This window comes from Anomaloglossus baeobatrachus, chromosome 2, assembly GCF_048569485.1.
Source record: "Anomaloglossus baeobatrachus isolate aAnoBae1 chromosome 2, aAnoBae1.hap1, whole genome shotgun sequence".
Taxonomy (NCBI): Eukaryota; Metazoa; Chordata; class Amphibia; order Anura; family Aromobatidae; genus Anomaloglossus; species Anomaloglossus baeobatrachus.
The window spans coordinates 409,344,276-409,632,633 of NC_134354.1; the positions used below are offsets into that span (position 1 = coordinate 409,344,276).

The 288,358-nt window shown below is 47.3% G+C and overlaps 2 protein-coding genes across 4 annotated transcripts in view; one reads left to right on the plus strand and one right to left on the minus strand.

The window, feature by feature from the left end:
• Positions 1–56,545: 56,545 nt before the first annotated feature.
• COL9A2 (collagen type IX alpha 2 chain) lies at positions 56,546–238,509 on the minus strand. Of its 2 annotated transcripts, XM_075336118.1 has the most exons (32): positions 238,321–238,509; positions 232,760–232,834; positions 207,691–207,723; positions 200,915–200,977; positions 195,334–195,387; positions 192,669–192,704; positions 192,556–192,579; positions 192,421–192,474; positions 173,033–173,086; positions 164,487–164,534; positions 162,729–162,785; positions 160,923–160,976; positions 160,135–160,188; positions 151,864–151,917; positions 151,370–151,423; positions 151,005–151,058; positions 150,243–150,296; positions 148,613–148,666; positions 148,465–148,518; positions 148,289–148,333; positions 131,319–131,372; positions 124,059–124,112; positions 123,801–123,854; positions 97,148–97,219; positions 96,885–96,920; positions 96,516–96,560; positions 91,846–91,878; positions 91,621–91,767; positions 91,382–91,436; positions 60,237–60,425; positions 59,743–59,820; positions 56,546–59,552 (listed from the first exon to the last, which is right to left on the minus strand). In XM_075336118.1, exons 1-32 carry the CDS (start codon positions 238,390–238,392, stop codon positions 59,356–59,358), a joined length of 2,061 nt encoding a protein of 686 aa, XP_075192233.1. In that variant the 5' UTR covers positions 238,393–238,509; the 3' UTR covers positions 56,546–59,355. The 2 variants fall into 2 exon arrangements, with proteins under 2 accessions (XP_075192233.1, XP_075192234.1); XM_075336119.1 differs by lacking the exons at positions 192,556–192,579; positions 192,669–192,704; positions 195,334–195,387; ... (2 more) ...; positions 232,760–232,834; positions 238,321–238,509 and adding an exon at positions 191,124–191,167 and having other exon boundaries at positions 192,421–192,451.
• Positions 238,510–270,793: 32,284 nt separating this feature from the next.
• SMAP2 (small ArfGAP2) overlaps positions 270,794–288,358 on the plus strand; it is a 63,035-nt gene continuing 45,470 nt past the window's right edge. For both annotated transcript variants that reach the window (XM_075334128.1, XM_075334129.1), the window contains exons 1-3: positions 270,794–270,963; positions 280,611–280,744; positions 280,819–280,904. In XM_075334128.1, the coding sequence (XP_075190243.1) occupies positions 270,861–270,963; positions 280,611–280,744; positions 280,819–280,904 (323 nt within the window). In that variant the 5' untranslated portion in view covers positions 270,794–270,860. The remainder of the gene's footprint in view (positions 270,964–280,610; positions 280,745–280,818; positions 280,905–288,358) is intronic.

The window sequence follows — 288,358 nt, forward strand, 5'->3', positions numbered from 1 at the left end:
CTCACCAATCACACATTAACCCTTTACATTGAACACCGTATCACACACAGCCATCAGATTTTGTTTTGGCCATCAGATTTTTGTAAGCCTGTCACCACGACAAGGTAGACTCTTTTGGCAGGGTCCTACTCTAACTTTTTTTTTTCTTTTTAAAACTAACTTTTTTGGTATATATTCATTTTTGGTATATCTATTTTTTTTTTTTAAGGGAATGTGTCACATACAGGTTTTTAAACTAATTGAAACCAAATTGTGATAATGCTGACTTGTGGATTTAGACCTGACAACCCCTTTAAAGGGAATCCTTCACCAGGTTTTTAACACCTAATCTAAGCGCAGCATAACGTACGGGAAGAGATCCTGATTCAAGCGATTGTCACTTATTGGGCTGCTTAGTGTAGTTTTGATAACATCACTGGTTAATCAGCAGGAGATTATCATTAGAGGACTTCTTGTCATGCTGCAGGTAGTCCAGCATATTTATAAGCTCTGTATAACTGCTAGATCTGCAGCAGGGAAAACATTGATTTTATCACAATGACAGCAAACAGCTCAGTAAGTGACACATCGCTGGAATCAGGCTCTCTGTCTCTACATTATGCTGCTCTCAGATGGGGAGAAAAAACCTGCTGACAGATTTACTTTAAGGCTTATTCAGCAGTCAGTGAAAACCGGTCTGCACTTGGGCCGCAGTGCATGGACTGGCCATGGGTCTCCTGACCTGACCTCAGAACCCTCAGAGCATATATGAGGATGCAGGTCAGGAGATCGGTGCCAAGGCCATGCGTGGCGTTTTAAGCTGAGATTTAAACTGATGGTTGTTCTTTATGAGAGCTGAGGAGGGTTGTGAACAAGAAATGCCACATAAGGCAGAATTAGGCTGAGTCCACATGTCCTGTAATCATCCTTTGGGAAAAATGATTTCTGCAGGATCCGTTTTCTTTAACATGGGAGTCTATGGAGGACAGATCCGTTAACAGATTTCTATTTATCTTCCATCTGTAACGGATGGGCATCCTGACCTGCGGGGCCACAAGTCTCTGCACGAGAACGCAGCTGCTCGTGCCCATGATCAGGGTTCGGGGCGCTGCGGTCTCTCGCTGTCTTCTCCCTATGCGACTCCACAGCAAATAATTGACATTCTGTGGCCGCAGCTCAGTTATTGCTGTGGTCTGTACACGTACAGTGGGCACAGGATTTCCACAAATCCCATCCACTGTGCTTGTACTGTACATTGCAGCATTTTGGACACAGCTGAAGCATGCTGCATCCACAAGGCTGCTAACACTGATGGTGGGCACGCAGCCTAAGGAGATTCTTTATTACAGCCTGGCTATTAGGGCAGGGGGCACCAAAATAGTCTCAGATACAAAGGCCTCACTGGTGCTGTATTTTCCTAAGGAGATTCTTTATCACAGCCTGGCTAATAGCAAAAAATCTCCTTAGGAAAATACAGCACCAGTGAGGCCTTTATCAGAGAATGTTGGGTGCCCCTTGTCCTTATAGCCAGGCTTTGATTATGATACAGAATTTCCATAGGAAAATATAGTCCAGCAAGGCCTTTTTGTATCAGTCTAATACAAAGGCCTTGTTGGACTACTATATTTTTCTAAGGAAATTCAGTATCAAAGCCTGGCTATTAGGGCAGGAGGCACCTAAAATTCTCTGATACAAAGGCCTTGCTGGTACTGTATTTTCCTAAGGGTATGTGCCCACGATCCGGACCCGCTGCATTCTGGACACTGCGCATCCTGACATGAGGGCCACAAGACTCCTCCGCAGGAGAACGCAGCTGCTGGTGCCTATGAACAGGGTTCGGTGCGCTGCGGTCTCCTGCTTGTGTTCTCCCTAAGGAGGACGCATGCGACTCCACAGGAAATAATTGACAAGCTGCGGCCTTGGAAAGCCGCACCGCAGGTCAGTGTTTGCAGCGGGCCTTACACGCACAGTGGCCACAGGATTTGGATGCAGCTGAAGCATGCTGCATCAAAAACACTACTAACACTGATGGTGGGCACGCAGCCTTAAGAGATTCTTTATTACAGCCTGGCTATTAGGGCAGAGGGCAGCAAACAGTCTCAGATACAAAGGCCTCGCTGGTGCTGTATTTTCCTAAGGAGATTTTTTATCACAGCCTGGCTAATAGCAAAGAATCTCCTTAGGAAAATACAGCACCAGTGAGGCCTTTGTATCAGAGAATGTTGGGTGTCTCCTGTCCTAACACACACCTGCTCTAAACACCATTCTCACACTTGTAATGGAACGGAAATAACATGAACATATAGGTGAATACAAGAATGTATACAGATAAATATAAAGGCATCACACACGTGCATACAAATACATAATATGACACATATACAAACAAATGTATGTATGTATGGATAAATAGATACATAATAGAGGGATACATAGATAGAATCATAGATAGATAGATGGAATCAGATAGATAGAGGGATAGATAGATAGATCATAGATAGATAGACAGAATCATAGATGGATAGAGGGATAGAGCGGTGGATAGATAGATAGATAGATAGATAGATAGATATGTGGCGCCCTGGACAAGCCAGGGGCCACAGAGAACAACACCCACACACCCCACACTCCCAGCAGGCACACCGAAGTCAGAACACAAAACCCTTGTTGCCTTCCTCCAGGGGCTGATGTTCACACCAGGGGGTGGGCCAGGCGGTTGGCCCTGCCCACCGATGAGTTCACAGTCCTGGAGGTGGGAAAACCAGGCAGACCAGTGTTGGAGGTGAAAGTGAGCAGAAGGAAGTAGTAGTTGAGCAGACTGAAGTTGGTCCGGGTGTGTGGCCCGGACAGATCAGCAAGGTTGGCAGAAGGCAAAAGGGGCTCCTCCGGCCTATATCCAAGCCGGGGAGCGGGTTACCGGTGGGAACCCATTGGAACCATCTACCTTATCTAGGTGCAGGGAAAGGCAGTCACCATCAACCTGCCGGGAGAAAACAACACCGCAGCCGTCTGTGGGACCCGTCCATCCAGCCGTGTGTTTTACCGAGAACTGTGTCCTCATCATTGGCTGAGTGAGTACCACTGTGCCGTGCGGCACAGTGCTGCCCCCGCAACCCTGCACCTCACCAGGCCCTGTAACCCGCCTGCCATTCATCCTTACCCCATCACCGGGCCCCGGGACAACCAACCCCCTACCCACGGAGGGGAGAACTAACAACAAAGCTGCTCCCTGTCACGGCTCCCAGGATCCCCGTCCAGAGCAGCGGTGGTGTCACCAATATCACCACAACTGTGGGTGGCGTCACGGACAATAATCAAAACCCCCACAATCAACATCCCCTTTTCACTCACGGGCGAAGAACGCCGCTCGAGTCCCCGGGATCCGGCCCACCGCTCGAGCCACCACCGAGGAGCAGCAGCCGCAGCAGCAGCGGCAGCCGGACCCGAGCAGTGGGAGAGAGCAGCGTACCCTCCTCCGCCCGCGACAACTTGGCGTCACGAACAGGATCCTACCGTTCTACCGACTGGTGGAAGTGCGCCTTGGGTGACCGCCGGAGGTGTCCGGCCGGAAAATTTGAAAAGCCGCCATCTTGGGCGCGAAGAGTTCCTGCTCGAGCGTCTCCTCGAGTAGTGAAGGCGCGAAGGCCTAAACCCCGCCCCGATAGAGGAGGAGCCGGAAAGAGACTAAGAGTGACGAAATGGTGGCTGGTCGCATGTGAGCGCGGCTATAAAGGCAGGGTCGCCAGGACCCTGCGGCGATCTTGTTCCTGGGAGAGGCCGCCAGCAAGATGTGCATGCCGTCCCGAAGCACCGTAGCCCCTGTGCCTGGAACCGCGGCGTGGGTGGAGATCTGGACCGCGCAGCTCCAACAACGGCTGCAGGTCAAAATGCAGCTCCTCTTGGAGGAGTGGGAGACCGACATGACAGAGGTCATAGCGACCGTGCGGAGACGCGAGGAGGAAGTTGCGGAAGGGAGGGTGAGTGACCCACACCCCGGTACCCCTAGTGGGTCGGTCATCGTGGCTGCGGGACCCGGTCTAAACCCCCTCACCCTGCTGCCTCCCTCGCCACCCGTCCTGGCTGCCGTGACCCCGCCACTAGCGCCACTAGGCCCGCTACCCCCGCAACCGGTAGCGATACCCAGCATGTCCGCCCAGGCGGACCGACCTGTAGCCGGAGCACGTAGCCGATCGGAGGTGCTACCATGGAAAGCCCCGAAGCCTGAACCGGAGGCACCCCCCGAGATATTCCCCGAGCCGGAGCTGACAGACCGCTCCGTGCCGAAGGCCCAGCGGAGGAAAGCCCCTGTGCCCATCCCCCACACCTCGGCTGAAGTTGCGCCTTGTTGCCGCTGCAAGGCGGCGTCCAAGGCCAAGTCACCGCGGGACCTTCCGCCCAGATCACCAGCGGTGAGCAGTGTCCAAAAGGTCTCGCGGGGCCCCGACCCGTGCGCTGGAGCTCGCAGCAGCGCCATACTGGGATAGGGAGCCGGTACCGTTGGGCCCAGAAATCGAGGAAAGGGAAAGGAAGAAGGGAAGGCGGAGTTGGTGGCCCGTGCAATCCGGGAGAAAGAGAGCCTCCGCCAAGTGACCTTCCGTGTCCGGGGCCCCCTGTATGAAGGGCAGGTGAGGCGGTTTGATGTCCACCGGGGCTATGGCTTCATATACGAACCGGGCCTGGAGGCCGAAGTATTCATAGCCCGGCGGGATGTTAATGCCCACCTGCCGGAGGAGCACCCAGGCCGTAACCTAATGCCGGGCGACCTGGTGCAGTACACCCGGCACTGTGGGGAGAGGGGGTGGTTTGCGCTGGATGCCAAGCTGAGGGGCAGCCAAGAGGCCCGGGTGTCCACCGCATCCCCCCCCAGCAGACACCGAAGAGTCAGAGTAAGGGCAGCGGAATGCCGTTGTCACCGTCCCTGTTGGGACCACCAACATTGTGTGTTAAAAATGCAGTTTGAAAAGTTTGAAAAGGAATGATAAGTGAATAATCTACCGATGAAGTCATCTGATTTGCACCTGATTGTCAGCCTGCTTGAAACCGGTCGTTGCCGGCAACTGGTCCCCGTTGGGACCCCCTTCACCATTTTACATAAGGAACTCCTTATGAACAGGCCCGAGAACTAGCAGGGCAACCACAAACTAGTGGCATGTAAATAATGTTTGTTGTGGCTTCTACCGTTACCGCCTCTGGAGAGGCAGATTGGAGGAAGAGCCCGCAGTGGAGCAGGCTGGGGCCCAGCCACCACCGGAACTGGTGGCAATCCTCTGGGGGTTTCAGGGGTTCCCCATGGACGTGGGTCCCCTGAAAAAGACAGAACCCGCTCGGGCAACTTGTGCTGGACTGGGGTCAAGGGGTGCTGCCTGTTTGCTTAGGGGCAGCATCAGGGCCAGGTTGCTTGGGTGGGAGAGAGCGGAAGCCGTAACCGTTTGGTACCGTTAGTAACGTTGAAGTAAGAGTACCTCCCGATGTGGGAAGAAGTTATTATAATTGTATGTGTGTTACCTTTTTTCTATCTTTTCCAGTTTGTGAAAATAAAACCGGTGATGGACGGGCAGCCCGCGGACGGTCTGCATTTAACTAAGGGGGAATGTGGCGCCCTGGACAAGCCAGGGGCCACAGAGAACAACACCCACACACCCCACACTCCCAGCAGGCACACGGAAGTCAGAACACAAAACCCTTGTTGCCTTCCTCCAGGGGCTGATGTTCACACCAGGGGGTGGGCCAGGCGGTTGGCCCCGCCCACCAAGGAGTTCACAGTCCTGGAGGCGGGAAAACTAGGCAGGCCAGTGTTGGAGGTGAAAGTGAGCAGAAGGAAGTAGTAGTTGAGCAGCCTGAAGTTGGTCCGGGTGTGTGGCCCGGACAGATCAGCAAGGTTGGCAGACGGTGGTGACCGTCTGCAGGAGTGGCCGATTGGAGTCTACTGTAAGGACCGTGGATGGGCGGTGGCCCAGCGGTACCGGACCGGTATGCGAAGAGAAGCCAGCACCATCTGGCAGGGGCTTACGGACCCCGGCAAGGCTAGGAGTTGCCGAGAATTTGCCAAATTCGTTAGTGAAGGGAACCTCTTGGGTTTCCCAACAGCCAAGTCCCGACAGAAGGCAACAGTTCAACCAAGTGAGGGAGACACCGCCACCGCCAAGGCAACCGTTTCTCAGGGCCAGCGCCTGCGGGCAAAAGGGGCTCCTCCGGCCTATATCCAAGCCGGGGAGCGGGTTACCGGTGGGAACCCATTGGAACCATCTACCGTATCTAGGCGCAGGGAAAGGCAGTCACCATCAACCTGCCGGGAGAAAACAACACCGCAGCCGTCTGTGGGACCCGTCCATCCAGCCGTGTGTTTTACCGAGAACTGTGTCCTCATCATTGGCTGAGTGAGTACCACCGTGCCGTGCGGCACAGCGCTGCCCCGCGACCCTGCACCTCACCAGGCCCCGTAACCCGCCTGCCATTCATCCCTACCGCATCACCGGGCCCCGGAACAACCAACCCCCTTCCCACGGAGGTAGCGGCGGACTGGAGTACCTGGGGCCCACCAGGAAAAATCAATCTTGGGGCCCACCAGCACCATGCAGTTACCGTACTGTATATAGCAGGGGTGGGATTCAAATTTTTAACAGGTTCTCTGTAAACCCCGCCCATTTGAAAACCACACCCATTCTGTAACCACATCCATTCTGTTAGCCACACCCATTTTCACGCAATTTCCTCAACCAAAAAATACAAGTAATTTAAAGTAAAATCTCCTTTCCCTCCAATACCTGCACTCTTCTGTCCAGCACCAGTTGTTCCAGTCACTGTCACGCTTATTGTATTAAATGATTTTTCTACAGTTTTTAAAAATTATTACTAAAGGAGCCCTGCTAAAATAGGAATGGACGACCTTCCCCATACAGATCTCATCCCATTATGGCCTCTTTCCTCTGCAGATCCCATCCCATTATGGCTTCTTTTCCCCTACACATCCCATCCCATGTGGCTCCTTTCCCCTTACACATCCCATCCCATTATGGCCTCTTTCCCCATACAGATCCCATCCCAGTATGGCCTCTTTTCCCCTGCAGATCTCATCCCATTATGGCCTCTTTCCCTTGCAGATCCCATCCCATTATGGCCTCTTTCCCCTGCAGATCCCATCCCATTATGGCCTCTTTCCCCAGCAGATCCCATCCCATTATGGCCTCTTTCCCCAGCAGATCACATCCCATGTGCTCCTTTTCCCATATAGCTCCCATCTTATGTGGCCCCTCTCACCATATAGCTGCCATCTTAATGCGGCTCCTCTCCCCATATAGCCACATATAGCTGCCATCTTAATGCTCTCCTCTGTCTTCCATCCTCCGCCGCTCTCTGCACACTAAGGGTATGTGCGCACTAGGTGTTTTTTGTGAGTTTTTGGCCGCAGAAAAACGCACAAAAATGCACCCGCGGTAAAAACGCGATGCGTTTTTACCACGTTTTTGGCTGCGTTTTTGCTCACTGCTTTTTTATGCGTTTTTTATCAGTGAACAATGCCATTAAAGATTGTTGAAAAAAAAGATCTGATGTCATTTCCTTCTTCAATATGTTCTTCATTCTCCACTAGTGTATGTAGGAGAGCAGACAGCTGCAGAACTACAAGGCTCAGCATGCTCCATCCAGGACTGTATGCAGGAGTTGTTTGCCCTCCAAAAAAATGACGTGGGCTTCGCCATATTTTTGTATGCTAGCCAGGTACAGCAGGCAGGTACGGGCTGCCCCCAACCCCCAGCTGCCTATTTGTACCCGACTGTGAACCAAAAATATAGGGAAGCCCTTTTTATTTATTTCATGAATTTCATTAAATAATTAAAAAAAAAATGACGTGGGCTTCGCCATATTTTTGAGTCCAGCCAGGTACAACTAGGCAGCTGGGGATTGGAATCCGCAGTGCAGGGTGCCCAAGCTTTCTGGGCACCCCCTCTGCGAATTGCAGTCCGCAGCCACCCCAGAAAATGGCGCTTTCATAGAAGCGCCATCTTCTGGCGCTGTATCCAACTCTTCCAGCTGCCCTGATGCCGGGTGGCTCGCTGGGTAATAATGGGGTTAGGGATAGCTGTATATTATCAGCTGGCCCTAAGCCCGAAATTCATGGTGTCACGCCAATATTAGACATGGCCACCATGAATTTCTAGTAAAGATAAAAAAAAACACAACACACAGAAAAATATTATTAGAAATAAAACACAACACAATTAGTGACTCCATCTTTATTGAAATAAAGAACCCCCCTCCGCAGTAATCCTGGGTCAGGGTCCCGCGCCGTCCAATCCAGATCCAATATCATCTGATCGTTTGCTGGAAGGCAGAGCGATCAGATGATGTGTCAGGATCAAGGATGAGAATTCCATGACACAGCAGCTGATTGTATAAAAGCCGTTTATACAATCAGCTGATGCATCAGTGCAAAAAAAAAAGAAAAAAAACCCACACACTTCTGTGCAGACTACTGTCAGACCGATCAATGCAGGACCCGGCGGTAATCAGCTGATAAAGTCTCCTGACGGCATCAGCTGATAGTTTAGCCGGCCGGGTAGTAAAAAGCTGGCGTCACCGCTGTCACTATCACTGTCAGCTGATTCCATCAGGTGACCGCATCAGGTGATCAGCGCCAGGTCCTGCAGCTATCGGAGGTGTCCCGGCCGTCTGCACACAGCCGGAGCCGCGGTACCGGGAGCGGACATGGCACCGGGAGGCTGCAGACAGGTGAGTATGAGGGCCCCCTGCCCACTCACCGGGACCCCGCACCCCCCCCTCCGGGGCCCCCGTACACCCTTCCTGGGCCCCTGCACTCCCACCCCGGGGCCCCTGCTTGCTCTCCGGGCCCCCGCACCCCCCCCCCGAAGACCCTGCTCGCTCCCCGGGCCCCCACACCCTCCCCCGGGGCCCCCGCCTTCTATACTCACGTGCTGCTGCAGCCAGTGGGGTGACGCCGGTCCGTCCTCCGCAGCGCGCAGTGTGATGCTGCCAGCACCTGCACAGGAAGGAAGCAGTCATCACTCTGAGACTGCCTCCTCCTGCAGTGTCGCTGCGCAGATGAGTCAGAGCCGCGCGGCACTGACAGTGACAGCACGCAGAGCTGGAGATCGCTCTCCCTGCTTGCCGCTGCAGAGGGAATGGGATTGTCACTAATCATATCGGCAATGTGTCGATATGATTAGTGAAATTACCGGCCGGGGGGGGGCCTCTCACACACATCCATAGGGGCCCAGGGGGGGGTAGGGGGGGCGGGGCCTAGGGGGCATGGCCATCAATAGCAGGGGCCCACCGGGGGTTCTCCCGACCTCCTGGTGGGCCAGTCCGCCCCTGCACGGAGGGGAGAACTAACAACAAAGCTGCTCCCTGTCACCGCTCCCGGGATCCCCGTCCAGAGCAGCGGTGGTGTCACCAATATCACCACAACCGTGGGTGGCGTCACGGACAATAATCAAAACCCCCACAATCAAAATCCCCTTTTCACTCACGGGCGAGGAACGCCGCTCGAGTTCCCGGGATCCGACCCACCGCTCGAGCCACCACCGAGCAGCAGCAGCCGCAGCAGCGGCAGCCGGACCCGAGCAGTGGGAGAGCGCAGCATCCCCTCCTCCGCCCGCGACAGATAGATAGATAGATAGAGGGATACAGGGATAGATAGATAGATAGATAGATTGAGGGATACAGGGATAGATAGATAGATAGATATCCCAGATGTGGCCCCCCAGACCCCAACCTGGATGTGCCCTATCCATCCTTCCTACAGTCCCCACCCTGGATATGCCCCATCATAAGCCATGGATTTCCATAGCTCCCACCCTAGATGTGTCCCCACCCTGGATGTGCCCCATTCATCCTTCCTACAGTCCCCACCCACCATCCCCACAGTCCCAGTCCCTAATGTACACTTGCTTTGGCAAAACTAATTTGTATTTGGTCCTGCCAATAAAGCTTATTTGATTTGACTTGATTTGATAGAGGGATAGATAGATAGATAGATAGATAGATAGATAGATAGATAGATAGAGGGATACAGAGATAGATAGATAGATAGATAGATAGAATCATAGATGGATAGATGGAGGGATAGAGGGATAGAGGGATAGATCGGTGGATAGATAGATAGATAGATAGATAGATAGAGGGATACAGGGATAGATAGACAGATAGATAGATAGATAGATAGATAGACAGATAGATAGATAGAATCATAGATGGATAGATAGAGGGATAGATCGATGGATAGATAGATAGATAGATAGATAGAGGGATACAGGGATAGATAGATAGATAGAGGGATACAGGGATAGATATGTCGCGGGCGGAGGATGTGGCGCTGCACTCTCCCACTGCTCGGGTCCGGCTGCTGCGGCTGCTGCTCGGTGGTGGCTCGAGCGGTGGGCCGGATCCCGGGGACTCGAGCGGCGTTCCTCGCCCGTGAGTGAAAAGGGGGGAATTGATTGTAGGGGTTTTGGATATTGTCCGTGACGCCACCCACGGTTGTGGTGAGGTTGTGACACCACCGCTGCTCTGGACGGGGATCCCGGGAGCGGTGACAGGGAGCAGCTTTGATGTTAGTTCTCCCCTCCATGGGTAGGGGGTTGGTTGTCCCGGGACCCGGTGATGGGGTAGGTAGGATGGACAGGCGGGTTGCGGGGCCTGGTGAGGTGCAGGGTCGCAGGGGCAGCGCTGTGCCGCACGGCACGGTGGTACTCACTCAGTCAATGATGAGGACACAGTTCTCGGTAAAACACACGGCTGGATGGACGGGTCCCACAGACGGCTGCGGTGTTGTTTCTCCCGGCAGGTTGATGGTGACTGCCTTTCCCTGCACCTATGTAGTGTAACGGTTCCAATGGGTTCCCACCGGTAACCCGCTCCCCGGCTTGGATATGGGCCGGAGGAGCCCCTTTTGCCCGCAGGCTCTGGCCCTTTGAAATGGTAGCCTTGGCGGTGGCTGTGTCTCCCTTTCCTGGTTGGACTTTTGCCTTCTGTCGGGACTTGGCTGCTGGGAAACCCAGGAAGTTCCCTTCGCTAACGAATTTGGCAAATTCACGGCGACTCCTAGCCTTGCCGGGGTCCGTAAGCCCCTGCCAAATGGTGCTGACTTCTCTTTGTGTACCGGTCCGGTACCGCCGGGCCACCGCCCGTCCACTGTCCTTGTGGTAAACTCCGACAGGCCACTCCTGCAGACGGTCACCACCGTCTGCCAACCTTGCTGATCCGTCAGGGCCACACACCCGGACTAACTTCAGGCTGCTCTTCTACCACTTCACCTCCTTTCACTTTCTCCTCCAAACTCTATCTGCCTGCTTTTCCCGCCTCCAGGACTGTGAACTCCTCGGTGGGTGGAGACCAACCGCCTGGCTCCACCCCTTGGTGTGGACATCATCCCCTGGAGGAAGGCGACAAGGGTTTTTGTGTCTGACTTTGATGTGCCTACCGGGAGTGTGGGGTGTGTTGGTGTTGTTCTCTGTGGCCCCTGGCTTGTCCAGGGCACCACAGATAGATAGATAGAATCATAGATAGATAGATAGATGCCCACACATTACACATGGACTCACCATCTCTGCAGATGATTGACCATGGTGCCCAGGATGGCCGTTTGGAGCATGCACTTCTATCTTCTCTGAGGTGCAGCCTCCTTTTCTCCTGGGGTTTGATGCTGTGTCCTCCTGGAGTAATTGCAATGCAGGAGGGTGTGAGCAGCTCAGCGATTTATGAGGACAGCATGGGAGGCAGGAGCCATGTTTGTATCCAGTAGAGGCCTGTCTGCTGCAGACGGAGCTGTGGGCAGAGCCTTCTATTTAGCTTCAGACACAGACAGTCTCTTTCCTCAGCGAGATCGGCAGCTTCTGCAGAGGGCCCTAACAGGTGAGAAAGGTGCCCCTGTCAGCTCAGCATAATCATATGCGTTCAGCTGATCGGGCCCCTGCTTCTCCTCTTTTTTTGTGAAGCCCCACAGGTGTTGTGTCGGTGCATTACCTTCAGGGACTCCACGTGGATGGAACAGTCTGGTCACAGGTAGGGTACCTTTTCTTTAGGATTTTCGTGATGCCACTCTCGGTATTGCGGTCAGGGTGACCGCCACTGCAGATTAAGGGGTGCCTGGGGCTGATGGTGGGTGCAGTCAGTTGTAGTGGCCTCCCGAGAGTGAGGCAAGCACCAGGGCCCGGTTTAAGTGTCTGGAACCACAAGGCGCAGAATGACTCAAACACAGTCCAGGCAGTCTTTCAATGTTTTTACTCACAGTTGATGGCAGGGTGAGTAACCCGGGCTTAGCTGGGATGAACTAGGCTGGAACCAGGTATCCTTCCGGCTGGCTGATGAGGGTGACTACCAACTCGCCTTCCTTAGCCCTGTGTGTTTTTGTGGTGACCCCGACTTGAAGTCCCTACGGGGGTCACCCAGGGAAGTTGCTGCTGCCTGTTCTCCCCTCGTTTCGGCCCATTTGCTTGTAGCCTGGACCAGGTCACTCCGGCTACTTGCCTCATGTGAACTACGGGTTCTCTCTATGCTACGTGGCTCCGGACTCTGTGGTGGTATGGTGTGGGTCTGAAGTGCCCCCACCGGCAGGATTGGCAGAAGAAAGGTGAATCTATCTCTGCACTGGGACCTGTTACCCTTGCGGGCCTGGTACCTCCCTGGCAGTCCCCTTACTCTGCTGCCACCGCTTTGCTCTCTCTAGCCTTGGGTGGATTTTGGGTGGCACTACCAGGTGACTGATCTCCCCCATCAGTAGTCACTGCGTGTACGCTGTCAGCTTGTAACAGCATGCAGGGTCTGCTCCTCACGTCTGCTCTCCCTGAGCTGCACTTACTAACTGGCTCACTACTTCCTCCTCTCCTGTTCTTGCCTACGCAACCTAGCAACCAGGCTCTCTACCACACCCCCTGAGTGGATATGGAGGCCATGCCCCCTCCTGGATTCCCCAGGGGTCCTCCCAAAGGTAGATGTGTGAGACCTGATTACTATGCGCCTGTGTAGTCACACCTCAATCAGCCTTCTGGATTAACTGTATTGTACTGCCCCCAGCATGGGTGTAGTACTCAGTGGTGCCTGACCAGGTCAGGGGCACCACATTTTCAGTCTCTAGGGGCCCCCTCCCGCTTGGAGCCCCTGTGCGACTCCAGGTGCTGCACCGCACCGCGATTTATCAGCCAGTGCAATGTCCCGACCCTTGCCCCTGGGGCCCGGTGAGCAGAGGAATGAAAGGGGAGGGGCCCAGGCTGTCAGCCGGGCCACCCTTCCTGCCTGCTGCTCACCGGGCCCAGTACAGGAGTCCCAGTAGTAATGCCCTGATGGCGGCCCCGATGCTTAGTGGTGCTGACAGGAGCAGTGGTGAGTGGGGCTGGTGGCATGCAGATTTGGTGAGGGGGGCTGGAGGCATTGAGATCTGGTGGGGGAGGCATACAGATCTGGTGGGGGGCATACAGATCTGGTGAGGGGGCTGGGGACATACAGATCTGGTGGGGGGTCTGGGGGCATATAGATCTGGCGGGGGGACTACAGATCTGGCGAGGGGTTACAAATCTGGTGGGGGGCCTACAGATCAAGTGGGGGGGGCTACAGATCTGGTGAGGGGGCTACAGATCTGGTAGGGGGGCTGAGGGTATACATATCTGGTGGTGGGGCTGGAGGTAAACAGATCTGGTGGGGGGGGCTGGGGGTATACAGATCTGGTAGGGGGGCTGGGGGTATACAGATCTGGTGGGGGGGGCTGGAGGCATACAGTTCTGGTGGGGGGCTGGGGGCATACAGTTCTGGTAGGGGGGCTGGGGGCATACAGATCTGGTGGGGGGGCTGAGGGCATACAGATCTGGTGGGGGGCTGGTGGTGTACAGATCTGGTGAGGGGGCTGGGGGCATACAGATCTGGTGGGGGGCTGGTGGTATACAGATCTGGTGGGGGGGCTGGGGGCATACAGATCTGGTGGGGGGGCTTGGGGTATACAGATCTCGTGGAAGGGCTGGGTTTATACAGATCTGGTGGGGGGCTGGGGGTATACAGATCTGGTGGGGGGACTGGGGGTATACAGATCTGATGGGGGGGGGCTGGGGGTATACAGATCTGGTGGGGGGCTGGGGGTATACAGATCTGGTGGGGGGGGACTGGGGGTATACACAGCTGGTGGGGGGGCTGGGGATATCCAGATCTAGTGGGTGGGGGGCTGGGGGTATACAAATCTGGTGGGGGGACTGGGATTATACTGATCTGGTGGAGGGGGTCTGAGGGTATACAGATTTGGTGGGAGGGCTGGGGTATACAGATCTGGTGGAGGGAGGCTGATGTCCCCTGCAGCAATGAGCACATTGTTTAGTATTGTGCTCCTGCTGGTTCCCTTATGTCCCCTATTATGCCGTGTTTTACCTGTCCTCCGTGCCCGCAGAGCCTCCAGCTGCAGCAGACAGACTCCTCCGTGATAGCGTGCGGTGTACGGAGCGGCCGCTGCAGGTTGATGTCATGGCTTTACTGCAGTTGAATGCTTTACGGCGCCACAAAGCATTCAACTGCAGTAAAGGTCTAACAGCAGAATCGGCGGCGGCCTCGGACAGGTGAGTATACAGCAGTGTGTGTGGCTGTGTTGTGTGTATGTGCGCTATGTGTGTGTATGTGCTCGGTGTATCTATATATGTCTGTGTGACGCCCTGGACTAGCCAGGTAGTCACATACATAACAACATGCACACACCCCCCACCCTAGACAGTAACAACAGTCAGATAAAAACCCTTGTTGCCTCCCTCCAGGGTCTGATGTCCACACCAGGTGGGGTGGAGCCAGGCAGTTGGGCCCCCCAACGAGGAGTTCACAGGCCTGGAGGCGGGAAAAGGAGACAGATCAGTCTTGGAAGTGAAAGTGAGAGGAGTAAACACTTGAGGTGTCTGGGTAGGAGCCCAGGCACTGACAGCAAGGTTGGCAGACGGTGGTGGTCGTCTGCAGGAGTTGGTGGAACTCTGCAGAGCCGTAAGGACCGAAATCGGGTGTCGGCCCGCCGGTACCGGACTGGGGAACGGAGTAAAGCTAAGCACACAGGCAGGGCCATCGGACCCCGACCAGGCTTGGAGCCGCCATCAATAGTCAAATCCAAATGTGACAGGAACCCCAGGGGTTTCCTAACAACCAAGTCCCGATTGAAGGCAACAGTCCTCCCAGAGAGGATATACAGCCACCGCCACAGGCTAGAGATCCAAGGGCCAGCGCCTGCGGGCAAAAACAGGCTTCTACGGCACCTATACGCCGGGGAGCGGACTACCGGTGGGCAACCACAGGAGTCAGAACATTCCAAAAGGTGCAGGGAAAGACAGGCACCATCAGCCGTCCGGGGAGAGCACAACAACAACGCTGCAGCCGGCTGCGGGACCCGTCCATCCGGCCTTTTTGGTTTACCAGAGACTCTGTCAGTGATTGTCTGAGTGAGTACACCAGTGCCGTCCGGCACCGCGCCGCGCAGTCCCTGCACCCCAGCCATCCAGCCTCCCCGTTACATCACCGGCACCCGGGATCACCAACCCCCCTACCCACGGAGCGGACAACATCCCAGCTGCACCCTACCATCTCTCCCGGGATCCCCGTTACCAGCAGCGGTGGTGCCATCATCACCACGTCCCGTGGGTGGCGTCACGAACAATCACTCACGGGTGAGGAGCGCTGCTCGAGTCCCCGGGTCCGGTCCACCGCTCGAGCCACCGAGCAGCAGCAGCAGAAGCCCCAGACCCGAGCGTGCCGAGCGCGTTCCCTCCGCCCGCGACAACTTGGCGTCACGAACAGGATAGAACCGATCTACCTACTGGTAGAAGTACGCCTTGCAGTCCCCGCCGGCGGCGTCCGGCCGAAAAATTTGAAGCGCCGCCATCTTTGGCGCGAAGATTTCCCGCTCGAGCGTCTTCCCCGAGCAGGGAAGGCGCGAAAGCGAAGCCCCGCCCCTAAAGAGGGAAGTGCTTAAGAGAACCAAGGGGGGACGGAAAAAGGATGTCTGCACCCTACGGAGCCGTTGGAGGAAGTGGCGGTCGCAGCCGCAGCAGCGCCCGTAGATGGAAACGGGATAGCCCGTGCTCCGGCCGCAAGAGCGGGGGAGGCCGCAGGCCCACCGGTCGCTCAGGTGATGCCGTTCTCCCTGCCCTGTGTGCCCGATGCTACCTGGCTACCGCAGTACGATGGGAAGCCTGATGCTTTGCAGGTGTTCCGGAAAAAAATTAGCCCGGTCCTTGATTTATATCCCTTGACTGATAGGCAACGGGCAGCAGTAGTGCTAGGGCAACTAACCGGAGCGGCTGAGCAGGAGATGGAGACCTGGACCAACGCGGACCGGGCCTCAGTGACTACCATTTTTGAGAAACTCCAAATTGCTTTTGCGACCCGCACGGAAGCGGAATTGCGGATGCAGTTTTATCAGTGTCAACAGCAGCCTGCGGACAATATAAGGGACTATGCCCTGCGTCTGCAAACAGCCCTCCGTACGCTGAAGTGGGTGGACACTATCAACGATGCGGACAGTAATAAGATGCTAGTGGAGCAATTCCTGCAAGGGCTGGGGACTGCGGAAGACCGCAAACAACTCCGACTGTGGGCCCTGGAACACCCCAATTTGGACTTTGCAGTATTGAAGGAGCGGGCCATCAAGGCCCTGTAGGCCCCAACGCCTGACGCTTCTGAGGCGGCCCCGTGGCCGGCTGAAACCGCCCCCATCACGGTGGCACCTCCTCTCCCGGCTCTACCGGCCCCTGCAGCGCCTGTCGGGATGATGGAGGAGCTAGCTGCCCAGGTCCGCCGTATGGATGGAGACCTAGCCAAGATCCTCGCCGCACTCCAGCGCCCGACGAGAGTCAAGCCCCCAGGGAGGATCCAGCTCGCCGACAACCCGGAGGACGTCCCCTGGATGCAGCGGAGAAGGACCAATGACTCACGGTATGGGCCTCCTATTTGTTACAGGTGCAGCAAGCCTGGCCACTACTCTAGGCGATGCCCGTTAAACGAGTAACCCGTGGGGCCAAGAGCCAATCCTCTGGCGAGACCAGTATGTCAGAGCTCGCCCCATCATCCCTCTGGCAGTGGACGGCATCCTGCTCATGGCCCTCTTGGACACCGGATCACAGGTAACCACTATACCATATACACTGTACCAGCAGTATTGGGGTACTGATGAACTTGCCCCCTCTGATGATAGCCTGACCCTGGTCGCAGCCAATGGACTCCCTCTAACGCAAGTGGGATACAAACAAGTGACCCTGACCGTGGGACATGCGGAGTTAAAGGATCAAGGGATGATAGCGGTGATGAATGAACCCAGTGATCATACCCCGAAAGTAATCTTAGGGACCAATGTGATGGAGCACTGTATGAGTGAGGTGCTGAGTCTGTTGCAGCAGTTGGCCGCCACAGCAGGAGGAGGCCGACAGAGAGCTGTGCAGCGTGAGATCCGGGCTCTTCTATATCGTCAGCAAGTGAACTCGACTGGTGGAGACATTGGTGGAGTAAGGGTGATGGTTGTGGCCCCCTTGGTAGTGCCACCCCGAAGTGAGATGATGATTTGGTGCAGTGCAGCAGTAGGCCCCCAGGGCGCGACTACCCGACGATGGTGGAACCCACGCCTTCCGAACACTGGTCCACGGTGATGGCGGCCAGAGGGGTGGTTGACGTCAAAAAGGGGAGAGTGCCTGTAAGAGTGCTGAATTGTGGAGAGGAGGAAGTTAGCCTTCCCCGTTACGCTACCCTTGCCAAACTGCTCACCCTAGACCCTCACACCATTCACGAAGCCGCCCCTCCTACCTCAGCATCCCCTGCCAGTAACCATATACCCCCTGAACAGTTAGAGGAGTGGTGCCAGGAACTACACGTAGGCACTGAAATCACACCCACGCATCACAAAGAAGGGGTATACAGGGTAGTGCAAGAGTATGAACAAGTTTTCAGCAAACACCCATTAGATTTTGGGAGGATTAAAGGGGTTCAACACCATATACCTACAGACATACATCCACCCATTAAAGAAAGATATAGGCCCATCCCGCCAGCACATTATCAATACGCCAAAGACATGTTGAGGAACATGAAGGAGGCAGGGGTCATTCGGGATAGTTGTAGTCCCTGGGCAGCCCCACTGGTGCTGGTGAAAAAGAAGGATGGCACCATGAAAATGTGTGTGGATTACCGGAAGATCAACCAGATAACGCATAAAGATGCCTATCCTCTTCCCCGTATCGAAGAGTCGCTAGCTGCGCTGAGAACTGCTAACTTCTTCTCCACCCTTGACCTTACCAGCGGATACTGGCAGGTGGCGGTCGCACCAGAGGACCGTGAGAAGACTGCATTCGCCACTCCCATGGGACTCTGCGAGTTTAACAGCATGCCGTTCGGGCTGTGCAATGCCCCCGGAACCTTCCAACGGCTCATGGAGTGTTGCCTGGGACATCTCAATTTCGAAACGGTCCTACTGTATCTAGATGATGTGATCGTATACTCCCAGACGTATGAGGCCCACCTGGAACATCTGGCTGAAGTGTTCGCGTCCCTAGCCAAGTACGGGATGAAACTGAAGCCCTCCAAGTGCCACCTACTGAAGCCTAGGGTACAGTACCTCGGACACATGGTGGGTGCAGAAGGTGTCGCCCCGAGAAGATCACTGCTATCCAGGAGACCGACCACAGTGAGAGAGGTGAGGCAGTTCCTGTGCCTGGTTGGCTACTACCGTCGCTTCATCAAGGGGTACACGAAGATGGCCGCCCCCATGCAAGACCTCCTCGTGGGACAGACCAAGGGTGGCAGGTCCTCTGGATCTCCCTTTGTGTGGGAGAAGAAGGATGAGGAGTCCTTTCACCAGCTGAAGACGGCCTTGAGGGGAGAGGAGATCCTGGCGTACCCCGACTACAGCCTCCCGTTCGTCCTCTACACCGACGCCAGCAATGTGGGCTTGGGAGCAGTCCTGTCCCAGGTCCAGGACGGGCGAGAAAAGGTGATCGCCTATGCCAGCAGAAAACTCCGGCCCACGGAAAGGAACCCCGAAAATTACAGCTACTTTAAGCTTGAGTTCCTGGCCTTGGTGTGGGCAATCACCGAGAGGTTCCGACATTATCTCGCAGTGGCAAAGTTCACGGCTTACACGGACAATAATCCGTTGACCCATCTGGACATGGCCAAACTGGGCGCTCTGGAACAGCGGTGGGTGGCCAGGCTGTCTAATTATGACTTCACTATCAAATACAGAGCCGGCCGCAAGAACACCAATGCGGATGCGTTGTCCTGGATGCCCCACCTGCCGGATGGGGGGTCGGAAGACGATGACCTCGAAGAAATCGAGTTGCCCGCGTTCCATCGGCCACTGGTCGAAGAACTACATGTCAAACAACAACAGGCGAACCTGGACCCGCTACCCAGTCAGGGATGGCGATAAGCCCAAGACCAAACGCCTGCCGTCCAATTGGTCAAGACCATGATTGAACAAGGCTCCTCCGGAATGGATCTGGCAGCGCCCCCTGAGGCCCAGCGACTGTGGAAAGAACGAGCCCGGCTATACCTGTACGAGGGGAAGCTGTATCGAGGGCTGATCAACCCGAAGACTCACGAGAAAGTTCGTCATCTGGTGGTCCCTCAGGCCAGCGTGTCCAAAGTCCTACGGGCATATCATGATGGCGCCGGGCATTTCGGTTGGAAAAAGCTTGAGATGTTGCTGAGAGAGCGGTTCTGTTGGAGTGGGATGCAAGAATCTGTGGAGGCTTGGTGCCGATACTGCGGCCCCTGTGTGCTGAGAAGGAAGGATGAAGTCAGCCAAAGAGCCCCTCTACAGCCGATCATCACCCATCAACCACTGGAGTTGGTTGCCTTGGAACACGTCAAGCTTACACACAGCCGGAGTGGATATACCTACGCCTTGACCATCGTGGATCACTACTCCAGGTTCATGGTGGTTGTCCCAGTCAAGGATTTGACCGGCCGTACCGCAGCCAGGGCATTCCAGGCCTACTTCTGTCGACCGCACGGATACTCGGAGAGGGTACTTACGGACCAGGGTTCAGCCTTTGAAGCAGAGGTGTTTCAAGAATTCTGCCAGTTGTACGGTTGTAAGAAGATCAGGATCACGCCATATCATGCCTAAACTAATGGGATGTGCGAAAAGATGAACCATCTGGTCCTGGACCTCCTCAAGGTGATACCGTTGGAAGAATGGAACCTGTGGCCAGAAAAGCTGTCCGACCTGGTTGACATGTACAACAACATCCCCAGTAGTTCTACCAAATGCACCCCGGTGTATCTGATGAGAGCCCAACCGGGCCGGCTGCCGGTGGACCTGGAAATGGGCTTGGAAGCTCCTGAGGCCCTCCCTTCGACTGCTGGCTGGGATATTCGGCGGCAAATCCAATACCAACAAGTGCAGGAGTATGTGGAGAAGAATCTCAGTCAGAGCCGAGAGAAACAAGCGCAACGCTTCAATAAGCGAGCGTCAGCTGTCCCCTTTGAGCCGGGAGATGTCGTGCTGAAACGGAAGAGACGGGCCCATAAGCTGGATGACCAGTGGGAAAGGACCCCGTATGTCATACAGCCCACTGAATGGGAGAATGAGAAGGCTTATCTGATCAGTCGCGACCAGGGGAGGACTGCCACTACGGTTTCCAGGGACCACCTGAATAAATGTCCTCACCCCTTGAGAGTGACAAACGAAGTTCCGGTTCCTACGCCGAGCGGGGAAAAAGAGGAGAAGGTGATCCACACAGTGATGGGTGATTTTCCAGCAGACTGGCCTATGCAAAACGGTGCGGTGATTGTTCCAGTGATAATGTTCCCACAACATGTGGAAGAAATGGAGACGGAAACGCCCGCCAGTGAGCCGCTCGAACAAGCGCCCAGGGATGCACCTATACCCCCTCCCCTTGGGTCTCCACTGCCATACCTGCCATAAGGGAAGAGGAACTGACTGTCTCCTCTATCCCCTTGCCTTTCACTGATGACAGTGGGCCCAGAAGGTCCACACTCCCCAACCTAGGTCGGCCCCGCTTAGGTACAGGGAAACTACCATCTAGGGGTGTCGTATGTTAATTGTGTAAATAGCTGAATGAATGAACACAAATCAAACCTGAGTTTTCATCTGATTGTCGACAGTGATTATTCCGTCCATTGCCAGCAAGTTGTCCCCGGAGGGACTCTCTGTGTTTACCGCCCACATGAGAAACTGCTCATGGACATGGCCGAGAACTAGCAGGCAACCCACGAACTTGTGGGTTTGTAAATAATTTGTGGGCCATTTTCTGTTTTCCGTACCGCCTCCGGAGAGGCAGATTGGAGGAAGAACCCGCAGCAGAGCAGGCTGGGGCCCGGCCACCACCAGGACCGGTGGCCATCCTCCGGGGGTCAGGGGTTCCCCTGGACGTGGGGTCCCCTGAAGTGACAGCCGGGTGCGAGACACCGTACCCGTTCTCGCTCGGGTAACCTGGACCAGGATTGGGGTAAAGGGGTGATGCCCGTTTCTTAGGGGCAGCATCAAGGTTTAGGTTGCTTGGGTGGGGGAGCGGATGACCATGAACCTGTCCATTTTAATAAAAATGTTTACCATTGTAACATTAAAGTACCGTGCCTCCCATAAGGGAAGATTTCTACACATGCTTATGTTGAATGTTTAAATGTTATTTATTTTTTGCAGTTTGAAAAAAAAATAAAACCAGTGATGGACGGGCAGCCCGCGGATGGTCTGCATTTTACCAAGGGGGAATGTGACGCCCTGGACTAGCCAGGTAGTCACATACATAATAACATGCACACACCCCCCACCCTAGACAGTAACAACAGTCAGACAAAAACCCTTGTTGCCTCCCTCCAGGGTCTGATGTCCACACCAGGTGGGGCGGAGCCAGGCAGTTGGCCCCACCTACCAAGGAGTTCACAGGCCTGGAGGCGGGAAAAGGAGACAGATCAGTCTTGGAGGTGAAAGTGAGAGGAGTAAACACTTGAGGTGTCTGGGTAGGAGCCCAGGCACTGACAGCAAGGTTGGCAGATGATGGTGGTCGTCTGCAGGAGTTGGTGGAACTCCGCAGAGCCGTAAGGACTGGGGTTGGGCGTCGGCCCGCCGGTACCGGACCGTGGAATGGAGTAAAGCTAAGCACACAGGCAGGGCCATCGGACCCCGACCAGGCTTGGAGCCGCCGTCAATAGTCAAATCCAAATGTGACAGGAACCCCAGGGGTTTCCTAACAACCAAGTCCCGATTGAAGGCAACAGTCCACCCAGAAAGGATATACAGCCACCGCCACAGGCTAGAGATCCAAGGGCCAGCGCCTGCGGGCAAAAACGGGCTTCTACGGCACCTGTACGTCGGGGAGCGGACTACCGGTGGGCAACCACAGGAGTCAGAACATTCCAAAACGTGCAGGGAAAGACAGCCACTATCAGCCGTCCGGGGAGAGCACAACAACAACGCTGCAGCCGGCTGGGGGACCCGTCCATCCGGCCGTTTTGGTTTACCAGAGACTGTCAGTGATTGTCTGAGTGAGTACACCAGTGCGGTCCGGCACCGCGCCGTGCAGACCCTGCAACCCAGCTATCCAGCCTCCCCGTTACATCACTGGCCCCCGGGATCACCAACCCCCTACCCACGGAGGGGACAACATAACAGGTGCACCCTACCATCTCTCCCGGGATCCCCGTTACCAGCAGCGGTGGTGCCATCATCACCACGTCCCGTGGGTGGCGTCACGAACAATCTCCCTAAACATACCACCCCCTTTTCACTCACGGGTGAGGAGCGCTGCTCGAGTCCCCGGGTCCGGTCCACCGCTCGAGTCACCGAGCAGCAGCAGCAGAAGCCCCGGACCCGAGTGTGGCGAGCGCGTCCCCTCCGCCCGCGACATCTGCTGTGTGTGTGTGTATATGTGTGTATGCGTGCGTGCATGCAGTGAGGACTCGGAAGGTGGAGCATCGTTCGAACTGCGGCTGTGCAACGGACAATGCCGCAGTACATCACGGAATAGGGGAACAGACAGAACTGGTGATTATGAAAGTAGATGCTCCTCTCGTAGTAAAATCTGTACTTTACTTCAATAGACTGCATTGTTTGCTTTGTATTGTTAACTTGTGTACACTGAATATTTACTTCATACGAAACCAGTCTAGATCTGGTACTGTAGCACATTGGACATAATTTCATTTCCAGAACCACAGTAATTGTTGTAGTATAGATTCTGTAGGAATGTTGGCCCATGCGGACAGTATGGCTTCTTGCATTTGCAGCAAATTAGATGAAAATATTCTCATGATTAGAGTTGAGCGCGGTTCGTGGTTCTCCAGTTCCCGGTTCAAGTGATTTTGGGGGCTATTTTAGATCGAACTAGAACTCGAGCTTTTTGCAAAAGCTCGATAGTTCTAGTTACATTTGAGAACGGTTCTAGCATCAAAAACCAAGCTAATTACTAGCTGGCTTTCCGCTGTAATAGTGTAAGTCACTCTGTGACTCACACTATTATGAAATGTCAGCGTATAGTGTACGGGAACAGCGAATTCAGATCACTGCTGCTGGGACAATGGCGATCGCCATTTTTTTTTTTTTCCTTGTCTTCCTTCCCTAAGCGCGCGCGTGTAGTGGGGCGGGCCAGCATGGCAGCCAATCCCAGACACACACACAGCTAAGTGGACTTTTAGCCAGAGAAGCAACGGTATGTGTGATAGGATGTCCATGTCACATGTCCCTGCATTATAAAAACGGGTATCTGCCCGTCAGGACGCCATTATCTGCCTTCTGCGTCTGGGTGTCAGTCACCGCTGGCGTAGCTCCTGTCTCCGATACTGCTGTGTACGCTCTACACACAGCGCTATACGGAATAGGGATAGAAGTTTCTTTTAGCCCTTGTAAGGGCTAATAACAGCAGGCTCAGAGCTATAGGTGACAGTCAGGTCCGTGGAAAAAGATTTTAACAGCTACAGATAAGAGCGTCTGTGTAGCTAAGGTCAGGGACTTCCTCGCTGCATTTCCCCATTAGGAGGGATATAAAGTGAGGCTTCCTTTCCTCTACACAGACCCACAACCCTGCCACTGTACCCTCCTGCCCTTTGCACACTCCAGCTCATTGTTACTAAGCCATTATACTAGCAAACACTGAGTAAACTTAGTGGCATCCTTAAAGTGGCTGTTGGACTTCCATTAGTGTCCCACTAGTGCAAATCTATTTGCAGCACCTCTGCATTGCACACTCAAGCTCATTGTTACTAAGCCATTATACTAGCAAACACTGAGTAAACTTAGTGGCATCCTAAAAGTGGCTGTTGGACTTCCATTAGTGTCCCACTAGTGCAAATCTATTTGCAGCGCCTCTGCATTGCACACTCAAGCTCATTGTTACTAAGCCTTTATACTAGCAAACACTGAGGAAACTTAGTGGTATCCTAAAAGTGGCTGTTGGACTTCATTATTGTCTCACTGGTGCAAAGATATTTGCAGCACCACTACATTGCACACTCAAACTCATTGTTACTAAGCCATTATACTAGCAAACACTGAGTAAACTTAGTGGCATCCTAAAAGTGGCTGTTGGACTTCCAGTAGTGTCTCACTAGTGCAAATCTATTTGCAACACCTATGCATTGCACACTCAAGCTCATTGTTACTAAAGAGGGCTTTACACACTGTGATACCGGTCCCGATATCACTAGTGTGGGTACCCGCCCCCATCTGTTGCGCGACACGGGCAAATCGCTGCCCATGCTGCACAACATCGCCAAGACCCGTCACACATACTTACCTGCCCGGCGACGTCGCTGTGACTGGTGAACCGCCTCCTTTCTAAAGGGGCGGTCCGTGCGGTGTCACAGCGACATCACTGAGCGGCCGCCCAATAGTAGCGGAGGGACGGAGCTGAGCGGGACGTAACATCCCGCCCACCTCCTTCCTTCCACATAGCGGCTGGGAGGCAGGTAAGGAAAGCTTCCTCGTTCCTGCGGCGTCACACATAGCGATGTGTGCTGCCGCAGGAACAAGGAACAACCTCATTACTGCTGCAGTAACGATTTTTGAGAATGGACCCCCATGTCACCGATGAGCGATTTTGCAAGTTTTTGCAACGATGCAAAATCGCTCATCGGTGTCACACGCAATGGCATCGCTAATGCGGCCGGATGTGCGTCACCAATTCCGTGACCCCAACGAGTTCGCATTAGCGATGTCGTAGCGTGTAAAGCCCCCTTAAGCCATTATACTAGCAAACACTGGGGAAACTTAGTGGCATCCTAAAAGTGGCTGTTGGACTTCCATTAGTGTTCCACTAGTGCAAATCTATTTGCAGCACCTCTGCACTGCACACTCAAGCTCATTGTTACTAAGCCATTATACTAGCAAACACTTAGGAAACTTAGTGGCATCCTAAAAGTGGCTGTTGGACTTCATTATTGTCCCACTGGTGCAAAGATATTTGCAGCACCTCTGCATTGCACACTGAAACTCATTGTTACTAAGGCATTCTAATAGCAAACTATGCTGCCAGTTTAAGGGCCGTAGTTGCATTGTCACGGATAGTTATTGTTGTTTATTCTGCTGTTAATAAAGCTAGACCACTGCTGCAATCTACACCACCTCTCAATTTTTACTACCACATTTTAAGTGCACAATCTTGTCACAATCAAAATGAGTGGCAAAATGACAGATGCTGGTGGAAAGGGGAAGAGGCGTGTTGGAAAAGGAAAAAAAGGGTTTGTCCGTGGGGAAGGTGGCAAAGCTCCATTTAACATCTGCTGAAGATAGACCATCTTCCAGCAAAAGTAAGATGTCTAATACTTACCGTGGACAATCCGATGTGCTCCCTTTTTTACGGACAAGAACAACTGGAACAAAGGTTGATGATGGCCAAAAAAAGAAAATGCTTGAATGGATCTCAAGTGGTCCAACAAGTTCCCTCTCCGCCACCTCAACTACCGCATCCAAAAAACACCAGTCCTCTGAGTTGTCATCCGAATCACACTTGCTTTCTCCCAGCTCTGAAGTCTCCATCCGCCCTGCACAGTATGGTGGAACTGAGATGGCTGAGTCTGCAGAGCTGTTCAGTCACACTATAGCCTGGGAATCAGAGGTCTGCTCCCAAGCTACAGTGAGTACAGACCAGGAAATGGTCTGCAGTGATGCCCAGAACCTTTGTGACTGATTCAGGCCGTGAGGACCAAGTTTCTGAGCATAATGTTGACCCTTATTCACAAACTGTAACACCTGTTGTTATAGACAATGAGCAACATACTGATGACGATAAGACGCAGATACGAGATTGGGATGACAACTTAAATATTGGTTCACGTCAGGAAGAGGCTCGGTCTGAGGGTGAGGGGAGTGCAAACACAACGCTTGATGAGGAAGTTCTAGATCCCACCTACTGTCAACCCACAGTCAGGCACTCGAGGAGGTCAACAGAGGCGGTGGAGGAGGATGCTACTGACGACGAAGTTACGTTGCGCCTTCCTGGACAGAGGAGTAGTACTGGTAGCATGTCTACAACTGCATCCTCAGCCACCACTCTGCCTCTGAGCACTAGTCGGGGGGGCTCAGCAGGTCGCATGCCCTCTAAGCCTTGCCTAGCCTGGACCTTTTTTGACATGGCAAAAGATCGCCCAAATCATGTGATATGTAAAATTTGTCGTGATTCTGTTAGTAGAGGGCAAAACCTCAGGAGTTTGACAACTTCTTCCATGAATCGTCACATGAATAAATATCATATGTCCCAATGGGAAGCTCACCGTGCTGCAATGCGGTCTAGCGGAGCGAACCATCCACCGCCTGCCCCTTCAAATGCATCCGCGCGCTCTTCATCTTCTAGGACTGTGGGGACAGCTGTCACACCTGGTTTTCCACGCACAACTTCCACCACTGTAACCGCAACAGGCAGTTTGCTTGGTAGGTCGTCAGTTGGTTTGGAAGGGGAAACAAGTGCGTGTGTACAGCTCTCTCAGACATCGATACCACCAACGTTGGATGAAGGCAACATCATGTCTACGCCTGCACTTTCCTCACAAACCTGCATTTTTCCAGGGACACCCTACTCACCACCGTCTCCACACAGCAGCCAGATCTCTGTCCCTCAGATGTGGACAAATAAAGGCCATTTCCTGCGACCCATGACAAAGCTAAGAGGTTGACTTTATCCCTCTGTAAGCTCTTGGCTACCGAAATGCTGCCTTTCCGCCTGGTGGACACACAGGATTTTAGAGACCTTATGTCTGTCGCTGTGCCCCAATACCAGATGCCCAGTCGCCACTACTTCTCTAAGAAAGGTGTGCCTGCGCTACACCAGCATGTCGCACACAACATCACCGCTTCCTTGAGAAACTCTGTGTGTGAACGGGTGCGTTTCACCACCGATACTTGGACCAGTAAGCATGGACAGGGACGTTACATGTCGCTGACTGGGCACTGGGTAACTATGGTGATAGATGGTGAAGGGTCTGCTGCACAAGTCTTGCCGTCCCCACGACTTGTGTGTCCATCCTCTGTGTGTCCAAGTTCCGCCACTGCTTCTGCCTCCTCCACCTCGTCTGGGTCCTCCACCTCCGCCCCAAGCCTGCCTGGTCAGGCCACCAGCGTTCTAACTACGCAGAAGGAATCACGCACCCCTCATTACTATGCTGGCAGCAGAGCGCAACGGCATCAGGCGGTCTTTAGCTTGAAATGTCTTGGAAATAAGAGTCACACAGCGGCTGAGTTGTGGGCAGCTCTGGAGACTGAGGTTAATAAATGGTTGTCTCCACTCAACCTGCAGCCTGGTAAGGCCGTGTGCGACAATGCTGCAAACCTGGGTGCGGCCCTTCGCCTGGGCAAGGTGACGCACGTGCCTTGTATGGCTCACGTGTTCAACCTTGTTGTCCAGCAATTTTTAACACACTATCCCGGCCTAGATGGCCTTCAGAACAGGGCACGAAAACTGTCTGCTCACTTCCGCCGTTCAACCACCGCTGCTGAGCGACTTGCATCGCTCCAGAAGTCTTTCGGCCTGCCGGTTCATCGCCTGAAATGCGATGTGCCGACACGCTGGAATTCGACTCTCCACATGTTACAGCGACTGTGGCAGCACCGTCGAGCCCTGGTGCAATACGTCATGACGTATAACCTGGGCCAACGAGATGCAGAGGTGGGGCAGATCACCCTGATGGAGTGGTCTCAGATCAAGGACCTATGCACCCTTCTGCACAGTTTTAACATGGCGACGAATATGTTTAGCGCTGACAATGCCATTATCAGCATGACAATTCCAGTCATTTACATGCTGGAGCACACGCTAAACACTATTCGGAGTCAGGGGTGGGACAACAGGAAGGGGAGGAACTACAGGAGGATTCATATGCGCAAGAAACAACAACATCACCAAGGTCCAGACGTTCATCATCACCAACGCGGCAGGCATGGGACCATGGGGGACAGGGATCAACAAGGGCGCATGGTAGCAGGCGAAATGTTGAAGAAGGTGCAGGAGAACATGAAGAAATGGAGGACGAATTGTCCATGGACATGGAAGACTCAGCAGATGAGGGAGACCTTGGTCAAATTTCAGTTGAAAGAGGTTGGGGGGAGATGTCAGAGGAAGAAAGAACGGTTAGCACCTCTATGCCACAAACACAGCGTGGACTTGGTCCACATGGCTGCGCAAGACACATGAGCGCCTTCTTGCTGCACTACCTCCAACATGACCCTCGTATTGTCAAAATTAGTAGTGTTGATGACTACTGGCTTGCCACACTATTAGATCCCCGGTACAAGTCCAAATTTTGTGACATAATTCCAGCCATAGAAAGGGACGCACGTATGCAGGAGTATCAGCAAAAGCTGTTACTCGATCTTAGCTCGGCTTTTCCACCAAACAACCGTGGTGCAGGGAGTGAATCTCCCAGTTGCAACTTGACAAACATGGGACGGTCTCGTCATCTTCAACAGTCTACCCGTACCAGCAGCATCGTATCTGGTGCTGGTAACAGCAATTTTATTGAATCTTTTCATAATTTTTTTAGACCATCCCTTGCAAGGCCACCAGAGACAACAAGTCTGACACATAGTCAACGGCTGGAGAGGATGATACAGGAGTATCTCCAAATGAACATCGATGCCATGACTTTGCAAATGGAGCCTTGCTCATTTTGGGCTTCAAATCTTGAAAAATGGCCAGAGCTCTCCACTTACGCCTTGGAGATTTTGTTAAGCGCACGCGTCTGTCCAGTGACAATGTGGACAGACTAACGTTCATCAAAATCAACTCCGCTTGGAGAAACCCTTGCCTACATTGTTTTTAAAAATGATCCAAGATGAACAGAGCTGGGGTCAGGAAAGACTTAGCTACCTATCCCGGTGTCATCCTGGGGATGGTTAAGTATGGCGTATTTTTGAATGTGCTTGATGCAAATCTACCTGTGAAGTGTACAACTGGGGCACAAGTGCTGCCACTGAAGGGGTGGGTGTGTGTGTGGCCCAATTTTTGGAAAAAAAGGGAGACTCCGCTTGGAGTAACCCTTGCTTGCTGTGTTTTTTAAAAGGAGCCAAGATGAACAAGTCATGGTTCAGCAAAGACTTTGCTACCTACCCCGGTGTCATCCTGGGGACGGTTAAGTATGGCGTAATTTTTGAATGTGCTTGATGCAAATCTACCTGTGAAGTGTACAACTGGGGCATAAGTGCTGCCACTGAAGGGGTGGGTGTGTGTGTGTGGCCCAATTTTTGGAAAAAAAGGGAGACTCTGCTTGGAGTAACCCTTGCTTACATTGTTTTTAAAAATGATCCAAGATGAACAGAGCTGGGATCAGGAAAGACTTAGCTACCTACCCCGGTGTCATCCTGGAGACGGTTAAGGATGGCGTATTTTTGAATGTGCTTAATGCAAATCTACCTGTGAAGTGTACAACTGGGGCACAAGTGCTGCCACTGAAGGGGTGGGTGTGTGTGTGCCTTAATTTTTGGAAAAAAGGGAGACTCCGCTTGGAGTAACCTTGCGGTGTTTTACATGATTTTAGAAGGGCATGCCATGCCTATATCTGTGTCTCATCCTCTTTTCCTTGTAACGCTGTTTTGTTTTCGCATGAGAATTTGTTCTTGTCACTTTCCCATGTGTTTGTGTTGTGTTGTGAGTTGTTTGTCACCTTTTGGACACCTTTGAGGGTGTTTTCTAGGTGTTTTTATGTGTTTGTGATTGCATCCCATTGTTTCCTATGCGGTTCGAGTGGTTCGCCGAACCGGTTCGCAGAACCGAACTCGAACGAGTCCTCCGTTCGGCGAACCGAACTCGAGCTGAACCACGGCCGGTTCGCTCATCTCTACTCATGATCTCGACAGCTTGTTCTACATCTTCCTAGATAAGAGCCATAAGATTTTGACCTGGAGACTGCAAAGGCCAGCGATGCAAGAAAAACTCATTGTCATGTTCCTTGAACTAATCCATGTCTATTTGACACTTGGCACTTTGCCATGCTCAAAGTGTTATAGGATAAAAGCCCCCATAAAGGGATGGACAATATCTATATAAGCCTCATTATCCAAATCCAAAGGTATCAAAGAACTCAAGTTGTGCAAAGAAAACTTTCCACACACCATCACTTCACCTCCAACAGCCTGAACTGTTGACACCTGATGAGATTCACGTATATTGTATTATATTCTAACCTTCCCATGGCATGGTGCTACAACAATTTAGATTCACCTCACTGCCATGTTTTTACATTCCTTGGTAATCCAATTTCTGAGCTCCTTTATCACCTGGAGTATTGTCTGTATGTGTTCCTTAGACAACAATAGCATTCAATTGGTCATCTGCTGTTACCATCCATCTGTCTTTAAGAATGTTGCCTTATGCAATTGAACATGGTGCAACAGCTTTACTACATTGAACAAAAATGTAAACGCTACATTTTTTGCTCTCATTTTTATGAGCTGAACTCTAAGGCGGGCTTTGCACGTTGCGACATCACAAGCCGATGCTGCGATGTTGCACGTGATAGTCCCCGCCCCCGTCGCAGGTACGATATCTTGTGATAGCTGGCGTAGCGAAAATTATCGCTACGGCAGCTTCACATGCACTCACCTGCCCTGCGACCGTCGCTCTGGCCGGCAACCCGCCTCCTTCCTAAGGGGGCAGGTCGTGCGGCGTTTTAGCGACGTCACACGGCAGGCGGCCAATAGCGGCGGAGGGGCGGAGATGAGCAGGATGTAAACATCCCGCCCACCTCCTTCCTTCCGCATTGTGGCCGGCAGCAGGTAGGAGATGTTCCTCGCTCCTGCGGCTTCTCATACAGCGATGTGTGCTGCCGCAGGAACGAGGAACAACATCGTACCTGTCGCAGCACCGGCATTATGGAAATGATGGAGCCTGCACCGATGATACGATAACGACGCTTTTGCGCTCGTTCATCGTATCATCTAGGATTTACACACTACGACATCGCAAGTGACGCCGGATGTGCGTCACTTTTGATTTGACCCCACCGACATCGCACCTGCGATGTCGTAGTGTGCAAAGCCGCCCTTAGATCTAAGATTTTTTTCTATGTCCACGTAAGGCCTTTTTATCTCAAATATTGTTTACAATTTTGTCTATATCTGTGTTAGTGAGAAGTTCTCAGTTGCGAAGATAATCCATCCACCTCACAGTTGTGACATATCAAGATGCTCATTAGTCAGCATGATTATTGCAGAGGTGTGCCTTTGTCTGGCCACAATAAAATGTGCCGTTTTACAGTATTGGAATGGTATGGGAGTCAGAAAACCAGTCAGTATCTGGTGTCATCACCATTTGCCTCCTGCAGTGCAACACATCTCCTTCACATAGAGTAGATCAGGTTGTTGATTGTGGTCTGTGGAATGTTGGTCCACTCCTCTTCAATGGCTGCGAAGTTACTGGATATTAGCAGCAACTTGAGCATGCTGTTGTATATGCAGATCCGAAGCATCCCACACATTCACCATAGGTGACGTGTCTGGTGAGTCTGCTGGACAGGAATGTTTTCAGCTTCCAGGAATTGTGTACAGATCCTTGACGTATCTATAGGGATAACCGGGTCTCCAATGACAAACTTCCCCTTACCACTATACTTAAAATAACGACACAGACTACGACTTTATTGCCGAATGGCCACAGCTTTATTAAAAGAGTATATATGCACCAAACTCGTGGCTCAACATGCCCCCCCCATTAACAACTGAACCTGTACATATATACATATTCACCACAAAATGACACCTGATAGGTCCATCCGAGAGGGCAACCATCATTCCTATCCCCCGGCCGTAACTTCCAACCGGCCCAGGGAACCACCTCGGCCGTGACCAACCGACCCGAGGTGTGGGGTAATCAACGTTCCATCGTTAATTACCCCTCCCCAGAACCTGCAGGACCTCTGCCCACAAGTTCCCATCCAAATCGAAGCCACTCCCCGTGAGTGGCTTCATACCAACCAACCTACGGTCGGTACACCAAACCTCTCTGAACGGACCTATCACCCCGCCACAGACCGGCCAAGTGACACCTTACTTGGCCCGGGCCCTCCACACCCCCAATGCTTGTTCCAATCCATCCCTCAAACCCAACATCCACAAATCCAAACCTATGTCCGTAAGATGAACCCCATCACACCTCAAATACTGCCCGGTGGACTCTTCCAGTTCCCTATGCCGGACCACCAATCCTCCGTTCCGCGCTACGAACCTGCCAATTGCCCGATTCAATTTCACCCGGGCTACGATATCGGACCACACAATCAAAATGCCACGGAACGCCTTCCATAAATGCAGCAAGTCTAACTTGATATCCCTTTTTAACTCCCTCGCCGTCCTCACTCCAAGGTCATTCCCCCCCACATGAAGGATTAAAACATCCGGTTCCCTGTCAATACGGCTATAATACGTGACTTCAGGGCGAACTCTCCCCCAGGTCATGCCCCGGATTCCGAGCCATTTCACACGGGCTTCCGACATCGCCACTCCGAGCTGCCGACCATCCCGATGAACATCCGCCCGCAACGCTCCCCGAAACACAAAGGAGTGCCCGAGAATCCACACAAGGCATGGACCTACAAAATATAAAGACCATGAATAAAACCACAATTGAACAAGCAACACCGCCCACAAGAACCATAACACACTCAAACAAACCCATGTCACCAACCATTACCTAATCAGGTGTGGTCTAATATACAAACGAAACCTGGACGATTCCCATCTCCCAATACGCCGGATCCAATCCTCACTCAGCCCCCACCTAGCGGCTTCAGTCGCTGCCCCAATCCGGAAGGAGTGGGAACCGTAATCCCTTGGCTCCTCCCCTGCCCGTAACAAAGCTGTCTTGAGTACTGCAACAAACTGGAATCGCGATAAAGCGAATCCATCCACATGCCTAAGGAAAACACCGGGGTAGCCGCCCCGCACCTTCAAAAACTCCGTCACCTGAACCACTGGGCATAAGTGGTGCCCTGGCAATTCGAACAACACCACCAAACGTCCCTGACCTGTTTGATCAGTCTTTGAGAACCGTAGCCGGCATTCGACTCTATCTCTCCCAAGCATAACATCCTCCAACAACAACCCGCCTACTGCATGCTTGGCAGGGCTAACCAATTCTCCGATACGGAAGGCCCCAAAAAATGCCAATACGAAGGCAACCGTAAACAAGGCTCGTTCGTAACCGGATGAGCATATGTCCCCCAAACACCCCACCAATCGAACCAACAACGGGAACGCTATCGGCCGCCTCCTGTCCCGCGACCGCGCCCCCTTTCGAAAACCCTTCATCGCCTGCCGCACCAGAAAATCCTTCGTCGCGTCCCGAACCCCTTGCATTTTAAACCAGAAAGCCAATGCCGCCAACTTGTAACCTATCACTGAAACCGACCGACCTGCTGAAAATTCCTCACTAATCAATGACAAAACCGCCAGCACTCGGCCCGTGTACCCGGGTTCCATAAAATTCGCCTTCACCAACTCCTCCCATTCTTGCCACACAGCCTGATATCGGCGCCAAGTAGCCTCAGCCACCGATCTCCTGATGCCCTCAAATGCTACACCGACGCCAGGTCCCACAGCCATTCCGGGCATAGTTCTCCATCCTCGTCCGCTCCTGGCACCAGACTCCTGAACCTGCGGAACTGAAACCGAGACAGTGCATCAGCCACCTCATTCTGCACTCCGGGCACATGCCGCACCACCACACAAATGTTTAGCTCTAAGCAACGCAACACCAAATGTCTCAAATACCCCACTACCGGGGGTGATTTTGCCGACAAGGAATTGATAGAATGCACCACCGCCATGTTATCACAATGCATGCACAGCTTCTTGCCTGCAAATTTGGGGCCCCACAACTCCACTGCCACTATGATGGGAAAAAGTTCCAGCAGCACCAAATTTTTTACCAGCTTCACTTCCACCCACTGCCGTGGCCATTTGCCCACACACCAGTGCGTCTGAAAGATTGCCCCAAAACCTGAGGCCCCCGCCGCGTCCGTAAACAATTCCAGCTGGCTATTTGCCAATGCCTTGCTCATCCATAACGTCCTTCCATTGTAACGGTCGAGAAACGCATCCCACACCAGCAAATCTCCTGTCATCACCTTTGTCACTCTGACAAAATGATTCGGGGCTGTCACCCCCGCCGTCGCGCTCGCCAATCGCCTATTAAATATTCGCCCCATCGGCATAATGCGACAGGCGAAATTCAATTTTCCGAGCACTGACTGCAAATCCCGTAACCGCACCTTCTTAGCCCGGTGCAGCCACTGCACCGACGCCTTCAAATCCCGCAGCTTGCCCTCCGGCAATCGGCATTCCATAGCCACCATGTCAATTTCAATGCCCAGGAAACACAGAGACGTCACTGGCCCTTCCGTTTTTTCCTGAGCCAGCGGAATACCCAGGCTTCCCGCTATCCTCTCTAACGTAAATAACAACAATGAACAAACCGAGGAGCCCGCCGGGCTAACGCAAAAGAAATCATCCAAATAGTGTATCACTGAGTGAACACCCGCCACATCTCTGACTACCCATTCCACAAAAGAACTAAACGCTTCAAAATAAGCGCACGAAATTGAACAATCCATGGGCAGGCACCGATCCACATAGTATTCACCATCCCACATGCACCCTAGGAGATGAAGACTCTCCGGGTGCACAGGAAGTAAACGAAAAGCTGCTTCCACGTCCGCCTTCGCCATCAGGGCCCCTTGCCCAGCTACCCGCACTAACTCTAATGCCTTGTCAAACGATACATAACAGACCGCTGACAACTCAGGTGAGATCCCATCATTCACTGACAACCCAGCCGGATAAGACAAATGATGAATGAGCCAAAATTTATTCGGCTCCTTCTTGGGTACCACCCCCAGTGGCGAAATCCGTAAGTTGGAGAACGGCGGGTCCTTAAACGGGCCGGCCATCCTCCCCAACTCTACCTCCTTTTGCAGCTTTTGTCTCACCACTCCTGAATGTTCTTTTGCAGACCGCAAGTTACCAGGGCAAAACACCGGCGCTTCAGATTCAAACGGAATCCGAAAACCCTCAGTAAAATCTTTTGCCAACAGCTCCGCCGCCCGAACATCCGGATATCTATTTAAATAGGGAAGCATCACCTCTACCCTCACTGGCGTCCTCCCTTTTACCAGACCCCTCTCTTGCCTTTCCTTTCCCTTTTTTTAAACACCTGGCGAAAGAGTGGGAACCTCCACAACCGGAACACTCGTGTTTAAACCGACACGACGCCCCAAACTTACATTGCCCTTCATTAAATTGCCAACAGGCACCTTTTCTCTGGCCAGCCGGGGACCCGCCACTCGCACCCGGGCTCCCGGCACCCCCACGAAAGGGCTGAGCCGGAGCTGTCATTAATCGCATCCACAAGGAAATACCCTCTCAGCCGACAATCCCTGCAACACCCCTAACAATTGACCCCAAAATTCCGATCTGGGTAACCCCAACTGCCCAACCGCACTCACGCCCAACATACTGCCCCCCGCGGAGGAACTTACACCCCCGCCCCCACTACCCGCAACATTAAAACTATCAATCGTCCTCTCACCGAGCTGCCTCTGAACCGAAGCCGGAGCAGCCGTACCGCAAACGTCCCTCAGCCGATCCATCCGTCCTGCCGCCTCCTCCGGTCCTTCTTCCTCTCCTGAGTCCGAACTGCTGCTGAGGTCCTCAGGGGGGACCAGCGAGGGGACAGCCTGCACCTGGCGGCCGTCAACCCCCACGGTCACCGCACCCTGCGCCTCCGGGGGTCTCCTGCTGGGTCTACTCTTCTTGGCGGGACGCGGCGTCCTGCCGCCATCCTTCCTGGCTGGTCTCCGGCCTGCCTGCTGCGCTGTCCCAGTCTCGCTGGCTGCTCCTGCGATTAACCCTCCCTGCCGAGTGCAGGAAGGCCGTGCCGCTCTCGCCGCGTGCAGGGAACTCCCCCCAGCCCGTTTCTCGCTGGGGGGACCGTAATCACCGACCGCAGCACAGGGCCCTGCGGACTGCTGGACCCTACCTCCGGTCCCCTCCTGCTGCTGTCCCACTCTGCGCCGCCGCTCCGTCCGCTCCCTCTCCCCTGCCGCCTGCAGGGAGTCTCCACCTCCGGTCTATGATGCTGGGCACCACCCCCAGCCGGCACTTCACTGGGGGCTGCCGCCGCTCCGGTCCGGGGCCGTGCAGGCCGCAAACTGGAAGTAGGCCTCGCCGATGCTCCGCCCACTTCCGGCCCACGGGATCTCCGGCGAGGATTCCTCCCGGCGGCCGGTAACTCTCCAGCAGGTGAGTGAGGAGGGCTCCGATGCCCCGGAGGGTCCCCGAGGGGGCTCCTAGATCTTGTTCTCCCCACGCCGGGGGAGTAGCGCTCCGGTGGTCGCGCCCGCCGAGCGGGCGTCGCAGGTCCGGGCGTAGAAGCAGGAGCCATAACCGCTCCAGCCCCACAGACAGCCTCCAGCTGCTCCCGCAACGCGTCCACTCCTATGGCCTCAGAGGCCCCATGCACGAGCTCCATCAGTGCCGCTAATTCAGCCATGCCAGGTGAGGGATGCAGCAGCACAGGAGGACACACTGTATGCAGGACAAAAGGGGGCAGTGACCTCTGCACTGACCCCTTTATACCCGGCACAACACCCCTCCCATAAAATATCCCTCACCCAATCCCTTTTCCTAACTCCCCCACCAATCAGTTAGCCCCCACGTACACCTCTGAACTAGCACTTAACCCTTTCCTACCCTAACCCTCCCGATCGTCATGGGGCCTATTCGCCCCTATGGGGCTCACTGCCCATCTTACAATATGGAGCAGTGCATTATCATGCTGGGTAATGGTGGATGACTGGTACAACAATGGGCCTCAGGATCTTGCTATGGTATCTCTGTGAATCCAAAATAGCATCAATAAAATGCACCTGTGTTCATTGTCCAGAACTTATACCTGCCCATGCTATAACCTCACCACTATGGGCCACTCGATTAACAACATTGACATCAGCAAATAATGACTTCATACAATGCAGTCTGTCATCTTCGCTATACAGTGAAACCTGGGATTCATCAGTGAAGAGAACCCCTCTCCAACGTGCCACATACCATTGAATGTGAGCATTTCCCCACTAAAGTCGGTTTTAACAACAAACTGCAGACAGGTGTTCATCACAATGAGGATGACAAGCTTGCAGATGAACTTCCCTGTGAAAGTCTCTGACAGTTTTTTGCGGAAATTCTTTGGTTATGCAACGATTGTTGCAGCAGCTGTGCAGCTGAGGCTGGTTTCACACTACGTTTATTTAACATCCGTCCATAACGTTTTTTTAGCGGAAAAACGGATCCAGTGCAAATGCGTTTTCACTTCAATGCATTTGCAATGGACTCGCGTTAACATGCGTTCACCTGCGTTTGCGTGCGTTATAGTGAGGATCCAGCGACTTGCAGTTTTTTAACATCTTTCAAAAACGCTACTTGTAGCGTTTTTGAGCTGCGTCCAAATACTGCATGTCACCGGATCCTGACTAAACAGCACGCAAACGCAGGTGAACGCTGGCGTGCTGATAGACAGGATCCTGCTTGCTCTACTGAGCATGCACAGAACCAGTGTCGCGTGATCTGTCTCTCTCTCCTCCTCCCTCCCTCACCCTCTCTATCTCTGTCTTTCCCCCTTCCTCCCCTCCCTCTCTCTCCCACCTGAGAGCTGCGGACACTCGTAACCATGGTAAATATCGGGTAACCACTTCTCTTAGTTACCCTATGTTTACGTTGGTTACGTGTGCAGACAGCCCTGCTCCTAGCAGCTGCAGACACTCGTAACCAAGATAAATATCGGGTATCCAAGCCCGATGTTTACCTTGGTTACGAGCGTCTGCAGCTGTCAGAAGCCGGCTCCCAGTCTAGTTCCCCTCACTCCCGATCACATGACTCCAATGCCCGCCCCTAAACATCCAGTGACAGGATCCTGCAAAATAACAGATGCGTTTGCATGCGTTTTTTGCTGTAAAAGCAGGATCCGCTTTTGCAGCAAAAAAACGTTCCTGACGCATGTTAAATAAACGTAGTGTGAAACCAGCCTGACTAATTTCATATGAGCTTTGATGTAAAGATACTGGATATGGAGGTCCTGGGCTGGTGTTGATACACGTGGTCTGCAGTTGTGGAGCAAGTTGAATATACTGCAAAATTCTCTGAAACGACTTTGGAAACAGCTCATGGTAGAGAAATTAACGTCCTATTCACGGGCAGCAGCTCTGGTGGACATTCCTCAATAGACATCTGTTTGCTGTGTGATAAAACTGCATATTTTAGAGTGGCCTTTTATTGTGGCCAGCCTAAGGCACACCTGAGCAATAATCATGCTGTCTAATCAGCATCTTTGTATGCCACACCTGTGAGGTGGATGGATTATTTTGGCAAAGGAGAAGTTCTCACTAACAGATTTAGGCCCTGTGCGCACTTACCGGATTTTGCCGCGGATTTTCCGCGGATTTGCTGCATGTTTCGCTGCAGAAAATGTTCATAACATCTCTGCAGTGAATCACCAGCAAATCCTATGGAGAAAAAAAATCCTGTGCGCACTGGGCGGAATTTGACAGCTGCATGTTTTGCTGCGGGAATCCCGCAGCAAACACAAGTGCATGTCACTTCTTTTCCGCACGTCGCTGCGGGATTTCACTCCATTGACTCCAATGTTAATCATGAAATCCCGCAGGGAATAACGCAGGCAGCAAATTCTGTGCGGTTAACTGCGTTTTCCTGCGTTATTCCCTGCTGTATTTCGCGGTTTACCTCCGGTAATGTACATCGCTTGTCTGCGGTTTGCAGGGAAGTGATGTCATTACAGGAAGAGGAAGCAAAGCAGAGAGTAAACACACACACATCACAGACACAGACACATCACAGACACAGAACACATAGACACAGACATATAGAACACACATAGAAAGAAAACGGAAATATAGAAAACAAAGAACGTGAGCTCCGCTGCATATTTACCTTCCAGCCGAGGTAAGCACACAGCGGCGGCCCGGTATTCTCAGGCTGGGGAGGGAGAGGGGCAGGGGTAATGTCCCCCGCCTCACTCCCCCTCCGGCAGCCGAGAATATCAGCCGCAGCTGCCCCGGCACTGTCGCATACATTATGCGGCAGCACCGGCGTGTCCTTGGCTCTTCTTGCCACCGTGTAGCAGTGGCAGCAAGGTAATACAAGGGGTTAATGATGGTGGGGGACCACCGCCATTAACTCCAGGCTTGATCATGGCAGCGTCTATGTGACAGCTGACATGATCAACCCGTAAGTAAAGTGAAAGAAACACAGACACCGAAAAATCCTTTATTTTAAATAAAACAAACAAGCCTCGTTCACCATTTTATTAACCCCTCCCGCACCAAAGCTCCGGCGTAATCCACCGCTCCGACGTCCTGCGCTGCTTACATCCAGCCGCGACTGTCACAGACACAGGCTGAATGCAGCAGACAGCAGAGGTAATTACCGGTCATTTCCCACGGCCGGTAATGTGAACTCACTGCCGACCGTGGGAAATGCAGCGATCTGTCATCTATCTATCTATCCCTCTGTCTATCTATCTATCCCTCTATCTATTCTTCTGTCTATCTATCTATTCTTCTGTCTATCTACTATCTCAGAATTAAATGACTTTTTTTTTTTCAATGTGCTTTATTGCATTGAATGCAATAAAGCACATCCCAACCCGCACGCGGCAAAACCGCGGCAATACCGCGAATAATACCGCGGTAAAACCGCAGCAAACCGCGGCAAACCGCATGCGGTTTTCGGGTGCGGTTTCCCGTGGTTTTTTACCGCGGGTGCGGTAATCTTTGAGAGCATGCGGAATTTTCTCAAGAAAATTCCATTTCCCAGTGCGCACATAGCCTTAAACACATTTGTGAACAATATTTAAGAGAGAAATACATTTTTTGTACATAGAAAAAGTCTGAGTTCAGCATATAAAAATGGGAGCAAAACCAAAAGTGCTGTGTTTATATTTTTGATCAGTGTATTTATTGCTTGATATACTCCTCTGACCCCTTTTTTTCAGCGAGTTGCTTATGTCCACAGGATTGCCTTTTTCTGTATACTTTTGTTCGATCACTCAATTTTGACTATAGTCTTGACAATGAAGCACAAGAAATTCCCACAAGAGTAGCAGTTTTGTAATTCTGGCCCTGGCTAGCCTAGCTCACATCGACCATGTTCAAGGTTGCACAGATCACTCATTTTTCACACATTGAAAAAGTTATCACTTGATTTCATGATGCACTTCAGGATTACGAGTTTAATTTCCCTACAAGGAAGCTCCAAATGTTAATTATTCTGTAGCTATTTAGAGTATTTTGTCAACGAGAGATACATACTGAATAACATTGTGAAGTGTTGTGCCTGGTTGTGTTTCGCCGTGGTACGCACAGTACACAGTACTATCCGCAATCCCTTGTGAAATTATTCCCACCCCCTTGGCATTTTTCTTGTTTTTCTACTTCAAAACCTGGAATTTCACTGTTATTTATGGTTTACATCAGTTCATGTAAAGAACATGCCTACAGCTGGGAACATTTGTTTCTCTTTTTATTGTGAAGCAAATAACAAATAGGACAACTGAAAGCTTCTTTTGTGGCTATTATAACTGCAATTTGCTTTGGATAAGTCTCTATGAGATTTCCACATCTTTCCACTGGGACTATTACCCATTCCTCAAGGCAAAACTGTTTCAGCTCCTTCAATTTAAATGGTTTTCTCTGGTGAACAGCAATTTTCAATTCTGACCACAGATTCTTAATTGGATTGTCTGGACTTTGACTAGGCCACTCCAATACATTTACATATTTCCCCATAAACCATTCGAGTATTGCTTCAGCAGTATGCTTTGGGTCATTGTCTTGTTGAAAGGTAAACCCTGTCCTAGTATCAAATCAGTGACAGACTGAAAAAAGATTTGCTCAAGAATTTGTTCCTGCTGCCGAAAAACATCCCCCCTGCATGATGCTGACACCACCATATTTCACTGTGGGGATGATATTCTTTGGGTGATAAGCTGTGTTGGTTTGGTGCCAGACAAAGCGTTTAATTTGGCGGCCAAAAAGTTCAATTTTGGCCTCATTGGACCACAGCACCATCCTCTATACATTTAGATAGTCTTCCACATAAATTTTGGCAAAATGAAAAGCAGCCTTCCAATCTTTTGGCTGTTAGTAAAGGCATCTCTTTGGCCAGCTCTATGGAGTGTACAGCTTTTTGTGGTTGTATGGACAGATACTCCAGTCTCTGCTTGGGAATTCTGCAGCTCCTACAGAGTTACCTTTGATCTCTGTGTTGCCTCTCTGATTAATGCCCTCCTTACCCAAGCTGAGAGCTTTAGTGGGTGGCCCTCTCTTGGCAGGGTTGGTGTCATACTATTTTCTTTCCATTTGATGATAATGAATTTGCTTGTTCTCCGGAGGATCATCAGAGATTGGGATCTTTTGTCAAAACCCAACCCTGAATTGTACTTCTCTACAACTTTGTCTGTGACTTGCTTGGCGATCTCCTTGATCTTCATAGTGTTGTTTGATTAGTGGTGCCTCTTGCTTAACCCCTTAACGACCGCTGCTGTCATAGTGTTAATCCCCACCTGCTGCTGCGGGCTGCAGGCAGGGATCCGTGCACATGTCAGCTGATTTGTACAGTTGACATGTGTGCCTCACAGGTACAAGTGGAATCGCTATCCACCCGTACCTGTTAACCCCTTAAATGATGCTGTCAAGATGTGACAGCATGAATGTTAACGGGGATTGCGGTAAATCTTGACTCACAGGTCACCACCAGAAGTCATATGATCTGAACACGTGGATCTGGTGGTTGTCATGGTAGCACAGGCTCATGGGATGACTCCTGTAGCTCACATGACTTAGGTCCTGTAAGAAACAACCGAGTACTGACTGTTACAAGAGATGATCATTTCTCCCGGTCTGAGCGGTACTGCTCTGAATTGAAATTAATGCGCGATCAGACAGCTGATCCTTATAGCCCACTAGGGGTACTAGTAAAATAAAAAAAAGTTTAAAAACAGTTTTGAAAAATTAAAAAAAAATAAAAAAGCCTAAAAGTTCAAATCACCCACCTTTCGGCCCATTGAAAATTAAAGGGTTAAAAAAATAAAAAATATACACACATTTGGTATCGCCGCATTCAGAAATGCTCGATTCTTCATAATATGAAATCAATTAATCTGATTGGTAAACGGTATAGCGACAAAAAAATTCCAAAATTACGTTTCTTTGTCATTGCATATTTTGCGCAAAATGTAATAACAGGTGATCAAAAGCATCTACACAAAAATGGTACCATTAAAAACGTCAACCTGAGATGCAAAAAATAAGTCATCACTGAACCATAGATCATGAAAAATGGGAACGCTACGGGTCGCGGAAATGGCGCAAAACATACGCCACTTTTTATGGACAAATGTCTGATTTTTTTTTTAACCCTTTATATAAAAGTAAACCTATTCATTTTTGGTGTCTACAAACTTGCACTGACCTGAGGTATCACACCAACACATTAGTTTTACCATAGAGTGAATACAGAGAATAAAATAACTCAAAAACAATAGTGCAATCGTAAATTTTTTGCAATTTTCCCACATTTGAATTTTTTTTTCCATTTTCCAGTACACTATATGGTAAAACTCATGGTTTATTTTAAAAGTACAGCTAATTTAGCAAAAAAATGAGCCCTCACATGACCAGATTGACTGAATAATAAAAAAGTTATGTCTACGGAAGAAGAATGGAGAAAAAAAATGGAAAGCGCAAAATCGGCTGGTCGTGAAGGGGTTAATGGTGTTGCAGCATGTGTAGCCTTTCAGAAAAGGTGTGTATATAGTGACAGACCATATGACATCTTAGATGGCACACAGGTAGACTTCCTTTCACTTAGGCCCGTTTCACACGTCAGTGAAAAACAGTGTCGTTTTTCACTGGCGTGTAAAACACGCACATGTCCCTGCGTGTGCCGAAAATCACGGCACACGTGGGTTGTCTAAGTGCAATCCGGGCTCCATTATCTGTGGCCCGTGATTGCACTTAGAAATCAACTCACCTGCGCCCGCTCCCGCTGTCCATGGTGCTGATCGCTCCCGCGACGCAGCATCCGGCCGGCGGTGACCCCCGCAGCAGCTGCTTCCGGGTCGGCTGTGTCGCGCATAATGAATATGCACGACAGTAATCAGCCGGCTTAGAAGCAGCAGGGAGAACGGGCTGCAGAGGACATCGCTGGACGCCGGGTGAGTTAAAATGTTTATTATTTTAAATGCACGTTTTTTTCTGGCACGTGTTTCACGGACCACACCACTGCGTGGTCCGTGGAACATCAGTGATGCCAGAAAAAAATGGACATGTCTCCGTGCAGCAATCACGCACACGCGAGTACGCCGCACGGAGACATGTGCAGTGAAAAATCACTGACGTGTGAGCAGACCCATTTATTATAATGGGTCTGCGTATGTCAGTGATTCTGGTACGTTTAAAAAAAAAGCACAAACGTACCAGAATCACTGACGTGTGAAAGGGGCCTTAGGCGTAAAACACGCACATGTCCCTCCATGTGCCGTGAATCACGGCACACGTGGGTTGTCTAAGTACAATCCGGGCTCCGTTCTCCGTGGCCCGTGATTGCACTTAGAGATTAACTCACCTGTGCGTGCTCCCGCTCTCCATGGTACTGATCGCTCCCGCGGTGCAGCATCCGGCCGGCGCTGACCCCAGCAGCAGCTGCTTCCGGGTCGGCTGTGTCGTGCATCATGAAAATGCGCGACAGTAATGAGCCAGCTCAGAAGCAGCAGGGAGAACGGGCTGCAGAGAGTGTCACTGGAACCGGGTGAGTTAAAATGCTTCTTATTTTAGAAGCTCGTTTTTTTCTGGCACGTGTTTCACGGACAACACCACTGCGTGGTCCGTGGGACATCAGTGATGCCAGAAAAAAATGGACATGTCTCCGTGCGGCAATCACGGACACGCGGGTACGCCGCACGCTGACATGTGCAGTGAAAAATCACTGATGTGTGAGCAGACCCATTCATTATAATGGGTCTGCGTATGTCAGTGATTCTGGTACGTTTAAAAAAAAACACAAACGTACCAGAATCACTGACGTGTGAAAGGGGCCTAAGAATGTGATTTATAAAGGTAATTGCTTGCACCAGAAATTCAACGTTGCCTGAATCCTTCTGGGCATTGTCTTGATCAGAGTCAAGCATGTCTCAACTGAAATTTCATCCCAAGTCTCTTCTACACATCCCTATGGTGCACACTGGTCAACTCACTTGGGTATATGTACAGCTTTTTCTTCAACTCTATAGACAAGTTTTCAGTTGGGTTGAGGTCTGGAGTCTGTGAGGGTCAATCCAGCATCTCTATTTAATTGTTTAGAACTACTTATTTGACAATCTCAACATATGCTTCAGGTCATTGTCTTGCTGGAACACTATGTTGTCCTTTCATATCCATAGTACTTGAGTATACGAAGTAACTCGTCTAGTAGCATACATACTGTATTAATATTATTATTTATTATAGAGCCATTCATTCCATGGCACTTTACATGTGAAAAGGGGCATATATAGACAAGTACAATAATCGTGAACAATTCAAGGCACAGACTGGCATTGGAGTAGAGAGGACCCTGCCCACGAGGGCTCACAGTCTACAGGGAAGAGGTGAGGCTACAGTAGGATAGGGTAGAGTGGGTCATGCAACGCTATAGTGGACTGAGGGTTGATGCAAGTTGTAGGCTTGTTGGAAGAGGTGGGTCTTGAGGTTCCTTTTGAAGGTTTCCATGGTAGGTGAGACAAATAACTCCGCATTGAGACCACCATTGAACCTGGTCAAGTATCCAATGCCTTTGGCTGTGGAAATAACCCCATATCATTAGGTTCTGAAGTAATGGTGTCCTGTCAATGGCACCAATTTGAATGAGTCCTTTCAACCTAACAGTCCCTAATCCTAATCGCAGAACCAGTCATAAATCGATGAAGTTAACTGCAGACCCACAATCAATGAAATTGGATGCAGATAACGACAGATCCAGGAAAAATAGTTTGACATTCAGCAGTACTTTATGTAAGGAGTAAAAAGTTACCTGGAAGTCTGGGTGATCTCCTCGACAATCACCAGACTTAGGCGTTTCCCAATGGCTTGCTTGCTTGAGGATGTAACGAGCAGTCCTAAAGAAAATGCCCCCCCCCACAGTAGAGGTAGAGCCTGAGATTGTGCGGACATTTCCTCTCAATGGTCCGAGAACTGGCAGCTTAACTTTCCATCGGTTCTGCCTCAGGTAAATGGACCAATTCAGGAAAAATGGCCAAAACCCCCTGTCGCTCATAACGGCTTTCCAGAATGGCCTGAGTCTTCGTCTCCCCCAAAGAACTGGGTAGAGTCTGCAGAGTCAGAGCATAACAATAAATACAGTGAAAAATTCATAGTGTGACGTATTTCATTGTAATAACCATGGATCATTAATTAATAAATATTGGACGTTTGCTGAACCACCGACAAGGAAAAAATAACAAGGAGGCGAACACAGTCCAAGTTTATGCTAACAAAATGTTTATTCCAATAAATAAGTATATAGAGATATTTAGGAGCAAGAAATGAAAGCACAAAAATATATAAATCAGTGGTGAGCAATTACAAAAAACTGCTGAATCTCACGCCCAAAATAAATCTACAGCATACTAGAGGTCACATAGACACAAATTATTGAGCTAAAAGTAAGGCTAAAGATTAGCATATACTACACCAATGCATGATCCGGTATGTAATCAGATGTAAAATATAATCATATTCATAATAGACCGGATGATGATCAGCAAGGACCAGACTGTTACTGTTGAAAAAATAGGGCCAAAAATCGATATCACCCATATATAATGTCAGAGCAGCATGGTAATTGGTCAGAGTAAATGACTAATAAACCAGTCCCAAACCACCAATATGGGGCATACTAGAGTTATTAATATAATATATAATATATAGTGTATAATATATACCTACAAGAAAGGGGATCATGAATCCATAAACAACCATATATGGTGTTTAGAGCATGGTCAATTAGTGAATAAGGGTAAATATCTAAATTACCAGCAAGGACCCTAAAATATGGAACATTCTGTCATTATTACCATTATTAACATAATAATATGATGTACATAATTACCCAATACAATAATGTACAAATAGCTAATACCTGAATGAACTGACAAAGGATCGCACAAGAGGTCGGTCCTAAAGCATAATAACCATATAAGGTAAGCCTGAGGCGGTGTAGTGATTACACCTGAGTGGCAGAGATGCAGCAGGAGACAGCCCGACGGCCGTTTCGAACACCTTCGTCACGGGGCGGTAACCAGGTAAGAAAGCACCTTGTTTATAACCGGTTACGCAGCCAATCAAGGGTGGACCACGTGATGACGTTCACACCACCGCAAAGTCACGAGACGCCGAGCGGCGGCCGCGTCAGAGCCACGTGACCGAGTAAGCTCATAGTCACGTGACCCATACAGACGCGACAGGCCGGTCCGCAGCCCATACCTACGGAAGCCCGAATGTACAGCAGTCCACCCCAGATCCGTCGCCATGATACCGCCAAGAAAACGATTACCATTTACACCAATAGTGAATAGAATATTTAGACATATAAACATTTTAGCTATCGAAAAAACGGCATGTGAGGACATTTAATACATACATAAAATTACACACTCTCATGAGAAGTAGAACTAAGAAACACAAAAAACACAAAATAAACATGCATATATTGTGGCCATATGGTGCAAAAAAAATGGGAAAATAGTCAAAGACCAGATTAATAAGTAAAGTCAAATATACACAATTTTTCAAAGGACATTATAGCATGATGTTACATAATACAAATATCTCAAGCATAAAACATGGCCACAATAATATAATATCTTCATGAGAAAAAATTCCACTGCCACGCTTGCTGGTGAAGAATTCTACGTAGCAACAGGGTGGCGGCTACAGTTGAGGACACGTCCACCCTTAAGACATTGCCGAGACATTTTAGGTTACATCATGGTTTGGATGCAAGGGGTCTCAAGGTTAAGGGCATTGATATGCTTAATGTCGATGCCAGGGGTGGTGCTGTTAGTGTGCGGTTGGCTCAACTTGAGGCCAGATGGATTTGGACGCTGAATACGACACATCCATCTGGCCTCGATGAAAATAATAGCTTTTCCTCTTTTTCCTTTTTTAGTAAACTTATCATGTTTTCTCACCTGCATGTGAACCTGTTGCTACGTAGAATTTTTCACCAGCAAGCGTGGCAGTGGAATTTTTTCTCATGAAGATGTTATATTATTGTGGCCATGTTTTATGCTTGAGATATTTGTATTATGTAACATCATGCTATAATGTCCTTTGAAAAATTGTGTATGTTTGACTGTACTTATTAGTCTGGTCTTTGACTATTTTCCCATTTTTTTTGCACCATATGGCCACAATATATGCATGTTTATTTTGTGTTTTTTGTGTTTCTTAGTTCTACTTCTCATGAGAGTGTGTAATTTTATGTATGTATTAAATGTCCTCACATGCCGTTTTTTCGATAGCTAAAATGTTTATATGTCTAAATATTCTATTCACTATTGGTGTAAATGGTAATCGTTATCTTGGCGGTATCATGGCGCCGGATTTGGGGTGGACTGCTGTACGTTCAGGCCTCCGTAGGTATGGGCTGCAGACCGGCCTGTCGCGTCTGTATGGGTCACGTGACTATGAGCTCACTCGGTCACGTGGCTCTGACGCGGCCGCCGCTCGGCGTCCCGTGACTTTGCGGTGGCGCGAACGTCATCACGCGGTCCGCCCTTCATTGGCTGCGTAACCGGATATAAACAAGGTGCTTTCTTACCTGGTTACCGCCCCGTGACGAAGGTGTTCGAAACGGCCGTCGGGCTGTCTCCTGCTGCATCTCTGCCGCTCAGGTATAACCACTACACCGGCTCAGTCTTTCCTTATATGGTTATTATGCTTTAGGACCGACCTCTTGTGCGATCCTTTGTCAGTTCATTCAGGTATTGGCTATTTGTACATTATTGTATTGGGTAATTATATACATCATGTTATTATGTTAATAATGGTAATAATGACAGCATGTTCCATATTTTAGGGTCCTTGCTGGTAATTTAGATATTTACCCTTATTCATTAATTGACCATGCTCTAAACACCATATATGGTTGTTTATGGATTCATGATCCCCTTTCTTGTAGGTATATATTATACACTATATATTATATATTATATTAATAACTCTAGTTTGCCCCATATTGGTGGTTTGGGACTGGTTTATTAGTCATTTACTCTGACCAATTACCTTGCTGCTCTGACATTATATATGGGTGATATAGATTTTTGGCCCTATTTTTTTAACAGTAACAGTCTGGTCCTTGCTGATCATCATCCGGTCTATAATGAATATGATTATATTTTACATCTGATTACATACCGGATCATGCATTGGTGTAGTATATGCTAATCTTTAGCCTTACTTTTAGCTCAATAATTTGTGTCTATGTGACCTCTAGTATGCTGTAGATTTATTTTGGGCGTGAGATTCAGCAGTTTTTTGTAATTGCACACCACTGATTTATATATTTTTGTGCCCTCATTTCTTGCTCCTAAATATCTCTATATATTTATTTATTGGAATAAACACTTTGTTAGCATAAACTGAGTCAGAGCATACTTAAGTATATCTGAAAGGCCAAGGCGAAACTGACACCTTACAGCTGCATCATTCCACAGAAAATCCGTGGACCACTGCCGGAACTCAGTACTATAGCCCTCAGTGATGTGACCTCCCTGTGTCAGGTTCATGACCTTTGCCTCCGCAATTTGGATTCTATCAGGTTTGTCATAGATTAACCCTAAGGGTGGAAAAAAATCCATCAACAGATGACCATTCTGGTAGAGGCAAAGAAAACACCCAAGTGTCAAGGGACACCTCCTGAAGTCACTTTCAGCTGACCTCGGCTTTTCCTAATGTATACAGGTTCTTTCACGCTGTTGCCAATCACATGCCTAGGCCCTTACTTGCCCTGCACTCATCCTGTCTAGTGAGAAGGTGATTACCACACACCACAGGTGTCGTCACAAACTATCTAACTCCCCTGTAAATAAGCCCCCATTACGTTTCGGAGTGACTGATCCTGAGCCCACGGGTCTGGAGACCCTTGAGCCATGAGTAGCACCCCTGAATCCAAGCGGTTCGTCCGCTGCTGGGGCGGGATGCGTCCGGAACATATGCTCCTAGCCCCTCCTGTGAGGTATATGCTCACAGCCCCTCCTGTGAGGTATATGCCCTCAGCCCCTCCTGTGAGATATATGCCCCCAGCCCCTCCTGTGATGTATATGTCCCCAGGCCCTCCTGTGATGTATATACCCCAGCCCCTCCTGTGATATATATGCCCGCAGCCTCTTCTGTGATGTATATGACATAGCCTCTCCTGTGATGTATATGTTCCAGCCCCTCTAGTGCACAGTCATCACTAGAGGTGTACAGTCATCACTGGGCAACCACAGGCATCACTAGGAGGCACATACATCACTAGGGTGACACACACATCACTAGGGGGGCACAGACAGTAGTGGGCAGCCACAGGCATCACTAGGGGGGGTACAGAAATCACTAGGGGGGCACAGATCTCACTGAGGGAGGGCACAGACATCTCTGAGGGGGGGCACAGACATGACCGAGGGGGGCACAAATATCACTAGGAGGAGACTGGGACAATACTTACAGAGCACAGACATCAATAAGGGGTACATAGCACTGGGTGTTGTACACAGCATTGGGGGGAACACAACACTGGGGGTAATACACAACACTGGGGAGGCTGAACACAGCACTAATAGCTGCTCACAGCTTGGAGATGGGGTGGAGAGCTTGTGGCACACAGCTCTAGGGAGCAGGCGGCACACAGCTCCAGGGAGCGGGCGGCACACAGCTCCAGGGCATGAGAGGCACACAGCTCCAGGTAGAGGGCAACACACAGCTCCAGGGAGCGGGCGGCACACAACTCCAGTGAGCGGGCGGCACAGAGCGCCTAGAGCGGGTGGCATACAGCTCCAGGGAGCGGGCAGCACACAGCTCCAGGGAGCGGGCGGCACAGAGCGCTGAGAGCAGACGGCACACAGCTCCAGTGAGCGGGCAGCACACAGCTCCAGGGAACGGGCGGCACACAGCTCCAGGGAACGGGCGGCACACCGCACAGGAGACCTGCCACACAATGCTGGAAGTGGTGATGGTGAAGCTGCTGTGGGATGGAAGCGCAGAACGCTAAACCCGCCCACAAAGTAAGTCTTGAGCACGCTGGCACTTGCCGGCGAGAGAGGCCATTGGTACCCACAAGCAGCGCATGTGGGGATTTAAAGGGCCGGTAAGACCACGGTGGTGGCCGTAGCACTACCACCCCCGGGAATGTATCCAGGGGCCGCACAAAAGGTTTCCCACCCCTGCCCTAAAGATAGAGATGGCAGAGTAAAAAATAGCCTTGTGAACATTTGTCAGGAAAGGCCATTACCAGTTCGGGTATCACGGGTGTGTCACAGGTGATGTCTACGCGAACTGATTCCTGACACTCTATTTTTCCTGCTTGGTGTATATGTAATCTTATGTATCTCCTCTGCTTGGCATTTATCCCTTTCGCTTTAGGACCCTGCAGAGTTCCTCACTCTTTCAGCTGTTTTCAACAGCTCTTCCCTTTGTGTCCTTATAAACTCTCATTCCCATCTGGTCAGTGCTGATGATAGGTCTAATACCCTTAAAAAGTCTTCAGTGCAAGCAGTTGGCTTGAATTCATTTGAAGAAACTTTGCTGTTTTTGCGTCACCTAGAAATAAGTTATTTATTCACTCCCCTGTTTGTAGACCCTGTGTGTTTTAATAGCTTATTGGAGTTGACTCAGCACTCATCCCATCCGTTCCCTACCAAGGGTCTATTTCAAGGTCAGGTATCTGGCTCATCGCATAGGTGCAGAACCTATCTAGGGTGGTGAGGGAAGCCAAGAGCAAATGGTAGATTTAGTTAGGGGTCATTATCTCCGCCTTCACTAGACACAGGGTTTCACTTTTGCCGTTTGCTTGGTACTTCCTAGCATGACATTATCAACAGCCGCACACAAAAACTGGCATGCAGATTTTTTGAGGGGATTGTTGTGAGGTTTTGGGATTTTGTTTTCCATGGATCCTGTCTTTGTTCTAGATGAGCAGCTTCAGGGTCTGTCCCTGGAGGTAGCAGACCATAAGTTAGCTGCTGAGTAGCAGCAGTGGTCACAGATTCCCGATTTTTGGAGATTCTGCAGGTAGGCAGGATTACCCAGAGCCTAAGATTTGCAAGGGGTAGAGACAAATTCTTGGTGCTCAAGAAGGCCTGTAGATTGTATGTTAGGCTTCAGCCTTACTCCTCTATGGATGAGGAGCAGCGAGTGGGGATTGTGATCTCGCTGTTACAGGGGGATCTACAATCCTGGGCTTTTTCTTTGCCAAACAGCCTCATTTATGATGCACCAATGAAAGGGTGAAGGATGCCTAGGTGAGTTATGAAACCCCTGAGAGCTTGGAGACCGCCATGTCCTTGGCTACACGTGTGCATAGGCATCTCCGAAATAGAATGGTTAGACCACTTTCCCAGGAGACCTCTTGGGGCAGCACTCCATTGTTGGGTGGGCAATATGTGGAGGAACCATCACTCATGGGTTTGGGGAGCCCATGCAGTCAGGGGGAGACACTACTTCATATTTTTCCACTGAGATCTGCCATAAAAATGGGGTTTGTTTTTTGTGGTAAAAAAGGACATTTTGTTGGAGCCAGTTCTTTGATTCCTAAGCAAAAAGAAACTTCTGAGGCTTGGTAGACCCTTGGTGGCGTGGGGGTAGACAATAGGGGTGTGCATTTGTCTTCTTCATATAATTCTCAGTTTGTCCTGATATCAGAGGTGGTGCTAGAGCAGGAGTGAGAAAATCTCTGTGTTTGTAGACAGTGGGCTTAATGTTGGCTAATCCCATCTCTATGCCATTGACTCAGCTTGCTCAGGGATGCCTGACACAAATTGTACATGATATAAGACTGAGGGTATGACCCCTGCATTGTGAAGTAATTTCCTGCTATGTACTGCCAACCCCTGTTGTACTGGGTCTAGCCTGGTTAGTGAAACATAATCCTGTAGTAGATTGGCAATCCATGGAAATTGTGGAGTGGGGAAATTACTGTCTTGATAACTGCTTAAACACTTCCCTCTTTGCAGTCTCTACGGTGATCTTACCGGCATTTTTGTTGGGTTTTGAGGATGTATTTTCAGAGAAGGGGTGTCAGAATTTGCCTCCCCATCGTGTATACGACTGCCTCATTAATCGGCTTCCTGGAGTAAAACTACTCAAATTCATCTGTATAATCCTTCTGGTCCAGAAAGACAAGCCATGAAAGATTACATTGCTGATAGTCTGGAGAAGGGACATATCAGACCCTCCTCTACGCCCATGGAGGCAGGGTTCTTCTTCGCTAGAAGAAAGATAGGGGTCTATGCCCAAGTTTTTGATTTTCAGGAATTGAATAAGATTACCATATCCTCTTCCTCTGATTCTGGATTTATTCAACCAGATTGTGGAAGCTAAATGGTTCTCCAAGTTGGACTTAAGGGGTGTTTACAATCTGGTTAGAATCAGAGAAGGGGATAAATGGAAAACTGCTCTCAGTACACCTGAGGGGCATTTTGAAAGTCTTATGCCATTTGGTCTCACTAATGCCCCTGCCATTTTCCAACATTTTGTGAATTATATTTTAACCATTTGGTGGACAGGTTTGTGGTGGTTTATTTGGATGATCTCTTCATCTACTCACGCGATATGGAGACACATCAGGTACATAATAAACAGGTATTACAGATTTTAACAAACCGTATACCAAACTGTTTTCACTGTCCAAGAGGTGCAATTTTGGGGGTACCTGTTGTAATCGGTTGAGGTTTCTGATGGATTAAGAGAAGGTCTGTGCAGTAGTTAACTGGGATTATCCAGAAAACTTGAAAGCATTGCAGCGCTTTTTAGTGTTTACCAAAAATGTATTCAGAATTGTTCGGCACCTCTCACTGACATGACAAAAAAGAGGTCGGATTTTTCTAAATGGTCGGACTCCACCCAGCAGGCTTTTTTCTCTTTAAAGAGATGTTTTTCTACAGCACCTATACTCACCCAGCCTGCTGTTTCACAGTCTTATATCTTGGAGGTGGGGGTTGCGGCTGTATTGACACAGGGTCCGTCTCCTGGTAAATGGCAATCAAGCACTTTCTTTTCCAATTGTCTTCGGCTGAGAGAAACTATGATGTTGGCAATAGAGAATTCTTGGTGATTAAGTTGGATTTCAAGGAATGGCATCATTAGTTGGAGGGGGCAGTCCATACCATTACCGTAATCACAGACCATAAAATCCTGTCATACCTTGATTCTGCCAAACATTTTGATCCTAGGCAGGCTTGAAGGTTTTTGTTTTTAAATAGGTTTAATTTTATTGTCACTTACCGACCAGTGGTTAAATACGTCAGGGCAGATGCTTTGTCTGGTGATCATGTGAACCCTGTCACCATTTTTCAGGAGAGGGTGGTCGTCTCAACTCAACCTTGTGCCCAGACCTGGAAGGAGAGGTGTTGGAGGCTCAGCAGGACGCCCCAGCCCCTTGCCCTCCAGGAAAGTTGTTCATGCCTCCTAATTTGCACCGCTTGATAGAAATTTAACTTGTATTTGTGAATTTCACAGCGAGAAGCGTTTATAGACAATCAGTTCTGCAAGCATTTCTGAGCCAATGCAGTGATATGCACAATCAAATGCTGCCAGCTTTTAATACAGGGCCACCTGAAGGACCGAAGATCACAAGAATCCAATATTCACTGTTGGCCTGATCCCTTGTACACATGCATTTCTCCAGTGTCTCTGAATCTTTTAATGATATTATGTGCTGTAGATGGTGGGATATTCAAAGTTTTACGTTGAGAAACAATTTTCTGAAATTGTTCTGTTAAGTTGAACTCTTACAAAGTTCCACAAGTTGCCTACTGCCTGATTCTAATTGGTGTGCATCAAGTGCATATTTGAAAAATGAGATCAGACACACAGTTGGATATTCATCTTTCCTCGACCAAAGTCGGCCCAGAAACTACTTTATTTCAACTGAAACATGCCCTTTATAACCTTGGAAAGGGGCATGTCTGGATGTGTTCATTGGTTAGTGGGTTAAACAATGTGTTAGTCCATGAGCTACTTGCTGGGTGTCATCGTAGGCTGGTCTATGTCATCTGGGGCTATCTAGGTGATGCTGATGGGTGGGTTTATGATGTCATCAGGGGCCATCTTGGGTTCCTCTGAAGACTGACTGGCTTATGTACAGAGAATCAATTTCATTGAACACACTTCTCACAGTGCTCTATGTCCAGAGGTTAATTAAGTATTTCATCTTATGGCACCCCTCAACAGTTCCACAATTTTTACACGCAGTTGTTCACAGTGTGGTGAATATCAGATTATTTTAGTTTTTGAGAATCTTTGCATCTCTAAGTTGCTTTTTTATACTCAGTCATGTGACTTAAGCGGGCTTTACACGCATCAACATCGCTAACGAGATGTCGTTGGGGTCACGGAATTCGTGACGTACATCCGGCATCGTTAGCAACCATTAACGATCAAAATTACTCACCTAATCGTTGATCGCTGACGCATTGTTCTAATCCCAATTATCGTTGCTGTTGCAGGACGTAGGTTGTTCGTCGTTCCTGCAGCAGCACACATTGCTATGTGTGACACCGCAGGAACAAGTAACATCACCGTACCTGCGGCCACTCGCAATGAGGAAGGAAGGAGGTGGGTGGGATGTTCTGCCCGCTCATCTCCGCCCCTCTGCTTCTATTGGGCGGCCACTTAGTGACACCGCTGTGACGCCGAACGAACCTCCCCCTTAAACGAGAGATTGTTCGGCGGCCACAGCGACGTCGGTAAAGAGGTAATTGCATGTGACGCTGCCGTAGCGATATTGTTCGCTACGGCAGCGATCACCCCGTGACGTGCCACCGACATAGGCGGGTGCTGTCGCAGCGTGTAAAGCCCGCTTTAGTCAAAACTGATCACTTAGTTTTCAGCCATGTGTTAACCCTGTCCCAAATTTTTTGAGATTTGTTGCTGCTAAATAAGTAAAATTTGTTCACATAAAATGGAAATTTTGTAATTTTGCTAATTTTCAACCTCTGATATATGTTCTATGTTGCGTTGCAAATAAACTATGGCTATAAGAAAATTCCAAATTATTGCATTCTTGTTTTCTTTACATTTTACACTGTGACACTTTTTTGGAATAGAGGTTGTAGATGTAGCTGAGCAGCAATACCAGAGATAGGTTAAAGTGAACCTGTCAGATGCAATATGCACCCAGAACCACGAGCAGTTCTGGGTGCATATTACTAATCCCTGCCAACCAGTCCCAGCCTATAGTAGCAAAGATAAAGAGATTTTTAGAAAAAGTATTTCTAAAGATCTTTTATATGCTAATGAGGGCAGGGACTAGTCCTCTGGGCATTAGTAGTTCCTTGTGCTAGTCGGCCCCCTTAGCATGTAAGCACGCCTATGTGGGCATGCTAACATGCTAATGAACGCGCTGCATCAGAGGCCTGGTCGATCTCACTTCTCTGCTGCCACCGTGCCCAATGCTGGATGCTCTGTGCGCATGATCAGAAGTCCTGGACTTCCATTCATGCATACTATGAAGCCTGGTGTACGCGTCCCGGCTTCAAGATGGAGCTGTGCACATGCCAGGAAGTCCAAAGACGTTCTGATCATGCGCACTGAGACAAAAACCAGCGGTGGCAGCAGAGGTGAGAGTGACCATACCTCTGATGCTGCTCATTCATTAGCATGTTAGCAAGTCCATAAGGGCGTGTTTACATGCTAAGGTGGCCAACTAGCCAAGGGAACTAATGCCCTTGTGACTAGTTCTGGCCTCATTAGCATACCAGCAGGAGATTGAGCCTTTTTCAAAACAGGATATGTGTTTCTGATTTCTCATTTCACTGAAAAGCACAACTCACAGCAATCGCGGAAAAAAAACTACACCCCAACTTGCTTTATTCTTTGTTTACGCAAAAAATTATTCTTTCAGTTATTTATAAAATAATCATTTACATAGATTTACATTTTGAGGAACATTAAAATTAGGTCTACGGTGGCATAACATAGGACAACCACACAACTAAGGACAGTTTAAAGGGAACCTGTCATGTTTAAACTGCAGTCCAATTTGGAAATATCATGTTATAGAGAAGGAGAAAATGAGCAGTTCAAAATATAGGTGATGTGCGAAAAGATTCAGTATAACTTACAATGTACAGGTATTGCTCTTATTCTCCGCTCTATGATAAGTAGTCCAGTGGGTGGTTCTACATAGTGATTGACCGCTATCTCTGTAGACTTATTCATGCAGAGAAGGCTGTTAATTTCTGAATAGGACCATGCACTGGAATCTTACTGACAGAAAATGCAGAGGTTTTAATGAATGAAATATTAGCTATAAAGAATCTTTAACGTAAAACTATATATCACTTTGTACATCTTCTCTCCTGCTCTATGATATATTGTTCACAGATTAGACCTCTTTTTTAATATGACAGGTTCCCTTTAACTATGGTGAATTGGAGATAAAATACAAGCACACTTAAATTACAGTTTAACAAATATGAACTTTGTCAGGAAGGTCTTTTTTCTATCATTTCATTGGAATAACTAGCAAAGGGAATGGAAAAGGGTGAGGGAAATTTGCAAAATGTGCAGAGTGCAGAAGAAAACAGACATTATATTAAAATAGGTTTTAATGACAATGAAGAACATTTACCTCTGACCTCCTAAAACACAGACTTCAGAAGACTGACCTCCCATATCTTATCACATACTTGAAGATACTGATTTCATTTATTTCTAATACACAGACAAGTTCACTAGGCAGCTCCATTTCATCTCACTGAATACTGGGACACAGGCACCCCTTACCTTTTGGCTTTTACAGTTTATGGGTAATATCTACTATGACACAAACCAGATATAGATAGATTGTTTCACACTATAACAGCCACACATGGGTCATATAATTCACAAATACAAATGACATTAGGTGAATTTGTATATATTGTATAGAGTTAATAGGCACAGACGCAATGGCATAAGAAAGACAGTGAACATAGAATTAGACAAGGGAAAGATGCCAGGCAGAATGTATAAAGACATAAGTGCTTCTTAATAGAGTACAAAAATGCTGCACAACGAAAAAGGATGAATAAAAGGATCTCAAGCCACTTTATACACCAAAAACAGTTCATGCGCCATATTTTCCTTTTGACATACAACTAAATAGACATGTAATTGTGACAAAGACACACAAAAACATTAAATAAGACAATAATAAACAGAAACACACAACTAAGACGAAACTCAAGCAGATTAAAAACACATAGACCGACACACATGAAACAAGTCCAGACATATAAAACACAAACGGACAACAGACACACACTAAAAACACGTAGCACAAGAAACCTACCCTCTGTAGACACAAACACAGGGACAAGACTGACATCAGAACAGATAAAAGAATTACACATAACACAAACAGAAGAGACAGATGATCCAGAACATAGCAGACACCAACGCCACACACATACAAGGGAAAGCATAGAGACATACATAACAAGACATACACAAAGGCTGCCATGCTTTATAAAGTCAGAAATAAGCATACAAGCACAAAATTAACACCATATACTTGTGATATAATATAACATCAGTTGCTATCAGGAAATATAGAATTCACAATTCTAAGTCTTTTTACATTGGAGGACTCTCCAATGCTGGTGTGTCAATGTTGTAGTAACCCAAAGCCACAAATACATGTGACAAAAAGTGGTGAATGTGGATATAGCACTTTTTTCTTTTGCACCAGTATTAATAAATGCTTCTCTGTGGTTTACATATTTTTGTAGATATTATCCACTACTTGCATATTGGACTAAATAAGTATTATTGGTGGTCTTATGTTACAGGTAAATCTCAATGCACATTTGGTGTGTCCAATACTTTTCATTAAGCGCTTATATACAGTAGAAAAAGGGGGCTTAGTCCTCTAATAGAGATTTTTACTAGACATGATATACATGTGCCTGATAAGTGATTGCTACTATAACAAGTCTCCAGACTGCTAAAACAGCCTAAATCACTACTGGAATGAACCTCATTTTGATATGAACCCCCAGGTTCAATGATGGTGCCTGTGACTTGTCCGTCTGTGTCAAATCACTTACATAAGATAGGGTCAAATGATAGATTACAAGAAATAAAGCAAAACCAATCATGACTTATATATCAATTTTTTTTCAACTTCAAAACGATTGTACACTGACAATTACAGTTAAGGCATTTCCAATCACCCCTTCCTTTAGAAGAGTGACAAAATATGAGGGTGCCCTACGGCTTCATTGAGGTCTGCAATAACAGGAATAAACATACATTGCTTTATATGTCCGGTGGTGGGCATGACACGGTGACTATACATCTTCCAAAGCCATCATTAAAGTCAGAGATATCTTCACTTATCAAAAAATGTGGAAAAGAAAGGATAGTTTTGAGGTCAGTGTTTAGGAGGAAAGTGGTCGATAGTATACGGTCACTGAATAATTATAATGACTTCTAGAAATGTTTTCCTGTTCCTCCCAAAGTTAATAGTTATGTTGCTCACAATAACCTCCTCTCTGCTGTAAGAAACCCATCAAGATGGCTTAATTGGGGTGTGGGTCCATCCAGCAGGAAATTGCTTCCATTTGATGTCAATTTTCAGTTTCTCTCTTATGTCCTGGGGAATACTTGAAAAGAACAGTATGATCATTAACCTTTGATGGCGCCAGGTTCAGTCAGAGAGGCTGGAGCATATGCAGATGCTGCCAAACATGCTGCTGCTTCACAAAATCCTGTTAGACCTGCTGGTCCAGGCAAGCCAGGTCTACCAGGTTGTCCTGCAGCACCTTCTGGGCCTCTTTCTCCATCTTTTCCATCAATTGCATAACCAGGAATGCCAGGAAGACCTGAGAAAAAGAGATTTATTTTTAATATGCGTGAAACATCTCCCAGGTCTTCATTACAAAGAATTGCTGTTTATACATCTAATATAACCCTGTGAGGCCTATTTTGGATGAGATTAAAATTTTGTCAGAAGAGAAGGTTGTGGAATAATTATAGCATAATCAGGCCAAACAACATCTGTACCAGTCTCACCTGTAATTCCGTGAGGTCCAGGAAGACCTTGGTGTCCACGGCCCTCTTCTCCTCTATCTCCCTTTTCTCCTCGTTTACCTGGAAGAATTAAGAAAAGTCTTTAACTTTATGCAAATATTGAAACTTCTCTATATCACAGATCTGAACTGTAACTGATTAGGTTTTCCAGTGTGATTTTCTACTAGTAGCTCTGCTGCAAATGCAAATTGAACAAGTAAAAGTTGTACATTATTTATCATCCAGGAGTAACCATACTATGCAAATAAAACATACAGCTTCTCTAGAGTATATCTGCTCACTCAACTTTCTTCTTTCTTAGTTAGCATCAGGGACAATAATACAAATCTACATAGATTAATTTATGAATATAAAATGCTTATAATTTATTTTATTAGAATACTTATTCAACTTACAATAATTCATTCAATTAGAATATTTTTTTGTTTTTTTGCTTTCATTATTATTTTCAGCTCAAGGTATACAAGTTTACAAACCTTTAGGGCCTGTATTTCCAATTTGGCCCATAACTCCAATAATGCCAGGGATACCCCGAGGCCCATGTGGTCCATGTGGCCCTTGTTCTCCAGGTGGGCCTGGTGGTCCAGGAGGTCCAGGTGGTCCCGTAATGCCTGCCCCACCAAGGGCTGCTCTCTGAGCACTGACGGCTACAGCTGATAGTTGTTCTGTGAACATAAAAAAGTTTTAGAAATATCACACCAGATTGTTTTATCCTTTTATCCCCTCAGTCTACCTCCAGGTGAAGTGGCATCAATGTTAAGTTACTGAATATCAATACTAGAAACAAGACAAAAATATATCTGAAAAACTGAAACAGGCAATAGTGCCACCTGTGAACTAAGATTCCATTACTCACCAACACATTCCCTGTTAGTACAGTATGTATAACTTGCCAAAAAATTAATAACAAAGTGAAAACTGTAAAGTTCTATAAATAAAATTGATGATAATTTTATCAATCCTAAAAACATGTGTATGCATAGGTGACTATGGATAGATGCTAATCGAAAATTCAGATTCTGAATCACCAAGATCAATATTGCTGCCTAATATGCCAGCCCCAGTTACAGGGACAATCAGCAATAACAAAATGTATTAAAAAGTTGAAAGGTCTTGTAGGAAATGCTGGACAGGGGAGCACAATGTGAAAAATAAATAAGAAAGCAAAAAAACAAAAACAAAGTAAAACAAATAGCCACTGTCAGTATGACAAAGTGTTCAAAATATAGTAATTGCTACGTAATGGAGAACACAATTTAAAATTTATTTTATTGTTACTTTGGGATTGTAAAAAAAATAAAGATATCAAATCTGAGAAATAGAAATTTTTCTTTTTCTTTGTTTTATATTTTCCCTGATGCAAAAGTGAGTGCAAAAAAAAATATATACATAGTTGAAACCAGAAGTTTACATACACTATCTAAAAAAACACATATACATGTTTTCTCACTATCTGACATGAAAGCAGAATAAACCTTTCCTGATGTAGGTCAATTAGGATTACCAAAATTATTTATATTTGCCAAATGCCATGAAAACGAGAGAGAGGGACTGCTTTAACCCCATAGCGACGGCCTAACGTCTCAAGACGTCGGAAAAACAGGGTACTTATTCTGTTCCGACGTCTTGAGACGTCAGGCCGGAAAAACCCTGTAGCGCCCCCCAGTGACGAAAAATCTCGGGGGTTTCAGCTACCGGGGGTAGCTGAGACCCCCCAGATTATGAATCGGGGTGTTTTGTATGCACCCCGTTAATGCGATCGCCGGTATACACCGTATACCGGCGACAACATAAAAAAAAAAAAAATGGCTGGTAAAATTTATTTATTTCTCATCTGACGTGATCAAACATGTCAGATGAGAAATAAATGTGAGCCCTTAGTGCCCCCAAAGCCCCCGGTACCGGAGAAATCCATCCAACCCCCCCCCACTCCGGAAAATCCAAGATGGCGCCGCCGCGCGCTGAAAACTCCCGCCGCCGCCGCCTCTGCATTCATTTCCCTCCGATCTGAAATGATCAAACATTTCAGATCGGAGGGAAATGTCCCCCTCCTGACCTCTCCTCCGGTACACCGGAGCTCTTTGGTCCCTGGAGCCCCCTCCAGTTCTTCAGAGCCCCCCTCCGGAGCGTGCAAGATGGCGCCGACGCGCGCTGAAAACTGCCGCCGCCGGCTCTGCATTCATTTCCCTCCGATCTGAAATGATCAAACATTTCAGATCGGAGGGAAATGTCCTCCCCCTGACCCCTCCTCCGGTCCACCGGAGCCCTCTGGTCACCGGAGCCCCCTCCGGGTCTCCAGAGCCACCCCCCCTCCCCCGCATTCATTCTGCTCTTTCTGCCGCATGTGACACGTCACATGCGGCAGAAAGGTGTCCCCCCAGGTCCCACTAGGTCACCCCCCATCACCCCCCCCATCCCCCCAGCCCCTGAGCCCCCGAGCCCCCGGTCATACGTTACCTGTCTGGTGATCCGTCCCGCGATCACGCCGCCTCCTTCTTGAATGCTGACGGCGCATGCGCAGACAGCGGCTGTCAGCTGGATTCCTCCCCCGGTCCACAGTGGAGCAGCCTGTGCATCAGCGACGTCAGTCTTGCAGGGACGCTGACGTCGCTGATGCACAGGCTGCTCCACTGTGGACCGGGGGAGAGTGAGTGCAGTAATCAGCAGTCTCTCCATGTGAGGAGTGTGGTCCTCACATGGAGAGACTGCTGTTCCAGAAAATGGGGGGTACGTTCTGTGAGCGTGCCCCTCATATTCTGGAATGAGGTTACTGCAGGTCACTCTGCCCTAAGTTGGACCGGGGCAGTGTGAGTGCAGTATTCTCAGATTACTGCACCCACACTGCTCATGGAGAGCTTGCTCTTCCAGAAAATGGGGGATACGTTCCCTGAACGTGCCCCCCATATTCTAGAAGATCCAGAGTCGGCGTGGGACCTCACGGATTACAGCGGATTACAGCGACCGTAATTTCTTTATTTTCAATAAATTGGGGAAAGAGGAATGTTTCGGGGAGTTTTTTTTTCAAATAAATTTTTTTTTGTCTTTTTTTTTTTGTCTATTACTTGACTGGGTTAGTGATGTCGGGTATCTGTTTAGATGCCGTGACATCACTAACCCCAGGGCTTGATGCCAGGTGACATTACAGCTGGTATCAACCCCATATATTACCCCGTCTGCCACCGCACCAGGGCGCGGGATGAGCTGGGGCGAAGCGCCAGGATTGGCGCATCTAATGGATGCGCCACTTCTGGGGCGGCTGCGGCCTGCTATTTTTAGGCTGGGAAGAGTCCAATAACCATGGCTCTTCCCACCCTGAGAATACCAGACCCCAGCTGTCCGCTTCACCTTGGCTGGTGATCTAATTTGGGGGGGACCCCACGTTTTTTTTTTTAAAAAAAAACGCCTGGGGAGCCCTCCAAATTGATCACCAGACAAGGTGAAGCTGTCAGCTGTGGTTTGCAGGCTACAGCTGTCTGCTTTACCCTAGCTGGCTATCAAAAATGGGGGGGACCCCACGTCGTTTATTTTAATTATTATTTTTTTGGGGGGCTAAATACAAGGCTAGGCACCCTTTAGTGCCACATGAAAGGCACTAAAGGGCGCCAGCTTAGAATATGCAGGGGGTGGGACGTTATATATGTTTGACATGTATCCATTCATCCATTGTAGCATTTTAGGCTGTGCGCCCACAATCAGGATTTGCAGCGTTTTGGGCGCAGAGTGTTTTCCCTGCGTCCATAACGCTGCATTGTGCAGTAGAAGCACAGTGGAAGGATTTTTAGAAATCCCATGCCCAATGTGCTTGCCCAATGTGCTTCTTTTCTCCGCCACATAAACTGACCTGTGGCGCAGCTTCCCGAGCCTCAGCATGTCAATTTATGCTGCGGAGATGAGTGTTCTCTGCAGGTAGCATAGAGCTCCACAGCGGCCTGAACCCAAATCGTGGGCATGGGCAGCTGCGTTCTCCCGTGGACAACACTCACATCTCTGCAGGAGGCTGACACTGTGTACTAGACGCCGTGTCGCTGGCTCATGGCCACATAGCCTAAAAGTGAGACATTGGTTGCTACAGCAACATTTTTGTGAAGTACCTGTGGATTCAAAATGCTTATTATACTCCTGAATAAAATCCAGTTTCCAAAATGGGGTCACTTGTGGGGGTTTCTAATGTATAGGTACCCAAGGGGCCCTGCAAATGTGACATGGTGCCCGCAATTTATTTCAACTTTTCCAGAATTCAAATGGTGCTGCTTCCATTCCAAGCCCTCCCATTTATCCAAACAGAGGTTTTTGGCCACATGTGGGGTATCCCTGTGCTCATAAGACATTGGATAACAACCTGTTGGGTCCACGGTTTGTTGTTGTCTCTTGAAAAAGTGAGAAATTTGATGCTGAAGCAACATTTTTGTGAAAAAAATGAAAATTTTCAATATGGCAACCTAAGCTTATCAAATTCTGTGAAGTATTCGTGGATTCATACTGCTCACTATACACCTAGATAAAAGCCTTGAGGTGTCTTGTTTCCAGAATGGAGTCACTTGTGGGGGACTTCCACTGTTTAGGCACCTCAGGGGCTCTCCAAATGCAACCTGGCGTCCGCTATTGATTCCAGCCAATTTTGCAGTCAAATGGCACTCCTTCCCTTCCGAGCCCTGCCATGCGCCCAAACAGTTGATTTCCACCACATATAAGGTATCGCCAAACTCAGGAGAAATTGCACAATAAATGTTATGCTGAATTTTTTCCTTTTACTCTTGTAAAAAAAAAAGCTACCTGGTTGAAATAACAATTTTGTGGTAAAATGTTTTTTTTTTTTTTTCATGGCTCAACGTTATAAAATTCTGTGAAGCACCTGGGGGTTCAGGGTACTCACCAAACATCTAGATAAATTCCTTGAGGGGCCTAGTTTCCAAAATGGGGTCACTTGTGTGGGGTTTCTGCTGTTTAGGTACCTTAGGGGTCCTCCAAATGTGACATGGTGCCCGCAATCTTTTTCAGCCAAATTTCCTTTCCAAAATTCAAATATTGCTCCTTTCGTTCCAAGCCCTCCCATTTGTCCAAACAAAGGTTTCAGACCACATGTGAGGTATCACCGCGCTCATAAAAAAGTGGTTAACAAACCTTGAGGTCAAATTTTTGGAATTACCTCTTGAAAAAGTGAGAAAATTGATGCTAAAGCAACATTTTTGAGAAAATTATTAAAATTTTCAATATGACAACGTAACGTTAACAAAATCTGTGAAGTACCTGTGGATCTAAAATGCTCACTATACCCCTAGATAGAAGCCTTGAGGGGTCTAGTTTCCAAAATGGTGTCACTTGTGAGGGGTTTCTTCTGTTTAGGTACCTTAGCGGACCTGTAAATGCAACATGGTGCTCGCAATCTATTTCAGCCAAATTTGCTTTCCAAAATTCAAATATTGCTCCTTCTGTTCCGAGCCCTCCCATTTGTCCAAACAGAGGTTTCTGACCACATGTGGGGTATCGGCGCACTCATAAGAAAGTGGGGAACAAGTTTTGGGGTCCATTTGGTTGTGTTAGTTCTTCTAAAAGTGAATAAATTTGGGTTAGAGCAACATTTTTAGGTAAAATTTAATTTTTGCTTTTTTTCATTCCACATTGCTTTTGTTCATGTGAAGCACCTGAAGGGTTAATAAACTTCTTGAATGTGGTTTTGAGTACTTTGGGGGGTGCAGTTTTTAGAATGGTGTCACTTTTGGGTATTTTCTGTCATCTAGGCCTATTGAAGTCACTTCAAATGTGATGTGGTCCCTAAAAAAATGGTTTTGTAAATTTTGATGTAAAAATGAGAAATCGCTGATAAACTTTGAACCCCTCTAACTTCCTAACAAAAAAAAATTTTGTTTCCAAAATTGTGCTGATGTAAAGTAGACATGTGGGAAATGTTATTTATTAACTATTTTGTGTCACAGAAATCTCTGGTTTAACGGTATAAAAATTCAAAAGTTGAAAATTGCTAAATTTTCAAACTTTTTGCCAATATTCAATTTTTTTCTTCAATAAACGCAAAAAATATTGTCCTAAATTTGGTACTAACATGAAGTCCAATATGTGACGAAAAAACAATCTCAGAATCACCGGGATCCGTTGAAGCGTTCCAGAGTTATAACCTCATGAAGTGACACTGGTCAGAATTGCAAAATTTGGTCTGGTCATTAAGGTGAAAATTAGCTCCGTCACTAAGGGGTTAAGGTATTTTTATTACTTTCTGCAGAGTCAAACGTTTACATACACTAACAGTACTATGCCTTTAAACAATATGGGACAGCCCATATGATGATGTTATGTCTTAGGAAGCTTCTGATAGCTCAGATTTTGCCAATAAACCTAATTAGAGACACACCTGTGGCTGTATTTTAATGCACACCTGAAACACACTGCTTCTATGTGTAGCATCATGGGAAAGTCAAAAGAAATCAACCAAGATCTCAGGAAGAGAATTGTGGACCGGAATTGTGGTTCATCCTTGGGTGGATTTTCCATATATCTGAAAGTGCCTTGTTCATCTGTACAAACAATTATACACAAATGCAAACAAGATAGGAATGTCCAGCCATCATACTGCTCATGAAGGAGATGGGTTCTGTGTACTAGAGATGAACATGCTTTGGTCAGACATGTGCATATCAACCCAAGAACAAAAGCAAAAGACCTTGTGAAGATGCTGGTGGAAGCTGGTAAGATTGTGCCATTATCCAGAGTGAAATGAGTACTGTATCAACTGAAAGGCCACTCTGCCAGGAAGAAGCGATTACTCCAAAACAAACTTTCCATTGTTACTGCTTGAAGAAAAAAGGGAGAAGCTTTGAAGCCAAAGAACACCACCTCAACTGGGAAACACAAGGGTGGCAGCACTTCACAAAATAGATGGCATCATGCAGAAAGATTATGTGCAATACTGAAGCAAAATCTCAAGACATCAGCCAGTAACTTAAAGCTTAGGTGAAAATGGATCATCCAATTGGACAATAACCCAAAGCATACTGCCAAACTGGTTAAAAAGTGGCTTAAGGATAACAAAGTCAATGTTTTGGAGTGGCAATCACTGGACTCTGGATCCAATGAAGCACCCGTGAGCACGAAACGGCTGCTGTCGTCTCTGACACCCCCCGCATTCCTTCCTACTTTTTGATGTCTACAACTGTGTGCAGAATTATTAGGCAAGTTGTATTTTAGAGGATTTTTTTTTATTATTGATCAACAACTATGTTCTCAATCAACCCAAAAGACTATAATATTAAAACTTAATATTTTTGAAAGTTGGAGTGTTTTTTTTTTTAGATTTGGCTATCTTAGGAGGATATCTGTTTGTGCAGGTAACTATTACTGTGCAGAATAATTAGGCAACCTACTAAAAAACAAATATATTCCCATCTCACTTGTTTATTTTCACCAGGTAAACCAATATAACTGCACAAAATTTAGAAATACACATTTCTGACGTGCAAAAACAAAACCCCAAAAAAATTAGTGACCAATATAGCCACCTTTCTTTATGATGACACTCAACAGCCTACCATCCATAGATTCTCAGTTGCTTGATCTGTTTACGATCAACATTGCGTGCAGCAGCCACTACAGCCTCCTAGACACTGTTCTGAGAGGTGTACTGTTTTCCCTCCCTGTAGATCTTACATTTTATGAGGGACCACAGGTTCTCAATGGGGTTCAGATTAGGTGAACAAGGGGGTCATGTCATTATTTTTATATCTTTTAGACCTTTACTGGCCAGCCACGCTGTGGAGTAGTTGGATGCATGTGATGGAGCATTGTCCTGCATGAAAATCATGTTTTTCTTGAACAATACCAACTTCTTCCTGTACCACTGCTTGAAGAAGTTGTCTTCCAGAAACTGGCAGTAGGTCTGGGAGTTGAGCTTCACTCCATCCTCAACCCGAAAAGGTCCCACAAGTTCGTCTTTGATGATACCAGCCTATACCAGTACCCCACCTCCACCTTGCTGGCGTCTGAGTCGGAGTGGAGCTCTCTGCCCTTTACTGATCCAGCCTCTGGCCCATCCATCTGGGCCATCAAGAGTCACTCTCATTTCATCAGTCCATAAAACCTTTGAAAAATCAGCCTTAAGATATTTCTTGCCAATCCTGACATTTTATCTTATGTTTCTTGTTCAAAGGTGGTCGTTTTTCAGCCTTCCTTACCTTGGCCATGTCCCTGAGTATGGTACACCTTGTGCTATTTGATACTCCAGTAACGTTGCAGCTCTGAAATATGGCCAAACTGGTGGCAAATGGCATCTTGGCAGCTTCACGCTTGATTTTCCTCAATTCATGGGCAGTTATTTTGGTCCTTTTTTGCCCAACACGCTTCTTGCGACCCTGTTGGCTATTTGCCATGAAACGCTTGACTGTTCGGTGATCACGCTTCAAATGTTTGGCAATTTCAAGACTGCTGCATCCCTCTGCAAGACATCTCACAATTTTGGACTTTTCAGAGCCTATGAAATCTCTCTTCTGACCCATTTTACCAAAGGAAAGGAAGTTGCCTAATAATTAAGCACACCTTATATAGGGTGTTGATGTCATTACTAGAGATGAGCGAACCAGTCCCGGTTCGGCTCGAGGTCGGTTCGCCGAACGGAGGTCCCGTTCGAGTTCGGCTCGTCGAACGTTCGACGAACCGAACTCGAACTGCATAGGAAACAATGGCAGGCAATCACAAACACAGAAAAACACCTAGAAAACACCCTCAAAGGTGTCCAAAAGGTGACAAACAACTCACAACACAACACAAACACATGGGAAAGTGACAAGGACATATACTCATGCGAAAACAAAACAGCTGGACAAGGAAAAAGAGGAGGACACACAGATATATGAGTATATGCAAGGAAACATCGATTCCATTATTGTGCAACTTGAGCCCTGCTCATTTTAGGCTTCCAATCTTGATAAATTGCCTGAGCTCGCCACGTACGCCTTGGGAATCTTGTCGTGTCCTGCAGCCAGCGTTCTCTCGGAACCTGTCTTCAGTGCTGCTGGGGGTCTGCTGGCAGATAAGCACACGTGTCTGTCCGCTGACAATGTGGACATGGCTCTCAGAGGACTTTTCTTCCCCTGGGTCAGCCAGGGGACGGGAAAGGCACGCGTATTTTTGAGAGTGCTTCATGCAAAGCATCTGTTTCATTTTGAAAAGGGGATCAAGTGATGCCAGTCAAGTGGGGTGTGTGTGGCCCAGTTAGTGGAAACGAGGGAGACTGTGGTTGGAGTCCCCTCGCTGTGTTTCTAAAAGAACCAAGATGAACAAGTCATGGCTCTCAAAGGACTTTTCTTCCCCTGGGTCAGCCAGGGGACGGGAAAGGCACGCGTATTTTTGAGAGTGCTTCATGCAAAGCATCTTTTTCTTTTTCAAAAGGGGGCTCAACCGATGCCAGTCAAGTGGGGTGTGTGTGGCCCAGTTAGTGCAAACGTGGGAGACTGTGGTTGGAGTCCCCTCGCTGTGTTTCTAAAAGAACCAAGATGAACAAGTCATGGCTCTCAGAGGACTTTTCTTCCCCTGGGTCAGCCAGGGGACGGGAAAGGCACGCGTATTTTTGAGAGTGCTTCATGCAAAGCATCTGTTTCATTTTGAAAAGGGGATCAAGTGATGCCAGTCAAGTGGGGTGTGTGTGGCCCAGTTAGTGGAAACGAGGGAGACTGTGGTTGGAGTCCCCTCGATGTGTTTCTAAAAGAACCAAGATGAACAAGTCATGGCTCTCAGAGGACTTTTCTTCCCCTGGGTCAGCCAGGGGACGGGAAAGGCACGCGTATTTTTGAGAGTGCTTCATGCAAAGCATCTGTTTCATTTTGAAAAGGGGATCAAGTGATGCCAGTCAAGTGGGGTGTGTGTGGCCCAGTTAGTGGAAACGAGGGAGACTGTGGTTGGAGTCCCCTCGCTGTGTTTCTAAAAGAACCAAGATGAACAAGTCATGGCTCTCAGAGGACTTTTCTTCCCCTGGGTCAGCCAGGGGACGGGAAAGGCACGCGTATTTTTGAGAGTGCTTCATGCAAAGCATCTTTTTCTTTTTCAAAAGGGGGCTCAACCGATGCCAGTCAAGTGGGGTGTGTGTGGCCCAGTTAGTGGAAACGAGGGAGACTGTGGTTGGAGTCCCCTCGCTGTGTTTCTAAAAGAACCAAGATGAACAAGTCATGGCTCTCAGAGGACTTTTCTTCCCCTGGGTCAGCCAGGGGACGGGAAAGGCACACGTATTTTTGAGAGTGCTTCATGCAAAGCATCTGTTTCATTTTGAAAAGGGGATCAAGTGATGCCAGTCAAGTGGGGTGTGTGTGGCCCAATTAGTGGCAACGAGGGAGACTGTGGTTGGAGTCCCCTCGCTGTGTTTCTAAAAGAACCAAGATGAACAAGTCATGGCTCTCAGAGGACTTTTCTTCCCCTGGGTCAGCCAGGGGACGGGAAAGGCACGCGTATTTTTGAGAGTGCTTCATGCAAAGCATCTTTTTCTTTTTCAAAAGGAGGCTCAACCGATGCCAGTCAAGTGGGGTGTGTGTGGCCCAGTTAGTGGAAACGAGGGAGACTGTGGTTGGAGTCCCCTCGCTGTGTTTTACATGCTTTTAGAAGGGCATGACATGGCTTAGAGGTTGACTTTCAGCATCTGGAAACTGTTGGCTACCAAAATGCTGCCTTTCCAACCTTTTTAACCGAGGATTTTCGAGACCTTATGCCCATCGCAGTGCCCCAAGAGCCGATGCCCAGGCGCCACTCCTTCTCCAACAAAGGCGTGCACGCGCTACACCAGCATGTCGCACTAAACATCACTGATTCCTTGAGAAACTCTGTGTGACAGGGTGCATTTCACCACAGATAATTGGCCCAGTAAGCATGGACAGGGGCGTTACATGTCGCTGACTGGGCAATGGGTTACTGTGGGGAGAGATGGAGAAGGGTCTGCTGTACAAGTCTTGCCGTCCCCACGAGTTGTTTCAATCCTTCTTCTGTATGTAGAAGTTAATACACTGCTTCTGCCTCTTCAACCTCGTGTGGGTCCTCCACCTTGGCGCAAACCCTGTGTGGTCAGGCCACCCTTCCTTGTAACTGCGCACAAGGACTACCACACACCTCCTTACTATGCTGGCAGCAGAGCTCAATGCCATCAGGCGGTCAAAGTTTTACTTTGAAATGTATGGGAAATGTGAGTCACACCGCTGAGAAGTTGTGGACGGTTAGCTCTGGAGACCGAGTTTCATCAATGGTTGTCTCCACTCAACCAGCAGCCAGGGAAGGCCGGGTGCGACAATGATGCAAACATGGGTGCGGCCCTTCGCTGTGACAATGTGACACACGTGCCTTGTGTGGTTCACGTGTTGAACCTGGTTGTCCAGCAATTTTTAAAGCACTATCCTGGCCCACATGGCCTTCTGCAGAGAGCACGGTGTAACGCCTTCCTTGATCCACACACTCAGATGGGCTGTAAATGATAGGCTAGAGGGAAGCCACTCACCAAGCAGGACCCCTAGAACCCTGAAACCCTTTAACCCCTATACAGGGATTAGGAATTGCACAGGGCCCAAGGTGATTAATACCTGTGGAAGGCTGCAGTTCCAGAGAATAGTGGTCAGGCAGGGTCAAAACATTAATTAAGGAACAGGAACAGAATGGGACGGCCAGGACTTAATCAGAAAACAAGCAGAGGTGAAATGCGGATCGGCCAACAAGGTACATAAACAGCAAGCAGGAAAAGTAGTCAGGTAACAAGCACACAAAATCATAAAACTGAACTGGGGGTAAAAACAGAGCTATGTCTGGCAGTGGTCTGCAGACAGGATGGGCATAAAAAAGGGTGTGGTGTCTTCCCATTGGTTGTAGCTGAATGATGGTATTTCATCTGTGAGATACCCACCAGCTACATTCAGCCAGAGATTCTGCATCTGTCAAGGTAATGCAGCCCAGTGGGTGAGCATAACCTGCGTCCACCTGCGCCGCTGGCATCGACTCCTCTCCCATCATCAGCACTATTCATGAAAGGAACACGTTGTCACCTGGCGACCGGAGTACAAATTGACGGAGCGGACTCCGTTGGTGACTTAACAGCCGTGTGCGGCAATGATGCAAACCTGGCTGCGGGCCATCGTCAGGGCAATGTGACACACGTGCCTTGTATGGCTCACGTGTTGAACCTAATTCTCCAGCAATTTTTAAAACACCATCACGGCCTACATGGCCTTGTGCAGCGGGCACGCTCGCTATGTGCTCACTTCCATCGTGCGCACACAGCAGCTCAACAACTTTCGTCGCTACAGAAGTCTTTAGGTCTGGTGGTTAAACGCCTGAAATGCGATGTGCCCACACGCAGGAATTTGAATCTGCACATGTTGCAGCGTTTGTGGCAGCACCGCCGAACCCTGCTGCAATACGTTATGACATATAGCCTGGGATAACTTGATCCAGAGGTGGTGCAGATCACGCTGCTGGAGTGGTGTCAGATCAAGGACCTATGCACCCTGCTACACAGTTTACAAATGTCGACGAAGATGTTTAGCACTGGCAATGTCATTCTCAGCGTGACAATTCTGGTCATCTACATGATGGAGCACACTGTAATTATTATTCGGAGTCAGGTGTTGGGACAAGAGGAAGGGGAGGAAGTACAGGAGGAGTCATATGCGGAAGGGATAACAAGATCTACGAGGTCCAGATGGTCAGCGGCACCTATGCGGCAGTCATGGTGAGGGAGAGGGATTAACAAGGGCGCATAGTATCAGCAAAAAGTGTTGAGGAAGGTGCAGGAGCCCATGAAGAAATGGAGGACGAACTGGCGATGGGCTTGTAAGACTCAGCAGATGAGTGAGAGCTTGCTCACATTTCGGTTGTGCGAGGTTGTGGGGAGAGGGCAGAGGAAGGAGGCACGTTTCTCACCTCTCTGCCACCAACACACCAAGGACTTGGTCCTCCTGGATGCACAAGACACATGTGCGCCTTCTTGCTGCACTACCTACAACATGACCCTCGGATTGTACGAATTCAAAGTAATCCAGAATACTGGGTTGCCACACTGTTAGATCCCCGGTACAAGACAAAATTTGGCAAAATAATTCCTGCCATAGAAATGGACGCACGTATACAGGAGTATCTGCAGAATGTGGTACGCAATCTTAGATCTACTTTTCCACTAAACACCAGTGCTGCACAGAGTGAATCTCAACGCTTTGTCATGGATAGGAGGAAATGGTCTTTTACTTGTCCACATCTGAGGGACCGAGGGCTGGCTGCTGTGCTGAGATGGCGTTGAGTACGGTGTCCCTGCAGAGTTGCACTTTTGGTCATATACCAAAATGAGTTGAAAAAGGACAGATGCTGGTGGAAAGGGGAACAGGTGTGTTGGAAAGGGGAAAAAAGTTTTGGTCCGTGGATTTGGTGGTTAAGCAACAGTAACATTTGCTGAAGAAACACCATCTGTTACAGTGGGACTGGCAGATTTGGATAAAGTGGTATATACTATGTTACCGCTATATAACGAAAATTAATAAGAAAAGAAAGAGAAAGGTATATATCCCCATCAGCAGTCAGTGTCCACCGTGCTCCCAGTTGGAAAAGGAGAGGTTGGCAACTGGAAGGTTTGGTGGAGGATACAGAGCTGTGTGGCTATGAAAATAATAGTAGCCTGAACCGAGTTAGACGCCATTCGGATCTGGAGACTGGGAGCCCTGTTAGCGTCACAGGGTCCACATGCCCACCCAGCCCAGGAACTCCCTGTTAACAACACAGGGGCCATTGCGTACGCTGACCGTGTGCGTAGGGGCACACCTGTGGACAGCAGGCGCATCAGCAGCAGCAGGCCTGTTAATGCCACTGGGCTGCACAAGCAGGACTGGTAGGACAGGAGCTGGTCTTAACCGTTCTGCGTTACCAACTGTGGTGGTGGCCTGCATCGACACCCTATCCCTGCCTACCTCTGGCCTAAAGCCGCAATGGGTTCAACACATGGAGGTGTGCTCTTTCGGAGCATAATAGAAGACTGCGCACCTCCTTGTTGGCTCCAGCCCCTTTTATAACCTGGGTCCGCCCCAAACCAGGGTGAACCACAATGCACCTCCTGGAGACAAAAGTAGAGTGACACGTCATGAGTGGCATAACTAGCGTCCTATTTGGAACCGCAACTTCAATGATGACCTCATGGCTGCCATGACCCAAACACCTCACCAGTCATCGTCTGACCATCAATAATGCGGTGACAAGTCATAGGGGTGGGCCTCTGCAAGCCATTTGGGAGGACACCTGATGCCCTGTGGTCTATATGGGACCCCCACATCAGGGGCAGGGCCAAAGAGTTCATTACCGGACCTAGTCTCTGATGCAGTAAGTGCCTGAGCATGCTCAGTAGCATGAAATACAGTCTCTGAAAAAAGACTATCAGCTTTGGCATGGTGTCTAGGCACAAAACAGGACTTAGACCTGGCACGGAATGCAAGCACCTGTGCAAAGAGGCTTTTCACACTTAGTGTGGGAGTATGCGCTGTATCCCGAAATGAAGACTTAGCGTCAGGAATGGCACAGTCAGGCTGAGCATACTCACTAGGCGAAACACTGTAATTAGGCTGCAGCTGGGGTAAATCGGCACACACATGCGCACTAGCTGCCTCTCCACACTTAGACGTGGAGGGGAAATTGCTCTTGGAGATGCTGTCTATGAACAGAAGGAAAAGCTAAAGGAAGCCTGACTTTCTATCCCTCCAAATTATCAAATGCAGCAATGAATTCCCTGAGTTTGCTATAACATTAGCGTAGCAAAATGTGCATGAGGGTGTCATGTAGAGGTGCTATAAATAGCTTGGCACCAGTGGGGCACTAATGGAATACAACAGCCAGTTCTATGATGCCACTAAATGGCAGTATTTTTTGCTATCATTATAGCTTATTAAAAACAGAGCAGGAGGGTGTCCTGCAGAGGTGCTAGAAATAGCTTGGCACCAGTGGGGCACTAATGGAATACAACAGCCAGTTCTACGATGCCACTAAATGGCAGTATTTTTTGCTATCATTATAGCTTATTAAAAACAGAGCAGGAGGGTGTCATGCAGAGGTGCTAGAAATAGCTTGGCACCAGTGGGGCACTAATGGAATACAACAGCCAGTTCTATGATGCCACTAAATGGCAGTATTTTTTGCTATCATTATAGCTTATTAAAAACAGAGCAGGAGGGTGTCCTGCAGAGGTGCTAGAAATAGCTTGGCACCAGTGGGGCACTAATGGAATACAACAGCCAGTTCTATGATGCCACTAAATGGCAGTATTTTTTGCTATCATTATAGCTTATTAAAAACAGAGCAGGAGGGTGTCCTGCACAGGTGCTAGAAATAGCTTGGCACCAGTGGGGCACTAATGGAATACAACAGCCAGTTCTATGATGCCACTAAATGGCAGTATTTTTTGCTATCATTATAGCTTATTAAAAACAGAGCAGGAGGGTGTCCTGCACAGGTGCTGCACATAGATTTGCACCAGTGGGGCACTAATGGAGTACAACAGCCACTTCTTGTATGCCACTAGGTACACTGACTGTTTGCAAGTATAATGGCTTAGTTAAAAAGAGTTGGAGTGTGCAATGCAGGCAGACATGCTGCAAATATCTTTCCACTAGTTTGACTACACAAAAGTCCAATAGCCACGTTTAGGATGCCACTAGGTATACTGACTGTTTGCTAGTATAATGGCTTAGTTAAAAAGAGTTTGAGTGTGCAATGCAGGCAGAGGTGCTGCAAATATCTTTGCACTAGTTTGACTACACAAAAGTCCAATAGCCACGTTTAGGATGCCACTAGGTACACTGACTGTTTTCTAGTATAATGGCTTAGTTAAAAAGAGTTTGAGTGTGCAATGCAGGCAGAGGTGCTGCAAATATCTTTGCACTAGTTTGACTACACAAAAGTACAATAGCCACGTTTAGGATGCCACTAGGTACACTGACTGTTTGCTAGTATAATGGCTTAGTTAAAAAGAGTTTGAGTGTGCAATGCAGGCAGAGGTGCTGCAAATATCTTTCCACTAGTGTGACTACACAAAAGTACAATAGCCACGTTTAGGATGCCACTAGGTACACTGACTGTTTGCTAGTATAATGGCTTAGTTAAAAAGAGTTGGAGTGTGCAATGCAGGCAGACGTGCTGCAAATATCTTTGCACTAGTTTGACTACACAAAAGTCCAATAGCCACGTTTAGGATGCCACTAGGTACACTGACTGTTTGCTAGTATAATGGCTTAGTTAAAAAGAGTTTGAGTGTGCAATGCAGGCAGAGGTGCTGCAAATATCTTTGCACTAGTTTGACTACACAAAAGTCCAATAGCCACGTTTAGGATGCCACTAGGTACACTGACTGTTTGCTAGTATAATGGCTTAGTTAAAAAGAGTTTGAGTGTGCAATGCAGGCAGAGGTGCTGCAAATATCTTTCCACTAGTGTGACTACACAAAAGTACAATAGCCACGTTTGGGATGCCACTAGGTACACTGACTGTTTGCTAGTATAATGGCTTAGTTAAAAAGAGTTTGAGTGTGCAATGCAGGCAGAGGTGCTGCAAATATCTTTCCACTAGTGTGACTACACAAAAGTACAATAGCCACGTTTAGGATGCCACTAGGTACTCTGACTATTTGCTAGTATAATGGCTTAGTTAAAAAGAGTTTGAGTGTGCAATGCAGGCAGAGGTGCTGCAAATATCTTTGCACTAGTTTGACTACACAAAAGTCCAATAGCCACGTTTAGGATGCCACTAGGTACACTGACTGTTTGCTAGTATAATGGCTTAGTTAAAAAGAGTTTGAGTGTGCAATGCAGGCAGAGGTGCTGCAAATTTCTTTCCACTAGTGTGACTACACAAAAGTACAATAGCCACGTTTAGGATGCCACTAGGTACACTGACTGTTTGCTAGTATAATGGCTTAGTTAAAAAGAGTTTGAGTGTGCAATGCAGGCAGAGGTGCTGCAAATATCTTTGCACTAGTTTGATTACACAAAGGTCCAATAGCCACGTTTAGGATGCCACTAGGTACACTGACTGTTTGCTAGTATAATGGCTTAGTTAAAAAGAGTTTGAGTGTGCAATGCAGGCAGAGGTGCTGCAAATTTCTTTCCACTAGTGTGACTACACAAAAGTACAATAGCCACGTTTAGGATGCCACTAGGTACACTGACTGTTTGCTAGTATAATGGCTTAGTTAAAAAGAGTTTGAGTGTGCAATGCAGGCAGAGGTGCTGCAAATATCTTTCCACTAGTTTGACTACACAAAAGTCCAATAGCCACGTTTAGGATGCCACTAGGTACACTGACTGTTTGCTAGTATAATGGCTTAGTTAAAAAGAGTTTGAGTGTGCAATGCAGGCAGAGGTGCTGCAAATATCTTTCCACTAGTTTGACTACACAAAAGTCCAATAGCCACGTTTAGGATGCCACTAGGTACACTGACTGTTTGCTAGTATAATGGCTTAGTTAAAAAGAGTTTGAGTGTGCAATGCAGGCAGAGGTGCTGCAAATATCTTTGCACTAGTTTGACTACACAAAAGTCCAATAGCCACGTTTAGGATGCCACTAGGTACACTGACTGTTTACTAGTATAATGGCTTAGTTAAAAAGAGTTTGAGTGTGCAATGCAGGCAGAGGTGCTGCAAATATCTTTCCACTAGTGTGACTACACAAAAGTACAATAGCCACGTTTAGGATGCCACTAGGTACACTGACTTTTTGCTAGTATAATGGCTTAGTTAAAAAGAGTTGGAGTGTGCAATGCAGGCAGAGGTGCTGCAAATATCTTTCCACTAGTTTGACTACACAAAAGTCCAATAGCCACGTTTAGGATGCCACTAGGTACACTGACTGTTTGCTAGTATAATGGCTTAGTTAAAAAGAGTTGGAGTGTGCAATGCAGGCAGACGTGCTGCAAATATCTTTCCACTAGTGTGACTACACAAAAGTACAATAGCCACGTTTAGGATGCCACTAGGTACACTGACTGTTTGCTAGGATAATGGCTTAGTTAAAAAGAGTTTGAGTGTGCAATGCAGGCAGAGGTGCTGCAAATATCTTTCCACTAGTTTGACTACACAAGAGTCCAATAGCCACGTTTAGGATGCCACTAGGTACACTGACTGTTTGCTAGTATAATGGCTTAGTTAAAAAGAGTTGGAGTGTGCAATGCAGGCAGAGGTGCTGCAAATATCTTTGCACTAGTTTGACTACACAAAAGTCCAATAGCCACGTTTAGGATGCCACTAGGTACACTGACTGTTTGCTAGTATAATGGCTTAGTTAAAAAGAGTTTGAGTGTGCAATGCAGGCAGAGGTGCTGCAAATATCTTTCCACTAGTGTGACTACACAAAAGTCCAATAGCCACGTTTAGGATGCCACTAGGTACACTGACTGTTTGCTAGTATAATGGCTTAGTTAAAAAGAGTTTGAGTGTGCAATGCAGGCAGAGGTGCTGCAAATATCTTTCCACTAGTGTGACTACACAAAAGTCCAATAGCCACGTTTAGGATGCCACTAGGTACACTGACTGTTTACTAGTATAATGGCTTAGTTAAAAAGAGTTTGAGTGTGCAATGCAGGCAGAGGTGCTGCAAATATCTTTCCACTAGTGTGACTACACAAAAGTACAATAGCCACGTTTAGGATGCCACTAGGTACACTGACTTTTTGCTAGTATAATGGCTTAGTTAAAAAGAGTTGGAGTGTGCAATGCAGGCAGAGGTGCTGCAAATATCTTTCCACTAGTTTGACTACACAAAAGTCCAATAGCCACGTTTAGGATGCCACTAGGTACACTGACTGTTTGCTAGTATAATGGCTTAGTTAAAAAGAGTTGGAGTGTGCAATGCAGGCAGACGTGCTGCAAATATCTTTCCACTAGTGTGACTACACAAAAGTCCAATAGCCACGTTTAGGATGCCACTAGGTACACTGACTGTTTGCTAGGATAATGGCTTAGTTAAAAAGAGTTTGAGTGTGCAATGCAGGCAGAGGTGCTGCAAATATCTTTCCACTAGTTTGACTACACAAGAGTCCAATAGCCACGTTTAGGATGCCACTAGGTACACTGACTGTTTGCTAGTATAATGGCTTAGTTAAAAAGAGTTTGAGTGTGCAATGCAGGCAGAGGTGCTGCAAATATCTTTGCACTAGTTTGACTACACAAAAGTCCAATAGCCACGTTTAGGATGCCACTAGGTACACTGACTGTTTGCTAGTATAATGGCTTAGTTAAAAAGAGTTTGAGTGTGCAATGCAGGCAGAGGTGCTGCAAATATCTTTCCACTAGTGTGACTACACAAAAGTCCAATAGCCACGTTTAGGATGCCACTAGGTACACTGACTGTTTGCTAGTATAATGGCTTAGTTAAAAAGAGTTTGAGTGTGCAATGCAGGCAGAGGTGCTGCAAATATCTTTCCACTAGTGTGACTACACAAAAGTCCAATAGCCACGTTTAGGATGCCACTAGGTACACTGACTGTTTGCTAGTATAATGGCTTAGTTATAATGAGTTGGAGTGTGCAATGCAGGCAGACGTGCTGCAAATATCTTTCCACTAGTGTGACTACACAAAAGTCCAATAGCCACGTTTAGGATGCCACTAGGTACACTGACTGTTTGCTAGTATAATGGCTTAGTTAAAAAGAGTTTGAGTGTGCAATGCAGGCAGAGGTGCTGCAAATATCTTTCCACTAGTGTGACTACACAAAAGTCCAATAGCCACGTTTAGGATGCCACTAGGTACACTGACTGTTTACTAGTATAATGGCTTAGTTAAAAAGAGTTTGAGTGTGCAATGCAGGCAGAGGTGCTGCAAATATCTTTCCACTAGTGTGACTACACAAAAGTACAATAGCCACGTTTAGGATGCCACTAGGTACACTGACTTTTTGCTAGTATAATGGCTTAGTTAAAAAGAGTTGGAGTGTGCAATGCAGGCAGAGGTGCTGCAAATATCTTTCCACTAGTTTGACTACACAAAAGTCCAATAGCCACGTTTAGGATGCCACTAGGTACACTGACTGTTTGCTAGTATAATGGCTTAGTTAAAAAGAGTTGGAGTGTGCAATGCAGGCAGACGTGCTGCAAATATCTTTCCACTAGTGTGACTACACAAAAGTCCAATAGCCACGTTTAGGATGCCACTAGGTACACTGACTGTTTGCTAGGATAATGGCTTAGTTAAAAAGAGTTTGAGTGTGCAATGCAGGCAGAGGTGCTGCAAATATCTTTCCACTAGTTTGACTACACAAGAGTCCAATAGCCACGTTTAGGATGCCACTAGGTACACTGACTGTTTGCTAGTATAATGGCTTAGTTAAAAAGAGTTTGAGTGTGCAATGCAGGCAGAGGTGCTGCAAATATCTTTGCACTAGTTTGACTACACAAAAGTCCAATAGCCACGTTTAGGATGCCACTAGGTACACTGACTGTTTGCTAGTATAATGGCTTAGTTAAAAAGAGTTTGAGTGTGCAATGCAGGCAGAGGTGCTGCAAATATCTTTCCACTAGTGTGACTACACAAAAGTCCAATAGCCACGTTTAGGATGCCACTAGGTACACTGACTGTTTGCTAGTATAATGGTTTAGTTAAAAAGAGTTGGAGTGTGCAGAGGACAGGAGGGTACAGTGCCAGGATTGTGGGGCTCTGGGTAGAGGAATGGAAGCCTGCCTTTCTATTCCCTCCTAATGGTGAAATGCAGCGACGAAATCCCTGACCTTGGCTACACAGACGCTGTCTCTGTTTTCAGGACCTGTCACCTATGGCTCTGACCCTACCGGTTTGAGCCCTTAAAAGGACTTATAGAAAGTGCTCTCCCTAAGCTGTCCAGCGCTGTGTATAGAGCAGTATCGGCGATAGGACTCAGGACGGAGCTGCGCCAGTGATGTCTGACACCAAGGACGCAGAAGGCAGATAATGGCGTGCTGGAGGAAAATGTCCGGTTTTATAATGCAGGGACATGTGACATGGACATCCTATCACACATGCCGTTGCTTCTCTGGCTAAAAGTCCACTTAGCTGTGTGTGTGTCTGTGATTGGCTGACATGCTGGCCCGCCCCACAACACGCGCACGCTTAGGGAAGGAAGACAAGGAAAAAAAAAAAAAAAAATGGCGATCGCCATTATAGAAACAGCAGTGATCTGAAGGCGCTGTTCCCGCACACTATACACTGAAATGTCATTATAGTGTGATTCACAGAGTGACTTACACTATTACAGCGGAAACGAAGCTAGGAATTAGCTGTTTTTTTGCTGCTAGAACCGTTTTCGAACGTTTCTAGAACTATCGAGCTTTTGCAAAAAGCTCAAGTTCTAGTTCGATCTAGAACAGGCCCCAAAATCACTCGAGCCTAGAACTGGAGAACCTCGAACCGCGAACCGCGCTCAACTCTAGTCATTACACCACATTCTTCCTCATTACAGAGATGCACTTTACTTGATTTACTTATTTGGTAGTTGGCTCTCAAGCCTATACAGCTTGGAGTAGGACAACATGTATAAAAAGTATCATGTGATCAAAATACTCATTTGCCTAATAATTCTGCACACAGTGTATTTTCAAAAAAAATAAACAAAGATTTTTACTCGGTGAGTGCCACCTCCTTTCTTCTTCTATTCCGGAATTATTATAAGTGTTCTAATGGAGAGTGTTGCACCACAGGTGCTGTTTTTCAGACTCTGTTGTGACCTATTTGTTGCACTGCATTACTTAAAAATGGATTAGGAGCAGTGAATGTGGTTTTAGTGCCTGCCGGACTTTCCTTTTTTTGTGTGTGTATATATATATAGATATATATTTTATATATATATATATATATATATATATATATATATATATATATATATATATATATATATATATATCTCAAATACATGAAGAAAATAAAATTAAAAAATTGTGCCTGGTCATGGAGGTGAAGGTGGGAAAATGGCTTGTACTTGAACTGGGTAAAGCATATTACCGGTCTCATAAAAAAATGATTATAGTGCTGGACTCTGAAGTATAATCATTTATCTAAATCGCTTTATTATCATAACCTGTGGCATGAACCTCTGAACTCTGTGTAGCATACTGCACTATGCTAAGCATTGTCCTGCCTATCGTTCTTAGCTACTGTCTTCATTGCGGGAGCAAGCAATGGAAAATCATATGATGCTCACTCTTGTACTGTAAATGGTTGCCTACCACCAGGAAAAGGATGCTGCTTTGTTTAGCACAGACTTCAGGTTGTCAGTACTGTATTTATAGGCAAATATCACTAATAGGCTAGGGTCACAGAACCGAAGATTCTCTCATCCGAGAGAATCAGGTCAATTTTGCTAATGGCACTGATCAAACTCTCATCAGAGTTTTATTCAAGTGTCGGCATAGTATGAACCAATTCTCTTAGATGACAGTATCAGAGCACACTGTGAGAAGAAGATAAAGAGCAAAATTTCTCCATCTACTCCTGTGAGGCAAATCCCGGGATATGAAGATGAATTATGACTTCCAGTCATAATCGCTCATCACTCCCTGGCAGTGCCCCCCTCCCTTCTTGTTCTCAATGTCCAGCATCTGTGAAGGTGTTACACCTCCATGGCCATCTCCTGTGATATGGAGATGAGATGATGTGGGAACAATGGACACAGGATGACTCCCTGCCGTGACCCTGTGGTAGGAGCTGCTATCTCATTAGCAAGCTTGGAAGTATCCAGACAGAACGACTCCAGTAAAAAATGGTTCATATCTCGCAAGCCATATTTCCGATAAATATGGCAACCATAAAAATGGTGTCTCCGCATGCGGACGATGCTGGCACACCCTTTTTTATGGGAGCGGGAGCTTGGGAAATACCCCAGGCGTGATATCAGCCAATGGGGAACTAGTAGACAAGTCATGAGTCCTCTCATTCTGTAGCTAAATTCATAACTGTCACAATGAGAGCATTGGCGTCCGCCTACGACGCTCCCAGGCCAAGTTATGGCCATATTCCATGTTGTGGATTTTGTCCATAACTCCAGCCAGGGGTGGAGCAGTGCTCCCTCTGAGGTCACGAAGGTAGGAGGGGACCTGGATTTGCCCAGGTTGATAACCCTACTTCGGCCATTTTCGAGTGTTCTTTCGCTGGGGGTCACGTGCAGGAAACATCTGTGGGAGTTCCTGGAAACCTGGTCTACAGCGCCCCCCTGTGGCCAGACGCACAAGGTAACTGATTGAATTGCATACCTGTTTGTAAACCATGCTTTATCTGTAACTGTACTCTGACCTATGTATATTCTGTAGATTCCCTATTGTATATATTGTAGTTTCTAGTGTGCTTTAGGCTGATTAAATTATATAATTAATCTTGGGCTGTTCTGTTATCTCGATCTTGAATCCCACGTCTGTGTGTTCGGCTAATAGTTACCGTGAAGCGGTTGGTGGCAGCGAGTTGTGCCAAGGATTATTGTGGGGAGGCCAGTGAGATTCGGGGAGATTTTATATATTCCGCCCGCGGAGGTCGGGGGAATATATACCCTACTCTCACCGGGGACCCTTCAATAATCGGCATAAGTAGTATAGCGGCCTCCTTGCTTATTGTTGGGCAATTCCATAATTGGCCTGACTATAAGAGGGGCGCTAGAGAGCGCGTCACGTGCTCTGTCTGTCGGTCGGGAGGTATAAAGGAGGGGTGACACCCACCTGTTACCCCCCGATTGTGACGTACTGGTAGCCAGCGCGGGGGATTTCTGAGTGACCCCCCCGGTGGTTCGTGACATATTGGTGGCATAGCGGTGGGATCGAGATAATAGTGTGTGTGAGTGTGAGACCCATACTCCCAGACACTAAAGACTGCCTGCAGCAGCTGTGGCTGCTGGGGTCTTCAGACTAGCTCAACACTAGAGTGTCAGAGTGCAGATACTGTAAGGTGTGGGGAGGCATCAGGTGTCAGTTCTGTGTCAGTGACCAAAGTCTGCAACAATGGCTGAGAGCACCAGGAGCAAAGCCAAAGGAATGGCCGATGCTCAGGCCAGAGACGATGAGGAGGTTGTCCACGAGCCCTCCAGGAGCTCGACGCCAGAGAACAGCTCTGCAGAGGACATCGCACAACCTGGCACTGATGGACAAGATGAGGAGCAGCTCACCCAAGGGTCCTCAACGAGCCAGATGCCAGCCCTCCGCTCTGCAATGGACAGTGAAGCACCAGGCTCCGCAGCGGGCCGCAGATCACCACGTGCCATTCCACCGAGCCTGGGAGGCTCGGATAGCCTTCTTCAAATGGCTATGGCCCTTCTCCAGGCTGGAGACCGGGATACCTACGAGATACTCATGGCCGAGCGTGAGCGACAGGCAGCGCGTGACGCTGAGGCTGCGGAGCGGCAAGCAGTGCGTGAGGCTGCGGAGCGGCAAGCAGCACGTGAAGAGCGCCAGGCAGAGCGTGACTACCAGCTGCAGCTAGCTCAGCTCCGGCCCTCATCAGCCACACGTGACCTTCAAGACACCAAACTTCCAAAGGTCCGTGTTGAGGACTTCCCAGTGCTGGAGAAGGATGGAGACTTGGACTCTTTCCTGACTGCTTTTGAACGGACTTGCTTGCAGCACCATCTGGACAAGGATCAGTGGGCCAAATACCTGACCCCCCGTCTAAGGGGTAAGGCCCTGGATATCCTTGGGGACTTGCCTGCTGAGGCAGATCAGGGCTACGACACCATCAAGCGGGCCCTGATCCAACAGTACAACCTCACTCCAGAGTCCTACCGCAAGAAGTTCCGGACCCTGCAAAAGGGACCAAAGGACTCCTGGGCTGACCACCGGCGGGCACTTGCCCGAGCTGCCGACCACTGGACCCAAGGCCTGCAGCTTTCCACCGGACCGGAGATCCTGGACTTGTTCATCACGGAGCAACTCTTGTGGAACTGCCCTGAGGATCTCCGCCAGTTCATCCGAGACCAGAAGCCAAAGGGGTCCACGGCTACAGCTGCCCTGGCCGATGACTACACCAACAATCGGGCTCCTGAGGCCAGGAGAGCAGCCACCAGCAGCACCTGGAGAGGGGGTAAGATGAACTCTGCGACTGCCCCACCTGCCCCTAGACTGCAGGGGGTGTCCCCCTCACCTCCCCTCTCCAGGCCCGTGGCAGAGCCAAGACGGTGCCACCAGTGCAACCTACCTGGACACTTCAAGGCCATGTGCCCTCAGCGTCCCAAGGCCCCGGCTCCGTCCCAAGGGCCGCCCAAGGTGTATTGTGTGGGTGGGGGTGGTGGTAGGTCCCTGGACAGCTTCCAACCTGTCACCGTCGGCCGGTCTGTGACCATAGGACTGCGAGACAGCGCCTCGGAGGTGACTCTGGTGCGGCCTGACATGGTGTCCCCCCAAGACTTGATCCCGGGAAAAACCCTCGCTGTCTCCGGGATTGGAGGCATTGACCCGGCGCTGCCTGTTGCTGACATTTATGTGGACTGGGGCGCAGGGCGAGGGGTGAGGGAGGTGGGGGTAACTGATCGGATCCCCGCAAACGTGCTACTTGGGACAGATTTGGGGCAGATAACCTCCCAGTTTGGGCCCCCCCCAAGGGCTGAACCTTCAGCCCGTACTGACATGACTCCTAACAATGTTAATGTGTTATCTATGAATGATGTAAGGGAGGAGGGAGTGAACTCTGATATTTCTGCTTGCATAGACACCATAGACACACACTCAGCTGCAGCTGTGACAGGGGAGGGGGTCAGAGAAAGGTGTGACAATGCCTCTACAAGTAACCAGCCAGTGAGCTGGGATCTGTTGCCCTCTGCAGGGATAAGCAGAGAGCAGGGTGCTGCAGGGGGAGGACCAGTGTGTGGGGTGGGGGCTACCACAGCAAATGTGGGGTCCCCAGAGATTTCACAGCGGGGTTCTGTTGCTGCAGGAGGGGAACAGGCAGGTGAGATTGGGGCCGGTCCAGGAGCGGAAGTGCTCCCAGGTAAGATCTCGGTGCATGGTTCCCCCACAACCGGGGTGTCAGGAAGCCAGGTCGGTCTGCCTGAACCGGCGACTTGGTCAGGAACGGAGGAGGAGCAGGCACGACCCACGGTCGCAGCGGCTGTGGCCGCTGTCACCCGCAGTGGGAGTGCTGGAAGCCAAGGGGCCTCCCGGAGGTCCGATAGCTCTTCCCCTTCTGACCAAGTGGCAGCCGAGTCAGGTGAAGGCCAGGACCCAGGTCCCGGGGTACTGACCGAAGATGTGACAGTCTCGTCGATTCTGGCCACATCTAGTCAGGGGTTTCAGGCAGCGTTAGAAGCTGACGACAGCCTGAAAGCTCTCAAGGAGCAGGCGGCACAGCCTCCCTCGGACTCGGACCCGGAGCGAGTGGTCTGGGACCAAGGACGGCTGTACCGGGCCACGGTCCAGCAGGGTTCACCGGAGGCGTGGCCCAGGGACCGACAGTTGGTGGTACCCTATCCGTTCCGGACGGAGTTGTTGCGGATCGCACATGAGATTCCGATGGCCGGACACCTAGGGATCGCTAAGACCAAGGCCAGGTTAAACCAGCATTTCTACTGGCCAAAAATGGGGGCCGATGTGGTTGCCTACTGCCGTTCGTGTGAAACCTGTCAGAGAGTGGGGAAGGCGGGGCCACACCCCAAAGCCCCACTGGTATCTCTGCCAATCATCGATGAGCCTTTCAGGAGGGTGGCTGTGGATCTGGTCGGCCCGCTGGCCATCCCCAGCAGCTCCGGGAAACGCTTCATACTAACGGTAGTGGACTATGCCACCCGGTACCCAGAAGCAGTGGCCTTGTCGTCCATTCGGGCTGACAAGGTGGCCACCGCATTGCTGGAGATTTTCTCCCGAGTGGGTTTTCCCCAGGAAATGCTCACTGACCGGGGGACCCAATTCATGTCCCAGCTGATGGAGGCCCTCTGTAAGCAAGTCCAGGTGCGACATCTGGTGGCCAGCCCGTACCATCCACAGACTAATGGCCTGTGCGAGCGGTTCAATGGCACCTTAAAGCAGATGCTTAAGATGTTGGTCGACTCCCATGGGCGTGACTGGGAGCGGTATCTCCCACACCTGTTATTTGCTTACCGGGAGGTTCCACAGGCCTCAACAGGATTCTCACCGTTTGAGCTCCTGTACGGGCGACGTGTGCGGGGCCCCCTGGCTCTGGTGAAAGAGGCTTGGGAAGGGGATTTGGCCACCCCTGGAGTGTCTGTTATCGAGTATGTCATGCGCTTCCGGGACAAAATGCAGGCCTTGACGCAACTGGTACACGACAATATGGCTCAAGCCCAGGCCGATCAGAAGCGTTGGTACGACCAGAACGCTTGTGAGAGGACCTACCAAGTGGGTCAAAAGGTGTGGGTACTGGTCCCCGTACCACAGGACAAGCTTCAGGCAGCCTGGGAAGGCCCATACCTCGTGTACCAGCAGCTCAACCCTGTGACGTACCTGGTCACCCTGGACCCTGCCCGTGGAAGGCGGAAGCCCTTCCATGTGAACATGATGAAGGCACATCATGAGCGGGAGGCATGTGCGCTCCCCGTGTGCAACCTGCCCGAGGAGGGAGAAGCGGAAACCCTCTTGGATATGCTAGCCCAGGTTAGGGCAGGCGGATCCATTGAGGATGTGGAGGTTGGCCACCAGCTCTTGGAGGACCAACGGTCCCAGCTGTGGGCCACCCTCCTCCCCTTCCGGGGGTTGTTTACCAACCAGCCCGGAAGGACTGACTTGGCTGTCCATCACGTGGACACTGGGGATCATCCCCCGATCCGGCGTTCAGCATATCGGGTCTCCCTGGAGGTGCAGCAACACATGCGCCAGGAGATTGACGAGATGCTGAAGCTGGGGGTGATCCAGGCATCCAACAGCGCTTGGGCCTCGCCTGTAGTCCTCGTCCCTAAGAAGGACCGAACCACTCGGTTCTGCGTGGACTACAGGGGGCTCAATGCTGTCACGGTCGCCGATGCGTACCCAATGCCACGCATCGATGACCTGCTCGATCAGTTGGCCGGGGCTCAGTACCTGACCATCATGGACCTGAGCCGGGGATATTGGCAGATCCCCCTGACTCGCAAGGCCAGGGAACGCTCTGCCTTTATTACCCCATTTGGACTATACGAGTCCACGGTGATGCCATTCGGGATGAGGAATGCCCCTGCCACTTTCCAGCGGATGGTCAACACCCTGCTCAAGGGACTTGAAGGGTACGCGGCCGCGTACCTGGATGACATTGCCGTCTTCAGTCCCACCTGGGAGGACCACCTAGAGCATCTAGCACAGGTGCTCAGGCGGATCCACCGGGCAGGTTTGACCATCAAGCCGGGAAAGTGTCAGCTGGCCATGAGCGAGGTCCAGTACCTCGGTCACCGGGTAGGCGGGAGAACACTGAAGCCCGAGCCTGAGAAAGTGGAGGCCATCGCATCCTGGCCCACCCCCAGGACCAAGAAGCAGGTGATGTCCTTCTTGGAGACCGCTGGGTACTATAGGAGGTTTGTTCCACGCTATAGTAGCCTGGCAAAGCCCTTGACGGACCTCACCAAGAAGAAGCTGCCCTCTGCAGTCGATTGGACAATGGACTGCGAGACAGCCTTCCAGGCCCTAAAGGACGCCCTGTCCAGCCCGCCCGTGCTACAGGCAGCCGACTTCACGCGGCCGTTTGTAGTACAGACCGACGCCAGTGACTTCGGCCTCGGTGCGGTGCTCAGCCAGGTGGACTCTGCGAGCCAAGAGCACCCAGTCTTGTACCTGAGCAGGAAGCTGTTACCAAGGGAAGTGGCCTATTCCACGATGGAGAAGGAGTGCCTGGCCATAGTGTGGGCCCTGCAGCGTCTGCAACCCTATCTATACGGGCGCCACTTCATCGTGGAGACGGACCACAATCCCCTCAGCTGGTTGCACACCGTCTCTGGGACGAATGGGCGATTGTTGCGATGGAGCCTTGCGCTCCAGCAATACAACTTCACCATTCACCACAAAAGGGGCCGTGACCACGGTAACGCAGACGGGCTGTCCCGACAAGGAGAGGTCGCGGACGGGCGCACGGGGGAACACCGGAGTGTGCTGCCCCCTAGCGCCCTCAAAAGGGGGGAGGTGTGAGGCAAATCCCGGGATATGAAGATGAATTATGACTTCCAGTCATAATCGCTCATCACTCCCTGGCAGTGCCCCCCTCCCTTCTTGTTCTCAATGTCCAGCATCTGTGAAGGTGTTACACCTCCATGGCCATCTCCTGTGATATGGAGATGAGATGATGTGGGAACAATGGACACAGGATGACTCCCTGCCGTGACCCTGTGGTAGGAGCTGCTATCTCATTAGCAAGCTTGGAAGTATCCAGACAGAACGACTCCAGTAAAAAATGGTTTATATCTCGCTAGCCATATTTCCGATAAATATGGCAACCATAAAAATGGTGTCTCCGCATGCGGACGATGCTGGCACACCCTTTTTTATGGGAGCGGGAGCTTGGGAAATACCCCAGGCGTGATATCAGCCAATGGGGAACTAGTAGACAAGTCATGAGTCCTCTCATTCTGTAGCTAAATTCATAACTGTCACAATGAGAGCATTGGCGTCCGCCTACGACGCTCCCAGGCCAAGTTATGGCCATATTCCATGTTGTGGATTTTGTCCATAACTCCAGCCAGGGGTGGAGCAGTGCTCCCTCTGAGGTCACGAAGGTAGGAGGGGACCTGGATTTGCCCAGGTTGATAACCCTACTTCGGCCATTTTCCAGTGTTCTTTCGCTGGGGGTCACGTGCAGGAAACATCTGTGGGAGTTCCTGGAAACCTGGTCTACAGCGCCCCCCTGTGGCCAGACGCACAAGGTAACTGATTGAATTGCATACCTGTTTGTAAACCATGCTTTATCTGTAACTGTACTCTGACCTATGTATATTCTGTAGATTCCCTATTGTATATATTGTAGTTTCAGTGTGCTTTAGGCTGATTAAATTATATAATTAATCTTGGGCTGTTCTGTTATCTCGATCTTGAATCCCACGTCTGTGTGTTCGGCTAATAGTTACCGTGAAGCGGTTGGTGGCAGCGAGTTGTGCCAAGGATTATTGTGGGGAGGCCAGTGAGATTCGGGGAGGTTTTATATATTCCGCCCGCGGAGGTCGGGGGAATATATACCCTACTCTCACCGGGGACCCTTCAATAATCGGCATAAGTAGTATAGCGGCCTCCTTGCTTATTGTTGGGCAATTCCATAATTGGCCTGACTATAAGAGGGGCGCTAGAGAGCGCGTCACGTGCTCTGTCTGTCGGTCGGGAGGTATAAAGGAGGGGTGACACCCACCTGTTACCCCCCGATTGTGACGTACTGGTAGCCAGCGCGGGGGATTTCTGAGTGACCCCCCCGGTGGTTCGTGACAACTCCATTGTGTGAATTTGCAGAAATCGGACTGCATTCGGATGTCAGTCCATTGATTTCCACGCACCCATAGACTTGCATGGTCGAGTTTCGTCCAAGTATGAAATCACAGCATGCTGCTATTTTTGCTCATTTCCTTGCGAGACGAGAAAAAGTTGATCAGCACTGTCATATTGAATAACAGTGGTCTGATTGCACTCGTCCAATAATACGGTGGGGGGAGCGAGCTCTTAAGGCCGCTTTACACGGTGCGATATTGGTACCGATATCGCTAGCGTGCGTTCCCGCCCCCATCGGTTGTGCGACATGGGCAAATCGCTGCCCGTGTCGCACAACATCGCCCAGACCTGTCACACATACTTACCTGCCTTGCGATGTCGCTGTGACTGGCGAACCGCCTCCTTTCTAAGGGGGCGGTTCGTTCAGCGTCACAGCAACGTCACAGCAGCGTCACTGAACCGCCGCCCAATAGAAGCAGAGGGGCGGAGATGAGTGGGACGTAACATCCTGCCCACCTTCCTCCTTCCACATTGTGGCCGGGAGGCAGGTAAGGAGAGCTTCCTCGTTCCTGCGGTGTCACACGGAGCGATGTGTGCTGCCGCAGGAACGAGGAACAACTTCGTTACTGCTGCAGTAACAATATTTGAGAATGGACCCCAATCTCACCGATGAGCGATTTTGCACGTTTTTGCGACGATGCAAAATCGCTCATAGGTGTCACACGCAACGGCATCGCTAATGCGGCCGGATGTGCGTCACAAATTCCGTGACCCCAACAACTTCACATTAGCGGTGTTGTAGCGGGTAAAGCCCGCTTTAGAGTGATTTAGAAGAAGTATTAGGCTGAAAAATGCAGGCAAAAATGCACCAACAATTAGCTTGAAAATCTGCAAGGAAAAATTAAGCAACGTGCGCACAGCACTTCAGAATTCTCATTGACTTTGCTGGGATAAGGATAGGCATAAACATTTGTGACAAATCTGCACCCAAAAACACAGCAAAACTGCTGAGTCCCGCACTGTAATGATTTTCTTTTGAAACTGGAGGTACAATTCTAAAGAAACCCAGAAAACATAACCAAACCGGCAACATAAATCTGCTGGATCATATTCTCCAGGGATCGATGGTGTAGGTGACCCTTACTATATTTCAGATAAATGTTTACTACATAACATTGCCCAAGATGGCCACCTTCAGAAATGGGCTGTATGGTAACTGACAATATACCTGCATTTGTGCAGAAAGTCACTTACAGAATCTCCAATGCCTCTTGAATGTGACTTATTTTAGAAATACTCACCTTGCAACATTTTCAGCACAACTTCAACTATGTGTTGATCTCCTGCATCTCTTCCCTGAAATGAGAAAATATTACTGGAACCATATCAGGCAGAATGTTGTGAAAGTCATGATGTGTCTTTGACATTCACTTGTCCTAGACATGACTGTCTGGTTTCCTTAAAGTTAAATTAATATTTATGAGAAATCACTTAAGATGATATTGTCCTGATCATTGAAGAACATTTTGATATTACTCACAGGAACTCCTGGACGTCCAGGCATTCCAGGTACACCCCTCTCTCCATTAAGTCCTCTTGGTCCTGGTAGCCCGGCAAGGCCTTGTATTCCAGGCTGGCCAGGATCTCCAGAGGGTCCTGTATAACCAAGATCTCCATATACACCTTGCTGAAAAGATGCATAAGAATAAATAAACTTCAAATGTAAAAAATGTAAACTCTAAAGCCAATGATTGGATGAGCATACCTGGCCCTTGGGACCTGGTTCGCCTGAGTCACCCTAAAAAAAAACAAAAAACAGAAATATAGCTGAGTCCTATTTGAAGACATTGATGGGCATTACCCATGTATGTTTAACAGGGCTGTATATTATGTGAGTCCTAAAAGTTTAACTGGGTCCTCCATCTAATACTTATACATAATGCTTAAAAAAAAATAAATAAAAAAAAATTAAAAAGAACTTTATACTCACCTCTCCAGCCCCTCCACTACACATCACCACCTGTCCTATCCTCGTTGCATCTTCTGATCAGCCTTGATCACTAGTGGTCAAAGCTTCTGGGTTTGATAGGCCCAAGAGGGTTTTGATCATACACCTGCAAAGGTTGCAGCCCATGACATCACAGCATGCACCCGTGACCTTTGCAGATCTGAGCAGAACTCTCACATGCCTAGCAAACCTCGAAGCCTTGGAGTAGCGAGTTTAGCATCACCAATCTGAAGATGCGACAGGGACTGGGTTGGTGTTGGTGAGTAGCAAGGGAGAGGGGGGGAAGAGAAGTGTGAGTATAATTTTTTTTATTATTTCTGGCATATTCTGGTTATTATGCTCTGAGATCCGGGGAGACCTTACATAATAGGGGAGAGTTCGCAGAGAATACCTTCACCACAAATCGAAGATGGCGGCACGTGAGTATAACAGTTTAAGGGACAGGGAACCTAGACTAGAAGCACCACTACGCAACTTTGAAAAATAAACTGCTGAAGTGGTGTATGAATAAAATGTTGTGTGTACATGAGGAATAACAATATTTCTGGCCTTTATATGACTTATATCCTTCTTTTTTTACCAGTTTTATCCAATTTTTAGTTCTTTCTGAGCTAGTGAGTGAACCCCAGCTGTTTTTGTTTCTTATACACAGTAATTTCAGATGAGGAATTCTTGCTCTCCTGCCTCTATGTAGCATATGTTCAAAAGCAGCAGCTCTATGGAGGACAATATAGAACAGTAGTGAGCAGTAAAGGTGTCAACCCTCAACTGGTTTTGATAAAGCTCTTACTGGCAAGCAGCAACATCTCTGAGTATTTCTTTCAACATCTGTCTTTGTAGCTGCTTCCTTCACCCCACCCCCTCTCCTCTCCATAGACTTCTATAGGCAGTTAGCTAAAAGCCCATCCTGAGATTTCAAAGATCGATTCTAGCAGTATTTTAGAGTAAATTATGAAGCGTTTTTCTACAATAAATTAAAGTCTCTTATCTTCAATTGTACTACCATATTGTTTTATGAAAGTCTGTTAAAAGGACAGTGACTAAGTACATGATAATAAAAATAAAATAATGTATTTAAATAATTTATTGTTCATTGCTCATATGGGGATTTATTAGCCTAAATGTAAAACAAAAAGTTAAGTAATCAACTCAGATGCACTACAAAGATATATGGGGCAAAAGTCATAATAAATATCAATCTAATATATAAAGCTCAGTGTGTGTGTGTGTGTGTGTCCACTAAAGGAATCCGCACCGTCGCATTTACAATCACGAAATTTTGCACAGACGCCCCATGTGACTCAGGGAACGTCAAAGACTATGTTTGGGCGGGAAAATTTAACCCCGCACTTTCCAGTTACTCTACAAAAATCCTGCAGCCATTAAACTGAATGGAGGTGGGAGCTGCAGGCTATAAATAGCAACTGTCAGTGGTTGCTATAGGAACAAAATAAACTGTTAGTATACGAAGCTTATGTGTGAGGTAAAAAGATGTCGGTGGTGAGACGGGGAAAGAGACAGAGGGGGAAAGAGACAGGCGGGGAAAGAGACAGACGGGGAAAGAGACAGACCTATAAAGAGACAGACCTGGAAAGAGACAGCCGGGCAAAGAGACAGAGCGAGCAAAGAGACAGAGCGGGAAAGAGACAGAATGGGAAAGAGACAGAACGGGAAAGAGACAGAACGGAAAAGAGACAGAATGGGAAAGAGACAGACTGGGAAAGAGACAGACGGGGAAAGAGACAGACGGGGAAAGAGACAGACGGGGAAAGAGACAGACCTGGAAAGAGACAGACCTGGAAAGAGACAGACCTGGAAAGAGACAGCCCTGGAAAGAGACAGACCTAGAAAGAGACAGACCTAGAAAGAGACAGTCCTAGAAAGAGACAGACCTGGAAAGAGACAGACCGGGAAAGAGACAGACTGGGCAAAGAGACAGACTGGGCAAAGAGACAGACCGGGCAAAGACACAGACCGGGCAAAGAGACAGATGGGCAAAGAGACAGATGGGCAAAGAGACAGCCCTAAAAAGAGGCAGCTGGGCAAAGAGACAGCCGGGCAAAGAGACAGCCGGGCAAAGAGACAAATGCGCAAAGAGACAGACCTGGAAAGAGACAGACCTGGAAAGAGACAGAGTGGGAAAGAGACAGACCGGGAAAGAGACAAACCTAGAAACAGACAGCCGGGCAAAAAGACAGCCGGGCAAAACGACAGCCGGACAAAGAAACAGACGGGCAAAGAGACAGACAGGCAAAGAGACAGAGAGAGAAAGACAGACAGATACAGAGATTGAGACAGATAGACTGTTGCAAATACAGACAGAGACATAGAAACAGACAGACAAGGAAAGAGACAGACAGCGAGACAGACATACAGCGACACACAGACAGAGACTGGAAGAGAGACAGAGAGACAGTTACTATCCCGGGCAACGCCCGGGTACTACAGCTAGTAACACATAAAGAGGAGTGTAGAAGAAGACCAAACAAAAGAGTGTATTTGGCCCTGTAAGGTTGCAGCTGGACAATTGCTGGACCAAATGTATGTGTCATCAAGATGCCTAGTCTAGGTGATGTAAAATCCAGAAAGCAGGCTCCAGCATAGATAGGGCTGAGAAGTTCTTTTTGTTTAATGGGCTTACATTTTTGGGTTAGAGTTTTAGGAGCACCTGAAAGAGCTGGATGGAATTGGCTGCCCCCTTACCTCCAGTTCCAAGTTTTGGAATGTCCTATTTAAGTAGCTGAGTTGGCTCAGATGTTGTCTATGAGTGGAGGTGGAAAGACCTCTGTTGTTGTTGTGTCTCTGTCAGAGACTATGAGTTGGACTCTTACTTAGAGTGGGTGAACCCGTACTGTAATATGGGCTATTTATTTTCTGTTTGTTCTTTAGTTTGCCTTTATGCTGAAATAAAGGCTGTTTTGTTTTCTCTTATGCTTAAAGTTCATGAAGTCTAATAAACTTTCCTGTTTGCATTAAGAAGTTTTGTGCCTGTGTGATTGCTTCCCAGCTGCCTGGAAGTGAGTGAACCCCTACAGCCCATAAAGTAAAATACTTTATAGAAACGTATAAAATGTAATGTACAAAGTGTAGGTAAAAGGTAACGTACAAAGTACAGCTGCAATTAATTTTTATAGCAATGTGCCACAAAAATAGCAAGGAGTAAAGCCAACATATTCAGGGCAATACAGTTTAATTCATTACCAGGTAAAGTGCGTTCATTTAGTTTGGTATATTGTATTCAATGTCCCATGTAAGGCTATGTGCGCACGTGTGCGCTCTGCACCGCACCGAAAATGTGCGCTTCAGAGCGCAGCTGAAAAGCTGCGTTCTGAAGCGCATGGTGTCGGCAGATTCGTGCGCTCTGCATGCTGCCTCTCCCTATAGACAGCATGCAGAACGCACGAAAGAAGTGACATGTCACTTCTTAGAACGCAGCGATTCGGCAAGCAGCCGAATCACTGCGTTGTAACATGCCACGTGTGCACGGCCCCTGCACAATCTCCATAGATTGTGCAGGGGACGCAGGACGCATGCAGTTACGCTGCGGTGCAGAACGCAGCGTAACTGCATGTAATACGCACACGTGCGCACATACCCTAAAGAGACTAGCTGCTCAGTGAATATAAAACAAGTAAATTGTTAAAGTGCTTATGAGTTTTATTACTGGTGACTGAGCGTCCCTCCACACAAATGTGTGGTTCACCCATCTTCATCAGGCCCCTTTGTGTGTTATTGACATGAGCCTATATGTATATACACAGTACACACCAAAAGTTTGGACACACCTTCTCATTCAAAGAGTTTTCTCTATTTTCATGACTCTGAAAATTGTAGATTCACATTGAAGGCATCAAAACTATGAATTAACACATGTGGAATGAAATACTTAACAAAAAAGTGTGAAACAACTGAAAATATGTCTTATATTCTAGGTTCTTCAAAGTAGCCACCTTTTGCTTTGATTACTGCTTTGCACAATCTTGGCATTCTCTTGATGAGCTTCAAGAGGTAGTCATTCCACATATGTTAATTCATAGTTTTGATGCCTTGAATGTGAATCTACAATTTTCAGAGTCATGAAAATAAAGAAAACTCTTTGAATGAAAAGGTGTGTCCAAACTTTTGGTCTGTAATGTAAATACAGTATATATTTCGTACGATAGTTTATCCTTTGAATGTTGAATATAGTCAGTCAGTAATACGAAAGGAAAACCACTATAGAGATGTAGGAAAGTTGAGTTTATCGAATGAAGCAAAGCTAAGTAAGAAGAATCCTGAAGACATGAGCCTGATAGTGGCCTTGAACAGGACAGTAACCCTTCTGAGTTGTCATGTGCCTTGGAAACTAAGCTCTGCTACATGAGCAAATAACAAGGACAAACAAATGTAACAAGTTTGTATGATCCTTATGCACAAGATTCACTCACCTTTTCTCCACTCTCACCAGCTAAACCTCCAACCCCTGGATCACCCTGAAAATAAACAGCCCTTTATTAGCAAATGTGAACATTACCAACAGAAAAAAAAATAATGATGTTTGACTCAAAAGTGTGTATTCGGCTGTTTCCACAAATTTGAGAAATGTAGACTTTCACAAGGCCTACCAAGACTGCCAAGTCTACAGCCCTAAGCGAGCTGCCTCATAGGCAGATATGGTCCGAAGACAGGTAGTCATGCCAGGTCTTGCAATGCCAACATGGCTGGTGTCATGGACTTGTGAAACTAGCCTAATTACCACACATAAACTTAGCCAGGCACATAATTGATTATTTAAAAAAATTAAAAAAAATACTTACCAGTTCACCCTTTGCTCCAACTTTTCCTGGGAAGCCCTGTTGAATAAATTAAGCCATAAGTGGTCTTGTGGATAAATGGCATCAGTAAATGCACTTCAGGATATTGGATTCTATTGTAACAGATCCATCCTCATAAGCTTTGCATCTTTTTAAAACCTCAGAATCCGGCTACAATTACTTACTCTTCCGTTTAAACAATGCAAGAGTAAAGACAATAAATTATAGATTGCATTTCATATAAGCCCAAATTCCCAGGTGATTACCTTGTCTCCTTTTACCCCAGGGATACCCTGTGGTCCCGGAATGCCAGGAGGACCCTGTTCACCCTTCACTCCCTAAGGAAAAAAGAAAAACAAATTATTTAATTTAGTCCAGATCGCAAAATCTTGCAAGAGTCACATAAAGAATGGAAAAAAAAACAGATCGTCATGTGCATGTTACTGTTATTCAGTGTTGTTATTGGCCACATATGCACGTGATTGTCAATTGTTTTCTCAGTACTTGTACTAATACTCATACAACCATACTAATTTATTTACTGCACACTATTTCCTTACCTCTGCACATCACTCATCATTAAAGGGGTAATCTGATCTTGTGGTGAAATTCTGCAGTCACTTTAAAGGCCCCGTCACACACAACGAGATCGCTAACGAGATCGTTGCTGAGTCACAATTTCTGTGACGTAACAACGATCTCGCCAGCGATCTCATTATGGTAAGCGATTAGGCCCCTGCTGTGAGATCGCTAGTCGTTGCCGAATGGTCTGGACCATTTTCTTCAAAGGCGATGTCCTGCTGGGCAACTACCAGCGACCTCCTAACAGGGTCCCAACGCCCGCCGACATATACAGGTCGCTCATTGTTACTGCGTCATTGGTAAGGTCTGACTGTGTGACATCTCACCAGTGACCTCCCAGCAACTTACCAGCGATCCTTATCAGGTCGTTCAGTGTCGGGATCACTGGTAAGTCGTTGTGTGTGACTGGGCCTTAAGTGCTGACTTCTGAATCCTTACAGCATGTGCACCTTACATTGTATGGATTGTCCAGTGTTGCAAGCAAGAGCAGACAGTGATATGATAGAAAGTATGCAGTTAGCAAACATCCGACCACATTCCGATTAGACATCTCCTGCCGTGCTCAATTGACTTGTACTGAGCGAAGCCAAACACGTGTAGTCATCACGTGACCGTTTATATACAGAGTGCGTACTTGCGGTTTGTGAGCACCTGCTCTCGCCCCCAACACCAGAGAATCCTTAATGTGTGCTGTGTGCACGCTGTAAGAATTATGAAGTCTGCAGTCAAATAAAGTGACTTCAAACTTTCACCAGGAGACCGGACAACCAGTTTAAGATTTTATCATATGGCTGACAAATCAGTGCAATAGTAAGTTTTCAGACGACAGTTTTTGGATGAAGAAGACTTAAGTTTCGGTCAATGAGAAAGTGAAAAAATTAACACAATTTGGTAGATATGCATACAGAACTTTTTTTGAACTGACTTTTACAGAATCCATCAAGGTAAATTAAGCAGAGCTTCCATACTAGCAATTAAATATGACATTCAAATAGACATTAAATATGGTATTAGAACTAAAGGAAAGAGCTAGGAGCCAAGTAAGCAACAATTAGAGATGAGTAAAACTTTTCGGACAGCTCGGTGGCGCAGTGGTCAGCCTTGCAGCGCTGGGGTCCTTGGTTCAAATCCCACCAAGAACAACATCTGAAAGGCTTTTGTATGTTTTCCCCGTGTTTGCGGCGGTTTCCTCCAGGTACTCTGGTTTCCTCCCATACTCCAAAGACATACTAATAGGGACCTTAGATTGTGAGCCCCAATGGGGACAGTGTTGCTGATGTATGTAAAGCGCAGTGAAGTTAATGGCACTATATAAGTGAATAAATATTATTATTTAATTCAAATTTGATTACTATTTCCAAGAAATTTAGAAGGGGAATCAATTTGCTTAAAATCAATTTTGATTCAAAAGTATTCCAAAGCCTCCAAATACCCTAACTAGACACATATAACACTCTGAGGTCTCCTAGGGCTGTATCCATTCCCTTTCAAGTTAGTTAACATAATCACACCCTTAAGCCCACTTTACACGTTGCAATTAGTTGTACAATCGCATTTGCGATGTGACACGCCCAGGTTGCATACGGGATCTATGAGATTTCACGTTGGTCGTTCATTTGCTGTCACACGAGCGTTAGTAGTCTATGTTAAATTGGTCAATTTTGTGTGCGATCCTTTAGATCATGTGTTCTGTGACGTATGCATTGAGCACCTTTTTTTTTTTTATTTATTGACTTGCCAAGCGTGTGTAATGTGTAGGGATGCGTTTTTACTATGTCATCTGCCATTCAGCTCTGCTACATGGCCGCTAACAGCAGACACAGACAGCCATGTAGCAGAGCTGAATGGCAGATGACAGCAGACACAGACAGAGCCGCACTGTCAGAATGAACTCGGGTGAACTTCACCCGACTTCATTGTGATGCTGCGGCTCTGTCTGTGTCGCGTCCTGATTAGCGGTCACCAGTGAAGACTCACCGGTGACCGCTAATCTCCTGAGTAACTGAAGTTAGCAGCCCTCTCTCATATACTCACCAATCCCCGATCCCCGGCGCTGCACGGCATTCACACTGCTCCGGCGGCTTTTACTGTTTTGAAAAAGCCGGCCGCCCATTAAACAATTTCGTATTCCCTGCTTTCCCTGCCCACCAGCGCCTATGATTGGTTACAGTGAGACACGCCCCCACTCTGAGTGACAGGTGTCACACTGCACCCAATCACAGCAGCCGGTGGGCGTGTCTATACTGTGTAGTGAAATAAATAATTAAATAATTAAAAAAAACGGCGTGCGGTTCCCCCCATTTTTAAAACCAGCCAGATAAAGCCATACGGCTGAAGGCTGGTATTCTCAGGATGGGGAGCTCCACGTTATGGGGAGCCCCCCACCCTAATAATATCAGCCAACAGCCGCCCAGAATTGCCGCATACATTAGATGCGACAGTTCTGGGACTGTACCCGGCTCTTCCCGATTTACCCTGGTGCGTTGGCAAATCGGGGTAATAAGGAGTTATTGGCAGCCCATAGCTGCCAATAAGTCCTAGATTAATCATGTCAGGCGTCTATGAGACACCCTCCATGATTAATCTGTAAGTTACAGTAAATAAACACACACACCAGAAAAAAATCCTTTATTAGAAATAAAAACACACACATATACCCTGGTTCACCACTTTAATCAGCCCCAAAAAGCCCTCCTTGTCCGGCGTAATCCAGGATGATCCAGCGTCGCATCCAGCGCTGCTGCATGAAGGTGACCGGAGCTGCAGCACACACAGCCGCTCCGGTCACCTCCACACAGCAAATGAACACAGCCGCGCGATCAGCTGCTGTCACTGAGGTTACCCGCGGCCACCGCTGCATCCACCGGTGGCCGCGGGTAACCTCAGTGACAGCAGCTGATCGCACGGCTGTCTTCATTTGCTGCATGGAGGTGACCGGAGCGGCTGTGTCTGCTGCGGCTCCGGTCACCTCCATGCAGCTGCGGTGGAAGCGACGCTGGATCATCCTGGATTACGCCGGACAAGGAGGGCTTTTTGGGGCTGATTAAAGTGGTGAACCAGGGTATATGTGTGTGTTTTTATTTCTAATAAAGGATTCCACACTTTATCCATTAAATTAATTATTTTTCTGAGAAAAGTTATTAAAACGGTGTGTTTTGTAGAGCTAAATTTGACTACAATTGAAACCAGAAGTTTACATACACTAACTAAAAACACACATATACATGTGTTTCTCTCTATCTGACATGAAATCAGAATAAACCTTTCATGTTTTAGGTCAATTAGGAACCAAAATTATTTATATTTGCCAAATGCCAGAATAATGAGAGAAAATGTTTTAAGGCATTTTTATTACTTTCTGAAAAATCAAGTTTACATACACTAAAGAGGTTTTACACGCTGCGACATCGCTAGCGATAGCTAGTGATGTCGTGCGCGACAGCACCCGCCCCCGTCGTTCGTGCAACATTTGGTGATCGCTGCCATAGCAAACATTATCGCTACAGCAGCGTCACACGCACATAACTTTTAAGCGACGTCGCTGTTGTACCGCCCCGCGGCCTCGGCCGCCGAGCCGCTCAGATCCGTGCTCTACGGGTGGTGGCTCAAGCCTCTCACGGACACGGGGGTCACGCCGCTCTGCAAGGGGGTTGGCGTTGCACACAGGGGAATGCGGGTAGTTGGTTTTGGGATGATTGTTCGTGACGCCACCCATGGGTTGTGGTGATGGTGGACACCACCGCTGCGGTGAAGGTATGGGAACTCCCGGGAGCGGTTTAGTGGCGCAGCTATGTGTTGACCCCTCCATGGGTAGGGGGCAGGGTTGCGGTGCCGCGCGGTGCGGTACCTGAGGGCACTGGTGTCACGATTAAACCACACAGAGTCACTGGTAAACCAAACGAAGGTATGAACGGGGCCCGCAGCCGGCTGCAGCTTATTAGTCGGGTTGGCAATGTCCACCTTTCTCCTGCATGTATGTAGTAGTTTGACCACTGTGCCTGAGCACTGGTAGTCCACTCCCCGGCTTGTAGATGTCGGAGGAGCTCCTTTGCCCACAGGCACTGGCCCTTGGATCTCTGGCCTTTGGCGGTGGCTACTATCCGGATGGGTTGGGCTGTTGCCTTCTATCGAGACTTTGGTGGGAATGAACCCCTGAGGTCCAGACCGCAATCAGTTAATTCGACTATGGTGGTGGCATATAGCCTTGTTCGGGGTCTGAGTACCCTGCCTGGTGCTCCGGTATCCTGTTAGCTCCCCGGTTCGGTTCCGGCGGGCCACTACCCTGTCCTGGTCCCTTACGGTTCCGCTGGTCGTGTTCCCGGTCTCCTGCAGGCGGTCACTGCTGTCTGCCTGCCTGACTGTTTCACTCCACTCCACTGAACTGCACTCTACTGTGTGCTGACCTCAGCTCTTTGTGTTTTCCTGCCTCAGGCCAGCAGACTCCTCAGGGGGCGTGTCTTTCCGCCTGACTCCGCCCACCTGGTGTGCCTGTCTAACACTGAGGGAGGAAATCAGGTCTTTATGGTTGACTGATGGTACCTTTCAAATGTGGGGGTGTATGTGGTGATGTCCAGGGCGTCACACTGTGACCGCCGAACAATCCCTCCTTCAAGGGAGAGGTGCATTCAGCATCACTGCAGCGTCACTAAGTGGCCGCCCAATAGCAGAGGAGGGGCGGAGATGAGCGGCCGGAACATGCCGCCCACCTCTTTCCTTCCTCATTGCCGGTGGACGCAGGTAAGGAGATGTTCGTCGTTCCTGCGGTGTCACACATAGCGATGTGTGACGCCGAAGGAACGACGAACAACCAGCAGCATGCACCACCAACGATATTATGAAAAGGAGCAACGTGTCAACGATCAACGATTTTTGACGTTTTTGCGATCGTTGATCGTCGCTCCTTGGTGTCACATGCTGCGATGTCGCTAACGGTGCCGGATGTGCGTCACTAACGACGTGACCCCGACTATATATCGTTAGCGATGTCGCAGCGTGTAAAGCACCCTTAAGAGTACTATGCCTTTAAACAATTTGGGACAGCCCATATGATGATGTCATGTGTTTGGCAGCTTCTGATAGATACACCTGTGGATGTAGTTTTCCTCCAAATGTAACGATGGTCATTATTGCCAAACAGTTTAATTTTCATTTTGTCACACCACAGAAAATATCTCCAAAAATTAAGGTCTGTATTCCTGTGTGAATTTGCAAGCTTTAATCTGACTTTTTCTATGTTTCTTTTGAAGTAATTGATTCTTCCTGGCAGAGTGGCCCTCCAGTCCATGTTTATACAATACTTGTTTCACTGTGAATAATGACACAATCTTATAAGGTTCTGCCAGTATCTTCACAAGGTCTCTTGCTTTTGTTCTTGGGTTGATATGCACATGTCTGACCAAATCACATTCATCTTTGGTATACAGAACCCGTCTCCTTCCTGAGTGGTATGATGGCTGGACATTCCCATCTTGTTTGTACTTGTGTATAATTGTTTGGACAGATGAACCAGGCAACTTCAGGTATCTGGAAATTGCACCCAAAGATGAACCAGACATGGGCAAGTTCGCAATTTGAGATCTCGGTTGAATTCTTTTGACTTTCGCATGAGGCTACACAAAGAAGGAGTGTGTTTCAAGTGTGTATTAAAATACAAACACAGGTGTTTCTCTAATTAGCTCAGATGTTGCTAATAAACCAATCAGAAGCTTCCAAAGACATGACATCATCATATGGGCTGTGCCATATTGTTTACAGACATAGTACTCTAAGGGGTACTTTGCACGCTGCGACATCGCTAGCCAATTGTAGCGATGCCGAGTGCGATAGTCCCTGCCCCGTCACAGATGCGATATCTTGTGATAGCTGGCGTAGCGAACATTATTGCTACGGCAGGTTTACACGCACTTACCTTCCCTGCAATGTCTCTCTGGCCGGCGACCCGCCTCCTTCCTAAGGGGGCGGGTCGTGCGGCGTCACAGCGACGTCACACGGCAGGCGGCCAATAGAAGCGGAGGGGCGGAGATGAGCGGGACGTAAACATCCCGCCCACCTCCTTCCTTCCGCATAGCTGGTGGAGGCAGGTAAAGAGAAGTTCCTCGCTCCTGCGGCTTCACACACTGCGATGTGTGCTGCCGCAGGAACGAGGAACAACATCGTACCTGTCACTGTTATGAAAATGACCGACACTACACAGATCACTGATTTACGACGCTTTTGCGATCGTTTATCGGTGCATCTAGGCTTTACACATTGCGACGTCGTTACTGGCACCGGATGTGTGTCACTTTCGATTTGATCCCGACGACATCGCAGTAGCATTGTCGCAACGTGCAAAGTACCCCTAAAGGCCCATTTACACACAACGATATCGCTAATGATCTGTCGTCGGGGTCACGGAATTCGTGATGCACATCTGGCGTCGTTAGCGACGTCGTTGCGTGTAACAGCTTCAAGCGAGTGTTAACGATCAAAAATAATCACCTTATTGTTGATCGTTGACACGTTGTTCATTATTAAAATCTCGTTGGTCGTTGTGGACGTAGGTTGTTCGTCGTTCCTGAGGCAGCACACATCGCTACGTGTGACACCCCGGGAACGACGAACAACAGCTTACCTGCGTCCTCCGGCAAAGAGGTGGGCATGTCGATAATGCGGCTGTTCTCCGCCCCTCCGCTTCTATTGGTCGGCCGCTGTGTGATGTCGCTGTGACGGGGCATGAACCTCCCCCTTAACAAAGAGATTGTTCGCCGCCCACAGCGATGTCGCTAGCTAAGGTAAGTATGTGTGACGGGTGTTAGTGATATTGTGTGCCACGGGCAGCGATTTGCTCATGATGCACAAACGACGGGGACGGGTACGCTCACTAGCAATATCGCTAGCGATATCGTAGCATGTAAAGCCCGCTTTAGTGTATGTAAACTTTTGATGTTTGCAGAAAGTAATAAAAATGCCTTAATATATTCTCTCTCATTATTCTGGCAATTGGCAAATATAAATAGTTTTGGTAATCCTAATTGACCTAAAACGGGAAAGATTTATTCTGATTTCATGTCAGATAATGAGAAAAACATGTATATGAGTCTTTTTAGATAGCGTATGTAAACTTCTCAGTTCAACTCTATATCAAATTAAATGCCCTTTTCTTTGCCCCCCTCCTACCAGCAGAGATCAGTGACTGGCAGACCTGTAGTCGCGTTTTGCTCTCCTCTGGGTTCTTTAATACATCTTTATAACGAGAGCACATGCATGCAGCTATCACTACATAGCGTTGCATGCAATGGACTGCTTCCTGAAACTGGCCAGTGCTAGCATCAGGATGTACTTTGTGGACAGAAGTGTGCTGCTCTGCGCTCTTGAGCCACCGATAAAGACAGCAGCCCCAGCGTCACCCATGTAATGTACTGTATATGCTGCAGCCCTAGGATCTCCTATGTGATGTATATGCTGCAGCTCAAGCATCTCCATTGTGATGTATATACTGCAGCCCCAAAGACTCCCATGTGATGTATATATTGCAGCCCCAGCATCTCCCATGTTCCCATGTGATGTATATGCTCCAGCATCTAGTATGTGATGTACATGCTCCAATATTCCCCAGCATCTCCTATGGGATGTACGTATATGCACCAGCTGTCCCCAATTATATCCCTACGTGATGTACATACAGCAGTCTCAGTGTCTCCTATGTGATTTAAATGGGCCAGTGTATTCTATGTGATGTATACAGCAGTCTCGTTACCTATGTGATGTATACAGTAGTCTCTGAGTCTCCTATGTGATGAATACTGAAGTCTCTGTGTCTCTTTTGTGATGACTACTGCAGTCTCTGTCTCCTATGTGATATATACAGCAGTCTCAGTGTCTCCTAGGCAATGTGTACTGCAGCACCTTGCACCCTATGGTGTCAGGTGTTGCTAAGAAACAACAAAATCCCAGGCTCCTGGAGTTCAGTGCTGGCAACCGACAACAGACATTCAAATTGTTCACTTCCTAGCCCAGGTAACAGGTTAGCAATGGGTTTAGAGGGGTAGCAGCCCATTGGCTGGGACCTCCTCAATCCAGGAGCTGGAAGCCCAGGGAGGGGAGTGTTCAAGGAGTCAGTTAAAAAATAACGGTTTGGAGAGAAGAAGAAGAAGGAGGAGTGGAGGATGGATGTATGTGTGGAGGCTCAGGTCCACTACAAGGGCCTGAGGTGGTCTTAGTTGGCACTTAAGGAGTGGTCGCCAGGGAGTTGAGTAACAGGAACTCCGGGGACCAAGGCATGGCAGAGTACAGAGCCCTAGGCTAGGTGGAAGTTTCCGGCGCATCTGGCAAGTCTGCAGGTGACTGGGACTTTCACGGTTCATCACCACCAGAGTGTCCGGGACACAGTGGCAGAGAGGGAACCAGGGAGCGACATGAAGGTCTGGCCCCGCATCAGTTCATGCCACATGTCATACAGGCCAGCAGCAGCAGGAGAGAGAGAATCAGGGAGAGACCCCAAACAGCTTCATGCCACGTGGATCCCCAATTACGAGGTGCCAGAGACAGAGCCAACGGAGTAACAGGACCAGCACTGGAAGAAGGGAACCTGGGACCCCTGCAACCAGCACCAGGCTGCATGGATCTTACCACCTGTGTGAGTAAAGAACCGGTTAACCTTCAGTCCCTGTGTGGCCTCCATTTCTGCTGCATTCCTGCATCACAAACTAACATACTACTACAACCAACATCCTCCCCTGGGGCACCGTTCTACTTGAGAGTAGAGTAGAGAGTGATAACATCCAGGCTGCCCTATACCATCAGCCCCAGTGGTGAGATATTGTGCAGTGGCAGCATCTACACATTGCTGCATGCCGCAAGTGGCATCACGGACATTAAAAACTATCTATCCCCTGTAAATATAACCCCTTTTACAAGTGGCCCCTGGGGTCACTGAAGCGGGCGCCTAGCCACCACTGACATAGACTCTGAGAAGTGGATGCCCGGGTCCGATCAGCTCCCCTGCAGGCCCTGGGGCGCGGCATGTACGGCAGTCTCAGTGTCTCCTATGTGATGTATACAGTCGTCTCGGGTTCTCCAATGTGATGAATACTGAAGTCTCAGTGTCTCCTATTTGATGTATACAGCAGTCTCAGTGTCTCCTAAGCAATGTATACAGCAGTCTCAGTGTCTTCTATGTGAAGAATATATAGCAGTCTCAGCATCTTCTATGTTATGTATATACAGCAGTCCCAGTGTCTCCTATGTGATGTATAATGCAAACCTCCCACTGCTTCAGTTCTATAAATCAAAGATAATCAGGAACCAAATAAAATTAGAACTTTTCTGCACTGCTATAAGATTGACGAATACGGTTAGTTTCCTGATGAAAAAGTGAGGGCACACTGCGAAACGGACATAATAAAGCTACCTACTTTTTATTCAGCACTTTGGGATTTTTGTCATTCTTGCAGCAGCATAGAAAGGATCCACTTTTATTTGGTTCCTGATTATGCTTGATTTTTGAGCATGTGGATTCTGCAGCAGGTGAACTACATGTCTAAATACTGGTTGTGTGTCACACAACCCTACAAGGTGAGCACGGCTCCTTATCACCTTTTACATGTTTTTTTAGGTAAGACCCTATTGCGCTTTCCATCCTCAGCTCTTATCTAAGTTCAATAAATGTGATATGAGCTGTGATAAATTTCCCACTTTAATGAGACATGCAGTGTAATATACATCTGTGTTCAGAAAAACTTACTGCTCCGATCAGTTCTTTACAAACTATCACAAAGAATCAACAGTATTCCAGGACAACACAATTCTGGAAAAATAGTTGCGAGTAGCAACATCATCAATATCCCCTAAAATCACATGCCTCACCAAAAAGTGGTATTTTCAGCCATCACAGTAAAGGCCCTGTAACACACAGAGATAAATCTGTGGCAGATCTGTGGTTGCAGTGAAATTGTGGACAATCAGTGCCTGGTTTGTGGCTGTGTACAAATGGCACAATATGTCCATGATTTCACTGCAACCACAGACCTGCCAAAGATTTATCTCTGTGTGTGACGGAGCCTAAGGGGCACTTTGCACACTACGACATCGCAAGCCGATGCTTGCGATGCCGAGCGCGATAGTCCCCGCCCCCGTCGCAGCTGCGATATCGTGGTGATAGCTGCCGTAGTGAACATTATCGCTACGGCAGCTTCATATGTACTCACCTGCCCTGCGACGTCGCTCTGGCCGGCGGCCAATAGAAGCGGAGGGGCGGAGCTGAGCGGGACATAAACATCCCGCCCACCTCCGTCCTTCCACATAGCCGGCGTGAGCCGCAGGACGCAGGTAAGGTGATGTTCCTCGCTGCTGCGGCTTCACACACAGTGATGTGTGCTGCCGCAGGAATGAGGAACAACATCGTAACATCGGTCCTTCCGAAATTATGGAAATGACCGACGCTACACCGATGATACGATTTGGACGTTTTTGCACTCCTTAATTGTATCAAAAAGGATTTACACACTACGATATCGACTGCGACGCCGGATGTGCGTCACTTTCGATTTGACCCCACTGACATCGCAGCTACGATGTCGTAGTGTGCAAAGTGCCCCTAAAGGGTGAGTTATTTAATTGTCTTGACCAAATATCGCAGGAGCATTTTCAAGTTGATCATTTTATTGGATTGCAGCAAAACTATAATCTCTCTGATCAAGCAAGCCGCATCTGTCAGCTCTCCTATCTTTTTTGCTTTTAATTAAAACTGCATTATTCTCTTTTTCTCACACTGATATGCTTCTATTACCCATTTTGTTCAGTGTTGTATGGCTACCTCTCCCTATCTCTAGGGCTAAGCTTTGAACTGTGACATCCCCTCACTCTCCAGATTCACCACAAAATGGCTGCTGCATTTCCTGTTTCTTGCTTAATAAAGGTTATGATGGACCTTTATCATTCACTGTACTATATGTTATGTAATAGCTGCCTTCAAAGCATTATACAGAATCCGGCTTGGCCAAACCAGAGGTCATGTTATCCTTTTCTGTCTGATGCAATCTTCTGCAATATGGAAAATAGCCGCAGTCATTTTAGGCTTTGTACTGATGCAATGCTGAGCCAGCTGTCAGTCAGTGCAGTTATAGCCACCGCTCACTATGCACTTTGAGGTGACTGAAACCGTGATGATGACTGCACCTCTATGACTGAAAGCCTGACAATAAACATAAAGATCATTTCCTCTCAGCAGAGGGGCTCTCAGAATGGTAGCCGCTTGGAGACAGAACGCTATTAACCTGCAGATTAACCCCATATCTACAGGTTAATGGTGTTTTTTTACATGACAGGTTCCTTCAATTTCTTTAAAAAGATCTCATTTTTTAACATCTGTCTGTCTTAGGGTGGAGTCACATTTGCGTGTGACTAGTGTGAGAATCGACTGGGGCTTTCCTTACCCAAGCTTGTCAGCTTCATCTATTTCTACGCAAGTGTGACTCCAGCCTTAGGGGTACTTTGCACACTGCGACATTGCTAGCCGATTGTAGCGATGCCGAGCGCGATAGTAGCCGCCCCCGTCGCAGATGCGATATCTTGTGATAGCTGCCGTAGGGAACATTATCGCTTCGGCAGCTTCACACGCACTTACCTGCCCTGCGACGTCGCTCCGGCCGGCGACCCGCCTCCTTCCTAAGGGGGCGGGTCGTGCGGCGTCACAGCGATGTCACACGGCAGGCGGCCAATAGAAGCGGAGGGGCGGAGATGACCTGGACGTAAACATCCTGCCCACTTTCTTCCTTCCTCATTGCAGGCGGAACTCAAGTAAGGAGATGTTCCTCACTCCTGCAGCTTCATACACAGCGATGTGTGCTGCCGCAGGAACAAGGAACAACATCGTACCTGTCGCTGCAGCGAAATTATGGAAATGACTGACACTACACAGATCACCGAATTTTGACGCTTTTGCAATTGCTTATCGGTGCTTCTAGGCTTTACACGTTTCGACATAGTTACCGGCGCCGGATGTGCGTCACTTTCGATTTGACCCCGACGAGATCGCAGTAGCAATGTCGCAACGTGCAAAGTACCCCTTAGGCCTCCTTCATACGTCCGTGCAAAACACAAATGTTTTGCACGGCCCATGGTGAAGGTATCTATGTGTGTGTGTGTGTGTGTCCGTGTGTGTTTCGTGTGCTGTCCCTGTGCTATCTGTATGACATCCGGATAGCACACGAACAGCATAAACTTTTATACTTACCTGTCTATAGCGCTGCTGTTACTTCCGGGTCTGCAGTGAGTGCAATGAATATGCAATGAGCATAATGAGCGGGACTCGGAAGTAACAGCAGAGTCAGAGTCAGCAGCGTCGGAGAGGGTAAATATAAACATTCTTTATTTTTATGTGACACATGTTTTCTCCGATCCATGTCACACTGATGTTACATGGATCACATCAATGTTCAGTCCGTTACATCAATGTTTAGTCTGTGTGACACCCATTTTGCCGATAGAAAATGGACATGTCGCCGTGTGGAGCACATGGACAAGGCGTGTGTTCCACACAGACACACGGTCCGTGTGAAAATATGTATGTGTGACCAAGCCCATTGATTTTAATGGGAAAACGTGTCCGTGTCTCCAGTACGTGTGAAAACGGGCATCACACATACCGGAGACACGTAGGTGTGAAGGAGGTCCTACATTCACTTTCAGCACCCTTCATTACTATACCTAAAAAGAGGTGTAGCACGGTGAGGGAAAAGAGCTAATCTTTGTTCAGCTGCTTAAGCATCCATAAAATAAAGAGAATTTTGTTACTTACCGTAAATTCTTTTTCTTATAGTTCCGTATTGGGAGACCCAGACCATGGTGTTTAGCTTCTGCCTCCGGAGGACACACAAAGTACTACACTTAAAAGTGTAGCTCCTCCCTCTGAGCTTATACACCCCCTGGTAGCCAGTCCTAGCCAGTTTAGTGCAAAAGCTGAAGAAGAATAGCCACCCTCAAGTAGAACCGAGTAAGAACCGGAACAACCGGAGACTCTGTCCACGACAACAGCCGGTGATAACACATGGAACAAGAAAATTGCCAACAGGCAACAGGGAGGGTGCTGGGTCTCCCAATACGGAACTATAAGAAAAAGAATTTACGGTAAGTAACAAAATTCTCTTTTTCTTTATCGTACCTTTGGGAGACCCAGACCATGGGATGTTCCAAAGCTGTCCCTGGGTGGGAATAAACAGAAAAAACTAAGAAGTAGGCGGAGCCTAACTTCACAAGTGGGCGACAGCCGCCTGAAGGATGCGTCTGCCCAAGCTCGCATCTGCCAAAGCATGAGCATGCACTTGGTAGTGCTTCGAAAAGGTATGCAGGCTAGTCCAAGTGGCAGCCTGACAGACTTGTTGAGCCGTAGCCTGGTGCCTAAAAGCCCAAGAGGCACCGACAGCTCTGGTCGAGTGTGCTTTGATCCCCGGCGGGGGAGGCACCTGAGTACTCTGGTAGGCGTCCGAAATGGTCGATCTAATCCAACGGGCCAAGGTCGGCTTAGAAGCAGAGAGACCCTTGCGCCGCCCTGTGGTTAGCACAAAAAGAGAGGTGCACCGCCTAAGCGCAGCGGTGCGAGCCACATAAATCCGGAGAGCACGCACCAGATCTGGAGTATGCAGCGCTTTCTCAAAGCGATGAACAGGGGCCGGACAGAAGGAAGGCAAGGAAATATCCTGGTTAAGGTGGAAGGGAGAGAACACCTTAGGAAGAAAGTCCGGGGTCGGACGGAGAACTACCTTGTCTTGGTGAAACAACAAAAAAGGTGACTCCGAGGAGAGCGCAGCCAAATCAGAGACTCTCCTGAGAGAAGTTATGGCAACTAGAAAGGCCACCTTTTGAGAAAGACGATACAAAGAAACCTCCCTAAGAGGCTCAAAGGGGGGTTTCTGCAATACCGTGAGGACCAAGTTAAGGTCCCAGGGATCCAAGGGCTGCCGATAAGGCGGAATGATGTGAGACGCACCTTGCATGAAGGTGCGGATTTGAGCCAGCCGGGCGATATGCCACTGGAACAGCACTGATAGAGCTGAGACTTGTCCTTGAGAGAGTTAAGGGACAGTCCTAGCTGCAGACCGGACTGTAAAAAAGACAGAAGGGTCGGCACCGAGAATGGCCAAGGAGAATGGCCGGAAGAGCGACACCAGGACAGGAAAATTTTCCAAGTCCTGTGATAGATCTTGACGGAGGAAGACTTACGGGCCCGGGTCATAGTGGAGATGACTTCAGGAGGAATACCAGAAGCCGTCAAAATCCAGGACTCAAGAGCCATGCCGTCAATTTGAGTGCCGCAGAATTCGGGCGGAAAAACGGACCTTGCGAGAGCAGGTCTGGACGGTCCGGAAGATGCCACGGCATCTCCACGGACAGTTGGAGCAGGTCCGGATACCAAGCTCGCCTGGGCCAGTCCGGTGCAATGAGGATGACTCGACGGCCCTCCATTCTGATCTTGCGCAGGACTCTGGGCAAGAGAGCTAGAGGGGGAAACACGTAGGACAGACGAAACTGGGACCAGTCTTGAACCAGAGCGTCCGCGGCGAAGGCCTGAGGATCGTGGGAGCGAGCCACGTAAACCGGAACCTTGTTGTTGTGACGGGATGCCATTAGGTCCACATCCGGAGTGCCCCACTTGCGGCAGATTGACTGAAACACTGCCGGGTGCAGGGACCACTCGCCACCGTCCACGGATTGACGGCTGAGATAATCTGCCTCCCAGTTTTCTACGCCAGGGATGTGGACTGCGGATATGGTGGACTTGAAGTCCTCCGCCTATTGAAGAATGCGTTGGACCTCCAACATTGCCAGGCGGCTGCGTGTCCCACCTTGGTGATTGATGTAGGCAACCGCTGTCGTGTTGTCTGACTGGACTCGAATGTGCCTGCCGGCCAACAGGTGGTGAAAGGCTAGGAGAGCTAGAAGCACAGCTCTGGTTTCCAGCACATTGATTGAAAGGGCTGACTCGGACGGAGTCCAAGTGCCCTGAGCTCTGTGGTGGAGATGTACCGCTCCCCAGCCGGATAGGCTGGCATCCGTGGTGAGAATCACCCAGGACGGAGCCAGGAAGGAGCGCCCTTGGGACAGGGAGAGGGGTCGAAGCCACCACTGAAGAGAGCTCCTGGTCCGTGGCGACAGAGCCACTAACCTCTGTAAGGAGGAAGGCCGCTTGTCCCAACAGCGGAGGATGTCCAGCTGCAGAGGACGCAGATGAAACTGGGCAAAGGGAACCGCCTCCATGGAAGCCACCATTTGACCCAGCACCTGCATCAGGCGCCTGAGGGAATAACAGCGGGGCCTCAGGAGAGAGCGCACCGCTAGCCGGAGAGACTGCTGTTTGATTAAGGGCAACTTCACAAGTGCCGGCAAAGTCTCGAACTGCATCCCTAGGTACGTGAGACTCTGAGTCGGAGTCAGAGTGGATTTGTGAAGATTGACAATCCACCCGAATTGGGCTAGGGTGGCGAGAGTGAGCGAAACACTCCGCTGACAGTCTGCGCCGGATGGACCCTTGACCAGAAGGTCGTCCAGGTAAGGGAGCACTGCCAACCCCTGGAGGTGCAGGACCGCAATCACTGCCGCCATGACCTTGGTGTATACCCGAGGGGCCGTGGCTAACCCGAAGGGGAGAGCCACGAATTGGAAATGATCCTCTCCTATCGCAAAACGTAACCAACGCTGATGTGACACTGCGATTGGCACATGTAGATAGGCATCTCTGATGTCGATGGACGCCAGGAACTCCCCTTGGGTCATAGAGGCAATGACTGATCGCAGGGACTCCATGCAAAAATGCCGCACCCGAACATGCTTGTTGAGAAGCTTGAGATCCAGGATGGGCCGGAAGGTACCGTCCTTTTTTGGAACTAGGAAGAGATTTGAGTAAAAACCTCTGAACCGTTCCTGAGCGGGAACTGGGACAATCACTCTGTTTGCCTGCAAGGATGCCACGGCCTGCGAGAAGGCGGCGGCCTTGGAGCAGGGGGGAGTTGAGAGAAAAAATCTGTTTGGAGGGCTGGAAGAGAATTCTATCCTGTAGCCGTGAGATATGATGTCTCTCACCCACTGATTGGAGACTTGCTTTAACCAAGCGTCGCCAAAGTGGGAGAGCCTGCCACCGACTAAGGACGTGGTTGGAGCGGGCCGAGAGTCATGAGGAAGCTGCCTTAGTGGCAGAACCTCCTGCGGTCTTCTGCGGACGCGCTTTTGGGCGCCAGTTGGATTTCTGATCCTTGGCTGAGTTAGCGGACAAGGCGGAAGGCTTAGACGATGACCAGTTGGAGGAACGAAAGGAACGAAACCTCGATTGATTCCTACCCTGGGCGGGTTTCCTGGTCTTGGTTTGTGGCATGGAAGTACTCTTCCCGCCAGTAGCTTCTTTAATGATTTCATCCAGCTGTTCACCAAACAGCCGTGAACCAGCAAAAGGGAGCCCAGCAAGAAACTTCTTGGAAGAAGCATCTGCCTTCCACTCTCGAAGCCACAAAATCCTGCGGATAACAAGAGAATTAGCTGAAGCCACCGCAGTGCGGTGAGCAGCCTCTAGCATGGCAGACATGGCATAAGATGAAAAAGCTGAAGCCTGAGAAGTTAAGGTAACCATCTCAGGCATAGATTCCTTGGTGAGGGAATGCATCTCCTCTAGAGAAGCAGAAATGGCTTTGAGAGCCCAGACTGCTGCAAAAGTCGGGGAAAACGCGGCCTCCGCAGCTTCATACACAAATTTGGCCAGAAGGTCAATCTGACGGTCAGTGGAATCCTTAAGTGAGGTGCCGTCAGCCACCGACACAACGGTCCGGGCTGAGAGCCTAGACACCGGAGGGTCTACCTTTGGGGAGTGAGACCACTCCTTGACCACCTCAGGTGGAAATGGAAACCGGTCATCAGAACCACGCTTTGGAAAGCGTTTGTCAGGGCAGGCCCTGGGTTTGGTCACAGCGGTCTGAAAACTTGAGTGCTTAAAGAACACACTCTTCACTCTCTTAGGCGAGGTAAACTGATGTTTTTCTGCCAAAGAGAGTTGCTCCTCTGACACTGACAGATTGAGATCCAGCACAGAATTAATAGAAGCAATCAAATCACTAAGGTGCGAGTCACCCTCAGAGAAATCGATGGGATACATAGCCTCCGAGCCCCCAGTGAGGGCATCCTCCTCATCTTGAGAGTCAGCTCTTGAGACAGAGCCGTGGGATGGGGAGGGGGAGGAAACCCTGCGCCTTCTCTTAGAAGGACGGGTTCTGGGATCAGATGATGAATCCTCCGTGAGCTCTGATGGACGGAGGTCAGAGGATAGGAGTCCTCTGTCAAGAGTATTAGAGGCACCCTGTGAGGGGGGCTGATGTATATTCATCAAAGTCCTGGACAAATGTCCCATGGACTCAGCAAATGACTGGGATATGGACCTAGAAAAGGACTCTACCCAGGCCGGGGGTTCAGTCACAGGTGCAGAAGCAGCAGCCTGAGATACCACTGGGGGTGAGACTCCAGGCTGTGGCACCGCCAAGTTAGAGCAACCATCACAGTGTGGATAAATGCTCGGCTCAGGCAGCAGGAGCTTACATGCAGTGCATGCAGCATAAAGCTTTGGAGCCTTGCTCCTCGTGTGAGACATGCTGCTGGAGTGGGGGCTTTGCAGAGAATGAACCCCAGGGAGAATATACAGAGGTCCACAACCAGAGACCGGCTGTGGCTTACCAGACCGCTGAGCGCGGTGTTGTGTGCCCTCCAGATCCCGAAGCCCGGTCCCCCAGTGCGCAGCACCTCAGCAGAGATGCAGAATGCAGGATGTCCCAGAGCAGAGTGAACTCTGCCTGAGAAATGGGGCGTTCCTATAAAAGAGAGGGAACTGGAGGGCTATAGTTTCCTGCAGGGAAGGAGGGACGCCCCAGCAGTGGGGAGTGTCCCTCCTCTGTGTAGAACGGCTGCCGGGAGGAGCCGAACCTGTCCCTCTGCATGAGTGACATGCGAGGGCAGGAAAACGAAACTAGGCCTCCGGCGAAGCCGGGGCCTAAATTTAATCGGCGAGGCTGACAAGCAGGCACCATTGGCGCGGTTCTCTGGCAAAAGCTGGAGAACCCGCCGGAAAAGTTAAAAACAATCACATACAGCATACTCTCCCCATACAATAAAGAACCGGGACCCCCAACATAAACGTCTCAGGTACTTAGCTGCTGAGACGCAGGGCCATGTCCCTGGGGATGAGTGCTCTGGTCCAACAGAATCCTCAAGGGGCTGTAGATGGAGACCGGACTCCTGCCAGGGATGGAGACCGTGCTGGCTCCCACTTCAAGCCAGAGCCCAGAAGGGATGGTGAAGGAGCGCGGCATGTAAGGCTTCAGCCTTGTAAATCAACCTTAACAACACCACCGACACAGTGGGGTGAGAAGGGACATGCCGGGAGTCCAGACATGGACCCGCTTTTCTTCAAACTCTTTCCAAAAGTCAAACAAATCAGATGAGAATGCATGTGTGGATGTATGACCTCCTGAACACAAAGCGATAAACTGGCTAGGACTGGCTACCAGGGGGTGTATAAGCTCAGAGGGAGGAGCTACACTTTTAAGTGTAGTACTTTGTGTGTCCTCCGGAGGCAGAAGCTAAACACCATGGTCTGGGTCTCCCAAAGGAACGATAAAGAAAGTTATATATCTTGCATTCCCTTCACATGTGTTCAATGAAAGTGCTTTTATGAACACAGAGATTTACAGACACAGGTTGTGAGTTACTTTGCAATGTTATAACACTACAGGGAGGTGTAAAGGCTGCCAGCTTGCGTTACTTTTCAGCTTTCTGTTGTTATACCAAAAATGACAGTAATCTACAATATATTTAAAAAATAGCCCTCATTTTTTTAAGATCGTAGTAATATTTCATTGAGATCTTACTTCATCTATACAAATGTGAATGTCCCAATATTTTTTTTTACTGTGTGGCCATCTTATATTCATATCCCTTACCGCACCTACAAAATAGTGGTTTTACATTTATTCTTAGGGGAGTGTTATTCTATAAATTCTTATCATAACAAGCTGTCAAGAGCCCTGTATAAACAGGGCATAGAGATATATTATTATGCCCTGCAGTCACATGAAGTTAGGTTGTGAAGTGCCCTAGGTCTACATAAAATACACTTTCAAAAACTTAAAAAGAAGACAAAATTGTACAAATATAAGGAAATCGTTCATAAATGAATGAGATGCATTTTCTTCTTGTGTTTATATGCTATAAATCAGTTGATTGGATATATTTTGCCACATATTATGTACCTCGAAGATAATTTTTCTACACATCCTGACTTTCATGATAAAAGCAGTGTGACAGCTAGTGAATCTGGACCCACCGTGCCACCGGTCGGGTTTACCCTGATCGTTACAGATTAAAGGGTGCTTTACACGCAACGTAGCTAACGAGATGTCGTTGGGGGTCACAGAAATTGTGACGCACATCTGGCCTCGTTAGCGATGTCGTTGCGTGTGACACATACGAGAGACCGCTAACGATCAAAAATACTCACCTAATCGTTGATAGTTGACACGTCGTTCAAATCCCAAACATCGCTACGTGTGACACCCCAGGAACGACGAACAACACCATACCTGCGTCCCCCGGCAACGAGGTGGGCGTGTCTTTCTTGCAGCTGCTCTCCACCCCTCCGCTTCTATTGGACGCCTGCCGTGTGACGTCGCTGTGACGCCGCACGAACCGCCCCCTTAGAAAATAGGCTGTTCGCCAGCCACAGCGACGTTGCTTGGAAGGTAAGTACGTGTGATGGGTATTCACGATATTGTGCGCCACGAGCAGTGATTTGCCCATGACACACAAACGACGGGAGCGGGTGCGATCAGCAGCAACATCGCTAGCGATGTCGCTGCATGTAAAGTGGCCTTAAGCGACTACCTGGTATTCAGAAGAGCCTCTGATGGTGGTGATAGCTTGGCCCCAGATATTTTCCAGATACCACTCGCTGGGTAGTCCCCGGGCTTGCAGCAGCTTATCAATAGGTCAAGGGAGGAGTGTGAAGTACAGAGGACACAGGCAGAGATTTATTCAGGCAGACTGAGGTCAGGGCAGGCAGCACAAGTTCAGTAAACGTAGCCGAGGTCAGGAGCAGAGAGGTTGTGATAAATGAGAAGACAAGAACTTAATTAGAAACCAAGCTTAGACAAGGAATAATGGGAGTGACTGCTTGATAAATCCCAACCCAGATGGTGTTACAACCCTCAAAGAGATTTAAGTCCATGATGAAGTCCATGGTTATGTGTTGCCAGAGGATGGAAGGAACTGGCAGATGTTGAAAACAACAGGCTTGTTCCTAAGAGACTTCTTTCTGGCACACTGAGGAAAGGTGATTATGAAATCTGAAATATCTTTAGCTAGTGGGAGACACCAGAAGTGGCGAGCAATCAATTCAGTAGATTTGTGGACACCCACATGGCTGGCTAGCTTAGACTCGTGTCCCCAAGGCAAAATTCTCCTCCGCCTGGCAGAAGGAACAAAGGTCTTACCCAGAGGAATGTCTTTTAGGAGTGGAGGAGCCACTTCAACAATTTTGGCTGGATCAATAATGTACAGTAACCCCTTCGTGAAGTTAGACACATCAAAAGATGGCATCATCCTTAACATTCTTTTCTGCAGGATGAAAGTACAACTCAAAGTCAAATCAGGTGAAGATGAGTGGCCACCCGGCTTCATGAGGATTTAACCGTTGGGTATGTGACGCCCTGGCAAAACCAGGTAGTCACACAATAGGCCCTCGCATAACACCTTCCCTCACCTAGGTCACATACAGCTGACATGAAACCCGTCACCCCCCCTTCAGCGCAAGACAGGCACACCAGTGGGCGGGACCAGGCAGTTAGGGAATGCCCACCTAGAGGGTCTAGACAGCCCGGGGCGGGAAAAATCAGGAGTTCTGAAGTAGGAGTTCAAGTTGAGAGGAGTGGAGGCTGGAGCCAGGTGTAGCTCCAGCGGAGAATTTCAAGTTGAACGGTGCCAGGGTTGGAGCCCTGGTACCTTAGCTAGGTGGCAGATGGTGGTTTCCATCAACAGGAGATGCGAAGACGGCTTGGCAGATCCGAGGAGGACCGGGACAGGGTTGCAGCCCGCCGGTACCGACACCGGAGACCCGATCGGAAACCATGCACAGAGGGGGTACTCGGACCCTGAAGCCAGGACCGGAACCAACGGCCTAGCTAATAAACCAATTGAGGGCAGGATTACAGGTCCTGTCCCAACCAAAGTCCTTAAAGCAGACAACCACCCACAGATAGGGATAGGGCGACCGCCAGGGCCCATAGATCCCACGGGTCAGCGTCAGCGATCACAGCTCCTCAGGCACACAGAGAAAGCCGGGAGCAGACTCCCGTGTTCCATACCGGGAAGTCCAAACACACAACCACAACCAGTGCAGAGGAAGAGAGAGTAACCACCAGCCCGGGTGGGGGACCAGAGTACAACCGGCCGTGGCTGCCGGCCACCAGCACCTTGGTTTACCAAAAGACTCGTGTGATTCATTTACTTGTGAGTAACCCAAACATCCCCTGGTACGTCCGGGCGCACAGGCCCCTGCCATCACCATACCCTGCACAGAGACACCGGGCCCTGGGGCAACCATCCCTACCCACAGAGGGGTTAACATCCGGCTGCCATTACATCTCCCCCGGGTATCCCACAACAGCAGCGGTGGTGTCCTAGTTCACCACACACCATGGGTGGCGTCACAAACCAAATACGGTCAAGGCCGTACAACTACGTCCCCCTTTTAATTCGGCGTGTCCGCGTGACCCCCGGGTCCGGAGGATCCCTCGAGCCACACAGCGGATCCGGATCCAAGCAGTACCGGCTGCTGGCACGCGAGCAGCATAGGTACACCACAGAAAAATCAGATTCCTATGATCTGTGTAAATTATTACATGAGAAGTGGCACCTTTGTGAAGATGTTGCCATTCTCTAAGCGCCATCTTAACTGCCAGCATTTCATGATCCCCAATTATATAATTTCGCTCAACCGGAGAAAACAGTTTAGCAAACAAAAACACAGGTGGCAGACTTCCCGAGGAAGTCCTTTGCAGAAGGAATAGTCCAGCAGTGATAGAAGAATCATCCACTTCCAAAAGAAACTGCTTATTAGGATTGGGGTGGTGCAGCACTGGAGTTCTTACAAAGGCTTCATTCAGTTGGTGGAAGGCCAGTACAGCTGATTCTGGCCAGAGCTTGGCATTAGCCCCTTTCCTGGTCAAGGTGGAATTGGCAAAACCCTTGAACTGCTGTGTAGCAAGTAGATCTTGAAGACGAGGCCAGAAAAGAACAGAAGAAACCCTCTTGGGATCCATTTTGAGACCTTGGCTGGAACTAATGTAGCCAAGGAAAGGCAAAGATAGTTTTTCGAAGACACATTTACACAAATTAGCAAACAAATTGTTTTTCCATGGGCACTGCAGAACCTGACAGATATGTCTTCTATGGGTAACTGCATTTGGGGAGAAAATCAGCCTGTTGTTAAGACATATGACCACAAACACATAGAGGAGGGCCCAAAAAATGTAATTAACGGACTTTGGAAGCACAGCGGCACATTGCACAGACCATAATGATATACTAGTAGTAACCATCACAGGTAGTAAAGGCTGTTTTCCATTCGTCACCTTTACGGATCTTGATCAAGTTGTAAGCCCCTCTTAGATCCAGCTTTTAGAACAATTTTGCTTCCCAAATTCTGTCAAATAATTCAGAAATCAAAGGCAGAGGGTACTTATTTTTAATGGTGATCTTGTTAATCCCCCAATAGTCAATACAGGAACATAAGGAACTATCGTTTTTTCACACAAAGAAGAAACTGGCACCAGCTGAAGAAGCGGACTGGTAGATTAATTATTTGGTTACGTTTTCCTGTATGTACTCCAACATGGTATAAGTCTCAGTCAGGAATAAAGGGTACACCCAACCTTGGGGTGGAGAGGTGCAAGGCTGAAGGTCTATGGGACGATCATAAGGTCTATGGGGAGGTAAGAGCTCTGCTTTTTTTTTACAAAAGCATCTCTAAAGGAATGATATTCTATTATAATAGAAGGGCAGAGAATAGAGATTTCCTAGCACAGAGGGCAGAGCCTTAGGAGAGACTTTGGCAAGGCAGCTGTTGCCACAGTTGGGTCCCTACTGAAGCACCTCTCCAGAGGAACAGTTTACGACAGACGCGTGTAGACACAACCAGGAAAGACTCAGAAGAAATAAGTTCACAGATTTGGCCAACACATAGAAGGAAAAATTCCCAGAATGCAAAGCTCTAATTTGCAATGTGAGTGGTAGTGTGATATATCGGATTGACTCAGAATAGAGTTGTCCGTCAATAGAGAAAATATTTAGGGGAAGGTCAAACATCTGCCTAGGGAGCTAGAGTTGATGAAGTCCGGATGGATAAAGTTGCCAGCAGATCCAGAGTCCAAATGAGTTGCCATAGAAAGTGACATCTCACCCCAAACCAGACTGACTTCAGTTGACACCTTTGGAGTGGAATCTTTCCCACATAATTCATCTTTCCAATTAACACTAGGTGCTGGCATTTCCCGGCCTCACTGGGCACTGACATGCAACATGTCCTGTACCTCCACAATACATACACTTGGTTTCTCCAATTCTATGCTGGCATTTGTGCCGCCCCTGCAGCAGTCGAACTGCTTGGATCCGGGGTTGCTGTGGCTCGAGGGTCTCCGGACCGGACCGGGGCTTGCGGCCACTCAAATGTAAAGGGAATATTTACAGTGGATAAATGTTCGTGACGCCACCTGCGGGTTGTGGTAACAGGAGTACCGCCGTTGCCGAAGGGAGTACCGGGGCAGATGGTGTTGGGGCAGCAAGATGTCGCTCCCTCCGCAGGTAGGGAAGGCCCCGGATGGTGGGAGGTAAGGAGGTTTGGTGATCGGGTGGCTCGGCCTTGGGAAAGTAGGGTGCAGGGGTCAGGTTACTCACTGCGGTAGTCTTGCTGCTGTATTAGGTGGAATAAGTAGACACTCACACAGATGGTAAACCAAAGTCTCTAGGTACCGCAGTCTCTGCGGGGGAGCTCGTCCAGGTCCCGCTCCCACCGGTGTCACTTGGTAAGTCCGGAGCCCTGCCTCCATACACAAATTGATTGGCTGTTGTGGCCCCTCAGCTTGAAGCTTTCGGGGCCCCACTACCCCTGTGTTTGGCAGATGTGCTTTTGATGGCTGGCACTTGAGATTTTAGTGGGTTGTGTGCTTTGGAGAACCCTATCCCCTACGTTGTGCTGATGCCTTCAATATTTAAGCTATTGGGGAAAGTTCATAAAGAGACTAACCTCCACAGGTTAATTATCAAGGCACTTGAAGCTCTTCCCTGATCTAGGGTTCTGTACCCCGCCATACTCGGTACCGGTCAGTTCTTTTGGGGTCTTGATGCCAACAGTTCTCCTAGACTATGTCCGTCGCACCCTCTCCAGTGTCACTGCCACCGGTCCCCGAGTCCTGTGGTCCCGGACCACCGTCTGTGACCCAACCGGTCACGTCCCTGGGAGCTACAATTCCCCAGCTCCTCACTCTTTGAGGGCTAACACTGTTCTCTCTCGTCTCCCCTCCCACCAGTCTGCCTGACCCCTAGGTGGGCGGCCATGCTCCAACTTGACCAACCCATTGGTGTGTCTGTACAGGTCATGGTGTGAGGTGTGGTTGGGATTTGCAGTGCGGATGTTAGTGACACCGTTGTTGGGAACCTGGAACCATGGGGGTTGGGTCCTGCACCCTGGGGGACAGGATGCAGGTCCCTGTAGCACCCTGATATCAGTCAGGGGCGCTACACATTCTTGCACAGTACTGCATTGGCTCAGTAACGGGAGATACAGTCTTTGACAGCAAAGGGTATTGGAAGGTTGGTGCAAGCCTGGGTGATTCTCTGCCACAAGGAGATATTTGGGCGTGTTACAGAGCTCACTTATGAAAACATAGATCTATCCTTGTAGCCAGGTGTTTAAGGGCATCCAGGGAGGAAGAGAGGTCTCTGCCTGCCAGTTCACCCTTTATATAACTGGAGAGCACTGCAAGAAGGTCACCAGGGCTTCTTCATTCCTGGTCAACTCTGAGGCCATGGTACGAAAATGTAATGCACACTGAGCCACAGTATCTGCGCCCTGTTTCAAAGTCAGAAGATCTCAAGAAATCTCCTATTATTGGGTCTCCAAACCTTCACACTCCCAAATGGTATTCATCCAGGCAAGGGATTATCAAGACAGCAGAGAGACCATGAAAGCTACCTTGCCTTGGTCCAAAGAAAACACATTAGCGTGGAGGGTGAAGTAAATTTGGCATCAATTGATAAAACTATGACTCTTCTTGGGATCTCCATCATAGTGAGATAGGAGGGAAAGCTTGCGTTTGGCTGTGCATCCAGAAGCTGGGACTTTAGGTGTCTCCTAGGGAAGGATATCCTGTCACAGTTGAGGTCCAAGACAGACTAGACTGAGGTAGAAAAAACCTACAGCTAAGTTGCCACTACACTGGTGCTCATCTTGGGCATCACCTTCCTCATACAGGATTTGCATATGGAACTTAGGGTCACAGGGTTCCATCTTATCAGTGGAGTCCAAGGCCTAATCTTATTGTGATGGCTGGTGAATGTGGACCCATTACGCCACTGGAATGGCTTACCCTGCAGGTGTGTGACCTGGTATTCACTAGAGCTTCTGATGGTGAGGATAGGCTGGGCCACAGGTAGTCACCAGGTACCACTCGTAGGGCAGAATCTGATAAATGGGTCAAGTGAAGTGTGCGCAGAACAGAGGACACAATGAGAGATGTATTCAGGCAATCCAAGGTCAGGGCAGGCAGCACAGGTTCAGGAACTGCTGCAAACAAGGGTTTCCGCATGCAGACCTGAGTCTGAGCGAAGCAATGCAGTGTAGGCTGGAGCAACAAACATGTGCAGGTTACTGGCGTGACAGGCAGACATACTTTAGTTTGTTGTTTATTAAGAATATTATAACTATGCTTACTTAGTCATATTTACACTGAAGGTTTCTTTTGCTACATTCCATCACTGCTACAAATAAATTGGTAAGGAAAAAAGGTAATATGGTAGTATTTCGCAAAAAAGCGACTGGATAAGGCTTCGTCCCTTTTTTTATAAAAATTAGATGTTATAATTGACTAAGTAGTGCCCTCTAGTGGTAAACAGCACTAGAACATCAGATAAGCATTGCAGCTAGAGGAACAGCACAGCAATGTAACCTCTTTTAGAATTACTGAGTGTTCACTTGCAAAAATTTCCATATCAATCCATCTATCATAATTTATTTTTCATTCTCCATTTTCAGATTTTACATAAACAAATACTTACTGCTTTTCCTTCTACTCCAACAGGTCCAACTGGCCCTCTTTCACCACGATCTCCCTAAAGAAAAAACAATACAAAAAGTCAGCTTGCAATAATGTTTATGCCAATTTCTTCTTCAATTTGCAACCATATAAAGTCTGTTGAAAATCAAGTAAGGCAATTTCATTAATTGTTGAATCTCAGGAAATAATATAAGAAAATAAAGTTGTGCTAATCAGGAGATATGCATTTAAATTAATGAATCAAATTCTATTTACTTACCTTTAACCCAACAATGCCTCTGGGACCTGCTTCTCCGGGTGGACCTCTCTCTCCCTAGTAAATATAAATGAACTAAAATGAATTATTTGTTGTATTATTTTTATCAAAGATGGTGTTGTTCAATTTTCCCACTAAGCCTTTATAGTGAGGAGTAAAGTTAGGGACCAAAACACTATTCCTTACAAACTAGGTGATCCAAAACAGCAGCAGATTTATTGTTGGTATATAGAGAGCCAAATCATTTGCCGAAGAAAGCTAACGTAGTTAAAGAAATTATGATGATATCACTAGGGTCTAGGACATTAAAGGGATTAATCTCAGAATCCTTGGTGGCCTTAGGCAGAGGAAGGGATAATGTGGTATACCTGGTATAAAGTGAATTATTCACCTCTCCACACTCCAGCGCTTTAGGCCCCCTTAACACATCCATGTCTCCGGTATGTGTGACGTCCGTGTTCACACGTATCGGAAACACTGTCACACGTAGACCCATTCAAATCAATAGGTCTGTTTTCACATGGACCGTGTGTCCATTCCATGTGGAGCATACGTGTGTCGATGTGCTCTACATGTAGACATGTCTGTTTTTCTCCAACAGCACAGGTGTTACACGGACCGCACGGATGTGATCCGTGTGACATCAGTGTGACACAGACCGGAAAAAAACACGTTTCAGTGACATAAAATTAATTTCTACACTCACCTTCTCCACCGCTGCTGTCTCTGACGCTGCGGTAATTTGCTACTCATTATGCTCATCGCATATTCACCTCACCGAGGACCAGAAGCAGCCGCAGCGCCGGAGACAGAAGAGCGGGAGACATCAGCACTACAGACAGCAGCAACCAGGAAAGGTCAGCAGAAAGTTCCTGCTCTCCATGTGTTATCATGGATAGCATACAAAGAACACTCGTGTCAAAATCACGGCATATGGAGGGCCATACGCACCTTTTACACGTCTGTGCAAAACGTGTGTGGTTTTTCACGGACGTGTGAAACAGGTCTTAAATATAGTAGGAAGGTTGAGTCCAGAACCTCTCTAACACAGTAGTATATTACATTGACTGTTTTCCATAAATTCCTTTTTTTCATATGACTCCAAATATCCCCCTTTCACAAGGATTTCATCCCATGGTTTTCCCATTCTTTCTGCTTCTCAAGGTCCTATACTTAACAAGATTGCTCCCCATGTCCCCTCTTCACACAAAATGCTCCCCATGATGATCTCTGTATAGATTAGTTCTCCCTCTATAGCCGTTCCACCTTTACACATTATTCCCCATGCTTTCCTTTCAAAAACTTCTTGCAGGGAATCTGTCACCAAGGTTTTGCCACCTAATCTGAGAAAAGCATAATGTAGAGGTATATACCTTGATTCCTGTTATGTGTCACTTAGTGGGCTGTTTAGTGTAGTTTTGATAAAATCATTCTTTTATTAGCATAACATTTGTTACTAGAGGACCAGGGACGGAACGATCGCGGTTGCAGAGGTCACCACTGCAACTGGGCCTGGTGGTTTAGGGGGTCCAAGGACTTCAGCCAATGGCGACAGACCACGTGACCGGGCAATCCACGTGACCGGGCTCCCCGCTGAAGATCACACTTTCAATTGTATCGGAATCCCAGATGCCAATACAATTGAAAGCAATAATGAGAGAGTGAGCAGCGCACTCCCTCTCTCATCATTCTCGCTGTGCTGAGATGTGCAGAGTGGCAGAACAGTGGACACGCTGAGGAGACCGGAGCAGTAGGAGAACAAGGAGAAGTGATTATGTATTTAATCACAGTGGCCAGACAACTAAGGGGGTGCATTAAACGATATGAGGGTTGTATGCTACTATAAGGAGGAATATGGGTGCTGCATAATGGAATATGGGGGCTGCATAATGGTATATGGGGGCTGCATAATACTATATGGGCACTACATGATACTATATGGGGCTACATAATACTATATGGGGACTGTATGGTACTATATGAGGGCTACATAATACTATATGCAAGACTAGGGGAGTGGATTAAACTATATGCAGGACTATGGGGTGTGCATTATAATAAATGGAGGACTATAGAGAGCATATTATAATATATGGAGGATTATGGTGCCTGTATTATAATATATGGAGGACTATGGGGGTGCATTATATTATATGGAGGACTGTGGTGATGCATTACACTATATGAAGGACTATAGGGTGCTCATACTATATGAAGCAATATGGGGTGCATTATAATATATGGAGGACTATGAAGAGTGTATTATAATATATGGAGGATTTTGGGGAGTGTATTATAATATATGGAGGACTTTGGGGAGTGTATTATAATATATGGAGGACTATGAGGAGTGTATTATAATATATGGAGGACAATGAGATGGATTATATGATATGAAGTACTATGGGGGATGCATTATAATATATGGATAACTATGGGGGGTGCATTATAATATATGGATAACTATGGGGGTGCATTATAATATATGAAGGACTATGGGGGTGCATTATAATATCGGATATTATATCAGGATATTAGAGCTGGGTGGTGGATATTAGAGCTGGGTGGTGACGTTAAGAACCAAGTGTCAGTGGAATTATGCTGTACTCCGTGGGGGTGGGGACAGGGGGGAAATGCCAGGTTCCTATTTTGCACTGGGGCCCATTGAACTCTAGTTATGCCCCTGTAGAGGACCAGTAAACATGCTGCCAGGTAGTCACTTATTCATGAGCTATGTAAAGCGACCGATTTTGTGCTTTCCGTTTGGGTTTTTTTGCCCTTCTTCCGAGAGACGTAACTTTTTTATTTTTCAGTCAATATGGTCATGTGAGGGCTCATTTTTTGCGGGACAAGTTGTACTTTTAAATGAAATCATGAATTTTACCATATAGAGTACTGGAAAATGGCACAAAAATTCCAAAGGCAGAAAAATTGCAAAAAAAAGTGCTATTGCAACATTGCTGTTGAAATTATTTTATTCATTATGTTCCCTATATGGTAAAACTGATGTGTCAGTGTGATGCCTGAGGTTAGTATGAGTTCGTAGACACCAAATATGTTTATTTTATTTAAGGAGGTTAATAAAACTTCAGAAGTTTGTCCGAAAAAAGTGGCGTACATTTTGCGCCATTTTCCGTGACCCATAGCATTCTCATTTTTCTGGATCTGTTGCTCAGTGACAGATTATTTTTTGCGTCTCAAGCTGACGTTTTTAACAGTACTATTTTTGCACAGATGCTACCGTTTTGATCACCTGTTATTGCATTTAGCGCAAAATTTGTGGCGACCAAAAAAGGTTTGGAATTTTTTGTTTTGCCACTACGCCATTTACCAATCAGATTAGGTGATTTTATATTTTTATAGATCAGGTATTTCTGAACGCGGCGATACAAAATATGTGTATATTTTTTATTTTTTTAACCCTTTAATTATCAATGGGGCAAGAGGGATGTGATTTGAACTTTTATTTTTTTTCATTTTTTAAAACTTTTTTCTAAACTTTTTTTTTATTTTACCAGGTCCCCCAGGGGACTATAACGATCAGCAGTCTGATCGCTCATTCTTTTCTCCCGATCAGAGCAGCATTGCTCAGACTGGGAGAAATGATCATCTCTTGTAACAAACAGCACTCGTCTGTTTCTTACAGGATCTGGGTCATGTGAGCACAGGATTCATCACATGACACATAACCACCGGATTCACGTGATCACGTCATGTGACTTTCGGTATCGGACTACTGCTATCGCCATCAATATGGCGCTGTCACATCTTGACAGCACCATTTAAGGTGTTAAATGGCATGGGCAGATAGTGATTCCGCTCTTGCCTAGCAGGCACACATGTCAGCTGTATAAATAAGCTAAGATGTGCGCCAATCTCCCCCGACTGCTGGCAGCAGTAGAGGAAGATTAACACTATGACCGCTAGGACGTAACTTTACTGTCCGCTGTCGTTAAGGGGTTAAAATGTGTCCCCTCCTCCACATAGGCCTTCTAGTGAATAAATGGGCTGCAGAAGGACTCTGAACAGTGACAGTTTAACATTGTATGCCCACCAAAGAGTCATAATAAAGAAAAGTGCAGAGAGTGAAAGAGAACTGTGATGACTCCGCATCAATAATAAAAATCTGGCCACTTGTGTGAGACTGCAGTATTTTTAATTATGCCAGACATACTATTCTTTTGTTCAGTAAATCAAGAGAGATTAGCCTATGTTTCATGTCAGACTGTTTGGTGCTTCTTTCTGTATGTTAATTTGTGAAATGACTGGTGATTATGGATTGCATCAGCACCCTGCGGTGTTCTAGTCTGCATTTGGAGGACAATTATGCAATCTAATTGAATCAGCGAACATTGAGGAAACAGCTATAATTGCCCCCCCCAATCCTGGTAGACACAATACTCTGAAATGAGAACTGAAGGATATCAAAAAGGGCCTTGCTCCTGTCACCGGTGTCATTCTACAGGACTTTAGCCTAGGGTGCATGGTTCCAGCAGAAGGATTACAGAACTGCTCCACTGCCCAACACTGAGCCCGCAAATTTGCTTGGTGAACCCAGGCTAGGACAATCCGGTCACCTGTCTACATACCTCCCTGTGCTTGGTCATTTTCCTACTCTCAGTAGGTGCCTGCCAAAAGTGTGGTGCTGCTGGCTGTGATGGTTGACGCTGGATGTCCTGAAGTAATGCAGATTCTAATCCTTGGTGGGCCAGCAGAAGGGTGACACTCTTGTACCATCTTGTGTTCTTGCTGGGAATGTACTATATGTATTCTATTGATTGTTGGTGACCCGATAAAATCTTACCGGCAGTGGTGTAACTACCACGGTCGCAGCGGTCGCGACCGGGCCCGAGAGGTTAGGGGCCCGGCGGCCGCCAGGCAGATCAGCAGCCAGCTCCTGTCAGTGTGAGAGGAGCCGCGCTGATCTGTCACAGACCACCGCTATTTGACCCGCTGATGCCGCCGACACCGGGCCCCCCTGCCTGGTGTCAGCGGCGGCACCCGGGCCCCCTACCTGGTGTCAGCGGCGTCTCCCCCGTCATCGCGCACAGTATTGATGAAGCATAGCGCGGCCGGTGCCGCGCTATGCATCACCATTCTCCCCCTGTGCGGTGACGTCATTCCCGAGCGACTGCTGTGCTGAGTGCACAGAGTGCAGGACGGGAGGATGCCGACCGCAGCACCGGGAGAATGAGCAGCAGGGAGGACAGCAGCGGTGGAAGGAAGAGAGAAGGTGAGTACTTGTTGTTGTTTTTTTTTTTTGTTTTTTTTTTATATAAGTGAGTAAACGGTGGCCAGAGGCTTGGGAAGGCAGTTCTGGGGAAGCTGCATTATTATACATGGAGGTCTGAGGAGGCTGCATTATATATGGAGGTCTGGGGAAGCTGCATTATTATACATGGAGGACTGGAGAGGCTGCTTTATACATGGAAGTCTGAGGAGGCTGCATTATATATGGAGGCCTGGAGAGGCTGCTTTATACATGGAGGTCTGGGGAGGCTGCATTATATATGGAGGTCTGGGGAGGCTGCATTATTATACATGGAGGCTTGGAGAGGCTGCTTTATACATGGAGGTCTGGGGAAGCTGCATTATTATACATGGAGGCCTGGAGAGGCTGCATTATACATGGAAGTCTGGGGAGGCTGCATTATTATACATGGAGGCCTGGAGAGGCTGCATTATACAGGGAGGCTTGGAGAGGCTGCATTATACATGGAGGCCTGGAGAGGCTGCATTATACATGGAGGCCTGGAGATACTGCATTATACATGGAAGCCTGGAGATACAGCATTATACATGGAGGCCTGAGGAGGCTGGGTGCATTGTTATACATGGAGGCCTGGAGAGGCTGGCTGCATTATTATATATGGAGGTCTGGGGGGCTGCATAATACAAAATGAAGGACACCTTATACATGCAATATAGGGGTGCATTATGCATGGAGGAGTATGGGGCTGCATAATGCAACATGACGTTTTATGGGGTTGCGTTATAATACATATAGGACTATGGGGGCTACATTATAATATATGGAGGACTATGGAGGCTACCTTATACATGGACTATGGGGGTGCATTATAAAACATTGGGGACTATGTGGTGCAGTATAATATATGGAGAACTATGAGAAATTCATTATAATAATTGGAGGGCTACTTTATACATGGAGGATTATGGAGGTGCATTATAATATATGGAGGACTATGTGGTGCAGTATAATACATGGAGAACTATGGGGTGAATTATAATACATGGAGAACTATGGGGTGAATTATAATACATAGAGAACTATGAGAAATTCATGATAATAATTGAAGTGCTACTTTATACATGGAGGATTATGGGGGTGCATTATAATATATGGAGGACTATGTGGTGCAGTATTATATATTGAGTACTATGGGGTGAATTATAATGCATGGAGAACTATGGGAAATGCATTATAATACATGGAGGACTATGGAAGTGTATTCTAATATATGAAGGGTTATGTGGGACCCTTTATACTTTTTGGAAGGCTATGTGGGTGCCATTATTGTATATGGAGAACTATATACAAGGGGGGACAAAGATACAAGCAGGCGATGGGAACGTTTTGTGCTGAGGGAAAAAGGCTCTTTTTCCTCAGCACCCAGCTTTCCCATGCTCTGCTATACATCTTCTCTCAGCACCCAGCTTTCCCATGCTCTGATATGGGAAAGCTGGGTGCTGAGGGAAAGATGTATAGCAGAGCATGGGGAAGCAGTGTGCCGAGGACAAGATGGATATCAGAACATAGGAAAGGTGGGTGCTGTGGGTAAGAGCCAAGTGTCAGCATCATTATCCTGTACCCCTAGTGTCAGTGTCATTATCCCTACCCTAAGTGTCGGTGTACGTGGAGGGGGGCCCAGGTCTGAACTTTGCACCGGGGCCCATCAAACTCTAGTTACGCCACTGCTTACCGGAGTGTGGTACCTTCACCCTGTGTTCTCTGTGTAGTGTTCTATCCATCTACGAGCATTCAGTGGGATGAGCCCTGGTCCATGCAGTCTTTTTAATGATATCCAGGCCAGTGGACAAGAGCACCCACTGATCTACATGTCTCCTCAAGGACTTTGTAGCAATATATGATTTAGAAGAGTTCACTAGATGGCAATGTTAAGCTGTATTCTAAAGGTAGTATTTGACCAATATGAGCTCTCAGTCTATTTGTCATTAAAGAATAAGCAATATAATGTATTATATAAAAAAACATATATATAGCCAATTATCTACACTTACCTCTTTTCCTGGTGCTCCGATAAATCCTGGTTCTCCACGAGATCCTGGCTCTCCCTATCAAAAACAATCATATGCCAGGTTACAGTTCCCAGTCTCGTTGATTTTGCATGAAATTTAGAATATTAATAAAAAGCTCCACAATGTCTATTACCTTCTCATTAGAGTTGAGAAAAAAGATTTGCAGGAGTTTTTTCCAGCTGCCACATTAGAACTCTGTGAAAGCCTGACCATAGCAATGCAAACTTCCTATTACCCGCTGGAATTCTGGGTACCTCTTCTGATCAGTAAGCCCTGTGACGGCTGCCACAGAGTACCAAACGTCACTAGTGGCCAGGGTCCTGTGAATCAATTTGCTCAACTCTACTTCTCACTAATTAACTAAAATTAGTTATTATAATTTTACCTATAATACATTTATGTCCTATATATATTTTTCTTCAGTGTGTGTACATTGAAAAAAGTAAAAAAAAACCTTTGTCTAACTTGATAACCCCGATCCAAAAACAAACTTGTGTTATTATATTACAAAAAGCTAAATGCCAAGTTACTGAGCCTCAAAACCTCAAATAAATATAGAATGAGACTAAAGTGTTTTTTAATTAGATCAATATAATATATATACACTGATCAGCCATAACATTTGAAACCTAATGTTATGAAGGCTAAAGTAACTGTAACTCAACAAGACATGGACTTCATAAGCCCTTTGCAGGTGTCCTGTGTTATCCAAACTATGATGTTAATGAGGTTAGGCATCTATTCCAGCACATGCCACAAATGCTCAATTGGATTAAGATTTATGGGGAGTTAACACCTTCGCCTTGTTCTGGAACCTCTGTCTGAACAATGTTTGAAGCGTGAAGGGGAGCATTAATCTGTTCAAAGCAGTCATTGTCATTAGAGAATACCTTTGTGTTAAAAGGGTGTACTTGGTCTCCAACAATATATAGGTCATAGTACCATCTACATGACTACCAGGACCCTAGATTTCTTAGCACAAGATTGCCAAGAGCATTACACTGGCTCCACCAGCTTGCCTATTTCCCTTCAACCACTTCCCTGGAAAAATACCCCAAACTGGTCATCAGATCAGGCCACCATCTTCTACCACACCATGATCTGGTTCTGATGCTAACAAGCCCACTGTAGGCGTTTTCACGGGGCTCATTATGGGCACTCCAACTGGTCTACCCCATTCTCAGCAAGTTGAGTATATTCTTAACCACCCATTATTGTTTTGAGTTAGTAGGTCTTCTGTGGGATCGTACCAGAGAGGCTAGCCTCACTCCCGATGCGTAATAATGAACCTTGGCCACCCATTCCACCCATAAGTGCACAAAAGCAAAGTAAAGTAAATGCTTTATAAGATTGTCAAGGTTGGACAACCTCAGATCATATAGCAGCAGGCAATAAAACCACAGAAATATCTCTATTGGGAGGTAGGATGCTAAGCAATATTCATTATTATTACAAGACAACCATTGAGATGGATAGGTGCCAATTGTTTTCCTGGGTGGCTGCTCTGCTATATGAAATAACCAATGTAATCAAGACAAGCCTGTAATAGCAATTGAATAATGTGGCACCCCAGGGTTGCCACAGTAACAACACAAAGGGTTAACTCCCCACACACAACACCAAGACCTCCTGGCCAGAAGGGGGAGACCAAGCTGCTTCCCTGTACATTCTGCTGGGAGGGAGGAAATGGTCAGAAGTAGTTTCAGAGTAGTTTCAGTTTGGAAGTTCAGTGCAGAGCACTGAGGAGAAAGGATCTGTAGGTTGGAAGCTGGCTTTAGCTCACCTCAGGATCCACTGACCAATTCCAGGCCTAGCTGAGGGTCTGAGGAAAGGAGACAGATTACACAGAGAACATTCCTGGGAGACAGAGCATTGCTGAGTTCATCCCAGTGGAGCACACAGAACGGATGCTGGATCCGAGACTGCAGGTTACATGCTGCACAGTTACCACCAGAGAAGTGAAGATTCCAGATCTTTCACCTGTACCACAGACACAAGCAACAAGCGCAGAGTTCAGGAACATACTAGTAAGGACTCGAGTTGCCTGTCAGGTCGGTACCGAGGAGCACAGAGCCAGCTGCATAGTTCACGCAGCAGCAGGGCCACAGACACACAGTGCAGGCAAGGAAGCCAAAACGGCCCGGCTGGGTGGGAGAAACCCTGAACCCCTCACAGACTCCGTGGACAGTACTCTGCTGAATAACATCATCAGTAAAAGACAAAGAAACTGCAAAACCGTGAGTCTGCCTGTTTATTGTGCTCGTGTCCTGCACTCCCCCCATAGACTTACACACTGCCCCGGGGAAAAGGCTCTACCCGTGGGGAGCCGTCCCATCTCAAGCTGCCTTCCATCACCCCGGAGGTTCTGCAGCAGCGGTGGTCATCTCTGATCACATTCCACGGGTGGCGTCACGAACATAACCCCCCCCTTTTATTGTGGAACCAGGGAGCACAGACCGGGTCACGACACCGTGATCCCCTTTCCAGAAGCGACCCCTTGGCCCGGTTCTGGGTATCTCCTTAACCCCTGGCGACACAACTTTGGCGTCACGAACAGGATGCGGACTGGACCCGGCTGCAACCCGGGTGACGTGTGCCTGTAAAGACTTATTGCATCGCATAAAAGACTTGCACTGTGAATTGTTGCAACAAAGAACGGACTTTAAACTTTGCAAAGATACCTGGAAAAATCCAAAAACATCATTGGTAAAATTTTCCAGGCGCCATCTTTAATCACGCCATTACCTGCTACGCGCGGGAAAACATCGCGCCAAAACTGAGACTCCGCCAAACGCTTGCAGAGGAGGTGCGCTCGGTGCTGCGACCCGAACGAAAACGCAGAAAAGTGTCCCAGGCTTGCTGTCAAGAAGACTGGTGAAATTAACTAAGGGGGCGCAAAGATGTCGCAGCAGGGAGACGCTGTTGTACCCGGCGGTGCAGCGGCACCTATCATGCCGTTCCTGATGCCGTACACCCCGGGTGCAGTGTGGCTGCCGCAGTACTCAGGTGAGCCCAACACACTTAATGACTTTATCGGAAAGCTAAAAATCTACTACAGCATGTACCCCCTGACAGAAGCCCAGCGTGTTGGTATGCTTATGGGACAGTTAACTGGCAATGCCCAGCGGGAGGCTACATCCTGGCCGGACGATGCAAAGGACACTGTAGAGCATATAATAGCTGGACTAAAAGCAGCTTTTGAATCCACTGCTGGCAGCCGGGCTAAAATGAGGTTCTTTGGATGCAAGCAAAAACCTAGAGAGAGCGCAAGAGACTTTGCCTTAAACTTGCAGGAGGCGCTCAGAGCACTTAAATTAGCAGAACCTGCCTTAGCCCCTGGAGCAGATAAGCTGCTGATAGACCAATTCCTGGATGGACTCTCATCCCCTTCCCACCGGGGACAACTGAGCATGATGGTGATCCAGGATCCAGGACTAACATTTGCCCAGCTAAAGGATAGAGCCATCCGCCTCCAGCAGGTGGAGGAGCCGCAGGATATAGACTCTGTTCAACACCTTACAGTGGCACCCCAGCAGCCAGTAGTGCCGGTGACATCGGCCATGTCAGCGGCTGCTGCTAACCACCTGGAGCCGATCACTAATGAGGCTCTCCATCAAAAGCTTGAAGCCCTTACAGACACTGTTGCTTCCATGGCTAGAATCGTCCAGGAGCTGCGTGGATCCAAGTCTGCACCCAAGATTGAGCTGGCGACCAGCAAGGAGGATGTCCCATGGATGAGGCCTAGGAGATACCAAGCGACGAGAGGACGACCCAGCGACCGCTACCAGCCGGATGGACAGCCCATTTGCCGCCGTTGCAAGGAGCCAGGTCACTTTGCCCGTGAATGTGCTTTAAATGGGGATCCCCTGGGGAGGCGGGCCACTCCTCAGGAATGAACTCTCAAGGTCCTTCACCCTGGCACGACAAGTATGTGGGGGGACGTCCTGTCATCCCCATCGTGCTGGATGGCATTCCGCTCAACGCCTTGCTGGACACTGGTTCCCAAATATCATCAATTCCGCATGTCCTTTATAAGAGGTACTGGGCTGATTCAGACGTTAGCAGTGGTCCATCTAATGTTGCATTGAATATATGGGCTAGCAATGGTGAATTAGTACCACAGGTTGGTTTCAGAGAAATGACCATTAAGATTGGGAGAGTAGAATTGCAGAATCAGGGTATTATCATTGTTGATGTTGACCGACGAGAACGTGAACCAACTATGCTGCTAGGAATGAATGTAATTGAAAATTGTTTTGCAGAGGTAATTACTGTCTTGCAGCAGATCGTCGAGACTGCCAAACCTGGGCAACAGAGACTCCTGCAGAAGGAAATTAAAGCCTTGATGCTGAAGCAGCAGGTAGAAGTGTCAGGAGGTGAAATTGGCAGTGCAAGGGTAAGTGACCCAATACCTATTGTAATTCCTCCCAAAACTGAAATGCTGGTCTGGTGTAGAGCCGCAATAGGCATCAGAGGGCGAGACTATCAGGCCCTGGTAGAACCCGTGTACTCAGACAGTAGGCCCACTGTACTGACGGCCAGAGGAATAGTTGAGGTACATCGGGGAAGAGTGCCAATACGCCTTCTAAATTGTGGGGAAGATGAGGTCACCCTACCAAAGTATGCTACCATGGCTAAGCTATATACGGTTGATAACAACGCCATCACCACCGTTGAGCCCTTGAAGCCGTCAAATCAGGCGGAGGACAATGGCTCAGAGGGAAAGCTGGAGGATTGGTGCCAAAAGCTACATGTAGGTACCGATTCTACACCCTCCCATCAAAAGCATGGAGTATACAGGGTAGTGAAAGAATATGAACAAATATTCAGCAAACACCCATTAGACTTTGGGCAGATCAAAGGGGTAGAGCACACTATACCCACAGGTCACCATCCACCCATAAAGGAGAGGTATAGACCAGTACCACCAGCTCACTACCAATGCGCCAAAGACATGCTCAAAGAAATGAAAGAAGCCGGGGTAATAAGAGACAGTTGTAGCCCCTGGGCAGCCCCACTAGTGCTAGTTAAGAAAAAAGATGGGACCATGAGGATGTGTGTAGACTACCGACAGATCAACCGCATTACACACAAGGATGCATACCCATTACCTAGGATAGAAGAGTCATTGGCTGCATTAAAATCCGCTACTTACTTTTCCACCCTAGATCTGACTAGTGGGTATTGGCAAGTTCCTGTGGCAGAGGCTGATAAGGAGAAGACAGCGTTCACCACGCCGATGGGCCTCTGTGAGTTCAATTGTATGCCGTTTGGACTCTGCAACGCGCCTGGTACCTTCCAGCGAATGATGGAGTGCTGCCTAGGACATAAGAACTTTGAAACTGTCCTCCTGTACCTGGATGACGTCATAGTCTACTCCAAGACCTATGAACAGCATCTACAAGACCTGGCAGAAGTGTTTGAAGCCTTATCCGGATACGGCATGAAAATCAAGCCATCCAAGTGTCACCTTCTAAAGCCAAGGGTACAGTACCTGGGACATGTCGTGAGCTCAGAAGGGGTAGCACCAGATCCTGAAAAAGTTACCGTGATAAGAGATTGGCCGAGACCCACCAGCGTGAAAGAGGTGAGGCAATTCCTGGGACTGGTAGGCTACTATAGAAGATTTATAAAAGGGTTCACGAAGCTAGCAGCTCCCCTACAAGACATCCTGGTAGGACAGTCAAAGAAGTCTGCAGCCCGAAATCCTCCTTTCCAGTGGAGTGATGAGAGAGAAGAGTCCTTTAAGAAGTTGAAGTGGGCACTGACAGGAGAAGAGATCCTGGCATATCCAGATTACCATCAACCCTTCATTTTGTACACGGATGCCAGCAACGTAGGACTGGGAGCAGTATTGTCTCAAAAGCAGGAAGGCAAGGAGAAAGTTATTGCCTTTGCAAGCAGGAAGCTCCGGCCTACAGAAAGAAACCCTGAAAATTACAGCTCCTTCAAGTTAGAACTACTGGCAGTAGTTTGGGCTGTAACAGAGCGTTTCAAACACTACTTGGCAGCTGCAGAATTTACCATCTTTACTGACAACAATCCGTTGACCCACCTGGACTCTGCAAAATTAGGTGCGCTGGAACAGCGATGGATAGCCCGACTGTCAAACTACAACTTTGTCATCAAGTACAGGGCAGGCCACAAGAATGGGAATGCAGATGCCTTATCCCAGATGCCACACTCGGGGGACGTGGAAGAGGAAACGGAGGGACTGGAAGAAATTGAGCTGCCGGCCTTTCACCGTCCTAAGGTTGGACAGTATCAACCAAGTGTCTACCAAAAACAACAGCAGGCAACTCTCAACCCATTGGCACACCACGGATGGGCTGAAACACAAGACAGTGATCCAGCTGTGAAGCTAGTGAAAGAACTGCTTACACAACAAGGTGCATACCCTAATAAGAATGCCCCAGCTGAGACGCAACATCTCTGGAAGGAGAGAGGTAAATTGTTCCTGTACCAAGGGAAGCTCTGTAGAAGGCACACCAATCCAAAAACACATGAGTTGGTCTGGCAGATCATCGTGCCCAAGAGAGACGTCAAGATGGTTCTGGAAGCTTACCACGACGGTGCTGGTCATTTTGGTTGGAAAAAGTTGGAAGTGCTCTTAAGAGAAAGATTCTACTGGGTTGGCATGAGAAAATCAATTGAAGATTGGTGTAGAAAATGCGGACCGTGCAACCTCAGAAGAAAGGATCAACAGAACCAGAGAGCTCCACTCCAGTCCATAGTAACCAAGCAACCACTCGAGCTAGTCGCATTAGACCACGTCAAGTTGTCACCAAGCCGGTCCGGCTATGTCTATGCCTTAACCATCGTGGACCATTACTCACGCTTCTTAGTGGTGGTACCCGTGAAAGACCTTACAGCTAGAACAGCAGCTAAAGCATTCCAGACGTACTTTTGCAGACCCCATGGTTACCCAGAACAAGTCCTTGCAGATCAAGGTCCAGCTTTTGAATCACAGATTTTCCAAGAATTCTGCAACATGTATGGCTGTAAAAAGATCCGCACAACAGCATACCATCCCCAAACAAATGGCTTATGTGAGAAGATGAACCATATTGTGATTGACCTGTTGAAGACCTTACCAGAGTCAGAAAGAAATCAATGGCCAGAGAAGTTGCCAGACTTGGTGGACTTGTACAATCATGTCCCGGTGAGTTCTACAAACTGCACCCCCGCTTACCTCATGCGTGCAAGGCCCGGTAAACTGCCAATTGATTTAGATATGGGAATTCTGAAGCCAGATGCGGAAGTTCAAGAATCCAATTGGGATACCCTACGTCAGCAGCAGTATCGCCAAGTACAAGAGTGCGTAGAGAAAAGTCTCCAACAAGCTAGGGGAAGACAGGAGAGAACCTTCAACCAGCATGCTCTAGCAACCCCATTGCAACCTGGTGACCAAGTTCTCAAGAGGAAACGGCGCACAAACAAATTGGATAATCAGTGGGAAACCACCCCATATACAGTCTTACCATCCAGTATGGATAATCCCAAAGTGTGTCTCATCAGTAAGGATGAAGGAAGGACATCAGCTGTCGTTTCAAGAGATCAACTCAAACCGTGTCCTGAAACCCTGAAGACACCAGAAGTCACCTTACCCATACAGGTACAACCTGTCAAGAAGGAAGAAGATGTATTCCATACAGTCTTAGGAGATTTCCCAAAAACATGGCCAAATTACTATGGAGCAGTAGTAGTCCCAATGATCGCCTTCCCTCAAGTGGTGGAACCACAATCAGAACCCATACCACAAGAAGTCTCAAGACAAGAAGAACTGGAAGTTGAAACCGTAGAGGAAGAACAGATTCCTGGTCCCAGTGAGCTTGCCAGTCCTACAGTCAGTCCACTATCCTCACAAGTACCAGAAACACCAAATAGGTACACTTCCACCCACACCATTATGCTAAGTACACCCAGTACACCAGCAGTACGCAGGTCACAGCGTAGTACTCAGGGTCAGATACCAGCAAGATATAAAGACTAATGTGGAATTGCATATAAAATGTACATATGTTATAATGTTTATATGAAAAACCGTAACAGTTTAGTGTACAGAAAAGGTGAGAGAAGAGTGGTGTAAGGTGGCAGCACGGAGAGTTACAACTTGATCACATTGTTGGTGGCCCGAGGGCCGTGAGGCCTACTGCACTTATGACCAGAGTAGAGACACCTTTAAGAAGTGTTTGTTGATTGAAATGTTTATTTAATTGCAACGTTAAGACCAAAAGCCCAGTACCTACAGAGACTATACTGTATGAACACTTACATATTTTTGAACATTTTGGACTCTTTTTGAGCTTTAAGGTTTTTGTATTTTTTCCTTTTGAGACTCTGTATATATATAATTGTTGTGATAACTTGTTTGTTTGTTTCACAGTCCCGGAGTACTGTTCTTCACTAAGGGGGAATGTGGCACCCCAGGGTTGCCACAGTAACAACACAAAGGGTTAACTCCCCACACACAACACCAAGACCTCCTGGCCAGAAGGGGGAGACCAAGCTGCTTCCCTGTACATTCTGCTGGGAGGGAGGAAATGGTCAGAAGTAGTTTCAGAGTAGTTTCAGTTTGGAAGTTCAGTGCAGAGCACTGAGGAGACAGGATCTCTGCAGGTTGGAAGCTGGCTTTAGCTCACCTCAGGATCCACTGACCAATTCCAGGCCTAGCTGAGGGTCTGAGGAAAGGAGAAAGCGTACACAGAGGAACATTCCTGGGAGACAGAGCATTGCAGAGCTCATCCCCAGTGGAGCACACAGAACGGATGCTGGATCCGAGACTGCAGGTTACATACTGCACAGTTACCACCAGAGAAGTGAAGATTCCAGATCTTTCACCTGTACCACAGACACAAGCAACAAGCGCAGAGTTCAGGAACATACTAGTAAGGACTCGAGTTGCCTGTCAGGTCGGTACCGAGGAGCACAGAGCCAGCTGCATAGTTCACGCAGCAGCAGGGCCACAGACACACAGTGCAGGCAAGGAAGCCAAAACGGCCCGGCTGGGTGGGAGAAACCCTGAACCCCTCACAGACTCCGTGGACAGTACTCTGCTGAATAACATCATCAGTAAAAGACAAAGAAACTGCAAAACCGTGAGTCTGCCTGTTTATTGTGCTCGTGTCCTGCACTCCCCCCATAGACTAACATACTGCCCCGGGGAAAAGGCTCTACCCGTGGGGAGCCGTCCCATCTCAAGCTGCCTTCCATCACCCCGGAGGTTCTGCAGCAGCGGTGGTCATCTCTGATCACATTCCACGGGTGGCGTCACGAACATAACCCCCCCCTTTTATTGTGGAACCAGGGAGCACAGACCGGGTCACGACACCGTGATCCCCTTTCCAGAAGCGACCCCTTGGCCCGGTTCTGGGTATCTCCTTAACCCCTGGCGACACAATAATATCATGTGATTTCAAGTTACTTGAGGAAGAAATATGGATCCACTTTACTCCTACTATGTTTCCCTGAAAATAAACCCTAGTATCATTTTTCAAGATTTTGTGGCTAAGCTGGATAAGCCCTACTCTAAAAATAAGCAGTTCAGAAGAGTTAATACAGTCTACGAGTATAATTTAATTAAGGCTGTAAATCATTTGTGAATAGATCTTTTTTACATGTTTTGGTAGAAACTTCCACATATTCCTCTTCTTATTCTTCAAAAAGCTATGGACCTGTTTACAACCTTTACTTTTCTGGTCCCTATTCAGTCTGTAGACTAATTATCAGGGGCGTAACGATCGCGGTTGCAGAGGTCGCCACTGCGACCGGGCCCGCAGGGTTATAGGGGCCCGGCAGCCGCTCTGCAGAGCCGGCTGCCGGGCCCCTATGTGTAGTGCCACTATGTAGTGGCCGACTGCGCGACCGTTAGGGGGCCGGCCTGTGAGTCAGGGGGGCCCAGTGTCTGCAGGGGGCAAAGGGGCCCCTGACCTGGAGAGGCCACCAGGCGTTCCTGACCTGCTGCAGAGGAGATGTGCTCCTGCACGGCAGACGGAAACCATCCCTACCAGGACCTGCGATGATGTCACGCCCATGTGACTGTGTGGGAGGAGACACAGGATGCCGGGGAGAAAGCAGGAGAAGATACTTCGAACACATGAGTGGTAATGAGAAAAGAGGGGACATGAGGGGAGGGGCTGCAGGGTGAGTGGGATATGAGGGCTGCAGACTGTGACAGAAGCATGTGAAGGGTGCAGAGTGTTTGAGAGGGGTAAGTTGGGGTACGGGCAGGGTGAGATATGTGGGTCAGGGTGTGTGTGTGATATGGGGGTGCAGGCTGTATAGGGAGCAGGGTGTGTGACATATGGGGGTAGGGGCATAACTACCGCAGTCGCAGGGGTCAGAAGGAGCTGAGAGGTACTTGTTTTTTTATTTTGCTGGCTGCATGACACATATAGGCCCGGGGAAGCTGCCTGCATGATACATGGAGGCCCTGGTGGGGCTGGCTGGCAGGCTGCATTACACATAGAAGCCCTAGGGGCTGGCTGCATGACACATGGAGGCCCTGGGGGGGCTGGCTGCATGACACCTGGGGGGAGGCTGGCTGCATGACACATGGAGGCCCTGGGGGGGCTGGCTGCATGACACATGGAGGCCCTGGGGGGGCTGGCTGCATGACACATGGAGGCCCTGGGGGGGCTGGCTGGCTGCATGACACATGGAGGCCCTGGGGAGGCTGGCTGCATGACACATGGAGGCCCTGGGGGGGGGGCTGGCTGCATGACACATGGAGGTCCTGGGGGCTGGCTGCATGACACATGGAGGTCCTGGGGGGGCTGGCTGCATGACACATGGAGGCCCTGGGGGGGCTGGCTGCATGACACATGGAGGCCCTGGGGGGGCTGGCTGCATGACACATGGAGGCCCTGGGGGCTGGCTGCATGACACAGGGAGGCCCTGGGGGGGCTGGCTGCATGACACAGGGAGGCCCTGGGGGGGCTGGCTGCATGACACATGGAGGCCCTGGGGGGGGCTGGCTGCATGACACATGGAGGCCCTGGGGGGGCTGGCTGCATGACACATGGAGGCCCTGGGGGGGCTGGCTGCATGACAAATAGAGGCCCTGGGGGGGCTGGCTGCATGACACATAGAGGCCCTGGGGGGGGCTGGCTGCATGACGCATAGAGGCCCTGGGGGGGCTGGCTGCATGACGCATAGAGGCCCTGGGGGGGCTGGCTGCATGACACATATAGGCCCGGGGGAAGCTGGCTGCATTACACATGGAGGCCCTGGTGGGGCTGGCTGCATGACACCTGGTGGGGCTGGCTGCATGACACATGGAGGCCCTGGTGGGACTGGCTGCATAATACATGGAGGCCTGGGGGTGCTGGCTGCATGATACATGGAGGTCTATGGGACTGCATAATAAACATGAAGGACACCTTATACATAGACTATAGCAGCGCATTATACATGGAGGTCTATGGGGCTGCATTATAATACATATAGGACTATTGGGGCTACATTATAATATATGGAGGACTATGGAGGCTACCTTACACATGGTCTGTGGGGGTGCATTATAAAGCATGGGGGACTGTGGTGCAGTATAAAATATGGAGAACTATGGGAAATGCATTATAATACATGGAGGACTATGGGGTGCATTCTAATATATAAAGGGTTATGTGGGACCCTTTATACTACATGGAAGGCTATGTGGGGGCCATTATAGTATTTGGAGAACTATATATGAGGGAGGAAAAAGATACAAGTATGGGATGGGAATGTTTTGTGCTGAGGGAAAAGGGCTCTTTCCCATGCTCTGCTATACATCTCTCAGCACCCAGCTTTCCCATCCTCTGCTATACATCTCTCAGCACCCAGCTTTCGCATGCTCTGCTATACATCTCTCAGCACCCAGCTTTCCCATGCTCTGCTATACATCTCTCAGCACCCAGCTTTCCCATGCTCTGATATACATCTCTCAGCACCCAGCTTTCCCATGTTCTGCTATACATCTCTCAGCACCCAGCTTTCCCATGCTCTGCTATACATCTCTCAGCACCCAGCTTTCCCATGCTCTGCTATACATCTCTCAGCACCCAGCTTTCCCATGCTCTGCTATACATCTCTCAGCACCCAGCTTTCCCATGCTCTGCTATACATCTCTCAGCACCCAGCTTTCCCATGCTCTGCTATACATCTCTCAGCACCCAGCTTTCCCATGCTCTGCTGTACATCTCTCAGCACCCAGCTTTCCCATGTTCTGATATACATCTCTCAGCACCCAGCTTTCCCATGTTCTGCTATACATCTCTCAGCACCCAGCTTTCCCATGTTCTGATATACATCTCTCAGCACCCAGCTTTCCCATGCTCTGCTGTACATCTCTCAGCACCCAGCTTTCCCATGCTCTGCTATACATCTCTCAGCACCCAGCTTTCCCATGCTCTGATATGGGAAAGCTGGGTGCTGAGGGAAAGCTGTATGACAGACCATGGGAAAGCAGGGTGCTGATAGAGGGATTTTAGATCATGGGAAATCTGGGTGCTGAGGGAAAGATGTATAGCAGAGCATGGGGAAGCTGGGTGCTGAGGACAAGATGGATATCAGAACATGGGAAAGCAGGGTACTGATAGAGGGATTTCAGATCATGGGAAACCTGGGTGCTGAGGGTAAAAGCCAAGTGTCAGCATCATTATCCCGTACCCTAAGTGTTGTGTACATGGAGGGGGGCCCCGGTCCAAAGTTTGCACCAGGGCCCATCAAACTTTAGTTACGCCACTGCTAATTATGTATATTATTTTGTTCCAAGGTAAAGTGAATCCTATCTTATTTGTAAGTTTGAAAAGTTGTAAAATATAATTTATGTTTTCAGTTTCTAGAAAATTGGGGTGAATATGTTTAAAAGACTACATTGGAATGTATAAGCAATATCAGTAAAAGCATGTGTAATTGATTGTCACTTTTCAGATAAATCCATGAAAGATGAGAAAAAAGAATTTACATGGTATTTTTCAATATCAAGTACTATTATTGACTTAAACACTTCACTTTTCTTCCATGTAGCGCAAGTGAGATTATTTATTTGCATGATTACTGTTGATCTGTACCACACAGATTCCTTCACCTGATCTGGAATTTATGGTGGTACTAGAAATAGGCCTGATGCTATCGCATCGGGAGTGTGGTGAAATGACCATCTGTCTATCTTTAGTGGTGCTGACAGGAGCAGTGGTGAGTGGGGCTGGAGGCATACAGATTTGGTGGGGGGCTGTAAGCATACAGATCTGGTGGGGGGGCTGGAGGCATACAGTTCTTGTGAAGGGGGGCCAGATGCATACAGATCTGGTGAGGGGGGCTGGAGGCATACAGATCTGGTGGGAGGTAGGCTGGGGGCATACAGATCTGGTCGGGGGGTGAAGGCATACAGATCTGGTGAGGTGGGCTGGGGGCATACTGTTCTGGTGAGGTGAGCTGGGGGCATACAGATCTGGTGAGGGGGGCTGGAGGCATACAGATCTGGTTGGAGGTAGGCTGGGGGCATTCAGATCTGGTGGGGGGGGTTGGGGGCATACAGATCTGGTGGGCGGGGCTGGGTGCATATGTGACGCCCTGGCGCCGCCAGGTGGTCACAGAAGAACACTACACCCGACATAACACCATCCCACATCAGATACCATCTGCCACAAAATCCTAGCCACCCCCCTCAGGGTAAGAAGGACACACCAGTGGGCAGGACCAGGCGGATTGGGAGCGCCCAACTAGGGGTCTTGAGGATCCGGGGGAGGGAACCAGTCAGTTTAGTTCAAGTTCAGACTTTGAGTAGTAAAGAGTGGTGAAGGAGAAGTGAGGAGGAGAGTGAAAGCTGAGCCTAGTGAAGGGTAGCCAGGGTAGTGGCCCTGGTTTACTGGCTAGGTGGCAAGCAGTGGACCATGTCCAAAGGCGACGGGAGTCCGGTCGCGGGAAATCCAAAGTGGAAAGGGACAGGGTTGGAGCCCGCCGGTTACGACAGCGGAGATCTGGTCCGGAAACTGTGCACAGCCGGGGTACCTGGACCCTAGTTAGAAGACAGTTGCAAGCCCCTTCTCTAATTAACCAAGCCGGGAGCAAGGTTCCAGACGTTGTTCCAAAGTATGAGCCCAGATAGAGCGAAATGGCAGTCCACCGTGGGGGATAGGGTATCCGCAAACACTCACTGAGATCCCAATGGTCAGTTTTCGCGGGCACGACTCCCAACCACAACAGCACCTGGAGCGGACTTCCCCGTTCCATATGGGGTTGTCCAGAATTGAGAAAGTTACAGAATGCCGGAGGAAGGGACATCGGTACACGAGCCGGGTGTGGGACCCGAGTACACCCGGATGCGGCATCCGGCCACTGACACCTTGGTTTAGCAGCAGACTTGTGTGCAATTATTCAACAGTGAGTACACCAACATCCCCCGGTCCGGCCCGGTGCGCCACCTCTGGCCTACATCATTCCCTGTGTCCTGGACACTGAGCCTCGGGGCATCCCCCCCTACCCACGGAGGGGTCCAACATCTAACTGTCACTCCACCGCCCCGGGTGCTCCGCAATAGCAGAGGTGGTACTCCATCTTACCACACACCGTGGGTGGCGTCACGAAGAATCTACAACAAATCTCCCGCACATATTACGCCCCTTTTTATTTGAGTGTCCGCACGACCCCCGGGTCCGGAGACCCCTCAAGCCACTGCGGATCCGGACCCAAGTAGCTCGGCTGCTGATACGGTGGCGGCACACCTACAGATCTGGTAGAGGGCTGTAGGCATACAGATCTGCTGAGGGGGGGCTGTAGGCATACAGATCTGGTGAGGGGGGGCTGTAGGCATACAGATCTGGTGAGGGGGGGCTGTAGGCATACAGATCTGGTGAGAGGGGCTGGATGCATGCAGATCTGGTTGGGGGCTGGGGGCATACAGATCTGGTAGGGGGGCTTGAGGCATACAGATCTGGTGGGGGGCTGGAGGCATAAAGATCTGGTGGGGGGGCTGGGGGCATACAGATCTGGTGCGGTGGGCTGGGAGCATACAGATCTGGTGGGGGGGACTGTAGGCATACAGATCTGGTGGGGGGGCTGGAGGCATACAGAGCTGATGAGGAGGGGGCTGTAGGCATACAGATTTGGTGGGGGGGGCTGTAGGCATAAATACAGATCTGGTGAGGGGGGCTGGGGGCATACAGATCTGGTGAGGGGGCCTGGGGGCATACAGATCTGGTGGGGGGCTAGAGGCATACAGTTCTGGTGGGGGGGTCTAGGGGCATACAGATCTGGTGAGCGGGGCTGGGGGCATACAGATTTGGTGGACGGGGGCTGAGGGCATACAGATCTAGTGAGGGGGCCTGGGGGCATACAGATCTAGTGGGGGGCTGGAGGCATACAGTTCTGGTGGGGGGCTAGCGGCATACAGATCTGGTGAGCGGGGCTGGGGGCATACAGATTTGGTGGGCGGGGGCTGAGGGCATACAGATCTAGTGAGGGGGCCTGGGGGCATACAGATCTAGGGGGGGCTGGAGGCATACAGTTCTGGTGGGGGGCTAGGGGCATACAGATCTGGTGAGCGGGGCTGGGGGCATACAGATCTGGTGGGGGGGCTGGAGGCATACAGAGCTGATGAGGAGGGGGCTGTAGGCATACAGATTTGGTGGGGGGGGCTGTAGGCATAAATACAGATCTGGTGAGGGGGGCTGGGGGCATACAGATCTGGTGAGGGGGCCTGGGGGCATACAGATCTGGTGGGGGGCTAGAGGCATACAGTTCTGGTGGGGGGGGCTAGGGGCATACAGATCTGGTGAGCGGGGCTGGGGGCATACAGATTTGGTGGGCGGGGGCTGAGGGCATACAGATCAAGTGGGGGGCTGGAGGCATACAGTTCTGGTGGGGGGCTAGGGGCATACAGATCTGGTGAGCGGGGCTGGGGGCATACAGATTTGGTGGGCGAGGGCTGAGAGCATACAGATCTGGTGGGGGGGCTGGAGGCATACAGATCTGGTGTGGGGGGCTAGAGGCATACAGTTCTGGTTGGGGGGGCTAGGGGCATACAGATCTGGTGAGGGGGGCTTGGGACATACAGATTTGGTGGGCGGGGGCTGAGGGCATACAGTTCTGGTGGGGGGGCTGGGGGCATACAGATCTTGTGGGGTGGCTAGAGGCATACAGATCTGGTGGGAGGAGCTAGAGGCATAAAGTTCCGGTGGGGGGCTGGGGGCATACAGATCTGATAAGGGGGGCTGGGGGCAAACAGATCTGGTGGGGGAAGCTGGGGGCATACAGATCTGGTTCTGGTGGGGGGGGCTGATATCCCTTGCTGTAATGCCCCCTGCAGTAATGAGCACATTGTTTAATAATGTGCTCCTGACAGTTCCCTTCTGTCCCCTATTATGCTGCTGTTTACACACAATAAAAGATATTCTCACCTCTCCTCCATGCCCGCGGTGCCTCCAGCTGCATCCTCAGGCACACAGACCTTTCCGTGATATCGTCCGATGTACGGAGTGGCCGCTGTAGGATGTTGTCATGGCTTTACTTCAGTTGAATGCTTTACGGTGCCACAAAGTATTCAACTGCAGTAAAGCGCTGACAGCAGAAGCGGCGGCGGCTCTGGACAGGTGAGTATACAGCAGTGTGTATGTATGTGCTCGGTATATCCATGTGTGTCTGCTATGTGTGTATATGTGCTCACGTGTGTGTGTGTGTGTGTGTGTGTGTGTGTGCGTGCGGCAGTGAGGACCTGGAAGCCGGAGCATCGTTCGAACTGCGGCTGCGCAACTGTGCCGCGGTGTATGACGGAATATGGTTACAGAAACTGCCAATTATGTATGTAGATTAAGAGATAGAGATGCAGAAAATTAAGGGTCACAGCACTGTATTACCTCTTCTTATTAGCTTCAGAAGGACTTACACCTAATAACAAGCAGCTATAACTATGCTAAACAACTTTTCCCCATCCTAGAATGCAGGCAAAGAAAATAGAGATTAAAATATACCTTTTGTCCAAGTCCCCCTTTAGCACCAGACTGACCAGGTAAACCCTAAAAAACATATATAAAGCAACTTATATTATTAAAAGAACCTCAGAAATACCAAGGAAATATATCACAGCAGAATAAAATAAATGCAAATAATTATGTTATTTAGCAAAGTATACAGAAACCATACTTACAGATAAACCTTGATGACCAGTAGAACCAGGAATGCCATTTTGGCCATTGCTGCCCTAGACATGAAAAAAAGAAAAATAAAAAAAATACATAACATCAAAAATATCATTATGATGTTGCCAATATAAGACAGAATATGTGAATGCCCACCTTTGATCCAGGAATACCTGGGGTTCCATCCTTGCCATCAATACCTGGTAGGCCCTGTAGTTGACAGAAAAAGAACCCTTTTAGACAGTGGCTAATGTCATTTTGGTCAGCCATCAAATTCTTCAAACGTACCCTATATTTAAGCTTATTTACCAAGTGTCTGGGGGATTAGATGTATGTTTGCTTGTGCTCTTATATGTCACACTGTATCTGGCTCAAAACACCAGCATCAGTACTACATGTAAAGCTGTTCACACAGCGGAGTCGGACTGTCAGGTTTCCAGGTTTTCCAGTTCTCTTTTGAATGAGCTTGCCCTCGGTTAACATGGAGTTTACTGTTCTGTTGCCCTACTTCCTGTCCAGCTGCTTAAAAGGCCGCCTCTAAGCCTAGTCCAGTGCCTGAGTATACTGCTTGCTGTGTGCTCCTGCTTTGCTGCTGCTAATCCTGATTGCCTTTGGATCCTCCTAAAGACTACCGACTGACCGACTCTGGACCTTACCCGGTTTCTCTAAGCTGTGCCCGGATTCCGTCTGCCATCTTCGGTCAGCACTCTGCCCGGTTCTCTCTGGTTCGTAACCACTCTGGACAATCATTCCGTACGGACACTCCTGGACTTTTACCGCTTGCCCCTTGTGTCCCGGCTGCGGCGCATTTAGGCCTTCCGGGGTGATTGCCGGACAGTCCCTGTATAGGGGTTCGCTCTGGTGGTCTCCCTGGGGGAGTCCGGTGCGTGGCCCCGGGAATTCCCTTCGCTCCGTTTCGGAAAGGTATTTTGTGTATTTGTACTGCTGTGTTTTCCGTTGTGTATCTACCGTGGTTACATATTATAAAACATCTTGTACCCGGAACTCGTCTCTGATTGTCATTGCCCTACGCTATCGAAATCCTCAGAACATATATAAGTATTACACGGACACTCCACATGATGCTGCTTTTGAGTTGCACAAGGCGTCGATCATCTGTGCTGTTGTTAGTAATTGGGCTTGCAGGAGTTAATTTCTGCTAGCCTGTGGATTACTGCTTGAGTCACATGTTGCAGGAGACCTATCACAGTTGCTTCTGCCCTTTTTAATATAGTGGAGTCTGTTCTCCCATGCCGATGATAGCTTTATGCGATCCTGGTTCTTGGACTTTGTTATCGAGTTGCAGGTGAACTTCTGTGTGTTTGGTGTGTTGTGGAAGTACTCTTGTTGTCTGACTATTTCCTCCTTTCCTTTAGTTTCCTCCTGATCACGTATTGTCTATTCCTCTGGGAGTGATTGATGGGAGTTTGAGTTTTGGTTTTCCCACCCGTCTGTTTATTTGTGTGGGATTAACCACTCTTGTCCCAGCTCTTTCCTGGGTAGAGGGAGGGGGGGCCACTAGACCAGGGTTATTCAGCAGCTAGGGCAAAGAAGGCAGCCAAAACATCGTCACCTTCAGGTGCACCTTTGGGATCAGTGTCAGCTAGGGTTAACCTAACCTGATGGAAAATTTAGGCTCCCCTGTTCCTAGTGAAAGAAACTTCTTATTGCAATAAACTATTATATGCTGGAAAACAGAAATGCCAGGAGCAGCCAGAAAAGGAGAGGTCGCTAATTCTCTTCTATTTCCTATTGATCCCTATTAGTGTGTTTAAGCAAAACTTACGTTGTTGCCCTTTGGTCCCATTGCTCCAATCTGTCCAATAACTCCCCGAGCACCCTGCAATAGAAATTGGTTATAGAATTAGCAAATGTTTGGAATAAAACACAAACTGTAAGTGTAAAATTAGACCTTGGATCATAACATACCCTTCATAAAGTATTTAGTGATTTTTGGTTACAGATATGTTGGGAAGATAAATATTATAAACCAGGTTCTTTTGCATCATGTTAGGTTTGTGTAATGAATACAGCAGAATTTGGGACCTTTTTAAGTGTAAAAGTATTGAAGAGAAGTATATATACATATTATATAGAAACAAGTATTTATCAAAAGAGGGAAATATGGAACTTGACCCTTAATAATGGAACTGTCATAGGTATTTTACAATACCTATCAATAAACACATAATGTCATATGACACTAACCTTCATATACCTACAAGATGATCAATGTAAAACCCACCCCCAAGTAAGCCCACCTTGACTGCATCTAATGCACATACTACATAGTTGGACAAAATAATGGTCCCAAACCCAACACATAACTCATATCATCTTTATTTAAGATGTTTGTGGATGAAAATAGGACACAAATTTGCCAAAATGAATATACTATTCTACAATAGACACACTGACCATGTTCACAAAATATAAGTGCATCTCCCCTTAACATATTCCACATCGATCTGGTGCCTAATATTAAATATAATTAGAAAATTAAGTCATTATTTAATATTAAACAGAAGATGTAATGAGATTGACTCACCCGGTCTCCTTTCTCACCCGGCTCTCCTGGAGGCCCTTTTGGCCCCTCCTCACCCTGAAACAGACATAAAAAAGTAAAGACTTTGCAAGGCCGGACTCATTAACGATAATAACCATCCTAAGTGCAGTTTAATTAAACACTCTTACTCTCCAGGGGATTCTGTAATGAGGACTAAGAAATCCGCACTAACAGGATGTGGGATTTCACCTCTGTGTTCCCTGCTAAAATGTAATGTTCTGCACATGTATTAAAACTAGCAAAAAAATCACTATATAAAGTTCTCCAGTACTGTTTTATACAGGATGCACTCCTTGTATAATATATCATACACACAAATATAGTACTGTATTATTTTGTCATCTTACAGGCTTCCCTGCTGCACCGACTGATCCGATCATCCCCTTATATCCGACGGGACCCTGATAAATTGAAAGGAAAAAGTTTTCTGTTAGAATTACTCATACTTTGGTATAATAATGCTCTTCTCCACAATGTCCAGTTCTATCCTTGGGAAGATAAGCATCCCTCATGCATAAAACTTAATAATTCACTATTTTCAAATGTGTTCAAACACAAATACGGTAGCGATAATGCTGTGAGAATAGGATTGTTTTGTTCTTCATACTATCAGAATACTAGTCTAAAAACTAATACACCTTGGAGTTATAAAACAGAGACACAAAGGGGTCCTCTTAACTCAGAAAACTCAGTCTTCAGTCTTCAATGGTAACCCCATCATAAAACAGGTACCAGGAGCAGGAAACGTTTTAGAACAAGCATGTAGCCACCATAACATACAGTGCAAAAATAATGTGTATTTTGGGTTTACCCCAAAGTCTTGCTTATAGGACTAACTTACCGTTTCTCCTTTGGGTCCACTGTTTCCTGGAAAACCACGAATACCCTGTGGACCCTGTAATAAAGAAATAGAAATATAAAAATATGTAATTGTGTGCATATATTGTATATTTTATATAGCTCATTTTTTTCTGAGTGGCTGTGTTAGTGACCATGACTGTTGTGGAAAGTCAAACCAATAGGGTGAAGTTAATTCTGTTCAATATTAATATAATTGACATATTAATAATTGAGATTAATTTTACTGCCCACTTAGATAGTGTTGGGCAGCCCGCCTAGTCAAATAGTATGGACGTAACTAATAGGCTGCTAGCCAGATACTGTGCACATACATGTGTGAACGGCGCCCTATACAAGTCATCTGTGTGCAATTTTAAAATCCAGCAATAGTCCCTCCATGGGTTGGAAGTGTGTGAGTGATTTGCTTCTCTTGCACTTGTGATGCCTCCACCATATTGGGGGTCTTGCTGCATCCTGCCAGTGTATTAGTTCCTTGGCCTGGGCAGGTTATAACTGCTGCCCTCTATTTGCTGTAAGTAATTACTGCTTATTATTGAGCAGAATTAAGTCTGTTGACTAGCTGTTACTGGTAATACATTTTACAATAAGGCTGTTGTTACATGAATAATTCCATGTAACAACTAAAGAAAGTCATGTAATTTACTGCTTTTTATAAACTTTATAAAAGCAGTAAATCATTCAGCCCTAGTACCATGATCAATAGCTCCCTACACGCAGTATGATGCCCATAGAGCTCCCAAATAGTATTGTGGTGCCCCTGAGGCTCAGGTCGCCACAGGGTACTGCACCCCGCTCAGGGTGTGGTGCTGATCATGGATCCAAAAGGAGGTCGGTACCGGTTTCATCATCCACAACCACATACACACATAGGTTGCCCCTTCCCCACTGGGGATTGGGCTAGGGTCAGGTATAAAAGGGGTTTCCAACAGTGTGTGGCATTTACAGGATGTCATCACAACAGGGGCCCCAAGCCACTAGCTTAGTACCTGGGTAGAGGGATGAGCGGCCACCAGGGGGAGTTAGGAATCACACACACAGTTTACAATTTTCAGGAGAGTTCTCCAGCAGGCGGAACAGTGAGCAGATGTCTTTCCCGATAGATACTGTGGGACATAGGAGTTTAACGGTCGCTGAGGAGTATACCGTGTCAGTTCCCCCGGGGCCAGCGCTGTTCAGGGTGCAGCACCCTAGGGTGGTGTAATTCCACGTTGCATCACCAGATTCTGCCAGATGGAGAGGTTCCACGCTCTTCGACCACCCAAGTTTCTAGAGCCAGGTGGCATATAGGACTCCCGGTGCCTAGCTCACGGTCAGACTCAGGGGATCCCTGCTACTGGCATAGGGAACAGTACTCTACCTAGTTCAGAACGGACTCTAAGTGCTTCAAGCCACAGGGACCCACACTATAAAGCGCAGTGAGGAAGGCTCCACAGACTACTGGACCGGTTTTGACCTCCCGTGGATTCGGGATCGACCTGAGCCCATCACAGCAGTGACCAGTGTGCCCGGGCTGGCAGCTGAAGTTGTGAGTAAACTACACTCTGAACCCGCAGAGACTGTGTTGGCTCGTCCTTACTGGCGCTACCGCCCAGCACTTAGGCGCCATCGGCCATTATAACCCTTATCATCCACCCGGGGCCCGCTCTGCCTGTGGGGAGCGATGCCATCCCAGCTGTCTTAACACCTGCCCCGGAGAGGAACCTGGCGACTATTCCCTGGCCACATACCACAGGTGGCGTCACAACAAACTCTTTTCCAAATGCTCCACTTCCCTCCCCACCATTTAACTGTATGCCTTGGGGCAACGGGGCAACGGAACCGGGCAAGGCCACCCCGTGACAATGCCTGACCCGACCCGAAATGGCCCGGCGATGAATAGGGTTAATTCCTCTGCCCCGTGGGGCGCTACAGTGCCCCACAAAGTATGATTCCTGCACAAACCCACGCACTTAGTATGATGACCCCAACAGCTCCATAAACACATGATCCCCACACAATATACTTCCTCCAAAGCCCCACATACAGTATGATTTGCTTCACACAAAGTATGATGCCACACAGAATGATCCCGCAGAGTACCCCCATACACAATATGATGTCCCCCCACCTCCGCACACATTGTGAGGTTTAGAGACCTCAGATCTGCACACACAATATGATTAGTTCACCACACTCTACATGCAGTATTATCCACTACAGCTCTTCACACAGTATGCTGTCACTACAGCCCCCACACACAATATGATGCTCCCACCGCTACACACACAGTATAATAGCAACCATATCTGTCCATAAAGTATAATTACCCACAGCCACCCACACAGTGTGAGGTCTCCCACTGCTCCCAGTGCCTAATATAATTCACACAGCACCCCACACAGTATGATGTCACCCAAAGGTACCACACTCAGTATTATCTATTATTAACACAGCCATAACTTTTTTATTTTTCTACCAATCTAGCTATATGTGGGCTTCTTTTTTGCGGGATGAGGTATACTTTAGAACAACTCCATTCATTCTGCCACTCATTGTACTGGAAAATGGTAAAAAAAATTCCAAGCATTTATAGTTTTAGCTTTATCTAAATGGTATATTCAGAAGCTTGTAAAAAAAAAAAAAAAAAGAATTGCGCTTTTCTTGCCATTTTCCGAGACCTGTAGCATTCTCATTTTTCGGGATGTGGATCTTATTTTTTTGCACCTTGAGCTGACGTTTTTAATTACACAATTTTTTGATAGATGTAACATTTTGATTGCCTGTTAATGAATGAATTGTAATGCAATGTTGCAGCAACAAAACGTAATTCTGGTGTTTTGATTTTTTTTTTCCGCTGCGCTATTTACCAATCAGGTTAATTGATTTTATATTTTGATAGATTGGGCATTTCGGAAAGCAGCAATATCAAATATGTATTTTTTATTATTATTGTTTTATTTTCAATGGGGCAAAAGAGGGGTGATTTGAACTTTTAGATTTTTTTTTTTTTTCATATATTTTAAAACTTTTTTTATTGCTTTTCCTAGTCCCCCTAGGAGATCTTTTGCCTGCACACTGCGATCGCTTCTCCTAATTACAGCGATGCTGCAGCACAGCTCTGATCAGGAGAAATGCTGTGTTACTGTGAGCGCCGGCACTCTGTCAGTATTCACAGCAAACACATCATGGCAGCAACAGAGGTCATCATCTGCCCTCACGCAGCCATGCCAACCCATTAGTGTTTCATGATCGCGACAAAGGGCCGACAATGCAGGTGGTGAACATCGCGTTCCCTGCTGGAGCGCTTTAGATCCTGCTGTCAGAATTTGATAGCGCGATCTAAGAGATTAACAGACATAGGAGGATCTCTGATCTACCCCCGCCTGTTAGCTGCATATGTCTGATGATCGCCACGCGAGCCCGCATTAAAGGACCATACATGACCAGTGACATATAAGTACGTCAGTCATTGTGAAGGGGTTAAATGGACTCTGCCAGCATTGAATGACTGTTCAAACTAAGTACATCCTGCATCATAACAAAGCTAATAATTTAAATACACCTTTTCACCTGCTTGTTTTCTCTCTATCCAGATGCCCCTCTAATCTTCTTTGATTGACAGCTATGACTTCATAGAGCCAAAGAAGGGTGGAGATACAATGGGTACAGAAATTATTCAGACCCCCTTAAATTTTTCACTCTTTGTTTCATTGCAGCAATTTGGTAACTTCAAAAAAGTTCATTTTTTTCTCATTAATGTACAATCTGCACCCCATCTTGACAGAGAAAAAAATCAGAAATGCAGAATTTTTTTGCAAATTCATTAAAGAAAAAAAACTAAAATATCTCATGGTCATAAGTATTCAGACCCTTTGCTCAGTATCGAGTAGAAAAACCCCTTTGAGGTAGTACAGCCATGAGTCTTCTTGGGAATGATGCAACAAGTTTTTCACCCTGGATTTAGGGATCCTCTGCCATTCTTCCTTGCAGATCCTCACCAGTTCTGTCAGTATGATGGTGAACATTGGTGGACAGCCATTTTCAGGTCTCTCCAGAGATGCTCAATTGGGTTTAGGTCAGGGCTCTGGCTGGGCCAGTCAAGAGTGGTCACAGAGTTGTTCTGAAGTTACTCCTTTGTTATTATAGCTGTGTGTTTAGGGTTATTGTCTTGTTGGAAGGTGAATCTTTGGCCAAGTCTGAGGTCCAGAGCACTCTGGAAGAGATTTTTTTCCAGGATATCTCTGTACTTGGCCGCATTTATCTTTCCTTCATTTGCAACCAGTCGTCCTTTCCCTGCAGCTGAAAAACACCTCCATAGCATGCTGCTGCCACCCCCATGTTTCACTGTTGGAATTTTATTGGGAAGGTTAGGATCAGTGCCTGGAGTTCTCCACACATACCGCTTTGAATTATCCCCAAAAAGTTCTATCTTTGTCTCCTTAGACCAGAGAATCTTATTTCTCATAGTCTGGGAGTCCTTAATGTGTTTTTTTGCAAACTCTATGCGGGCTTTCATATGTCTTGCACTGAGGAGAGGCTTCCGTTGGGCCACTCTGCCATAAAGGCCTGACTGGTGGAGGGCTGCAGTGATAGTTGACTTTGTGGAACTTTCTCCCATCTACCTACTGCATCTCTGGAGCTCAGCCACAATGATCTTGGGGTTCTTCTTTACCTCTCTCACCAAGGCTCTTCTCCCACGATTGTTCAGTTTGGCTGGACAGCCAGATCTAGGAAGAGTTCTGGTGGTCCCAAACTTCTTCCATTTAAGGATTATGGAGGCCACTGTGCTCTTAGGAGCCTTGAGTACTGCAGAAATTCTTTTGTAACCTTGGCCAGATCTGTGCCTTGCTACAATTCTCTCTCTGAGCTCCTTGGGCAGTTCCTTTGACCTCATGATTCTCATTTGGTCTGACATACACTGTGAGCTGTTAGGTCTTGTATAGACAGGCATGTGCCTTTCCAAATAAAGTCCTATCAGTTTATTTCAACACAGCTGGACTCCAGTGAAGTACTAGAACCATCTCAAGGAGGATCACAAGGAAATGGACAGCATGTGAGTTAAATATGAGTATCGGCGCAAAGGGTCTTAATACTTGTGACTATGTGATATTTCAGTTTTTCTTGTTTAATAAATTAGCAAAAATTTCTACATTTATGTTTTTTCTCTGTCAAGATGGGGTGCAGAGTGTACATTAATGAAAAAAAAATATCTCTTTTTTGAATTTATTAAATGGCTGCAATGAAACAGAGTAAAACATTTAAAGGGGTCTGAATACTTTCTGAACCCACTGTAGATGGAAAAGAAGAATGTGGAGAGGTGTGTTTACATGACTAGCCCCACCATGATGCACAAGTGCCTGTACTTGGTTTGAACATCATTTCTGTGCTGACAGAGTCCGTTTAAATTGTATATTACTAGGAAAACGTTCAGTCACACTAAGCTGAGGAAAGACATAAAAACTTGTGCATTGCATCCATGTTTAGCAGATATAGTAGTACAGTCATATGAAAAAGTTTGGGCACCCCTATTAATGTTCACCTTTTTTCTTTAAAACAATTTGGGGTTTTGCAACAGCTATGTGAGTTTCATATATCTAATAACTCATGGACTGAGTAATATTTCTGGATTGAAATGAGGTTTATTGTACTAACAGAAAATGTGCAATCCGCATTTAAACAAAATTTGACCGGTGCAAAAGTATGGGCACCCTTATCAATTTCTTGAATTGAACACTCCTAACTACTTTTTACTGACTTACTAAAGCACTAAATTGGTTTTGTAACCTCAATGAGCTTTGAACTTCATAGGCAGGTGTATCCAATCATGAGAAAAGGTATTTAAGGTGGCCACTTGCAAGTTGTTCTCCTATTTGAATCTCCTATGAAGAGTGGCATCATGGGCTCCTGAAAACAACTCTCAAATGATCTGAAAACAAAGATTATTCAACATAGTTGTTCAGGGGAAGGATACAAAAAGTTGTCTCAGAGATTTAAACTGTCAGTTTCCACTGTGGGGAACATAGTAAGGAAATGGAAGAACACAGGTACAGTTCTTGTTAAGCCCAAAAGTGGAAGGCCAAGAAAAATATCAGAAAGGCAGAGAAGAAGAATGGTGAGAACAGTCAAGAACAATCCACAGACCACCTCCAAAGACCTGCAGCATCATCTTGCTGCAGATGGTGTCAATGTGCATCGGTCAACAATACAGTGCACGTTGCACACGGAAAAGCTGTATGGGAGAGTGATGCGAAAGAAGCCGTTTCTGCAAGCACGCCACAAACAGAGTCGCCTGAGGTATGCAAAAACACATTTGGACAAGCCAGTTACATTTTGGAAGAAGGTCCTGTGGACTGATGAAACAAAGATTGAGTTGTTTGGTCATACAAAAAGGCGTTATGCATGGAGGCAAAAAAACACGGCATTCCAAGAAAAGCACTTGCTACCCACAGTAAAATTTGGTGGAGGTTCCATCATGCTTTGGGGCTGTGTGGCCAATGCCGGCACCGGGAATCTTGTTAAAGTTGAGGGTCGCATGGATTCAACTCAGTATCAGCAGATTCTTGACAATAATGTGCAAGAATCAGTGACGAAGTTGAAGTTATGCAGGGGATTAATATTTCAGCAAGACAATGATCCAAAACACCGCTCCAAATCTACTCAGGCATTCATGCAGAGGAACAATTACAATGTTCTGGAATGGCCATCCCAGTCCCCAGACCTGAATATCATTGAAAATCTGTGGGATGATTTGAAACGTGCTGTCCATGCTCGGCGACCATCAAACTTAACTGAACTGGAATTGTTTTGTAAACAGGAACGGTCAAATATACCTTCATCCAGAATCCAGGAACTCATTAAAAGCTACAGGAAGCGACTAGAGGCTGTTATTTTTGCAAAAGGAGCATTTACATAATATTAATTTCACTTTTATGTTGAGGTGCCCATACTTATGCACCTGTCAAATTTTGTTTAAATGCGGATTGCACATTTTCTGTTAGTACAATAAACCTCATTTCAATCTAGAAATATTACTCAGTCCATCAGTTATTAGATATATCAAACTGAAATAGCTGTTGCAAAAACCCAAATTATTCTAAAGAAAAAAGGTTAACATTAATAGGGGTGCCCAAACTTTTTCATATGACTGTATAACACTTAACTACAGGTTTTTGTAATTACATGAACTGAGGAAAGTGAAATAACCTTTTAAGAGTATAACATCAAAATTACCATAAAGCAAAATAATGAAAGAAGCAACTCCCACTGCCTGGCATAGGCCACGGCACAGGCTGCACTGGAGCAATGGGGTTTAGAAGCGGTGAGTGTAAGTTCTTTTAATATTTTAGGACAATCCCGCTCTTAAAAAAAAATTGGGAGTTGGACAATCCCTTTAAGTATTTTACTTAACCTGTATTTTTGTCTAAACCAGTGCTTCTCAAAGTTGTTGGTGAAGCCAATAAGGTACACAGTTTTGACAAGAGTGATCATAATGTCTGCCACCCAGGCAACAATGACACTGTCAGTACTTTTTTAAAGGGATTCTCTGGGGAGATAGAAAATTATTCTACTGTTCCTGTCCTCATTATCAGGGGGCTGGCTGTAACCGATAGCATGGAGCAGGCCATGCCTTCTGATGTGTGATGTAATGTCCCAGAAAGGAGGGGGAGCAGCAAAGAGCAGCTCCAGCGTTACACTGAATTACAGGTACTGAGAGCATATGGAAAAGCACTGTGCCTTACATCTTTACAGTTTATGAGAGCAGGGCGAGTAAAAGAATTTCTTATCTCTTTGCAGTACCCCTTTAAGGTTTGCTTGGCTTCACACATTTAGTGATCATGGTCTGAGTATGGACTGGCCACCAGTCTACTGAGACGAACTCAACAGTTTAATATATGTTTAGCAGGCTTTGAGTCAGGTCAGAAGACTCATGGCCACATTGCCCTCCGTACTTGAAAAGTGATTTAGCTCAAGAGACCTATCGCCAGTCTGACATAATGGTCCCTACATTGTTATTTACAGATGTGTGAAACCGTGCTGGAATAAAAAAAATGAATTCAAAAAGTCCCATTAATGGAAAAAGTAGGTTCTTCTGGGTTCCTCTGAATTACATTATATTCTAATGAAAGTTTGGGAAAACTGTATAATATGTAATAACAATTAGCATATTTATTTTCTACTAACATACTATGTAACCATATACTGATATAATATAAATATATTATTTTATTTTATTTTTTGCACAAATTATTTTCAGAAAATTACTAGACATTACCGGGGGTCCTGGGATTCCTTGTTCACCAGAAATGCCAACATCTCCCTTGGGGCCCTGTAATTAAGGATACAGAAAGATGAAGTTTATTCATTGAAATGTACTGTACGCAAAGCTCATGGATACAGTGACACAAATAGTGATCTGCAGTGTCCACCATGGCTAATCAGGGTCACACGGGCTCAGATAGTGATCTGCAGTGTCCACCATGGCTAATCAGAGTTACACAGGCTCAGATCTGCAGTGTCCACCATGGCTAATTGGAGTCACACGGGCTCAGATAGTGATCTGCAGTGTCCACCATGGTAATCGGGGTCACACAAGCTCAGATATCTGTAGTGTCCACCATGGCTAATTGGAGTTACACAGACTCAGATAGTGATCTGCAGTGTCCACCTTGGCTAATCAGGGTCACACGGGCACAGATAGTGATCTGCAGTGTCCACCATGGCTAATTAGAGTTACACAGGCTCAGATAGTGATCTGCAGTGTCCACCATGGCTAATTGGAGTCACATGGGCTCAGATAGTGATCTGCAGTGTCCACCATGGTAATCAGGGTCACACAAGCTCAGATAGTGATCTGAAAGTGTCAACCATGGCTAATCTGAGTCACACGGGCTCAGATATGTTACTATTAGTCATGGATAATGCACTCGCCAAACATATTCTAAAGACAGTCCCTAAAGATCACCAATAAATCTTGCAAACAACGAGTCAACGTAAATGGCATATTATTGTATGCGGGTAAATATTCATATTATTTAGCAATCTCTTCAATTGTTTACTTACTGTTATTCCTTGTTGTCCTGACTCACCAAGGGGACCTGGACGTCCTTTGTGGCCCTAAAAAGCAAGAAATCTGGTTACTAAAAAATATGTCACATATATCACTAACAAAAAGTCTGGTAATTAAATATTAGATAAAATGATAAAAGACAAAATGCTATAATAAAAAAACTGCTAGTTAATGTGCTATAATAAATTCACTATGCAGACACAGTCATTTTTATATGCTTTGGTTAATTCATAAAATGATGCTTATGGCTAACCATTGTTTTGCTCTAACAAACATAAACAGGGCAAACGTTTGCAAGAATGATAAATTAGTTGTAGCTGTGGGCATTCTGGTTTTCTCCCATACTTTAAGTGCAAATTGATGGGTATACAATAGCTACATGTATAGTGTTAAGGCCCCGTTACACGCAACGACGTATATACGATATATCGCCGGGCTCACGGATTCCGTGACGGACATCCGGCATCGTTAGCGACGTCGTTGCGTGTGGCACCAACGAGCGGCTGTTAACGATGGAAAATACTCACCAAATCATCCATCGTTGACACGTCGTTCATTTTCAAAAAATCGTTGATTGTTGAGGACGCAGGTTGTTCGTCGCTCCCGTGGCAGCACAAATCGCTATGTGTGACACTTCTGGAACGACGAACTACAGCTTACCTGCGGCCACCGGCAATGAGGAGGAAAGTAGGTGGGCGGGATGTTACGGTAGCTCATCTCTGCCACCCTGCTTCTATTGGGCGGCCGCTTTGTGACGCCGCTGTGATGCCGCACGAACCGCCCCCTTAGAAAGGATACGGTTCACCGGACACAGAGATGTCGCTAGGCAGGTAAGTCCATGTGACGGCTCCGAACGATATTGTGCGCCACGGGCAGCGATTTGCCCGTGGCACACAAACGACGGGGGCAGGTACGCTCGCTAGCGATATCGCTAGCGATATCGCTGCGTGTGATGGGGCCTTTAGAATCACTTTTTATTTTCAGTTTAACTGATGGTCTCCATATTGTGTCCTGACATCTTTTAAACTTTAAAAATATACCAAATAATAATAATAATACCTGTCATATCAAAAAAACGCTATTAAAGTGAATCTGTCACCAGGTTTTGCTACTACCTCATCTAAAAGCAGCATAATTCTTGAAACATGACCCGGATTCGAGTGATGTATCACTTAGTTTACTGGGTGCATCATTGATGATACAATCCAAGTTTTCGGATTTAGCATGTAGCAGAGTTCAGAAAGCTGACTCCCGTCAACAACACCACTAATTACCAGCTTTTTATGTACATTGTATATTGATAGTAAGCTGCTAATTAGTGATGAGAGAGGACTAAGATGCTTGAGTGTTCTGTACTCTATTACCAAGTATAATGGAAGTCAATGGAAAATTCGAGTATTTTTGAAGTTAAATGCTCAAGTTTCCCACTGTGACTTCCATTATACTCTGTACACAAGTCAAACCCGTTCAAGTGTCTGACCTGCTCGTTTCCAGTAACGAGCACTCAAGTATCTTAGTGCTCTCTCATCATTCCAGCTAATCAGTGCTGGGGCGTGGTTGGACCAGGATGCTTTGGGTACACCTCCATGACTGAAAGCCCAAGGCTGCTGGGAGGAATGAAGTTTATTTCCTCCCTGTAAACCCGTAAGCAGAGCTAATAGTGCGGTGTTTAGGCAGCGCTGAAACACTACTAGCCTGCAGATTAACCCATTATCTGAAGCTTAATAGTGTTTTTTTACATAACAGATTCCCTTTAAAAAAGTTATGAAAGCAGGAAATTGTATTCAGCAAAAGCTTACCTTTACTCCCTGAAGACCCTGAGGACCTTTGGGACCAGCTGGGCAATTTGATGGGCACTAGAAAATAATAGCAGTTTAGTCTTTAGTTTGATAAATATTACATTCTACAATAAATCTAAACCAGTAAGTGGATTGCACAAACACAGTACATAGAGTACCTAGAGTGAATATTGCACAGTATGTCCAATTTCAGGAAGGGGTTAATATCAGAATGTATGAGCGAATAGGGCAATAAGGAAGGGAGTTGGAATTTTCACAATACATATTATATTTTGGGGTGGCTGGGTGAAAATATCTGGGACAAAGAAGAAAATATATTTTATTGTTAGATTTGGCCTTTGGGGTATTATTATTATAGAAATAAAACTATATTTTTGATAATTGATAATAAAGGGCTGTAAATGAAGGGGTGATAATATATGGAATAGTTGTGCTAGTGTGTTTATATCAATATTGTTCCTTGTAGGATGAAGAATTATCATGGCCATATTTATCTATAGGCACAGAAGATTGAGATTAGTCCTGAAGAAGGGATGTCTGCTGTGGGTGGGCTATGGGTGGGCAATGTCTCAGAGTAAGGCCAGAAGGAGCAGCTATGTTGTAATGGCAACCATCCTTTGTGTTTGGTTAATTGATTGCTTAAGTTTGCCGAACAGTGGTTTCACCCGCAAAATCCATTGTAATGGCCATGAAGTGTTGGCAGTAGAAACTGTTTACCACTGCAGATTTTATCCACGTCGTGAACTCACACCAGCCGCTTCCTTTATCCTTACCCTTAGGCCACAGGCATTCAATGACTATGGTCTCCTAGATTTAAGCCTGGTACAAGTACAGTTTTTATTTTTTATTGTAAATGTACCCCATATAAGTTGCCATGGAATAGCTGAGTGAGTGTAAAAGGTGACAACTACATTTATCTGTTAAAATTTTGTATCAGACGTTGTCACTGCAGATTATCACAATGTTTTTTTATTAGCAAAGAAAGTAAGTAACATGGCAAAATCCGTATTTCATATAATTAAGAACCATGCCCCTGAAAAAGTCGAGAGGGCGAAACCCTTGATCAACCAAGTATGACAGTTTTATTGTTCTTTAAGCTCTATTCTTCTACTGTTTCTTGTAAGTGCGATCACTACTTTTGAAAAATAAAGGCGGTTTCCTGATCAAATTGTTTGTCTTTTCTTATTTGAGCCCGTACAAATAACAAAGAGGGACTAAGATTTTTATATACTAAGAACAAGTATATATCATTACAAAAATTACCATTTACATAAGACTTTCATAACAAAAATTGCATAGCATGATATTGTCATTTCATCCAATCAAGTGCCAGCTATCGTTGTCGAATTCGGTCTGGGGGATAAAAGAAGCATCTGATCTGCTGCCACGAGACTTTTTCTATTTAGTGTTTTTCATAAATGTCCCCAATTATTCTCAGTAGAATGCTATTATCTGTCTTTTTGTTTAGCCAACATAAAAGTATTTACCCATTGTCTAGCTGTGAATACTTCCAGACAGCCAATCTCAGGACCCACAGCAGTACACAGACTACACAACTCCTAATATTGCGCTGGGTTTGTATATCCTCTTTGATCACTAGGTTGTCAGCACTCATTTATTTTGCTTCAAAGAAAATTTCCCTGTGCAGCAAGTTCAGAATAAAGAAACCTCTATTAAAGAGGAGATATTTTGGGAATAAAATATAAACAATGGAAGCTCCAGTGTAGTAAATGAATGGCCCTGAAGAAGGGCACTCACCAGGAAATCGGCACTGCCTTCCAAGCCTTGGATGCTCCCTGAAGGACCCTAAAACATAAAGGAAATCCCATAGTACATTTCATTAACTGAATCTCCAGGACTAATCCATTGAGGAATGCTACTGTCTTATTAGCCATTTATGTTCTGTACTCGAAAATTCACATAATTACAGACTCAGCGTTTACTGTTCATTCTGCAATTTAGGAACTGTACAGGGACAATGTGTTACACAGATAGCACTGAGGAGAGAAAAGAGAAAGCTGATAATAAGTTCTGCATAATGAATGTCAATGCAAATAGCAAAACATGGCAAGAGAAGACTATAGAAAGAAGAATGCACTCGCAGGAATAACAGATCATACCCTAGAGGTAAATGGTGAAAGGTGACAGTTTCATAGAACATCCTGCTAATATATGTGAACAATATGCTAAAATAAGTCTCTATGGAGGTCAGTTATTAATGGGAAATTCAGCACGAGTGACTATTTACATTGTCAGTGCAGTCACACTAATACACACCGGGGGACATTTATAAACCAGCAATGAAAAAAAAGAGCCATAATGAAAATGTGAAGCCCCACAGGTGTTGTGTCAGTGTCGGTGCATTACCTTCAGGGACTCCACGTTGCTGGATCTCCGTCACTGGTAGGAAATCTTCTTGTTTTGATCGTGACGCCACTCTCAGTATTGCGGCCAGTAGGGACCGCCACTGCAGGTTGAGGGTCGCCTGGGGCTGATGGTGTGTGCAGTTAGATGTAGTAGCCTCCTGAGAGTGAGGCAAGCCCCAGGGCCCTGTGTAGGTTTGTAGTACCACAAGTCGCAGAATAACCACACAGGCAGGAATGTCTTTCAAGGGCTTTACTCACATTTGATGGCAGGTTGAGTAGCCCGGGCGTAGCTGGGATGAACCAGATGGGAACCAGGTATCCTTCAGGCTGACTTTATGAGGGTGACTACTGACTCGCCTTCCTTAGCCCTTGGTGGTTTGGGGTGACCCCGACTTTGAGTCCCTATGGGGGTCACCCAGGGAAGATGCTGCAGCCTCTCTCCCCTTGTTGTTTGCCGTGTGCTTGTTCCCCGGGCCAGGCCACTCCAGCCTCTTGCCTCCTGTGACCTATGGGCCCTACTTGCGGTTACGTGGCTGCGGCTTTTGGTTGTTGTGGTGTGGGCTGTAAGAGCCCCACACCGGCAGGTTTAGCAGGGAAAGGTGAATCTATCCTCGCTTCGGGATCTGCCGCCCGGTTGGGCCTGGTGCTCTCTAGAAGTCTCCTTACTTCCCACTCCGTGCACTCTCTAGCTGAAGCTGGCTTTCAGGCAGCACTCCTAGTTGACCGTTCTCCCCCGTCTGTAGTCACTGCGCGGGCGCTGTTAGACAGCATCAGCCCCACAGGTCTGCTCCTCACCGAGCCCTCTGGAGTTCTCTGCTCTAACTGACTCACTGCCCCTCCTCTCCTGTTCTTGCCTACGCCACCTAGCAACCAGACTCTCTTACCACACCCCTTGAGAGGAGATGGAGGCTCTACCCCCTCCACTATTCCAGTGAAGGTGAAGGCTTGCCCCCTCCTGGGATCCCCAGGGGTCCTCTCATGGGTACATGTGTGAGACCTGATCACTATGCGCCTGTGTTCCACACCCCTGTCAGCCTTCTGGATTACCTGTATTGTACTGTCCCCAGCATGGGTGCAGTACTCAGTGGTGCCTGACCAGGTCAGGGGCGCCACATTCCCCCTTAGTTATCACCAGCACGTCCTCGGGCTGCAAGACAACATTTTAAAATGCATAAAACATTAAAACATGTAAAACATTTAAAAGCACCAGGTATCAGACATCACCACCCTCCACCCACAAGTCCGTTAACCCACCCAAAACCCTCTCAGGAGGCAGGTCACCGGTCCTGTTGGTAACCAGGTCTGGGCCATCCGTTTCCCCAGACCTTTCCTCCAATCTTCCTCTCCCGTTGGCCGCGACTTCAGCCACTTCTGGCAGGATGTAGAGGCGGCTTTCATGGGCTGGTGGTTTCAGGGTATACCTGGCCTGGTGGATCCGCGCCTTCAGCCTCTTCTGGCAGGATGCAGAGGCGGCCTCCACAGTTGGTGCTGGCCAGGTACCCTCTTTGTGGTGGTGAGCCAAGGCCCCATAAACAGGCGTGCTCTCTGGTTGCAGGTGAGCCAAGGCCCTTTTCTACGGACGGGCCCCCCTGGTTGCAGACGAGCCAAGCCCCTAAACAGGCTGGCCCTGGTGGTGGTGCCACTGGTGTAACTATTTACACTGCGAGAGTTTGTGGCTATAGCAAGTTCATAGCCTTAAGTTTATTTCTCACAATAGTTTTTGTGGGCGCATTTCTTTAACGTTGCAAACAAAACTTTTCAAAACTGGTCAAAACAGTAACTTCTTACTTTACTCTACTTTACTTTTTACTCCTCTTTTTCACTAGGGCGAGGGCACGTTGGGCACTGGCACCTGTGACTTTCTTGCTCTTTGTCTCTGTCTTCATCTGTGGTTGCCTCATCTATAGGTTCTGTGTCTTTCCTCTCTTGGTCTGCATCTGATTCCTTTTCTGTATCTGTTTCTTTATCTCTGTCTTTTCTTTCTTGTCTTTCTTGTCTTTCTTGTCTTTCTTGTCTTTCTTGTCTTTCTTGTCTTTCTTGTCTTCCTTGTCTTTCTTGTCTTTCTTGTTGCAGGGGATGGCTGTAAGGTTTGTTGGGACATAGCGCTACGTCCAGAGCATACAATCCTCTTTCGCCTTGATGCAGGGTGAACTGAACGGAATCTCCCATCTTTAGATTTCTGCAAGGGTGTCCTCTTGGCAGATGAGCGTTCACATCTCTGCGGTTTACAAATATCCCTTCTTTTATTCCTGGTGCTACAATGAAGCCATAACCACTTTTCAAGTTGAAATCTTCCACTACGCCATAACACAGGGGTCCTCTAGCCTGGGCTTTGGACTCTCTCAACAAACGCTTCTCCTTTAGGTCTCTGGCGGTGACTGCTCTCTGTTCAGGAGACTGTGGTGCTGGAGCAAACTGTGTTCTTTTGCGCCGTGTCTTGCGGGCTGGATCCATGCCTGTGGGCTCCCAGGTGAAGCTCTTAGGCAGCTCTTCTTCTGCAGAGGGGGTCAGGTCCTCCTCGTCCCAGCGGGAGTATGGCAGCATTTCCGGCTCTGAATACACATCTGCTACTGGTGACACTGTAGTCGGAGTCAACCCTTCTGCTTCCTGGCCTCCTCTCCCCCTTAGTTCTTCCTGGCACTCCAGCTGTGGCAGTGCCGGGGATGGCTGCTCTTCGGCCGGCCCAGGTGAGGGACTCCTTGGTGTAGCTGCTGCAGGAGTTAGCAGGAGACTCTTTGGGGTATGCGGAGGGGGTATGTATTGGCTCACCAGCCATTGTGGAAATTTGGCCTCCAGGTCAGCCTTCATCTGCCAATATGCAGGGTCTTCACCCACCGTGGGCTGCCTATCAGGAACCTCTGTGGACCGGGGAGCGGTGTCTGCTCTGGCCTTACAGGCCGGGGTAAATGCTGAGGTAGTCTTTCCTTGGCGGGCCGCGCCTGGCATGGCGGCGGCCTGGTCTTGGCGGGCCGCGCCCTGTATGGCGGCGGCCTGGTCTTGGCGGGCCGCGCCCTGTATGGCGGCGGCCTGGTCTTGGCGGGCCGCGCCCAGGATGGCGGCGGCCTGGTCCTGGCGGGCCGGGCAGGGCATCGCTGCAGGGACTGGGTCTTGGTGGGCCGAGCAGGGCATCGCTGCAGCCGCTGGGGCTTGGAGGGCCGCACCTGGCGTGGCTGCGGCCTGCTTCAGCGTCGCCGCACCGGACGCCTCTTCAGGGACCGCGGACGTGGCAGCAGGGGTCGGGGCACTTGCGCGGGCCGGGGCATCATTCGACTCACCCGTTGTTGGTAGCACTGGGGTCTGCGTCGTCGCCGTCCCGCCTGACACCCGGCGCGCAGCTCTCCCTTCATAGGCCCGAACCGCCGCGGTCATCTCCTGCAGTTCCATCCGTTCCTCCCGAATCTGCTCCACGACCCGGGTCTCCAGCCGGTTGCAAAACTGGGCCAGCTCTCGGTACCACCAGGCAGCGGAGCCTGGTTCTGGGTTCCTGCGGTCAGACGCCATTTCTTCTGCGCCGTCTTCTGCACGGTCTCCCAGCAGTGGACTCTTCGCTGCCTCCTGTAACAAGCTGTCCAGTTTCTGCTCTGCCTCTTTCAGCAGCTCCTCTCCCAGCAGCAGACTTGTGGCTCCCTTTCTGTTCCGCCGCTTCTCGACGCTTCCACTCTCATAGCTGGCAAGGTCAGAACTCTGCAGGGGATCTCTGGGTAGCCACACCTCTTCGTGGGCGGTAACTTCTCCCAGCGCGGGCTGCTGTTGTTTTTCAGCGCGCTTTTCATGGTGGCAATATGGCGGCGCTTCCAATTTTTCAAGCGGACCGCCTAGGCACATGGTCACCTGTCTGAACAGGTCTAGTCCTTATCCTGTTCGTGACGCCAGATGTGAAGCCCCACAGGTGTTGTGTCAGTGTCGGTGCATTACCTTCAGGGACTCCACGTTGCTGGATCTCCGTCACTGGTAGGAAATCTTCTTGTTTTGATCGTGACGCCACTCTCAGTATTGCGGCCAGTAGGGACCGCCACTGCAGGTTGAGGGTCGCCTGGGGCTGATGGTGTGTGCAGTTAGATGTAGTAGCCTCCTGAGAGTGAGGCAAGCCCCAGGGCCCTGTGTAGGTTTGTAGTACCACAAGTCGCAGAATAACCACACAGGCAGGAATGTCTTTCAAGGGCTTTACTCACATTTGATGGCAGGGTGAGTAGCCCGGGCGTAGCTGGGATGAACCAGATGGGAACCAGGTATCCTTCAGGCTGACTTTATGAGGGTGACTACTGACTCGCCTTCCTTAGCCCTTGGTGGTTTGGGGTGACCCCGACTTTGAGTCCCTATGGGGGTCACCCAGGGAAGATGCTGCAGCCTCTCTCCCCTTGTTGTTTGCCGTGTGCTTGTTCCCCGGGCCAGGCCACTCCAGCCTCTTGCCTCCTGTGACCTATGGGCCCTACTTGCGGTTACGTGGCTGCGGCTTTTGGTTGTTGTGGTGTGGGCTGTAAGAGCCCCACACCGGCAGGTTTAGCAGGGAAAGGTGAATCTATCCTCGCTTCGGGATCTGCCGCCCGGTTGGGCCTGGTGCTCTCTAGAAGTCTCCTTACTTCCCACTCCGTGCACTCTCTAGCTGAAGCTGGCTTTCAGGCAGCACTCCTAGTTGACCGTTCTCCCCCGTCTGTAGTCACTGCGCGGGCGCTGTTAGACAGCATCAGCCCCACAGGTCTGCTCCTCACCGAGCCCTCTGGAGTTCTCTGCTCTAACTGACTCACTGCCCCTCCTCTCCTGTTCTTGCCTACGCCACCTAGCAACCAGACTCTCTTACCACACCCCTTGAGAGGAGATGGAGGCTCTACCCCCTCCACTATTCCAGTGAAGGTGAAGGCTTGCCCCCTCCTGGGATCCCCAGGGGTCCTCTCATGGGTACATGTGTGAGACCTGATCACTATGCGCCTGTGTTCCACACCCCTGTCAGCCTTCTGGATTACCTGTATTGTACTGTCCCCAGCATGGGTGCAGTACTCAGTGGTGCCTGACCAGGTCAGGGGCGCCACAAAAATGTTGCAAAATCGTAAAAATATAAAAGCAACAATGTACTGTATGTAGATGAGAAAAACGGAAGAAATGTAGAAATGCTGAAGGAGTTGTCCTGGCGTAGGCAATTGATCAGCTACAGTATATCACAAAAGTGAGTACACCCCCTCACATATTTGTAAATATTTTATTATATCTTTTCATGAGATAACACTGAAGATCTGACACTTTGATACAATGTAAAGTAGTCAACGTGCAGCTTGTATAACAGTGTAAATTTGGTGACCTCTAAATAACTCAACACACAGCCATTAATGTCTAAACCACTGGCAATAAAAGTGAGTACACCCCTAAGTGAAAATTGCCAAATTATTTCCAAAGTGTCAATATTTTGTGTGGCCTCTATTATTTTCAAGCACTGCCTTAACTGTTTCTTGGGCATGGAGTTCACTAGAGCTTTACAGGAGCCACTGGATCCTCTTCCAATCCTCCATGATGACATCACAGAGCTGGTCGATGTTAGAGACTTTGCGCTCCTCCACCTTCCGTTTGAGGATGTCCCAGAGATGCTCAATAAGGTTTATGTCTGGAGACATGCCTGGCCAGTCCAGCACCTTTACCCTCAATTTCTTTAGCAAGACAGTGTGTCGTCTTAGAGGTGTGCTTGGAATATTGCCATGCGGCCCAGTCTTCTCCAGTATGTCATAGTACGTGTTGGCATTGATGGTTCCCTCAATAAACTGCAGCTCCCCACAGCCAGCAGCACTCATGCATCCCCAAACCATGAGACTCCCACCACCATGCATGACTGTAGGCAAGACACACTTCTCTTTGTACTCCTCCCCTGGTTGCCGCCCCACACACTTTACACTATCTGAACCAAATAAGTTTATCTTGGTCTCATCAGATCACAGGACATGGTTCCAGTAATCCATGTCATTAGTCTGCTTGTCTTAAGCAAACTGTTTGCTATCTTTCTTGTGCATCATCTTTAGAGGATACAATTAAAGCGAATACAGCTGCACACTGAAATGCTATACGAGACAAACATTGAATATAAGAAATTTGGAACTACATTACTGCAATAGAAAATAGGAAACTTCAGCTCACCTGTTGCCTAGGCTGTAGAATCCAGCGAGTGCACGGAATCCACCGGTAAGTCCCAGCCGGTTGTGCAGAGGTAAGAGGTTGAGGAAAGGATCCGGCACAAATTCTCTTTATAGTAAACACATCATGACCTTTATTTTAAACATTAAAAACGTATTGTGAAGACCCAAAGGTGTATCAGCAAAGAGGAAAACTTTACGCGTTTCGGACTTCGGTAAAAACAAAAGAGTCCTTAGTCATAAGTACCTCGTCTGCAACACAAGACTACTCAAATAGACTGACCCATCAGTTGGACACAGGGGAGGGGCGGAAGCAACATAATTACATAAGGAAACAGGGGAGTATGAACTTTCATACTCACCTGTTTCCTTATGTAATTATGTTGCTTCCGCTCCTCCCCTGTGTCCAACTGATGGGTCAGTCTATTTGAGTAGTCTTGCGTTGCAGACGAGGTACTTATGACTAAGGACTCTTTTGTTTTTACCGAAGTCCGAAATGCATAAAGTTTTCCTCTTTGCTGATACACCTTTGGGTCTTCACAATACGTTTTTAATGTTTAAAATAAAGGTCGTGATGTTTTTACTATAAGGAGAATTTGTGCCGGATCCTTTCCTTATTACTGCAATAGAAACTAGGTTAAAAATTAGGTAGTTTGTACACTATTTCGCCAATTCGTGATAAGTCCAACAGCCAGAGATAATTAATACCCTGTTGTTGGGACCCTATCCTTGTATGCCTCTACCTGGGCTGATATTTGTAGTATAATCCCTCCTGACAGAGCACTCCACCCACCAGCCAAGAGTGGTTTAATTATAATTATAGCTGGATCCTCGCTGCCCTTTAAATTGTAGGCTTTCAGCCCAAGTATAGGCATTCAAGGATAGGGTCCCAACAACAGAGTACACCTTGTTTGTGACTGTTGAGCTTATCACAAATGGGCCAAATTGTGTACCAAGTACCTAATTTTTAACTTAGTTTCTATGGCAGTAATGCAGTTCCAATTTTCTTATATTCATTGTTTATCTAGTACAGCATTTCAGCGTGCATCTGTATTCACTTGAATTGTATTGACTAGTTCCTTCAGTATGTACATGTTCACATTTGTCTGTTTCTTGGATGTGCTGGTTAGTTTTTTTAATTTGTACATCTTTAGAAGAGACTTCCTTCTGGCACTACAGCCATGGAGACCAATTTGATGCAGTGTGTGGCGTATGGTTTGAGCACTGAAAGGCTGACACCTCCCTGCCCCCCCTGCAGTATTGTTGGCAGAACTCATATATCTATTTTGAAAGGACAACCTCTGGATATGACACTGAGCAGGTGCACACATCCTCTTTGGTCGATCATGGTGAGGCCTGCTCTGAGTGGAACATGTCTTGTTAAACCGCTGTATGGTCTTGGCCACCAAGCTGCAGCTCAGTTTCAGGCTGTTGGAATCTTCTTATAGCCTACATCTTTATGTAGAGCAATAATTTTTTCAGATCCTCAGAGTTCCTTGCCATGAGGTGCCATGTTGATTTTCCAGTGACCAGTATGAGAGAGTAACACCAAATTTAACACATGTGCTCCCCATTCACACGGGAGACTTGGAAGACTAGCGAGTCACATTGCTAATTGGGCAAAATTTGCGCATTTTCACTTAGGGGTGTACTCTCTTTTGATGACAGTGCCTTAGACATTAATGACTGTGTGTTCAGTTATTTAGAGGGCACTCCAAATTCACTGTTGTACAAGTTGTAAACTGAATACTGATATTAATTACCAATCCTGAGGATAGGTCATCAATATAAAAGTACTTTACTTTAAGAATATATCTGTACATACTGGTTTTCCAGGGGGCCCAGGTGGTCCAGAAGGTCCAAGCGGTCCTTTGATGCCCTAGCAAAAAAATAAAAACCAATATAGTTATTATAAGGCTGAATTCACACGATCGTATTGCATCTGATCCAAGTGCATCGGATGCGATATGCTAATGATCCTCGACTCCTGCTGTGCTGCGAGCATGAGGCAAGTGTCATGTGACTGTGACTTGATCCTGCGATCGGATCACAACTGCGGAGGAGACGGCGGGATCTGTGAAGGAGAGGAAGGCATTACTCTCCCAATATCACCATCGCCTCCATTGTCAGCTGATGCGATTATTGCACTGCACTCGGATGACAGTCTGATGTTTGACGCTCACCAATAGACTTGTATGAGTGCGAGTGACATGTCTCTCACTGATAATTGCAGCATGCTGCGACTTTTTGCTTATCCAGAATTTGGATGAGAAAAAAGCTGACCATCTGCTCTCCCTCATTGAATAACATTGGTCAAAGTGCAATGTGAGATTTTCTCGCATTGTACTCGTCCAATTCATACGCTTGTGTAAGCGTACCCTAAAAATATATACATTTTTTTTTGCCCCAGCTTATTCCCCATAAATTGCCCTTATACAAATTAATAGTGGTCAGTATTATAATGGAATTTGAATGAATATGAGTTTATATAAATACTATGACAAAATGAAATAAATAAATGACTAGATGTACTGACAAGCCAATTGATGTAATGTTCACATATGGATAAAGTAAAGAGGTGTGTGTAATACACTAACTCCATACTTCATTACAAGATAGCTATTATTGTTTTGTATATAAATGCTAAAACCTGAGGAGCAGCTCCGCTCCATATAGTGAGACTTGTGGCTAGTTTATTCTCCAAAAATCAAATATTTGGGGAAAAAGGGCCAATTCAAATTTTAAAAGACCCACTCATGTCTATCAGGAGCCTGACCTGCTCCTGTTCAATTACCTAGCTACAACTTCACTAATGGTGTTTTCACATGGAGTTTTTAAGGAGGATTCTGAAGAAAATCTACTCAGCATAAAAAATACTTCAAATACTCTTTGAATTCTTTACTTATTCATTTTAATGGAAAATACACTTAGCTGTTCATGTGAGAATTTTTTTTTTAGTTTTTCGGATAACATTTTACAGAAAAAAAAAGAAAGTGAAATGTCACTTCTTTGAGGAACGTTTCCTTGTGGAATCTGCTCCAAATTTGATAGTGCCAAGTCAAAAGTCTGCAAATCACAGTGTGGAAAAAAAAATGCTTCAACACTGCTTACAAAAAATGTCAGGAAAAAAAGCCTTCAAAAACCAATATAAAACTAGCATTTCTTAAAATTGATTACTCTTGTGAAACTCTGCAGATTTTTCTACCTCCCAAAAACTTTATTTTAGATACTTTTCAGGCTATCTGAAAATTCGGGCCAGTAAGCTCTGTAAAACACAAACATGATTGGCTCTGAGTACAGCTCTATGTGCTTATCCGGACAAGTGCTCGGGCCAGTCATCTCTGTAAAACACAAACATGATTGGCTCTGAGTACAGCTCTATGTGCTTATCCGGACAAGTGCTCGGGCCAGTCATCTCTGTAAAACACAAACATGATTGGTTCAGTGTGCAGCTCCGTGTGCTCATCCGGACAGACATGATTGGCTTTGAGTGCAGCTCTGTGTGCTCATCTGAACTAGTGATCAGGCCAGTCACCTTCGCAAATCACAGACATGACTGCTTCCGAGTGCAGCTCTGTGTGCTCATCCGGACTAGTGCTCAGGCCAGTCACCTCTGCAAATCACAGAAATGACTGGCTCCAAGTGCAGCTCCTTGTTCTCATCCGGACGATTGCTCGTGCCAGGCACCTCTACAAATCAGAGAAATGATTGGCTCCGAGTGCGGCTCTGTGTGCTCATTCGGACTAGTGCTCACGCCAGTCACCTCTGCAAATCACAGACATGATTGACTCCAAATGCAGCTCCGTGGGCTCATCCAGATGAGTGCAGAGCCACCAGTTGTTGATATGCACTATACTGATCCATAAATCGGACTAGGGCAGGACTAATGTAGGGCATGCTGCAATTTTTTTCTCACAGGCTGTCGAACCGAGAGAACAATCGTTCATCAGAACAGCCCTACTGAAGAACATGGGTCTGTGTGCTGTCCATGTGCTATCCAATCAAAATTCAGATACGTGTCTGCATTATATGCCCAGCTGCATGAGCCCTTAAGTTTAAAAAAAACTTGATTTGATAAATGTATTAAAGACATGACTCATTTTCTTAAAGCTACTTTAACAAAATACCTGTACGCCAGTTGGCATATAAAAAGAAGAATGGTCTACTTAAAGGGAATCTGTCAGTAGGTTTTTACTATGTAAGTTGAAACTAACATGCTGCAAGGGTTAACACAGAAAGTTCAGGCATGCCTGTTTTGTCACAATCATCTTTTGTTTATTTGCTATGTTTGTTTAAGTAGCAGAACCCTTATCATTACAGAATTGACACCTCACTGTCAATGTACAATCTCTATAGAGAGCCTGGTGTGGGCAGGACAGCTCTCTCAGCTCTGCTACATGACTAAAGCTAAAAATTCTGATTGTGTCAGACCAGCTGCAGCCATTAATCTATGTGATACATCATTGGATTTAGGATCTCTTGGCCTACATCATGCTGCTTTCAGGAGAGGTAGCAAAAAACTGCTGACATATTCCCTTTCACTGCACTAAATATAATACGACAAGTTCAGTACTTTTCAACAGTTTCTGTCTTTATTAAATTCTTGTATCTTATATAAATATGGCTAAATTTCCACCAATGTTTCAAAGATTTGCATATATTTAGAAATAATAGCATTAAAGTTATTACGTTTATATACAATAAATAGAAATATTCAGCCAGAAAATGGAAATATATAGTAAGCCTTTGTAAATATAAACCTTCTTTTCATTGTTCACAATTTCCAAGTTTTATGAATGCAGCTTCAGAGAAAAGAAGGGATATTGTTTATTCTGAGGCTGAACAACAAAGTTGGATGATAAAGGTTCACATCTAACATTGCCATTTATCACAAAGCTGCTTAGATGAGTTCAGGGCTTTGTGCAATCCAGCCAAGTTCTTCTTCACCTTAGGCCTCCTTCACACGTCCGTGTTTCTTGGAACGTGTGCCATCCATTTTTTTCACACATACCATTCGTATCCATTATAACCTATGTTGATCTTAACATCTCTGAACCATATGGAGCATGAATGACAAGGATGAATTCAAGTTGAATGGGTCTGTGAAAAACACATATAGTACACAAATGGCCTTTGTGTGTCGTTCGTGTCCTATACGTGTTTAACACTGCAAAGAATAGAAGAAGGGTATGTGCCCACGATCAGGACTCACTGTGTCCTGTACGCAGCGGGTCCTGAACTGTGGGGCCGCAAATCTCCTCTACAGGAGAACACAGGAGACTGCAACTGCTCGTACCCACGATCATAGTTCAGTGCGCTGCGGTCTCCTGCTTGTGTTCTCCCAACGGAGGACGCATGCGAATCCGCAGCAAATAATTGACATGCTGCAGTCTGGAAAGCTGCACTGCAGATCAGTGTTTACTGCGGAAAAAACAAGCACAGTGGGCACAGGATTTCTACAAATCCATTCACTGTGCTTGTACTGTACAATGCAGCGTTTTGGACTCAGCAAAAACACGCTACATCCAAAACGCTGCAATCACTGATCGTGGGTACGCAGCCTAAGGCCCCCTTCACACGTCCGTGATACACATGCGTGTTTGGTCCATTTCCGTATATACCGGAGACACGGCCAAACATGCACCAATGTTAATCTATGATTGTGGTCACACGTGCGTTATTTCATTATGTCCGTGTGTGCGTGTCCGTGATCCGTATGTGTTTGCGTTTTGCACGGATGCATGTCCGTTATCTGCACGGAGCACGCACACGTGGACACAATGAAAGTCTATGGGTATGTGCACACACGTTAGTAAACACGTATGCATCTACCTATAGTCCGTGTCCGTTTGGTGTTTTTATTTCTAGTGATGTCGGCTATTCTTTCTATTTCTGTGTATGTCGGTCAATCTCCCTGAGTCCGTCGGTTGGTCTCTCTGTCTCTCTGGATCCAGTGACAGCGGGTAACCTCAGTGACAGCTCAGCTGATCGCACGGCTGTCTTCATTAGCTGCGTGGAGGTGACCGGAGCGGCGGTGTCTTCTGCAGCTCCTGTCACCTCCATGCAGCAGCGCTGGATGCGACGCTGGACCATCCTGGAGTACGCCGGACATGGAGGGCTTATTGGGGCTGATTAAAGTGGTGAACCAGGGCATATGTGTGTGTTTTTTATTTCTAATAAAGGATTTTTTCTGGTGTGTGTGTTTATTTACTGTAATTTACAGATTAATCATGGAGGGTGTCTCATAGACGCCTGACATGATTAATCTAGGATTTAGTGGCAGCTATGGGCTGCCAATAACTCCTTATTACCCCGATTTGCCAAAGCACCAGGGCAAATCGGGAAGAGCCGGGTACAGCCCCAGAACTGTCGCATATAATGTATGCGGCAATTCTGGGCGGCTGCTGACTGATATTGTTAGGGTGGGGGGCTCCCCATAACGTGGAGCTCCCCATCCTGAGAATACCAGCCTTCAGCCGTATGGCTTTATCTGGCTGGCATTAAAATTGGGGGGGACCGCACGCCGTTTTTTTTTAATTATTTATTTATTTTACTGCACAGTATAGACACGCCCACCGGCTGCTGTGATTGGGTGCAGTGAGGCACCTGTCACTCAGTGTGGGGGCGTGTCTCACTGCAACCAATCATAGGCGCCGGTGGGCGGGGAAAGCAGGGAATAGGAGATTGTTTAATGAGCGGCCGGCTTTTTCAAAATAGTAAAAGCCGCCGCAGCAGTGTGAATGCCGTGCAGGGCCGCGCCGGGGATCGAGGAATGGTGAGTATGAGAGAGGGGGGGAAACTTCAGTTACTCGGGGGATTAGCGGTCACCGGTGAATCCTTCACAGGTGACCGCTAATCAGTACTCGACTCAGACAGAGCCGCGGTATGAGGATGAAGTCGGGTGAAGTTCACTCGAGTTCATTCTCATCGCGCAACTCTGTCTGCTGTCAGCCGACGTTTATAAACGACATTGTGCATCACACACACGGACATTCCACACGGACATTCCACGTACACATACACGTTAATTCCACACGCACACACGGACGTTCTGCACACAAACACGGCTAGCATACGCAATTCACACAGGTGCCACACGGACCATAAAAACGGACACAAAAACGGGACACGGACCCGAAAAACGGCCCGTAACACACGTGCGTGTTTTTCACGGACGTGTGAAGGGGGCCTAAGGCTGTGTGCACACACTGCATCTATTACTGTTGTTTTGATGAAGTTTTGTGGTCACAAAGATGCACCCAAATGCATGCATTTCCTTCCCACAGTAAAGTCTATGTGATTTCTATTTTGCTGTCCACACAGTGCACCTTTTTTTGGCTGTGTTTTTGAAGATGCAGCATGTCAATTCTTTTTGTGATTTTTCTCTGTTTTTTGGAGGACTGGCAGATTAATCCCCCGCTGATTCAGGGCTGGTGGGCTGGTGGGGGATTGATCCCTTGTATCTGGCCAAATGCCAGTTTCATATAAAGTCTATGGGGACAAGAATCCAGAGCAAAGGAGTAGGAGCAAGCGCTTCATACTTACAGATTCACTGGGGTGGCTGTCACACTGCTCCCGTGGCCACTCATTCACTTCCTGGGCTGCTCATTAGCTTCATTAAATATGCACTACCTCCCCCACCCCGCTGATCACGGCTCAGTCTCTGTCTGGAGCTCACAGTGGACAGTCATGTTCTATGGCATTCGCTGTGAACTTCGGATGTAGCAGAGCTGAATTGTCGTGGGACCTCGTGTGGATTATGTCAGACCTGAAGGGGTGTTTTGGGAGTTAATAAAGTGGTGAAACAGGATGCTATTTTGTATTTTATTTAAAATAAAGAATTTTTTGGGTGTTTGTGTTTATTTACTTTCACTTAGAGATTAATGATGGGGGGGTCTCATAGATGCCTCCCATTACTAATCTAGGGCTTAGTGGCAGCTGTGGGCTGCCATTAACTTCTATTACCCCAATTTCCAACGCACCAGGGCAACGAGAAGAGCCTGGTACAGCACCAGAATTGGCGCTTCTAATGGATGCACCACTTCTGGGGTGGCTGTGGGCTGCTATTGTTAGGCTGGATTGGGCCAAATAACCATGCCCCTTCCCACCCTAATAATATCAGTCCCCAGTTGTCTGCCGAGAAAAATGGGGGGGGAACCAAAGGTAATTGTTTTTTTGTTTTTTTTTAATAAATCAAATAATAAAAGAAAAAGTGGGGGATCCCCTCTATTTTTCATAACCAGCCAAGGTACAGCAGACAGCTGAGGGTTAAAGCCCACAGCTGCTGCTGTTCCTGTTCTGGACATGAAAAATGGAAGGACCCCACTTTATTTTTTTTACCAAAAAATAATTAAAAAAACAGCTGGCCAAGCTAGCTATTGCTGTGTCTATTGAATTATTCTGTTATTTATTTCCATCTATTCTACATGTTCTTTCTTTCTATGTTATCTATATGTTCTTTCTATCTATCCATTATTTTTCTTCTATCTACAGTATCTACTCTCGCTATCAATTATCCTATCATAATTTTTTTTGTAATTTAAAAAAGGCATAAAAAACGCCTTAACAAAAACGTGGCAAAACATCATGCATTTTTGGGGTCACAAGCTGTGTTTCTATGACCACAGGATAAAAAGATACAACCAAGATGCACTCAGAAAAAGATGCAGTATGTGCACATAGCCTTATTATTTCTTTCTCCATACCAGAAAAAAACCTGATGGTAAAAACAAAAACACATATGACACACTGAAGGTAAAAACGGACACACATACAGTATGACACATTGATGGTAAAAACGGACACACAGATGACACACTGATGGTAAAAACAGACACACGGATGACACACTGATGGTAAAAATGGACACACAGATGACACACTGATGGTAAAATCAGACACACAGATGACACACTGATGGTAAAAACAGACACACAGATGACACACTGATGGTAAAAACAGACACACGGATGACACACTGATGGTAAAAACCGACACACGGATGACACACTGATGGTAAAAACAGACACACGGATGACACACTGATGTAAAAAACGGACACACGGATGACACACTGATGGTAAAAACAGACACACGGATGACACACTGATGGTAAAAACAGACACATGGATGACACACTGATGGTAAAAACAGACACACGGATGACACACTGATGTAAACACGGACACACGGATGACACACTGATGGTAAAAACAGACACACGGATGACACACTGATGGTAAAAACAGACACACGGATGACACACTGATGTAAAAAACGGACACATGGATGACACACTGATGGTAAAAACGGACACACGGATGACACACTGATGGTAAAAACAGACACACGGATGACACACTGATGTAAAAAACGGACACATGGATGACACACTGATGGTAAAAACAGACACATGGATGACACACTGATGGTAAAAACAGACACACGGATGACACACGGTAAAAACGGACACACGGATGACACACTGATGGTAAAAATGGACACACAGATGACACACTGATGGTAACACACAGATGACGCATTTATGGTAAAAACGGACACGGATGACGGATGACACACTGATGGTAAAAACAGACACACGGATGACACATTGATAGTAAAAACGGACACATGGATAACATGCTGATGGTAAAAACAGACACAAGGATGACACACTGATGGTAAAAACAGACACAAGGATGACACACTGATGGTACAAACAGATACACAGATGACACACTGATGGTAAAAACGGACACACAGTTGGTAAAAACTGACACATGGATGACACACTGATGGTAAAAACAGACACTCAGATGACATGCTGATGATAAAAACAGACACACAGATGACACACTGATGGTAAAAACCGACACATGGATGACACACTGATGGTAAAAACAGACACATGGATAAAATACTGATGGTAAAAACAGACACACAGATGACATGCTGATGATTAAAACAGACACACAGATGACACACTGATGGTAAAAACGGACACACGGATGACACACTGATGGTAAAAACAGACACATGGATAACATACTGATGGTAAAAACAGACAGACACACAGATGACACACTGATGGTAAAAACAGACACACGGATGACACACTGATGGTAAAAACAGACACACAGATGACACGCTGATGGTAAAAACGGACACACAGTTGGTAAAAACTGACACATGGATGACACACTGATGGTAAAAACAGACACTCAGATGACACACTGATGGTAAAAACCGACACACGGATGACACACTGATGGTAAAAACGGACACACAGTTGGTAAAAACTGACACATGGATGACACACTGATGATAAAAACAGACACACAGATGACACACTGATGGTAAAAACCGACACATGGATGACACACTGATGGTAAAAACAGACACACAGATGACATGCTGATGATTAAAACAGACACACAGATGACACACTGATGGTAAAAACGGACACACGGATGACACACTGATGGTAAAAACAGACACATGGATAACATACTGATGGTAAAAACAGACAGACACACAAATGACACACTGATGGTAAAAACAGACACACAGATGACACACTGATGGTAAAAACAGACACACGGATGACACATTGATGGTAAAAACCGACACACGGATGACACACTGATGGTAAAAACAGACACACGGATGACACATTGATGGTAAAAACCGACACACGGATGACACACTGATGGTAAAAACGGACACACGGATGACACACTGATGGTAAAAACAGACACACAGATGACACACTGATGTAAAAAACGTACACATGGATGACACACTGATGGTAAAAACAGACACACGGATGACACACGGATGACACACTGATGGTAAAAACAGACACATGGATAACATACTGATGTAAAAAATGGACACATGGATGACACACTGATGGAAAAAACAGACACACGGATGACACACGGATGACACACTGATGGTAAAAACAGACACACAGATGACACACGGATGACACACTGATGTAAAAAACGGACACATGGATGACACACTGATGGTAAAAACAGACACACGGATGACACACTGATGGTAAAAACAGACACACGGATGACACACGGATGTAAAAGACGGACACATGGATGACACACTGATGGTAAAAACAGACACACGGATGACACACTGATAGTAAAAACAGACACGGATGACACACTGATGGTAAAAACAGACACAAGGATGACACACTGATGGAAACAGACACAGATGACACATTGATGGTAAAAATGGACACGGATGACACACTGATGGTAAAAACAGACACATGGATGACACACTGATGTAAAAAACGGACAAATGGATGACACACTGATGGTAAAAACAGACACACGGATGACACACTGATGGTAAAAACGGACACAAGGATGACACACAGATGGTAAAAACAGACACACGGATGACACACTGATGTAAAAATGGACACATGGATGACACACTGATGGTAAAAACAGACACACGGATGACACACTGATGGTAAAAACAGACACACAGATGACACACTGATGGTAAAAACCGACACACGGATGACACACTGATGGTAAAAACAGACACACGGATGACGCACTGATGTAAAAAACGGACACACGGATGACACACTGATGGTAAAAACAGACACACGGATGACACACTGATGTAAACACGGACACAAGGATGACACACTGATGTAAAAAACGGACACATGGATGACACACTGATGGTAAAAACAGACATACGGATGACACACTGATGGTAAAAACGGACGCAAGGATGACACACTGATGGTAACAGACACAGATGACACATTGATGGTAAAAACAGACACGGATGACACACTGATGTAAAAAACGGACACACGGATGACACACTGATGGTAAAAACAGACACATGGATGACAAACTGATGGTAAAAACAGACACACAGATGACACACTGATGGTAAAAACACACACGGATGACACATTGATGGTAAAAACTGACTGATGACACAATGATGGTAAAAACAGACACACAGATGACATGCTGATGGTAAAAACAGACACACGGATGACACACTGATGGTAAAAACAGACACACGGATGACACACTGATGGTAAAAACAGACACAAGGATGACACACTGATGGTAAAAACAGACACAAGGATGACACACTGATGGTAAAAACAGACACAAGGATGACACACTGATGGTAAAAACAGACACACGGATGACACACCGATGGTAAAAACGGACACAAGGATGACACACTGATGGTAAAAACAGACACACGGATGACACATTGATAGTAAAAACGGACACATTGATGACACACTGATGGTAAAAACAGACACATGGATAACATACTGATGGTAAAAACAGACACACAGATGACACACTGATGGTAAAAACGGACACACAGATGGTAAAAACTGACACATGGATGACACACTGATGGTAAAACCAGACACATGGATGACACACTGATGGTAAAAACAGACACATGGATGACACACTGATGGTAAAAACAAACACACGGATGGCACATTGATAGTAAAAACGGACACATTGATGATACACTGATGGTAAAAACAGACACATGGATAACATACTGATGGTAAAAACAGACAGACACACAGATGACACACTGATGGTAAAAACAGACACACAGATGACACGCTGATGGTAAAAACGGACACACAGATCATAAAAACTGACACATGGATGACACACTGATGGTAAAAACAGACACATGGATAACATACTGATGATAAAAACAGAGACACAGATGACACACTGATGGTAAAAACGGACACACGGATGACACACTGATGGTAAAAACAGACACATGGATAACATACTGATGGTAAAAACAGACAGACACACAGATGACACACTGATGGTAAAAACCGACACACGGATGACACACTGATGGTAAAAACGGACACACGGATGACACACTGATGGTAAAAACAGACACACGAATGACACACGGATGTAAAAAACGGACACACAGATGACACGCTGATGGTAAAAACAGACACACGGATGACACATGGATGACACACTGATGGTAAAAACAGACACACGGATGACACATGGATGACACACTGATGGTAAAAACAGACACATGGATGACACACTGATGTAAAAACGGACACACGGATGACACACTGATGTAAAAAACGGACACATGGATGACACACTGATGGTAAAAACGGACACACGGATGACACACTGATGGTAAAACCAGACACATGGATGACACACTGATGGTAAAACCAGACACACGGATGACACACTGATGGTAAAAACAGACACACAGATGACACGCTGATGGTAAAAACGGACACACAGATGGTAAAAACTGACACATGGATAACATACTGATGGTAAAAACAGACACACAGATGACACACTAATGGTAAAAACAGACACACAGATGACACACTGATGTAAAAAACGGACACATGGATGACACACTGATGGTAAAAACAGACACACGGATGACACACTGATGGTAAAAACGGACACAAGGATGACACACTGATGGTAAAAACAGACACACGGATGACACACTGATGTAAAAAACGGACACATGGATGACATACTGATGGTAAAAACGGACACACGGATGACACACTGATGGTAAAAACAGACACACGGATGACACACGGTAAAAACGGACACACGGATGACACACTGATGGTAAAAATGGACACACAAATGACACACTGATGGTAACACACAGATGACGCATTTATGGTAAAAACGGACACGGATGACACATTGATAGTAAAAACGGACACATTGATGACACACTGATGGTAAAAACAGACACATGGATAACATACTGATGGTAAAAACAGACACACAGATGACACGCTGATGGTAAAAACGGACACACAGTTGGTAAAAACAGACACATGGATGACACACTGATGGTAAAAACAAACACACAGATGGCACATTGATAGTAAAAACGGACACATTGATGACACACTGATGGTAAAAACAGACACATGGATAACATACTGATGGTAAAAACAGACAGACACACAGATGACACACTGATGGTAAAAACAGACACACAGATGACACGCTGATGGTAAAAACGGACACACAGATCATAAAAACTGACACATGGATGACACACTGATGGTAAAAACAGACACATGGATAACATACTGATGATAAAAACAGAGACACAGATGACACACTGATGGTAAAAACGGACACACGGATGACACACTGATGGTAAAAACAGACACATGGATAACATACTGATGGTAAAAACAGACAGACACACAGATGACACACTGATGGTAAAAACCGACACACGGATGACACACTGATGGTAAAAACGGACACACGGATGACACACTGATGGGAAAAACAGACACACGAATGACACACGGATGTAAAAAACGGACACATGGATGACACACTGATGGTAAAAACAGACACACGGATGACACATGGATGACACACTGATGGTAAAAACAGACACATGGATGACACACTGATGTAAAAACGGACACACGGATGACACACTGATGTAAAAAACGGACACATGGATGACACACTGATGGTAAAAACGGACACACGGATGACACACTGATGGTAAAACCAGACACATGGATGACACACTGATGGTAAAAACAGACACACAGATGACACGCTGATGGTAAAAACGGACACACAGATGGTAAAAACTGACACATGGATAACATACTGATGGTAAAAACAGACACACAGATGACACACTGATGGTAAAAACAGACACACGGATGACACACTGATGTAAAAAACGGACACACGGATGACACACAGATGGTAAAAACTGACACATGGATAACATACTGATGATGAAAACAGACACACAGATGACACACTGATGGTAAAAACAGACACACGGATGACACACTGATGTAAAAAACGGACACATGGATGACACACTGATGGTAAAAACAGACACACGGGTGACACACTGATGTAAAAAACGGACACATGGATGACACACTGATGGTAAAAACAGACACACGGATGACACACTGATGGTAAAAACAGACACACGGATGACACACTGATGGTAAAAACAGACACACGGATGACACATTGATAGTAAAAACGGACACATTGATGATACACTGATGGTAAAAACAGACACATGGATAACATACTGATGGTAAAACCAGACACATGGATGACACACTGATGGTAAAAACAGACACACAGATGACACACTGATGGTAAAAACGGACACACAGATGGTAAAAACTGACACATGGATGACACACTGATGGTAAAACCAGACACATGGATGACACACTGATGGTAAAACCAGACACATGGATGACACACTGATGGTAAAAACAGACACACAGATGACACGCTGATGGTAAAAACGGACACACATATGGTAAAAACTGACACATGGATAACATACTGATGGTAAAAACAGACACACAGATGACACACTGATGGTAAAAACAGACACACGGATGACACACTGATGTAAAAAACGGACACATGGATGACACACTGATGGTAAAAACAGACACACGGATGACACACTGATGTAAAAAACGGACACATGGATGACATACTGATGGTAAAAACGGACACAAGGATGACACACTGATGGTAAAAACAGACACACGGATGACACACTGATGTAAAAAACGGACACATGGATGACATACTGATGGTAAAAACGGACACACGGATGACACACTGATGGTAAAAACAGACACACGGATGACACACGGTAAAAACGGACACACGGATGACACACTGATGGTAAAAACGGACACACAAATGACACACTGATGGTAACACACAGATGACGCATTTATGGTAAAAACGGACACGGATGACACACTGATGGTAAAAACAGACACATGGATAACATACTGATGGTAAAAACAGACACACAGATGACACGCTGATGGTAAAAACGGACACACAGTTGGTAAAAACTGACACATGGATGACACACTGATGGTAAAAACAGACACACGGATGGCACATTGATAGTAAAAACGGACACATTGATGACACACTGATGGTAAAAACAGACACATGGATAACATACTGATGGTAAAAACAGACACACAGATGACACACTGATGGTAAAAACAGACACATGGATAACATGCTGATGGTAAAAACGGACACACAGATCATAAAAACTGACACACGGATGACACACTGATGGTAAAAACAGACACACGGATGGCACATTGATAGTAAAAACGGACACATTGATGACACACTGATGGTAAAAACAGACACATGGATAACATACTGATGATAAAAACAGAGACACAGATGACACACTGATGGTAAAAACGGACACACGGATGACACACTGATGGTAAAAACAGACACATGGATAACATACTGATGGTAAAAACAGACAGACACACAGATGACACACTGATGGTAAAAACCGACACACGGATGACACACTGATGGTAAAAAGGGACACACGGATGACACACTGATGGTAAAAACAGACACACGAATGACACACGGATGTAAAAAACGGACACATGGATGACACACTGATGGTAAAAACAGACACACGGATGACACATGGATGACACACTGATGGTAAAAACAGACACATGGATGACACACTGATGTAAAAACGGACACACGGATGACACACTGATGTAAAAAACGGACACATGGATGACACACTGATGGTAAAAACGGACACACGGATGACACACTGATGGTAAAAACAGACACACGGATGACACACTGATGTAAAAAACGGACACATGGATGACACACGGATGGTAAAAACAGACACACGGATGACACACGGTAAAAACGGACACACGGATGACACACTGATGGTAAAAACAGACACACGGATGACACACTGATGGTAACACACAGATGACGCATTTACAGTTAGGTCCAGAAATATTTGGACAGTGACACAATTTTCGCGAGTTGGGCTCTGCATGCCACCACATAGGATTTGAAATGAAACCTCTACAACAGAATTCAAGTGCAGATTGTAACGTTTAATTTGAAGGTTTGAACAAAAATATCTGATAGAAATTGTAGGAATTGTACACATTTCTTTACAAACACTCCACATTTTAGGAGGTCAAAAGTAATTGGACAAATAAACCAAACCCAAACAAAATATTTTTATTTTCAATATTTTGTTGCGAATCCTTTGGAGGCAATCACTGCCTTAAGTCTGGAACCCATGGACATCACCAAACGCTGGGTTTCCTCCTTCTTAATGCTTTGCCAGGCCTTTACAGCCGCAGCCTTCAGGTCTTGCTTGTTTGTGGGTCTTTCCGTCTTAAGTCTGGATTTGAGCAAGTGAAATGCATGCTCAATTGGGTTAAGATCTGGTGATTGACTTGGCCATTGCAGAATGTTCCACTTTTTTGCACTCATGAACTCCTGGGTAGCTTTGGCTGTATGCTTGGGGTCATTGTCCATCTGTACTATGAAGTGCCGTCCGATCAACTTTGCGGCATTTGGCTGAATCTGGGCTGAAAGTATATCCCGGTACACTTCAGAATTCATCCGGCTACTCTTGTCTGCTGTTATGTCATCAATAAACACAAGTGACCCAGTGCCATTGAAAGCCATGCATGCCCATGCCATCACGTTGCCTCCACCATGTTTTACAGAGGATGTGGTGTGCCTTGGATCATGTGCCGTTCCCTTTCTTCTCCAAACTTTTTTCTTCCCATCATTCTGGTACAGGTTGATCTTTGTCTCATCTGTCCATAGAATACTTTTCCAGAACTGAGCTGGCTTCATGAGGTGTTTTTCAGCAAATTTAATTCTGGCCTGTCTATTTTTGGAATTGATGAATGGTTTGCATCTAGATGTGAACCCTTTGTATTTACTTTCATGGAGTCTTCTCTTTACTGTTGACTTAGAGACAGATACACCTACTTCACTGAGAGTGTTCTGGACTTCAGTTAATGTTGTGAACGGGTTCTTCTTCACCAAAGAAAGTATGCGGCGATCATCCACCACTGTTGTCATCCGTGGACGCCCAGGCCTTTTTGAGTTCCCAAGCTCACCAGTCAATTCCTTTTTTCTCAGAATGTACCCGACTGTTGATTTTGCTACTCCAAGCATGTCTGCTATCTCTCTGATGGATTTTTTCTTTTTTTTCAGCCTCAGGATGTTCTGCTTCACCTCAATTGAGAGTTCCTTAGACCGCATGTTGTCTGGTCACAGCAACAGCTTCCAAATGCAAAACCACACACCTGTAATCAACCCCAGACCTTTTAACTACTTCATTGATTACAGGTTAACGAGGGAGACGCCTTCAGAGTGTCACTGTCCAAATATTTCTGGCCCTGACTGTATGGTAAAAACGGACACGGATGACACACTGATGGTAAAAACAGACACATGGATGACACACTGATGGTAAAAATGGACACACTGATGGTAAAAACAGACTCTCGGATGGTAAATATGGACACACGGATAACATACTGATGGTAAAAACGGACACATGGATAACACACTGATGGTAAAAACAAACACACGGATGGTAAAAATGGACACATGGATGGTAAAATTTGACACCCAGATGACACACTGATGGTAAAAACGGACACACGGATGACACACTGATGGTAAAAACAGACAAACGGATGGTAAAAAAGTACACATGGATGACAAAGTGATGGTAAACACGGACACATCAATGGTAAAAACAGACACACGAATGACACACTGATGGTAAAAACGGACACACGGATGATAACAAACACACGGATGACACACGAATGGTTAAACCGTACACAACGGATGGCACAATGATTTAAAAAAAAAAAAGCACAAGAATGACACTGATGGTAAAAACAAACACATTGATGGTAAAAACGGACTCTCAGGTGACACACTGATGGTAAAAACTGACACACAGAGGATACACTGATGATAAAAACGAGCACATGGATGGTAAAAATGGATACACGGATGACACACGGATGGTAAAGCATTCAAGGAAAAGTGTAGAAGGGGTTAACGCCGTGCATCAGCCAAAATGAAACTGTAGAAGAGTTGATGAATAATATCTTTCTTTTTATTTCATCGGTCTACACTTTTCGAGGTTAAAAACCTCTTCATCAGGACCAGTACATCAACAGGCTTTTTGTTGATGTACTGGTCCTGAGGAAGAGGTTTTTAACCTCAAAACGTGGAGACCGATGAAATAAAAAGAAATATATATTCATCAACTCTTCTACAGTTTCAATTTGGCTGATGCGCGGCGTTAACCCCTTCTACACTTCTCTTTGAACGCTCATCCACGTGGGGCTGCAGCAGACACCATTATCTCATGCTTGTCAGTAGTTGTGACTTTCACAACCAAACTAGGTGAGTGTATATCTCCTATATACTGCACTTTTCATCTGGTGTTACACTATTAGCGCTTCTTAATTTTAGATTTACATGTTTTTACCAAACAGACACACGGATAACACACTGATGGTAAAAACAAGCACACGGATGATAAAATAGGACACACGGACGACACACTGTTGGTAAAAATGGACACACTGATGGTAAAAACATATACACAAATGACACAATGATGGTAAAAACAAACACACGGATGGTAAAAACAGACACACGGTGGACACAATGTTTGTAAAAACGGACACACTGATGGTAAAAATGGACAAACTAATGGTAAAAGCAGACACACGCATGGGAAAACGGACACACCGATTACACATTGATGGCAACAACGCCATACGAATGGTGAAAACGTACACATGGATGAGACACTGATGGTAAAATTGGACACGGATGGTAAAAATGGACATATGGATGGTAAAAAAAAACCCCACAGATGACACACTGAGGACACATTGAAAACACATTAATGGAAAACACTGATGACAATAGTAACAGTTTTTCACTTACGTGTTTTATTGGCACATGTGGAGAGGGCCTAAGGGGCATTTACACTGCAAGTTAATCGTGAACAAAATGTGTTAAAAACGCCTGTTTCACAATTATCTTGATGTGTAAACAGACTACAGATCACCTGATGAACTAGAAAAATACTCAATCATTGGGTGAAATTATTTTTATACAGCACAAAAGATCATTGTTCTTTGTGGTGAATCGTCTTACGTAAACAGGACTCACTGCAGAGCACTTTGGCAGTCTGTAGGCACTAAGCGATCTAGCATAGTTTTTTGGGGGGGTCTGCCTATGTCACAGTTATAATCAGGCACTCCTATATAACCATGTTCAGATTATGGGATTGGATCCTACCTGAGCATCCTAAATAATCCAGAAGTGTCGAGCGGTGCAAACCAAACATTGTCACCCATATATCATGGTGGGGCAAAATCATTAAAATTTACCTTTCTACCTTCTTGTTGTCCCTCAGTCTCCATTCTCCCCTCTACTTTCATTGACTTCATAGATATTGATTCAAATCCTACGTTTCAAAGGCCTCCTTCTCACCTTAGTGATTCTGGTGCGTACTGTATATTACTGTTTTTTCACGTACCAGAATCACGGACATATGCAGACCCATTAAAATCAATGGGTCTGTGCACACATCAGCGATACCTCACTGACGTGTTTCTGTGCGGAGCACATCCGTGTCTGTGTGTTCCGCACTGAGACAAATCTGTTTTTCTCTGGCATCACTGATGTCACATGGACCACACAGTGGTGTGATTCGTGTAACACGTACCAGAAAAACACGTATCTTTGAATTAAAATTATTTTTATACTCACCATGCTGTCGGCCGCTGCGGTCACCTGCTGGAGGCCGGCTAATTATGCTCATGAATATTTACTGCACTGTGAGCCAGAAGTAACAGCAGTGGTGGGACAGAGTTGGCCGGAGACAGCAGCGGGAGATATCAGCATGACGGAGAGCAGCGGCATGGACAGGTGATTATAGAAGTGCCTGATCTCTGTGTGCTATCATGGATAGCACACGGAGAACACACGTGTGCCAAAATCACAGCACACAGAGGGCCATCTGCGTCTATAACACATCAGTGAAAAACGTGTGTTTTTTCACTGACATGTGAAAGAGGCCAAAGGGGGTGTATTAATTTATGGTGAGCACTTTGCCCACAAAAGCATTTTATCTATGAGCATTTAAGCAAACAAAAAAACATATTCCATTTCTGGATAAAAAGATAATTATTAATCGTGGTGCTAAATTTGACATGTGTTGTATCAGAAATCCTACCTTTGGTCCTGTGGCTCCAATTTCTCCAGGAAGACCAACAGGTCCTGGATTTCCCTTTAAAAAAAAACCCATATCAGCTAATCTTTTTACTATTAAGGTTGTAATATTAGTAATAAAGAGTGAGGCGACACTTACTGGAAGTCCAGCAACGCCAGGGCCCTAATATGAAAGGGAAAAGATAAATAAATTGTGTTTACATTACTACAATAAAAAAATAATCAAGCGATCAAGGAAACGGTCATACTTACTGGTTTTCCGGGTGGTCCTGGAAGTCCAGGCTGGCCCTGTGTAACACAATAATTAAAGAAAATTATATTACATTTCAAGAAATTGCATGCAACTAATACTCCATGAACTATTTATTAATCACTATATACTATTTGCCTTCAAAAATATACCTTCGTTCTGCTCAATGGTTTTTTAAGCCTCCAGGACTTCAACACCGTTACAAGGAACCGGCGGATACAGGTTGTTTGGGTGGCGGGTTGAAGGGAGAGGGACAATGGGAATGGGCTGTGGCAGGAAGGGGCTGCAGCAGAGTAGGCTGAGCCACCGACTACCGCTACAACCGGTAGCGTTTCCATGGTTCTTATAATAAAAATGAACTCTCAAGTTTGGTTATGTAACATTTAAGTGATGTGCCTCCCCTGTGTGGGATGAGAAATTGTGAATTAAAAATGTTATTTTTTTTCTTTTTCAGTTAAACAAAAATAAATCTCTGGGTGTCCTGTAGCTCGGGGACGAGCTACGTTTAACCAAGGGGGAATGTGACGCCCCTGGACTAGTCAGGGCGTCACAGGGTACTGCACTTTCTACTCTTTGCTGCAGGGCTCAAACACCCATGGTTCTGGGTTCGCAACCTATGGTACTGCCTCCATCAACATCCAAATCCCAACCACACCTCACACCACACCCTGTCAAGCACACCAGTGACCTGCCTAGCTGGAATAGGGCCACCTACCTAGGGGTCAGGCAGTCTGGTGGGAGGGAAGGAGACAGAGCAGTGTTAGCCCTCAAGAAGTGAGGAGCTTAGGGAGTAGTGGCTCCCTGTAGGTAGCAGGTTGGGTCGCAGATGGTGGTCTGGGCCCGGATGAGACCCAGTCGCAGGGGATTGAGGCTGGGTGCCTAGACCCGGTCTTGGAGGACGGTCAGTATCTCGAGCCTAATCACCGGTCTTGGACTGAAATCACGGTGGGGTACAGAACCCTAGGTCGGGGAGTAGCTTCAGGTAACCCGGCAATTAAACTGTGGAGGATAGTGACTTCATAGACTGTCCCCAAGAAGCTCAGAGATTTGGGGCACTAGTTCAATGAGGGGGATAGCGCTTTCCAATCCACCCAGCCCACAGAAATCCCACGCGTGATCCCTTGAGAGTGCAGCTCTACTACCAACAAGTAGGGAGCGGGTCAGCTTTAAGCCAACGGGCCACCTTTGTGCACGGAGGCAGGCTCCGGATCACCTGGCAGTACCAGAGGGGACGGATACCCGGACGAGCTCCCCAAGAGGGCAGTGGCACCCAGAGACTTTGTTTACCTTGTTGTCAGAGTCTGCTTTGCGGTCGCATCATCACCAACACTGCCTGAGTATATGGTCCTCCCCTGCTTGCAATCAGCCCTGCGCTCCCCTACACCTCCACTACCTCCATACAGAGTCCCGGGGTCTACCCTACCCGTGGCTGCCCCGTTCCATCTCCCCCGGGTACTCCCATTGACAGCGGCGGTACTCCCCTTAATGCGAACCATGGGTGGCGTCACAAACGCTTATCCCCTGTAAATATACCCCCTTTTACATTTGAAGTGGCCGCGAGCCCCTGGGTACGGAGACCCTCGAGTCACAGCAGACCCTGGATTCGAGCAGTTCGACCGCTGCAGGGGCTGCACAGAATAATGGGCCCCACATTGTCCTCCATACAGAATATTGGGACCCACATAGTCCTCCATACAGAATAATGGGCCCCACATAGCCCTCCATACAGAATAATGGGCCTCACATAGCCCTCCATACAGAATAATGGGCCCCACATAGCCCTCCATACAGTATAATGGGCCCTATCAAGCCCTCCATACAGTATAATGTACCCCACATAGTCCTCCATACAGAATAATGGGCGCCTGGCATCGCGGGCCAAATAAAATTGGACTGAGAGTCAGGTTTGGACTGCAGACCAGAGTTTGACATATCTTATCTAAATTGTGCAAAACTGCAATAAGATTTCTAAAAGAAGTGACATGCTGTGTTTATGGGAAAAAAGCACCACAGGTCAAAACACGCAGGAAAAAAATTGCACCATGTGTATAAGGTTTTATAAATCTCATTCAATTTGCTATTACTATAAAACACTGCTTTTTTTATTAATCAAAATGCATCAAGAACGTTACGTGTGAATGAGCCCTTAACATACCATTAACCGCTTCTGCAAGGTAACCCACTGTGGCTGCTAGTGACGGGAAGCACAATAATACTTAGTAGTGACCAGCACTGGCAATCATGGCATAACTAGGTGAGCCTGGCAATATTTTCCAAATTTGTGGTTATCATGACATACAGTATCTAATGTCTGCCAAAGTCCTAGTTCACATAATGTTCTGATATCTAGTGCTTCAGGCACTGCAATTATGTCAGATATTGTATATACTATTACTGTGGGGCATGTCCATTGCATGGGAGGACCTTTCTATGGCTGATTTTTTTCTACAGGGGTGCCTCAAAATAATGGAAGCAAATACCTCTGCCAATAGCCCATGTTGCAAGGTAGCCTGGCTCTTACTACAGTATGTGCCAAATTACCAGTCATGCAGCCTGTTATTATTATTCATTTTGATGTAAAAAAAAAAGATAAGCCCAGGTCAACAAGGCTGCCAATATACACAATGTATATAAAGGCTAAAAAATAGAAATTCATCAGTTACTTACCTTTGCTCCATAACGACCTGGTGGACCTGGATCTCCTTTAGCACCTATTAGTCCCTGCAAGAAAAATGCATTTGGTGTCACAAGAAACTATGGTATGATGGACCTGGCTGTAATGAGGTCCATGGCTGTTGGTTCATGGATTAATTAGAAGGCTTTTTTGTCTATTATTTATTTATTTATTATGTTTCTCATCAACATATTCCACAGTGCTTTACAGACAGTCATTACTCACTGTCTCCATTGGGGCTCAAAAAAAAATAATTCCTTATCAGTATGTCATTGTATCGTGGGACAAAAATGGAGTTACATAGTTACATAGTTACTTAGGTTGAAAAAAGACCTAGGTCCATCTAGTTCAACCTTCCTCCACCAGTTCTACATTTGGTCCCTAAGTAATTTATAACCAGCAATGTTGTGTGTGCTGAGGAAATCATCCAGCCCTTTTTTGAAAGCTGTTATAGTATCTGCCATTACTACCTCTTGTGGTAGGGCATTCCACAGTCTGACCGCTCTAACTGTAAAGAACCCTTTCCTATTTAGCTGCCGGAATCGCTTTTCTTCCACTCGCAGTGAGTGCCCCCTGGTCCTTAGTATTGTCTTCGGAAGAAATAAGTCATGTGCCAGTCCTTTATATTGACCACACATATATTTATACATATAAATGACATCTCCTCTGAGACGTCTTTTTTCTAAGCTAAACATATCTAACTTTTTCAACCTGTCATCATATGGGAGGCCTTCCATTCCTTGTAATAATCTAGTTGCCTGCCTTTGAACTACCAGGAGGAATCCCTCGTAAACTCGATGAGAATATACATACTCCTTCCAGAAGTTGTCCTAGGTCAGACTTGAACTCAGGACCCCAGTATTACAAAACAACCCTCCCCATTGCTAATCTAGGGCTTAGTGACAGCTGTGGGCTGTTTTAAACCCTTTATTACACCGATAGCCACCACACCAGGGCAATCGGGAAGAGCTGGGTAAAGTGCTGGGACTGTCACATCTAATGGATGTAACAATTCTGAGTGGCTGCAGGCTATTTTTAAGCTGAGTGGCAGCCAAATAAGCATGAATCTCACCAGCCTGAGAATATCAGCCCTCAGCTGTCGGAATTTATCTTATCGGTTCCTCTTATTTTGATACACAGCCAAGATAAGTGCATGGCTTCGGGCTGCAGCCTGTAGCCATATGTTCAATGTGGCCAAAACTGAACTGATCATCTTTCCTCCATCTCCCCTACACTCTCTACCTGATCTATCTATTACAATAAATAACATCACGCTCTCCCCAGCACCTAAAGTTCGATGCCTCGGAGTGACCTTTGACTCTGCCTTGTCCTTTATACCACACATTCAATCCCTCACCACCTCCTGACGTCTTCAACTCAAAAATATTTCCAGAATCCATCCCTTCCTCAATTCTCAATCTACAAAAATGCTAGTGCATGCTCTCATAATCTCCCGCCTCGACTACTGCAACATCCTCCTCTGTGGTCTCCCTGCTAACACGCTCGCCCCTCTCTAGTCCATCCTTAATTCTGCTGCCCGACTGATCCATCTATCTCCTCAATACCACCCCGCTTCTCCTCTTTGCAAGTCCCTTCACTGGCTCCCAATCTTCCACTTCAAATCACTAACACTGACTTACAAAGCCATCCACAAATTGTCTCCTCCATATATCTCTGAACTAATCTCTCGCTACACTCCAAAACGTAATCTCCGGTCCTCCCAAGATCTCCATCTCTCCTCCTCTCTCATTCGCTCCTCATGCAACCGCCTCCAAGACTTCTCCCGAACATCCCCAGTCTTCTGGAACTCGCTGCCTCAACACGTCAGATTATCTACTACACTTGAAAGCTTCAAACGGAACCTGAAAACTCATCTGTTCAGAAATGCCTATAATCTCCAATAACCTTGCTGTCGCCCGACCACCGTGCGGAGCTGCCGCCCGACCACCGTGTGGAGCTGCCGCCCGACCCCCACCCCACCTACTGTCTCCTCCCCAAAATGCTTTAGAATGTAAGCCTGCAAGGGCAGGGCCCTCTTCCCTCTGTACTAGTCTATCTATTGTAACTTGTATATGTGTTCTGTATGTAACCCCCTTCTCATGTACAGCACCATGGAATCAATGTTGCTCTATAAATAAATAATAATAATAATATGTTTTATTTGTGCTGGGTATCATAATATGGGGAACCCTACGCCAATTTTTGTATTTATTTATTTACTTATTTTTATTCCACTAGAGATGCACATAGCGTCTGTGATTGGAAGCAGTCAGTTTACACGCTGGCATTCAGGGTGGGGGTGCATCTGACTGCAACCAATCACAGTGGGCGGGGAAAGCATTACATATACAATGAACACTGATTTGGGCCCTGAAAGTGAATGGACAGCCTGGAAGCAGTGTACAGCCGCGTCTGAGCCTCGGTATGCATAGTGCGATAACCTTGTATGCGGCTTGATTCATACGTCTTTCGCAAAGGTTAATCTGCCCGCTTGGACTGGAGTAAGGTAATCTTTTCTGATGAGTCTAATTTTCAGCTTTGCCCAACATCTGGTCGTCTAATGGTTAGACGGAGACCTGGAGAGGCGTACCATGAAGCCACAGTGTCTTACACCTCCTATGAAATTTGGTGGAGGATCGGCGATGATCTGGGGATGCTTCAGCAAGGCTGAAATTGGTTAAATAAACTTTGCAAAGGACGTATGAATCAAGCTGCATACAAGGTTATCCTGGAAAAACAGTTTCTTCCTTCTGCTCAGGTAATGTTCCCCAACTCTGAGAACTGTTTTCTCCAGCAGAACATCGCACCTTGCCACACAGATAGGTCAATCAATTTGTGGATGTAGGACCACCACATCAAAACCCTGTCATGGCCAGCCCAATCTCCAGAACTGGACCTCATTGAAAACCTCTGGAATGTAATCAAGAGGAAGATGGATAGTCACAAGCCATCAAATTGGCCAATCCCGGACATACACACATACATACATACAAACATACACATATTCAGCTTTATATATTAGATATCTAATCAATAAAGCTGAATGTGTGTATGTATGTGTGTGTGTGTGTTTGTGTGTGTGTGTGTGTGTGTGTCCGGGATTGGCATCTGCACCGTCGCAGCTACAGCCACAAAATTTTGCACACTCACACTTCTGGACCCCGAGAGCGTCATAGGCTGTGTTTTGAGGGGAAATTTTAACCCCGCGCTTTACAGTTATTCACCAAAAAACCTGCCTCCATTAAAGCGAATGGAGCTGGGAGCCACAGTGCAGCCAGAACTTCAGAAGAATGCGCAGCCACGCCCTTAAATGGAATGTTGGCGTGTCACAATGCAGCCAGGGAAAGAGACAGACACAGACAGGGAAAGAGGCAGACACATACAGGGTAAGAAACAAACATAGACAGGGTAAGAGACAGACACAAAGAGACAGACACAGACATAGAGACAGACTGACAGGGAAATAAACAGACAGGGAAAGAGAGGGAAAGAGAGAGTCAGGTGAAGAGACAGACACAGACAGGTAAAGAGACAGACACAGACAAAGAGATAGAGAGAGAGACAGAGAGATATATACAGAGGGGGAGACAGACATTATAATTACGTTTATAACTATTTGTTTTGTGGTTTTTGTGTGCAGAATACATTTTTGTTAATACATTCTATTTTGTTAACAGCAGTTATTAACCCGGGCGAAGCTGGTTAGTACAGCTAGTTTGCATATATATGCAGTGTGTAAACCCATGGTGCACACGTACCATATACACACTGCACACATAAATGTACTGTATATACACATATTGTACACACACATACAGTATATACACACTGCACGCATATATATAGTGTATAAACCCATGGTGCACACATACCATATATACACACTGTAAACACACATATGCATTATATACACACACTGCACAAACATATATGCAATATATACACACAGAATATATACATGCACAGTAGATACCATTGTACACAGTAGTCCAGTGATTTTGCTCTGCATTTAACAAAGGCTTTCTGCTCTCCACTCCAGTTTCAAAAGAATTTTCAGTGATCTTTCAGCAGCAATATACTGCCCCTTATTTCCTGTCCCTCTAGTTGTGTGCCCATTGGTGCCTAATTGTAAATACGGCCCTGTATGTGAATGATGTATGTGGAAGTACACAAAGGCCAGTAGTGACAACCGGAGTGGTGCAGTTTACATTTTTATAACCCATTTCTTGCTTTTGTCTACATTTTCAAAAATCCTGGAACACCTCTTTTGTGTAATGTTCACACACATGTACAAACAAAGCACGTGTCACTTATACATTGCTGATTTGGTACATGTGTTTTCTTTCTTTAACCAAAAAAAATGAATTCATGCAAAATAGAAGAAAAGGAATTTATTCTAATTTTTTCCTGAATCTGAGTTTCAATAGAACAATGCATTCAAATACTGTATTTTATAAAACTCATGCTTTATTATCAAAGTAGTTTAGATAAATACATCACACAATGTTTAAAGCTCTGTAACATTGGAAATCGGTTTCTTATTCTTCCAGTGGATTTAAATTTTTTTAAAAAAGCAACTTTGCAAATCTTAAAGGGGATTTTCTTTACTATAAGGTCTCTTTTCCACTTGCGATTTTCATGTGCGAGTGCGATCCGATAAAACATCGGATTGCACTCGCACCAGTGTTAATCAATGAAGAAGTGTCCTATTGCCTTTTATTTCTCAACACGAATCGGGCTCTCGATGCAATCACAACATGCTGCGTTTTGCAGCGAGTCTCGGCTCACGCACCCCCATACAAGTCTATAGGAGCGTGTGAAACATCGCACTGCACTCGCATGTTATGCGACTGCAGTGCAATATACGAAGAGACAGGCAGCGGAGGAGATGGGGAGAAAGTGCTGGCTCCCTCTTCTACGAGGCTGTGATACGATCGCAAGATCATATCACAGTCACATGATCTTCGGCTGACGCTCGCAGCAGAGGGTCATTAGCATATCTCTTCTGATGCTCTCGCATTGGAAGCAGTATGCAAGTGGAAAAGAACCCTAATATTGATGATCTTTGGAAGCCAACAACATCAGATCAATGTGTGTCCAAAACACCCTCTGATCCACTATTACCTGCTCCAGCAGTGGCCAGATGTGAATAGTGTGTGGAGTAGAATACAGCTCCTTTACACTGATTAGTGGTCAGTCATAGGTACTGCATTCATTTCATATTAAAATAATAAAACCTTATCTGCAGTACGTGGCAATAGCTACTACTTAGTGATGAGTGAGCACTACCATGCTCGGGTGCTCGGTACTTGTAATCAGCAGTTGGGCGCTTGAATACCGAGTATAATGCAAGTCAATGGAGGACTCAAGAATTTTTCTGGGAAATGTTCCGGAAAAATGCTGGAGTTTCCCATTGACTTACATTATTTTAGTACATTAGTTGCGCCCATCCAAGAATCCAACTGCTCATTACAAATACCCAAGCATGGTAGTGCTCGCTCATCCCTACTACTAATCACTGTAACTGATGTATCTGTCCAACAAATATAAGTCTGAATTCTAGATTTTACTTACGTCAATTCCAGATTCACCAGAAGGTCCATCTGGCCCAGGAAGACCTGGTTCTCCTTTTGCACCCTAAAACATAAAAGTATTACAGCTATTAGAGTTACTAGCCAACCAAAAATACTTACTGTAGTACATAGTTATAAATGTTCTAAGGTTTATTCTGCAAAATAGGTCAGTATTATGTTAAACCCACTCGATATGCTACAACATAGTAAGCGCAGGCCAAATACAGCTTAGATCACACAATGTTCTGATTCTGCTTTTGACTTGACTTTTTACATGAGTTCTGCCGAACATTTAGACAATTATACAATTGTCTCTTTAAGCTAGTATTACCATATGTGGTTGTTCCTTTCTAGTTGGCAATTCATGATATAACTCTCTAAAGGTCCAGTCACACTAAGCAACTTACCAGCGATCCCAACAACGATAGGGATCGCTGGTAAGTTGCTAGGAGGTTGCTGGTGAGATGTCACACTGCGACGCTCCAGCGATCCCACCAGCAACCTGACCTGGCAGGGATCGCTGGAGCGTGGCTACACGAGTTGCTGGTGAGCTCACCAGCAACCAGTGACAAGCCCCCAGCGCCGCGTGGAAGATGCTGCGCTTGGTAACTAAGGTAAATATCGGGTAACCAACCCGATATTTACCTTGGTTACCACCGCACGGAGCTACACGTGCAGAGAGCAGGGAGCAGCGCACACTGAGCGCTGGCTCCTTGCTCTCCTAGTTACAGCACACATCGGGTTAATTAACCCGATGTGTGCTGCAGCTAAATGTGCACAGAGCAGGGAGCAGCGCACAATGCTTAGTGCTGGCTCCTTGCTCTCCTAGTTACAGCACACATTGGGTTAATTAACCCGATGTGTGCTGCAGCTAAATGTGCACAGAGCAGGGAGCAGCGCACAATGCTTAGCGCTGACTCCTTGCTCTCCTAGTTACAGCACACATCGGGTTAATTAACCCGATGTGTGCTGCAGCTAAATGTGCACAGAGCAGGGAGGAGCGCACACTGCTTAGCGCTGGCTCCTTGCTCTCCTAGTTACAGCACACATCGGGTTAATTAACCCGATGTGTGCTGCAGCTAAATGTGCACAGAGCAGGGAGCAGCGCACAATGCTTAGCGCTGGCTCCTTGCTCTCCTAGTTACAGCACACATCGGGTTAATTAACCCGATGTGTGCTGCAGCTACATGTGCACAGAGCAGGAGCCGGCACTGACAGTGAGAGTGGAGGAGGCTGGTATCGAAGGTAAATATCGGGTAACCAAGGACAGGGCTTCTTGGTTACCCGATGTTTACATTGGTTACCAGCCTCAGCAGAAGCCGGCTCCTGCTGCCTGCACATTTAGTTGTTGCTGTCTCGCTGTCACACACAGCGATCTGTGCTTCACAGCGGGACAGCAACAACTAAAAAATGGCCCAGGACATTCAGCAACAACCAACGACCTCACAGCAGGGGCCAGGTTGTTGCTGGATGTCACACACAGCAACATCGCTAGCAACGTCACAAAAGTTGTTCGTTAGCAGCGATGTTGCTAGCGATGTTGTTTAGTGTGACGGGGCCTTAACTCTCTTCAGTTAAATGGTGTGCTCACATGGTGATTCCCTGAAAACTACATGGCTTATGTTCCCTGAAGAGGGTAAACATTTCAGACAATAAAAGCTTAGGTATAGTACAATTGCATGGACTGGATCACTGAAGTTCTCCACAGTTGGGGGATAGAAGCTCATATCAAAGATGATGATGATGATTGCACAGTGCCTGTCAGATACTTATAAAGTAGGTGATCACAGTGTAGCCTCCCTGACTGTCTGCTTATTATATATTTGTTTATTAAAGGGAATTTGTCAACAGGTTTTTGCTATGTAGTCTGAAGACATCATGCTGTAAGGGTTAACACAGGGATTTCAACAATGTGTCTCATATCATGCTGTGTGCCATTGTTTATTTTCAATGTTTGTTTTAACTTCAGGAAATTATTATTGCCAGACTAGGTTAGCTAGAGGTCAGCTAGTCCAGCACGCCCCTTGCTGTGATTAGCAGCTGACTATAAACATTGTACATAGAGAGCTTAGTGTAGGCGAGGGCAGCTTTCTCAGCTCTGCTGCATGCAAAATCTAAAAGCATCAACTGCTCCCAGTAAACTAACTGAAATATCACTGGATTCAGGGTCTCTTTTGCTACATTATGCTGCTTGCAGATGAGGCACCAAAAACCTGCTGACAAATTCACTATAAGGAGCCAATAGAAGGGAGAATTATCATGGAGATATGACATAAGAAGGAGATTGTGCTGGATGTAGCTAATTCATGTGCTACTGTACTGATGTATCATGAAACTGACAGAGGAGCATAGAGAAATAACATCCAAGAGAAAAAGCAGGAAGCAAGGTGGAGGCTTAAAAAAAGAAATCAAAAGGTTAAACTACATGGAAACAAGTGCATGGTATATAAGATGTGCAGACAATCAGATGGGGAGTGCACTTGTTAAAGAAAAAAAATTGAAGTGCTTCCTTAAAAAAATCTCCAACCGTAAGCTGTGCTTTTAATATACACTAGTCACAAAAAGTTAGGGTTATTTGGCTTTCGGGTGAAATTTATTGAAATCATAAAAAAGTTCACGTTACAGTGATATTTCATCATGAAAGTATGACATATAAGTAGAAGCAATGATGATTGCCTTATCTCAAACAATTTATTAAAAAACAAAAGCCAATAACAGTGATGGTTATGCCCCCCAAAAATGTCAACATTTCCATAACATTTCGTGACCTTGAACATCAATTACAGCTTGACAGACATGTCTCATGGTGTTCACAAGTAAACTTATTGTCTGCTGAGGCATGGTATCTCATTCTTCTTGAAGGGCAGCCCTCAGGTTATTGAGGTTCTGGGGTACAGAGTTACGAGCCTCTACATGGGTCCCATAGGTTTTCTGTAGAAAGTTCAGGTCCTCCATTTGAGGTACATTTGAGGTACCCCAGTTTCCAGCAGCCATTCCCTAATAATGCGACCTCAATGAGTTGGAGCATTGTCGTCCATGAATATTAAATTATGCCTATGTTGTTCATGCAGAGGCACAATGCCTGGTTTAATGATGTTATTCATGTAGTAGGGGCATGTCACTTTACCATTGACAAAGTGTAGGGCAGTTCTGTCTTGACTAGACCCACCTACCCAAACTGTAACACCATCAGCACCAAAAGATCATCTGGTGACAACAGTGAATGATGCATAGCACTCTCATGGATGTCTCCAACATCGTTGGCGGTCATCATTTCTGCTCAGCGTGAATCAACTTTTATCAGTGTGTAGCCCCAAGGAACACTTTTCCCTCGTCCAGAGTAGATGTTCCCTGGCCCATGTAAGACGAAGACGCCTATGTCTGGTGTTGTGATCAGGTACCCTTGCAGGTCGTCTAGCATGCAGATCATTCTGATATAAACTGTTCCGAATGGTCTGACATGACACTTGCCTTTCAGCTCCCTTAAATGTGCCTGAGGATGTGTGGCATTCATCATCTGATTCCAAAGGGCATTGATTACAATGAAGCAGTCATCAGTGTGGGATGTGACCAAAAGATGTCCACTTATATGCCTTTCTGTGACTCTTCCATCCAGTCTCCCTGTATTTCTCTTGCAACCTGATTCTGACACTCTGTGACACGCTAATCTCAGTGGCCACTTTCATTTGAGAACATCCTACTTGAAGCCTCACAATGTCGAGGTTCTGTTGATCAATTGTTAGGTGTCGTTTTGATCTCATGATGTCAAAATGTGAACAGCATGATGAGGAGGACTGTTTAAATACCAATTCTAATTGAACAATAAAATATCTTAGGTGATTCATGAATCAAACCCCTGTTGTGAATTTTGCCATTAAATTCCTTGTTAGAGAACAGAAAGTTGTGCAAACAGTACTGAAACATTGAACAGTTGGACATGTGCATTCAAAAAAGTTTAGAAAAGGTCACATTAAGTTCTCCTGAAAAGTTTTGAGTGCATTTTAGGATCATCCTGAAATTTCACCCGAAATCCAAATATTCCTAACGTTTTGTGAGTAGTGTATTTGAAAGACCTTTTTAAACTGTATTACAATCAAAATTATTCCATGGTTTACAATTTTTAACAACTAATAAGCTACTCATGCACATTTGATTAATATTGGTCAAAGCCTCCAATTTTGGAATGACTGACCAACCATTTCATGTGTATTGTATACTCATATGTCATTAATCACATGTCATTGGTGGGGTGTCCCAATATCATATCCTCATACCTCTTCTTCTTATGGTAAGCTGCCATCAGCAGTTTATGGTTAGTAAGCCATACATAATACAGTCCCTGACAGAAGTTCTGTTGCTTATCCATGTTATGTAAATAAAAGCTTAGAACCTGACTTTAAATTCATCCATTGGTTTCATAAATTACTCTTTTGAAAGCTAAAACCCTCCCAAATTTGGTTTAGGTTATGAAAATAAAGTTGCTGCAAAGCTGAAATATTGATCACTTAATGAACACAGAAAGGTCAGATTTTGGCAAGACAAAAGTTTTGTCGCCCACAGAAAGTAATGTGAAATTTAAGCAAATAATTAACTTCTCATACAAAGATAGCAATCATTGAAGGGAGGAGGGGATGGAAAACAAACCAGCACTGATGTCTGTAAAATTCTTCTTTATTTGTTACAAAATCATCTTAAAATCGAGATGGATCAATCCTTCCAGAAGCCCCGATTCCGCCTTACGCGTTTCAGAGAAAAAACTCCTTATCATTGCCTATGATTAAGCAGTTTTTTCTCTGAAATGCGTAAGGCGGAATCGGGGCTTCTGGAAGGATTGATCCATCTCGATTTTAAGATGATTTTGTAACAAATAAAGAAGAATTTTACAGACATCAGTGCTGGTTTGTTTTCCATCCCCTCCTCCCTTCAATGATTGCTACACCTGTGGAAGCCAACCACAAATACCATGCACTGGCCCGAATGAATGTCTAGATCTACAGACTGGTGAGCTGAAAAACATTTATTTTCTTGGTGTTAATACAAAGATATGTTGCATAACATTGGTGAATGATGCTGTGGTGCTATAAGAGCCATATTTAATATTTTGTGTTATTTCCATGAGTTTGAAGGACTGTATCCATGCGGTTCAACAATGATTCATACAATTTATTGATGAAGTCATCAGGAATAGCAAAGATTGCAGTCTTACATGCCTCCCAGAGTCCATCTAGATTCTTTGGTTTTGTCTTCCAAGCTTCCTCTTTCATTCTACCCCAAACATGCTAAGTGATGCTCATGTCTGGTGACTGGGCTGGTCAGTCCTTGAGCACCTTGATCTTCTTTGCCAGGAGGAACTTTGTTGTAGAGATGGATGTATGTGATTGAGCACCATCCTGCTGCAGAATTTGACTCCTTTTATGATTGGGAATGTAAGAGGTAGCTAATACTTCTTGATATTTTAGGCTATTGATATTGCCTTCCTCCTTGCAAATGTTTTCCATACCCCCTTACTGTATATAACCCCAGACCATGATCTTTCCACCACCAAACTTAACTTTTTTCTGGATCCATACGGGCTCCAGTAGGTCTCCTGCAGTATTTGCGGCGGCTGTGGTGTAATTCAACTGAAGATTCATCAGAGAAATCCACCTTCTGCCACTTTTCCAGCATCCATCTGTTTAGCAAGCTGTGGGACTTGGCAAATGCACACATTTTTTTTTAAATTGCCTTTTGTTTAGTGCTGGCTTCTGGGCACTGATTCGACCATGGAGGCCATTTCGAGACAGAATCCTACAAACTGTTCTAGTTGACACGGGGCCTTGAGATGACCAGGCCTTCTGGAGCTCTGCTGCAGTGGAAGAGGGGCTGGCTTTGGATTTTCTAACCAACAAACATTCCTCCTGAGCAGTTGTCTTGCAGGGTGTGCCGCATCTGGGCTTGTCAAAAACATCTCCAGTCTCTTCAAATCTTTTTTTAATTCTTTGTACTTGACACTGAGACACATTAAAGGTGCCAGCCACCTCTGCAGTGGATCTGTTCTTCAGCCACTTGATAATCAAGGCTTTGGTCACAGGGTGGATTTTTGGCATGTTGTCAGACTTCAAGTTGCAGTTCAACTGAAGGTCTGGGGTGCTGAGTTTCTTTTTATACACACCCACTAATTAACCGATCATTTAGTGAGCACAGATGAGGATGTAAACTAGGATTGGGTGCATTATATGACAAGGCGACAAAACTTTTGTCTTGCCAAAATCTGACCTTTCTGTGTTCATTAAATAATCAATATTTCAGCTTTGCAGCAACTTTATTTTCTTAACCTAAACCAAATTTGGGAGGATTTCACCTTTCAAAAGAGTAATTTATGAAACCAATGGATGAATTTAAAGTCAGGTTCTAAGCTTTTATTTACATACCATGGATAAGCGACAGAACATCTGTCAGGGACTTGTATGTTTGGCTAAATTACACGTGAATGCCTATGCAATTGTAAGGTGAGATACTGCTTAGCTAAATGGACGTACAGCTCACAGGTATTCAATATGTATGGTCAGCCATAGTCAACAATTAAAATTCTATCTATAACAATGTAGTCTGATGCTTTTCAGTTTATGCATTCAATTTAGGTTTCATTCTTAAGTTCACTCGTAAAATGGCCAAGAAACATCAATTTTAATAAGATTAAATATCAAAAGCTGTCAACCTTTTTAAATAAAGGGCTAAAGCGAAGATAAAACTTTCTGTGTTCTGAAGGATTAAATCAGTTGTTTAATTGGTACTCACCGCAGGTCCGATTCCTGGAGGCCCTTTATCACCCTGTAGAGAAACAGAAGTCAATTAACAAACCATCTCTTAATTCATCGTGACTGCTCCAAGGGTAATAGTATACATAATTTACTAGAGAAAAGCTTAAACTTATTGTAGAAAAATTGCTGGGTGTATAAGAAACATTTACTATAAATCTGTGAAAGACAAATCCCTTTTGTGAAGGCAAAACGTTCTGTTTCGTAAACAAAGTTGCATCTTAGAAACAGATTTTTTCTTTATATAGGTGTGTATGCCATAAAATGGAGGAAACTTTGAGATAGTTTTAACCATAAGGCATATCATTAGTCATTACATTTACTATTGAGCTTTTCAATACACTTTACTTGCGGGGGTTAGGATTTACATTTTGGAAGTGAATAGTATAGTATGCTTTGTAGGTGTTTGAAGTCTGAAAACTCACTTTAAAACTCACCCACTAGGATTTTCCTATTTAAACTAAAGCCAGTGCAATACTAGCGTTGTCATGCTGATTCTATAAATACCATTAGTTGTAAGATCGGACGTATACTTTCTGAAAAATAGGCAAGTAAAGTTTGTGAAATTCAGTGTTACTTGATTGATAGGTGCTGCAGAATATCTAATAGGTGGGTCAGGTTTTGCTATTTATTCCCACCTGTCTGCCTGCATGTCCTTCTTCCCCCCTTCAACCTCCTGTAATAACAGAGACAGGGGAAGGAAAGACAGGCAGGCAGACAGGGGCGGTAATAACTAGCAAAACCTGACCCACCTATTAGATATTCTGCAGCACCTATCAATCAAGTAACAGTGAATTTCACAAACTTTACTTGTATATATTTCAGAAAGTATACGTCCGATCTCACCACTAAAGGTATATTTAGAATCAGCATGATAGTGCCAGTATAGCACTGGCTTTAGTTTATATAGGAAAATCCTGGTGGTTGATCCTCTTTAAATATACTAGAGATGTACAGTATATCATTAGTATAAAGTACTAATAGTAAAAGTATAGGTTCACAAATATCTTTATGACTAGTGGAAGATAACAGTAGATTAATTATCCATAGTAAACAACGAAGTTCCATCTCTTATTTCTAGGAGCTCTTTTAAAAAAAGCAATTTTTACTTGGGAATCTTAATAGATTTAATAGGTTAACAACTATGCTAGTATCAGCTTCTAATGCTGTGATGATTCGATCTCAAGCTATTATAAACAATTGCACTTTTAATAGGCACTGAAGTCCTTGTGTGTTCCCATGAGTTTGTAATGTTGGTATGTTCCTCTTTGTAAACCAGTAGAATTAATTTGCCCTCTGCACACCATGATTTAGCATGGATGGATCTGAAAGCCAATCCATAAAAAAAAGCAATGTATCCAAACTACTCTAGGAAAGGAAATAACTTAATTGCACACACATAAATCCCATTAGAGAAGAAGAAAAGAAGCCATCTGTGCAGTCAAGGAATATCTGTAAATTGTTGTTATTGTTATGACAGCTTATCATGGATTAAAAATAAAAGTATGATAATTATCAGTGTGAAGGAGCCAATAAAGAGGTTCACCCATATTTATTATTGGCCACAATGATATTATGTTGAGAAACTAGGTTTCTCTCAAATACCTTGTGTTGACAATAGGGCTCCATGACCTCGGGGATCCGGTGATGTCACGTCAACGTCCTGCTCACCTCACATCACTGTGGTCTGCCCCAGTCTCCGTGAGTCACTGGGTTGTGGGCGGCGTTACACCAGTTATCACAGCCCAGCATTGCTCCTGCTTGCTGCGCTCTGCAAGCAAAGGAGGCGTGATCAGGGAGGTGCTGCTCTGTGACGAGCGGGGAAACACTGCCCACAGCCCAGTGACTCACAGAGACTGGGCCAGGCCGCGGTGATGTGAGGTGAGAAGAAAGTTGACGTGACATCACCGGATCCCTGAGGTGACGAAGCCCGGGGGTCAGGCGATGGGGAAGAGCGGCCTGCAATAGCGCCGCTCACAGGCACTATTGCCAGTATTTGAGAGAAGCCTTGTTTCGCAACATAATATCGTAGTGGCCAATAATGAATATGGGTGAACCCCCCCTTTAATTAGTAAGGTATACTTATATACACCCCTCAACATTCAAATTGCATCACCAATAAGGAAAAGGCTTGGACTTATGGAAATCACAGGATTGATAGACATGTTAATGATAAGAAAATTATGGAAACAAAGTTTTTAAAACATTTATTCAATAATGAGTATTAGTTCCCAGTGAATAAATATGCGCACTTACATTGCTTGACTGTTATCAATAAGGTACTTAATGGTTGTCTCAGAAATGTTTTTCGTTTGGGCATGCAAATTATCAAGATTTGCTCTGGCGGTTACTTTTGCAATTTCCAACCAATGATGATCCAGTCTGTAGACCATGGTAGCACATTTAGGTCATGCAGGCTGCTCACAGTAGCATCAGAAACATGAGGCCTAGTGTTGTCAAGTTAAAAAAGGGAAACTTTGTAGAAAAAGCCGTACCACTGGTTTCCCAACCAAATTAATGTTACACAGAGCTGTTAGTGTACCTGGAGTGGTCTGTATACTGTCTATTATGCCACTTCACACTATAATCCTGATAGTAGGACCGGTGGAAAACATTCCCTTGTTAAGGCCTCTTCAAGTCATTGACCACTTGGTCTCTAGACGAATATCTTATTATGATTGCATCCAAGAGAAAAGTAGAACACATTGCTGAAGCAGATAGACCTGCATTCCTGCCATATGAGCAATGCTATGAAAAGGAATACATGAGTGAACGTTACATCAGTCCTACTCCTGAGATTATCGTGTAGAGTGGCATCATGTATAGTTGCTGGATACAATTACTCTTCATTACAGGAACACTGACAGTTTTGTGATACAGTGATTTAGTTGTGGAACCAGTGGTATAGCCATTTTTCCAAAATGATCCAGGAGCCATTTTTCAACACAAACACCAGACAGCATCTTCCTTATACTACTGTGAGCAGCTTGCATGGTCTAAACGTGCTACCATGCCCTACAGCATGTCTGCTCATGTTTTCCATTGAGCACCTGGGACATCATTGATCAGCAATTGCAAAGAGAGCTGCCAGCAGCGGATCTTGATGATTTGTGTGCTCAAGTGCATTGATTGTGAAAAAAAATTCTTCAGCTAACCATTAAATACCTCATCGGTAGCATGCCAAGGCGTATAAGTGTGTGTATTTTAGCTGTTAGCACTCATACTCGATATTAAAGCAACACTCTTTATTTGTAAGTCCCCTGACCTCTGTCATATATTCACCTTCCGTTAGCTTTATGACTAACGGCAGCCTCCCGTCATAGGTCATAGGATTGCAACTACCCTCCTTTCACTGACTGATATCTGTCTTGGTACTGATGCACTGCAGAGACAGCTGTCAGTCAGTGCTGGGATGTGGTACAGCCGCCAATTACTATATAATGAGCTGTGACTGAAGCAGAGCTGGCCACACATCTATGACTGAAAGCTGGAGACTACTAGAAGTAATAAAGTTAAGGGGGCTTTACACGCTACGATATCGTTACTGTTTTATCGTCGGGGTCAAGTTGTTAGTGACGCACATCCGGCGTCATTAACGATATCGCAGCATGTGACACTGACTAGCGACCTTAAGCGACCTCAAAAATGATGAAAATCGTTCACCATGGAGAGGTCGTCCCAAACTCAAAAATCAGTAAGGGTTGTTTCTCCAGGTGGTTCATCGCTCATGCGGCAGCACACATCGCTATGTGTGACACCGCAGGAGCGAGGAACGTCTCCTTACCTGCCGCCGGCCACAATGAGGAAGGAAGGAGGTGGGCGGGATGTTACGTCCTGCTCATCTCCGCCCCTCCGCTTTGATTGGCCGGCCGCTTAGTGACGTTGCGGTGCCGCCGACCAGGTAAGTATGTGTGACGCTGCCGTAGCGATAATGTTCGCTACGGCAGCAATCACAAACAATCGCATGCGCGACGGGGGCGGGTACTTACATGCTCACTATCGCTACAAATTGCTAGCAATATCGCTACCGTGTAAAGCCCCCTTTACTTTCCTCTCAGTAGTCGGGCTCTAAGACACTGACCAAGCCTCTATAATTATAATCTAGTTTCTGGATTAAAGGGTGTTCTCAAGTCTGACAGTTATACAAAAGATAGGGGATAACTTTCCGATTTCTGGTAGACCAGCCCAATGGCCCCCACTGATGCCAAGAATTCTGTATCGTCTGGTGAATGGAAAGAAGGCTGATGACGTGAACTGTCTCTCCATTCATTCTAATAGGAGCATCAAGGATCAGCAGAGAACAGCACTACACTATTTCCAATGCTGCCATTAAAAATCAATGAAGTGTACATAATTGACTTTCTCTAAACTTAGGTGGGCTTTGCACACTACAACATCGCAGGTGCGATGTCGGTGGGGTCAAATTGAAAGTGACGCACATCCGGCATCGCATGCGACATCGTAGTGTGTAAAGCCTAGATGATACGATTAACGAGCGCAAAATCGTCGTAATCGTATCATCGGTGCAGCGTCGGCGTAATCCATAATTACGCTGACGCGACGGTCCGATGTTGTTCCTCGTTCCTGCGGCAGCACACATCGCTGTGTGTGAAGTCGCAGGAGCGAGGAACATCTCCTACCGGCGTCACTGCGGCTTCCGTAGGATATGCGGAAGGAAGGAGATGGGCGGGATGTTTACATCCTGCTCATCTCCACCCCTCCGCCGCTATTGGCCGCCTGCCGTGTGACATCGCTATGACGCCGCACGACCCGCCCCCTTAGCTTAGGAAGGAGGCGGGTCACCGGCCAGAGCGACGGTCGCAGGGCAGGTGAGTGCATGTGAAGCTGGCATAGCGATAATGTTCGCTACGCCAGCTATCACACGATATCGCACCTGCGACGGGGGCGGGGACTATCGCGTGCGACATCGCAGCATCGGCTTGCGATGTCGCAACGTGCAAAGCCGCCCTTAGCCTTATACTCAGGATTGATGTTGGCTATGGCACTTGGACCCCCCTGTGCTTGAAAAGTTATCCCATATCCCATTGATAGGGGATTCATTTTAAACTTGAGAGAGCCCATTTAATGGAAGTCATGATAATTTATACAATTAGGTTAGAAAAAAAATAGAAATCAATGAAAAGTTAACTGTTTGATCCACGGGGAGCGCTATGATATGTTTGATGGTCGAGAGACAGATCACCCGGTATGTGCAGGGAAAGATGCGAGCCAGCATCAAAGGCAGGGACATGACCTTGGATGTACCAGTACGTCCAAGGTCGTAAACTCTAATATACATAAGATTCCACAATAAGAGGGTTATTACGTTAATGTACAATATAGGGAAAGAGAATAAAGATTCCATGTTGTTTGGACAGCTTTAAAGATTGCCAAAGACCATAATATTTTCATACATATAAGTGTGCCGCCCCCGGGCCAGCAGCCGGTGCTGCTCGGATCCGGATCTACGGTGCGGCTCGAGGGATTTTCCGTAATTGGGGGTCGCACGGACACTCCGAATAAAATGGGACGTATTTATACGGGATTGGTTGTAAAATGTCTGTGACGCCACCCACGGTGTGTGGTGAGATGTAGCACCACCGCTGCCGTTGTGGGGCTCCCGGGGACGTTGGGCTGGCAGCTGGATATTAATCCCTCTGTGAGTAGGGATGGATGTCCCGGGGCCCAGTGTCTCTATGCTGAGGATAGTGAGTGCAGGGGCCGGCGCACCCGGCCAGGCCGGGGATGTTACTCATGGTCGAATAAAGCACACAAGTCCTGTGATAAACCAAGGTGATGGTGGCCGGCTGCCGCAGATGGGTGTATCTGATCCCACACCCGGGTTCGTAGTCAAAGTCTCTCTCCTCTACACTCGGTGTGTTGTAGGTAGGACTTCCCGGTGTGAAATGCGGGAGTCCGCTCCCGGTCTTTTGGTTGGTAGCCGTGCCAGTCTGACACTGACCCATGGGATCTACGGGCCCTGGCGGTTGCCCTATCCCTCTCGGTGGCTGGTTGTCTACTTTTCGGGACTTAGGTTGGGACAGGACCTAAAATCCTGCCCTCAATTGGTTAATTAGCTAGGTCGTCGGTGCCGGTCCTGGCTTCAGGGTCCAAGTATACCCCTCTGTGCACACGGTTTCCGGGTCGGTTCTCCGGTGTCGGTCCCGGCGGGCTCTAAACCTGTCTCGGTCCATCTCGGATCGCCGCAGCCGTCTTCCCGTCTCCTGCAGACTCTGGCTACTGTCTGCCACCTAGCCAAGGTGTCAGGGCTCCGACCCTGGCACCTGTCAGCTTGCACCTCCACTCCAACTTGGACTTGAACATTAACTCACTGTTTTCCCACCCCGGGCTCTCCAGACCCCTAGGTGGGCGTTCCCTATCCACCTGGTCCCGCCCACTGGTGTGTCCGTCCTTCCCTGAGGGGGGTGACTAGGGTTTCAGGTTGGCTGATTTAACCCTTTGTGGGATAGGTGTTGTGCGGGGGCCTACATGTACATCTACCTGGTTTTCCAGGGCGCTACATAAGTGCTATTGATTGCTTAACTAAGGGGCACTTTGCACACTGCGACATCGCAGGTGCGATGTCGGTGGGGTCAAATTGAAAATGACGCACTTCCGGCATCGCATGCGACATCGCAGTGTGTAAAGGCTGGATGATACGATTAACGAGCGCAAAAGCGTCGTAATCGTATCATCGGTGCAGCGTCGGCGTAATCCATGATTACGCTGACGCGACGGTCCGATGTTGTTCCTCGCTCCTGCGGCATCACACATCGCTGTGTGTGAAGTCGCAGGAGCGAGGAACGTCTCCTACCGGCCTCACTGCGGCTTCCGTAGGATATGCGGAAGGAAGGAGGTGGGCAGGATGTTTACATCCTGCTCATCTCCGCCCCTCCGCTCTGATTGGCTGCCTGCCGTGTGACGTCGCAGTGACGCCGCACGACCCGCCCCCTTAACAAGGAGGCGGGTCGCCGGCCACAGGGACGTCGCACGGCAGGTGAGTGTGTGTGTGAAGCTGGCGTAGCGATAACTTTCGCTACGCCAGCTATCACCACATATCGCTGCTGCGACGGGGGCGGGCACTATCGCACTCGGCATCGCAGCATCGGGCTGCGATGTCGTAGTGTGCAAAGCCCGCCTAAGTCTATGGTTAGGTTTGTGGAATTTATTCTGTATCAGGACAGAACTTTCTTAGCAATAGTCAGGTAAACTATATCTTTGTACCGTGTTAGCCAGTAGAGATAAAAAATTGTTTAAAAGAACTGAAGTCCTCAGTGGTTGAAACCACTGAGGACTTCAGTTCTTTTAAACAATTTTTTAGCAATAGTCACACATTTATAAACCAAGACCGTCAGCTTGAAAGGAATAGATTTAATATTGATAAACATTAGATAATTGTGGGGATTTGGTATGATTTATTTTAGTCAGTTCAAAGAGCACCTGTAGGTGAGGTCCAGTAAGAGGTTAATTAAAGACATAGCCATAAAATGTGGATCAAAAATTTAAGTGAACTTGTCACCTCAAAAGATACTACACACCTGCAGATAATTTACAGATAAGTAGCATTAAAATGCTGTTCATCTGCCTTTCTAAAAGTACAGCTAATTGAAGAAAATGTAATTATTTTCTCCCTGGAGCCAACAGTTTTTCAGTTATGGGAGCTCAGTACACAGTCACCGCTCAGTAATGGCGTAACTAGAGTTTGATGGGCTCCAGTGCAAAGTTCAGACCTGGGCCCCCCCTCCACGTACACCGACACTTGGAGTATGAGATAAAAACACTAACACTCGAGCTACAGGATAATAGCGCTGACACTTGGCTCTTACCCTCGGCACCCAGGTTTCCCATGATCTGAAATCCCTCTATCAGCCCCCAGCTTTCCTATGTTCTGATATCCATCTTGTCCTCAGCACCCAGCTTGCCCATGCTCTGCTATACATCTTTCCTTCAGCACCCAGCTTTCCCATATCAGAGCATGGGAAAGCTGGGTGCTGAGAGAAGATGTATAGCAGAGCATGGGAAAGCTGGGTGCTGAGGGAAAGAACCTTTTTCCCTCAGCACAAAATGTTCCCATCCCCTGCTTGTATCTTTGTCCCCCCTTGTATATAGTTCTCCAAATACTATAATGGCCCCCACATAGCCTTCCATATAGCATAAAGGGTCCCACATAACCCTTCATATATTAGAATGCACCTCCATAGTCCTCCATTTATTATAATGCATTTCCCATAGTTCTCCATGTATTATAATTAACCCCATAGTCCTCCATGTATAAAGTAGCCTTCATAGCCCTCCAATTATTATAATGAATTTATCATAGTTCTCAATGTATTATAATTCACCCCATAATTCTCCATATATTATAATTCACCTCATAGTACTCCATCTATATATATAATTGCCTTATTCTGGCTGTCTGTCTGTCTATCTGTCTGTCTGTCTGTCTGTCTTGCTCCAAAATTGTGTCCTTACGGTGACACAAAGCTGATTGGCCGCTGGGCTCGCCATGGCCCCGCCCCCCCGCACGGATTGGCCGCTCGCCCAGGCTCAGCCCGCACACGGATTGGCCGGCCGCTCGCCCAGGCTCCGCCCCCCACACAGATTGGCCTCTCGCCCCGGCACCCTGCAGCATTGGCAACTCGGCCACGCCCGCCCCCCTCACGCAATGCACGCTCGCTCTGGCCCCGCCCCCCGCACGCATTCCCCGAACCGACAGGGAGCCACGACTCCCAGGTGAGTACTGTACCCCCGGGAGCCCACATCAGCGTACGCCGCCAACCCAGCCGACACATACCCTCGCATTGCTGGGGTTGCCGCCGTATGCTGGTGTGGGCTCCCGTGCGAGCGGGGGACGGGATACGCTGGTAACTATGGTAGCATAGTTACCAGCGTATCAAGGTCCTGCAGCGGCGGAACATACACACGCACACACATAACAACACACACACACACATCAGATCACACTCACTCTCACACACACATCATATCGCATCCACACACTCACAACATCCCGTGATATCGCTTGCTTCTCGGCGGCGATACTGTGCGTGCAGTGACCTTCCAGGACCTGCCGGAGGATCACATGGCCAGAAGCATGTGGTATCTCCGGTCCGGATGTTGTGAGTGTGAGCGCGTATGTGCGATATCTACAGTGTGTGTGTGAGTGTATGCGATCGGATGTGTGTGAGTGTGTTCAGATGTGTGAGTGTGTGTGTGTGTGTGAGTGTATGCGATCGGATCTGTGAGTGTCAGCAGAGGAGCACGGCGTGCTGGGGGAGGCTGGGAGGAGAGAGGCTGATGCTGGGGGAGGCTGGGAGGAGAGAGGCTGATGCTGGGGGAGGCTGGGAGGAGAGAGGCTGATGCTGAGGGAGGCTGGGAGGGTGTAGGCTGATGCTGGGGTAGGCTGATGCTGGGGTAGGCTGATGCTGGGGGAGGCTGATGCTGGGGGAGGCTGGGAGTAGAGAGGCTGATCCTGGGGAAGGCTGATGCTGGGGGAGGCTGGGAGGAGAGAGGCTGATGCTGGGGGAGGCTGATGCTGGGGGAGGCTGGGAGGGTGTAGGCTGATGCTGGGGGAGGCTGAGAGGAGAGAGGCTGATGCTGGGGGAGGCTGGGAGGAGAGAGGCTGATGCTGGGGGAGGCTGGGAGGGGGAGGCTGATGCTGGGGGAGGCTGGGAGGAGGGAGGCAGGGAGTAGAGAGGCTGATCCTGGGGAAGGCTGATGCTGGGGGAGGCTGGGAGGAGAGAGGCTGATGCTGGGGGAGGCTGGGAGGAGAGAGGCTGATGCTGGGGGAGGCTGGAAGGAGAGAGGCTGATGCTGGGGGAGGCTGGGAGGCGAGAGGCTGATGCTGGGGGAGGCTGGGAGGGGGAGGCTGATGCTGGGGGAGGCTGATGCTGGGGGAGGCTGGGAGGAGGGAGGCTGGGAGGGGGGAGGCTGAGAGAAGAGAGGCTGATGCTGGGGGAGGCTGAGGCTGGGAGGAGAGAGGCTGATGCTGGGGACAGAGAGGCTGATGCTGGGGACAGAGAGGCTGATGCTGGGGACAGAGAGGCTGATGCTGGGAGGAGAGAGGCTGATGCTGGGGGCAGAGAGGCTGATGCTGGTGCAGCATGGGGGATGGAGCACGATAGGGGGTGCGCAGCATGGGGGATGGAGCACGATAGGGGGTGCGCAGCATGGCGGATGGAGCACGATAGGGGGTGCGCAGCATGGCGGATGGAGCACGTTTGGGAGTGCGCAGCATGGCGGATGGAGCACGTTTGGGAGTGCGCAGCATGGCGGATGGACCACGTTTGGGAGTGCGCAGCATGGCGGATGGACCACGTTTGGGAGTGCGCAGCATGGCGGATGGACCACGTTTGTGAGTGCGCAGCATGGCGGATGGAGCACGTTTGGGAGTGCGCAGCATGGCGGATGGAGCACGTTTGGGAGTGCGCAGCATGGCGGATGGAGCACGTTTGGGAGTGCGCAGCATGGCGGATGGAGCACGTTTGGGAGTGCGCAGCATGGCGGATGGAGCACGTTTGGGAGTGCGCAGCATGGCGGATGGAGCACGTTTGGGAGTGCGCAGCATGGCGGATGGAGCACGTTTGGGAGTGCGCAGCATGGCGGATGGAGCACGTTTGGGAGTGCACAGCATGGCGGATGGAGCACGTTTGGGAGTGTGCAGCATGGCGGATGGAGCACGATGGGGGGTGCGCAGCATGGGGGATGGAGCACGATGGGAGGTGCACACCTCCCCCAACACACACACACACACACACACAACACACCACACACACACTGGGAACCACAAACACCGCCCTACACAGACACCCACACACACAGACAACGCTGCACACAAACAACACCCAACACACAAACACCGCGGCATACATAAATATACGCACATACCACGCAACACACACACATTGCACAAAACATACCTCCCCCCAAAACACACCACACCCACACAAACCGCGCAACACACACACACACAATGCTACAGACACACAGCGCTCCACAAACAACGCAACACACGCAACACACATACAACACCGCTCTCACCCCCCGCCACACCCAGACAACACCCAGAACATGTACAGCGCCCTACACAAACACTTGGTAACTACACACAACAACATCTATATATATATATATATATATATATATATATATGTATATATATCAAAAATCATACATTAACTACACAATACGTAAATTCTAGAATACCCGATGCGTAGAATCGGGCCACCTTCTAGTATATTATAATGCACCACATAGGCCTCCATGTTTTATAATGCACCCCCATAGTCCATGTATAAGGTAAGCTCCATAATCCTCCATATATTACAATGTAGCCCCCATAGTCCTATATGTATTATAACACAACCCCATAAAACGTCATACTGTATTATGTCAAGGAGATAGGACCCTGCTTCACCAATAGGTGATCTGGAGAAAAATTATCATATAGCAGAAAAGGAACTCTGGCACACTACCCCAAATAAAGAAATAGTCGAAAGTGTGTAACAATCAATTTGTATATTTATTTCAAAAAAGAAGAAAAAAGACAATCCACAAGAGTAAACGTTTCGACCGTATTCGGTCTTCCTCAGATGGGACTTATCTTGGTAAATTGTATGATTATTCGGTATATGAATGGAGATGCAGCACTGAAATGAGCATGAATCCTTAGTATGAGGATTTATTAGGTGAGGCTCGGCCTGTATTAGTTGGATGAGGTCATCAAACATGTAACATCATGCAAAGGTCCAATGGACCCTGTCCCAAAGTGGCATAAAGGGATCGGCTATACGTGCCCTATATTGCCAAAGAGGACTCAATAAGGAAGAGAAGATGGGCAGTAAAGGTCTAGTGGCATCAGAGAGGGTTTCCTCAGAAAGCCATTAAGTCAGTCAGACAATCAATAAAGTTTCATCACGGCTGTAAATGACTGGCATCTGTAGAACTACGAGGTCCCACGAGGTCTTCCTTATTGAGTCCTCTTTGGCAATATAGGGCACGTATAGCCGATCCCTTTATGCCACTTTGGGACAGGGTCCATTGGATCTTTGTATGATGTTACATGTTTGATGACCTCATCCAACTAATACAGGCCGAGCCTCACCTAATAGATCCTCATACTAAGGATTCATGCTCATTTCAGTGCTGCATCTCCATTCATATACCGAGTAATCATACAATTTACCAAGATAAGTCCTATCTGAGGAAGACCGAATACGGTCGAAACGTTTACTCTTGTGGACTGTCTTTTTTCTTCTTTTTTGAAATAAATATACAAATTGATTGTTACACACTTTCGACTATTTCTTTATTTGGGGTAGTGTGCCGGAGTTCCTTTTCTCCTATACTGTATTATGCAGCCCCATACTCCTCCATGTATAATGCACCCCTATATTCCATTTATTAGGTGTCCTTCATTTTGTATTATGCAGCCCCATACTCCTCCATGTATAATGCACCCCTAGTCCATGCATAAGGTGTCCTTTATGTTGTATAATGCATCCCCTTAGACCTTCATGTATTATGCAGTCCCCTAGACCTCCATGTATAATACACTCCTATAATCCATGTATAAGGTGTCCATGTTTATTATGCAGCCCCATAGACCTCCATATATAATGCAGCCCCCCAGGCCTCCATGTTTAATAATGCAGCCAGCCTCTCCAGGCCTCCATGTATAATAATGCAGCCAGCCTCCCAAAGGCCTCCATGTATAATAATGCAGCCATCCTCCCCAGGTCTCCATGTATAATAAAGCAGCCAGCCTCCCCAAGACCTCCATGTATATTAATACAGCGAGCCTCCCAAGGCCTCCATGCATAATAATGCAGCCAGCCTCCCCAGGCCTCCATGTATAATAATGCAGCCAGCCTGCCCAGGCCTCCATGTATAGTAATGCAGCCAGCCTCCCCAGGCCTCCATGTATAATAAAGCAGCTAGCCTCCCCACGCCTCCATGTATAATAAAGCAGCCAGCCTGCCCAGGCCTCCATGTATAGTAATGCAGCCAGCCTCCCCAGGCCTCCATGTATAATAAAGCAGCTAGCCTCCCCAGACCTCCATGTATAATAAAGCAGCCAGCCTGCCCAGGCCTCCATGTATAATAATGCAGCCAGCCTCCCCAGGCCTCCATGTATAATGCAGCCCCCCCAGTCTTCTGGCCACCATGTATTCACTGATTTATTTAAAAAAAAAAACCCAACAAGTACTCACCTCTCTCCTCATTCCACCACTGCTCCGTCCTCACCTCTCCTTGTTCCCCCGCTGCTCCGGTCACCGTCCTCCTGTCCTGCGCTCTGTGATCTCAGCACAGCAGTCGCACAGGAGTGATATCATCGTGCAGGCACAGGGGGAGAATGATGATGCATAGAGAGTGCCGGCCGCTCTATGCTTCATCATTGCTGTGCGCAAAGACGGGGGAGAGGGCTGTGCCGCTGCTGACACCGGGCAGGGGATCCCGGTGTCAGCGGTGGCACCGGGTCATATAGCGGCCACGTGGTTTGTGACAGATCAGCGCAGCTCCTCTCTCACTGAAAGAAGCTGGCTCCTGATTTGCCGGGTGGCCGCAGGCCCCTAACCTGCCGGGCCCGGTCACAATGGCGACCCCTGTGACCACGGTAGTTACACCCCAGACGCTCAGTATACAGTAAGTGGATGCGCACAGCAGGCTGTTAAAGTATCACTGTGTCAGGGCATGCTTAAAGCCGCCACTCACTGTGTACTGAGCAGTGAATATAGCCACACCGTGCACACAACTTTAACTGAAAGACTGCAGTTCTTTTAGTTGTAAAGTGGCCAGGCAGCATTGTAATGTTATTTACCTGCAGACTAAAACTATAAATACAGGCGACTAACATTTCTCAAGGTGACAGGTTCCCTTTAATTTATATTTATATTTAAAAAAAATAACACTAGGCAATATATGTACAAATTAAGAGAATAGTAGGTAGTCAAAGGTCTGATGTAAAATGTAAAAAATCTTTATTAAAGTAACAAGAGAATTTTATTTTTTATTTATTTATTTATTTTTAAAGTGCCATAAAGTACATATTTATAATAAGTATATGATGAGGACACAAAAATAGTATGATGGCAAGGGACACATGCATAAATGAGAAGGACTAGTGTCCAGGTATACAAAACTGTACAAAGTTATGTGATCAAAGAATGATTAAACACATCACCTGTGAGGTAATGTAACAAAGTGACCACTAGATGGCCCTAAAGTACATAGAATATCCAAGCCAGTGCAATGTAACAATGTGTGAAAGTCACATATAAAAGGAGAAACAGTGGGGAAACAAACGACAAACAAAACTGGAGATCAAGTAACAAGTATATAAGTATTTACCCACAGAGAGCTGTATCATATATATATATATATATATATATATATATATATATATATATATATATATATATATATATATATATTTATGCACACACACACATATATATATATATATATATATTTATGCACACACACATATATATATATATATATATTTATGCACACACACATATATATATATATATATATATATATTTATGCACACACACATACATATACATACACACATATATATATATATATATATATATATATATATATATATATATATATATATATATATAGACATGCACAGGTGCATGTCAAGAAATTAGAATATCATCAAAAAGTTAATTTATTTCAGTAATTTAATACAAAAGGGAAACGCATATACCGTATTAGTGATCTATTTCAAGTGTTTATTTCTGATAATGTTAATGATTATGGCTTACAGCCAATGCAAACCCAAGAGTCATTATTTAAGAAAATTAGAATATTATATAAGACCAACTGAAAAAATGATTTTAAACTCAGAAATGTTGGCTGAAAAGTCTGTACAGTAAATGCCTCAATACGTGGTCGGGGCTTCTCTTACATGAATTACTGCATCAATGTGGCATGGCATGGAGGCGATCAGATTCCCTGCGGGGTTTAGGTCAGGCGAGTTTGCTGGCCAATCAAGCACAGTGATACTGTGGTTATTAAACCAGGTATTGGTACTTTTGACAGTGTGGACAGGTGCCAAGTCCTGCTGTAAAATGAAATTTCCATCTCCAATGAGCTTATCGGCAGAGGGAAGCATGAAGTGCTCTAAAATTTCCTGGTTGATGGCTGTGCTGACTTTGGTCTTGATATAACACAGTGGACCTACACCAGCAGATGACACGGCTCCCCAATCCATCACTTATTGGGGAAATTTCACACTAGACCTCAAGCAGCTTGGATTGTGGCCTCTCCACTCTTCCTCCAGACTCTGGGACCTTGATTTCCAAATGAAATGCAAAATTTACTTTCATCCGAAACCAACACCTTGGACCACTGAGCAACAGTCCAGTGCTTTTTCTCCTTGGCCCAGGTAAGACGCTTCTGGCATTGTCTATTGGTCATGAGTGGCTTGACACAAAGAATGTGACAGTTATAGCCTATTTCCTGGATACATCTGTGTGTGGTGGCTCTTGAAGCACTGACTCCAGCAGCAGTCCACTCCTTGTGAACTTCCCCCAAATTTTTGAATGGCCTTTTCTTAACAATCCTATAAAGGCTGTGGTTATCCCAGTGGCTTGTGCACCTTTTTCTACCACACTTTTTCCTTCAACTCAATTTTCCACTAATATGCTTGGATGCAGCAATCTGTGAACAGCCAGCTTCTTTAGCAATGACCTTTTGTGGCTTACCATCCTTGTAGAGTGTGTCAATGACTGCCTTCTGGGCATCTGTCAAGTCAGCAGTCTTCCCCATGATTGTGAAGCCTGCTGAACCAGACTAAGGGACCATTTTAAACACATAGGAAGCCTTTGCAGGTGTTTTGTGGTAATGATTCTAATTTTCTGAGATATTTCAGTTTCATATATCTAATAAATGATGGACTCAGTAATATTTCTGGATTGAAATGAGGTTTATTGTACTAACAGAAAATGTGCAATCCGCATTTAAACAAAATTTGACCGGTGCAAAAGTATGGGCACCTCAACATAAAAGTGATATTAATATTTTGTAGATCCTCCTATTGCAAAAATAACAGCCTCTAGTCACTTCCTGTAGCTTTTAATGAGTTCCTGGATCCTGGATGAAGGTATATTTGACCATTCCTGTTTACAAAACAATTCCAGTTCAGTTAAGTTTGATGGTCGCCGAGCATGGACAGCACGCTTCAAATCATCCCACAGATTTTCAATGATATTCAGGTCTGGGGACTGGGATGGCCATTCCAGAACATTGTAATTGTTCCTCTGCATGAATGCCTGAGTAGATTTGGAGCGGTGTTTTGGATCATTGTCTTGCTGAAATATCCATCCCCTGCGTAACTTCAACTTCGTCACTGATTCTTGCACATTATTGTCAAGAATCTGCTTATACTGAGTTGAATCCATGCGACCCTCAACTTTACCAAGATTCCCGGAGCCGACATTGGCCACACAGCCCAAAAGCATGATGGAACCTCCACCAAATTTTACTGTGGGTAGCAAGTGCTTTTCTTGGAATGCCGTGTTTTTTTGCCTCCATGCATAACGCCTTTTTGTATGACCAAACAACTCAATCTTTGTTTCATCAGTCCACAGGACCTTCTTCCAAAATGTAACTGGCTTGTCCAAATTTGCTTTTGCATACCTCAGGCGACTCTGTTTGTGGTGTGCTTGCAGAAACGGCTTCTTTCGCATCACTCTCCCATACAGCTTCTCCTTGTGCAAAGTGCACATTGACACCATCTGCAGCAAGATGATCCTGCAGGTCTTTGGAGGTTGTCTGTGGATTGTCCTTGACTGTTCTCACCATTCATCTTCTCTGCCTTTCTGATAATTTTCTTGGCCTGCCACTTTTGGGCTTAACAAGAACTGTACCTGTGTTCTTCCATTTTATGTTCTTCACAGTGGAAACTGACAGTTTAAATCTCTGAGACAACTTTTTGAATTCTTCCCCTGAACAACTATGTTGAATAATCTTTGTTTTCAGATCCTTTGAGATTTGTTTTGAGGAGCCAAAAAGGAGCCAAGACAAATGATATGTGCACACACAGAATGTGGTGAGCCTTCCTCATAAAGATGGCTGCAGCCAAGGTGCAAGATGCTGATGTCACAGCCACTCAACCTCCACACTAGAGGGGAGGGGCGGCTGCTTAGCATAAGACATGCTAAGAAAAACCACAAAGAACTATATCAAAAAAACAGGTTACAGTTCAGACACTGTGCATTTCAATCATTATATGATGGGCTCCCAGTGCAAGCCCTATTAGTGTGCATGTCTTATGTGTATATATATATATATATATATATATATATATATATACATACATACACACTCCACATCATGTGCCCACATGGCCACACAGCCCCTCACCCCTCGAAGAAGAAAAATGTGCATTGGGGTGCACGACACAGGCAGTGACTTGTATATAATATAGAAGATAAATAGATAGATAGATACTGTTGATAGATAGATAGATAGATACATGGATAGATAGATAGATAGATAGATAGATAGATATAGTCTAATTGATCACCACAGAGTAAGAGCGCATAGCAGGAGGGATCCCGGCAATAAGTGCGTTGCAACAGGTGATTTCCGTTAACAGCGCAGGTCAGGTGGCCATCTTGGATGAGGGAAAAGTATGGGCAAAATCATTGAGTGAACGATATAGTGAGAAACAGTGTCAAAATAAAAAATAATAATAATAATTATTTATTATTATTATTATTATTATTATTAAAAATAATGAAAAAGTAAAGAAGGAGGTTAAGGAAAACAAAAAGTGTGAAAGCAGTGAAAGGATAAATGCAAGAAATTATGAGTGAAAATAAATATAAGTGCACAGCATATGGTTAATGCAAAAAGAAAATAGAATAACTAGATAATCATAATAAATATACCTCTTGTGATAAATAACAAGAACAATTTACAATGCTTGAAAAATTCTATATATATTCTATAACAAATTCCATATACAATAAATAAATAAAAATTCCGACTTAGGAATAAAGCAGAGAAGGCAATGAAGATAAAAGTACAAGGTATAAATGAATCTGGAAGAAGTATCCAGATAACCTGGTAAAAATGGAGGTGATAAGGGCCATATATTATTATTACTAGTTTTAAATTGCTGTTTATGTGCATGCATGCTTACAGCACCATCTAGTGGTTGAGATGGAAACTGCAGTCTTGTTTTTACAATGGTAGCTATTGATAACTCACTAGAAATGTCATTCCTTTCACAAACAAATACTTCTGGGTGGATTTGTCATGGGATTGCCAGTCTAACCACTAGTATAGAACATACTCTACTGTGAAGATGGGAAGTTACACAGATAGGGATCTTAGATTGTGAGCCCCAATGGGGACAGTGTTGCCAATGTAAGCGCTATGGAATTAATAGCGCTATATGAATTAATAAATATTATTATTATTATTATGTTAGTTTCTCTTGTGTAAGTGACCTGCTATGTACTGCAGGTTGTCATTCTCACCCACCAAAGTCTTTCTAGCAGCTCGTAGACAGGGTTTCCAAGCGTCCAAAAATTCTTGGACAGTCCATAAAAATAAGTCATATTTTTTACCCTGTCTGTAAAAAGAAAGTGAAGGTGTATATGGTTATTTTGAAATATGTTACAGCATTTTGGACACGGGACATTAGTCTCCATCTTCTAAATACCAAGGTATTTATATACAGGACCGGTACACTGCACATTTCCTCTTTGGATTGTGTAGACGAAAAATCTGCATGGTACAACTGTAGCTGGACGGGATGCTTCAGATTTTCATTATGTGTTTTACCCTTTGCAAAGCGTAAATCTGCGACAAATATCTAAGTATCTGGATCTTGCCACTGAATCAAGGAAAAATCAATCAATGTCAGATTGTTTTCTGCGCAATTTACATGCTGCTTGGTTGTAGCCATTACGAAGAAGAGAGGCTTAAAGAATATCTGGGGTCTGGAACCCTAGAAATTAATGAGAACACCTCTGTATTTTTAATGATTTTAAGGCCTTGTTCGCACGTAAATGCTAACATTTCTGCAGCGATTTGACAGCACATGCGCGCTTCAAATCGCTGCAGACACACTGCGTAATGGATGCAGTGTTTCAGCAGAATAAATGCCGATTTCATGCGCTATGGCTGCTGCCCCCACCATAGACAGAGTGGGAGCTGCATCCAAAGCGCACAAATTAATTGGCATGCTGCTTTTTTGTACGCACGGATTTGGGTCAAAATTTTTGGCATCCAAATCGCTGCGTTCATAAAAGCAACGTGCGCACGTATCATGCACAATATACATAGATTGTGCTGGGGATGCAGGATGCATGCAATTACGCAACGTGCACACGAGCCCTAAGATGTGAAAGGTAGCGGCTGTATAGATGCATGTAACCCAATAAAACTGTTTCGCAGAGGTCTATTTTGCCAGGGAAATCTTAGCATATGCAAATCAGGAAAAATCTGCTAGGAAAATGGGGAGGGGGTGTTAAAACACTTAAAAGATGCAGTCAAAGTGCTTTGAGACGCCCCCAGTGCACTTTCAGCCTGATTTGCATATGGCTTTTAGGCTACAGTAGCATGTAAAACTTTGGGCATCCTGGGCAAAGTTACTGTTATTTTGAAAGATGACACATTTTCTTTGTATTTTAGGCAAAAGCAAATAAAAATAATATATATATATATATATATATATATATATATATATATTGTCATCTTTGACATTTTAAAGCTGTGTGCGCACATGTGCATATTGCATGCATTTACGCTGCGTCTAGCACTGCAGCGTAAATGCATGCGTCCTGCGTCCCCAGCACAATCTATGAAGATTGTGCATAATCCTTGCGCACGTTGCATTTGAGAGCGCAGCGATTTGCATGCTAAAATTTTGATCCAAATCCGTGCGTTCAAAAATGCAACATGTCACTTCTTTCATGCACTTTGGATGCTGCTCCCACTCTGTCTATGGGAGAGCCAGCATCCAGAGCGCATGAAATCGGCCTCTATTCTGCAGAAACACTGCATCCATTACGCAGTGTTTCTGCAGCGAATTGAATCGCACATGAGCTGTCAAATCCCTGAAGAATTTTCTGCAGTGACATGACGCAACGTGCGCACAAGCCCTAAAAGTTACAAAAAGGAATAAGCCGATGCAAAAATTTGGATATTCTTGTGCTCAGATAACTTTGACCAAAGTTTAAGACCCTAATTAGCCTGATAGCATTATGGCTTGTTCACTATCATCGCTAGTAAAGGCGAGGCGATGCAAATCACAGCTTTATGAAAACTCAGCCTCTTCTAACCTTGTGCAACAAAAAAAGCAGCCATGGGTTCTTCTAAGCCGCAGCCTAGCACTGTTGGAGGCCCACAAAGCAGGAAAAGGCTATATGAAGATAGCAAAGCGTTTTCAAGTTGTCCTTTCCTCGGTTCGAAATGCAATTAAGAAATGGCAGTTAACAGGAACAGTGGAGGTCAAGGTAAGGTCTTGAAGACAAAGCAAAATTTCTGTGAAAGCAGCTTGTACAATTGCTTGAGAGGCAAATCAGCACCCCTGCTTCACTGCAAAAGACCTTCAGGCCTAAAACACACTTGCGCATAAAAAATGTCCGTGTGACACGGTCCGTTTTTCGGGTCCGTGTTCCGTTTTTTTGGGGCGTTTCTCAGGTACGTATGGCATCCATGTGATGGCGTATGCAAGCCGTGTGTACGTGTAAAATGTCCGTGTTTGTGTGTAAAATGCCCGTGTATGTGTACGTGGAATGTCCGTGTGGAATGTCCGTTTGTGTGTTGCACAATGTCGTTGATACATGTCGGCTGACCGCAGACAGAGTTGCGCGATGAGAATGAACTCGGGTGAACTTCACCCGACTTCATTGTCATGCCGCGGCTCTGTCTGTGTGCCGCGTACTGATTAGCGGTCACCTGTGAAGGATTCACCAGTGACTGCTAATCCCCCGAGTGACTGAAGTGAGCAGCCCTCTCTCATACTTACTGCTCCCCGATCACCAGTGCGGCGAGGAACAGCTGTGCAGAGAATACGCAGCAACAATTACTTTGAATATGCCGGCCGCTCATTAATCAATCTCGTATTCCCTGCTTTCCCCGCCCACTGGCGCCTGTGATTGGTTGCAGTCAGACACGCCCCCCACACTGAGTGACAGCTGTCTCACTGCACCCAATCACAGCAGCCGGTGGGCGTGTCTATACTGTGCAGTAAAATAAATAAATAAATAGTTAAAAAAAAACGCGTGCGGTCCCCCACAATTTTAAGACCAGCCAGATAAAGCCATACGGCTGAAGGCTGGTATTCTCAGGATGGGGAGCCCCACGTTATGGGGAGCCCCCCAGCCTAACAATATCAGTCAGCAGCCGCCCAGAATTGCCGCATACATTATATGCGACAGTTCTGGGACTGTACCCGGCTCTTCCCGATTTGCCCTGGTGCATTGGCATTCAGGGTAATAAGGAGTTATTGGCAGCCCATAGCTGCCAATAAGTCCTAGATTAATCATGTCAGGCGTCTCCCCGAGATACCTTCCATGATTAATCTGTAAATTACAGTAAATATACACACACACCCGAACAATCCTTTATTAGAAAAAAAACCACTAACAAATTGCCTTGTTCACCAATTTAATAAGCCCGAAAAAGCCCTCCATGTCCGGCGTAATCCAGGATGCTCCAGCGTCGCTTCCAGCTCTGCTGCATGAAGGTGACCGGAGCTGCAGAAGACACCGCCGCTCCTGTCAGCTCCACGCAGCTCATAAAGGGAATAGCGCGATCAGCTGAGCTGTCACTGAGGTTACTCGCGGCCAACGCTGAATACAACTGCCTGATGCCTGACATGATTAATCTAGGACCTATTGGCAGCTATGGGCTGCCAAAAACTCCTTATTACCCCGAATGCCAATGCACCAGGGCAAATCGGGAAGAGCCGGGTACAGTCCCAAAACTGTCACATATAATGTATGCGGCAATTCTGGGCGGCTGCTGACTGATATTGTTAGGCTGGGGGGCTCCCCATAACGTGGGGCTCCCCATCCTGAGAATACCAGCCTTCAGCCGTATGGCTTTATCTGGCTGGTCTTAAAATTGGGGGGGACCGCACGCCGTTTTTTTTTAATTATTTATTTATTTATTTTACTGCACAGTATAGACACGCCCACCAGCTGCTGTGATTGGGTGCAGTGAGACAGCTGTCACTCAGCGTGGGGGGCATGTCTGACTGCAACCAATCACAGGCGTCTGTGGGTGGGGAAAGCAGGGAATACGAGATTGATTAATGAGCGGCCGGCATATTCAAAGTAATTGTTGCCGCGTATTCTCTGCACAGCTGTTCCTCGCCGCGCTGGTGATCGGGGAGCGGTATGAGCCAGGGGAAGAAAAAAAACGAGCGCCAATGTAAGTATGACTGAGAACAGCAGAAAAAAAAGGTAAGTATACTGAATTTAATTTAAAAAAAATAAAAATAAGATCGCTAGTGTAAAAACGCACACGCACGAAACGTGCTGAACACGGACATACTCCGTGTGCGGTCCGTGCAGGCACGGACCCATAGACTTTAGCGGGTCCGTGCCTGCGTGCTGCCGGCCAAAAACGGACATGTCATCCGTGCAGAAAAGCGCACACATGTACTTATCACACGGACACACGTTCCGTGTGATTTTACGTGTGTGTGCCATCTATGGAGAATAACATGGGTCTCCGTGTGTACGTGTCTCCGGTACGTGCAAATACGTACCGCACACGTACAAAAAAAACGGATGTGTGTTGTGGGTCTCAGGAAGATTTAACAGACTCTGGATTTGTGGTTCATTGTTCTACTGTTCAGAGACACCTGCACAAATAAGGCCTTCATGGAAGAGTCATCAGAAGAAAACCTCTCCTGCATCCTCACCATAAAATTCAGTATCAGAAGTATGCAAAAGAACATCTAAACAAGCTGACACATTTAGGAAACAAGTCCTGTTGACTGATGAGGTTAAAATAGAACTCTTTGGTGACAATGATCAAAGGTATGTGGGGAGAAAAAAGGGCACAGAATTTAAGGAAAAGAATATATCGCCAACCATTAAGCATGGAGGTGGATCAATCATGCTTTGGGGGTTGTGTTCCAGCAAATAGCAAGGGAAACATTTCATGAGTAGAGGGAAGAATGATTTAATTAAATTTCAAGAAATTCTTGATGCAAACATAACAGCGTATGTAAAATCGCTGAAGTTGAAATTAGGATGGCTTCTACAAATGGATAATGATCCTTAACACATGTCTAGACCTCTAGACCATGCTATACTGTATGTAAAATAAGCAGTGCATGCAAGACGACCCAGGAATCTCACGGAATTGAAAGATTTTGCCAAGGAAGAATGGATGAAAATCCCTGAAACAAGAATTGAAAGACTCTTGGCTGGATACAAAAAGCATTTACAAGCTGTGATATTTGCCAAAGGGGGTGCTACTAGGTACTAACCATGCAGGGTGCCCACACTTTTACATCAGCCCATTTTCCTTTTTTGCTAATTTCAAAATGTAAAATATGAAGATAATATTTTTTTTTTTGCTTAAAATACAAAGGATATGTGTCATCTTTAACTTAATTCCTGTTAGAGGTCATTTCTGTCAAGGGTGTGTCACGGGTGACAAACAGTCATGTGGTTGCTGGCAATAGAATGTCACAGTGTTTGGCTTGTTTAGTGGAGTTGATGAAGAGCTCAGTCCACCGTTTCCTATTTAAGGCCCAGCACTAGGGATACCTAGGGTCAGGTATCCGGCTCAGCGCATAGGTGCGCAACCTATCTAGGGTGATGAGGGACCCCAGGGACCAGCAGTAGGTTTGGTCAGGGATCACCATCTTCCTCTTCCCTAGACACAGGGTTTCCACTCCCTTTCGCCGTACCTAGTGTGACAATTTCTTTATCAACTTGCTTAACTGTTCACAACAACAGTAATTTTGACCAAGGGTGCCCAAACTTTTACATGACATCATGAGATTTCTCATGATGACTAGCTCATTGGATCACAAGCATATATACGTCTATTTTTCAGTGTCAAAACGTGCCAACAGGTCCCCTTTAACCACAGTGTGCAAAATATCATGATCTTCTAAAATAACTGATCTACCTCAATTTCACAGCTGACAGATCAGTACAGTTAATGGCCTTCACCCAACAAAGGTTGGTCATAGCAACCTTGGTATTACTTAGTAATAAAGTACTTTATGGGATTGTGCACCTGACAGTTTATATAGTATGAGTGTAATCCACGGTTTTGAACGATAGCACATGTACCAACATTATTCTATAGGGCTGTCCGATTTTTTTTCTCGGACCAAGTGGTGTCGGAGAAATTTTGTTTTTTTTCTCCACCTCCAAGAAAAACAGATCCCACTCTGATCAAACTCTGATCAGTCTGATCAGCATGCTCGGACTGTTTTTCTCGGATTTGGAGAAAATGGTGATGTGCACCTACTCTGTTTCAGATAATATTCATGGTAGTAAGGGTACTTTCACACTTGCGTTTTTTTCCTTCAGTCGCAATCCGCCGTTTTGGAAAACACCGCAATCCGTTAACGGATTCCGCTGCTTCTCATAGACTTGTATGGATGACGCATTGCGACTGATGGTCCTGCGGATGCATCCGCCGGGCGGAAAGAACGCAGCATGTAGCGTTTTTCTGCTCTTCCCAGAGCGTCAAAAAACGTAATGTGCTGGATTCCGTCGGCGTACGTCATTTTTACAATGGAAGCCTATGGCGGCGGAATCCGTCAGAAAAAAATGTATCCATATGTAAAGATAATGAATAAAATACATTATCACAGTAATGAAAAATGAAATAAATAATCACTACTACAATGTTGGTAGATTGCTACATGCACTTCATACTGCGCACATAAGAACCTGATAGTCACAGTTCTGCAGGACTTGCATCCATACTGTGAAGGAGGACTGTACTCTCGCCATCTACTGGCAGTTTTTAAGAAGCGTTCAGATTCTGTCGGATACACACAGAGGCTCTTTGTTCCAGGTTTGTATACTCACATCTATGCCATCTGATCCTGGGATCCCTGGTAGGCCAGGTGGACCGGGAGACCCTGGTGGACCTGGAGGACCAGTCTGTAGGAAAAATAAACCAGACATTAGAGACATATATATGTCTGCATATATTGAGTACAGTTTATTTACCACAATGGATAATCGCCGCAGTATATGTATAAAAGACAAAAAACAAACTGAATGAAATCTAACTTTTCTTTTCATGTTGATGAGTTTAGAGACTTTTAACCCTTATCCTTCTTAGTAATGGCCTAGGTAGGTCTCCATAGATCAATCTACCCCATTGGCATCCCCATAATGTTAACATTTATTTCAAGATGCATGTGTAGATAATTCTTCATACTGATCTACTACTATACAGAATTCGGAAAAAAAAAAGTATTAAAAATAATCAATGGTGACCTCAAACGACTACAATCTCAACAGAGGTCTGTACCTACCAAAGAAAAATCTAAGGGCAGAGAGATAAAGGGGTTAATTTCAGTCACTCCCAATGCTGTAGGTGTTTAGTTTTCAGGATCAGTTAACCCTTCCCATATCTATTTGCAGCTAAAAAGTGAGAAACTAAAACTCAAGCTCCAGTCCTCATGGCCCCCAACAGATCATGCTGTGAAGATTTCCTTAGCATTGCACAGGGAACAGAACCTGCAGCGATGGCCGAAGCCTTGATCATATTCCCATCACCTGTGCAATACTAGGGAAATCCTGACATGACCTGTTGGGGGCTGTGAGGACTGGAGTTGGGGACCTCTGACCTAGGACATCGTTTTTTTGTGGATTTTGGGGTGCGTTGTGTAGAGTAGTTATTTGTGTATGTATATATGGGGAAAACTAATGACCATGCGTGGTAGCGGAAAACATTGGCCTCATTTATCCAAACTCTACAACTGGCTTAGTTGTCCCAAGCAACCAATCAGAGGCCAGCTTTCATGTTTTCTAGAACAGATTAAGAAATGAAAGCTGAACTTTGATTGGTTACTATGGCAAGGCAGATTTACTGCTAGACAGGTTAACAATATGGCTGCTACCACAGTTGTTGGCTCTAATCTATGGATGCAAACAGAATAGTAGAAATGGATACAAACAGAATAGTAGAGTGGATAAAAAGCTGGACATACCCAGGGCATTGTGTATAGTGCAAACCTATACTGCACATACCCAGTGCATTGCAGGGGCAGACATATCATTAGTGCAGCCTTTACAACCACACAGGGGCCCAAGAGGTAAGGGGGCCCATTTCTACCTCCAAAGCAGGTAGAATTGCACATTTTAATGAGTTATTGGGCTCAAAAGGACTCATATATTGTTGTTTCAGGGGAGCCCTCTTCTGTCTGTGTCCACCAGTGGGTATTGTGTATAGTACATACCTATATTGCACATACCCAGGGCATTGCGTATAGTATATATCTACACTGCACATACCCGAGGCATTATGTTTAGTACATACCAACACTGCACATACCTGGGTCATGGTGTTTAGTACATACCTATACTGCACATACCTGGGCCATGGTCTATAGCACATACTGATACTGCACATACTTAGGGCATTGTGTATAGTACATACCTACACTGCATATACCCAGCCTATGGTGTATAGCACATACCTATACTGCACATACCTGGGCCATGGTGTACAGCATATACTGATACTGCATATACTCAGGGCATTGTGTATAGTACATACCTACACTGCACATACCTGGGTCATGGTGTATAGCAAATACCTATACTGCACATACCTAGGCCATGGTCTATAGCACAACCTGATACTGCACATACTCAGGGCATTGTGTATAGTACATACCTACACTGCATATACCCAGGCCATGGTGTTTAGTATATACCTATACTGCACATACCTGGGCCATGGTGTATAGCACATACTGATACTGCACATACTCAGGGCATTGTGTATAGTACATACCTACACTGCATATACCCAGGCCATGGTGTTTACTATATACCTATACTGCACATACCTGGGCCATGGTGTATAGCACATACTGATACTGCACATACTCAGGGCATTGTGTATAGTACATACCTACACTGCATATACCCAGGCGATGGTGTTTAGTATATACCTATACTGCACATACCTGGGCCATGGTGTATAGCACATACTCATACTGCACATACTCAGGGCATTGTGTATAGTACATACCTACACTGCACATACCTGGGCCATGGTGTATAGCACATACTGATACTGCACATACTCAGGGCATTGTGTATAGTACATACCTACACTGCATATACCCAGGCGATGGTGTTTAGTATATACCTATACTGCACATACCTGGGCCATGGTGTATAGCACATACTCATACTGCACATACTCAGGGCATTGTGTATAGTACATACCTACACTGCATATACCCAGGGCATGGTGTTTAGTACATACCTATACTGCACATACCTGGGCCATAGTGTATAGCACATACTGATACTGCACATACTCAGGGCATTGTGTATAGTACATACCTACACTGCATATACCCAGGCGATGGTGTTTAGTATATACCTATACTGCACATACCTGGGCCATGGTGTATAGCACATACTCATACTGCACATACTCAGGGCATTGTGTATAGTACATACCTACACTGCATATACCCAGGGCATGGTGTTTAGTACATACCTATACTGCACATACCTGGGCCATAGTGTATAGCACATACTGATACTGCACATACTCAGGGCATTGTGTATAGTACATACCTACACTGCATATACCCAGGCGATGGTGTTTAGTATATACCTATACTGCACATACCTGGGCCATGGTGTATAGCACATACTCATACTGCACATACTCAGGGCATTGTGTATAGTACATACCTACACTGCATATACCCAGGGCATGGTTTTTAGTACATACCTATACTGCACATGCTTGGGGCATTGTGTATAATTTATTGATGAGATTTACATGATTAATAATTTACAGCAATATAACAGCGGATGCTTAATATGAAATACAGGCCTAAGTCTTACACTTAAACCGTCGACTGTTCATTTATTTCTGGCATACACTTAAATTGGCTAAAAGTAAAGCTAAATCCCCAGAATAAGCAGTCTTCCCTGCAGGATACTGTAAAAAAAAAACTGGCTAAGCATTCATGTCGGCGAGCAGCAGTGGCTCTGTCCTTTCATTTGTTTGTGTTCGGGGGCTCTGTGAGTGTGTGGGGAACAGGATCAGACTCTTGACTCCTGAATGGCAAACTTTGTTCTCACATATGAATGCCAAATGTCTCAGGATTCAGCATTCCTCCTGCCTCCTGACCTACAATCACCTTCACATAACCAGCCCACTCCCTTTTTCTCTTTTTCTCCAAAAGTCTACACTTCCTATTAGCAGAAAGCTTCGTTACCTATAAACTGCCCACCGTCACTACTAAACTTCTAGATCGAAAGCTCTAAGTCAAATCTGGATATTTTATACATTACGCTTATTACACTTGAATTCACTTATTTCTAAGTAACATCTGTATCAGGCAGAGCTGGTAGAGCTGGGCGGCAGCCAAAATGACAGCCATTGCATTACCCACATGCATGGTCACCCAGCTTTTCCGGGTCCCTGAACAGCAAATTTTCTTAATTATTCAATGATGCAATAATAGATGATGTACCACCATAAAAATACTGAACACATTTTTAACAACTTGAGAGAATAATACTAATACTAGCAATCATTTTATTTATGTAGCACCATCATATCCAGCAACACTATACAATTCAGAGCTGACAATAGAATATATACTTATTTATATTATATCTATAAAGTTGTTATGTTAGGTAGCAATGCATTTTTATATAGCAAAATATTAGACTGGTTTAACTACTTAGATTTAATTTCTAACTTCTAGAAATATCCATGATATCTAAAGTCTTATTAGGGAGTAAATATATAATCACATATCGTAAAATGCTAAGTTATAGGCCCAGCATGCCATAATGTGTAGAGTACCAATATATGAGAAAATAGCAAAACACCTCAGTGGTACAGTAACAAATTATTGGCTATGGATCCCCTGACCCGCTTCATATATATCTATAAGCCTGTCATGCTTGGGTCGGGAGACTTGCGGTCAGGCCGTGTATTGTGGTCCCAGATAGAACTGAAATCCAAGGATGTCTGCGTGAGCCCTAAGGCCTCATTTGGACATCAGTTTTTGGTGCAAATTCCATTTTAGGGTTTTTTTTTACAGCACTCGTACCTATTCTAGTCTAGTCTATTCTATACCTATTCTAGTCTACTCTATGCCTATTCTAGTTAGTGTAGTTAAGTGTATTCTATACTTATTCTAGTACAGCCTAGTCTAGTCTGTTCTATACCTATTCTAGTCTACTCTATACCTATTCTAGTATAGTGTAGTTTAGTCTATTCTATACCTATTCTAGTACAGCCTAGTCTAGTCTGTTCTATACCTATTCTAGTCTACTCTATACCTATTCTAGGAAAGTCTAGTCTATTTTATACCTATTCTAGTGTAGTCTAGTCTAATCTATACCTATTGTAGTACAGCCTAGCCTAGTCTGTTCTATACCTATTCTAGTCTACTCTATACCTATTCTAGTATAGTGTAGTTTAGTCTATTCTATACCTATTATAGTACAGCCTACTCTAGTCTGTTCTATACCTATTCTAGTCTACTCTATACCTATTCTTGTAAAGTCTAGTATAGTCTATTCTATAACTATTCTAGTATAGTCTAGTCTAGTCTATACCTATTCTAGTATAGTCTAGTGTATTCTATACCTATTCTAGTATAGTCTAGTCTAATCTATTCTATACCTATTCTGGAATAGTCTAGTCTAGTTAATTCTTTACCTATTCTAGCATAGTCTAGTCTAGTCTAGCAGTTCAAATGTCTGTGTATTTTGAGGAATGAGTTGTCCACATAAAATCTTGAAAAAAATGTCCAATTTGCTCCAATTCTCGTATCAAAATCAGCAATGCAGGTCTTTGAGTCAGTGAAAATCAGACAGCACTCAGATGTCATTCGTGTGCTGTTGTTTTCTCAGACTGGTTAATAGGAGACGCTTGAGAACCCTTCATCAGTTTTGGGGGTTTTTTACATCCGAGAAAAACTGATGACACTCTGACAAAACTCAAAAACTTGACAACTTCACCCAACTCTGGTATAAAAACAATATTGATAAAACTGGAGCCATATTGAATGGGTTTGCACACAATAGTACGGTATTTAATGAACCCCTTAAGTAACAACTATTGACCTATATCACCATAAGACTACCAGGGCCTCCATTCTCTCCGACATCTTTAAAGTATATTGCAGCTCAAGTCCATTTACAGATTTATTCTCTCTTCTGCCATTAGGAGTATGAAAATAGTAATAGATGAAACTATAAGGTCAATTCTTAAAAAAAAAATGATCTCCTTAACTAGATAAAAGCTATATACACATCCAAGGACGACGATACACCAATATGCAGCCACAAAATGTCATTATCATTTCCAATTCCTCTTGATATCATCATAAAAAAAATGATCCAAAAATGTAAAATAAACTTACAAACTGTGCCTGTGAAAGACAGATGAGATGAACAATCACAGAGAGCTGCAAGCTTCCCCATATGTTGGCCATGATGGTAGCTTCAGGTTGCCAGAGGACCTGCAGGGAGGGGAGGGAAAAGCCACACGGGCTTTTCTAAAAATCCTTCCAGCAAGGCTAGAGCTCCAGCTAGCCCTGTGTTGCCAGACCCCAAATACTGGAAGATATGGGATGAAGCCCGCTGACACACTGAGATGGGGTAAGGTTAGAGGAGGGAGGAGAATCCAAGAATATTCAATAGGCTGCTAGGTGGGAAAAGTGGGCAATTGGCTGGTGGGTGAAGAACCCTCCCTTCATCCTTTCCTAATACCAAGTCAAGGCTTCAGGTACGAGGTCTTAATTCCCACAGTCCCTTCCTGCGTTCCTGAAATACTTTACAGAACCTAACTTTAGCTTAGTTGACTAAAAGACTGTTATTGTACTAACATTTTGAGATGTATCTGTATATTCATATTTATAGAAATTCATATTTCATTCTCTACAAATGCATATCATTAAAATGAATTGGAAAAAGTAGCAGAACTTGTCTCTGAACTATTAGAATGAAAATGACTTTTATTTTTCATGCTTGTGAAGCCGGACCATGCAGACATGTCAAGAATGGGTGATGTATTCTAGAGCAAACATTTGCAGAGCTCCTCAGTAGGAGGCAGAGGGCAGTGAATGGCTTCTTGTTCCCAGCAGACAGCTACTCCTCTATCTACTTTACATGTTCCTTCCCTGCATGCTCCTCACTGACTTCCTGTTTAATTGACTCCGGCCTGGTCTTATAATGTACCCCATTGTGTGAACTCAAACTATATATGAGAAGAACTGAGGTGTGGGGGAATACGGTACTATGTAACCCTTAGTGTACTGTCAGAGAATCAACAGAGGAAAGTGCAAACTTGGACCCGATATACTCGAGTTTAATCTTGATAGTAGGTTGCTTCACTAGAGGGCACTCATGCCCAGTCAGAAAAAAAACCCTCATTTTCTCCAGGTTGCTACATTGTCTTAACTGTTTACTTGAGAATTTAAATTGATGATTTAATGAAAAATCCCCAAAAAAAAAATGTTTATAATAAGTACAGTTTGGAGTTTTTGGTGCTGAAGTGCACATTTAGTGGGTACGGGATTGAAATAGACCAGGTGAGTGCTGCTAAGAGCAGTTCTACTATTCATATATGAGGCCGTATGGCACATTTTATAAAAATATTTTAGTGTAGGACTGCCTCAAATGAGATTTGCCGTGACGTGGCGAGGCAGCTCAAGAAATTGCAATTTTTTGCCAAAAATCTCAAAATTTTTATAATAAGTACAGTTTGGAGTTTTTGGTACTGAAGTGCACATTTAGTGCTGACTTTTTGTTTTTCTTCATTGAATTGGTCGGTGGCTGACCCCCACCTTGCTATGCACCCCAATTTTGGGATTTTTTCCATCTGTCTAGATTTTGGCGGTTGGTGACTGTTCACATTGTCATCAGGCCTTGTCCACAGGCTATTTACTTCATGCAGCATTTGCTTGGACCTGTCCCGCCCACAGCCATGACTGCCTCAAATGAGATTTGCCGTGACGTGGCGAGGCAGCTCAAGAAATTGCAATTTTTTGCCAAAAATATCAAAATTTTTATAATAAGTACAGTTTGGAGTTTTTGGTGCTGAAGTGCACATTTAGTGCTGGCTTTTTGTTTTTCTTACTTGAGAATTTAATAGTTTTGTGCAGTTACTGACAGGCCATTAGAGATGTCGGCAAACTATAATTTATCTATGTCTGCATTTGTTAACATAAAAACTAAGACATTTATCCTGGTTTTTCATGTCCACTAAACCTAATCATATACTCCTGCTGAACAAATTACTTTCTCATCTCAGACTGTTGTCACCCAGGGCTGATTTACTAAGCTAATGTCATGGCTACCAGATACCAGGAAAAAAAACCAGCAGGTGTCACAAAACACAGGGTACACAGGGGCCACGACACAAAGGAGGGCCCTGGTGCTAGGTAGAGGGAAGCATGGTCACCAACTGCATTCACCTGTGGCTGAACCCTGCACTATCTGACATCCAAATATGGGTTCTTTTATCCCGTCGTCGACCATGTTCCTAAACCTCGCTTGCCCTAATCTGACCTTGACTAGTGAGCAGGCCAACAAGAGCATTAGTCTCGCCTCTACAATACAGAAACACAAGGATAAGAAAACAGATAGGGGAAAAAGACATAAAAAGGAAAAACATTCCAACCAGCATCAGTGCAGCTAACACCATAGCTGCACACAATGTGTAAAAACGTCTTCCAGAGCAGGCACCTTCCAAAGTGGACCACATGGAAATGAGGATTCAGTTTCAATCATGAGCATCAGCTGATCAGGCACATAACTTTAAATCGCGAAGGGGAGTGAACACAAAGACCTGCACCTGGGATGTCTAAAATAATACAGAGTAACACATACTGAGAACTATACCCAGCATCAAGGATAGAAGTGGCAAGGTGCAGTGTGTGTGTGTGTGTGTGTGTGTGTGTGTGTGTGTGTGTGTGTGTGTGTGTGTGTGTGTGTGTGTGTGTGCGTGTGTGTGTATGTAGCACCCAGGGACCAGGGATATGGGGTAGTCGGTTCCAGGCAGTGACTCTATTGGGAATGTTACGATAGTGGACGTTACCCAGTTCCGTGCCCTGGGCCCTTTTTGAAATGCAGATATTTACAGAGGATATTTAAATATAGTTATTTGTGACGCCACTTGCGGTGTTGTGGCTAAGTATAGGGAGCCGCCACTGCAGTGTCTCTACTGGGGCTGATGGTATTGCAGTTAGTATGGTCGTCCCTCCGCAAGTAGGGTATTGCCCCAGTGGGTGTATAGAAGAAGAAGGAGTCCAGACAGGTATTCAGTGCAACTGGTTTACTCACTTTTCGGGTGTTAACTGGTTGCCCGAGGCTGGTTGGTTTCGCCTCCAGGTCCCCTTCATCCCAGTGCCAGTCTGGTTCTCTGGTACCTTCTTCCCCTGCACCTGTCTCTGGTAAGTGGGTCCCCATGGTATGGAACACTGGGGGTCCCCAGTTTGGGGTTTGTCTACCTCTATCCGCCTGACGGTAGCATGAACCTGTGACACCCTGGACCCCAGGGGTCACAGAATAACATCACATACACACACCCCCTCCCCCGGTCAGGAACACCAGTCAAACGAAACCCTTGTTGCCTCCCTCCAGGGTCTGATGTCCACACCAGGTGGGGCGGAGCCAGGCGGTTGGCCCCACCCACCGAGGAGTTCACAGGCCTGGAGGTGTGAAAAGTAGTCAGTTGAGTTTAGGAGTTGAAGTGGAGAGGTGAAAGTGAGAGGAGGAAAGTCTGTGTGTGTCTGGGTCGGAGCCCAGGCACAATCAGCAAGGTCGGCAGACAGTGGTGGGCGTCTGCAGGAGTTGGTGGAGTTCAGCGGAACCGTAGGACCGGGGTCGGGCGGTGACCCGCCGGTACTGAACCGGGGAGCAGATTGAAGCCAAGCACCAAGGCAGGGTACTCAGACCCCGACTAGGCTCGGAAGCCGCCGTAAAGGTCAAATTCTCTGATTGCGGTCTGGACCTCAGGGGTTCATTCCCAACCAAGTCCCGTCAGAAGGCAACAGCCCAACCCGTCCGGATAAGAGCCACTGCCAACGGCCAGAGATCCAAGGGCCAGTGCCTGCGGGCAAAACAGGCTCTCCCGACACGTACAAGCCGGGGAGCGGACTACCCGTGGGAAGCCATAGGAATCAAACACTTACACATAGGTGCAGGGAACAACAGCCACCATCAACCCGTCCGGGGAGAGTGAAGACACCGCAGCCGACTGTGGGCCCCATCCATCCAGCCGTTTGGTTTACCAGAGACTCTGTTCTTGTCTACCTGAGTGAGTACACCAGTGCCATCCGGCACCGCGCTGCACCGCAACGTTGCACCCGCGTCCACGCTGCCTCCCCGCATCGGCAACTGCACCTATCCCTCCTCTCTACTCCCCAACCGGGGCCCCGGGACCCACTGAGGGGTCAACACCTTAGCTCCTCTCCGCCATCGCTCCCGGGATCCCCCATCATCAGCAGCGGTGGTGCCCACCACCACCACAACCCGTGGGTGGCGTCACAACCGACATCCCACCACAAACCTTCCCCCTTTTCACTTGTGGACGAGGAGGAGCTGCTCAAGCCCCGGGTCCGGCCCCTTGCTCGAGCCACCGAAGAGCAGAAGCACCGGACCCGAGCGCCAGTGATCCTCAGGCGAGCGGCGTTCCCAAGAAAATTTTGAAAGTCCGCCATCTTGGGCGTGAAAAGTTCCCGCTCGAGTCGTCTTCCCTGAGCAGGGAAGGCGCAAAAGTGAAGCCTCGCACCCCAGGAGGTGCCGGAGAGAACCAAGGAGGGGTGGGAGATGTCCTGCCTCATGTAACCGAAGGGATAAAGGGCAGGGACGCCAGGACTCTGCCACCCGTATTGTTCCTGGAGGCCGAGCAAGCAGGATGTCCGCCCCGTTAAGCAAACCCACGCCCGGAACAGCGGCGTGGGTAGAAGCCCAGGTGGCGCAGCTAAGCCACAGGCTGCAGACCCGAATCCAGCTTCTGATACAGGGATGGGAGGCTGAAATGGCGGAAGTGGCGGCGGCCGTGCGGGCCCGTGAGGTGGAGGAAGAGTTGGAGAAGCGGGTAAGTGACCCACGCCCCTGTGTCCCGGAGGGACCGGTTGCTGCGGCTGAGGGGCCCGGTCTGCTCCTGTTCACCCTGCTGTGTCCCCCACAACCCGCACCGGTCGTCACTGCCCCGCCAGTTGGGCCGTTGCCCCCGAAACCGGCAACAGGTATCACTGTACCCGCCTGGGAGGACCCGCCCGTTGACGCTGCCCGCAGATGACCGCTTGCCCGGCAGGCACCGATCCCGCTACCCTGGAAGGTGCCCGTTCCCTGTGGGGAGCCATCGAACCCAGCCCCAGCAGTCCGCCCAACCAGCAGCGTGGTGGACGCAAACCCGAAAAAGGCCCGCAAGGTGCGGCTGGCTGCTCCCAAGCTCCAAGCCTCGGGTGAGGCCGCGGGAGGTTGTAGCTGCAAGGCAGCACGACAGGCCGCGACACAGCGGTGCTCCCCAACCCAGATGGTGCCGCTCGTGGCCAGCACCGGGGAGTGCCGGCTGGGCTCGACCCCCGCGAGGAAGGAGCCGCCATTTTGGGAGCGGCAGCCAAACCTGATGGGCCGGGAGATTGAGGCTCGGGAGCAAGAAAAAGCCGCTGTATTGGCCCGCACCATCCAGGCGAAGGATAACCTCCGGAGGGCTCCTGCGAAGGCACGGGGCCCGACCTACGAAGGTCAGATCCGGCAGTTCTGCCCCCGGTGTGGATGGGGGTTTGTCTACGAGCCGAGCCTGGGGGTCGAGGCATTCTTTTCCTGGAGGGATGTGCACCAGCAGTTGCCCCTGGGACACCCGGACCGTGACCTGGAAGCTGGTGAGCTGGTCACTTACACCTGCCACTATAGGGAGAGGGGCTGGTTCGCCCTGGATGTCCGGAGGAGGATGACCAGCAGCACTCCAGCACGGCCCCAGTCGACTCCCCCACCGTTCCCTCTGGATGTGGAGCTGGAGGAGGTGTATGAGGAAGGTGACCTCAAGTGATTGGCAGCGGTCCTCCGTTGCAACAGACAGTTGTCCCCCGTTGGGACCTACAGTGTGGTAGCCCGTTGGCTATGAAAAGTCTGGCCCCCGTTGGGACCCTTAAGCCCACTTTACACGTTGCAATTAGTTGTAAAATCGCATTTGCGATGTGACACGCCCAGGTTGCATACGGGATCTTATGAGATTGCACGTTGGTCGTTCATTTGCTATCACACGTGCGTTAATAGTCTATGTTAAATTGGTCAATTTTGTGTGCGATCCTTTAGATCATGTGTTCTGTGACGTATGCATTGGGCACCTTTTTTTTTTTTTTTTATTTATTGACTTGCCAAGCGTGTGTACTGTGTAGGGATGCGTTTTTACTATGTCATCTGCCATTCAGCTCTGCTACATGGCCGCTAACAGCAGACACAGACAGCCATGTAGCAGAGCTGAATGGCAGATGACAGCAGACACAGACAGAGCTGCACTGTCAGAATGAACTCGGGTGAACTTCACCAGACTTCACGGTCATGCTGCGGCTCTGTCTATGTCGCGCCCTGATTAGCGGTCACCAGTGAAGGACTCACCGGTGACCGCTAAACTCCTAAGTTACTGAAGTTAGCAGCCCTCTCTCATACTCACCGATCCCCGATCCCCGGCACTGCACGGCGTTCACACTGCTCCGGCGGCTTTTACTGTTTTGAAAAAGCCGGCCGCCCATTAAACAATCTCGTATTCCCTGCTTTCCCCGCCCACCGGCGCCTATGATTGGTTACAGTGAGACACGCACCCACTCTGAGTGACAGGTGTCACACTGCACCCAATCACAGCAGCCTGTGGGCGTGTCTATACTGTGTAGTGAAATAAATAATTAAATAATGAAAAAAAACGGCGTGCGGTTCCCCCCAATTTTAAAACCAGCCAGATAAAGCCATACGGCTGAAGGCTGGTATTCTCAGGATGGGGAGCTCCACGTTATGGGGAGCCCCCCAGCCTAACAATATCAGCCAACAGCCGCCCAGAATTGCCGCATACATTATATGCGACAGTTCTGGGACTGTACCCGGCTCTTCCCGATTTGCCCTGGTGCGTTGGCAAATCGGGGTAATAAGGAGTTATTGGCAGCCCATAGCTGCCAATAAGTCCTAGATTAATCATGTCAGGCGTCTATGAGACACCCTCCATGATTAATCTGTAAATTACAGTAAATAAACACACACACCCGAAAAAATCCTTTATTAGAAATAAAAAACACAAACATATACCCTGGTTCACCACTTTAATCAGCCCCAAAAAGCCCTCCATGTCCGGCGTAATCCAGGATGCTCCAGCGTCGCTTCCAGCGCTGCTGCATGGAGGTGACCGGAGCTGCAGCAGACACAGCCGCTCCGGTCACTTCCACGCAGGTAATGAAGACAGCCGTGCGATCAGCTGAGCTGTCACTGAGGTTACCCGCTGTCACTGGATCCAGCGGTGGCCGCGGGTAACCTCAGTGACAGCTCAGCTGATCGCGATACTCACCTCAGTTGCTGCGTGGAGGTGAGAGGAGCGGCGGTGAGTAGCGCGATCAGCTGAGCTGTCACTGAGGTTACCCGCTGTCACTGGATCCAGAGGTGGATGCAGCGGTGGCCGCGGGTAACCTCAGTGACAGCTCAGCTGATCGCGCTACTCACCGCCGCTCCTATCACCTCCACGCAGCAACTGAGGTGAGTAGCGCGATCAGCTGAGCTGTCACTGAGGTTACCCGAGCCACCGCTGCATCCACCGCTGGATCCAGTGACAGCGGGTAACCTCAGTGACAGCAGCTGATCGCGCGGCTGTCTTCATTACCTGCGTGGAGGTGACCGGAGCGGCTGTGTCTGCTGCAGCTCCGGTCACCTCCATGGTAAATCGGGAAGAGCCGGGTACAGTCCCAGAACTGTCGCATATAATGTATGCGGCAATTCTGGGCGGCTGTTGGCTGATATTGTTAGGCTGGGGGGCTCCCCATAACGTGGAACTCCCCATCCTGAGAATACCAGCCTTCAGCCGTATGGCTTTATCTGGCTGGTTTTAAAATTGGGGGGAACCGCACGCCGTTTTTTTTCATTATTTAATTATTTATTTCACTACACAGTATAGACACGCCCACCGGCTGCTGTCATTGGGTGCAGTGTGACACCTGTCACTCAGAGTGGGGGCGTGTCTCACTGTAACCAATCATAGGCACCGGTGGGCGGGGAAAGCAGGGAATACGAGATTGTTTAATGGGTGGCCGGCTTTTTCAAAACAGCAACAGCCGCCGGAGCAGTGTGAACGCCGTGCAGCGCCGGGGATCGGGGATCGGTGAGTATATGAGAGAGGGGGATAGACTGACATGGACAGAGAGTGAGGGACAGAGATAGTGACCGACTGACAGAGATTAGTGAATGACAGACATTGTGAGGCGCTTCAGAACGCAGCTTTTCAGCTGCGCTCTGAAGCGGACCTTTTTTAAGCTGCGGTGCCGAGCGCACACCTGCGCACATAGCCTCAGACACCAAAATCGTATGAGGGATGTCACACGTTACAATTGACTAGGTTCGTGCAACAAAACGCTCAATTCTAGAGAATGATACGATGTGTTTGCGATCAACGGTTTTGCGTTCAATCCTGATCGCACGTAGCTGTCACACGCAGATACCTCACAAACGATGCCGGATGTGCGTCACTTACAACTTGACCCCAACGACGGATTGTGAGATATATTGAAGCGTGTGTAGCGGGCTTTAGTTACATGTTTTCCATAAAACCCATGCCCACATGAGAAACTGCTCATGAACACGGCCGAGAACTAGTAGGCCACCCACGAACTTGTGGGCTTGTAAATAATTCCGGGCTGGAGTCCCGTTAACCGCCTCCGGAGAGGCAGGTTGAAGGAGGGACCCGAAGCAGAGCAGGCTGGGGTCCGGTCACCACCAGGACCGGTGACCATCCTCCGGGGTCCCCCTGGACGCGGGGCCCCCTGAATGACAGCCGGGTGCGAGATACCGTACCCGTTCCTGCTTGGGTAACCTGGACCAGGTTCTGTTTTCCAGACTGGGGAAAAGGGGTGCTGCCCGCTTCTTAGGGGCAGCATCAAGAATTAGGTTATTTGGGTGGGAAAGCGGAAGAACTGGGACCCGTCCATTGTTATTAAAAGTGTTTTTATTAATGTTTGCAACATTTAAGTAACATGCCTCCCGTCAGGGAAGATTTGACAAAAATGCATTCCATTGTTTTTCCCTGTTATTTATCTTTTTCAGAAAAAAATAATAAAACCGGTGATGGATGGGCAGCCCGCGGACGGTCTGCGCTTTACCAAGGGGGAGTGTGACGCCCTGGACCCTAGGGGTCACAGAATAACATCACATACACACACCCCCTCCCCTGGTCAGGAACACCAGTCAAACAAAACCCTTGTTGCCTCCCTCCAGGGTCTGATGTCCACACCAGGTGGGGCGGAGCCAGGCGGTTGGCCCCACCCACCAAGGAGTTCACAGGCCTGGAGGCGGGAAAAGTAGTCAGTTGAGTTTAGGAGTTGAAGTGGAGAGATGAAAGTGAGAGGAGGAAAGTTTGTGTGTGTCTGGGTCGGAGCCCAGGCACAATCAGCAAGGTCGGCAGACGGTGGTGGCCGTCTGCAGGAGTTGGTGGAGTTCAACGGAACCGTAGGACCGGGGTCGGGCGGTGGCCCGCCAGTACCGAAGCGGGGAGCAGATTGAAGCCAAGCACCAAGGCAGGGTACTCAGACCCCGACTAGGCTGGACCTCAGGGGTTCATTCCCAACCAAGTCCCGTCAGAAGGCAACAGCCCAACCCGTCCGGATAAGAGCCACCGCCAACGGCCAGAGATCGAAGGGCCAGCGCCTGCGTGCAAAACGAGCTCTCCCGACACGTACCAGCCGGGGAGCGGACTACCCGTGGGAAGCCATAGGAGTCAAACACTTACAAATAGGTGCAGGGAACGACAACCACCATCAACCCGTCCAGGGAGAGTGAAGACACCGCAGCCGACTGCAGGCCCCGTCCATCCAGCCATTTGGTTTACCAGAGACTCTGTTCTTGTCTACCTGAGTGAGTACACCAGTGCCATCCGGCACCGCGCTGCACCGCAACGTTGCACCCATGTCCACGCTGCCTCCCCGCATCGGCACCTGCACCTATCCCTACTCCCCAACCGGGGCCCCGGGACCAACAGCCCCTACCCACGGAGGGGTCAACACCTTAGCTGCTCTCCGCCATCGCTCCCGGGATCCCCCGTCATCAGCAGCGGTGGTGCCCACCATCACCACAACCCGTGGGTGGCGTCACAACCGACATCCCACCACAAACCTACTCCCTTTTCACTCGTGGGCGAGGAGGCGCTGCTCGAGCCCCGGGTCCGGCCCCGTGCTCGAGCCACCGAGGAGCAGAAGCACTGGACCCAAGTGCCAGCGATCCCCAGGCGAGCGGCGTTCCCAACTCCTCCGCCCGCGACAAACCCTGTGGGGTTAGAGTCTCTGGTCCAGTCCTCGGCTCTCTCTTTGCTGCTCAGTCTTTGGATTCTTTAGGGTCAGCAAGGTCCTTGATGGTCCCCTTTGCTGTGCAGGTGTTAACAGGTCGGCTTGAAGCTCTTTCCTGTCTTAGGGTCCTGTACCCCGTTTGTGCGTAGTTCCGGGAGTACTCCACCGGCAACCACCTCTCCTGGGTACCAGGTCACGTCAACCCAAGTCAGGACGTTGCTCAGTCACACCATCACACTTTGCTGTCAACTCACACACTGACTATGTCTGCTCTCTTTCACTGAAGACTCCCTTCTCTTTTTAACTACAGTCTTCCTGTGTCCCGACTACTCTCCACAGTCTGCCCCTCCCACCTGGTCAACTAGTGGACTGGAGTGGCTCCACCTCTAGGCGGCCATCCATTGGTCCCACCCTAGCTAAGTACCATTGTATGGGGGATTGTTGGGGAAAACTGGGATTACCTGGGTTTTTGTTGGCACCGACACTGGGGTTCTGGGTCCCTAAGGGGGTAGGCATAGCATCCTGGTGGGGATGCAGAACCTTGGAGCACCCTGATGGCTTCAGGGACACTACATGTATATACACTGAACAAAAATATAAAGGAAAAACTAAAACAACACACTGCAACTCAAAGTCAATCACACTTCTGTGAAATCAACCTGTCCAGCTATGAAGCAGCACTGATTGTGAATCAATTTTTCCTGCTGTTGTGCCAACGGAAAAGACAACAGGTAGAATAATAGGCAATTGCCAGGACAACTCCTATAAAGGAGTGGTTCTGCAGGTGGTGACCACAGACCATTTCTCTGTTCTCAGCCTCTTTTTGGTTGTTGTTTTGGTTATGTTTGAATTGTGTCATTGCTCTCTTACCCCTAGAGGTAGCATGAGGTGGTGTCGACAACCCACAGATTTTCGTCAGGTAGTGCAACTCATTCAGAATGGGACAAGAATTACGAGCTGTGGCAAGAAAGTTATCTGCCCTTTTTAAGATGGCGGAGCCTCATCTCCCATGCCAATGATAGCATTATACGATCCCGGTCCTTGTGCTGTGTTATCCAGTCGCTGGTGGACTTCTGTGTGCTGTTTCAGTGTGTTGTCGAAATACTCTTGTCTGATTATTTCCTCCCTTCCTTTAATTTCCTCCTAATCACTTATTGTCTATACCTCTGTGAGTAATGCTGTGAGTTTGAGTTTTGTTTTTTCCCCGTCTTTTTATTTATGTGGGATTAATCACTCCTGTCCCGGCCCTGGGTGAAGGGAGGGAGGCCACTAGACCAGGGTTGTTCAGGAGCTACCATGTTTTTCCAATAATAAATAAGACACTGTCTTATACTTTTTTTGTCCCTTAAAAAGCACTAGGGCTTATTTTTGGGTAGGTCTTATTTTGGGGAAAGCACGGTTGGGAATAGGTTTACCCCCCCAAAAAAGAAGACCCTCCCTTTCCCAGGAAAATCATACTTAAAAGACCCCAGACGTCTACCTGGCTCCCAGTTTCTCCTGAGATCTTTGGCAGGTGATTCTAGTAGCTATGCTGCACAGTGATACTCCCCTGCTTCTGACACACTCACATACATCAGATCGCACACACATTCATATACACAATCACACATCAGATCACACATACATTCATACTCATAGACACACATCAAGTCGCACACACAATCACACATCAGATCGCACACACAATTATACATCAGATTGCACACACACTCACCACATCCAGTGATACCAATTGCTTCCTGCCAGCAGGGGAAGGTGGGATGCCGTGCAGTGGAACACATAGAGGACTCGTTGGCGGAATGCATCGATGCATGTCCTCTAGGCGCTCCACCGCACTGCGTCCCAGGTTCCTTTGCTGGCCAGAAGCAATCGGTATCACAGAATGTGGTGAGTGTGTGTGCAATCTGATGGGTGATTGTGTGCGTGATATACAGAATAATATAGTTACTGCGATTTACACCCAGTATACATGACAGGAGAAGACGTACTGTGCAGTGTATATATACAGGACGATACAGATACTGAGGATTACACCCAGTGTACAGGATAGGAGAAGTGGTACTGTGCAGTGTATATATACAGAATAATACAGATACTGAGAATTACACCCATGGTACAGGAGAGGAGAAGTGGTACTGTTCAGTGTATATACACAGAATGCAATTGATACGAAGAATTACACCCAGTATACAGGACAGAAGTGGTACTGTGCAGTGTATACAGCGGGTACGGAAAGTATTCAGACCCCTTTAAATTTTTCACTCTTTGTTTCATTGCAACCATTTGGTAAATTCAAAAAAAGTTCATTTTTTTCTCATGTACACTCTGCACCCCATTTTGGACAGAAAAAAACAGAAATGTAGAAATGTTTGCAAATTTATTAAACAAGAAAAACTGAAATATCACATGGTCATAAGTGTGGCGGGCGGCGGGGCGCTGCGCTCGCTAACGCTCAGGTCCGGCGCTGCTGCTGCTGCTCGGTGGCTCGAGCGGTGGGCCGGATCCGGGGACTTGAGCGGCGCTCCTCGCCCGTGAGTGAAACTGGGTGGTTTGTTTGGGGATTTAGTCCGTGACGCCACCCACGGGTTGTGGTGAAGATGGGCACCACCGCTGCTGGTGACGGGGATCACGGGAGCAATGGCAGGGAGCAGCTGGGATGTTGTTTTCCCCCTCCGTGGGTAGGGGTTGGTGGTCCCGGGACCCGGTGGTGTGATGGGGAGGCAGTGTCGGTGAAGTGCAGGGTTGCAGGGACAGCGCGGATCGGTGCACAGGTGTACTCACTCAGCAAAAGATGCACAAAGTCTCCGGTAAACCAAATGGCTGGATGGACGGGTCCCGCAGCCGGCTGCAGTGTCTCTCCCCGGACAGGTGATGGTGGCTGTCTCTCCCTGCACCTTTGTGTACTGTGTTGACTCCAATGGCTTCCCAACAGTAGTCCGCTCTCCGGTGTATAGATACCGGAGGAGCCCGTTTTGCCCACAGGCACTGGCCCTCGGATTTCTAGCCGGTGGCGGTGGCTGTATATCCTCATGGTGTGAGCGGTTGCCTTCAATCAGGACTTGGTTGTTAGGGAACCCCGGGGGTTCCTGTCACACTCGGATTTAACTATTGACGGCGGCTCCAAGCCTGGTCAGGGTCCGATGGCCCTGCCTGTGTGCTTAGCTTCACTCCATTCCCCGGTCCGGTACCGGTGGGCCCCCGCCCAGCCCAGGTCCTTATGGCTCTGCGGAGTTCCACCAACTCCTGCAGACGGCCACCACCGTCTGCCAACCTTGCTCTCAGTGCCTGGGCTCCAACCCAGACACTCGCAGTACGTGACCTCTCACTTTCACCTCCTGAGCTGATCTGTCTGCTTTCCCGCCTCCAGGCCTGTGAACTCCTCGGTGGGTGGGGCCAACCACCTGGCTCCGCCCCACCTGGTGTGGACATCAGACCCTGGAGGGAGGCAACAAGGGTTTTGTGTCTGACTAATGTAACTGTCTGGGGGATGGGGGTGTGTGTGTTTTGTCTGTGGCTACCGGGCTAGTCCAGGGCGCCACAATAAGTATTCTGATTCTTTGCTCAGTATTGAGTAGAAGCACCCTTTTCAGCTAGTACAGCCATGAGTCTTCTTGGGAATGATGCAACAAGTTTTTCACCCCATAGATACAAAATAATACAGATACTGAGAATTACAGCCATTGTACAGGATAGGAGAAGTGGTACTGTGCAGTGCACATATACAGAATAATACTGAGAATTACACCCAGTATACAAGACAGGAGAAGCAGTATTGTGCAGTGTGTATATAAAGAATAATATAGACACTGAGAATTACACCCAGTATACAGGACATGAGAAGTGGTACTGTGTAGTGCATACCGTATTTTTCGGACTATAAGACGCACCGGACTATAAGATGCACCCTGGTTTTAGAGGAGGAAAATGGGAAAATAAAACTTTAAGCAAAAAATGTGGTCATGACACACTGATATGGGGCGAGGATCTGCTGCTGACACTGTTATGGGGGTAATGTCCCCAAATTCTCTACTAAGGTACCCCATCCTGGTAATGATCCTCCTGCCATGTATATGATCCTGCTATAAACCCCCATCCTGCTCATTTACCCCCATCCTGCTCATATACCAGCATCCTGCTCATATTCCCCCATCCTGCTCATATACTCCCATCCTGGTCATATACCCCATCCTGTTCATATACCCCTATCCTATTGATATACCCCCATCCTATTGGTATACCCCCCCATCCATCCTGCTCATGTTCCCCCATCCATCCTGCTCATATACTCCCATCCTGTTCATATAACCCCATCCTGCCTGCTCATATACTCCCATCCTGCTATATGCCCCCATCGTGCTCATATACCATCCTGGTATATGGCCTGTATCCTATAGCACAGAGAAAAAAATAAACGTTTATACTCACCTTTTCCTCACTCCCTCCAGCACCGATGATCTTCCTCTCTGAGCCACTGACCTGCGTGTGTTGAGCCGTTCCCCTGCTGCATCGCGATGTCTTCCTGTCTGTGCCGATCAGCTGATCAGCACAGATCAGCTGACCGGCACAGACAGGAAGACATCGCGTGCAGCAGGGGGACGGCTCCACACACGGGGACGGGTGAGTACACTGATTCACTGCACCCCGCGCTGATGATGACGCGCGGGGAGCAGTGAATACAGCCGCACATGATCACTCCAGGCTGTAATTGCCAGGGGTGATCATGCGGCCGGCTCTTTGCTATGCGCGCGTCCCCGCTCGTCCTCCCGCCCACCTGTCAGCGCCGGCTTCTGCACTGAGAAATGGGCGGGAGGATAGGCGTGCATATGTAATGAGCGGGCCCACGTGGTCACGAGCAGGCGCTGCTACAGCCTGCTCGTGCCCCCGATGACCCGCAGCACCCTCATTCCCGGCCGCAGAGCTATAGTCAGACCATTAGACGCACCCCCAAGTTTCCCCCAACATTTGGGGGAAAAAAAGTGCGTCTTATGGTCCGAAAAATACGGTATATACAGAATAATGTACATACTGAGATTTACACCCATTTGTGAATTTACACTTTTAATTTTTCGCACGCCATTTTTCAAGCAATGCTGTCTCCCCCCCATTTGATGTATATTGGTTCGGTGGCTGACCCCCACCATTCCATGCACGCCTGGTCTGGTTTACAGATTCCTTCTTTTTCTACCAAAATTATATATTGGTTGGTGTTCACACTTCACCACCTCCCCCTTCTCCACAGGCTTTGTAATTAAGCACCATTTACTTGGGCCTGTTCCGCCTTTATTCATGGACCCTGGTCTGGCACTGTGAGGGTTAGTTCTGACATTGTCCTGGTGTTGTGGCGTTCACTGCACATGCTGGGACCTGGGCTACCATTATTCGCGGTTGCCTCTCCTTGCAAACATGGAAGCGGTTTCTGAAATGTTACAGGTAAATGTGTTGCTTTAATATGGTTCTACTTTTAATGAATTTTTGAGGCCGCATGGAAATATTAAATATAGAGTAGGACCCCCCCTATTGAGATTTGCCATGACGTGGCAGGGGTGGCTCAAAAGGTTGATCAATTTTTTGCTAAAAATCTCATTTTTGCATTGTAGTACAGTTGGAATTATTTGTGAATTTACACTTTTAATTTTTCGCACGCTATTTTTCAAGCAGTGCTGGCTCCCCCCCCTTTTGAGATTTACACCCAGAATACAGGACAGGAGAAGTGGTACTATGCAGTGCATATGTGATGCCCTTGCCTATCAGGTCGTCACAGGGTATTGTGCAATCTGCCCTTCTGCACAGTATCCACTCCTCCTTGGTTACGGGTCCTGGTCCTTTGGTGTTGCTAACAGCTTAGCCAATCAAAGTCATAGGAACACTTTACACTGTACCCACCAGACACACCATTGGGGGGACTGAAGGGAATAGGGCCGCCCATTTAGGGGGTTGGCAGGGGAAAGTGAGAAAGTGACAGTGGAGCAGAGTGGAGCAGAGTGGAGCGGAGGAAGGAGAAGGAGGCAGAGGTGACTCTCTGAGAGGGAGAGGTCACCGGCCTGGAGCATGGCTCCTGTAGTTACTAGGTGGCAGACATTGGTCTGGGCCTGGTAGGAGCTGGAACCCCGGTCGCAGGGTATAGTGTCAAGGGGCACGGACAGCCGAGGAGGGCAGCCGGCGGCCTTGAGCTATTACCAGGCAGGGGCCAGGGCACGACGGGGTATGTGAACTCTAGGCTGGAAAGTAGCTTCACGCATTCCAGTAATTTACCTAACGGGGGTGAAGACTTTACGATTCATCCCTAACCCCGCTCCAAAATCGGGATACTAGCGCACCGATGGGATAGAACTTTCCCAATACAGTCCAAAGAAATCCTACGCGTGAACCCTGAGAGCAAGCTTACTCCGTTAGCCATATGGGTGAGCGGGACCCGAAGAGTTTCACACTTGAGGGTCCAAATAGAGACAAAGGTGCCAAGGAAAGGGCCACAGGCTAACAGCAACACCAAGGGCACGGACCCAAGCATGCTCCCTACAAGCTGCAGTGGTGCTCAGAACTCTGGTTTACAAGCTGTCTGTGTTGTTATTCCTGGACTGAGTGAGTACACTGAAAAACCCTTTTACTATCCCCAACGGCACCCCAAGCACCAACCACCCAACGGGCCCCGGGACACAAACACCCTACCCACGGAGAGGTTAAACATCCTGCTGCTACGCCATCGTCACCGGGCTCCCCAACAGCAGCGGTGGTCCCTCACATTACCACGCACCGTGCGTGGCGTCACGAACTTCCTAAAACCCTTGTACATACTTCCCCCCTTCTTTTAACTCGAGTGTCCGCGCGGACCCCCCGGATCCGGAGACCCCTCGAGCCACCGCGGCTTCGGATCCAAGCGGCTTGGCCGCTGGCACAGGGACGGTACACATAGATACAAAATAATACAGATACTGAGAATTACAGCCAGTGTACAGGATAGAAGTGGGACTGTGACGTGTACATATACTGTATATACAGAATAATACAGGTACTGAGAATTACACCCAGTATACAGGACAGGAGATGTGGTACTGTGCAGTGTATATATCGAATAATACAAATGCTGAGGATAACACCCAATTCAATACACAGTAGAAAATGTCCAGCTCACCATGTGAATGTGAAGATGGAAGAGGCTCCCCGGGCAGTGCTCGTGACAAAAAAATGGCATCAACGTGCAAACACGTAATGAATGATTCCCTGGGATTTTAATTCCATTTTTTTTGTCATTGCTTGACTTTTTAAACTTCTTTAATAAACTAACAATTCTTATCTTGGACGTTGTTGCTGGAAAGTGCTTTCCTTTCTATGTGGATTAAACCCAGTATACAGGACAGGAGAAGTGGTACTGCGTAGTGTATATACAGAACTATGCAAACAATGATAATTACACCCAGCATACAGGACAGAAGTGGTAGTGTGTAGTGTGTATATACACCTTGTGCAGAATTATTAGACAAGTTGTATTTTAGAGGATTTTTTTTATTATTGATCAACAACTATGTTCTCAATCAACCCAAAAGACATATAACTATCAAAGCTTAATATTTTTAGAAGTTGGAGTGGGTTTTTTTTAGATTTGGCTATCTTAGGAGGATATCTGTTTGTGCACGTAACTATTACTGTGCAGAATTATTAGGCAACTTAATAAAAACCAAATATATTCCATCTCACTTGTTTATTTTCACCAGGGAAACCAATATGATGACACAAAATTTAGAAATAAACATTTCTGATATGCAAACACAGAACCCCAAAAAATTACTGACCAATATAGCCACCTTTCTTTATGATGACACTCAACAGCCTACCATCCATAGATTCTGTCAGTTGCTTGATCTGTTTATGATCAACAATGCGTGCAGCAGCCACCACAGCCTCCCAGACACTGTTCCGAGAGGTGTATTGTTTTCCCTCCCTGTAGATCTCATATTTTATGAGAGACCACAGGTTCTCTATAGGGTTCAGATCAGATGAACAAGGGGGCCATGTCATTATTTTTTCATCTTTTAGACCTTTACTGGCCAGCCACGCTGTGGAGTAGATGGATGCAAGTGATGGAGCATTGTACGACATGAAAATCATGTTTTTCTTGAACGATACCGATTTCTTCCTGTACCACTGCTTGAAGAAGTTGTCTTCCAGAAACTGGCAGTAGGCCTGGGAGATGAACTTCACTCCATCCTCAACCCGAAAAGGTCCCACAAGTTCATCTTTGACGATACCAACCCATACCAGTACCACACCTCCACCTTGCTGGCGTCTGAGTCAAAGTGGAGCTCTATGCCCTTTACTGATCAGCCTCTGGCCCATCCATCTGGCCCATCAAGAGTCACTCTCATTTCATCAGTCCATAAAACCTTTGAAAAATCAGTCTTAAGATATGTCTTGTCCCAGTCTTGACATTTTATCTTATGTTTCTTGTGGTCGTTTTTCAGCCTTCCTTAACTTGGCCATGTCCCTGAGTATGGCACACCTTGTGCTTTTTTATACTCCAGTAACGTTGCAGCTAAGAAATAAGGCCAAACTGGTGGCAAATGGCATCTTGGCAGCTTCATGCTTGATTTTCCTCAATTCATGGGCAGTTATTTTGCGCCTTTTTTGCCCAACACACTTCTTGTGTCCCTGTTGGCTATTTGCCATGAAACGCTTGATTGTTCGGTGATCACGCTTCATGTTTGTCAATTTCAAGAGTGCTGCATCCCTCTGCAAGACATCTCATAATTTTGGACTTTTCAGAGCCTGTCAAATCTCTCTTCTGACCCATTTTGCCAAAGGGAAGGAAGTTGCCTAATAATTAAGCACACCTTATATAGGGTGTTGATGTCATTACACCACACCCCTCCTCATTACAGAGATGCACATCACCTGATTTACTTAATTGGTAGTTGGCTCTCAAGCCTATACAGCTTGGAGTAGGACAACATGTATAAAAAGTATCATGTAATCAAAATAGTCACTTGCCTAATAATTCTGCACACGGTGTATAGAATAATACAGATACTGTGAATTACACTCAGTATACAGGACATGAGAAGTGGTACTGTGCAGTGTCTATATACAGAATAATCCAGATATTGAGAATTACACCTATTATACATACAGACGTGGTACTTTACAGTGTATAATTACACACAGTGTACCACCTAGCTCCTTACCATACATTGTAATATACACTGCCTTGCCAAGTAATCACCCCTTGGTTTTTTTGTGTTTTGCTACCTCGCAATCCAGCATCTCCTGTTTTGTTTTTTTTTTTGGTTGAGGTCTTTCATCAGTTCATACAAAGACTATACCTACAACTGTGAACATCTGGTTTTCATTCTATTGTTTAGCTAACAAAATAGGAATAAGTAACTGAAAACTTTAGTGTGAATAACTATTTACCCCACCAAAAGTCAGTACTTTATAGTCTCCTTTTGCATCAATTACAGCTGCAAATCACTTTGGATAGGTCTCTATGAGCTTTTCACATCTTGCCAGTAAGATTTTTACCCATTCCTCAACACAAAACTGGTCCAGCTCCTTCAAGTTAGGCTGGAAACACACTTGTGCGTGTAAAATCGGACCGAGTCTCATGCTTGAAAGTTGCATGAGCTCTGTTCAAGTTGTGATCAGTGTGCAATGCAACTGCAATGCGATCCTGAGATTTTTCTCATGATTGTGTCGCGGGCGGGGAGGAGGCCGCCGCCGCTGCTCTCTCGCTAGCGCTCGGGTCCGGTGCACGAGCGGTGGGCCGGATCCGGGGACTCGAGCGGCGCTCCTCGCCCGTGAGTGAAAAGGGGTGGTTTGGGTTTGAGGAGTTGGTCCGTGACGCCACCCACGGTTTGTGGTGAGGTTGGGGCACCACCACTGCTGGTGACGGGCATCCCGGGAGTGATGGCGGGGAGCAGCTGGGATGTTGTTTTCCCCCTCCGTGGGTAGGGGTTGGTTGTCCCGGGGCCCGGTAAGGTGTGACGGGGAGGTACGGTTGGTGGGGTACAGGGTCGCGGGGGCAGCGCGGTGCCGGATGGCACGGTGGTACTCACTCAGCCAATGATGGATACAGAGTCTCCGGTAAAACAAACGGCTGGATGGACGAGTCCCGCAGCCGGCTGCTGTGGTTACTCCCGGTAGGTTGGTGGTGGCTGCCTTTCCCTGCACCTGTTGTGTATCTTCGGTCCCGATGGCTTCCCACCGGTAACCCGCTCCCCAGCTTGGATATGGGCCGGAGGAGCCCCTTTTGCCCGCAGGCTCTGGCCCTGGGAATTCTAACTGTGGCGGTAGTTGTGCTTCCCTTTCTCGGTTTGGACGGTTGCCTTCAGTCGGGTCTGTGCTTCTAGGAAACCCCGGAGGTTGCGGTCGCTAACGGATTTGACCAGTTTAACGGCGACTCCAAGCCTGGTCGGGGTCCGTAGGCCTTGCCGGTTTGTGCTGGCTTCTCTTCGCTCCCCGGTTTGGTACCGGCGGGCCACCGCCCGTCCCCGGTCCTACGGTTCCGCGTCGACCGGCCTCTCCTGCAGACGGCCACCACCGTCTGCCAACCTTGCTCTCGGTGCCCGGGCCACGTACCCGGACACGGTCAGTTTGCTCCTCACTTGCCACTTCACTCCTGCTCCTTCACTCTCCCTAACTGAACTGACTTCCTTTCCCGCCTCCAGGACTGTGAACTCCTCAGTGGGTGGGGCCAACCACCTGGCTCCACCCCACCTGGTGTGGACATCAGCCCCTGGAGGGAGGCAACAAGGATTTGGGTGTGACTGATGTGCCTATCTCGGGGTGTGGGGTGTGTTGTTGCAGTACCTGTGACGACCTGGCTTGTCCAGGGCGCCACAATTGCAGTCCATGAGCAATGCGTGTTTAATGCGTCTGGGATCAGTTTTTATTCTCAGCAACTATGTCATCTGCCATTCAGCTCTGCTACTTGGCCGCTGACAGCAGACACAGACAGAGCCATGTAGCAGAGCTGAATGGCCGCTGACAGCAGACACAGACAGAGCCGCACGATCAGAATGAACTCGGATGAACTTCACCCGACTTCATTGTCATTCCGCGGCTCTGTCTGTGTGTCATGGCCTGATTTTCGGCCACCGATGAAGGTCTCACCGGTGACCGCAAATCCCCTGAGTGACTTAAGTGATCTGCGCTATCAGCGGTGCCATCACTGAGGTTACCCGCGGCCACAGCTGAAGTCCTCCCGCTGAGACCTGTGGCTGCGGGTAACCTGAGTGACGTCATGGCTGATAGCGCGACTCACTTCAGTCGCTGCGGGGAGCTCACAGAGAGCGGTCGTGGTCTGTGACCGCTCTCTGTCAGCTTCTGATGTAGCAGAGCTGAAAGTGTCATGGGACCTCTGTGGATTACGTCGGACATGGAAGGGTATTTGGGGACTTGAATAAAGTGGTGAAAGAGGGTGGGTGTTTTTTGTTATTCATTTTAAATAAAGGATTTTTTGGTGTATGTCTTCATTTTCTTTATCTTACAGGTTAATCATGGAAGGTATCTCAGGGAGACGCCTGCCATGATTAATCTTGGACTTAGTGGTAGGTATGGGATGCTGCCATTAGCTCCTTATTACCTTGATTGCCACCGCACCAGGGCAAATCGGGATGAGCCGGGTACAGTCCCGGGACTGTCGCATCTAATGGATGCGGCAATTCCGGGCGGCTGCTGGCTGATAATGTTAGGCTTGGGGGCTCCCCGTAACGTGGGGCTCCCCATCCTGACAATACCAGCCTTCAGCTGTGTGGCTTTACTCTAGCTGGTATCAAAATTGTGGGGAACCACACGCCGTTGTTTTTTAATTATTTATTTATTTAATTTACTGCACGATATAGATACGTCCACCGGCGGCTATAAATGGTTGCAGTGAGACATCTGTCACTCAACGTGGGGGCGTGTCTGACTGCAACCAGTCATAGGCGCCGGTGGGCGGGGAAAGCAGTGAATACTAGATAGCATAATGAGGGGCCGGCTTTTTCAAAAGAGGAAAAGCCGCCGGAGCAGTGTGACAGCCGTGCAGCGCCGCACCGGTGATCAGTGAGTATGAGAGAGGGGGGGAGGGATAGACCGACAGCGAGAGAGAGACCGACAGACAGGGAGACAGAGAGAGACCGACAGAGAGAAACCGACAGAGAGAGAGACCGACAGAGAGACCGACATCGACAGACTTCACTCATTTGCAGTGTTTTCTGCAACATGCGATAAATGGATTTATAAAAACGCATGTCACTAGGATGGTGTGTGTGCCGTCCGTGTGACATCCGTTTTTTTCACGCACCCATTGACTTTCATTGGAGTGACTCGCGCGTGAAACTCACCAAAACGCAGCATGCTGCGATTTTTTTCTCAGTCCGATTTGGACTGAGAAAAAAATAGCAGATGGGAGCTGCCTCATTAATTGACATGGGTCCGAGTGCAATGCGAGAATTTCTCGCATTGCACTCGTGCGAGTTAGGGTACTTTCACACTTGCGTTCAGCGGAGTCCGTCACTATGGAGAATAGCGTAGTCCGTTAACGCACTGCGCTATTCTCCATAGACTTGTATGGATGACGCACTGTAACGCAAGTGTCAGCGTTGCATCCGCCGGACGACGCAGCGTCGTTATTTTGACGCTGCGTCGGGCGGAAGGAACGCAGCATGTAACGTTTTTTTGAGCAGCGGAATCCTTTGGATTTTACTGCGCATGCTCTCTCTGGCTCCCTCCACCCGTAACCAGGGTACATATCGGGTAACCAAGGAACCCTGGTGACGTGTGCCGGGAGCCCGACACTTACCCGCTCAGCTCCGCCCCCTCCCGCACTCCGTATGTATACATACATACACACACTCGCACACACACACACACACACACACACTCACTCACCTGTCCCCCAGCGATGCAGTCCCCGCGGCACTGACGTCCTCAGCCATGGCCCCGCTCGGCTCCACCCACTTCGCACTCCGCCCCTCCGCTCCCGCCCCCCACACACATTGTCGGCGACCGAACGATCAGCTGATCACCCGGCGGCCGGCTACTGTTAGTGATCGGCTGATCACCCGGCAGCCGGCTACTGTGAGTGATCGGCTGATCACCCGGCGGCCGGCTACTGTGAGTAATCGGCTGATCACCTGGCGGCCGGCTACTGTGAGTGATCAGCTGATCACCCGGCGGCCGGCTACTGTGAGTCAGTTGATCGTTCACAATAGTCTGCTGACGGTAAAACTGTAAAAAAAAAAATGGATTGCGTTGTTTTGCAGCATTTGTTGCATCCGTTGTGCACACAACGCAATGCAACGGATACCGTTCAACGCAAGTGTGAAAGTAGCCTTGATCGCAAGTGTGAAGCCGGCCTTAGATGGTTTCCTGTGGTAAACAGTAATCTTCAAGTCTGACCACAGATTCTCAACTGGAGTAACCCCTTCCCCACCGGCCGATTTTCTGTTTTTTTGGGGGGGTTTTTGTTTTTGTTTTTTGCTCCCCTTCTTACAAGAGCCGTAACTTTTTTATTTTTTTGTCAATCTTGTCATATGAGGGCTTGTTTTTTGCAGTTCAAGTTGTACTTTTAAAATAATTCATGACTTTTAGCATATAGTGTACTGGAAAGCAACAAAAAATTCCAAGTGCGCAAAAATTGCCAAAAAAGTGCAATTGCACAATGATTTTTGGGGTATTTTATTTAGCGTGTTCACTATATGGTAAAACTGATGTGTCAGTGTGATGTCTCAAGTCAATGTGAGTTCGCAGACACCAAACATGAATAGGTTTACTTTTATTTAAGGGGTTAAAAAAATTCAGACGTTTATCAAAAAAAGTGGCACACTTTTTGCGCCATATTCCACAACCTTTAGCATTCTTATTTTTCAGGATATGAGGCTCAGTGACGGCTTATTTTTTGCATCTCGAGCTGACGTTTTTAACGGTAAAATTATTGTGTAGATGCTACCATTTGATTGCCTGTTATTGCATTTTGCGCAAAATTTGCAATGACCAAACAACGTAATTTTGCTGTTTGGAGTTTTTTTCCACTACGCTGTTTACTGATCAGAATAATTCATTTTATATCCTGATAGATCGGGCATTTCTGAACACAGCGATCGCAAATATGTGTATATTTTTTTTTTAACCCTTTAATTTTTAATGGGGTGGATGGGAGGTGATTTAAACTTTTAGGTTTTCTAATTTTTTAAATTTTTTTAAAACTTTTTTCTTTACTTTACTTATTTTACTAATCCCCCTAGGGGGCTATAAGGATCAGTAGTCTGTTTATTTCTGTTTATTTCTCCTGATCAATGCTGCGCAGCTCAGATCAGCTGAAATGCTGCTCTCCTCTTACAGCCAGCGCTCTGCTGACTGTAACAGGAAGTGAATCATGATAGTGACAGGAGTCATCACATGACCCTTTGCTACCATGGCAACCATCGGCTCCCTGAGATCACATCACAGGGCTTCCGATGTCAGCAGGCAAGTGCGTATTACTTGCTGCGGCCATTTACATCGCACTGTTACATTTTGACAGCGCGATCTAAGGGGTTGACAGGCATGGGTAGATCACGGATCCACTTGTGCCTGATAGCCTCACATGTCTGCTGTACAATTCAGCAGACATGTGCGGGACTTATGGCCAGATCACCGTAGCAGCCGGCGGTGATTATACTGACATGAGGCAAGATGTACCCAGTACATCTAATGTCGGTAAGAGGTTAATGTCTGGGCTTTGAGTAGGCCACTCCAATACATTTACACATTTCTTCTTAAACGACTTGATTGTTGCTTTAGCAGTATACTTTGGGTCATTGTTTTGTTGGGCAGTGAATCTCAAATCACCGACCGACTGAAACAGGTTTTGCTTAAGAATATCATTGCATTTTGCACCATCTATCTTGCCCTCGACTAGGACCATTTTCCCTGTTCCTGCTACCGAAACACATCTTTACAGCATGATGCTGACACCACCATGTTTCACTGTGGGGATGGTGTTCTTGCACTGATAAGCTGTGTTGGTTTGGCCCCAGATATAGCATTTACCTTGGTGGCCAAAAAATTCAATTTTGGTCTCATCAGACCTCAACACCTTTCTCCATACATTTAGGGACTCTCCAACATGTCTTTTGGAAAACTCAAAATTAGCCTTCCAATTTTTTGGCTGTAGGTAAAGGCTTTTTTTCTGGCCACTCTTCCATAAAGGCCAACTCTGAGGAGTGTACAGCGTATTGTGGTGATATGGACAGATACTTCAGTCTCTGCTTGAGAAGTGTGCAGCTCCTTCAGGGTTACCTTTTGTCTCTGTGCTGCCTCTGATTTATGTACTTCTTGCCCAGGCTGAGAGTTTTTGTGGGCAGCCTTCTTTTAGCAGGTTTGTTGTGATACCGAGATCCTTCCATTTCACGACAATGGATTTGATGGTGCTCCGGAGGAACATTATAGATTGGGATATTTTTTAAAACCCAACCCTGACTTCTCTACAACTGCGTCTCTGACTTGTTTGGAGATGTCCTTGGTCTCCATGGTGTTGTTTGGTTAGTGGTGCCTCCTACTGAATGGTGTTGTAGCCTCTGTGGCCTTTTAGAAAAGATGTGTATGTATACTGACATCATGTGACAGATTGCACACAGTTGAACTTCCTATCCCTAAGTATGTGACTTATGAAGGTAAATGCTTCCACCAGAAATTTTTATGGACTTCATAGCAAAAGTAGTGAATACATATGCACATGACAATTTTTATTTATTTTAGCACATGAATGTAATTTTTGCATAATTTCTCACTTGACCTTCCCAACTTGGACTATTTAATGCTGATGCATCACAAATTGAATTACACAAAATACAAGTTGTAATGTGACAAAATAGGTAAAAAGACTGTCATGAGTGATAGACAGTCATTTGGTTTCTGGCCATAGAAGGTCACAGCATTTCGCTGAGCAGAATGCTCCCTGACTTTCCATTGTTCCTGCTGTCAGTATTCATTGGTATAGTTAGCTTTCCTGCTGGATTCATCTTTCCCCCTTTTGGACCCAGCAGGAGCTCGCCTTCTACCCAGCTGCTGATTATCAGTATTCTCTTGATGTTTAAATACCTGTCACGCTCTCCGGGTCCCCTGCTCTGCTCCCCGGCTCACCTGCCACGCTCCCCGGCTTCCCTGCTTCGCTCCCCGGCTCCTCTGTCAGGCGTCTCCCGCTCCACGGTCTCCAGCCTCCATCACCTGCGGTCCCCAGGCGGCCCGGTCCCCGCTCCCGGCGCCCGTCGGCAGCCCTGCTCCAGGCCGGCTCCCCTGCTTCCTATACACCGCTCCCTGCCCTGGCTTCTGGCACCCGGGCCTCGCGCATGCGCATTAGGGCGCGCGCGCGGTCATTGACCCTCTCTTAAAGGGCCAGCGTCCACTGACAGGAAATTGAACACACAGGTACAGGGTATAAAGGGGTTTAATGTCCAAGTGGGCGGGGCCTGTTCTTCGTGTTTCCTAAGCTAGGAGTCAGGTCTCCTTGTGTCTCTGTGATATACTTACCTATCTCTCTTTTAGAGCCGCTCCTGCCTCGCCATCCGGTCCTGCCGATTCCCCAACCCCGAACGCTGACTATCTGCCATCCCGTCAGTCCGTACCATCTCTGATCCCTGTGGTGACCCGTCCTCTCGCTCCATCGGTTCCGGACTCTGCCTGACAACATCTCGGCCTCCGAACCTGAGCTCCGTCACCCGGACTACCATCAGTGACTCCGTGGTCCCAGGGACTTCTCCATTCCACTCTTTTGCACGGACTGTCCTGCTACCCGTAGTGCTCCGGCTACCGGACCCCTTGCCTTCATTAAGGTGTTCGGCCCAGTGGATCCACCTCCTGGGTCTGCCCGTCCACCTGGCCCTAACAATACCCCTTCCTTCGTTGGACTGGTGTTGGTAATATTTTTCAGTTCATTCAAGCCTTTTTGCAAGCAGGTGGCTTGTACTCCTCTGTGGTAGCGTTGCTGAAAACTTTGCTGAACTTTTACTGGTGTCATCTGTGGATAAATATGTAGAGCTCTTGAGACCCTCAGGGCACTACAGGGAACTACATCCTCTTGGGGATGCAGGACATTCCCCCTAGGACCTGGAGTACCAGTGCCGATACCACCAAGCACAACCAAACTCCTAGTTCTCCACTCCACACTGGGCATAGAGGGTTAACCATGGAAGGGGATGGTCGCCATGGGAACGAGCCCCTGGGTTTAACCAGCCTGGTGAGAGGGGTCAGCAGTCAGTCGATAGTCAGTCTAGAGAGTGTGGCACACAGAAGAGGTGTGTGGATGTGCCTGAGCTGGGTCCGTGCAAAAGTGACCCAGGGGCCACAGGAGAGAGGTCGCCAGGTTGGGTACCGAGATACCGCTGGGACCGGAGCACGAACGGGGCACAGGGCCCTAGGTCAAGCGACAGTTTTAAACAGTTTGATAAATACCTGCCTGGTGAGGACACCTTCACTGACTTCACCGAACCAAATAATCTGGGGGCAGCAGCACTAAACTAGGATCGGGGTTCGGACACGTACTTCCCCGCAGGGTCCACACTGCCCGCTGTACGGAAAAGGAGACTGTACCCCAAAAGGGACAGTCGGGGCCCTCAAACGCTCCACGCTATGGGGACCCAATCAACAGAGAATGCCGGGGACAGAGCAACCTGGGTCACTACATTGGCACTGGTCCTCCAAGGGACCTGAACCAGCAACCCCTGGGTCCACAGTGAGTAGAGACTGTTAAAGACAACCTGGTGTGGTCTCCATTATTCCCCCGTTACATTTCCCAGGCTCATCCCTACCTGCGGAGGGCATACTATCACAGTTGCCACTACCACCAGCCCTGGGAGTACCCACCTAAGTAGCGGCGGTTGCACAACCATAATCACAACCCGCAGGTGGCGTTACATGAATATTAACCCTTATCCCCCCTGTAAATACTCCCATTACAAAAGGGGCCCAGGACACGGAACCAGGCAACGGCCACCAAAGTGACATTCCCAATTACAATTACTGCCCGGGACCGAGTACCCCCTTCCCTAGGCGACACAAATAGTTTATGAATTTTCCCCCTGTGTGTCCTCCTTGTGTCTTCTATAGAGTTTAGTGGGGTTGATGAAGAGCTCATCCCACGCGTTCCCTGTTTATTGCCCAGCACTAGGGATACCTAGGGTCAGGTATCCACCTCGGCGCATAGGTGCGGAACCTATCTAGGGTGGTGAAGGACCCCAGGGACCAGCAGTAGGTTTGTTCAGGGGTCACTATCTTCCCTCTCCTTAAACACAGGGTTTCCCTTCTCTTTCGCCATGCGCTTGGTAATTCCCCGTACCTAGTGTGACAAAGACACAACTGATCGCTAACGATGAAAAGATGAAACCAATAATTCAATTTAATAAGTATGAAGTATGAGCCATGTGAAGAAATACCTGGCACTTTTAGCCTCAGTAGCCATCACAGAGGATGTTAATGGTTGTCAGAGGAAGGTCCTTCACTTGGGCAATTCATCAGGATCCGCTTCCCGCACTTTCTGCATAACCAGTGACGTCCCAGATGTGCTCAGTGAGAGAAGACCAGAGACACTGCTGCCCATGGTAGCACGTTTAGGCCACACAAGATGCTCAGAGTAGCTCCAGCACAATGTGGTCCAGCATTGTCATGTTGAATAATGTCTCCAGCGACACTTTGCAGAAAAGGCGACACCACGAGTTCTATGACCAAATCAAATATAACACTGAATTGTTAGTGATCCTGGAATGAAGGCTAAAGGGATCCGTACATTATGCCACCCTACACCACAATCCTAGGAGTAGGGCCAGTGTGACAGCCTCTCGTGAAGGCTTGTTCATGCGTTGCCCACGTGGTCTCCAGACCAATCTCAGGCTATCATTGCGTTCAAGAAAAAATTAGGACTTGTTATTAAAAAGGAAAGACCTCTATTCCAGTCTCAAATGCCGTCTTAGGCCGGAGTCACACTTGCGATTGCCTCGCGTGTATCTCGAGTTTCACGATGCATCACCAGTCACGGACTCACACGCTGCTCACAGGAGCGGGTTGGTTGCATGCATCTCTATGCAGCCGAACCGCTCCTGTGAGCAGAGTGGGAGTCCGTGACGGGTGATGCACCATGAAACCCGCGCGAGATACACGTAAGGCAATCGCAAGTGGGACACCGGCCTTAATTAAGGCCCTGTCACACACAGAGATAAATCTGCGGCAGATCTGTGGTTGCAGTGAAATTGTGGACAATCAGTGCCAGGTTTGTGGCTGTGTACACATGGAACAATATGTCCATGATTTCACTGCAACCACAGATCTGCCAAAGATTTATCTCTGTGTGTGACTGGGCCTTTACTCTGCACCATGATAGCCAATGAGATTGGTGGCGTGAAGTCTCCTGCTTTTTGCTGCACATTTTCTGCACCACGTGGCACAGTAACAATCTTCTCTAATTATGTGTTTGCTGTGGCTTTTTATGCGTTTTCCCTGACATTTGATGCATGTTTGGTGCAGATGTGGAGCTGGGTTTTTAATGCATTTTAATACTACAGAAAATCTTTGATTCTGTGTTTAAAAATGCAGCAGCGTTTTTTATTTTTGCTTGTGTTTTTTTCAGGCTCCACATAAAAGCCTATAAAGAAAATCACCAAACGTGCTCAGTTCGGCCACATGTTGAGACTCTCAGCGTGCAGAGATTTCATGACGTCTCATCCTCTTTGCTTGGACATTTAGTCCGTGTTCACATGTAGTGTAAATGTCGGGTTTTCTGCTGTTTCTTTTGCACTTATATTCTGCTGTGTGTAAGGGTATGTGCGCACGTTGCTTTTTACCTGCTTTTTACCTGCTTTTTTGCTGCTTTTTCTTCTGCGCTGTTTAATGCCAAAATGGATGTGTTCTTCTATTCAAGCAAAGTCTATGGGAATTTGGGTTTCTTGTTCACACTATGCTGTTCAAAATGCTGCCTTTTTGTGGCAGAACTTTGGTCAAAAACTCAGCTTTGCAGTGCAAAACCCAAATGGCAAAAACAATTGACATGTTGCTTCTTTGAAAAGCTGAGTTTTTGACCAAAGTTCTGCCACAAAAAGGATCCCGGGGACTCGAGCGGCGCTCCTCGCCCGTGAGTGAAAAGGGTGGGGATTTGATTGTGGGGGATTTGAGTATTGTCCGTGACGCCACCCTCGGTTGTGGTGATATTGGTGACACCACCGCTGCTCTGGACGGGGATCCCGGGAGCGGTGACAGGGAGCAGCTTTGTTGTTAGTTCTCCCCTCCGTGGGTAGGGGGTTGGTTGTCCTGGGGCCCGGTGATGTGGTAGGGATGGATTGCAGGCGGGCTACGGGGCCTGGCGAGGTGCAGGGTCGCGGGGGCAGCGCTGTGCCGCACGGCACGGTGGTACTCACTCAGCCAATGATGAGGACACAGTTCTCGGTAAAACACACGGCTGGATGGACGGGTCCCACAGACGGCTGCTGTGTTTCTCCTCCCGGCAGGTTGATGGTGACTGCCTTTCCCTGCACCTATGTACGGTAAACGGTTCCAATGGGTTCCCACCGGTAACCCGCTCCCCAGCTTGGATATGGGCCGGAGGAGCCCCTTTTGCCCGCAGGCTCTGGCCCTGGGAAACGGTTGCCTTGGCGGTGGCGGTGTCTCCTTCTCTTGGTTGGACTGTTGCCTTCTGTCGGGACTTGGCTGCTGGGAAACCCCGGAGGTTCCCTTCACTAACGAATTCGGCAAATTCACGGCGACTCCTAGCCTTGCCGGGGTCCGTAAGCCCTTGCCAGATGGTGCTGACTTCTCTTTGTGTACCGGTCCGGTACCGCCGGGCCAACGCCCGTCCACGGTCCTTACGGTAGACTTCCGATAGGCCACTCCTGCAGACGGTCACCACCGTCTGCCAACCTTGCTGATCCGCCCGGGCCACACACCCGGACGCTCTCAGTCAGTTGCTCCACTACCACTTTCCTTCCTTCCACTTTCACCTCCAAAACTAATCTGTCTGCTTTTCCCGCCTCCAGGACTGTGAACTCCTCGGTGGGCGGGGCCAACTGCCTGGCCCAACCCCTGGTGTGGACACCAGCCCCTGGAGGAAGGCAACAAGGGTTTGTGTCTGACTTCGGTGTGCCTGACCGGGAGTGTGGGGTGTGTGGGTGTTGTTCTCTGTGGCCCCTGGCTTGTCCAGGGCGCCACATGCATAGTGACCCATACTCAGCAGTGTCAGTGTGCATAATGCCCCATACTCAGCAGTGTCAGTGTGCATAATGCCCCATACTCAGCAGTGTCAGAGTGCATAATGCCCCATACTCAGCAGTGTCAGTGTACATAATGACCCATACTCAGCAGTGTCAGTGTGCATAATGCCCCATACTCAGCAGTGTCAGTGTGCCTAATGCCCCATACTCTGCAGTGTCAGTGTGCATAATGATCCATACTCAGCAGTGCCAGTGTGCATAATGCCCCATACTCTGCAGTGTCAGTGTGCATAATGCCCCATACTCTGCAGTGTCAGTGTCCATAATGCCCCATACTCAGCAGTGTCAGTGTGCATAATGCCCCATACACAGCAGTGTCAGTGTGCATAATGCCCCATACTCAGCAGTGTCAGTGTACATAATGACCCATACTCAGCAGTGTCAGTGTGCATAATGACTCATACTCTGCAGTGTCAGTGTGCATAATGTCCCATACTCAGCAGTGTCAGTGTGAATAATGCCCCATACTCTGCAGTGTCAGTGTGCATAATGCCCCATACTCTGCAGTGTCAGTGTGCATAATGACCCATACTGAGCAGTGTCAGTGTGAATAATGCCCCATACTCTGCAGTGTCAGTGTGCATAATGCCCCATACTCTGCAGTGTCAGTGTGCATAATGCCCCATACTCTGCAGTGTCAGAATGCATAATGACCCATACTCAGCAGTGTCAGTGTGCATAATGCCCCATACTCAGCAGTGTCAGTGTGAATAATGCCCCATACTCTGCAGTGTCAGTGTGCATAATGCCCCATACTCTGCAGTGTCAGTGTGCATAATGCCCCATACTCAGCAGTGTCAGTGTGCATAATGCCCCATACTCTGCAGTGTCAGTGTGCATAAGGACCCAGACTCAGCAGTGAGGTAAACTCCAGAAAACCAGAGCAGTGACTGGCCGGGCGACAGCCAGCACGGTGCCACTATCAGTGAGGCGCTACTATCAATGAGGCGCCATACGCAGCATCCATCCCAGGCCTCCCTGTAACCAGGCATTCAAGTTGCTAAGTGACGTCAATTTCCATTCAGAATTTTTTCCCTTGTGGGTGGCAAGATCCCGCGCTGTGATTGGCTGAGCCCCTGACACCGCACAGAGTGTTTAGAAGAAGGGGGCGAGGTTACGTGACGTCACCACTGACGTGCGGACCGGAGAAGGCGACCCGGAAACAGGAACTGAGAGCCGCAGCACGGGGAAGCCATCTTACTGTCTCCCGGGAAGATGACCGGGAAGTCTGTCCGGGATGTGGAGCGGTATCAGGCCGTGCTTTCTGAGCTACTGCTGAGGGAAGAGAACAAATTCTGCGCGGACTGCCAGGCTAAAGGTACCGGACTGACGTACAAGTCACATGCGAATACTTGCACTCCTGTGGTACTGTGTGCCAGGCTGTGCCCAAATAGGTTGTTGCGGGGCTCTGTCCCTCCTCCAGTAGGCTGTGGCGGGGCTCTGTCCCCCCCCCCCAGTAGGCTGTGGCGGGGCTCTGTCCCCCCCCCCCCCCAGTAGGCTGTGGCGGGGCTCTGCCCCCCCCCCCCCAGTAGGCTGTGGCGGGGCTCTGCCCCCCCCCCCCCAGTAGGCTGTGGCGGGGCTCTGTCCCCCCCCCAGTAGGCTGTGGCGGGGCTCTGTCCCCCCCCCAGTAGGCTGTGGCGGGGCTCTGTCCCCCCCCCCCAGTAGGCTGTGGCGGGCTCTGTCCCCCCCCCCCCAAGTAGGCTGTGGCGGGGCTCTGTCCCCCCCCAGTAGGCTGTGGCGGGGCTCTGTCCCCCCCCAGTAGGCTGTGGCGGGGCTCTGTCCCCCCCCAGTAGGCTGTGGCGGGGCTCTGTCCCCCCCCAGTAGGCTGTGGCGGGGCTCTGTCCCCCCCCAGTAGGCTGTGGCGGGGCTCTGTCCCCCCCCCAGTAGGCTGTGGCGGGGCTCTGTCCCCCCCCCAGTAGGCTGTGGCGGGGCTCTGTCCCCCCCCCCCCCCGTAGGCTGTGGCGGGGCTCTGTCCCCCCCCCCCCCAGTAGGCTGTGGCGGGGCTCTGTCCCCCCCCCCCCCAAGTAGGCTGTGGCGGGGCTCTGTCCCCCCCCCCCCAAGTAGGCTGTGGCGGGGCTCTGTCCCCCCCCCCCCCCAAGTAGGCTGTGGCGGGGCTCTGTCCCCCCCCCCCCCCAGTAGGCTGTGGCGGGGCTCTGTCCCCCCCTCCCCTCCAGTAGGCTGTGGCGGGGCTCTGTCCCCCCCTCCCCTCCAGTAGGCTGTGGCGGGGCTCTGTCCCCCCCTCCCCCCAGTAGGCTGTGGCGGGGCTCTGTCCCCCCCTCCCCCCCAGTAGGCTGTGGCGGGGCTCTGTCCCCCCCCCCCCCCCAGTAGGCTGTGGCGGGGCTCTGTCCCCCCCCCCCCAGTAGGCTGTGGCGGGGCTCTGTCCCCCCCCCCCCAGTAGGCTGTGGCGGGGCTCTGTCCCCCCCCCCCCTTCCAGTAGGCTGTGGCGGGGCTCTGCCCCCCCCCCCTTCCAGTAGGCTGTGGCGGGGCTCTGTCCCCCCCCCCCAGTAGGCTGTGGCGGGGCTCTGTCCCCCCCCCCCCCCCCCCCCAGTAGGCTGTGGCGGGGCTCTGTCCCCCCCCCCAGTAGGCTGTGGCGGGGCTCTGTCCCCCCCCCCCCCCCCCCAGTAGGCTGTGGCGGGGCTCTGTCTCCCCCCCCCCCCCCCCCAGTAGGCTGTGGCGGGGCTCTGTCCCCCCCCCCCCAATAGGCTGTGGCGGGGCTCTGCCCCCCCCGTAGGCTGTGGCGGGGCTCTGTCCCCCCCCCCCCCCCCAGTAGGCTGTGGCGGGGCTCTGTCCCCCCCCCCCCCAGTAGGCTGTGGCGGGGCTCTGCCCCCCCCCACCCCAGTAGGCTGTGGCGGGGCTCTGCCCCCCCCCACCCCAGTAGGCTGTGGCTGGGCTCTGTCCCCCCCCCCCAGTAGGCTGTGGCGGGGCTCTGTCCCCCCCCCCCCCAGTAGGCTGTGGCGGGGCTCTGTCCCCCCCCCCCCCCCCCCCAGTAGGCTGTGGCGGGGCTCTGTCCCCCCCCCCCCCCCCCAGTAGGCTGTGGCGGGGCTCTGTCCCCCCCCCCCCCAGTAGGCTGTGGCGGGGCTCTGTCCCCCCCCCCCCCCCAGTAGGCTGTGACGGGGCTCTGTCCCCCCCCCCCCCAGTAGGCTGTGGCGGGGCTCTGTCCCCCCCCCCCCCCAGTAGGCTGTGGCGGGGCTCTGTCCCCCCCCCCAGTAGGCTGTGGCGGGGCTCTGTCCCCCCCCCCCCCCCAGTAGGCTGTGGCTGGGCTCTGTCCCCCCCCCCCCCCAGTATTCTGTGGCGGGGCTCTGTCCCCCCCCCCCCCCCAGTAGGCTGTGGCGGGGCTCTGTCCCCCCCCCCCCCCCCGTAGGCAGTGGCGGGGCTCTGTCCATTTCTTTCTGGGGGTGAGGGATGAGGGATAGTTATGTATTTGGGCGGTTTGCTCTTTAGCTGCCTTTCTATTCTACATACCAGGTTGCCCAGAGATTAGCTGCTGGTGCCTGAAGCCCAGTCTGATATAACATTTCCATCAGGGCAGAGGGCTCAGATTGGCTTCTGAACGCTGGATCTGCTTTCACCTGCCCAATCTCCATTCATGGGGCCACTTGATGACTGGCATTACATACTTAATTTCAGACTTCTCTAGTCTGCGCCCACCAATGCTGCTGACAAGGAGAAAGTTGTTGGAGCTGTCTTAAGACGGTGGCACCATTCATACATGGATACATGGGTCACATTACTCTGGTTATTGTGCCATGATGTGTTCTATACTGTGCCAGTGAGTCTATGTTGGTGCCCATTCATGGCTATGGTCCATGTCATTTGGAGAAAACGGCTTATCTTTTGCCAATGTGAAGAACATCAAAATAACTTTTATTCACCAAAAATGTGGCTAAAACCACTCCAAACTACTCCAAAGTGCCAGCCACTTGGGGACCAACTCCCTCCTAGGTTTCCGTCCACTGGTCATGTTTTGGTGGCAATGGCAGCTCACCGGAAGGGGTGGCTCTAAGGAGGATCCAGTGATGGTCTTGGCATTGGCTTTTATGTAAGTTTCTAATTACGCAGTTTTAGGGTTTCTGTACACCTACTAGGTAACTCCTTCCATATAGTCCATCATCTCCTAGTGTCATGCTGAGCAGAAATACAGCCGCACATCCTGTCTTCTAGGTTTCCATAATCGGGCATGTTAATTTTTTTTCCCAAATATTGCTTCATTGATTCATAACTTTGAGCAAACGGATCAAGTAGAACACTCCTAACGGTAATTACTACAACAGTGGTCTCTGGTGCACTACAACTCGCAGGCTGTCAGAGCATGCTGGCAGGTGTATTTATGTGAAAATGGTCGGACTGCGGCATTCGGGAGTTGTACACATGGAGTTGGCCTCATCTTGGGACCTGGTAGTCCGTGCGCACAGAGTACTGCAGAGTTTGGGTTGTTTTTTGAACGTTTGTCTCTTGCTGTGACATGCCTGCTTCCTTTAATACACGTGTCCTAGAAGTGGGCTGGTGACATTGCCAGGTGAGTGTTCCTGTAGGAACCCTAATATATATGTATACCTTGCCCTAATGCACATGTTTCTTAGCAGTGGGCTGGTGACATTGCAAGGTGTGAGTCTTCCTGTAAGAACCCTAATATATATACCTTGCCCTAATGCACATGTTTCTAGCAGTGGGCTGGTGACATTGCCAGGTGTGTGTTTTCCTGTAGGAACCCTAATATACCTCCTTGCCCTAATGCACATGTTTCTAGCAGTGGGCTGGTGACATTGCCAGGTGTGTGTCTTCCTGTAGGAATCCTAATATACCTCCTTGCCCTAATGCACATGTTCCTTAGCAGTGGGCTGGTGACATTGCCAGGTGTGAGTCTTCCTGTAGGGTATCCTAATATACCTCCTTGTCCTAATGCACATGTTTCTAGCAGTGGGCTGGTGACATTGCCAGGTGTGTGTCTTCCTGTAAGAACCCTAATATATATACCTTGCCCTAATGCACATGTTTCTAGCAGTGGGCTGGTGACATTGCCAGGTGTGTGTTTTCCTGTAGGAACCCTAATATACCTCCTTGCCCTAATGCACATGTTTCTAGCAGTGGGCTGGTGACATTGCCAGGTGTGTGTCTTCCTGTAGGAATCCTAATATACCTCCTTGCCCTAATGCACATGTTCCTTAGCAGTGGGCTGGTGACATTGCCAGGTGTGAGTCTTCCTGTAGGGTATCCTAATATACCTCCTTGCCCTAATGCACATGTTTCTAGCAGTGGGCTGGTGACATTGCCAGGTGTGAGTCTTCCTGTAGGGTATCCTAATATACCTCCTTGTCCTAATGCACATGTTTCTAGCAGTGGGCTGGTGACATTGCCAGGTGTGTGTCTTCCTGTAGGGTATCCTAATATACCTCCTTGCCCTAATGCACATGTTTCTAGCAGTGGGCTGGTGACATTGCCAGGTGTGAGTCTTCCTGTAGGGTATCCTAATATACCTCCTTGTCCTAATGCACATGTTTCTAGCAGTGGGCTGGTGACATTGCCAGGTGTGTGTCTTCCTGTAGGGTATCCTAATATACCTCCTTGCCCTAATGCACATGTTTCTAGCAGTGGGCTGGTGACATTGCCAGGTGTGAGTCTTCCTGTAGGGTATCCTAATATACCTCCTTGTCCTAATGCACATGTTTCTAGCAGTGGGCTGGTGACATTGCCAGGTGTGAGTCTTCCTGTAGGGTATCCTAATATACCTCCTTGCCCTAATGCACATGTTTCTAGCAGTGGGCTGGTGACATTGCCAGGTGTGAGTCTTCCTGTAGGGTATCCTAATATACCTCCTTGTCCTAATGCACATGTTTCTAGCAGTGGGCTGGTGACATTGCCAGGTGTGAGTCTTCCTGTAGGGTATCCTAATATACCTCCTTGCCCTAATGCACATGTTTCTAGCAGTGGGCTGGTGACATTGCCAGGTGTGTGTCTTCCTGTAGGGTATCCTAATATACCTCCTTGCCCTAATGCACATGTATCTAGCAGTGGGCTGGTGACATTGCCAGGTGTGTGTTTTCCTGTAGGAACCCTAATATATATGTATGCCTTGCCCTAATGCACATGTTCCTTAGCAGTGGGCTGGTGACATTGCCAGGTGTGAGTCTTCTGTAGGAACACTACAGTGTCACCCATCAGGCCGGTGGACTCCAGTGGCGATGAGGAAGGTGGTGTCCCAAGCTATAATTTCTTCTTGTGATGGTTTATTTATGTAATTGCACCTAATGTCTCCCATTATTACCTGTCCTATATGTTATTTCTACACACTCCATACATACAGAATGGCATAAAATCTATATTTTCCTAGGGAAAGTGGTTCTAGCAGTCCCGATCTGTACAGGACAAGATCGGAGCGTGGTTTTCCATCATTATCCCACGGGGAGCATGTTTGCTGGAAAATGATACATCCGGTGATTCATTGCCTGTGGATAGGAAGAGAAATCCTTGCTCATGCAGTGTCCTTCAGAAAACCTTAGTGTTTATCGGGATGTAGTCAGCTCTGACTCTGCAGTATCTGGCGCTGTGTGTTGACACCATACACAACTTGTGCATCACTGCTGCAGGCAGCCAGCTCCGGAGCCAAGCTACATTGTGTTAACTATTTCACTGACTGTATACTTTTCCAAGCTTTTTGTTTTGTTTTCTGATCATTGGTAGCTTTTCATTTATTCGTTTTTTGTATACTATATCCGGGATGGGAGATCTGTGGTTGCACAGGAAGCGTGGAGTGATCATGATTGTTGATGGGCAAAATACTGTATATTCTAGGACTTTATTTAGCTCAACCATCAATAAGATCTCTTAGATACAAAACAACCAAAAAAAGTAAACCACAAAGCGGAATTACCCGTTATACGCCCTTGGCCAAATTAGTTCTGCTTTGCACCAATGAAGGGCCAAACCCCCAAATAACATGTCTGCAAATGGAGCTTCTGGTTTGGCTTCTTATCCCTAGTCATGTGGCTATGTCTTTTATATGGCCAATATTGACTTTTGGGATAGTTACATGCAGTACGTGGCAATAGTTTCTCTCTAGGAGGTTATTTTGTCTTTTTGAATTCCTATGGAAGCATTGCGAGGTCTATAATTCTTGGCACTGTCTATGTGGAGCTATTTTACTCCTTATGCTTTATTCAGACATTCACGATTTTTCACGTATGTAAAAAAAAAAAAAAACAGCCCCAGACTAAAAACGTTAAGCAGCAGTGGGAGATGTCAAGGCATATTGCCTGCCTGGCGCCGTGGATTGGGCCAGCCCAACATATACACCATCATGTTTTACGCTACTTTCACACTTGTGTTTGACGGATTCCGTTGCTATCCGCAGCCTTGAGGAATTACGGTAACCGTTGCAGGAAACCGTTTTATTCCTCATAGACTTCTATTAGCTACAGATAGCAACAAATGGTCTTGGGTTGCATTCGTTGCACGACGCAGCGTTATTTTGACGCTGCGTCGGGCAGAGAGAGCGCTGCATGTAACGTTTTTTGAGCAGTGCAATCCGTAGGATTTCGCTGCGCATGCTCTCTGGCTCCCTGCACACGTAACCAGGGTAAACATCGGGTTACTAAGCAATGCGCTTTGTCTAGTTACCCGTTATTTACCCTGGTTACGGGTGCAAGGAGCCAGCGCTAAGCGGTGTACGCTGGTAACCGAGGTAAATATCGGGTAACCAAGCAAAGTGCTTTGCCTAGTTACCCGATATTTACCCTGGCTACGTGTGCAGGGAGCCTGACACTTTCCCGCTCGGCTTCACTGCCTCCCGCATTCCACTCCACATGTACGCATGCACACACTCACTCACCTATCCCCAGCCTTGCATTCCTTGCTGCACTGACGTCCTCAACGCCATGGTCCCGCTCGGCGCCCCCCGCCCCCCTCACACATTCTCGGCGGCCGAACGATCAGCTGATCACCTGGCGACTGGCTGCTGTGAGCGATCAGCTGATCGTTCACAATAGTCTGCAACGAAAGAAGAAGAAAAAAAAAAAGATCGCGTTGTTTTGTACGATCCATTGCACCCGTTGTGCCACTACATGCAACGCATCTGTTGCATCCGTCACACAACGCAATGCTACGGAAGCCGTCTAACGCAAGTGTTAAAGTAGCCTTAGTTATGGCTGGTTCCACTTCCACCTTTACATCTAGCTTACTCGCTAGTGTTTAGTAGTTACGTAATTTCTGATTATTTTAAAAGAAATATGATGCACGGATGTTGCACAATCCTGCCTCTTCTGTGGCTGAAATACAGGAAAATGTTGAAATACAGGAAGGTGTTGAATTGACTTTCTCTTTGCTGTTCCATTATCTTCAAGTTCAGTTTTAAAGGGTATCTATGAGAACAATTTTAGGCTATGTGCTCACGTTGCGTTCTGTCCCTGTAGAAATTTCTGCAGCGATTTGAACAGCACACATGCGCTTCAAATCACTGCAGAAAAGTGTGTACTGAAAAGCCGATTTTCATGCGCTCTGGATGCAGCCTCTCCCAAAGACAGAGCAGGACCTGCACCTCAAGCGCATGAAAGAAGTGACATGTTGCTTTTTAGTACGCAGCGCTTTGTCAGCAGCCGAAGCTCTGCGTTCTAATACGCCACGTGGGCATGGATTAGGCACAATCTTCATAGATTGTGCTGGGGACGCAGGACGCATGCAGTTGCGCTGCAGTGCAGAACGCAGCGTAACTGCATGAAAATACGCTACGTGGGCACATAGCCTTACAGCTGAAGCCTGTGGTATGGCTGTATAGTACAACAGTAGAAACGATATCTATTCTGTAGAACCCGATGTGCCAGTGCTTAGAAATGGAGCTTTCAATCCACACTTCCAGGCCAATGTGCATGTGACTTTGGTTGATTTCTCAGCACTGGCACATCGGATTGCTACAAGACTGGTATGATTTTTATTGTGCTAAAAATCCTTTCCCTGCCTGTTTAAAAACTTGTTTTACCCCACAGGAAGAATCAGCTGCAATCCCATACGATCATATCTATATCTTCGCCTTTGCTTACTCCTCTGCCCATGAGATGTGGTATTATCCGCCCATGTTCCTGTACGGTCTCAGGCAGCCATTACACAAGGACTCATTTATAAGATTATCATATCTATTAATTAAAATGTACTTTGTTTGTTGAACAACTTCCTTAAAGGGAACCTGTCAGGTGCAGTATGCACCCAAAAGCACCACAAGTTCTGGGTGCATATGGCTAATCCCTGCCTAACTGTCCCTGTATACACTAGCATTATAAAGAGATCTTTAGAAAAAGTATTTCTAAAGATCTTTTATCGTATGCTAATGAGCGTGGGGACTAGTCCCCTGGGCGTTAGTTCCCCTGGCCAGTCTGCTCCATTAGCATGTTAGTATATCCTTGTGGGCGTGCTAACATGCTAATAAATGTGCAGAATCAGAGGAGATCTCACTCCCCTCTCCGCTGCCATCGTCACCCGATGTTGGATTTCGGCTCAGTTTTCATGACCCCGGAGTTTCGGTCATGTGCACTATGAAGCCGGGTGTACGAGATCTGGCTTCATTCTGAAGTAGTGCGCATGACCGAAACTCCGGGGTGATGTGCACTGAGCTGAAATCAAGCGTAGGAAGCGATGGCAGCGGAGAGGTGAATGAGATCTCCTCTGACACTGTGTATTCATTAGCATGCTAGCACGCCCACAGGGATGTACTAACATGCTAATGAGGGGTGACTAGCCAGGGGAACTAACGCCTAGGGGACTAGTCCCCGAGCTCATTAGCATATCATAAGGTCTAGAAATACTTTTCTAAGCATATAGGGACTGGTAGGCAGGGACTAGCAATATACACCCAGGACTGCTCGTGGTTGTGGGTGCATATTGCACCTGACAGGTTCCCTTGAAGTCCCATTTATACTTGTTAATAATCAGCGTTTTCGATCCTTAACCCATGTAAACGTGCCAGCAATCATCTGAAAAAGCAAGTCAAACATTTGTTCACCAGCTGAGTGCAAACAACGTTTATGTGGCCCGTTACATCATCATCGTCAGCGGCATATCACTAATATAGATGGGATGTGCTACAAAGATGTATTCTTTTTAGGGACAAAACTAGTAATAATCATTCTTTTCCCATAGAATTTGTTGAACCATGTAAACAGGCCATTAAAGTGGTCGACTGATATTTATGGTGAGAAATAAGCCTGTGTGAGTATTGAGTAGTGGTCTCATCGCACAAGCCCCCACCCTCTTGTCTTATGAGACCACACCTTTCCGATTGGGCCCGCATGGCAATCAACTGATCGCCATGGGCACCCTTCCTGGTAGACCCACCAATCCACTGATGTTCTTTATTAGGTCATATGGCCTCATGACACGATTCCCTTAAATCTAACAGCTCTCGGCCATAGTATTGTATGAACAGCCTGGTTAATGTCTCCCCTTCCCTGGCTCTTAGATGAGGTCCATATGCTGTGATCGGCAGAGTTGTGTAGGCATGACCCCTCTTTTATTCTTCTGCTTGCCCAATATATTGACTATTCTATTGTTGCGATGTGGTGATAAAAGTATTGGGAAGTCATGTGAGATACAGAATCATGCACGGTGATCTACCTTTCCCTAGTTATGACCCTGATGTATCTACAATGGTAAGATTAGTGTCCGGATGATGGACATGCAGGATATGGCTCAGGAATATACACGGTTTCCTGACTTGCAGTTCCAGGACAGAGAAATGTGATACGACTGCATATCGCTTCTGCTGAAGTGCATACTTTCGTTTCCATTCCTTTTCCTCTTGTTTCCGTAGCCAGAATCGATGCCGGACTCACAAGATGTCTCATTTCCTATATGTAGCACAATGTACAAGGGGACAAATAGGGAACAGGTCAAGTGAGGGGAGAACTTTATATTTCCTCCCAACTAGCAGCAACAGGTGCATGAAATGTGCAACAAGGTCTCATTATTGTGTGTCCCCTGCAGGACCAAGATGGGCGTCTTGGAATATTGGGGTCTTCATGTGCATCCGCTGTGCGGGTGTTCACAGGAATCTTGGAGTACACATCTCACGAGTGAAATCTGTCAATCTGGATCAGTGGACTCAAGAACAGATACAGGTAAAAAGAAACCATGTGGGTCTTGTGAATAATGTACATGTACACATGCTAAGTTATTTTTGTTTTTTCTCCAGTGTATGGAAGAAATGGGAAATGGAAAAGCAAGACGACTGTACGAAGCATTCTTACCAGATAGTTTTATCCGGCCACAGACCGACCAGTATCCTTTCAGCCTGAACCGCTTAAAGGGAAAACATACTGCACATCACAAAAGTGAATACACCCCTCACATATTTGTACATATTTTATTATATATTTTCATGAGACAACAATGACGATATGACACTTTGATACAACGTAAAGTGTACAGCTTGTATAACAGTGTAAATTTAGTGTGCTGTCTAAATAACTCAACATAGAGACATTAGTGACATTAGTGTCAACCGCTGGCAACAAGTGAAATGCAAAGAAAAAAAGTCCAGCTCACCTGTCCCTCGAGGGTAATGGATAAAAAGTTCCAGTAAGGCTGTGTGCACACGTTGCGTTTTTTTACCGCGGAAACGCTGCTTTTAGAACCGCAGCGTTTCAGTGGCAAATTGCATGCGTTCAGCTTTCCCAGCAAAGTGTATGAGAAAGCCGAAAAATCAGTGCACACGTTGCGTTTCTAAACACAGCGTTTTGGATGCCAAAAATCGGTGTGGAAAGAAAAGCAGCATGTCACTTCTTTTGTGCGGTTTGGCTGCGTTCTCTCCCCCATTAAATCAATGATGTGGGTCAGAACGCAGCTACACCGCAGTGAGCTGCTTTTTTGTTGCGGTCCGCAGGCTTTGTCGGCATACAGAACGCAGGCATTTACCTGGAAGTGAGGTCAAGAGGTTTCCTGTTGACCTCACTTCCTGGCAAAGTCCTGGAAAGCGCCCAGTGTCGCCAAAGTGCCCGCCCCGACCCCCTCCTCCCGAAAATCCAACATGGCCGCGCGCAATAACACATGCGACAGAAAACTGCTCCCCAGGCCCTGCCAGGTCACCCCCTATTCCCCCCGGTATTCCCACTTACCTGTCCGGTCGCAGCGCTGATCCCCTGCGGCCCCCTCCTCCTTCACAGTGCACGCTGGCCGGTCACATGAGCAGAGCAGCTGACAGCCAGCACTGTGTTCAGAGAGCTGTGCTGGCTGCTTGCACTCTGCAGCTGTGACCCGGGGAGAGTGGGTGCAGATTTTTGGCACCCACTCTCCTTAAATGGAGGGTCTGCCCTCCTAGAAAATGGGGGGATACGTTCCCTGAACGTGCCCCCATATTCTAGAAGGTCCAGAGGTGACGTGGGACGTCCAAATGGATTTCTGCGGACCCATTTTTTTCAAAGTTTTTGATTAAATTGGAGAACAAGGGAATGATTTGGGGAGTGTTTTTTCTAATAAAAATTTTTGTCTTTTTTTTTTGCTTTTGTTTACTGTCAATTAGTTATGTCTGGTATCTGATAGACGCCGTGACATCACTAATTGCTGGGCTTGATGCCAGGTGACATTACACATCTGGTATCAACCCCATTTATTACCCCGTTTGCCAACGCACCAGGGTGCGGCATGAGTTGGGGCGAAACGCCAGGATTGGCGCATCTAATGGATGCGCCACTTCTGGGGCGGCTGCGGCCTGCTATTTTTAGGCTGGGAAGAGTCCAATAACCATGGCTCTTCCCACCCTGAGAATACCAGACCCCAGCTGTCAGCTTCACCTTGGCTGGTGATATAATTTGGGGGGACCCCACGTTATTTTTTTTTTTTTTTTTAATTCTTTATTTATAAATAAAAAAAAAAGCCTGGGGAGCCCTCTAAATTGATCACCAGCCAAGATGAAGCTGTCAGCTGTGGTTTGCAGGCTACAGCTGTCTGCTTTACCCTGACTGGCTATCAAAAATAGGGGGGACCCCATTTTTTTCATTTTTATTTTTTTTTTTTGGATAAATACTAAGCTAGGACCCTTTAGTGCCACATGAAAGGTACTAAAGGTGCCAGCTTAGAATATGCAGGCGGGGGTGGGACGTTATATATATTTGACATCCATTCATCCATTGACGCTTTTTAGGCTGTGTGCCCACAATCGGGGTTTTCAGCGTTATGGGCGCTGAGTGTTTTCCCTGCGTCCATAATGCTGCGTTGTGCAGTACAAGCACAGTGGAAGGATTTTTGGAGATCCCATGCCCACTGTGCTTCTTTTCTCCGCAGCATAAACTGACCGGTGGCGTGGCTTCCCGAGCCTCAGCATGTCAATTTATGCTGCGGAGACGAGAGTGTTCTCTGCAGGTAGAATAGAGCTAAAGTCCACAGCAGCCTGAACCCAAATCGTGGGCACGGGCAGCTGCAGGAAGGCTGACACTGTGTACTAGACGCCGTGTCGCTGGATCATGGCCACATAGCCTTAGGCCTCTTTCACACGTCAGTGATTCTGGTACGTTTGTGCTTTTTTTTTTTTTTTTTTTTTTTAAACGTACCAGAATCACTGACATACGCAGACCCATTATAATGAATGGGTCTGCTCACACGTCAGTGATTTTTCACTGCACGTGTCTCCGTGCGGCGTACCCGCGTGTCCGTGATTGCCGCACGGAGACATGTCCATTTTTTTTCTGGCATCACTGATGTTCCACGGACCACGCAGTCCGTGCCAGAAAAAAACGTGCTTTTAAAATAAAAATCATTTTTACTCACCCGGCTCCAGCGATGTCCTCTGCAGCCCGTGCAGCTTGCTGCTTCTGAGCCGGCTCATTATTGTCGCGCATATTCATGATGTGCGACACAGCCGACCCGGAAGCAGCTGATGCCGGGGGTCAGCGCCAGCCGGATGCTGCACCGCGGGAGCGATCAGCACCATGGAGTGCGGGAGCGGGCACAGGTGAGTTGATTACTGAGTGCAATCACGGGCCACGGAGAACGGAGCCCGGATTGCACTTAGACAACCCACGTGTGCCGTGATTCACGGCACACGGAGGGACATGTGCGTGTTTTACACGCCAGTGAAAAACGTCAGTGTTTTTCACTGACGTGTGAAACGGGCCTAAAAGTGAGAATATTGTTGCTACAGCAACATTTTGGGGGAAGTAGCTGTGGATTCAAAATGCTTAATATACTCCTGAATAAAATCCTTGAGGGGTGCAGATTCCAAAATGGGGTCACTTGTGGGGGTTTTCTGACGTATAGGTACCCAAGGGGCCCTGCTAATGTGACATGGTGCGCGAAGTTTATTTCAACTTTTCCAAAATTCAAATGGTGCTCCTTCCATTCCAAGCCCTCCCATTTATCCAAACAGAATGTGGAGAAGGAAATGACATCACAGGTTTTTTTTTTCCAAAGGTCTGTGTTCAACCAACTTTATTAACACTGACAAGTTTTAAAAAATACGCATGAAAAACGCATGCGTTTTCGATGCGTTTTTCTCAAAAAGCATTGTTTACAATTCTCCCCTCTGTCAGAGGGTGCGTTTTTTTCCGCGCTGAAAAAAAAGCAATGTGTGCACATAGCCTAATAGAGAAAAAAAAATCCATCTCTTCAAAAAAGGATAGGCTTTATTGTATAAAAACATCACCTATACAAAACAAAGAGATGGGCAATAAAAATATATCCCAATGTGATTTACGCATTTCAAGGCTACATACCTTATCATAGCCTCAATCAGGTTATGATTAAAAGGCATGTAGCCTTAAAACGCATAAACCGCTATGAGGTATATTTTTATTGCCCATCTCTTCCTTTTGTATATATGATTTTTTTTTTTGTTTGTCTAACGAAAGTGAAAATGGCCAAATTGTGCCCAAAGTGTCATATTTTGTTTGTCTGCCTTCACTCTCTTGGGAATGGAGTTCACTGGCGCGTCACAGGAAAAGCTGGAATAATCTTCCACTCCTCAATGATGACCTCATGGTGCTGGTGGAGACTTTGCGCTCCTCCACCTTCTGTTTGAGGATGCCCCACAGAGGCACAATGAGGTTTATGTCTGGAGACATGTTTGGCCAGTCCAGCATCTTTATCCTCAGTTTCTTTAGCAAGCCAGTGGTCATCTTGGAGATTTGTTTGGGGTCATTATTGTGGTTGAATACTGCCCTACATCCCAGTTTTTGATGAAAGGTGATCATGCTCTGCTTCAGTTTGTCACAGCATATATTGCCATTAATGGTTCTCTCAATGAACTGTAGCAGATAACACTCTCACCACCATGCTTGACTGTAGACAAGACATACTGTCTTAAAGGGAAGGTGTCGTTCAAAAAAAATTCAATAACTGAAAAAATGTAAATTATTAATGTTTTAATGTTTTGTTTAAATATTTGTTTTTAATTGAGCAAAATATAAAAAAAAAGTGATATTTTCCACTGTTAAACACTAAGGGGAGCAGCTGCTGAAATCCTACAGAAATCCCACTGTAGAAATAGCCTGGATTACAGCTGCAGTAAAGTGGGCAGAGTCTGCTCCCCTGTGTGTGATGTCACCTCCCCCTCCCAACCTGGGTGCTTCCAGAGGAGCAGAGAATGAAATTTGGGATCACAGTGCGGAGCCATTTTGCTGGTGACCAGAAATGTATAAAGTGTCACCAAGCACAGCAGGAGTATCGCACATAAGATTAGATACACGGCTCAGCAGACAGTATCACACAGGAGAGGAATAGATACACAACTCAGCATACAATATCACACAAGACAGGATTAGATACACAGCTCAGCAGACACTATCACACAGGACAGGATTAGATACACAGCTCAGCAGACAGTATTACACAGGACAGGATTAGATACACAGCTCAGTAGACAGTATCACACAGGAGAGGATTAGATACATGGCTCAGCAGACAGTATTACATAGGAGAGCATCAGATACACGGCTCAGCAGGCAGTATCACATAGGAGAGGATTAGGTACACAGCTCAGCAGATAGTATCACACAGAATAGGTTTAGATACAGCAACTCAGCAGACAGTATCACACAGGATAGGATTAGATACATGGGTCAGCAGACAATATCACATAGGACAGGATTAGAGGAGGAGCGGATGGGTGTCAGTGGAGACAGTAGCAGCGGCAGAGGGGGTCGGGGCGCTGGTATTCACATGCTGTGCATGCACACAAACAAACACACACAGCTCTGCTGCATGGACGCCGGCGGTGGGGGGGAGGGGGTGTCATTGGAGATGGTAATCCACTACTGTACGCCGCTCCAGCTGTCGGTAACGTTACTGTTCTAGGATCTGTTACGATGGTACTGCTTGGTCTTTCAGATCCTGGCTGTAGGGGAAAAATGCAGCCCATGTGAAAGTGTGGGCTATGGAAAAATGGCGGCTGAACACACCCACGGCTGTGAATTGGGCAGCCCACATAGGTGTTACCATTTCAGTTGTAATAGAACTAAAGGGGTCGGAATCCGACTACGATCGCCTATGTCCATGAGGTGCTGTAAATTGAGCCTGCACTGTCGTGCTAAAACTTGGAATGTAAAATGGCAGCCCCCATTGCCAGCTTTCCAGCATTATAAAAACTGAAAGACATCTTTATTTAAAGCAAGATAACATTATAACTGCATGTTATCTTACAAGTAATCATTGTTTGGATTATAGAAATCCGCGACTCCTTCCCTTTAAGTTTGTACCCCTTAACTGGTTGCCACCACTCACGCTTGACACCATCTGTACCAAATAAGTTTGTCACATCAACTCACCTGACATGGTGCCAGTAACCCATGTCCTTGGTCTACTGTTGACAATAAAAGTGAGTACACCCCTCAGTGTCATGTGACTCAGTGTTATAAGGTCTATGGTGTGATTGGGAAGCAGGTGTGGTAAATGTGGTGTTATCGCTCACACACTTTCTCTCATACTGGTCACTGGAAGTTCATGGCACTTCATGGCAAAAAACGCTGAGGATTTGAAAGAAAAAAAAAAAAAAAAGAAAGAATTGTTGCTCAACATAAAGATGGCCTAGGGTATAAAAATATTGCCAACACACAGAAACTGAGTTGCAGCACGGTGACCAAGACAAGTTCCACTCAGAACAGGCCTCACCATGGTCGACCAAAGACGATAAGTGCACGTGAACCAACGTCATAGCCAGAGGTTGTCTTTTCAAAATAGACATACAGTCAGGGCCAGAAATATTTGGACAGTGACACAAGTTTTGTTGTTTTAGCTGTTTACAAAAACATGTTTAGAAATACAATTATATATATAATATGGGCTGAAAGTGCACACTCCCAGCTGCAATATGAGAGTTTTCACATCCAAATCGGAGAAAGGGTTTAGGAATCATAGCTCTGTAATGCATAGCCTCCTCTTTTTCAAGGGACCAAAAGTAATTGGACAAGGGACTCTAAGGGCTGCAATTAACTCTGAAGACGTCTCCCTCGTTAACCTGTAATCAATGAAGTAGTTAAAAGGTCTGGGGTTGATTACAGGTGTGTGGTTTTGCGTTTGGAAGCTGTTGCTGTGACCAGACAACATGCGGTCTAAGGAACTCTCAATTGAGGTGAAGCAGAACATCCTGAGGCTGAAAAAAAAAGAAAAAATCCATCAGAGAGATAGCAGACATGCTTGGAGTAGCAAAATCAACAGTCGGGTACATTCTGAGAAAAAAGGAATTGACTGGTGAGCTTGGGAACTCAAAAAGGCCTGGGCGTCCACTGATGACAACAGTGGTGGATGATCGCCGCATACTGTCTTTGGTGAAGAAGAACCCGTTCACAACATCAACTGAAGTCCAGAACACTCTCAGTGAAGTAGGTGTATCTGTCTCTAAGTCAACAGTAAAGAGAAGACTCCATGAAAGTAAATACAAAGGGTTCACATCTAGATGCAAACCATTCATCAATTCCAAAAATAGACAGGCCAGAGTTAAATTTGCTGAAAAACACCTCATGAAGCCAGCTCAGTTCTGGAAAAGTATTCTATGGACAGATGAGACAAAGATCAACCTGTACCAGAATGATGGGAAGAAGAAAGTTTGGAGAAGAAAGGGAACGGCACATGATCCAAGGCACACCACATCCTCTGTAAAACATGGTGGAGGCAACGTGATGGCATGGGCATGCATGGCTTTCAATGGCACTGGGTCACTTGTGTTTATTGATGACATAACAGCAGACAAGAGTAGCCAGATGAATTCTGAAGTGTACAGGGATATACTTTCAGCCCAGATTCAGCCAAATGCCGCAAAGTTGATCGGACGTCGCTTCATAGTACAGATGGACAATGACCCCAAGCATACAGCCAAAGCTACCCAGGAGTTCATGAGTGCAAAAAAGTGGAACATTCTGCAATGGCCAAGTCAATCACCAAATCTTAACCCAATTGAGCATGCATTTCACTTGCTCAAATCCAGACTTAAGACGGAAAGACCCACAAACAAGCAAGACCTGAAGGCTGCGGCTGTAAAGGCCTGGCAAAGCATTAAGAAGGAGGAAACCCAGCGTTTGGTGATGTCCATGGGTTCCAGACTTAAGGCTGTGATTGCCTCCCAAGGATTCGCAACAAAATATTGAAAATAAAAATATTTTGTTTGGGTTTGGTTTATTTGTCCAATTACTTTTGACCTCCTAAAATGTGGAGTGTTTGTAAAGAAATGTGTACAATTCCTACAATTTCTATCAGATATTTTTGTTCAAACCTTCAAATTAAACGTTACAATCTGCACTTGAATTCTG

Bases quoted from the DNA above. Each gene is read 5' to 3' on its own strand.
- COL9A2 (XM_075336118.1), bottom strand. From the start codon at position 238,392: ATGGCCAACATATGGGGAAGCTTGCAGCTCTCTGTGATTGTTCATCTC. The intron at 160,977-162,728 runs GTAAGCTTTTGC...CTTGCTTTTTAG, and splicing joins AGGGTCTTCAGGGAGTAAAG to GGCCACAAAGGACGTCCAGG. The intron at 97,220-123,800 runs GTAAGTATTTGT...TTTTTTCCTTAG, and splicing joins TTGGAGTAGAAGGAAAAGCA to GGAGTGAAGGGTGAACAGGG.